General features: G+C 39.5%; 7 protein-coding genes across 26 annotated transcripts; 6 read left to right on the top strand and 1 right to left on the bottom strand.

Annotated features, from left to right (window-relative positions):
• The first annotated feature begins 21,314 nt into the window (after positions 1-21,314).
• pleca (plectin a) lies at positions 21,315-158,589 on the top strand. Of its 17 annotated transcripts, XM_041809360.1 has the most exons (36): positions 21,315-21,493; positions 22,424-22,637; positions 106,615-106,676; positions 110,860-110,874; positions 112,567-112,656; positions 114,397-114,474; positions 114,641-114,733; positions 121,474-121,640; positions 125,351-125,466; positions 125,772-125,878; positions 127,808-127,927; positions 128,043-128,138; positions 131,061-131,188; positions 131,792-131,885; positions 131,972-132,126; positions 132,453-132,795; positions 134,360-134,437; positions 134,907-135,068; positions 135,156-135,260; positions 135,340-135,435; positions 135,596-135,721; positions 135,970-136,122; positions 136,291-136,445; positions 136,526-136,652; positions 137,065-137,248; positions 137,435-137,455; positions 138,140-138,297; positions 140,345-140,523; positions 140,611-140,749; positions 140,847-141,203; positions 141,412-141,495; positions 141,575-141,679; positions 141,912-142,010; positions 144,773-148,120; positions 150,566-157,555; positions 157,669-158,589. In XM_041809360.1, exons 2-35 carry the CDS (start codon positions 22,427-22,429, stop codon positions 156,761-156,763), a joined length of 13,749 nt encoding a protein of 4,582 aa, XP_041665294.1. In that variant the 5' UTR covers positions 21,315-21,493; positions 22,424-22,426; the 3' UTR covers positions 156,764-157,555; positions 157,669-158,589. The 17 variants fall into 17 exon arrangements, with proteins under 17 accessions (XP_041665294.1, XP_041665296.1, XP_041665295.1 ...); XM_041809362.1 differs by lacking the exon at positions 137,435-137,455; XM_041809361.1 differs by lacking the exon at positions 110,860-110,874.
• Positions 158,590-161,850: 3,261 nt separating this feature from the next.
• Positions 161,851-166,412, top strand: LOC121524139 (doublesex- and mab-3-related transcription factor 1-like). The gene is made up of 3 exons (XM_041809383.1): positions 161,851-162,370; positions 165,680-165,903; positions 166,012-166,412. The coding sequence occupies exons 1-3, from the start codon at positions 161,929-161,931 to the stop codon at positions 166,096-166,098; spliced, it is 753 nt and encodes a 250-aa protein (XP_041665317.1). The 5' UTR covers positions 161,851-161,928; the 3' UTR covers positions 166,099-166,412.
• A 26,387-nt stretch (positions 166,413-192,799) lies between these two features.
• Positions 192,800-214,688, top strand: eppk1 (epiplakin 1). Of its 2 annotated transcripts, XM_041809379.1 has the most exons (4): positions 192,800-192,955; positions 200,513-200,641; positions 200,983-212,635; positions 213,707-214,688. In XM_041809379.1, the coding sequence occupies exons 3-4, from the start codon at positions 200,997-200,999 to the stop codon at positions 213,756-213,758; spliced, it is 11,691 nt and encodes a 3,896-aa protein (XP_041665313.1). In that variant the 5' UTR covers positions 192,800-192,955; positions 200,513-200,641; positions 200,983-200,996; the 3' UTR covers positions 213,759-214,688. The 2 variants fall into 2 exon arrangements, with proteins under 2 accessions (XP_041665313.1, XP_041665312.1); XM_041809378.1 differs by having other exon boundaries at positions 200,983-214,688.
• Positions 214,689-214,936: 248 nt separating this feature from the next.
• fbxl6 (F-box and leucine-rich repeat protein 6) lies at positions 214,937-222,402 on the bottom strand. 3 transcript variants are annotated; one of them, XM_041808168.1, is made up of 10 exons: positions 222,367-222,402; positions 221,241-221,812; positions 219,687-219,845; positions 219,516-219,579; positions 219,078-219,209; positions 218,567-218,674; positions 218,346-218,459; positions 217,331-217,562; positions 215,663-215,906; positions 214,937-215,492 (listed from the first exon to the last, which is right to left on the bottom strand). In XM_041808168.1, exons 2-10 carry the CDS (start codon positions 221,756-221,758, stop codon positions 215,363-215,365), a joined length of 1,701 nt encoding a protein of 566 aa, XP_041664102.1. In that variant the 5' UTR covers positions 221,759-221,812; positions 222,367-222,402; the 3' UTR covers positions 214,937-215,362. The 3 variants fall into 3 exon arrangements, with proteins under 3 accessions (XP_041664102.1, XP_041664100.1, XP_041664101.1); XM_041808166.1 differs by having other exon boundaries at positions 222,141-222,384; XM_041808167.1 differs by lacking the exon at positions 222,367-222,402 and adding an exon at positions 222,014-222,129.
• Positions 222,403-222,513: 111 nt separating this feature from the next.
• On the top strand, positions 222,514-228,476 carry LOC121523301. The gene is made up of 4 exons (XM_041808120.1): positions 222,514-222,571; positions 223,284-223,348; positions 225,416-225,482; positions 225,610-228,476. The coding sequence occupies exons 3-4, from the start codon at positions 225,422-225,424 to the stop codon at positions 228,114-228,116; spliced, it is 2,568 nt and encodes an 855-aa protein (XP_041664054.1). The 5' UTR covers positions 222,514-222,571; positions 223,284-223,348; positions 225,416-225,421; the 3' UTR covers positions 228,117-228,476.
• Positions 228,477-229,671: 1,195 nt separating this feature from the next.
• Positions 229,672-237,323, top strand: LOC121523291 (solute carrier family 52, riboflavin transporter, member 2-like). The gene is made up of 4 exons (XM_041808105.1): positions 229,672-229,908; positions 232,088-232,946; positions 233,233-233,356; positions 235,909-237,323. Exons 1-4 carry the CDS (start codon positions 229,779-229,781, stop codon positions 236,116-236,118), a joined length of 1,323 nt encoding a protein of 440 aa, XP_041664039.1. The 5' UTR covers positions 229,672-229,778; the 3' UTR covers positions 236,119-237,323.
• A 6,162-nt stretch (positions 237,324-243,485) lies between these two features.
• si:ch73-196l6.5 (riboflavin transporter 2) lies at positions 243,486-246,645 on the top strand. Its single transcript, XM_041809900.1, has 3 exons — positions 243,486-244,498; positions 246,204-246,327; positions 246,436-246,645. The coding sequence occupies exons 1-3, from the start codon at positions 243,486-243,488 to the stop codon at positions 246,643-246,645; spliced, it is 1,347 nt and encodes a 448-aa protein (XP_041665834.1).
• The last annotated feature ends 19,822 nt before the right edge of the window (positions 246,646-266,467 follow it).

Genomic DNA, 266,467 nt, shown 5'->3' on the forward strand with positions numbered 1-266,467 from the left:
GTTATTAGGTGTTTCACTGCTGGCAGGTGTTCAGGTATAAAGGGGAAAAAGCCCCAGGTGGTTTTTTGTTCCTCTAGCCTCGTCGTACATGTCAGGATTCCTTCTGATGTTCAGCCTGGGAGGGGCTCACTGATGTTCTAGCCACTCCTCTGAAACTGTTCTCCCTTTGCATACACACTTTTCCAGGATGCAGTAAAACACACCACACATACACACATGCTTCTTTTACACAAACAGAAGAGCTGACGTGGGCTGAGGTCTGAGCCAGGCCTCCTCTGGAACAGCTGGTACCCATCTGTGGTTGCCGTTGCTCTGGTTGCTGTTGCTCCTTCTTCCTGCGGCTGTGGAGAGGACACAAACCGGCCTGCTGCAGGCTCCATTCATGCTGCACTCACACTGAGAAGCTGACTAGAGTAGAGTAGACACTCCAGCATGGATATCCTGACTGTCTGGGCCGTCTCAAACCCAGCTGTGGCCCGGCTCCTCTGGGTCCTACTCCTGGTCCTGTCCACCCTCCTGGTCTGGCTCTTCTTCTTCTGCTGCTACAGCTGGAACCAGAGCTCCTCGCCCTCCCTGGAGAGGTACCTGGCAGGTAGGTGGACTCTCACACACCCCCTCTGTCTCTGTCTGAGGCCTCTGATAGGCTCACAAACACACTGATGCTGCTTAAAGATTTAACTTCAAGTCTGCAGGGAACTTTTTTTTTCGGAGTCCGGTAATTGTAAGTTGTTTCCTTTCCAAGTCTGCAGTTTCCACATTTTCCAGAAACTGCCAGCCCGTCTTGGCTCCGTCTCCTCATTTTGCGGTCTGAGCTGCTCTGATTACTGTTTGAAAGTGCTTTTAAGCCATGTGAGAGGATACAATAGTTCTTTCATTCTCATTAGTACAATAAAATGTTTATTTTTAGCTTCTGTGAGCAAGCACATGCATACTTTTCCTCCAAGAAAGAATGTCAAACTGCACTTTGGTGCCTCCCACACTCTGAAAAGTGAGCCTAATGATACGATATAAAGCTGACAATGTGACAGCGTGGGTTTGCAGTGTCATGGCAACCGAATGTCAAAGCACAAACACGTGGTCACAACAGGAACGATGACTCAGGACCCCATTTCTGTTACAATCCAAAGTTTAAGGCAAACCATTTACTACTTTTACACAACGTCCCAACTCTTTTGGAGTAGGGGTTTGTAAAAGTAGTAGATAAGATACATTCAACTTTGAATTGTGCTGCCAAAATGAAGTGCTGAGTTATTGTTCCTGTTGTCTTAGTTGACGCACTGTCCCAACTTTTTTGGGGCAGTACTTTTACACAACATCTCAACTTTTTAGGAGTTGGGGTTTGTAAAAGTAGGAAATAAGTTGCTTTTAACTTTGAATTGTGCTGCCAAAATGAAGTCCTTGTTGTAAAACACTGTCACAGCTTTTTTTGAGTTTGTTGGTAAAATGTGAATAAAAAACAGGATACAGTGATTTTCAAATCATTTTCAACCTTCATTTAACCCACAGCATAAAGACAAAATATTTGATATTCAGACTGAAAAACTTTACTGTTTGTAGCAAACACACATTCTGAATTTTGTGCCTACAACACATTCCAAAAAAGTTGGAACAGTGTTGCTCCACCTTTTCTTCTGACAACATTTCAGGAAACATCTGTAGACTGAAGACTCTAATTGGTTCTCAAATGGCCTTGTCACAGGAACCACCGGTCACTTAAAGTGCCAAATAGGGAACAAAATGTCAACAACTTTTGTTTATTAAATGAAAATATTGCAGTCTTCATCTTGTAGGGAACAAAATATAGGGCTTAACAAAGACAGGCAAAACTTAACACATTTACACCCCATGATAACGCTTAAATTCATGCCAATTTTCCAGAGAACTTGAGGAACAACCTCATTATCACTGGAAAAGCAGCTTTGTTTTCCCAAGAAAATAAGATCAATTAAATTAAATGTTGAGAAAATATTAACATTTCACCATTATCATGGTAAAACTTTGACTTTTTGCCACCATTTTTACCATACACACATTTGTGACCCCATGAAAATGGCTTGGCGACACACTTTTTGGGTCAGGACCAACTGATTGAGAACCATTGGTCTGTTGTATTCCATTTTCTACATCACATATCCTGTTTGGGGGCTGAAGCGTACCCTCTGCTACTGTGAAGCCATGGTGTTGTAACTTGTGAAGAATGTGGCTGGGCATCGTCATGCTGAAATAAGCAGGGGTGTCGCTGAAAGAAATGTCTAATGAAAGCATATGTTGCTTCAAAACCTGAACGTACCTCCTAGTATTAATGATGCCTTCACAGATGTGCAGGTTATCCATGGCGCGGGCACTAAAACAACCCCATACAATTACAGATAATGGCTTCTGAACTTTGCATTGATAACAATCTGTTTGGTCCTTTTCCTCTTTAGCCCAGAGGACTTGACCTACATTATTTCCAAACATTATTTGAAATGTGGACTTGTCAGACCACAGCACACTTTTCCACTTTAGGTCAGTCCATCTCAGATAAACTCAGGCCAAGAGAAGTTGGCTTTTGACTGCAATTTGCATATCACTGCTTTCTGTTCCCATTCACATATAACACAATCCATCTTATCAAGAATTGGGCTTTGTATTTCAAGTTAAATTTAGAAGAATTATCCACACTTTCTTTTAATTTTAGGGTCAACTTTGCTCATTCTGACATATTTAATTGTTTCTTTTTCCATACAGTAATGGCAAAGCAATCCAAATCCAAAGCGCCAACTCAGGTAAGAAACCTTAAAGCCATTTTTGTTGTGTCTTAAATCACACCGTCCTCACTCACACAGAACAATGTCACACTTTGTTCCTTCCATTCCTGGGAAAGCCTTTAGGTAAAGTCTGCACCAGCTTTTCAGCGTGTAATTCCCTCTGCCGACTTTAGAGGTCCCTGTATACTTGCAATTTTATATAGTGTCATACAGCCAGGTTTGAGATGAGGACCACACAGACCCAGAAAGACTTCAAAGTTTACTTCTTGGCTGAACCATTTTTTCATTTCTAAGCAGTGTTGTTAGTGTGGTTATACAGTGGTATAAGTACTACCAACTTTTTTCAGCCTCCATCGAGTAAACTCACTTCAAAATCCCCTCATAAAGGAGGGCAAAAGCAGCAATCTGAGTACACCAGTGCTTTGCTTTGTAACACATTACCCCCAGGCTGCCCATAAGGGGGGATAAAGGGGAGAGCTGTCTGGGACCAATTCAACAAAGTCATGATCCATTGCTAAGTTAAGCTGAAGTAACCGTATATTTTTATTAACCTGAATAATCAGTCTTACAAGAATAACAAACAATTATTTTATTTGTCAGTCCTCAAGTACAAGATGTAAACCCCCTTCTTAAAGCAGAATGACCTTTAGTAGGTGATAACAAAATAATAAATGTGGATGGCCACACTGAACTAAACCATTTGGAAAGAGATTTCAGATGTGAGGATGCCAGAAAATAAAGCAGAAGAAAACTTTAGCTGAAAATATTTAAATACTTGTGAAATAATACAAAAAATTGACTAAAGGCAAATGGGTCAAAAGGGGCAGAAATAGTGGCAAAACCTAGTTTAGAGTGGCGACAGATCTGTGAAAATGGGCTAAAAGTGTCAAAGATGGCGTAGAAATAGCAAATAGTGATAAAAATAGATTAAAATGGCATTAAGTGGCTAAATGGATGAAAAGAGGTTTAAAAATGGAAATAAATGTCAGAAATATGTTTAAAGATGTGGCAAAATTGGTCAAAAACTGGTTACAATTGGCTAAAAAGTGGCAAAACTTATTTTGAAGTGGTAAAACATGTTTTGAAAATGGGCTAAAAGTCACGCAAAAGTGGTAATTAGTGATAAAAACAAGTTAAAGGTGGAAAAAGAGGATAGCAATGGGCCTTAAAGTGGAAAAAATGGCAAAAATCGGTCACAAGTGACAAGAAATGTTTAAATAAAAAGGTTAAAAAATTGCAAAATTGTTAAAAAGTGGCAAAAACTGATGGCTAGTGAGAAAGTGGCAAAAATTGGTCAAAAGTGGCAAAAATTGAATAGAAAACATGTTTAATGTGGCAAAAACTGGCATAAATGGGTTAAAATTGGCCAGAAAGGTTTTAAAAGTTTTAAAAAATTGTGGAATTGGGTAACAAGTGGCCAAAAATCTTGTGAAAATGTGCTACAATTGACAAAAATGGACCAAAATTGATTAAAAGTGACAAAAAGCTGTTAAAGTTGTGAAAAAAAATCTCTGTGTAAATGGGTTACCAGAGGCAAGAATGGAAGAAATGGTGAAAATGTGTTAAAAGTTGCATAATTAAACAATTCAAATATCAGGCCAGATATTAGCTTGCCTCACTTTTTAGCCCTGTTAGCCAGGATGCTAGCATCAATGCTACTGGTCCAACACGTAGGCATTGACATTGTGATGAATTACAACTGGGGAGGGCTCATTCACAGTTTTCAGGGGCTCAGCTAATTCTGTGGGCAAGCCTGCTTCACCAGGAGGAAATAAATGTTCTGCGATGGCCCAGCAAGAGTCCAGCCCTGGATCTTGCAAATCTGTTAGGTGACCTGTGGAGGGTTGTCATAGGAAATGCCCTCATAGGCTGACAGATTTAAGCACTTTAACAAGGAAGAGTGGGCCAGTTGTACCAAGTCAAGAAAGGTTATGCAGACAGACTCCAGCCCAGAGAGACTGTAATGAACTCATAAGGTACTTTCATGAAATATTCATTTAGGGGTGTGCACATTTTTTCTCTATTAATCCTGTAAGATTTTGTTATTTTTAATTGTACTGTTTGTGTTTCAGGCTGAAAAACCTGAAATGATGTATGAAATATCACAGAGTGTGGCCTTTTAGCAGGGGTGTGCAGACCTTATAGCCACCATAGCTTGTACAGCTGAATCATTTTAGAGCCTCATGTTGCTGACATGTGAAGAACAGCAGTGATTCATCCTACAGTATATCCTGTTTTTATAATTTTAATCCTGACTCAGAAATAAAGGGAAGTGATGCATTCAGTGTTTCCAGTGTGAGCACCGGTGTTTCTTTACGATTAGAGATAAATTGGCATTTGATGAAGCACCAAGCAAAAGTGATTGTTCTAAATGTTCTAAATTAAACTTCTGCTGTCATGCAGAGAGGAAACGTGCAACATTCATGCACCTACCCCAGTTAATACATACAACATATCAATGCACAGATGCACAGCTCCCTCTGGCTGCATTTGGAGTCCTTGTAGAGGATGCTGTTTATATCCTTCATATATAACGTGTTCTGTAATTGAACCTATGAACAGCTGCAGCTTTATCACACAGCCAGCATCATTACTAAGTATACTGAGAGTGTGCTCGTGTTCTACTGAGCGATGTGAAACTGCACAGCCCTCGTTGGCACAGTCATTATGAGAGTTGTGACACAGTGGAGCAGCACTGTGCAGTCATTGTGTGTGTGATAAGTTAGAGAGGCTCTCTGAAGCGGCTCCAGACATGAAGCTCTTTGTCTGAGTGTGGCTAACACGACTACAAAGGTTCATTTCTTCCTGCAGCAGAGCGGAGGACGGACAAAGAGACACGTGAGGTCTACCACTGAAGAACAGACAGACATATGTGGAGACCAGAAGTTATTTAACTGTCAGTCTTTGTTGCAGATCTCATCTTTTTAAATAGAAAGAGGCTCAGATACACAAAGAGTGGAAAGAATTGAATGACCAAAATGGGACCAAATTAACCCTTTGTGCTGAGGACAAGATCCTCCCTTCAGTGTTTCCATTCGAATCTAATGTAATGTCAGATACTCACTTTTTCCTTTGACTATGGCCTTGAAATGAAATACATTTATGTATACCAGATTAATCTATTTATGTCATAATGTCCATCAAAAAATGTTTTAGGATTTGATCTGTACTTTTCTCCCCTAATACCCTTTTACAACCTCAATTTCAAAAAAGTTGGGGCGCTGCATAAAATGTAACTAATAAAGAACGCAATGATTTGCAAATCTCATAAAGCTGCTACTCACAGTACAACATAAAAAACATATCAGTTGTTGAAACTGGGGTGTTTTACCTTTTTATGGAAAATATAAGCTAATTGAATTCAATGGCAGCGACTCATCTCAAAAAAATAGGGACGGGGCAACAAAAGGCTGATAAAGTAAAAGGTACTAATGAAAAACAAATTAAGGATAATTTTTCGATTAATTCAGTTTATTGGCAGCAGGTCAGTTACATGACTAGGTACAGAAGGAGCATTATAGAGAGGCAGAGTCTCTCAGAAGACAAGATGGGCAGAAGTTCACAAATCTGTGAAAAACAGAAAAAATTGTGGGACAATTCAGAAAAAATGACTTTGACTTGTATAGACTATCTCCCCATCTACAGTACTTAGTATCAGCACCGAGAATCTGGAGAAATCTCTGTGCACAAGGGACGAGGCTGAAGGTCCGTATCGGATGTTGTGATCTTCAGGCCCGCAGGCAGCACTGCATTAAAAACAGGCATGACTCAAGGCTCAGGAACACTTCCAGAGATCATTGTCTGTCAACACAGTTCACCAAGCCATCTACAAATGCAAGTTAAAGCTGTATCATGAAAGAGGCCATATTTGAACACAATCCAGAAATACCGCCATCTTCTGTAGGCCAAATCTAATTTTGAAAGGACTCAGGCAAAATGGAAAACTGTTCTGTGGTCAGGTGAATCAAAATTTGAAATTCTTTTTGGAAACCATGGCTGCCATGTCCTGCAGACATAAGTGAAGAAGGGCCATCCAGCTTGTTATCAGTGGTCAGTTTGATATCCTGCATCTCTAATGGTATGAGGGTGCATTAGTGCCTATAGTGTGGGCAGCTTACACATCTGGAAGACTATCAATACCGAAATGAGGTTTTAGAGCAACAGACGTTTACAGACTGTTGTTAGAAAAAGAGGGGATGCTACACAATGGTAAACATGGCCCTGTCCCTACTTTTTGAGATGTCTTGTGGCCATCAAATTCAAGATGAGATAATATTTTAATGAAATGGTAAAATGTCTCAGTGTCGACCTCTCATATGTTGTTTAGGATCTCTCAAGTCCTCTCAGCTGAAAACTGAACTTTTGGAACAGTGCTGCACTTGTCAATGCCACTCCTCCCTCACTTTTCAGTCAAAATCAGGAGGGTCAGGACCTCTGATAATGACAGGAGAGAAACTGGTTTGACTCGTCTTTCCAAGGTAACGTTTTATGACTACAGCTGCAACAGATGCAAATGAAGGAAGCGAAAGCCAGCCTTTGTTGAGACGCTTTTCTGCATCCCTTTGTTGTAACAAGTGGTTATTTCAGTTAATGCTGCCTTTCTATCAGCTCAAACCAGTCTGGACATTCTCTTTAGCCTTCAACAAGGCATTTTAACCTCGACAGCTGTCACTAACTGGATATTTTCTCTTTTTAGACTATTCTCTGTAAACTCTAGAGATGCTGATGTGGAAATCCCAGTGCATCAGCAGCTTGTGAAACACAGACAAGCCTATCTGGGACTGACAACCATGCCACGTTCAAAGTCACTTAAATCAGACCATCTTGACCTTTCTACATGCCTAGATGCATTGGTTGCTGCTGTGTGATTGGCTGAGTGTTTGCATTAATGAGCTGCTGGACAGGAGTTCCAGGAGTTTCCTTCTTTAGATAGCTCTTTCTCCTTGTTTTGTTAGTTTTCATCACGTTTTACTATTTTTTAAAGCACTTAAAATTTTGCAGTTGTTGATGAAAGTTGTAAGTGAGCCTTAATAGTTGAAATGTGTACCCAAATATCTAAATACACAACCCTGAAGCACAGACATGTCATATGTCAAACTGCTGTGATTTATTGTAGCACTTTTTCAGCAGACAGTCAGCGTCTGTGGGAGGTAGAGCCTTGACCATTCCCCCCCGATCTGTGTGTGCTGCTGGTTCAGAGGTTACAACAGAGCCGAGCAGTCATAAATTTCTCCCCTTTCTCTCTGTTCCATATGTGAATGATTTCATTATGGGCACATTTGGTTTTCAAAAGTGAATAAGAGGCTGGCTTGTTCGTGTTATGACAATGGAAATGTCACTCATGCATTCCATCAGCTCGAATACATACGTACAAAGAACGCAGTATGCAAGACATAACATGCCACAAAATACAAAGATGCCTGATCAAGACAAAACTCCACCCATCTAAAAGCCAGTGTCCTGGGTGCGCAGATGGCCGGGTGGTTTAAGGTGTGCACCATGTATGCGGGCGGCCCAGGTTTGAATCCAGCCTGTGGCCCTTTCCCCACTCTCACCCCTGTTAAAACAGTGTCCTTCTTTATTTTCACTACAGAAGGTACCAGGCCCTTGTATGAAGCAGGCTTGTGTTTGAGGCAGACCTTTATTTTAAATTCACTCTGTTTGAGAGGTTTCATTGTATACATTTTAGTACAAAGTGAATGTTTTTCAATTTTAAAGTTGTATTAGTTATAATTTTATATTCAGAGTGCTCAAAGTGTGTCAGTTAGGACAGAACAAACATAACTTACTAAAGTTCCACAGCACTTGATGAATTAAAGTGTCAGAGGGCGAATAAACTCATTTGAAGTGATTTTAGTCCTCTTCAGAGAATTTAAGCAGCAGGAAAAACAAAGCCTATTTGTTTATCTGACACAGTTAATCATAATCATTGGCCTCTAAATAAGGAAGCCTTTGTGCAGCTCAGCGAGAGCAGCCAGATATTAAGAGCTACTGTGTTCCAGTGCTGAGGTCTATAATTGGAGAGTGGACATTCCTCAAAGGAAACTTTAAAAATGAGACTGAGTTTGGAAATTAAACCAGGCAGAGGTCCAGTTCAAAAGGTGAATGTTATTAGTTCATTTTTCCCTCCGAAACCTCTCGGAAAAGAGGGAAAGCCTCTTAGCATCATGTAGTAAGTAAATGTCACCAGTGAAGCCTTTAAAATCTAAAGCTGCTACATTCAGGACAACTCAGGTTAATGATGAAGGAGAATAATTCAACGCATCTTTTCAGAGGAAGAAAAAGCCCAAAGAGAAGCCAGCCCCTCCCGCCCCGTCACAGGAAGTTGTGGTGAAGGATTCTGCGGCCCTTGGACAGGAGCCAGCGGGTCCGGCTGTGAGGAAGAGGAAGAGACGACCTGGTAAAGTCCGGGTGGAAACTGTGACTGCAGAGAGATCACAGAAGGTGAGGAACATTTCTACTCAGTGTGTCATCAAAGGCCTCATTTCCTCACTTTCAACAACCATTTTTCCACCGTGTTTGATGGCTGTTCTTGGTCCTTTAGAACAAACTGCAGTAAAATATAACAAAGAAACTGGACAACACAGATATTTGCTCAAGATTCATAGTGTATTTTTGCTAGATTTGGCTTTAATTTCAACTCTTTAAGTTCACCTCATCAGGAGGATTTTCTTGAATATGGGGGCCTAAAGAGGAATAAATGAATGCTTCTTTTGCCAGATATTTTTGTTGATTAATCGACTAATCTATAGGAATAGTGATGACTGTGGCTTTCATATGTTTTGCACTGAGGAGAGGCTTTCGTCTGCAGTGATGTTGTCCTTCTGGATCTTTGTCTCATGTCCACACAGGATCTCTAGTGACCATCAGGTTCTTGGTCACCTCTCCTACTAAAGCTACAACTTTATTTCTATAAATCAAATACTAAATGCATCACTTTGGAACAGTACTTTAGAGTTTAACGTACTGTCCCGACACATCAGCTCATATTATAATCAGAAGAAAAATGAGATACAAAAGCATGAGATACAGTATGATATGGTAAAGTGTGATAGGATATGATACAGTAGGTGCAATACAGTCCTACAAAGAGTACAATGCAGTATGACACAACAGGTTGTGGTAGAGAACTGTGTGGTGGGGAGTGGTGCACTGTGTTGAGGTGCTTTGTGATCCAATAAGATTTAACAGAATAAAATATAATACAATATTAAGAACTACCACCTGGCAATTATTGATTATATGCCTATGTGAGGTATGGTGGGTCAAAAAGAAAGGATGGTGGTTTCTATGGTTGTCTGATTTATAGCAATCAGAACATAAGGCCCAATGGCTTAATCTTTAGCCTCCAAATTTTTTTAAGCTGATTCTGGAGTCATGGTGGACATTCATGCAAAGTTTGACAATCCCTCACAGAGTCTTTAACATTTACTCTCCCAAGCAAGGGATGATCATAGGGGCCAATGACTTTAACCCATGATATTCAAAATCTTATCAGGCCATCCTTCAATCAGAGTGGACATTTGGGCAGAGTTTGAAGACCCCTTAAGAGTCTATGAGATTGCATACACAAGCATGGAATGAACATGAGGCCTATGACATTCAAAAGTTGATCTGATAATCCTTGGGGCAGAGTGAACATTTGTGCAAAGTCTGAAGAAACCCCCTCAAACAGTGTTCTTGAGATAGTACATTCACAAAAAAGGGATGAACAGGATGCTTAATGACCTTCACCTTTCACATTCAAACTATAATCTCATCACCCTTGAGTCAGAGTGGACATACAGTTGAAACCAGAAGTTTACATACACTATATAAAAAGGCACATAAACTTTTTTTTCTCACCGTCTAACATTAAATCAGATTAAACTTTTACTGTTTTTGGTCAATTAGGATTACCAAAATTATTTCTATTTTCTAAATGCCAGAATAATGAGAGAGATCATTTTTTAGACAATTTTCTATTATTTTCTTGAGAGTCAGAAGTTTACATACATTTCATTAGTATTTGGTAGCATTGCCTTTAAACTGTATGACTTGGGTCAAACGTTTTGGATACGCTTCCACAAGCTTCTCACAATAGTTTGCAGGAATTTTGGCCCATTCCTCCCGGCAGAACTGGTGTAACTGAGCCAAGTTTGTAGGCCGCCTTGCTTGCACATGCCTTTTCAGCTTTGCCCATAAATTTTCGATGGGATTGAGATCAGGGCTTTGTGATGGCCACTCCAAAACACTGACTTTGTTATCCTTAAGCCACTTTGTAACCAGTTTGGCAGTATGCTTACGGTCATTGTCCATTTGGAAAACCCATTTGCGCCCAAGCTTTAACTTCCTGGCTGATGTCTTGAGATGTTGCTTCAGTATTTCCACATAATGTTCTTTCCTCATGATGCCATCTATTTTGTGAAGTGCACCAGTCCCTCCTGCAGCAAAACAACCCCACAAAATGATGCTGCCACCCCCATGTGTCACAGTTGGGATGGTGTTCTCAGGCTTACAAGCTTCCCCCTTTTTTCTCCAAATGTAACGATGGTCATTATGGCCAAAAAGTTCAATTTTAGTTTCGTCAGACCACAGAACATGTCTCTAAAAATTAAGTTCTTTGTCCCTGTGTACATTTGCAAACTGTAATCTGGCTTTTTTTATGTTGCTTTTGGAGTAATGGCTTCTTCCTGGGAGAGTGGCCTTTCAGCCCATGTGGGTACAGGACTCGTTTGACTGTTGATAATGACACACTCTTACCAGCTTCAGCCAGCATCTTCACAAGGTCTTTTGCTTTTGTTCTTGGGTTGAGATGCACTTTTTGGACCAAAGCACGTTCATCTCTGGGACACAGAACCCGTCTCCTTCCTGAGCGGTATGATGGCTGGACATTCCCATGGTGCTTATACTTGCATATAATTGTTTGAACAGATGAACGTGGCACCTTCAGGCATCTGGAAATTGCACCCAAGGATGAACCAGACTTGTGCAAGTCCACAATTCTCTTCCTGATATCTTGGCTGATTTCTTTTGATTTTCCCATGATGTTACACAAAGAAGCAGTGTGTTTCAGGTGTGCCTTAAAATACATCCACAGGTGTGCCTCTAATTAACTCAAATGTTGTCAATAAACCTATCAGAGGCTTCCAAAGACATGACATCATCATCTGGGCTTTCCCATATTGTTTAAAGGCATAGTAATCTTAGTGTATTGAAACTTCTGACTTTGAAGAAAGTAATAAAAATTGTCTAAAAAAAATCCTTTTCTCATTATTCTGGCATTTAGCAAATAGAAATAATTTTAGTAATCCTTTTTGACCAAAAACAGGAAAAGTTTAATCTGATTTATTGTTAGATGGTGAGAAAAAAAAGTTTATGTGCCTTTCTATATAGTGTATGTAAACTTCTGGTCTCAACTGTAAATGCAAAGTTTGAGGAAAATTCCTGCAAGATTTCTTGAGATATTACGTTCACAAGCAAGCAATGAGGCCCAATATCCTTTAAGTTTCACCTCCAAAATGTAGTTAGTTTATCATTGAGTCAGAGGTGACATTTTTGCTTAACAATTTTAGCGAAAAACCCTGAAAGAGTCATTAGATAATGAACATGAGGCCTAATGACCTTGACCTTTGGCCTACGACCACAAAAAGTCTAATCAGTTCATCATTAAGTCAGAGTAAAAGTTTGAAGACACCAACACAGAGGCAGAGTGTGTCAATTTTTTAGAAAGAGAGACTGTAAACTGTCATATTCAGTACTGTGTATGAGTTTAAGGCATGTTTGGGACAAAATTGAGGCTGCATAAGGCAGAGATATGGTGAGATAACTGCCTGAGGGCACCGTCAGACAGCGATAGAAGATTGACACAACCCAGGTAGTGCTCTGAATGTCCTTGCATATTACAAGGGCATGGAGAAATAAACTGCTGTAAAACAATGTGTGCAACTTTAGGGCACAGTGTAAGGAGTGGATGTGGCAAGTAAGCACAGCCTATGGTACTGTCCAGGCAGGTAGCAGGGTTGCCATGAGCCCCTGGTTGTGCTGTGGATGCCCCAAGGGCCCAAAAACCATGAGCGGTCTCCAGGCGCACTGCCAGGGGTGAAAAAGGTCCAGACAAATGAGATTCCATTGAGCTTGACCTTGGCTTGGGCTCTCCCTGGGTTTTGGCACATTGAGCCTTGTGATGAATCCTTAACACCCTACATGCTTAAAACTTTTACACACGACTGTATATGGATACAATTTAAATATCAATATACAATAGCGAAAATATTAAGCTTCTCCCACATTGTTAATTTTGCCATCAAATATTTTGACAATAAGAAGTTGCTGACATTCTTTTACACAAATAAATAGAGCAACAGCATAAATTATAAACATACACACTGACAACAAAAATCATGATACCCTAAATTTTGATGATAAGACAAAACATTTGCCTCTACTCAGACAGACGCCAGCTTTACTTTTAAACTTTTATCTGAAACAAGTACACAAGGGTCACTGTGTACATACTGTCTCTGCAAACATGCATATTTCCAGGTGGATCAAGATATGAGCAGGGAACAGAACCATAAAACAATAATGCGGCTGTCCTGGTGAATATAAGTAGCTGTAAATGACCTCTATCCTGGTCTTGTTATCACCAACAAGGAACTTCACTACAGAAGGTGGCTCGCCTCCTTTATCTTTATGAAAAAGGTCATAACTCTCCTATTTATGGCCCATTGTGCTATTTGTTGATTTAAATCTGGATATCTTCAAATTTGTTGTAATCAAAATGTACTTTGAATTTCATCATAAAAGAATGATGCTTTAAAGAGCTCGAAGCTGGTCGCTGAGTGGATCCCAAGTTGAAATTCTCTTATCTTTAGCAGCGATGTTCTTGCATAAATCAATGACAACTCTCTTAACTTGGCAGTTGAAATAGTTCTGATCTAAATACCCAAATGACTGAAGTGTACTACCAGGAAATCATGTCTCAGCTGACTTGGGGCACCCTGTACGTCTCTGACTTCATGAAGTACGTGGGTGATCAGGTTTAACCCTGGATACAATGGGTACAAAGCTGGCACAAGCTTTGGCATTCACAGCGATGGCACGCATCAGTTGAATAGGCTTCCCATGCCCATTGATTCATTCTCCAAGCGGGAGAATCGTGTAGAAGGGCCACACAAACAAGCACTCTATCATTCATGCTGTTATGATTATGTAATGGCTCAGCATGACAGTTTTTAATTCGCTTCAGTACAACTTGGCCCCAGTTGGAGGGAAAATGGAGCTTTAAAAGCACGACACTGAATAAACAACTTGTAAATCTAGTCAAGACTAAATGGAACACAATTCTTCTTTAATAAGTGTTCATTTGCATTTTTAGGAAATCAAAGAGCAAAGTGCACACAGAGTTTAGCTATCAGACTCAAACAGTAGTAGAGCAGATGACACAAACAGTAGAAAGTTAATGTGATGAGCTGTATTTCATAGACACTGGACCATAGCTAATAGCAAGCTTTATTTAAAACTGCCTACTACGCACTACTATCAAACCCAGTATGTAATATATGGACAGTAATAAGTAAGTGTTTAGGATAAACCTCACTGCGCACTGATTGGTGCATCTCATTTGACTGACAGATAGCTTGACAGGCAGTAGCTTCCATTCTGTCGACCAGAATGCTAGCTAGCTAGCTGACAGGAAGTCAAGTTAGTGGGCAGGCTGTTAGGTTTATCCAAAGTCCTGTTGAGACCGCGATTTCAATATGGAGCCCGCCACAGATTGGCTTCAGAAGCTGCTTGAGTCCGCCTATTATAAGCAGATGGCTGACGTCACACAGGCCTAGTCCAATTCTCTTTACAGTCTATGGGTTTAACTACCCGTTATCTACTTTTGCGTTTTTTAACAGCAAGTTATAAACAAATGTTAGGTGACTACAATTGAAATTTGACTATTTTCACTCACTGCTAGATTCATGTTACTTTTTATGTTAACATTAGCTATGCGCTTGAAGAAAATAAACTTATTTTGCCATAAATCCCTTCTCTTGATTGAAATATGCTGCTTTTCTAATAACATGTCAGTTTAGGGCATAGACTGTAGAAAAGAATTGGACAAACCCCGTGTGACGTCAGTCGTCTGCTTACAGTAGACGGACTCAAACGACTCTTGAAGCCAATCTGTGGAGGCTTCCATACTGAAATTGCAGTCTCAACTGAACTTTGGATCAACCTAACGGCCCACCCACTAAGCGCGACCTCCTGTCAGCCTGCTAGCTAGCATTCTGGTTGACAGAAATGTACCCTCTGCCTGCAGAGCTATCTGTCAATCAAATGAGACGCACCAATCAGCTTTCATCCTAAATACAATCAAAATGATCGTGGCTAATGAGACACGTTTGGTGTTTTGAACCAGGCTGTAAACCAGTTTATGTCTAGTGTCAAAACCGGCTGTTTAACATGTGTGCAGACGGGACTTCCAGTGTTCCTGCAGCCAGCCTCAAGTGGACAGTCGCGGTATAGCAATTTTTTGCACTTCCGCATTGGCTTCATTTTTCAGGACCGGAGGTTGCCTCTTGGCTACAAATGTGGCATTCCTCGTTTGCAAAAAATGAATATATTGAATTTTTTTTTTAAACACATTTCAAGTTAAAGAAATATTGCAACCTCTGCAATTTGTAAATTGCAGAAGGCCATACTGTGATCTAATCTTATTTGGGATTAATTGTCCAGCCCTAATTCAGACAAAACTTAAGTGACAGTTTGATATGATTAAATATATGAAGTGCACTGAGACAAACTATAAGATTGCAGGAAATTATAACTTTGCATAAGCAAATTTAATATTTTTTTTTTCATTTTATTAAGTGGGGCAAACCAGAGCACCTGGGGGAAACCCAAAAGGCATTAAAGGCCTGGAAAAAGTCACTTGAAAATATTTGACAAGTGACTCTTTCTACTCTGTTGTTGGCCTCATTTCTTGCGCTTTTTATGGCGTTTTTTTTGGCCGCCATTCTTCTGGGTGGTCTTCTCGGCACTAAATCGTTCTGTGGCTGCAGCAGCAGTTTCTGCTTTGGCCCTCCGTTGACCAGCAGCAGTTTCTGCTTTGGCCCTCTGTTGACCAGCAGCAGTTTCTGCTTTGGCCCTCCGTTGACCAGCAGCAGTTTCTGCTTTGGCCATGACCTGGCCAGCTGATCTTTGTCCAACTGACATTACGGTCTTCTTGGGCTGCCTAAAAACTCTGACAAGACATCCAAAAAGAGACACAAACTCGTATGGTACTGTCCAGATAGCTGCAAGACTCAGTCCAGCCATGCCGAAGAACGCTGTATAATCCAAAGACAAAAAATAAGTCATCATTCTTGCCTTTTTTACAGCCGCCCAAGGCGCTTTGGCCCTCTGTTGACCAGCAGCAGTTTCTGCTTTGGCCCTCTGTTGACCAGCAGCAGTTTCTGCTTTGGCCCTCCGTTGACCAGCAGCAGTTTCTGCTTTGGCCTTCGGTTGACCAGCAGCACTTTCTGCTTTGGCCATGACCTGGCCAGCTGATCTTTGTCCAACTGACATTACGGTCTTCTTGGGCTGCCTAAAAACTCTGACAAGACATCCAAAAAGAGACACAAACTCGTATGGTACTATCCATATAGCTGCAAGACTCAGTCCAGCCATGCCGAAGAACGCTGCATAATCCAAAGACAAAAAATAAGCCATCATTTTTGCCTTTTTTACACAAAAATAAGTTTTTGTGTGGCGCATGTAATAATGGACTGGCTTTGGGAGGGAGGGTAGACCTGGAAATACGCAGGTCGACAGACGATTCTTCTCTCCCTGTTTGTCTCCATTTGCAAAATCATTTTGCTGCAGCAACTTGAGACCAGCCTCCCTTGCAGCTGACAAGTCGATCCTCGCAGGTGATACGGGGTCAGTCTTGGGTGGATCAAATAAATTATCCGCCTTGAATTTTCTGCTGGCTTCTTCTGGGCAGCCAATGCAGCGACGGACGGTCAACTTAATCCATGAAAGTCCGAACATTTTTGCAGTTAAAATGGCTTCGAAAAATGGCTCTGCAGTTTGTCAAACTCGAACACAAAAACACGTTAAGTGTCTCCTTCAGCGTCCTTAACTAATTCAGAAGTGGAGTGGGGGCCTTTTATAGTGTTTTGACATCAAAGGACAACTAAGTCATAGAGAATAGAATAGAACGTTACGTCACATGGTCCGACCGTTTATAACAACAACAAAGATGGCGGCTATAGTGTCCTGTTTTCACGTCCTGGCCGTTTTTATAAAGTGATGAAAATGTCCTGGTTTCATTGTTTTTCATTGAGCCACTAAATCGACCGGCACTAGGGCACTCTGCACCTGCGGTGCTGCATGTGACGTAATCCCTGAGAGGCTGCCGTGTGGGCGGCTCTCTACACTCACAACGAGCGAACAGAACTCGCTAAACTATAGATGGAGATATTTTTTGTTAGTTAGTTTTTGAGCTATTTTTTTTGTTAAATTTGGATTGCTAATATAGCAGAGGTATTTTTTACTTATTTATTATTTATTTATCTATTTTCAAATACAGAAGAGACATTATTTCTATCATCATTATTTCATTTGTTATTTTTGAAACTTGTCATAATAAAACATGTTGAGTAACCCGAGAAGCCGATCTGAATTTGTGTCTTTGGTTATAGATAGTATTTGGTCATATAAAAATTTTCTGTCCATACAGAAGAGGCATGCTTTAAATGTATTGAAATACCTTTGAGTAAACTTCAAGTATCATTTGAGTATCTCATTGCCGGGCCATTTTCCTGGTTTTCGGTAATCAAAATGTGGTCACCCTATTAGAGGCTAATGTTTACTTAGAGGTTAAGAGGAACACTAGACATTTCCAGAGCATACACGGAGGTTAAGTGGCATATCCTCTATGGAATAGATGTACTCGCAGATTAATGTAAATATCACTGAAGCCCATCTGTTTCCACATGCCACATATCTGCTGAGCTCAGCAGAAATGCCCCTCATCAGCGTCCTTAAGGTGTGAAGTTCAAGGAAAGAGGAGGCGGACAGGGCGTGTGATGGAGCCTCCACAGCATTATTTACAGTTACATTTGTTCCAACGTGTCAGTCACTCAACCCTAAGACTGCCCTGAAATCCTATAAACATCATACTGACATACATTTCCCGGATATAGAGCTCAGTATAGATGGTGTAACTTGTGAGGTATCTCCCTGTCTCTCTCAATCTGACCTGAGCTCAGTTTTCACATGCGCACCGAGCCTGCAATCAGATCCCTGCTCTCATCTTCATCCTTGATGCGTGCCTGCCGTTCAGCGACAAACTTCGCCTGTGTTATGTAGCAGGGAGGGAGGCAGGCTGGTAGGCATGCAGGCAGCAGGCTGAGGACGCAGATTCCTCCTCTCGGCTCGCCCTCCAGCCCGGATCAGTCCAGGTCTGAAAGCCCGGACAGGAGAGCACAGGACGCAGGCGCGACCTCCGCTGCGGATGAGGATGATGGTTGTCTAAGTTTGAGCGGATCTAACTGGGACGAAAACGCCGATTGAAGCACTGCAGTACAAGGATATTTACGATTGTTCACCTGGGACCAAAACAGCAGCAATCCTGGATATTTTTAGCGTGAGTAAAACAGGAGTCGCCTGCATAATGTTTCTTATTTTGCCGCATCACTGACGCTATCAATCACATGATTTAGCTTCGTTTATAATCCTGCAGATCAGAAACAACCCGATCTTGCTCAAATGTGAGAAAACACGGGGGTGTTTTTGCAGCAGGTGCACCTCCAGCTCTCTCCTCGCTGCGGGTCACACAGCCTGCATTCAGGTGTGGCGATGCACTGCAGCTCCAAGCTTAAATGGGTGCAGTTTTGAGCTCAAGTTTTCAGGGAAAGATCTTGACAGCAGTCTCTGTCAAGTGATGATCAACAGATCCACTCCTAATGAAGTCAAACAGCTGTTTACAGTTTGAAGGATGGAAAGAGAGAGGGAGAGGGGATCCTCAGTCAGCTGTCAGTGTGATTCAGACTCTATCTGCTCATACCAGCACACACCACTTAACTTTCTCCCAGTTCCAGAGTTGAGAGTTTCAAGAGCATGCTCTCTAATGCTCCTCAGGGTTGCCTGGTAACTACAGATCACCCTGATGCTTTCAGCCTGCTTGGATGAGAGCCATACAGCAAAGCACAGCCACTCTGAATAGTAATGGGTCAGAAACAGGAGCCCAAACGTGAAGTTTTATTGCTATAAATGATGTTTCTATGGGCAGCGCTCTCACTGTAATTGCATCATATTGCAGCTCTCTTCAGTGCAGTTATGATTAATTCAGAGAGCAGATCAAGAGCCAACGATATCAAAAGAGCTCCAACTTTACTGCCTCAATGCATTTTGTATATTGAGGGAAAAGAAGAGGATTCATATGCATGTAAATTACAGCAACCGCCTCAAAGCGATCCCTCCATCTCTGCTCTGTGTAGGAGCTATTTTAGAAGTTATGAATTTTTAACATACAGTAGTCAGCTCTAACCTTTCAAGGAACCCACACTGCATTTACCTCAAGTTTTAGACGGTGTTCATTTTTGTTTATGAGAGTCTGAAGCTAAAAATGTATAGTCGAGCAGAGGTCGAATGTCCATGTCTTTTAATAACACACAATAACCTTCAACATAAATGTATAGCATGTTTTCCCTCTACTTTAAAATGCAATGACTGCTATTACTTTGCATGATTTGGCAGTATCATATAACTTCAAACAGGCAAGATTTTCCAAAAGAAAAGTTCCACTCAGGCTGATTTACTGTGCTTTAAATGTTTTGTTCAGGTATTCAAAGTCACACTTCCCTTGCAACTGAGCAGCCCTTTAACACCATGTAGAAAATGCGCCCTGGCTCAAGCCTCCCAAGTTAAATAAAGGTTGCATGAAAATAAAAGACAGATAGTTTTGTAGTACTGCAGTCCTAACAACAAACAGTGGGTGGCCAGAAATAGCATTTAGCTGCAGTAAATCTTAACCTGAATGTGAACTGTCTCTGCTGCACTGTAGACATTTTTACTCCCTAGACTTTTGTCCTGTCTGCTCTTGTCCAATCAGAGAGAAGCTGTGGCGGTGCAGCCAGCGCCCCTGTAGGGAGCATCCTGTGAGCTGAATGGTGACTCAGCTGAAAAAGGGAGCTGTGAGTGTGGTGACGTTATACAGTGCATCAGAGGCACTTGGAGACTTTGGTTGAATACTCCTCCTTTGGTTTCCACAGAGAGTATCAAGCTACAGCATTTAACCTTTGCCTATGTGCACATACAGGTGCATCTGAAAAGATTAGAATATCATGAAAAAGTTCATCTTTGCTGTGATTTTATTCAAAAAGTCTAACTTCCATATATCATATAAAGGGAAATATTTCTTAAAAAGATCAGAGTCAACACTGTGAGCTGTCTACCATGATATTTTAGAGCGATCCATGCTTCCATCTGCTGAGAGGCTTTATGAAGATACTGATATCATTTTCCAGCAGGACTTGGCACCTGCCCACAGAGGAGCCAAAACTACCAGAAACTGGTTTGCATGGTGTTACTGTGTTACCCAACAGAGAATCTCTGAGGTGCTGTCAAGGACTGAACAATACAGACAAGTTGAAACTGCTATCAGAGCAACCAGGGCTTCATAATACCCCAGCAATGCCATAGGCTGATTGCCTTGCTATGTTGGGTTGTTACTGTAAGTCATGCTAAAGGGGTGATATCTAACTACTGAGAGCATAAAGGAACATAATTTTCCAAATGACAATTCTGTATTAAAAATCTTTTTTATTGTTGATTTTTTTTTTTAAAGGTTTATTTTTGGCCTTTATTAGATAGGACAGTGGATAGAGTTGGAAACAGGGAGGAGAGCGGGGAGAGACATGCAGGAAATAGTGCCACGGGCCGGATTTGAACCCGGGTTGCCTGCGTATATGGCGTGCGCCTTAACCACTCGACCACTGGCGCGCCTTATTGTTGATTTTTAATACTGTAATAATTATATATATAATTTCAGATAGTGGGTTTTTTTTTTTTTTTCTTTTAGCTCTTATTAGATTTTGTATGCAATGAATCAAGGAAATACGGAAGTTTGACTTTACAATCAAATCACTGAAAAAATGAACTTTTCCATGATATTCTAGTTTTCTGAGCTAATCCTTTAGGTTTCAATCGGTCATTAAGCCTTTAACCACATATGTTGAAGACGGTCAAATATATAAACAATTGTGCAAATTTTACAAACTAATTTTAGCTGAAGCTAATTTTGATACAATACATAAATTTTGTTCAGACTTTAAACTTCCATCCTTTGAACACACTTTTTAAGAAAAAGGATGATCAGAGAAAAAGACTTCAGCTGATGCAGTTCTGTTGGTCCCACCTAAACTCCACAAATGTGTCCTTTCCTATGGCCGACATCTCCGTTTTGTTCCGATTATGACATCTGAGATGAGTGTATTGCTTTAAGAGAGAGTTGCATTATGGGAAGTGTTTAAAATTAACGGTAGCGATTTTTGCGCAACCGCTAAACGGTCTAGTGCAGGTGAAAAATGTTCGGGTAAACCTAAACTTTGCGAAGGGTTTTATGTGGACTAACTTTAATTTTAAGAATTTAGTTGTAAACGCATCGAGCACAGACATTTTTTTTACTGAGTGATGGCAGTTATCTGTCTGGCAGCAAAGAAATATGCTGTTGAAGAAATTCACGCTCAAAGTTGTTAAATTTACCACGAAAGGAAGTGCTACGGGTGAGTAAGCTAACAGAAATAAAAAGTTGTTATGACCTAAAACGGACAACTATGGTAAACTTGAACGTAGAAAATATGAGAATATTTAGAAAGATTTTTTTTAAAGTTCGTTATAAGTCAATTTTGTTTTTTAGACATAACTGAATATTGAAACGGTTAAAATTGCCAAACGGCTGTATTCGACGGTTAACGGTTCTGTAAGCGTAGCATAGCAAGTGCTGCAAGCTAACAATAAATAAATGTCTTTGTTTAGACGACCTTTAGTTAAGTCTAGGTTTATATGCACGTAAATGTGACTATAAATTTGATTATTAGAAAGTCTGAAAATATACTCTTTGTCTATTTGTATCTTTAAAGCTTTTTTAAGGAGTTCATAGTTGAATGTTAATCAGACTGGAGTTAATATGCCTCATCATAAGCTGTTAAAGCAAACAAGACCATCAACTTAAAAGTCAGATATTTCCATTCACCCACTGCCTGTAAACGCTGTTGCGGAGAGGGAGTAAGGTTAACCTTTCAGCAACTTTTTTGACATTTCAACAGCAAACATCTTAAAGGTGAAATCCTGTGGCATTTTAGAACAAAGTCAGGATGAGCTTTGGAGAAAAAAATGTAACATACATGGAACACAATCAGTAAAATGATGTGAGGCACTGCCAAACAATTGTGTCAAACTGAAGGTTCCATACAAGAGCTTTTCACTTGTAAGGGCCAATATTAAAAACAGTGTCAAAAACATTAGTCTCATATTTGGGTTATATTGTTTTGTTTAAGAATATTTGGACAGTGCTTCATAAAAAAAAGCCCTGGTGCTGAGGGTGTCATCAGGCTTGAAATAAACACGGGAAGTCCCTGCTTTTCAGTTTTTCTTTGTCCTTTCTTATTTTGCTTAATTAATTTCACCATGTTTAACACATTCTGTCCATTCAGACTATGGAGGAGGTGAAGGAGAGGTCCAAGAGGAGGCCTTTGGTCCGGGCTGCATCGGAGGAGAGCTCCAGCGATCTGAGTTCGGTCAGTTACTCTCCATCTCCTGGTGACACCCTGCCCTGGAACCTGCCCAAACACCATCGCATCAAGCGTTCTAAGTCTGCTTCTGGAGATGTGCTGGACCCGGCGGAGAGGGCCGTCATCCGCATTGCAGGTATGATGTTCACACAAAAAAAAAAAAAAAACACTCTAGGATGCCATTTAAAGTTCTGCCAGCTACTTTGTTTTATGGTGCTGCTGTAGAGTTCAACAGGATGCAGAGGCCGCACACAGATTTTACAGAAAACATTAAAGCTTAAAACTCCAGTACTACATATACCTTCACATGCTAGGATTTAAAAGACAGGAACACTCACTACAAACAACACCATGACTTGAAGTAAATGGTCTATTTGTTACGAATACAGTATTTATAGTGCAGGTACAGTGTATAGAATTAAATAGCAATAAAAGAAAATGTAGTGCTCTCCAATGAATAATAAAAACATAAAGTCACAGACCAAACACTAACTGAAATCTTTTTTAAATTTCTACAGCTTTTTTAGACAGACTCAGGCACCTTAGACTTGGTGCAACACCTGTAAACAGTGAACTCATATACAGTGCTTAACAAATTTATTAGACCACCCTAACCCTAACCAAAGTAAGGTTTATGCCACAGCTGCCCTAAATTAACAGCATTGGTAATTACCAAAATCATTTCTTTTTGTTTCTGCAATGGTTAATACACCAATATGTAGAAGCTCTTTAACCCAAATGATATTTTTAATGCTAAAATAGAATTATTATTGTTATCCATGAATTTTCAAATTTACTGATTTACAAAAAACTGAAAAAATAGTAAAGCACATTATTATTTCTTGATTAATATGTCAAATTATAGTTATTTACTTGCATTCCTGAACAGAAAAATGAGTTTTAGTGGTTGAATGTTCTGCTTGATTAATTTCTGACTTCTCAGAGAAGCCTAGTGAGGCGGCTCAAATTTGGGTGAATTCAGTTTGAAATCCCTCATTCCTGTTCAAAATGGTAAAACGTGGAGAGCTCACTGAAAATGAAAGAGTCTGCATTAAAGCACTTCATGATGCTGGATGGTCTTTGAGACAAATATGACAGGTGGTCTAATAAATTTGTTCAGCACTGTATATAGGCTCAGTTTTAGGGCCCCATGGACATTTAAATCCAACAAGACTCCCAATAGCTTCTCATATCAGTTTAATAATACTTTTCCAAGATGAACAATTCTGGTAATTGAGTTTGACATGTTGCCCTGTCTGCAACTGCAGCTACTGGTTTGTTTTAATTCTTAGTCTTAACTTTATTATTTAGCAGCTGATGAGAAAAATGTATACTCCAAGTTTCAAGAGCTGTCTCTTAGTGCTATCAGCCATTGACTGACCGCTTTATTTTACATACTGGAGCTTTGTTATTGGCCTCATTGTGCAAATTTGTTTTTTATCCAACAAGTAATAAGCTGAGTGGCTTCTGGATGTGATTTTATTAACCTATAGTCCTGTGGGAAGATGATACCTTGGCTGTTTCTGCCTTTATGTTTTAATGTGTTTTATGTGAAATATTTAAGCCTGTGGTTAAAAAAAAAGAATACTGGCCAAGTGATTGGTGGTGTGGGGCACTGCAAGCTGTCCCTTGATCATCCATATCAGTGACAGTGTCCTCATTGCACCCTCCTGGCAGTCTTGATAAACGTAAGAACACACAGAAGAAGCTTTTTGCAACATGATTTACTTTATCCTCATTATGTTGTACTGAAATAACCACTGACTCAGAGACAACCTGCATGCTCCTCACTTTATCCATTTGATTTCAGTGACCACAGCACAACTATTTAGCGTTTAAGATAAATAATAAATAATAATTCAAATAATTGTTTTTGTTGTATTTCATGACAATAGCAATTAACAGGACCCACTTATTCCAGCCCGTGGGGTGTAGACTATGGAGGTACTGTTTATACTGTCCACACAGCATGCTAAGCATATTTACAGAGGTGAACTGTCAGCAGTTGGGGCATAAAGAAAAACTTTAAGGGACCAGGAGACAGCACCATCTCTCTCTACTGCTCTCTATCTGTTTGTAACTGACATCAGAGGTAATGTGTGCATTTGCTGAGATTATAAGGGACTAAATTAAACCCTTGTAGGTGAACTGAACAGTCTGTAGGAATAGAGGCTGTGGCAGAGGCAAGAGCAGTGAACGCATAGAGCCCCTCCATCCGACCAATGAGATTTTGGTCAGATTACAGCTCACCGACCAACAAACAGATCAGGTGCCTGGAAGGTGTCAGCACTAGAAATTTTTGATCACAGCTAGGTTTAAGAAAAACAGTAAGAAGGTCTTCAATGATTGTTTGGCACTGAAATTTTTATTGAAATGTTCTCCTCCTGTTGACTAAGGCAGTAGTAATATTGTGAGTGTTGAAGTCTGAAGCAGTTGATGTTTATGGGTGCACCAGTGGGCACATGTAGCTCAGAGCTATAAACATGGCTGGTATTTTGTGACTCTCAGCTCATTAATATAATTATCATGCTATAATTTCAGCTTTGGTGCTTACATCACTTGCACACATTTCTTTTAACACTTTGTTTCTCCTCAAGCTTCAGAGAAGCATTAAGTAAAAACTGGCTTAATTTGAGAGCTGGGTTATTACTCTTCATGTCATAATTACATCTACTCTGTTAAGGTACTACTCTGTGGTTTACACTACTGCTACAATCAGCCGCTCTCACTGGAAACCTTAAACTAACCCTGAAATTCCACATGTGTGTCTGTGCAGCATTTTGAATGTGAAGCTCATTTGCTATAGTTCTTTCAAAACATTCAGTCTCATTTAATTGAAGAAGATGTAAGGATCTCTTGAAGCAGTCATAAGAGATATGTTGTGTTACAAGAGTATTAGCATCTCTTATTACCTCTTGATTCCCCATGAGGGGTTTCAAACTGCTTCAGATGTCTCTGTATCTTCGAGAGGTCTTGTCCAGGTTTAACAGCTCCTATATCTCTGTTAAATGTCTGACCACTGAATCCAGGCTTAGATGATGCTACTCCCTGATTCAGCACTTCCTGTGGTGGGTGTTGAGTTCATACGGTCTCTTTGGACCACAAGCGGCATCATCAACCTCTCTCCCTCCTCTCTGGTTGTCTGTGATATTGATTTGATGGGGTGGGGTTCTGCAGCAGTGTTGTGTGACTCTGTGTTGTTGTCTCTGCACACACAGCAGCAGCGGTGGGAATACTGACTCCCAGTACTTCTGCAGAGTTGACTGAAAGGTGAGCTTATGGTAGACTGTTGGATATCTGAAAAGGTATGTCTGGAGAGTGAAGTTTGTCCTTCACATTAGTTTCTGTCTCAAGCAGGATTGGATGAAATGTTCAAGATTAATGTCAACAAACTCTCTTTGGATTTCTGCCATAATGGCCTTGGTCTGATTCATCAGCCTTGTGAGGCATATACAAGGCTGGAGCTGCAGCGTTATCTCACCTCAAATTGAGACAGAACTACTTGTTATCAAGCTGCAGACAGTTTGAGAGGCAGAGGGTGCAAGATGACATTAAAAAAGATGTCAAGGTTTCCAGCATTATATTTTATCAGTTAGATAACCATGACTCACGGCAGTTGCTCTGTTGACACCTGCACTGAGTAATAGGGATAAAACAAACACAATAGCATGCTGGTGAGAGGATGAATGCACTGTGGTAGACTGCACAGGTCAGCAGAAATGTAGAGGGGAGGTGGATGAATGGTTCTGGTTCAGCTTCAGCAAGTCGTGTCGTTTTGTCCATGACTGATAATGACCACCAGGGGCTGATGGGGCTTTAATGTCTTAATGAGTGCGGGGGTGAGATAATAACTGTGCCCATGATGTGCTTTACATCTAGATAAACATTATATACTAAACCCTCTGGAACAAAGTAGAAGAGATTTGCAAATTTGCTATTCCAACATAGTTATAGGGTTTAATGATGAACTTGTATGATTTAAGTCACAGTGGTGTGTGTGTGGGTGCGTGTGTGTGTGTGAAGGGGGGTGCGCACAAAAACCCCATGGATTTGGATTTGAATATAAAACTTTCATTAAATGTCAAATGTTAACAAATACCAAATAAACTTAACATAAATACATTTAAATAGAAAATATAAAAGCTTATTTTAAAGAAAAAAAAAATAGGTTGGATAAATAAAGTAGGTAACTTAAATCAAAAGGAGTAACAATTTTGTTAAATTTTGTTCCTGCAGAGTTTGCACCCTTTCTCAAGGCATTTTATTTTACGGGGCTTCCTAAAAAACAAAAAAGGCCTAAAATTGATGTTCCGATATATTTTTGCTATATCCTGATACACGATATATATCCCGATATTTTGAAATGGCTTCTTAGCAGCTGTATTTAATTCAGCCCCGAATGACACTAGTTTGGTGATTAAAATAGACATTCTATTGGATTTTTAATAAAATTGTATGCAGAAAGTAAAAATCAATATAAAGTCAAGTTTAGCAGTTTTGTTTTGAAAAGGACTTTACTCAGTCTTTCACTAATAAATTAAAACTACATAAATCGTGAAATACTCAGCCTTTTATAGTGTATGGAAAGTCCTGAAATGTTTTCTGTGTTATGTTTACTATTGCTGATTATAAAATGATTATTTCCCTCATTAAGAGTGATGCAAACCTACACAAAACTCACCAATCCTGCATGCAGCCAGGGGCTAAAACCCTGCAGTCTAGTCCTCCATTCAGGCTCACAGCTGTGATTATATTAGTCCGTTTTCTGTGCTGATGATCGCTGGACCAGTCTCTGACAAGTTCATGACATGAGAGCGTTTGACCTGATTCAGTAAACTCTCCTGTGTGATCATGGGGGTAAAAGGCTTGTCTGGTGGCGGGAACATTTTAACTACTTGTTGTCGGTGTTTTGAGCTGTTAGGCTGAGATAAGTCTCTGTTATTGTGGAAAAGTGGATCAAATTTGTCCGCTGCTGGGCCGTCTTCTCTCTAACGTGTACGACTCTGGCACGGAGTTTTCTGCAAAAGTTCGCACCCAGGCAAATCTTTTATTCTGGGTTAAACGTCTTTATGAGATTTTTAAATCCTGGCTTTTCAACAACACCAAGCTCATGTCTTTAGAGGTGTGTTGTGTTACTGCCGCCGTTATCTCGGAGTCATCTTGCGGTGTATTTTAACGAATATCACGTGAGTTAGACTTCTTCCTTTTCAAAGTTGAACGACTGCTCAATGTTGCAGAGACAGCGCTGTTTCTCGTTGTCCATCTTAAAAGGCATCTAACTAGCCACTAACTTGCCACGCTGCTCTGTTTACCTTCTTCTCCCTTGCTTCTCTCGCCACTGATAGAAAAACCCGGCCGCATGTGCAGGAGTTTTCTGAATGGGCAGAGGAGAAAAAGACTGCTCTCTGCTGTGAGAGATGCATTCAGGGATAATGGGAGAAGCGAAACTCCAGCGAGAAATGCACCCTGGCGGCTCAAAACTTCCACATAATTTGTACTCGGATATTCGCGATATAGTCATTTTAACGACACGCTACATTCACAGAGCAAGGGCGAACAGGTAGCACCAGAATCTATTTGTGGCAGGCCTAATTTATTTGTGGCGGTCTGCCACAAATAATATCAGTATTAGCTGAAATGAACTGTAAATATCAGCATATTGGATAATGGCAGTTACAACATTTTTCATCCTAGTCTTTTTATCTACTCATGAACACTCAGTATGTCTTTCCTCTGTTATAAACAGTTTTTGTTGTACCTCCTCAACAATATTAAAAAGTGATTAAAAGTAAATAAGAAATTAAAGAACATTGAAAAATTAGCAGAGAACACTGTACAACAATGCAATATGTAGTGATTGATAACATGACAAATGTCCCATATAAAGATCTGGCATAAACATGTTTTTTGTTGATTTTATTTGATCTTATAGGTGATATAGGTTCCCTTCTTTAAAAAATACTGAATATGAATAACAAACAAAATCATGTACTATATAATAACATACCAAAGAAACTACTGAACTAGATAGGAAGAAGAAAAAAATACTCCACTGGGTTCCAGAAACAGAGTGTAACATTTATAAATGCTGAATAATCTGAATGAGATGGCTATTTTGTTGTGTTTTGCCATAATTATGCAAGTTACTATGCAGTATTTTCTCTTTACAGCAACCCATCTACAGACTGTCTAGACCTTTTTTTTTTTACACATCATTATACTTTTTTATAGTCACATGAAGCCTCATCAGTATATATTACATAATACTGAACAATCTTCCGCATTTTGAAGTTTAAAGTCCTGCTTTTTTATAGCTTTCACAGGCCACAGGACTCAGTCATATTACATAAACCTTCAGTTCTTTTCTTTTTTTCTGTGTCTTTACATCTGGTATCTGTTTGATCATAACTGAGGTACAGATGTGCAGGTTTTCATCACATATGTTATATACTAGAAACATCAGTACTGTATTGAGTGAGATTTAGTCTTGATTAAACTGTGATGTCTGATGGCTGTTTTTTGACCATGGCATGTTCTTGAATATACTGGGCAACTATGGTTTGATCTTTTTTAAGGTTATGAACTTAAAGTCTCTAATCCCTTTTTACAAAAAGACTGATGTTTGATGTTAGTGAATTTTTCCACATTTCATTCAGGGTCGTAACTGAAGGAGGTTAAAGGTCAAAGAACAAAATCAGGCTTTAATACAGAACAAAGATTAAGATTTTTAGGATCCTTTATTTTTAGGGTCCTTTTACGGTGTCACTCTCAGCCCCCTGTCTCAGAGGGACATCGGTGTTCAAAGTGACTCATGTAAGACTGAAATCTGTACTGTAGTTTTATTACTACTCTGCTCTAGTTTCAAGGGCATGAGTAGAGAAAAGTTGTAGTGTCTGCTCGTAAAAGATTCAGATTAATAATTCAGAGCTGCTTTCAACTTGCGACCATGTGCAGTTTTTTTTAATCTGAATATTGAATAGTGAATCCATTACTGCTTTTTTTCCCACTGTGACTGGGAGTGTCTTCAGTGCGGAAGAATATTTTTGGGGCCCTTTGGTTCTCTAGCGCACTTGATACATGCAAAGTATTGATCTTTTAGTCAGTCTTGAATTGTTGCTCTGTTGCTTTCCCTAAACTGTTTCCCAATAATGTAGACTGCTGTTGTTTTTTAAAATGTGTACATTTCAGTATATATCAGCATATATCAGACTAATGTTCATGCACTAGCACAAGGGTTTGTGCAGTTTACATGCTGGACACTAGAGGACAGTATCCAAAGACAAAGAAGTGCACTGGAACTTGAATGTGTATCTGTAGCTCTTTACTCAGTGATCAGTGTTCCTGCCAGTACTACCTGCTTCTTAGTAAACTGACCCCATGTTAAATACACAGAACTAAGTGAGTAGATGGAGTACATCTTACATTAACTGAACATAATTCTAACATACTTTTAAATATCCATGGGTTAGAAAACAAACGATCTTGTCTAGAACTGACCAAACAAATTTGTAAATTACACTTTACCACTCAGGAAGATGAATAATTTGCTACCACACAGTAAATATGTTGTGCTTGTATTTAAATGCAAATCACATGAAAACTTTTGTTTGGCATGTTTTTGCAATAGATCCCTGCAGGACATTGTTGTTTACTGATTTATTTTTTTTAATACAAGGATTATACAGGGGGTTAAAATCTTTGAAAATGCACAGCTGTAGATGTGTTTTTAAGGGCTGAAAAGTGCTTGAAATGACAATTTTATGCCTCTGATGATGGAAGTAGTGTTTTACTGAACTACCAATTAGACATGTAATAAAATAAGTTAGAAGATATTTCACATAAAAATAATAATAAGTAACTGATAAATTATGTTGAGAAATACACAGTTTCTCTTTGAGCGAATATCACGCTGGAATTAAGTCAGTCATCATTTAAATGGTTTATCATAGTCACATGTTTATAAAGAATTTCTTGAAAATTATTTTTGGGAAGCGTTTTATGTCAGCTTTTTTGCATTTACCTTTAATTTGTTGTATTGTGTATAACATATTATGAAACATAATTTCTGTCATTTATAGTTGAATACCTGTTTTAAATGATAAGGTAGGGGACATTTTTAATGAAAATATGCATTTGAATTAAGGCTGTCAACAGATTAATGTTTTTAATTGTGGTTAATATCTGAATTTCTGTAGTTAATTGTGATTAACGGCATTCTTTTCATCACACCTTTAGAATTCCACTACTTTACATTTAGGACTGTTTTTGTCATTTTGGATCTTTCTACCATCTTAAACTGAAGGTAGCTGACTTTCTGCCTTGATACAGACTTGATTTTATTGGTAGACTTAAGATTTTACTATGAACTGAACCACAGAAAAAGGAACTTGTTGATTTTAAGGGAAATAAGGGGACTGTAAAAAGGCAAATGTATAATAACACGAGGTGTGCATGACTTTTGACTTGTCCACTGAACTGTCTGTGGGTTTTTTAAAGTAAAACTAACATAAAGGAGTAGTGGTGGACTTATTTTACATCACTGAGGCTGCAGGGAAAAGCTTACATGGATTAACCAAAGTTTGTTGATAGGGACAGTAAAGTATGCCGTTAATCACCAAAAAAAAAAAAAAAAAAATCAATGCACTAATTGTGGATCTTAGTTAACCACAATTGATGTAATTTATCATGACAGCCCTAATTTGAAAAATACAGAATTTACCTCGGCAGGAAAAGCTTAAAAAAAATGCATCTTGAATGTTCTTCTATTTGACCTCAGAAAAGGCGTCTGAACCCTGGGAATAAATGTTTTTGTTGCAGTGCATTTATCATTTTAAGTATTAATTTAATTAGAGATGCACAATATTATCAGCACAGTCTATCAGTCTGACATTTCAGCAGATTGTACGAGCAAGTTCAAGCATTTCAAAATAGAATCAGCTGGACTTCCTTAGATTTTTTAACTTTAATGTCCTCAGACCTTAAACTAAGTGCTTGAACTGTAAGAGTTGACGATTGTAGTCCAAACTACGACTAGCTTACTTTTTGCACATGCGAAGAGTGTTTTGGTTGTTCAAATTCTTTCTCTGTAAACCACCTTGCAAACCTGTTGTTTAATGATAGTTAATTTTAATGTGAAGTATAAGCTCTAAAAAGTTGTCCGTATGGGTGCATGATATTATCAGCAGGATATTTATATTGGCAAAAATAGCTTAAAAAGTGAGTTATTGGTACAGATGTGAAAATATCTGCAGATATTTACAGCCAATATTTTGGCAAAAACAATCTGCCTATACCAGCCGTAAATATTAGTCAAATAAGTGAAGTTTTAGACTGGACCAACAGAAAATGAAGTTTTAGGTCTAAAGTACATTTAAATGTCACATTGATATCGCTGTCAGCTAAAATTAATTTGTTAATATCATCATATCAGATAAAAGCAAAAATCTAATATCGTGTAACCCTAGTTGTCTTGTTTTATGTGTTTTTCTAAAACAAATAGTCTGTCACATTGAAAGTGGAAGAAGGCTTTCCACAAGATTTAGGAGTGTGTTTATGGGAATTTTTGACCATTCTTCCAGAAGTGCATTTGTGAGGTCACACACTGATGTTGGACGAGAAGGCCTGGCTCTCAGTCCCCGCTGTAATTCATCCCAAAGGTGTTCTATCGAGTTGAGGTCAGGACTCTGTGAAGGCCAGTCAAGTTCATCCACACCAAACTCTCTCATCCATGTCTTTATGGACCTTGCTTTGTGCACTGGTGCACAGTCATGTTGGAACAGGAAGGGGCCATCCCAAACTGTTCCCACAAAGTTGTGAGCATGGAATTGTCCAAAATCCCACTGTATGCTGAAGCATTCAGAGTTCCTTTCACTGGAACCAAGGGACCAAGCCCAGTTCCTGAAAAACAACCCAACACCATCCCCCTCCACCAAACTTTACACTTGGCAAAATGCAGTCAGACAAGTACCATTCTCCTGGCAACTGCAAAACCCAGACTCATCCATCAGATTGCCAGATGGAGAAGCGCAATTCGTCACTGCATCCGACACTTTACATTGCACTTGGTGATGTATGGCTTGGATGCAGCTGCTCGGCCATGGAAACCCATTCTATGAAGCTCTCTACGCACTGTTCTAGCTAATCTGCAGACCACATGAAGTTTGGAGGTCTGTAGCGATTGACTCTGCAGAAAGTTGGCGACTTCTGCGCACAGTGCAGCATCTGCTGACCCCACTCCATCATTTTACATGGCCCGCCACTTTGTGGCTGAGTTGCTGTCGTTCCCATTTGCTTCCACTTTGTTATAATACCACTGACAGTGGTGAATGTGTAATATTTAGGAGCGAGGAAATTTCACGACTGGACTTGTGCACAGGTGGCATCCTATCACAGTACCACACTGGAATTCACTGAGCTCCTGAGAGCGACCCATTCTTTCACAAATGTTTGTAGAAACAGTCTGCATGTCTAGGTGCTTGATTTTATACACCTGTGGCCATGGAAGTGAGTGGAACACCTGATTTCAATTATTTGGATGGGTGAGTAAATACTTTTGGCAATATAGTGTATATTGGTATCAGCTAAAATGAATTTGGAAATATCAGCCCCGGTATCAGCAAAAATCCAATACCATGCATCTGTAACTTTTATTGTTTAGAAAGAGCTAAACAAAACATTTGCAGGCCAAAGGAAATGTTCCCATGGATCTGAGCACAGAAGGGGTAAAGATGCTGAACAGTGTTCACTAATGATCTGCCTCCACAGAAACAAACAAAGTAACTGACTTTGAAACAGTAATGCTAATGTGATTACAGTAATATATTAACTTTGGAACACATCGTCCTCACTCTCACTATATTTTATCCTGTAAACAGTGGTCAGACTGCCAGCCTGTAAGTGAGCATCCAGACACACAAATCAGTGAATACACACAAAAACAGTGGATTAACAGTGAGGGTGGAGGGAGTTTACGTCCGAGGATTTGTTGTTGTATTTTTTTCAGGGAACATAAATTGTGACAGAGAGTCTTTAGTTTGGTGATGTGTGGGCCGACTGGCTGGCACTTAAGTCAGTCAATCAAGCCGAACAAGAAAACAGAGAAACAAAAGTGAGACTTTCTCTCTGAGAAACATCATCAACACAGGCCAGAGATTGGAGCACAGGGAGAAGTTTTTCTTTTTTTTTTTTTTTAACACATACTTTAGAAAATGGATGTCAGTACATTTCACACGTTAAATAACAATACTGGAGAAAAACTGTCCTGTGGGGAAAAAAAATCACAGTTAAATGAGTGAGCTGTGTGTTTTTATCTGGTGTGGTAAACTGTTTTAAGTTTTCTGTGACAGTTATTGATTTTCTTTTGTTGGACTCTCTTCAGGTGGCTCTGCATTGAAATGCTCCTCCTCTTTGGAGCTCATTATGTATTTATAAAATTCAGAGAAAGTTTTCTGAATTCAAACAAGAACGATTCCAAACCTCACTTTTATCAGGTCATAATTCACTAACGAGTTGTGAAACACTGAATTGGGAGGCTTAATGTTTCTGTGCTTGATTATTCAATTGACTCAGCTTGTTGAAATATTGTTTTTTCACATTCCTCACTGAAGGATTTATTGATGTTAATTTTGCAATTTGCAGTTTCAGGCTGTTGAAATTCTCCTCTTTCTGCTGAGAGCTGCGTAAACAAACTGCCAGCTGTTACAGAAAGTGATAACACACACATGTGCTCAGGCTGAGAGGATATTTGACTTTGGGCTGCTTTTTTAGCAGAGATTGTTGATACTATTCTCACTGCCCTGGCTATTTTCACTCCAAACGTTGGAATTAAAGATGAACTGGGAAAATGAGGCCAATGCCAGTGTATAGAATGACGGTCGATTGCAACAAGTGTTGTTTTTTTTTTTTTTTTTGTCTTTTTTTGATTACTCTTTTGGTGTAAGACACCCAAAACCCATGACTGCCAGAACATATATGTTTGTCCGACAAGTCACCTCTTATGCCTGTTAGAAAACTTTTCTATAAACCAGCAGCTAGGTGTGCTAGATCCCAGCATTAAATTGATACTGCATCATGCATCATCATTTGCCCATGTGCCATGATGCCATACAATGGTGCTGATATCAATAATATTGATGCTGAACCGATGCATCAACAAATCTCTTATCAGGAAGACATAAACAGAGCTCACTGTTGCAAAGTCAGTTTTCTTCAGAGTTGCTACTGCAAGTTTAAGTTATCTGCTCTGAGGCTGCCAAAAATAGATTTGAAAGTATAGATTAAAACCATGATAAAGCAGTTATTAAGTACAAAGCTCTTTTGATAAGGAAAGCATTCAAAGGCCTTTTTTGGGGGTTTTATCAGTGAAAAAATTAAAATTTATGTTGAATTTTGATGGCAGTGTGTCATTTTTCTTCCTTCTTGGGTCCTGGGGGGGGGGGGCTCCACTTTTTTTAGGTACATATAGGGGGGCCCCAAGGAAAAATGGTTGGGAAACACTAGCCTAGGGTACAGTCTGGGCAGGTTGCCATGAGCCCTTGTCATGCAGCTGATGTCCCAAGGACCTGAAAACTGCGTTTGGTTTCCAGGTGTTTTATCGAGAGTGAAAAGACTCAAACAAAAGAGATGCCATTGAGCTTGACCTTGGCAATCAAGTGACACACGTGTGTGTCATCATGTTTCTGGCTTGACTCTGGCCGCCCCCCTCCAGTACCAGGTTGTGGCGCGTCAAGTAGTGGGGGAATCCATAGCACCCTACATACCTTAAACTTATATGCATCGGACAGTATTACTCTTGAATGCCCACAATTGGCACTTCTATAAATAGGCAGATTTACCTTGCTAACATATATATAAAAATAAGTTACCTGTTTGTGAAAAAAATGGACCATAGCTAATATTAAGGATGATTTTCCATTTAGCCTAACGTCTGGAAAAATGATTTCCTTGTCAATAAACATATCAGTGTAAGTGGTTCAAACTGTAGACAGAGTACTCTGTAAACAGAGTATTCTGTAAACAGAGTATTCATTAAGACCTGGAGTCTCAAATCTGTTCATTTATCATTACATACACCAGTGGCCTGATTAAGCCAGGAGAAATGTAAAAAGTTATTTCAATACAAAATAAACTATTTCGGCCATATATATATGGCACGCAGATAGCTGCTGCTAGGCCGCGCCTCATGTATGAACCTGTGACTTATTTCACTCATATCTCTCCCCCACTCTCTCGTACTTGTTTCTGACTCTTTCCTCTGTCCTTCCACTTGAATAAAGGGTTAAAAAGCCCATTATATATATATATGTGTGTGTGTGTGTGTGTGTGTGGGTGGGTGTGTGTGTGTAAAATAGGGGTCAAGCATTCATTGTAATCACATTTGTGATTGTGAACAAATTCAAGTTCCCCTATGAACACTGAGCTTCTTGGAAAGAACTATCCTCATCTGAGCCATAGTAAATCCTCTGAAATCGTCCTGTCGTCATGTCTGTGTTCAGCTTCCAGTCACCACTTCCTTGTTGGATGCGGATCTTTGTGTAGCTGCTGTTTTTCTTGGCATCCTGATGTACAATTGTCACTGCTTTATCTGTGAGTGCCTGTGAAGTCTTTGAATGTAACAGTAGGGCTATTCACTATTCTTGGCACTGCAGGTCTTCCATTCACATTCCTTGAAGTGCAAGGCCTTAAAAACTGAACTTTAATACTTTATTTAGCATCCATTCAGTCATGAGTTTCCCAAATTTGAGTCAGAGCGAGGCAGTAACAATGGACTCATACAACCACATTTTAAAAGACTGCATCATTTCTGTATTTTTTTCTCTTTAAGTGTCCTCATATTGAGAGTTGTTATGCTTTAAACGTTGTGATGCAGCAGAGATCTCGTGTTTTGTCCTGGAGAGGTGTGGCTCTCTGGCATTAAAACTTTAAATCTGTCGTCATTTAGCTTTGGGAATATGACGTGACTGTGTGGAGGAGCTTGCAAGTGTTCTGGGAGGTTATTTTGAAGCTTTGAATACTACAGGATCCACTTGCCCCAGTTTCTCCTGCAGCAGGAACTTGAATAACCCCACACAGCTCCGTCATTTGTTTTTTCATGGAGGTAGCCATGTGTGTCTCTGTATCTGGGGTGGAGCTGGCCTGTGTGGTGTGCGTGTGTTTGTGAGGTCTGCAGCTCTATTCCAACTGGTATCTGTCCTTGTGGTGTGCGTTTGTCTCTGTGCCTTTAAGAGGAGGGTCTGATATGGGCCAGTGTATGTGAGGGTATTTCTCAAGCACAGGAGGGGAGTGGTGGTGGTGGTCTGGAATGAAACCTACAGCTTTATAGAGGGAATACAGTGACAGTGAGTGGGTGAGGGTGAAGGTGGGGGACAGACAGATAGGTGGGCTGAGTGTTGAGGAGGGACAGAGAATCAGAAAGGAGTTCACAGTGCCAGAGGAAAGTTGTTAAGAAAGTTTGAAGAGAGAGGAAGGTGCGCCTACCTCCATCTGAGTATCAGCCAGGCCATGTCCATGCCCATGTTTGACCCGGGTCAGCGGCTGGCAGAGGAGCAGGACTATGTGCAAGCCTATGAGAACGTCAGAGAGAAATATAAAGGTAAAAACTCATCTTTTGTGAAGTGGCTTGTCCTTTAAAAACTCAAACAATGTTTGAATGGGAGGTTGATTAAGGTTGGTGCATGAGTGAGTATGTTTAGTCAGGATGAACTAGTTCTGTATTAATTTGGTTTGCACAGATATTGTTTGGTTCAAAAGCTCTTTGGGATGCAGAAACAGGAAGTATGGTGTTTCTACTGTTCAAATGACACTGAACATGGTCTAACATGCTTCCAACAGCAGATGGAGAGACTTTATACAGTATGCATCAATGATTAGTTGTTAATTTCAGTTAGAGAATGTTTTGTGATTCATAGTGGAAATATCTAAAATTTTAAACTATAGTTTTATCTGTATTTTGGTTGTACATGGCTGAGCTGTGACCTACAGGTAAGTCAGCAAATTCACAAATGAGTCATGTGCTTCAAAGTCTTTGACCTCATTTCTGACCTGGCAGCCTCCTTTTCATACAGGGGAATCACTGGGCAGTGTGGGCACAGAGAGGTGAGACATTTGGCCCCATGGTTGACTGGCACAAATCCAACAGTGCAGCAAGAGTGATAAGAGATAGCGGCCAACAAAGTGGTGTGTCAGAGGGGCATTCACCTGATTATATCCAGGCACACATCACCATGTAGTGATGCTTTTTTAGATTTAGTCTCAGAGGAATCAGGATGAACCTGAGGATGCTCCTGCAGCTTATTTGCTTACTCAATCAGGAGTCAGAATTTGACTGATGCAAAACCTGTGAGGGACTCATGGCTTTCATTCTGCAGGAAGCTGAAACTTTATAGTATTTTACTAATTTAAATGAGAATTATTTCAGAATGCTCTGTCACAAACATGGCTATTTCTGATAATTCCTCAAATGCTGTTATCATTATCACTTACTTATCACATTGTAACTAGGGATGCATGATATCAGATTATGCCGATATTTACAGATTAATTTTAACCGATACTGATATGTAAATATGCTTTTTGAAAAGAAAAAAAAAAAAAAAAAAAAAAAAATATATATATATATATATATATATATATATATATATTTTTTTTTTTTTTCAGTCTTTTTGGACACACTTGAAGGATTTCGGATGACCAAGGAAACAAACTTTAGTCCTTCAAAACACTTTAAAGTTTAAAGAATGAGGATAAATAAAGAAAAAGACCTGAACTGTCACAGGTCTGTTGGTTTAGCCTAAAACTCCACTGGTTTTTAGCATATATGGACAAAATTTACAGTCGATGTATGCTGAAATACACAGGCTAAATATCGGATGTAAATATCGACAGAAATTTTGATATCTGCCAATACCTATATTGCCTTTTAAAGCTAATATCCACTGATAACGGTACCAGACCGATAATATCATGCATCCCTATTTATAACTGTATCATAGAAAACAAGTTTGAGATGGATTGATAATGACAACAGCATCATTTCTTTCATTGTTGCTCCGCATGTTTTTCATCTTTCAGCATCTTCCACTGCTCTTTATGTACCGCTCCACCTTTTTCATCTCCCATCCTCTTTTTCTACATCTTCTTTTCTTTTTCTGCATCTCTCTCTTCTTTCTTTATAAATCTATCCCTTTCTGTTTCTGCACCTTCCTCTTCTTTTTCTTATACATCTCCCTCTTCTCTTTTCCTGCATCACCCTCTTCACTCTTTGTGTCCCCCTCTCTATTTCTGCACTTTCGTTTTTTTCTGGATCTTCCTTTTCTGTCTTTCTCTGTCTCCCTCATTTCTACTTATGAGTGTCCCTCTTCTCTTTTTCTATATATCCCTCTTTTCTATTTCTGCATCTGCCTCTTCTCTCTGTCTACATTCTCCTCTTTTCTCTTCCTTCAGACTCCTCTCTATCTCATTCACTTTTTCCCGCATCTCTCTTTCTCTATCTCCCTCTTTTTCTGCATCACCTTCTTCTCTCCTTCTGCTTCTCCCTCTTTTCTATTTAAGAATCTCTCTCTTCTCTCTATATATCCACATCGTTTCCATTTCTATAGCTCCTTCTTCTCTCTTTCTCTATTTCCTACTTTTGCATCGCCCTTGTCTTTAATTCTGCATCTCTCTCTTCTCTTGTTTCTGCATTTTCCTTGTCACTCTTTCTGCACCTCTTTCCATCCATTAACAACCCAACAAAGCTTTGGCAGATGGCTGATTGATTGGTCGATTGATTGAAATTAACCAGTTTACAATTTAAATTGAGAAACCTTTATTATGTTGCCAGAGTCAACTTAAATTGAATGAGAAATAAACTGTCATTTAATTTACTAATAGACTAAAGATATGAGAGGTTCAGCCACTTGGGGCACTATAGATCAAAGCTTTTATGAATAAACCTCTTTCATGTTAGGCTCTTTCTCAGTGAGTTCAGGTGTATTCCAGCAACCATAAATTCCAGAATGCAAGTTGCACTGTTGTATAAAATGAAGTCAGTGTTTGGGGGTCTTCCAGATGGTAAAATGCTTTAAGATGACTTCTTGTGTGGCAGTTTTCACTGTATCCAGTACAGTTCACAACTTGCAGTTTTTGTATCTGTGTATCTGTGTATCTGTGTTTTTTGTATCTGCTATTCACCAGGTGGATTTGGTGCTCCTACTTGCTCACAGTACAGTAGCTGGGCTCTCAGCCTATGGTCGCTTTGACAGTTGAGAAGCACAGATCCACAGCCTGGGAGCTGTGCTGCTCACCTCCACTAGTCACTTATTGTCTTCTTAATCAAACCATCACTTCACTTGGTTTATTTACTCAGAGAATACCACTGTTTTCTTTAAAAGCATGAGTGTCTTTGCTTCTATGTTTGCAGTACACTTTGAGTGGTTGTTATAGAAAATGAATGGGGGACAAATTTTCATGAATTTGTGAGCAGTGTGTGATGGTAGTGGCTGTACTTACTGTAATAACAGTGCATGTCTTAACATTTTATACTGCTTTATTGGTTGATGTGATATGTAGGAAGCAGCCAAGATTTTGCATTAAAGCTGTAAAAAGTGAGTCATGTGCACTGGATTTTATGGTACATCTAAAGGTGGCTTGGATTATTATACTGCCTGATAGTTGCATCCTTATGCAGTAGCACATGTGGAGTAGCCGCTCTTTTTAAGGAGCTATGTTACATAATAATAGTGGGTCTGCTTCTAACTATGTTGGTTAAAATCCCTGCATTGTTCTAGAGATGCTGCATGGGTGTTCAGCAGAATCTCTGCTTAAAAATAGGTTAGAAATAAAAACAGAAACCACAACTGTGGGCAAAGTTTCCAGCCATCATACAACAGACCATCAGTAAATACAAAGAGGCCTAGTCTTGGTCTCTATGTTGGGAACAGTATCGTTCCATCCAGTCACAACAGTCCTGTAATTTTCTTCCCATGCGGTTGCCCACTGTGCATGTCACTGTGGCAGTGTTCCTGCTGTGTGGCTCTGGCACCAGTCTAGGTCTCCACGCCCCTGTTCTAACCTCTAGCCTCTCTGCCAATATCTAACTTCCTGTTACTCTCTCTCACTGTTGCTTTTTGACTTGATGCTGTTTGCTTTAGATAATTGGAGATCCAGACAGAATGGAAAGTCTGTAGTGGAGTATGAAGAGGGTGAAAGCTGTTCTTTGGTGGTGTGAAGCTGACCTTGATTTTGAGCTTAAAGCTGTTTCTTTACGGTTTTGAAATCTGTCACAAGATGCCAGCTCCTTTTCCAAGGCCATGATTTGATTGTTTGAATGTGTGGATGCCTTTGAGGTGGAACTGGATAACAGGCTTCAGGATAACTCTGATTATCTGCAGTTAAAAATCTGCAGCTGAAGCATCATGTTTAACCACTTACGATATCATGTCATATCATATCATATCACATTATGTAAAATTGCATGTTCTCACACTGTAAAGCATCATATATGCTGTTGTATTGCAAAATATTGTATCATGATTATTCATACAATTTTGACTTAATGCATTTTTCAAAATGTTAGTACCTTGCTTTTCTGACTGATTGATTCTCCCCCATTTTTGCCATTGAAGTTGACACCACTTAGACACTCTTAGCTCTGATGAGACACATCAGAAGCTGTTAAACCCCCCTCATATACACACCCTGTGTTTACCACCGGGAAGTTGAGTTTGAGTTGTGTTTCCCATTTTACATGAGTATGGTTTAATCAAGTTGTTATTCTTTTAACAAGCTGTCATGTGAGGCATATTTTGTGTGGTAAGTTATAGCAGCAGGTGAAATGCAGTGATAAATTGTGGTTGAGTACAGTGCTGAGTTATGATAGCAACCAAGCAGATCTATTAGTGTAACACACGGAGCTCAGCTGTAAATACTCACTGCAAATATATCCCCTGAGTTTACTCCATCAGTCCACAAGCTATTCTTGTAGAAAGGCTTTTGACATTTTGTTCAAGGAGATATTGATTGTAAAGGCTGCAGCGAATAATGTTATTAAAAGTACCTTAACATTTGCTGTGTCAGGCACACTTTTGATACCTGTTTTTCACCAAATAAGTTGGCTGCATCCTACATGCTGTGACCTGTGCTGTCATCACTCTAAGTGCAGCTACTACCATAACACATTGGATGCTACCAGGCAGAGGCTGTTGAAAATTTGCCCTCATTCATTTGTATCCAGGAGCAGCTGCTTCACTGCTCTAAACATGCTGGGATCCATTACCCAGCAGACCAGCATGGTGGTTTTAACAGCTTTTCTCCCTGAGTAGGTCATAATCATGCATTAAAAGAAAACTGCGTTTGAATCTAAATAAATCAACCTTGTGGAGCCAGGTGGGCAGCCAGACTTGCCGATTGTGTATCTGTAGTGCAAGACACAGCTGTGGTTTTTCACTCCCTTTTTATCCCACTCCCACATAAATAATCCCATCCTGTCCTGTTCCAGTCCTGGTAGAATTACTCACAACCCATCCTGCTCCCATTTTTGTTTCTTTTTTTTTTAGTACTTCACACTTTGCCAGTGCATTAGTAACACTAATAATAGGTTAAGGAACTGGACTGGAGTTCCACAACAGTGCATGGGTCTGAGGTTCCCTTCAGAACATTCTAAGCATCCAACACTTGAGTCCTTGCATTCTGGTGAATATTTAGCAAACAGTTTGTGGGAGGAAGGGAGCCTCATAGACCTGTTAGTGGACATCATAGAACTAGAGTTACATAACTACAATTAATGTAAAAAGAAAATGTAAAGTGATATAAAAAATACGAAGAAAAAAACAGTGATTTCATGCATTAAGCTCACATTGTTGCCTAATTTGATCTGTTTTTTTTTCACATGGTCATTTTTAAAAGGAAGAAGACAAATGCCAGAAAGGAAAAAGTTCTTCAGAAATGAGTGTCAAAACTTGTTTTAATGTTTTATTTCCTTTTTAGTCTGGTGAGATAATAGGAATACTGATTGCTTTCAGAAGACAAAGGCTTTTCTGTTTTGATGATGTCATCTTTGTTTGCTCTTTAAGGAGGAGGTCTGTGATAAAACTCAACTGGCATAGAGGATTTAGATTTATTGAGAGTCCTATGCCCCCTTCTTAAACACTGAAATAAGTGCATTAAACTAAAACACATGGAAACCTGTAACTACATGTTTTATGCATTTGGTTTTTGCAGTATAATGGTGTGTTTGCTGTGTATAATTAACTCTATGGTTCAATTCTAAAAGGGCTGAGATAAGTTTGTCTTGTGAGTCACTCTTGACTCAGTGCATCCACAGAGTAGCCCCCTCCACACTTCTCTTCCAGTACTTGCCTCAGATCAGTTTCATGCAACTTGACCTCAAATTCGAAAATAGCAATACTCCTCAAGTCTTGCATGCATAATATGCACCAGGAAAATCACTCATGCACAAATGCAACAGATCGGAGTGCTGCCAACAGGCTGTGAAAATGGAAAATCAGACTTCAATGCCAGCAATAACATTCAGTCCACCTGATCCACCTGGGATTTTTCTGTATTTGTCAGAGAGAAGGGATATCTCTTCAGCTTACAGCACTATCAGTATTTAATTATAATCAAAACCTTTCTAACAAGTTGTTGATCTTCTAGTAGTGTGGAAGTTACTGTATTCAGCTTGATTAAACGGCTCATCTTCTCCTGAAGTACTGTAGTGTTGATGAAGTGATCATTTAAAGAATTGCTCATAAATTGAGGACAGTATGCCTTTATGCTTCCTTACTGAGACTCATGTGTGAGTCAATAGTTATTTTATGGAAACACCATATGATAACTACAGTGAAGACACAGTTAGCCTCCATCACCATGACTTAAACCATGGGGGAAAAATGATCTGTTTTTGCCAGATCATATCAAAATCCATCCATCTGCTCTTCTGACACTATTTAGATCTCTGATTCACAACAGGTAACCAGAAAACTAACTTAAATTTAAATGTGACTTTAAACAGTAATATTGAAGATGTCTATAACATCGTTTCTGCATACAGTATAGTTTTGAGTAAGGAGTTTCTAAAAAAGTTAGCAGAGGCACAAAGGTAAAACTCAGTGAAACCACCAGGCGGTTCAAACTGGGGAAATATGCTGTTTGGTTTAGAATATTTTAAAATTGCTGACCCTAGGAAGAATAGCTTACAGCTGATGCTTAAGCTAAAGGGGATCCAAGTAAACAAACAAATAAACAAAAATGCTAAGAAAAAAAAGTGAGGATTTACCATTTCTTTAGCTGTATATCTGAGTGGGCTCAGTCCTGAAGATGGTGGTAATTGGTTGGAACAGATAGGAGAGGAGATGAAATGCTGCACTGACAGAGTGCACTTTGTTTAGATTCAAAAGACTAGATGGAAAGTTTTTCGTTTGTACAGATACTCATCCTGACTCAAGAAGAAACTGATTAGATTTTGGAGGTCAAAGGTCAAGGTCACTTGGCCTCATGTTCATCCCATGCGTTCAAGGCAGTCCTTGTGGATGTGAAATTCCCCCTGAAAGCTATGAGGGATTTCCTTTAACTTTCCTCTCTTTGCACAAGCATCCACTCTGAACGCAGGTTCTCAAGATTGCTTCAACAGAGTTTCGTCAAAATATGCAAATACCCTAACTCAAGAATGAACTGATTCGATTTGTAGTCAAAGCCAATATGCCTTATGGTCAGCTTTTGCTTGTGACATTTCTGTAAATCACACTAACACAGAAAACATCCCAGTCCTTCTTCTTGGGTAACCACTGTACTTTCACTCTCTGGCAATTGGGAATCTAACAGAGGCACATGACTGCCATGCATTAGTTATGTTGTGTTCTTAAAAGCTCCTCTTTAAGTCATAAATCTTTAACATCCAGTAGATTGTTGTAATGCTGCTCTTTCTTCCTTTTCATTCGTTAATTGGAACCTTAACTGGTGAGCCAGGAGCCAAAAGCAGATTGTGGAGCTGATTTCAGTGGGTTATGAATGCTTGGCTGAAAAAAGTCTTTGATGTATGGAGGTCCTATGAAAACTTCCAGTACATCCATGCCTTTTATTTACTCTGTTTTGCCATGGTAATGAGTATTTTTTTTTTTTTGTCAAGTTCTCAACATATTTGTCTCATTATTTTGGGATAACAGGGTCATCAACAATCAAACTGTATGTGTTGTCACATGAAGCAGAGTAAAATAACATGCATGGTCCCATGGTTCCTTTAATAAGGTGCTTTTTGAACATGTTTGTTTTTTCCTGTCTCTTTGTTCCCTCTAAGGTCAAAACCGTAGCATTTTTATTAGATAAGTTTGAGTGGCTGAAAATCTTGGAAATTCAGGCCTTGATTTTTCACAGGAGGTGGTTGTGGGTTCTGAAGCGAGATCAGCTGAGAACTACTGCTCCAGTGTATTTTAACTTTCACTATTTTAAGTGAGTGTATGCCAGTATTAGTTTGTGTCCAGCCCTCAAAAGAAAAATGGCTCTTGACATTATAATGGGCTTGTTATGAGCTGTCAGTGATGTACTGTCACAGTGGTATTAATATCTAATTACAGAACGAGAAACAACAATAACTGAATGATTAATCTACAATTGTGACAGTTTTTAGCCAATAAAATAAATACTGCAATTCCGGCTGTGGCTGTTGGATACATATGTGGAAAAGTGTGGATGTGTTACATTCAGGAGCAGTTTTTTTCCACGATGAATCAGCTTTTCAGTTCAAGAGTGTGTACATAGTGGATCCAGGGAAAGGTGTAGTCATGGAGGATGATTTAGACTGTATTCATACAAAGAAACATGAGCATAGTTTAAACAGAAAGAAAACAGGTGTCTCTGTCTTCAGATTGTCAAGATTAATGTCCCTGTCAGATAAAAATGTCAACATAAACACTCAGCTGTTATTTCAACTTTACCATAATTATGATATTTTTGAAGTGACCAAAAGACAGAAGTTCCTGAGTCCAAACACTAAAATGAAGGTATTGCTTTGCTGGTAAACTCACTCTAAAAGCCTGACCAGTAGATAAATCAGAGCGGAGTAGGTATTGTAGTTGGATCTCTGACAGTGATGACCTCTAATGACAGAGGACACTCTCATTTATTATCTCCACATATGTTCACACCTCTACTCAACCCCACAGAGCTGTGCCAGCAGGTCTGCTTAGTTCACTGTAGATCACTGTAGATTACCCATAATTCTCTGCTGCAGCAGAATCTTCTCACCTGTCTGCTACTTCACAGGAGTTTGTAAGATGACCTGTTGAGCTTCTGTTGGTTCACATGTGCTGCTGAAACATGCTGTGGGTTGAGTTCATGATGTGGGATGGCCATATGTGTTTACGTATAGAACTTCTTCGTGTCCAATGAGGGATGTGCAGGATCGCTTTAAATTATGTTTTATTTGGGGCCTTTTCCCATTAGGCATGATTGTTTTATTTATTTTTTTAATAGTGACCCCCCCCCCACTGCTGGTCTGCTTTAACATCATTCTGCTTGGAGACGGTAGTTTTTGGTATGACAGAAAATATAGAAATACCTTTGTAAATGACACAGTGTTCTGTCTGGGTTTGTCTGTTCAGGTTGGTGGATTGGTTCAATCTGGTAAAGTTTGGGACTGGGTTAAAAATAGATTCTCCATTTCCTCACGGCTCCTTGTGTGACCAGTCTTGAACTTACATTGCTCATCTAGCTTGAATTTGATCAGCACTCACGTCTAGAGGCCTTTAGACTCAGACTTGAGATTTGTATCTTATGCCCAATTGTTTTATTGGACATCTTGTGCCTGTTATCAATACGAGCTGGATATGCATATGCAAGATGTGCCACATGGATGTAAAATATAATGCACAGTTACAATTCAATAGCTAGTTTGGGGTTATTTTTTGATGCATATCTTGATATTCTGTATATATTTTTGGTTATCTGGTTGGAACATTCTTTGTACTAGTTCCAACTTTTGTTCTCTGAGAATCTCTAATGTTGGAGCAAAATAGGTTTCTAATTAGAATATCCGCACATTAATCAATATTGAATAGGATTGAATCATGAATTGAATCGAATCTGGACCTTGTGAATTGGAATCAAACTGATTCAGGCAATCAATGGCAATGCCCAGCCCTAGTTGGGGGGGGGGGCATATATTTTATGAAATTGCAATTTTACACTATCATAACATATTTTAGAAACTTTAGTGATAAAAGAAGTTACTGTATGATTGTTGGAGACAGTACAGGTCAGTAAAATGATGATCCTTTGTTTGTGTGGTGTGCAAATCAACCTCATTCCACCCTTAAATCAAAGCCCTAGGTGAGCACCCCTGTCTGAATCTGCCTGTGCTCCTGGCATGTGTTGTATCTTTGGCAGGGATACAAGGGGCTCTGATGATGGGAGAGAGGGGGTATAAGGAATAACAGGGAAATTTTTTTCACCAAGGTAAAAGTTGGCCACCCTCTGTGGATATATGACCGTCTTTGCTTCTCTGATGAATATAGCTAATTGAGACATTGCTATATGCTCTCATTAAAAGTCACCCATAGACAAGTGATCATTAACCTTGCAAAGCCAACAGGCTGGCCAAATTCTGTGTTTGTCATCAGGCATATCTATCCTGTAAAATTTTGATCTAAAGTGTTTGTTCCTGATCAGAGAATAAAGGGACCAATCTCCATTATTTGAGGATAAAGAGGGCAAGCTACTGGTGTGGTTCAGTTATATAACAAGCTGGTAGACAAGTGAAGAGATTATCATGATGCATCCGTAGTGGCAGTTTTATCAGAACTGGGCAACATTTATCTACATTTGGTATTGCAGTCTGTTCTAAGAATAATTTGCACATTTTAAAAGATGAAAGAAGTGTGTTATCTGTGTAGTTGATGCTGCTTGGTCTCAAACAGCACTGTTTGTTCAGGAAGAGTGGTTTTCGTGCGTTCCCATTCGTCACGCTACTTTATCTTGCTGTAGAAGATAAGTTCACATTCTTTCATGGACTCTGATTTCCCTTTCATGATAAAATAACATCAAGACATAATAATTGGTATCTTTCTAATGGAAAGTCTGCAGAGAAATTCAAATCCAAACCCTGAACCACAGTTAAGTGAACTGAGTCTCTCAGAGTCTGCTGGTTGGACCAGAGAGCCCAGACTAGAGCTGCTGTAATTGAGACAGGATTTGTTTTAATGCCGAGGATTAGTATCTTCCCAAACCGAGACTGTCAATAACAGCTGACATAAATTATGTTACTATGCTGCAAAATATGCTCTACTAGGTTATTTTAATCTCAAACAGAATCAGGAAAGCTGTCAGACACATCTCATGGTCTGTTTCATGTCCAGATCTAACACAAAATGTCACTTTGTAAACTGCTAAAACATTTATTTCCTTGATGCCTGGTTAGATCAAGGCACTGGCATGTGATCTGTTAAAGTATAGGCCTATAGCCTGTTGCCTGTGCTTTACCACAGATGTATAGCTTTTACATCCGTTAGCTCAACTGATAAATGTCTGCATATATTATTATGGGGGTCAGGGAAAGCATCTTTAGAAAGTATGGATGTGCTGACAAACTGTACTATGGTTTCATGTGTCTGGTTGCTTCCAGCTGTCACTGGATGTTTCTTTTGCATTTGCAGTAGAGCTAACAAAGCTAATATTTTATTCCCATGTTATTTGTCCTTGTTAACCCTTGTAGTTAGACCGCCCCCCCTCGAAACATTAGTAGGGCATGAACTGCTTATGGTCATGGAATTTGTTGGTGAAACACGTGAGAAATCCATCCATTGATTCATTCATGACTGCCTAGCCATAGTTGTTTACTTCCTCCATGATAAACACCACATTATTGGAGAACTGAGGATAGTGAAACAGACAGTGACACGTTCTCTTGTTCACATTCATTACAATCAAAGTAACAAAACATATGAAATAGTAGGCGCCCCCTTCCGTGGGCAGTAAAACACAGCCACAACAGACGGCTGTGATTGTTGTTCATTATCAGTGAAGCAAGTTAGTAAATCAAACTCTACCAAAGCTGATCTGGAGAAGAGAAAATACAACAACAAAAAACACCATCTTTTCCATCAAGAAAAACTTTCATTGCAGTTTGTTGGTCTTCTCTTAATGAAGAAATGTCGCCCAGTTCTGATAAAACTGCCACTGTGGCTGCATCCACCTGCAATTATTGTCTACAGACTTGCAGTACACATAGATCAGGCCTTTAACTACTGACTCTTTCTCCTTGAATAGGGCTGATTGGACAGGCCGTTCTTGGACTGGGAACAGATGTTTTAGATTGGGGCTTTGCGAGATAGATCAAGCTGATGACAGACACAAAATCTGACCAATCCTTGGCTTTGCAAGATTCAGTTAAGGATACCTGATCTAGCTTTTTAAATCAGAACTTATCAGATATCTGATACAGGAGTTGGAATGCACACCCCTAGTTGCAAATATGTTTGATAAATGGAAACAAAAAACTACCTTGTACAGTGCATTGTGAGTTGTTTATCAGGTATATTGGTGCAGATACAGCTGGTGCCTATGTGTTTGGTTAAGTGCAACTGTCCTCTGTTTTACCTTTAATTAAAGATGAAATGTTAGAACAAATCTCTGAATTGATTAGTTACAAAAACAAAAAAAATTAAAACACCACATTGTCAGGAGTATAATAAATATTACTCCCCTTTCTTCCTGTTTACTGCTCTGTTGTCATTGTTGTTCATACCTGAACTTAATCTCATTGCTAAAAAGCCAATGTATTTTTGTTACAAAATTCCAACTCTGTAATATCAGTGCTGACTTTCCCACACTACTGGAGGTAGAGATGTCATATGAGGACCGTGCTGCACATTATAAAAGTGGAGGTGTGTTATACTGGCTGATTGCCATTGAAGATGTTTTCCTTATCTACACTTATGAAAAATGTCACATAAGGAGGGATGTGTCAGGTCATAGAGACTTTTGAGTCTCCGGGATATTGCCAAACATGCTTTTAATATGCCCAATCTCAAATTAAATGGTTGACTTCAGTGTCACAGATATCACCCCCCTGGTTTGTGGACATAGGTTTGAAGACTTCTATTTGAAAAGGAGCTGTAGTGTGGGAAGGGATTATAAAATATTTGAAGTAGTTGTAGTTATTTAGTCATCCATTTTGCTCAGGGCAAGTTTATTAGCTGTTAATGAGCATGAGCTAGAATAACAAGCCAGGTAAGGTGAGTTCATAAATACTTGAAAGCTTATCGGTGTGCTGTATGTGTATGACAAGAAAACTGGTGCACTGACTTAAAAATGCTTTTGATCATCTGAGTGGGTAAAACCAGTCTTAGCAAACCTCCCACCACAGGAAAATCTGGCAAGTTAATGTTCAGAATCATCTGATAATTGGGCCTGTGCTGACTTTGGTCGGAAGGGGCAACCAAGCTGAAAATTGGTAGGATTATCTTGTAGTGTGTGCCAGGCTTTAGATGGTATGTGAGAACAGTTTTTTGCATAGTAGGCCATATGATGGATATATGACAAATTCCCCAAAAGGCTCCAACATAACAAATTTGACCAAGATGTCAAGTTCATTGACTTGCTATAGCTGGCAGATGGCTAGAGCTCTTCACCTGCTACTCTCAGCAGTTATGCCTTTTATAATGCTGAACTTCAGGACTTGATATCTTATGATATCTTATATTAGAAGGTTAAGGAAAGTGTAGTTTTAGATTTGTTACGGGTGCTAAAAGCCCAAGGATCAGCACATCATTCGTTCCTGTCATGTAAAGAGGTTTAATTCTATTGTAATAGTTGATCTTTTTGATACTGGGTTTTGTGGGGACTGACTGGTTTTTGGAGCCAGCCCAAGTGGCCATGTAAATGTGCACTTCCTCATTGGCTTAATTTGTCACACCCAGTGTATTCTGCTTGCAGATTACATGCCCCTGTTTGAGTGTCATCCTGTCTTGACTGTTCATCCCTCAGCCCAACCTGTTCGCTGTGTGAGGATACAAAGAGATCCTGGCCTCATGTTGGCCCTGGGTTATGGAACAATAGGGTTTTAAACCCTGGTCCTGGCATGCTACAGTAAGCCAGACTAATGCCAGGAATGTCAGTGGTGAGCTGGTTGGCACAAACCACCATTTTTTTGTTTTGTAGTCAGCAGGGTGCCTGAGTTTGAGAAGCACTGCTGCAGTTGCTCATATGCACACAAAGCTCTGTTGTAGTCACAGTTTTAGCAACAAGCAGCTAGCAGATTTAACTGTAATTACATCAGAATTGATCTTGCTTCACACTCATCTAATATGGAGAAAGAGAATGAGCTCATAGGTGTTGATGAAAATCAGTGGAACAGATAAAATTATCTTGTAGTTTGAAGATAAAATTAGAAATTTAAAGGTTTTAAACTTTTTTAAGCCTTTCTCAGGAATGATCAGAAACCAGTCTTACAATCCTGATTTGTCTGTTTTGGCTTAGAAAGTGTCCTCTGTGCTTGCAGTGGATCTACATATGTCAGTGCTGCACAAAAGACAAAAAAGACAGCCTTAATGTGTCTCCTTCACAGCAGTAAATCACACTGATAGTGGGCCTCTTGATGATTTTTTTCATCCTGACACATTCTGTGGATTCCTCTTATGCTGATGTCTTTTGCTTAGTGCACCCTTTCTCTGTATGAAGGTACCTCAAAGAAGACACTTATAAACTATATCAGGATGCAGTTTCCTTTCTTTGCAAACTGCATCTTCCATGCTTTGCAAAAGTCATAATGTCTAACGCAGAATCTTAGTTTCATCTGAGATTTCAGGGCCTCTTTGACCAGGCGTATACATGTACCTGAGAAAGCTGTCATGCCTCCCCTGCATCAGTTTGGCTCGTCAGCTTGGCACTTCATCAAAAATTAAAGTAATGTAGATGTGAGATGCATTGCAATGCAAGGTTAAAGAGCAAGTATATCTCTGGCCTTAAACATCGTCGTCTTGGTCCGTGTAGAGGTCGATCGATATTAATTTTTCAGGCTGATACTAATATAGAGTATTAGCAGTTTATGAGACTGATATTTGGAACCGATATACTTACTTACTTAATGTACTTAATGTAGATGTCCCTGTCATACTTCATGTAAAATTTTATGATCAAAAAATGGAGCCAAATGAAGAGTTTAGTATAAGGTCTGTTGATATGATAAATGGCACGACACATAAGCAGCAGTAAAACAGGAAGTGATACCATAACGTCACTGCTTTAGTGAAACTCAGTAGGCCTCACTGTTGATTGTGTCACTGTTGTGACATCAAGCCAATCAGATAGTGTTTTAGGCTGGACATTATGTGAGATTGCGAAGATTGAAACCAGACGGAAAGACACACACTGCAGTGGGGCCTAAGTAGTGTACTTTCTAATCGATTGATATTATTGGTGAAAGGTAAAATTAGACGCTGATGTGAAAAATCAGCAAAAATAAGTCCTGGCCAATAATAACTCAACCATTACAGATCAGTCTGTTTTGCCTCATCTACAATGTAACATACATGGAGATGAGATGGGGAAATTGTAATGAAGAGAACAGCAACATGTGTTTGAATTTATGTTGAGTGTATCTGAAGCTATTGCTTCTTTTTTACACCTCACGTGTCTTATGCATCCTCAGTGTGCAATCTCTCTCCAAGATCCCATATTACATAACTGTGGATTCAATGTAAAAGTACAAAGTTGCAATGTTTGTAAACTTTTCAACAGTGCTCCTGTGGAATTTCAATCTAAAAAGAGCTGCTGTGATGATATTTTTAATATGATGACAAGATGATTACTGGGTCAACAAATTTGTGCCTCACATACATGTCATCAGACACAGAAGAGAGAACAGAAGAGCAATACAGAAACACTTCAACATCATTTGACTTTTATTTTATTGTGGTCGTTTAGTTGATGCAAAAAACAAGGCAAAACTTCTGTCAGGAATACATTTGATACTCAGATTTCATAGTAACGTGTAGAGAAAGTGTTGGCGGACTCTTTGTTGATCCTTTGGTGTCTTGATATCCAAAAAGACCAAGACTCCAGTGAAGACATGTTGGCCTTTGTCTATTATTTTGTGTATGATGACACCTCTGTGTATATTACTGCTTTCATAAACTGTTAAGTTGGCTTGTTTTTTGTGTTTTTGAGTTGAAGGGAGAGGCAATAGTAAACAGATTATTTTTAACCAATGACTGTGCACTCCCTGTCTGGTTTGTTGTCTGTTTTTATCTTTGCGAGGTGACAGGCTGCAACAACTGCATGTGGAGTTTGATATCGCTTTAATAGATCCAGACAGTGCAGTATCACCTCCTCCCGGCCGCTCTGACTGTCTGTCTCAGAGATGGACCCAGTACCCCTCCCTCACTGAGTGCTCTGGTTCAGCTCCAACTTGTAATGCATGCATAGAGGAGCCACATCCCAGAGAGGGGTGCACCGGGTGTATCAGGTCTTCCACCTGTGTTTTAGAGGGACATGAGACTTTGGCTGTGACTCAGACTGAGTTTTTGGCACCTCAGTTCTGAACAGCTGCACAGACACAGAAAACACCAGCTCATCAGGGTGTGGAGTCGTGTAGTTAATGATGCCACGCAATGACATTTAGCACGGTAGCTTAATTTTCAGCACATGCCATAATGCTTACTCCTGTCATTGTTTGCCATTAGGGGACGGTTATTTTGGAATCTGAGTTACAAACAGTTTGAAATGTAACCAATCATGGTCTAAGGAGGAGACAGAAACAGAAAAAAACTATAAGAAAAAATACAACCTTGATAACTGACTAGGGTTCTTGCAGCTAGAAGTGTGCTGGTATTTCTCATCATGGAGTGTGTGACCTGGATAAAGATGATGTTTCAGGTGTGGCCTGCCAGCTGGTGTGTAATGTTTACTGCCTGTCATCACCAGGGGCCTTATGTCTGTGCTGTGAGGCCCTTTGCTCCTCTTTCCCATGCAGCACAGAGGCTGATGGTCTTTGCAAGCTTCACTTCTCCTGATACCTTCCCAAGGCATTAATTTAAGAGGACAAGAACTGGAGTTAAATACTTGTGCATTAGAATTTGATAATTGCTTTGGTAGAGTTCATGAACTTTCTATGTGAGCAGCTTAATCCTGTCATGGTTTGAAGTATTAGGAGGGATTGAAGATAGTGTGAATCTACAAAGAGGAGTCAGGGGTTGATTCTTGAATATTAAGCATGTTTTGAATTAAACTTTCATTTTCAGAAAGGCATCATTTTGGTTAAAATTAAACTCCATATGCTTCTAAACACATCACCCCACTCAGGTATTTTGGTGATTGATGGCAGACTTGTCCAACAGTTAACAATGTCTGCATACCATATACTGTAGTTGTACCATTTCCAGAGCTTTAATGTTGTTCCTCATGGCTCTCTGGCTTTGCTGAAGGCCACACTGTAATCCATCTATCTAAGTATATACTATGTCAAAGGATTAGTTGTACAGCTCATTATCACATGCCAATAAGTTTTTCATATTTTTTTCATATTTGTTTTAAAGCATGTCATCTTCACACATGGACAATACTGCCACCGTTTTTGTTTTTCATGTGTGAATGCATACAGACAGCCTGTCAGATCAACTTCACTCAACGTTTTCCTGCCATCTCCTTGTAAAATTTCCACATTTGGTCACACTGAACCAATGTGTGAACGCTGCACGAAATATTCTGGAAAATTCACAGCCAGCAAGCAGGCAGGGGTGATGGCATTTATATTACATGACCTGTGAAATCTCTGTGCATGTTGTAGACTTTTGTTTGTTGGTACTTTGAATTTGTCCACTTACATGTAGCATTGATATTTGGGCAGTAGTGTTGGATTCTGTTGCTTATCCAACCTTGTGTTGTGCCTTGCCTCATGAGGACCCCTCCCCTCCACCCGCCTGTCCATTCCCACCTGAGAGGGACAACTTCACTCTGTGAGGGACATGTTTAAACAAGCGCCTCAGAGAGAGTTTGAGGATAGACTATGCTGACATTTTCAATAACAATTGCTAGCAGAGAATTTGCATAAAATCTGGTGAGATACCTAAGCTTGTCAGTGGACAAGGTTCCTTTGCTTCTCACAGCATTTTTCAAACTTTGCTACCCTTGGCTGATCAAGAAATGTTGATGCATGTTGTGTCTGAAACAGCCCAAGATTTCGATGATTTGGTGTCAGGGTCATTACAGTGGTCAGTCTCAGAAGAAGGGATTTTAGGACATTTCAGTCTAAGAGCATTAGTTTTGTTATGTTTGGTCTTTTTGTAAAAGAAAGGGAAATACTGGATTAAATGAATGGAGTGATTTGTGATAGACTGGACCTTTTGCTGTATGGAGTTATTCTTGTTTTTTTTTTGTTTTGTTTTTTTTTTGTTTTTTTACCAAAAACAGCAGTTGTCAGTGTCTAGAATTGTATAATCAAACTGAAGAGTTATGTGCTGAATTAATATCACATTCTTCTGTGATTACCTGCAGATACTGTACACCCATTTTTCTTGTCACGGCTCCTTTAGCTCCCTGAAACTGAATCTGTGCATTACCTTCAGTCTGACAAGCATTCATTGCTTACATATTGATTTGGAAATGAGTCATCATAGCCCCCTGTGAATAAATTCTTGGCTATAGCAGTGCACAAATGCAGCAAACCCCTGGCTAAAACTATATAAACAGTGTCAGACAGTTTGTTCTGCAGGTGTTCTACACTGGTACGAGTTTTCTTACATGCTTGACGTAACCATTTGGCAGCTTAACTGGGCAGAACTACAGCATGAAGGATCAGTGTGTGGGAGAGCGAGGTCAGAGGCACTCTGTTGAATTCAGCAGCACTGTGTTAGAAGAGAAAATAGGCTTTTCTTTACCAGGTGGTCCATGTAAAAGTTGGAAAAACAAGAGCTGAGTTTGCCCTTTAAATGTTATTTTATCTTGCATGAGCCAATAACTTCTAATTTGTGTCTGAGAATTTTAGAACAGATATCTTTATTTAATTTTGAGTCATTCAGTCTAATTCTTGTTTCATGTTTCTTATTTACCTCACAAAGACTGCCTTGTTTTGTTTCACTGCATTTCTTCATTCACTTATTATGATTTATTGTCTCTGCTTGGTTTGCAGGCAATGTGAAATATTCCAGCTATTTATTTTATAATAAAAAGCAGCTGGGAGAAATAAACTGTTAGATCACTACTGCTAACAGAAACTACTGCAAACCTTCAACAAATGTGCTCTGATTCATAAAAGATGCTGAAGTAGTCTAGCCAATGTGCTGTTAATTAGGAGGAAGACAAATCTTGAGCAGGAAATGGTATTGACTGAAACATGAACCAGTGATGATGCATCAGACCTTGTGACCATCTGTGCTTTAGATCTTTGTAACTGACCAGATCACATGATATTAATGCAAGGAGCAGGTATTTTGAGATTCATCTTTATTACTGAAACAAAAACAAGCAATGCAGCACAAAGGACAGTGATGCAGACAACAAAACCAATACACTTACACAATAATCCACGTCTGCACTTAACAAACAGGCTAGCCTCTAATCCAATGATTAGATTCATCAGCTGGGGTGCAAAGCAGTGATTTACGTGAGCTTTTCTCCATTTAAAGTCTAAGCTTATTACTTAACTGTCTGTAGTGATTATGCACATAATGAAGTGGATACATCGATACCAGTGATATTATCCCTGTGGGCAGACATTGGCACTTTGTCAAATAATGTAGCATGAACAGATATCATTAGCAGATTTTTATCTGTTGTGTAGTATTAATGAAATGCTGCCATCCAGAACACCTATCTGCTGATTTAACCCTCTGAGCCCTAAGCTACTTTTTAACCATTTTTTTCTCCTGTGGATTTATTGTCTTAAAAAGCTAGTAAAACATCAACCCTGTGGTGCAGAGTTCAGAACTGAACATCCTTTTTCAGACAACCTAGGCTTTAAGAATATGTGTGCTGCAGTAAAAAAAGTCATGGTAATATACAGACAAAAGAAAAAATAAATGGAAATTAAAACTCAAAGATCTTTTGTGTGACATGAAAAGTGTGGCTGATAATGAGCCATTGTTCAACGCAGTTCCTGTCTGCAGAGACACAGAAGGCCACATCACAGTCTATATCTTTTTCTCTCCATTATAAGCTAATAGGCCATCTGCTCCAGGTTTGAAGTGTATACACATGTGCTGTTTGGCAAAGCATGATGTGACCATGGAACAGTTTACTGGCCTCATGTTACAAATAAATATGGTGTGTAGCATTGGCTGCTAGCAGAAGAAACAGTTGAAAAATGCATTAAAAATGTGATAAAAGACCTTCAGTATCAGAGTTATTGGTGTATTGGCCATGATTTCCATAATCAGTGCATCTTGTGTACTTGACAGCGCACCTGGAGAGACGGGGCATGGGTCTGGAGAACGGCCATCAGGAGGGCAGAGCAGTACAGGACCAAGGTTGATGTAGCAAAGTAAAAACATGCAAGATACAAAAATCCAAGATGGACTCCATGGAGGTTGTATGAATGCAAGGCTTGTTCTTAGTTAAAAATAAAGAAATTAATTAGACTCTACGCCTTTAAATACATTGAATAGCATTACTCATTTGGGCACTTTGCCTTGATTTTCTCAGTTGTTGCATCTCTAATTGCAACTTTTTCTACCAGCAGAATTGCTGTTCTCAATTAAATTGAAACACCTGTAAGCTGGAGCAGCAAACAGAAAGTAGCTGTGAAGAGCTGTAAAGATTGTAATACTGCACAGAATGCAGGTCATGGTAACAGCTCCTGCTCCAAGTCTTCGGTGTCGATGCATATTGTCTCTGTCAGAATATTCAAACATAAGCAAAACAGCCTTTCACTCTTGCTGACTTCAGGCACGACACAGCAGAGCAGCAGACACACACTGGAGGTTTGAGGAGACTGCTGAGTCAAAGACAGCATAACCTTCACTGTCATCTTAAAAATCACAATGTCATGGATCTAACAATGTAAATATGTCAAAATCCTAGTGCACTATCTGTTTTTAATTTGTAGGGTTTCTTTATTTTCTTTATTGATATATTTGTAATGTTCTAACTCAGATAGTGGACAGATGTACATAAAGCTTTAGTTAATTTGTTTTGCGGTTCAAGTCAGTCATTTCAGATTTATGAGTGTTTAACGTTGCAGAATGCATCTTAAAATCTTTCCAGTTGTAAAATCATGCTTATGTGTAGCTTGATGTGATATATAGTTAAGGTTTCCTTTAAAAGTGCTGTGTCATCTAGGCCCTTAGAGCTCCAGGGTCTCCTCTGCAGCAAATTTCATAAGAATAGAGAAGCTCTGCTGCCTAATGTTGTAGCATTTTAAAGATGAATAATGCTAAATCACAGATAGAGGACCAAGTGATTTATCATTTGTAGTTTATGGTTAAATTCTAAAATTGTGCGTGTTTTTTTAATGCCACATTTCAAAGTTAATTGTTTTATCTTCACTACCCCTCGAGAACCATCATTAAATTTATGTTGTTACTTAAGGAAAGTTGTTTCCACCTCTGAGTTTGAACAGTCATCATTGACATTGTCTGCATCGGCTGTCTCACGTCAGAAATACCCTCTGCTGTGATGTGACGGCAGAGTGTGACTGTTATTGGCTCAGGCCCCTCCCTGAGCACCATGAGGATGAGACGGGACAACATCAGGGAGGAGTGAGAGGCGGAGGAGAGGGAGGTGTGCTCCTTTACGATTTCTCTGACGTGCCTGTCAGTTTGTGTGTTGCTGTGTGGATGTGGGCAGGAGAGAGAGAGAGGGGGAGTGAACAAAAACATTAAGCTGCCAACTCCTGTGGCAGAGTAGAGAGAGAGAGAGAGAGAGAGAGAGAGGGAGAGAGAGAGGGGGAAAGACTCAGCCTGCAGTTAGCGGAGCAACGCTTCCATCCTCCAGCGTGGTGTAGTCGGTGCTGAGCTGACCTTGCAGAGCTCAGACTCGACTGCTTGCAGCCTCAGGCGATTCGGAGCTGGACGATTGCAGGCATGGATCTCGGGAGATCTATCCAGCATGAGATCAGCTCTCTTAAAGGTACTCCTCACCTTTTTTAACAAATTGTGTCTTCGGATGTTGTCATCGCCATCATATGGTTTCAGGACCGCCTTGTTTTCCCACAATCCCTCTATGTTGAGGACTTCCTCATGGTGTGGATGCAGGCTGAGCAGAAAGTTCAGTTTTACCGATTCAGGGCTGCAGAATTAAATGGAGAGACTGTAATCCTCTGGTCGCTCTCACTGCATATTTTTGTGGATAAAAAGAGTGAACAGCTTTTGTTCTCCTTTTGTCCGGGCGGGAGCAGCAGGACCAGGGGGTTTGTGTAGGGGTCAGTGGGAATGGTGTGTTTTATGAGCGTGCGTATATGTGAGATGCTGCAGGAGGCTGCGGCACAGTGAATGCTGGGAGTTGCAGAGCGAATCGGCTGCTGCAGAGTGGCTGCTGCTGCATCGCCGCGGTAACAGCAGTGAGCCGGCCAAGTGCTGCCCAGCCCCTCAGTCAGGGATGGGGCTGCTGCTGCAGAGCCTGCTTAGGAGTGGGCATCTATAAGTCAAAATTCTGTTGCTTTTGAGGCTGCAGCATGGTCTCATGTTTACTGCTGTTAATAATGACATCAGCATAATATGCTCCTCCCCTCTCCTCACACACAGGTGTATCTTTACATACTTCCTGTTGCAGATTCAGACTCCAGTCATACAATTATCCTGACTTTCTTGCCCTTGTAGGGCTACTAGACTTTTTAGTATTGACTAAAATGTGTCTCAGTTATCACACAAACTTGTAGACTTTCCATTTGATTAGATTTAGATCATGTCTGACACTATAAATTCATTTGAAAGTATTTTTCTTGTCAATTTCTAGATTTCTGATCACCTTTTTTATGCAAATACAGATACTGGTCATCTATTGTGACTATAGTGAGATTAGTCGATACACCGGTGATACAGATTGTATACACATTGAATTAAATCAATTAATTGATTAATTTGGTAAAGCAGTTGGTTTTGCAGTTGATCAGTCTACCTAACTTTGTAGTGTATTGAGACATCCTCCAGGTGGCAGCATAATCTGATTAAGGGAGCACAAAAGTCATCCTTATTTACTCAACAACATGCTTTTACAAACTTTAACAGAGGAGTACAAAAGCTTCCCAAGTAGCAATGCAATAAATATTGTACAGTTAGAACAACTGATATACACAATAAAGTGATTCATTCATTACATGTGCTGATTTAAAGTATGTGAATCAAGTAACACAACTACTGACAGACTGAAGTCAGTTACACGCAACAAGTCTCAGAACATAAACTTACATTATGTACTGTAACCGATTCAGTTATGTCATACTGCTGATGAAACAAAGCAACCCTTTTAACATCTGTATTCACTTGCCATAACCTACATTTTGTTTTATTTTTGCCAAACATCGTGTCCCAGCTTCATGCACCGTGAGAAAGTGCCAGACACAAAATAATCTTGATAATACTGATTCCACTTAATAATTTTTTTCTCCTGTTGCCCCCTTCCTGTTTACCTCTCTGTCACTTGCATTAACATGGATGAGGAAAAAGGAAAGGTGTGGATGAATAGGCACCAGGAGAATCAAACAAAGATTTCCTTGATTTTCTTCTTTTCTTCACTCAACAAAGCTTGTTAGCTTGTTTTACAAAGCGGAGACAGCTGCAGATTTATAGCACCAATGTTTGAGTGAAGTGCTCTAAACTGATTTGTGCTAACATGAAGGCAAGTGAAAGTCATATCAAGGCAATGTACCACACTTCTATTTTGCTACCTTCTAAAGGCCGGCTCAGGTTACACAAATTCAGCCAGATTTTTTTACCCGACTGCAACATCACAGCTCATCGTCAAATGTCAATGAGTGTTGGACTCAACAAATGGTCTTGTAGTGTGACATAATCTACAAGTCCAAGACGCCCTGCAACCACGATTGAACAAGCGCGTCTAGTTTGACACACTGACCTGACGTCAGTGACATATATCCTGACACCTGATCTCTCTGTCATCATTTACCAGATTGGCATTATACAGTAAAGCTGTATGCATTAGTGAGGTTAACTGGGCAGATTTTGTAGACATGTTGTCACAGGTCCATAATTGTTTTCTTGTTTGTTTTTTTCTTCTTCTCCAAGCAAAAGACTGCTACAGCATCACATTGGGTATTTCTGTTGTAGCAGAAGTCTGATTCCCTTTCATAGACCGGCCCCCCAATGACCTGTGACCTTGCACACAGTAGTGGAGACAGTGGTGACGTCAGCATGAACAGTCTGGATCACAGTTGTAGTGTGGCAATAGTAACAGACTGTAAACAGTTGATGTGAAATATTGGTTCGACAACAATACACAGAAAAGTTTTACTTTGAGGCACTCGTCATTTTTGTGATTTGCTTAACTTACAAAGTAAGAACTTTTTTTAAATGCTGGTTTTTGTTTGTGCTTAAAAGATTTTTATTTATTTATTTTTTTAACTGTCTTAAATCCAGCTGTATCAAAATTTAGAGCATTTTATGTCCAGAGGCATCCTAAGTTATTTAAAAGCTACTCCTCTTCTCCCATTTGTCTCCAAACCCTGCAGGTACAGTCTGCTTGGCTGGTACTCCCAGACTTAGCTCATCAGATATTCATGGCATGGAGAAGTTGCTACTTTTCTACAAAATTTTCAAATCCATCTTCTGTGACAAAGGAAGGCATTGACAGCAGAGCAGCTAGTATTCATTAAGACAGGAGGCCGAGCAGACTGGTGAGACTGGCTCAGCCTTAAAGGAGAGTCTGTTTTAAAGCTGTTCTGTGTGGATTAGAGGTTTTGTCTGGAGTTTTCTGGCCTGGTGAAATGTGGTAACAGTTTGGAGCAACTTTCCAGGCGGTGGAGACTTTAAATGATCCTGGAGATGGATCTGAAGGAGTCCCAGCCACATGGGACAGGCTGAGAACTTTTTCCCCAAAGAGCCGAGACAAAAGCTCCTTCGCTTCACTGAGCGCTCCAAAAAGACTTACTTAACATGTTGAATGCTGCTGCTTACTCAGAATAGCTCAGTTCATTTGTAAGCATGTCGTCACCTCAACACTAGCGCTCCTATTGTCCATTCTTGTCAGCTATTTTCAGACACTCTGGACAGAATCAACTCTTTAACATGAAAGTGTGGAGGTCCCCCATACATGTGTTCAGACTAGATTTGCCACTTTTGATGTGTGGCCTCGGTGGCTTATTACTAAGAGCAGAATCAAGCCATTAAAACTGCACGATATGTCTTGCTTTTAACCCATCTAGCACTGGTACTTTGACCCAGATATTCAGATCTTATTTAAGGCTTATGCAGATCATTTGAACCATTGGCTAAATATATGCAGTTCTTTTGCCTTCATTTTTTCTGCAGCTCTGTGTTTTCGACACTCCCTGAACTCCTGGGTTCCTGTCTCACCCTTATCAGCATGTTTTCACAAACAGTGCTGTGTTGTGATTAATGCCTCCTGAAGGTTATGGGCTGGTGAAAGGACGATGTCGGGGCTTTTAAGCAGGTCAGGTCCAAACCAGGGATATCCAGTTAAAAGGAAGTTCAGGTCGGGGGTCTGCACACTTGACCTCTGAGGTAGGATTTCAGACAGATGTGGAAAAGTGGCCCTCCTGACATTTGGCAGGTTCATGGTTGGAGTTAGCAGAATTCCTAGAGACACTTGCATAGTGGCTGCAGGTTTATATTATCACTCAATATTTGTAATGTTCTTTTTGAATAAGTTTTTGTGTAGTAGTGGCATGAATCTGGGTTTTAAATGTGATATGAAATATTATAAGAGCAATTGTTTACAGTGCAACACCTTACAGGTGATGTTGGTAGGTGATATTGATAAGTGTGTACACAAGTGATCTAAATCCCCATATCAGAAGATCACAAAAGAGAAGAACTCTGTGTGCTCTGGGGGTACATTGGAGCGTTTCTATTACACAGTAAAATGCCCCATATTTACATGGTATACAAAAAATATGCATTTGCTATTAAAAGTAAACCTTTAAATGACATACAAGAGGATGAAAAAGGAAAGAATATTTACTAAAAGGTGCATAAAGTATAGAAATTGGTGCAGAAAATGTATCAAACAAAGAAAAGGAAGTGTTTTGTGCTTCTTTTCATGCTCTGTTTTTTTTTCAGCAAGGCAATTAATTTGGTTCTGTTGGTTAGCAACTTTAAAAGTGTCATATTAAATATCACCCCTTTTACTTTTTTCCGCATCAGCAGTGACTCATGTGGCCACAGCCATTGTGTCTACTGTATCAAGAGTTTTATGAAGATCCTGAACAGACAGTAGCTGACTGACAGTAAGGCCAACAGGTGATCTGGGGTCAGCAGCTGTCTTTTCAAAGCTTTGGGCCTTTAGGGCAGACCATTATGTCTAACAAGAGCAGAGACAGACAGGAAGTGCTTCCTCATGTCAGGAATATGAGTGACATTGTGCCGACATTGCAAGGGATTATAGTACCATCAAGGCACGGCCGCACTCCAGATAGACTTTTCAACCAAGCAATACAATGTCATGCATTTTTGATGATATTTTACGTTTTATTTTATTCAATAAATTTGATTGTTTATGGTCAGAAAAGCAGAATAGAATGACACCCTCTACAAGTATTATAACTTCAGTCAGACAAACAGCATGTGGCCACTGCTTTAATGAGTCATTGATAAAATCATCATACATCATGTCTTGATTATTATGTGGTTTCCTGATGAGTTTATAACTACATGGCTCAGATCGGAATCAGGAGATGAATGAGCTGCATCATTATTTCCTCACAACATCCTGCACATGTACTGTTAGCAGTGGTCTTGCTTCATTTGGTAGATAACAGTCCAATATAAGATCAGCATTTTCTCTTTCCTCTACTGCTGCACTCTCTGCCTGCCAAAAATTTACCAGCATAAAATGATCCATGAGGACACTGCAGGGAATGAATAAGCAGCTGATGATGTTGGGGAAAGATGTAGGGAGCCAGAGTTTAGAATTTTTAATGAAAGCACTAAATAATGTATGTGTGAAATCAAGAGGCTTCTGTATGGTTGTAGGACTAGCTTTTGTGTAAACCATGTACCAGGTGGCTTCATTCATTCATGATGCTGATGCGTTCATCCCTCATAGTCATAGATGAGAAGCGCTGATATCACCAGTCTGGTCTCATGAGCAGCAGCCATCAGTGCTGAGCAGTTCTCAGCTTCTTGGGCTGCAATTTGAGCATCAGGAGTGGCTGGACAGTCATGTTTCAGATTCCACACCTGTTTTTAGAAGCATTATGCACTCAAGATGGGAGAACTGGTGTTACCTTTTACAAAACCTGTATTAGATGCAGTTACAGCTACCAAATAACATTTTCAATAGGACCGTCAGTTAAGTTAATACCCCAAAATTTGATCAACTGCTTAATTCCAGCTGTCAATCCTGATTAACCATGTGTTTTTATTGCTTGTTTGAATTTAATTTAAATCACGCCCTTTTTAAATCCATAGTGACAGCGTGAAGCAATTCTTAATATGTCTTGATTTGGGAAGCCACTGAATCCAAAACAATATTTTTTTTAAATTTAATTTCGAACATGCTTCCAGTGGGTGAGGTCGCTCGTCTTTGGTCGGAGCAAATGCCGCGGCACTTCGGTGCATGGCGCAGTCGTCCTATATCAGAAATGAGGGTTAGAATTTGTTGGAGGGCATTCCATGAGCCTGGGGCCTCAAAGGAGACACTGTTTTACCATTATACCTCATGATTTATTTATGATTTATGATTTAAAGTAAGGCTGCTATACCAGAGTGGTCTAAAACCATGGTTTAGAGGTCAGAGGCAGTTTAAAAGTGCTCATACTGCAAAATACAGTGTTTAATGCTGTTAAATACTGAGAATTATGGAGGAGTGCATGTACAAAATGACTCACTGACATACAGTACCCATGCTTAATGCAGTAAGATTTGCACTTTTTGTCAGTTCAAGTTTCCAGCCTTTTCTGAGTGTAAGTAGCTTGGTTAATGGTTATGAAACAAAATTGAAACAAAATTAGCTTGACCATGGAAAAAGATGAAGCAAGAAGTGAAATGTTTGATATTACACTGTGCAGTTGACTTTTTGATTACTTTTTTCCACTTAGCTTTATGCTATTTTTTTTTTCAAGATTAAATGAAACAGTGGTCTCCTTACTTTCTGTCATTGTGAGAGAAGGAAGACACTAAGGTGTGCAATCAAACTAGCTGCAGCCTTGTTACAGTATCTAAGCTACAGTGATGCAACTGTAAAAATTAAAGTGTGTTATTTTGGACCTTGGGCTCTTTGGGATCAATGCGTTAATACTGAGCGTCCTCAGAGTGCTCAAAAAAATCCACCACAGAGCCAGAAATTCTTAAATTGCTTGATGGAAACTGAAAGATAGCAAAACAAAAAGGTGTAACACAAATAGACATACGTGAAGGAGAAGGCCAGAAACATGATAACAAAAATCTACACTCTTGTAGCTGCTGTATGGATTGACGCCTGCTCTGTGATGAAAGCCATGCCAGAGTTACAGGTTGTCAGCAGTGTGTTTAACCATCTATTTGCTGCCCTGAATTGGCAGAAAAAAAACAAAGGAGAGAAAACGTGAAATTCCCCCAAAGGGCTTAAAATATGTAAGAGCAAGACTGAGATTTCTGTGATATTTCTTTCTCCTTGTAGAACAGAGTGAGAATGAAGCAAAAGAAGGGACTATGGGGGAGTTGTGCTTTTCATACCTTTATAAGTCACCTGAGTCCTCCTTGCAGTATGACTAAAGCTTCATAAACAAAACTCAGATTTGTTCAGTAAACATGACAAAACCAGAAGTAACCTCTGTAATATATGACAGAAAGATGAACTAAAACAAGTCTGGACAAATCAATGCACCTGCTATTCGTCTTGAATTATTTGCATAGTGCAGGGTTTGTTTTCTAGGTGTGTAATTCAGTGAGTACTGGATTTGTGGTCAGCTGTGTGTTTTCCTCCGTAGTAGACTGTGTAATCCTGTTAGAGCTGTCAGTGGCCGTCGGTCATGCTGGTTGATCAGTCTGGTCACCATCCTCTCTGAATTACCTTCTAATTTAGCTGATGTGATTACATAATCCCATTAACCTCAGGTTTCCTGTAATTAAGAAGGGCAACTGCCTGAGTAATTTGACACATCCTACCTAATTTTCCACTCCTTCTTCTAATCTTTAATCCCTCCTCTCGCTGGGACTTCAGAGCAGTTTTCATGCTTTGTTTTGTCACAGAGAGGAGAACCAGCTGTGTGATTCAAACCAGGTGACTCTTGATCCTCTTGTACACTTACAACATTATTGTTGCTGAGTTTTGATATGTCCTGAAGTGGCCAGAAGGTGGCACTGTTTGTGAAGTTACTACAGCCTGATATAAGTGGCCAGAATCAGTGGAGGCTTTAATGAGACTGTATTAAGAGTTGTGCTATAAAAGCAGCAACCATTACTATGATGCTGGGCTTTATTTTCCTTTCTTTTATCTTGCCTAATCTGGTTTTGTGGTGAACACATTAATCTGCATTTTGAGCCATTAACTGCACCGTCTCCAGTAGATCTGGCACCATTAAATCTATTCAGAACTTAACACAATGCTTTCTCTCCTTTTTTACAGGCACTTACATTTTAATAGTTTGTAATGAAAACTTAATATTTTAGAAACCAAACCTTTGTCTGATACCTTGTGCTCTTTTCTCTTGTGATTTTGTCTTCTAGGTAAGTGTCTGTTCCTGCCTGTGAAACTGTGAGTCTGAGCTGTGACAGTGCAGGAGGTGGATCAGAGAGGGTGAGCTCCTCCTGTATGTACAGCATAACAACAGTCACCTGCTTTTATGCCTGAAAGTTTTATGAAACTGTGCTTTCTTTCTGCGTTCCATCACAATGTCTTCTTGAAACTAGAGATGCACTGGTTGTGATAATTACGACCAGTTCATTGCTTTGATGTTACCTGCTCATGGATCTGCTCCCTGGCGGAACAGAAAGGCTTCTTACTGCTGTACACTATTGTGAAGTTGGCCAATTCTGTGGTGTGAGGGTTCAATATGACGGAAAGTTACAGTTTAAATTATTATTTCTAGTGATGCACTGTTTTTGAAAATCAGGGCCAATACCGATGTTAAGAATAAGAATTTTGCCAATGCAGATGCCGATGTTTTTCATTTTTGAACAACACCAGTGTAATTCTTGCCTTTTTGCACTTTAAAGGGGAGAAATCCAGCCATAGAAATCCATTAAAGAACTTCTTATTTGCTTTGATGCTGAGCCAAATGAATAACATGGGTCAGATCTGCAGCTTGAGGGAATTTCTTTGTGTCCTTTCCTCCTTTGACATGCTCCTTTTTTAATCACCAATGAATGTTTAACCCCTTGTTTGGAGGGAGGAATCAGGCACACTGCAACATCTGTTCTCACAGTCTCTGGGTGCTCTTTTCCTCAATATGTGCTGAAGTTATTAATATTTCTGCTCAGTTTTATTATGATCCATCTTTATGTCAACGCAAAAGAAAAATTAAGGCAACTCGTGCTCATTTTCAGCTAAAGAAGGCATTTTAGTGAGACACAACCAATAATCCTCAGTATTTAATGCTCATTACTGACAATTTTCCACTAATAATTATCAAACAACATTTTGTTGATGATTCTTAGTAAATATGTCAGTCCATTTAGTCTAACTGAAGCTTTCTGCACATACTGTACAGATTATATTGCACTTCTATGATTATGTTCTATTTCAGTGTCAGACCAGATATTATAATCCTTAATTTTTTCTTTTATTTGTCCAACTGACATTCCAGTTTGTCAGTAATTATAAGTTATGAGGATATCGTCCATTTCTAGAACTTGCCTGGCATGAGACAAAGTTATAAAAGCTGCAGGGGCTGTTTGTTGGCCAACCCTCACCGCAGGCAAAACAGCACAGACAGCCAGCGAGGCGCCCGCCATTAAAAGAAAAAATCTTTCCTCATAAGACCTCTTCTTTGCCACTCTACTGGAGGCAAATTGTAGCTACTATCATGCATTTTTTCTCAAAGTCTGGGTGTGATCTGGAGAAGAAAGGAGAGGGGAATGTGGGGCTGGGCAGAGGGGAGCTGGAGGAGGTGCTAAGTGAAAGGTTTATTTTAAAGTGGCCCCTCTCATACTGTCACAGCAGAGTTTATGAGGAGGGCGAGGTGATATATAGGACTACACTAATGGTACCCCACACATATCACACTGACAGAGTGGCCTTGGAGGCTTTCCTGGACCAAAGAGGGGTCGAGGCTGCAGGAGTATCACTCAAGGGCTCTGCCAAAGTGCCTTTAGGTTTTGTTCTTGCTAACTGGGCAGTTAAAAACACCCATCGTGGATAAATGACCCATAAGCTGAAACCCCAGAATAATTGCAGGCGTAGACAAAGTTTCACATCAGTCCAGCAGTTAGTGTTGAATGATACAGTCTTACGATTAAGGGTTTTTAATGAGCCGTGGAGCTGGCTGATGAAGACGATGAAACCTCAGTGAAGAAAAAAAGCTGTAGTTAAACTGTTTGCTGTTACACAAACCCAGTTGAATCCAGTGTTATGATACATAACCAGTGATGTTGATGGGTTTAATGTAGTGAATTCCCCTGCAGTCTGTAGACACAAACTGACCTCACATGAACGCATCCTGCAGGCTCACGCGTGCACCCATGCACTCAGAGATCTATGTAGTGGCCACCCACTCCTTCAGTGTCTTTACTCTCAGTGGAACACTTTTTATTTAATTTCATTACTTTTAATTTCTACGCTGCTTCACAAATACATTAAAATATTTGCAGTGAAGAAATTACAAATTCAGAGTGCTGTCTTCAGACTTTGATGAAATCTAGATGCAAAAAAATTCAGTTTTAACATGAGTTTGTCGTTCTCTAAGCTGTACCAGCTCTGTAGAAACATGCTCCTTCTGCAGACACGTAGTCCCCCTCTGTTGGGGAGACATGAAGACAGTGAGTTTACTGCATCTTTCTAAATGCTAATATGGAAAGACTCAGATATGCAGGACATACATCTTTCAGCATCACTGCATAACATAACATGAGTTCTTTTAAGTGTAAATTACAGTTCAAGCAATGAGCAACCCTGCCTGTGGGACATTGTTTTCTCAGGATTTAGGGTTGGTCTTTTCGCTCTCTGGTTGGTATCATCTTTGTATTTGTAAAACATATTGCAGCAGTGTCCCTAATTCACTGCATCTTGAAAATTCGGTTTACAAATGTAAGCAAATCAGTTTTTTAGACCTAAAATAATTTTTAAAAAGTGAACTGAAGGCCAGGACACATTGTGAAATTTGGCAGGTCAAGTCTGTTTTGATTCACAGCAGTCTCAGTGAATTCCAATAATGACCCAGTGTCACTGTTAAACAGTGCGTCAAAGAGAGCTTAATGTTTATAGAAATTCCTCAGGCCACTCCTGTGGCAAAATACACTGTTCTTCTGTTGATTGGTATGTACAGTATGCTCCAACAACTCTCCCCTCACCAATGAATTACTCAAAATGTTGCTTTCAGCAGAGCAGATGAGCTGTAGCAATAGTAGTGGTGAATGTTGTGAAAACACTCTGCAAGTTTCCTTACATGATGAAACTTGGTGTTTCTTTGGCTGGTTTTATTTTGGATTTAGGTTTTTAAGACTGGCAACATGAAAAGCTACCTCTCCAAACTACGTCAAAACCAGTTTGCACTCACTCTATTCTGTTTCTATGCTGCCAGTCTGTCTGTTTAATGTTTTTTTTTATTATCTGAAACTTTTGATGGTTGGTTATAGATTAGTGGTGTGGAGCCACAGAGCGACTCTCACTTCCAGGAAGAGTCGGTCTATTTTCAGCGTTGCCAGTAGCGATGCTATCATCTCTGACCACTACTCCGGCCCTCTGCACTTACTCAGATTTCTATGGTGTGTCATGTTTCCTTGGTTACAGGCACTCCCTGTTGACCACACCCTGCCTCGGGTTTTTTGATGACTCATTGCACACACACAGAGCCACTCATATCTCCTCCTCCTCTGTTGCCATGGTGCACTTCCTCTTAATCACACGATGCTCTTATGATCCGACTCGGCACACTGGCAGCTCTGGCAAAGTGCAGTCATCCATTAGCTGCTTTCCAAATCCGCCATTTTAGCTCAGTGATCCTTTAGACAGTTTCACCTCTACAGTTTCACTTTATAACTTTATGTTCACACTGCAGCTGCTCCCCTGTGACGTCCCTAGGGGCTCCTCTAATAAAGGCTCTGTGGTTTTGGCTAAAATCATGGTTCACTGTCTTTTGTGCCTCCATTAGTTGCTTTCACTGACAGCCATTTTACCTCAGTTGCCCTCTGGACAGACCTGATTCAAAGCTTTTAAATGCAGCACGTTTATAGCCTGTGTATTTTTTACAGAAACAGCTCAAACTTTTGTCACACTTATTTGAGCTGCATTGCCTTGTCATGTCCTTTCCCTAAAAAGAAAACATGTTTCATTTGTATTGCAGATTTAGTGATAAACTACAGCAAGTTCAGAAAACTTGACCAACACTTTAGTGAAGTCACCAGTAATTGCTTTACAGCTTTACCTTGCTGACAGTGCTTGACTTCCTGCAGATTTGTTGATTCTTTGACATTTCTCTGAGCTTTTGATGGATGTCAGAACAGCAGAACAGCACCCCTCAGGAAAGTCCTACGCAGCAAATTCCTCTAAGGCAGTTTGGGGTCAAAATGTGTGAGCACCTAGGCGGACTCACCTGTCTAGCCAAATCTCTTCATGAGCTGTATGCTAATCGGCAGAGACAGATCTCCTTTATAATAGATGGGCTTCATGAAATGTGTAAAATTTCTGCTATGGCATGGATTTTTGCAATACCATTATCACCAGTTCAAATACATGTGTTGTGTTGTTATGCAAACACAAGTAAATAATGCAGCCACTAGCATAGCAAAAAGATATGTGACAGACAGCAGCTCAGTGTGAGTCCAGTCATCAGCATATTTCACTCTGACACTAAAGAGCCAAACGTCACCTGCTTGTATCTGCATGAATAATGTAAAGCACAGTAATAAAGCAAGAGGTGTGTGATTTCTGTAATAACAGCAATAAGCAGTGAGTGTTTGCTTTGTACAGGATCTCTGTTGGCCTGTCTGGGGCTTCGATATGAGTTGGTGATGCTCAAGATGAACTGAATTGCTGCAGTGACTCATATTACAACAGTCTAAACAACTGTTTAAAGGTGTGCTTACAATGATGGTTTGCTTGTTTTAAGTCCATGATGATTCAAGGAGTGGGCAATATCCATAAACGAAGTCAGAAAGCAGCTGTTGACTCTGTAGAAGTACAAACTCTCTGGTTTGCTAATGTTAGCAAAGATGCTAACAACAACATGGGATATAATAATATAAAATGTATTTTGTTTTTACACCAAACAATAGTTTTCTAAAATCATCACAACAAAAGAAAAAAACATTGCTTTTTGTAGAAAGTTTAACCAAGGTCAGTGTACACTGTTGTATAAATACAGCACATCAGCAGATAATCAGTCTGCTTTAGGAAAAATATTCAACTCAAATAACTACAAGAGTTTTTGCTCAGTGAACAGGAGGTGGACAGATGTGAGAACCAACTCCAGAGCAGAAAGAACAGATGAAACACGGCAAGACAAATTCAGGGACACCCTGGATACTCACAAATCCTGGGAAACTGGCTTTTGTTTCAGTGTAGCTGAACAGAGTCTTTCTGTACCTGTGGTTATCAAGCAGCACATTGTGTGGATGTAAAAATGTGAGAAATTATCACCAGATGTGTTTGAATATTGTTCAAGCTGTTCTTCTTCCAGGACTTTTCCCACTGCATGGTTCCCAAATCTCAGAACGCAGAGTTGCATTTAACAACTTGGAAGATGACCATATAGCTTAAATTACTCTCTATAAAGTCTGTGCTGGAATGCAAAGAGCACTTCATCTGCCAGAAAGAATGGGTTTCTTAAAGCAGCCACTGCCACCTTGACTTGTCTTCATTCTCTCATCCTCTACCACTTCCACCATGGCAATGAGCTTTCAACACGCTGTAAAGAGAGCCACAATAAACCTGCTTCTTTATTTATACCCAGTAATGCTTTAGCATGCTGGCTTTGCTTCTTGGCTACGTTGATTCACATGGGGGAGCTGCTCCAAATAACAACTATGTTTTGTGACTTCCCTATCATGGGTGTCAGGAAGTTTCCAGCAAGTATTTCCATTTGGCTGATAGTGGATTTGTGGCTTGTTTATACATTATGCCTTGTGCTGGACTCAATAGTTTGTGTTCTGTGTGTTATAAGAAGACTTCAGTTGAGATCTGAAGCAGGTGGAGGTTTGACGCAGGTACTGACTGTTTCTTTTCTCTCCATCTGTGGTTCAGTGATACTAACCAAACATAAATCTGTTGTTGCCACTCTTTCGTTTGATTCAAAGCCACAGGACAGGTAATAGAGAGCACATGGAGATGAGATATCAACATCCAACAAACCAACTCAACACAGGCCTCAAGGTTTTAGATAAAACAGAGTATGACTGAATTCTTGCCCTGTGAGATATCTGTTTTCCTCTGTCAAGAGTAAGTGTTTGTGTCTGCTGGGTCATATATCAAGACCTCAACCATGCTAGAGAAGAGGAGTTTCACTCATGGTTATGATTTGAGGTTCATTCTTTCAGATAATCTCCTATTACTACTTCAATATATCTTTTCTTACAAAACTTTGACAAGCTTTCAAAATACCAGTGAACTGGCAGCCAAACGTTGGCCTGGTGAAATCTCATCTGGCACTGAAACTGTTTGCAGTGATTGTTTTAATTTTTGCCATACCCCAGAAGGGTGGGGTTATCTCTAAATATTATTATAAGACTTTGAAGTAACCTGTTGTAAAATCGTCTTCAGGATATGGGGGTGTAGAGAGCAATAGAAGAAGTTTTTCCATGTTAAAACTAAGATTATTTATGTGAGAAGTAGGGATGGCTCATCATTTTTTAGATATTTTAAAAATGTTTGTGTGACTTTTTTGTCATTTTTTTCCCCATTATTTGTCAGTCATGTGGTAACTGAAATTCAGTGACAAAAAATACAACTGGGTGACACAGCTGTAGCTTTACTGACTGTAGAAATACTGAGAAAGTCAAGATAGGGCACATAGCATCAAAAGTTCTTGAATTAGTTAACAGAACACACACAATGTTTTAAATCAGATGATGTAAAGATTTCAAAAGGCATCCCCAAGGCTCAGTTTTAGCACTTATTTCATTTTCTGTATTTACAAAATATGTGTATGTGTATTCACTGTCCTGTTCTCTGAGCCTACCTTTAATAAATAAACTTCAGGAATGATGTAAACGGCTTCAAGTATTGCTACAGAAGCTTCAGTTAGTTCTGTACCTCCTAAGACCCTGCCTGTGAGAACATCACATTTTGGCTTACTTACAAAATAGCAATTATTCTGCTATAGATATTTTTGAGATAATTGTCCAGAGAAGCCGCTGAAGTTTAAGTAATTTGCTTGAAATGTTGGGAGAATTTGCTGTTAGGATGATTTGGGAAATTTGCTCAAAAATTTTCAAGCATGTTCATGGAAATTTGGAGTATATGCTTGCATATTGTGGAAAGTTTGGGGATATTTACTTTGGTTTTTTGGCATCTTCCTTTGGAATTTTGGAAATTTTTTTAGATGATTTGGGACATTTTCATGGAATTTTTAGGCATTTTCATGGAAATTTGGGAAATAAATTTGTATTTTTGGGGAAATTTAAGAGGGGGGGTTTCACTAGAAAATGTAAAAAATATCAATGGAAATTTGATTTTATTTGTTTGGATTTTTCTGACATTTTTATGGAATTTTGGGTATTGTAATGGTGAATTCTGGGGAATTTTGTAAAAATGTGAGGGATTTTCATTTAATTTTGAAGAACTATTTATGGGAATGCTTAGGCTTTATGATAATGTTTCACTGAAAGACTTAAAAGAAATACTCAAAAAATGTGATTTAAGGTGTGGGTTTTGGAAATTTCTCAAGAAATTCTTGTCCAAAGACAAGGCTGATGTTTCAATTTATCAGATCCTAACTATGCCAAATAAGTGGGAGAAACTAAAAATGCATTCCAAACAAGAGCTCAGGTCTGGGGAGGTTATTGCTACAAAAACAAACTCCTGACTTTTTCTTGCCAAGGCTCATTCCCATACCCAAATAAGACAAATCTCTGCCCTCTGAATGAGCTCCAAGTGGAAAAGTCTCATGGTTGGATGATACCTTTTCTTCAAAATTACTTTAGAAAATAAATGACAAAGCTTAAACTATGATTAGGTTTTGATTTTAGAAATAAATCCTATTGTAACATGCTAGCCAGGAAAAGACCTGTGCAGGCCACCTTATTGAGTGTACTGGATTATGGTGATGTGATCCTTGTGCATTCTCCCTCTTAGACCCTGTGGACCAGCATTTATAACCAACTCTAGTGCCCATACTCATCAATGTGTGCTTTATGAATTGGTTTTTGGGCTGTCATTTCATAGACAACTTCATTTGCATGTTTTTGTGAATCAGGCCATGCTGGATAAACTTCCTTCATATTCATGTAATGTCTTAATGAAAACTAGTAAATTACAGCTCAGTACATCCAGGTGGATTTTCCACCATATAACCCTTTACTTATAAAACATGCCCAAGCATTTACTATAAACACTTGAATAAAGAGTAGAGCCAGGAAACAGTCACACAATACAAAATAAGTAAATGAAATCATAAGAGTGCAATGAAAATGCATTAGTGACACATCTTGTGTGATAAATTCCTTTGTGTTAGTTCAGAAGTTTATGTTGTCTATGGTCTGGAAACTTAAACAATGATTGGCTGATACTGCTTGCTGTTAATCCCCGTGAGTTATGAAACTGCTCCCAGTAGAGCAGGAATCTGTTTCACATTAGTTTCATTTGACAAACAGGGTGACAAATAAACAAGCTGAAGGTGATTTTCATTATGCAGCTTATAAAATTGTTGCAAGGGATGCACTCTCTCACAGCAGATGCCCCCTCTTCTTTCTTGCAAAGTCTTTAGCCTCTTAGTTAAATCTAATTTCTTCTCTTTGACTGAGTTCAAGGCTCTTATTCAGCTCTGGAGAGGTCAGTGAAGGTTAGCTTTTGCACAGCCTAAGCCTGATATTAAGTTTTGGAGTGGGGGTGATACAGTGGCACAATTTCATCACCTTATTGGGAAATGGGAAACATCACCATTCCTCTGCTAACATTTTCCAAATCTCCTGCTTATATTTTTATCTCTACTGGCAACCGAGGTTATCCTGGGCTCTGTATTGCAGTATGGATCAGTTGCAAAGGAGGTTGAGTAATAGAGGGAGAAACACAGGAACGATTGTCTTCTCTGAAGGGAAAGAAATATCTTGATGGGTTTTCCATTTGAGTTTGTAGAGTTGGCTGGTTGGAAATGTGGGATATGATGACTGCTGAAAGGAAAATATGGAGCAGAGAGTATGGATTCTGTCTGTACTCTCTCAGCAGTTGACCTTTAGTTGTAGTTTTTCCTTTTTGACGCAGGTCTCCACCTTTTAATACAAGGAAGGGCATTGATACTGTATTACTGGCCTTTTTAGCAGTTTAATTTCAAGAAGTACTGTTCCTTAGCTTTTCATCAATGTGAAAAACCATTGATTTCCTGCTCACTAAAGCTGTTTACTTGCTTTAGCACTCTCTGCTATGTGGCATGATTTGTTAGGATGGTGGTTTTCCCTCCAGCCTGTTGGTAGCCATTTGTGTCATATCTGATGCCTATCAGATGATGCTCCCTCTTATTGCTTGGCTCCTTTTTTCCTTTTGTAACACTCAGCCTAATTCTTCAAACAAAGCAGCAGTTGTTCACAAGCTTCTCAGTCAAAATGGGGATTCTTAGCTCTCTTTTTGTATCTACAGGCCAAAGAATGGAAGTAATGTCACCAAGAAGTCTCAAACACAAATGAATTAAGTAATTATTAGCCACACATAGTACAAACCTTCGTAACTTTGCTCTCTGAGAGTCTTTGGTTGCTGTTGCATCCTTTATGTACACACCCCTTTTGATTCTCCTCCTTTCTTCCCTCTTGTCCACACAGTTTCTGTTTCGACTGAGGACTGAGAAAGGTAGGAGGGGCTGAGAGCATCACTGTTTCTCCATGCTGACTCATGGTGAAAATTTAGTGAATGCATTTTCTATCATAATGACGCATAACAGGAGGGGAAAGGACGATTTTTTAAAAGACTTAAAAACTTGTAGTTGAAGATATCGTGATTTTTCTCCTTGAAGCGCAAGAAACCTAGGAATCAACATGGTGGCTGGAATGGTAATGCCCTTAGCCGAGCTGAGGGCCATCTATGAGCGTCTCTTCCGAGATGGTGTCATTGTGGCCAAAAATGACAAGCGTCCACAATCCATGCACCCAGCCATCACGGGTGTCACCAACCTAAAGGTGATCCGCGCCATGGGTTCTCTCAAATCTAAAGGTTTTGTCAGGGAAACCTTTGCTTGGAAGCACGCCTACTACTATCTTACCAACAAAGGAATTGCATACCTCAGAGAGTACCTGCATCTGCCATCGGAAATCGTGCCTTCAACTCTTCAGCGGGTTCGCCAGCCTCTTCCCTCTGCTCGAGTCCAAACTGTAAAAGGCCCATCGTCGTACATCCGAAAACTCAAGCCTGAGAAAGAACTCAAAGAGGAAGCAGTGGAAAGGCTTGTCTATCGCCACAAGAGAGAAGAAGATAGAGAACAACCTGAGAGGCCTCCGAAAGACTTCAGAGGCCTCTACAAGTGTGATGCATTAGCCTATCACCAAGGTGTTCAAACCCAGACCTCTTTTAGGAGAGTAGAGGGCTTCTACAGAGGAGAGGACCAAGCTAGTGAAGCCAGCAACTGGCGAAGCTTTGGCAAAGATGCCAAGCTATATATTCAGAAGAAGTCCTTGAAAGAGATGCCAACTGTGCACAAAAAAGTTCTGCAGGAATCTGTCCATATGACCTCTGCTCGCCCCACTTCTACCTATGAAGAGTCTAATCATGTGGTAAAGAAGGAGACAAAGATTAAGAAGACCAAAGAAGCCACAATCCAAGGTGTGGTGAGAAGAGAAACTTCAAATTTAGCATCAAAGGTCGCTGCAAGGGTAGAAGCTGAAGGTGCAACTTGTGAGCAAGTCGTGTTGAGTCATCAGACACTCCCTGTACTGACAAAGCCTCCTGAAAAAGGACAAAAACAGACTGTGAAAGATGAAGGACTCCTTGAAGAAACTGATGTCTTGACTGAAGTTACTGTTGCGGAGTTGTCTTGTGAAGTTGAGATGATGGAACAGCTTAATGTTGATGTTGACTCTCCAGTCAAAACTGACCACAGCCTTCATTCAGCACCCCTGAAAGACTCAACAAAATACAAGGTGGATACCGTCATTGCTCATACAGAGGATACTCTGAAAGTATCAGCTAAGACTGTTCCTTTAACTGCCATCTTTGAGTCTCATCCTCCTTCAGAGACATCCTTTAGTGAAGCCTTGGGTTGTTCCAGCTCTGTAGTCTTTAAAGAGAGTCCAGTTAAGACCACTTCGCTCCATGAGGACAAGGGTTCCCCCTCAGAGAAGGATGATCAGAGACTTTGCTCTGACTCCCTGGAAGGTTTGATCTTCTCTTTGTTCCTCCTCCTCTGTCTTCTTTTCCATCCTGTTGTCTAGTGTAGAGGCTGTCTAGGCGTTGCTATGGGCACCACATGTGTTTGGAAAATTAGGACGGGATAATTGAATCTTCTGACATTACAAGTAATGCTTCAGTCATTTTCTGTACAGCTAGACATCAACCAGACTACCTATTAGGGCTCATATTACTGGGTGCATGAAAAATTCTGCCAGTACATACTGCTAGTGATTAATACTGCACTGACTTGAATCATAAGAATCTTATTACTTATTTTAAGTAGATTAAGTAGAAGTTACGGCCATATGTAAAACAGAAAAAAGGACAGATGAATTTAGATATTTAAAGAACATTATTGGATTTACAAAATAAAACAAATCAGCTATTACTATTCCAACACATTATTAAAAGTAATGATATTTGATTTAAATAATTTCTAGGGCGGTAGTAGGGCTGGGCAGTTAATTGCAAATTAGATTAAATCACAAGATGGCCTGCTGCAATTTCCAAATTGCACGAGTTGCAATATTTCTTTAACTTGACATTTGTCAAAATATCAGTTTAATAAATCATATTTTTGCAGCGGCAGATATTTTACACACATTATGCAAACATTCAAGTGTCAAATTTTGTATAATGTTTTACAGATATCCTCCTTTTCATGTTTTATGTATGTTTTCTGTAATCAAAATGAGGGACATAAAAATGATAATGCCCTTCAATAAAGCAACTGACATCAAATTTGCAATATGACCAAAAATAATTTATCATTCTATCTTAAATTCATTAAGCTTAGTGTTAGTTCACAAAAGTCAAACCCGAAGTTGCAGTCAGCTGATAGCCAGCTTCACCTCCTCCACCCCAGCCGTCTCCTTTATAGCATAAAGCTTGTTGCACCCTCATATTCAGATTCATGCTACTATGGATTAATTGCTTCTGAATAATTCCATTGTTTTAAATACACATCGTTGTAAGTGTATCTACATGGGGATTTCTAGCCATGTGCTCCCTGCATAGTCAAAGTAGCTGCTTGACTAACTCAGGGAGCATCTTTTGAGCAGAGCCCTTCTCTGCCAAGCAAAACTGTAGTAGATCCAATTTGCAATAAAATGATTGAATGTATGATGAGTTTCATTGCAGAATGTAGGTTATAATATGGAATGATTTGTTGCTTGAATTTGTTGAAAAATACACAAGATGAGGAACCTAAGAATAATCGCACATTAAATCACAATTGCAATATTGGGGATAAAAATCACAACTAGATTTTTTTTTGAAGCCCTAGGCGGTAGTCAACCACAAAAAAAGACCCTGCATGTTACTTCTAGATCCACCTGATCACTTTTCTGATAGTTTAAACTCAACACAACAAGCTTACTGCAGCAAAATAAAGCCTTTCTTAACCTTATGCACACTGAAATAATTGACTCAGAGCTGACCAACATGAACCTGCCTGTATTCATATGATTTCTTTGATCACAGCTGTGGCAGCAGGGGTAGAGGCTGTGACAGAGGGCAGATCAGTTAGTAATCAGTCAGTAATCACAACCCATATTTCTGAGTAGTTTCAACAACTTGATTTAACAAAGAATACTGAAGTTTGTATCATATATGGAACAAAATGCAATTTATAAAAGGAGTTAAGGAAGTTGAGATCTTGAGAAAATAACCAAAATACATGCATTATCATGGAAAGACAGGGTTAGAAAAAATCATCTGTCTGTTTACCTTTATGGTCTTTAAGCCACTTTTATTCTGGGCATACCTTCACAACCCACTAAAAACAGCTCTGTGACCCACTTTTGGGTCCCAGCCCACCTGTTGAGTACCATTGCTTTAGAGTCTAACCACTATGAATCAGTCAGAAAATAACATATGATATGCAGGGCTGTTTTCTTCGTCTGTCAGCACTCCTTGCTCTACCTGGATTTCTCCGATCTCTCACTCTCTGCTTGCTCGCTTGTTCTTTCTCAGCCATTGTTCAGCCAAGGCAATTTTGGTCAGGTGAGAGCTCATCAACCAACTAATCAAGCAACTGACTCAGGGGTGCCAGCGCTGTTAATGTCCTGGTTTCAAAATGTTAGGACAGAAGAAAGAGTGGAAAGCAATTGTTGTCTCCTGAGATATTTAGAATATGTTGCTGTTGCACAATGCAAATCAGTCATCAGCAAAGCAAACACTTTTTATAGCTGTGTTCAGTCTCATTTCTAGAGACCAGACTAGAGTTATTCAAGAAGGCAGCCATGAAATCAGTGCTGAGTTTGGAAGCTATTTTGAGTTTTAGTCTTAAGATTAAAATGCTATTTAGTTTGAGTCAAATTTTAGTTATTTGTACCCTTTAAAGCCTAGTTTAAGTTGCTGAAAACTCAAACATATTTTAGTTTAAGTTCATTAAGAATCCTTACTTCAGTCAAAACATTTTTTTTTTCTGTTTGCCTGAATCTGGTACAGTTTATGCTAGTGTATGTTTTTGCTGGGGATCCCTGCTTTTTACAGCAGAAAAGCAGAAGAGCTACATGTTCTAACTAAATTAAAATTACATTTTATTCTTGTTTCGGTCTCCTTGACGACAACTCTATTTAGTGTTTTTTTGTCATCACGGACCTTTTTTAGCTTGTCTTAGTCTCATCTTTCTCATGGACAAAGGTTTTCAACAGACATGTTTAGTCAGATTTTTTTTTTTTTTTTTTTTTTTTTTTTTTTTTCAAAAAGTGGAGTTGGTGCCATTAGGTTAACTTTCTCTGAAGTTGAGAAGGTAAGATGGCAAAATAACATTTTTTTGTCTAGAAGTGTTTGCCACCACCTTCCACAAAGGTTTAATGCAGTTTTTCAGAAGAGCTGGCTGTGATATTCTAAACATAAAGGGTGGTCATATTTCATCACACAGTGGCAGAATGAAGGGTTTGGCTTTAAAAAGCTACATAAGCATAAAGTACTTCAGAAATTGACAAATCCTAAAGCTTATGAAGATTTTATTGCAACACTTTTATCTACAGCTGTAGTTGCTGAGGCAGCAGGTTTATCTAGCTTGTTGTTATATGTCTTTTTGTGCCACACTTCCTGCACCAAAATCTCCTGCACAACTCTCCTTCCTCTCACTGAGTGTGCCCTGTGACGGTTTACTTCTGCTCTGTTTCGTCTGAGCGACAAATATTTATAAATGCATCCTGTGAGACGGCAAGAGAGGAAGTCAAAAACAAAGCTGTGACTCTGATTTCAATTTATGGGACTGTGTGTTTGACAGACAGAGGCAGCAGATTATTGGTTTTGTAACACGGGTATATTTATGTTCTATACTCGTACAGACACAAGCAGTTAGCATTCAGTGTAATTATAGCTACTTACATGAGCACGTGTTCAGTGTTTCCAGCTTCCCTGTCTCTGGATTGATTATGATGTAGATCAACCTCAGTTAGATCAAAGAAAGAAAATAAATGAAGATCCACCGTTTAAATCAAAGAAGTTGGGGCACAGTTTAGCAACTTCTTGAATTTTTGAGACATTACTTTTGCTTTATTATACAGCTAAGCATGTTTTTGGTGTTGTATGCACATCAATGCCATCTGCTGGGGTAGAATTGTTCCACTTTCCCTGTATGGCACACAATTTCAATGCAAAGCCTGCTTAATTTTATGCAAGGCTTCCAGTCAGTTTCTCTCACTTTGATTGAAGAGTTTTCCTACCTCGTTTTATTCAATACCTCCCTGAAGACTTGCAGAGGAGTTCTGCGTGCAAATGATCTGACCTCCTGCATGAGCCTCGCATCAAACTGCCAGGTTTTTACCTTATTACAAAGCCAGCCTGAGAACTTTCCATGGTCAGGCCTGATATATGACTAAGCAGAGAGTGGGAAATGTGAGTCCAATTAAGCCACACTCAGCTTTTCCTGCCTCTGTGCCTCCGCAAGAAGGGCGAAGCAGCGGAACATGTGCCACCTTTTCATCTGCCCTTCAGTGTTTTAGCCCAGCCTGCTATGATCATAAAGTCCAACTTTTTAAAAACTCCATACTGTTCTTGAATGTAGCAGCTTCAGCAGCTCAGAGTAACAAATCTGCTGTGTCATTGTACTATGAGTTACATTCATTAAAATAAGAGAAATCAAGAAACCAGAGTGTCTACGATGGAGGTGAATTATTCTAGAGACTTCATGGAGGCTTTGATTCAGCACGGCCAAGGTAGGAACAGTTCTATCTTCTTACCAAAAGGTGTCAGCACACAAATACTTTATAAGTTTGAGCGTGTGTGCTGGACCAAAGAGGATGAAGCAGGTTTGGGTGTGTCTCTGGCTGTCTGTGTATCAGATAACAGAAAGATAACAGCCATGGACCTGGCTTTGTATTTGTGATTTAGTGTCAATATACTGTTTTGGATGACATTCAGCTCTGTCTGGGTTATTTAAAGGGGTTCTGCATGTATTTAGAGATTAAGAGTGAAGTAAATTATAGCTCCTAACTTAACACTGAAGACCTTGACTTCAGACAGCACCCACACTGCCTGGCATTGTCTGGGATCATATTCCCTGCTGGTGTTTAATCCAGGGGGGTGTGGGCTGTGGGACGGCCCCTCACTGGCTGCTCCTCATGTCTGCCTTGCACACGATGTAATGGGTGAAGAAGGGCAAGAGAGAGGAGTACCAGGAGGAAAGCACAGCTGCATAGATAGCATAGCTTGAAGATAAACAGGCTTTGAGCTGCCTGTAACAGCATACTTCAATTTGAGATCATCATTTGTCATAAACTGTTTATTTTTCTTTGCTTAAAACTCTGGGATAAATCCTGCAGTTTGTAAAATGTCGATTAAAAACAGAGCAGTGCAGAGATAAGAGTCATAGCGTCTTCATTTTGTTTGTTTTGTCCAACAAACCAAAAACCAAATGCATTCAAGAAGCAATTAAAGTCATGAGAAGAATTTTTTGATGGTCTGGAATCAGTTCAAAACAGAATGTTTGACATTTTTGTCTGCAAAACATCTCCAATTAGTAATAAAGGATGCTTCCAGCACTCATGTGACTGCAACTGGGCAGTACAAGGAACAGCACTGAGTTGTTCTTAACTATAAGAAAATTAGATTTCAAAACATGAAGCCATTCATTCAAAGAAAGATGCTTAAAGACAGACATTTTACACTAAAGTGCCTTAATTTAGTTCCTTTTTTCACCTTTTCTCTAATGCTAGAAAAATGTTCCATCTCTCTCACTGTTTTAACTCATAGCTGAAGCTCTAATATTCATAGAGAATGAGTCGTATCCTGTGGAAATGGGGGCATAACTTTAACTGTCTCTAACTGTTTTCATAGCTCCCACATAGAAGCCTTTGTTACGGTAGCTTGCTGGCAAAAATGACTCTTTCCGTTCTTTGTCTAAATCCTGTTTAAAAAAATGAGAACCTCTCTGGGAGTTTCTGCAGCCCTGCACATGGATTTCATCCAATGACGCTCGTCAGAGCCCACCACGCATGAGATGCTGTTTCCACTGAGGAAAGCCTCACAAATTGAGTCAAACTCGCAGCGCTGTCTGTTTTTAGTTCCCAGCCAAGTCTCCGCTTCTCTTTTTTTCTTTTTTTTCGGGCTTTTTCAGCACGCCCCCCCCGGTTTTCATCAGAACACAATGTCGTGAGGTCAGATCTGACTCCTTGGCAGTTCAGTGTTTTCTCTAAAAGTTGTGGAGACGGAGGAAAGATGGACTTATGCTGCTGTTTCTGTCCAGGACCACGACTCGGTAGGTTTCATTCTAACTAGAAAATATGATTTCAGAGGCAGTGTTTGTGCTTTTAGGGATGCTAAAGAGGAATTAGCTGAGAAGAGATGAATTTCTTGCATAATGCATGCCATCTGAGGACAGAGCCACTCCCAGCATCAGCCTCGCTTTAGCAGACTGCAGATCAGAAACATCACTGAGATTCTTCTCATCGCTCACCTAATCCTGACTTTCTCCCTGGGACATCCTGATCAATAGTGATTAAGGCAGTTTTACTGAACTTTTCGCTACAGTCTTTAACAGTGTGTAGGGTTTTGCCAGAGTGTGTCCGTGTGGGTATGCAGCGCATGCATCACAATATGGAAATCATTGACCAAACACATGTGAAGCGAGTGGGAGTGGGCTGGCTCCGCCTATAAAGGAGTGGTGGAGAGAATTTATTCCAGACCTCTGTACTGCACCCCACGTTTTACTCCCTTTGCTTGCTCTTCACTGTGACTAATTGGCAATTTGAGCTGCCAGTTCCTGAGACATCGGGATTTGGTTGACATTATCCAACTGGGATCACTTAAGGTCTCAACCAGAACAAAGTGCCAAAACTTCAAATTAAAATCACTCAGACATTCTTCCATTCTGACAGTTCTTCAGCTTCTGTTTCCAACAGAGGGAGCTTTTTGTTTATGTATCAGACTGTGTCATAACACGCCCCGCTTTGTTTAAAAGCTTTTCATTCTAAATTCTCCTCCAGACATAAAATGAGAGCGTGCTCTAGCCAAAAGCGACTTGAGGTCTAGGTTGTTAACATCTATTTCTGCTTGTTTTATGGTGCAAGGTTGGCATGCGGAATGGCATGGCAGTGAACGTGTGATCACGACACTGGTGTTGAGTTTCTGTGAGGCTGTGAGGGAAAGTCACACTGTTTCTACTGCACACTATCTTATGTCCTGACATCGTGTTCAGACAACAGAAACTCTGGCATGGATGCCGTTTTGCCCGCAGCTAAATGCTTTTGCTGTCTCAACAGTGATGCAAGCAGGCGTTATAGGCTCTTTTATTGTCACTGTTAGATCTGAGGGCAGTGCTTGAGTGTTGGTTAGTGCTATTTTCAAAGGTAGTTTATTCATTTAAAATATTACTGCCATTTTAAAGGGACATGCTAAATAACTATGTAGGAATATTAACATGGTAGAGTACTTTTGCATTACCAAAAAACGAACCCCTCTGGCAGCCTGTTGTAAATCTTCCTTTGAATGTACTGGCTCCACCACTACACATGCCTGTAACATGTAACTCTGCAGTGTAATAATAATATCAGCTCTTTATTATGCTACCAGTCTTGCAGTGGATTAGACAGATGTAAAATTTACGCACAGCTGTTTCAATGAAAACTCGAGTTTACATTTCACCATGGTGGCTTGACCCTTTCATTCAAAAATTTAATATAATAGGAATATTTTGAGAAAGTAAAAGCTCCTCTGTCATCACCACTCTAGGTTTAATTTCTGTGGATACACAGCTAGTAGCTCAGAAGTAGGAGAGAAACAGAAACTGTGCACATGCTTTGGGGATTTCTTTTATATTAAACAACTCGTTAAGGTACTCTGTTACTTGACAAAAGTTATACTTGAAGAGTAGTGGTTTTCATCTTGTGGGTTGGGACCCAAAAGTGGGTCCCAGAGCAAAATTTAGTGAGTCTTGAAAGTGTACCTGATAAGAAAAATGGAATTAAAAAGTCCATGGGGTGGTTTTTAAACATATTTGATTTGCTCTGTCTCAGTTTCTTTCATATGCTTTGTACTGTCTTAGCTGTGCTCTCCTTCACTTGCCTGATTGGATTAAAAAAAAAAAGAAATCAAAAAATTTGGGTCATGATTTCTCATGGCTTGAGTTAGGAGTGGTCCCTGAGGCTGGACCATTGAGAACCACTGCTTTAAATACTTAAGTTTTCCAAAACAGTAATACACTTGTTGGTTATTAAAACGTCGTGCAGCAAACTTTATGTCTGCCTTTGAATGTATGGACTCTACCATCATTCTACAGCCTAGTTTAGAGCCCAAAATTTATAACTCCTGGAACAGCATCGTAGGGCAGTATTTTCAACAAAAGTTGTAGATAAACTGTTGAGAATAATTTATAACTACTCAATCAAAGTGAAGAGTAACCACATTAATCATTGTGTTACTCTGCAAAGAGGGATGAAGGCTGGCAACACTACTGTACTAGCACAGAAGCCTCACGTTACCCGCTGACCCAATGTTCCTGTGATAAATTTCACTGTTTTCTTAGCATTTTCTCCTCTTTAGATTAGTCAGTTAAACACAATTAAAAGCTGAATAGGGAAATCGTGGCCTGGGAACATCCTCAATCCTCAAAATCTGAAATTAACTGGGCAGAGGTATGTAGAATTACTCACAGGCTCTGCGTAATATGCACTACTGCACAACTGTTTGAATGAAATCAATACAACACAAACTTTGGAACTTAAGTTTTACGATGATGTGTTGATCCTTTCATCCAAAAATTTAACAGAGATATTTTCACAAAGTAATGCTGTTCTGCCATATCACTAGCTTAATAAGCTAGCAACATAGACACGTAGCTATATGCCAACATGCTGCTGTTAGGGGAGAAACAGAAACAGTGCAGACACTTTGCAGGTCTTTATTTTCTTTCTTTTTTGTGGTCACAAATAAGTTTTTTTCAGTAACAAATTATGTAAATGAAAAGTAAAATGTAACTAATAACAGGTTCCTTAAATTGCAGAAGTAACAGGCTACCCATGACAATGAGAAGTAATCTGAGTACTCTAAAAGAACACTTTGAGGCAGGTTACCCCCAACACTAGTGCAGCATTAACAGTTTCACTGACATAGTTCTGTGCACTGATGTGACACTAAACTCAGGTATGTAATTTAAATCCTGAGCTTGAGTTGAAATGCTTCAAGGAATTTCCAGGTGATCATCCACAGACGGTAATTACTGTTGATTGACAGTTTCACAAATATCTAAATTACTGACTTAGCTCTGGCGTTGTCAGACGAGGTTTAGTCTAGTTAAAGACGACATCTCCCCTCAAGGCATTTCTGTGTTTTTACAACAGGCTTTGTCATAAGAAAAAAACAAGGGAATTTTATGATTTATGGGTTAAAGAAAAGCCCGTTTGATGTAATGGTTGCTAAAACAGTTTCTGATTGTTTAACAAAACGATGCTTATGTTTCTAAGAAGTTCTTGATTTAAGAGTTAAAAACCAGATGGTATTTGTGAGATTATGAAACAGTCGGTGGTAAAACAGAATGTAGTTAAATAGTTTTCTGGGAAGCTTATATGCGCTGGTTATTCGGTCCAAACATGAGGAAACAATTATCATCAGTGGAAACGTAGTGAAGTTATATAATGAGCATGAAGTGATAGTGAACGGGTTATTGTATGCAGGGGACAAATAAAAAGTGGGGACATGGCTTTAGTATAAATACTTTGGAAAGGGGAAGGAACTGTCCTCACATGATATATGACTTGTTAACCATGATGGAAATATATACAGGGGCATTGTGGGTAATAGAAAACCCTATAGAATGAATTAGGAGTAAACTTTGACACTAGTTGAAGGTACATCTCACTTAGTTTTGCGTCTTATCTATACTGACCCAAGTGATTGTGTTGTGTGTGTGTGTGTGCTACACAAAACAGCCTCATGTATTATTAACTCCTGCAGATAGACTGCAGTGGGCGAGGGAAGCAGAGAGACGGAGCCTGTACGGCAAAACCAGCGGAGAGAGTCAAACCATGAGAGGGGAAAAAAGTTTCTCCTAACTTGATCAGGGCTGTTAAGGTGCTTGCGCTTAAAGAATTAGAGCTAATTTTGGAATAGGTGCAACTTTAGATAAAGAAAGTGGAAAAGAAAGAGAGTAATTGTTAGAGTAAAGTACAGGGTGAGAAAGGGGGAGGGAGTGAGGCAGGGAGAGGGATCTGCCAGCGCTACCAGAAGGACTGAGTCACAGCACAGAGAGGAGAGAGAGGGAGGGAGGGGTGCTCTGCCGTTCTTCTCTCGGTAGTAAAAAGTCACGGACAACTTGGCTGCACCGCTTGTTTTAAAGTCCGGGATGGTACCACACCCCTAGGCGCGCAGCCCCCTCCCTTCCACTCCCCCTCACCTTTCACACCCCCCCTCCTCCCCAGCCCTCCCACCTGTCTTCTGAGCCGGGGACTCTCCACTTTGTACCAGGCCCGATGCCGGCAAGCCCCCCTGGAAATGTGTTCCCAACCCTGGTGGTTGTGGGCCACATTGTTACCTTAATCGCTGTCTGGAAGTGGAGAGTTCGCAAAAAGCAAGGTAAGAAAACTCTGAAAAACCCGTCGCTCTGAGGCTTACTTTTGGAGGACTGCACCCTTTCTGCCTTAAGAGGAAAATTTTCTGTCAGAGTCGTTTCTTTCCGGCTGTCCTCATCTGTCGTCTCTGCTCTCTCTCGTCCCTGTGTGTTTTTGTGGCGCACGCTCTTTCCCTCTCTCTCTCACTCCCCCCCTCTTTTTTTCCCTCACACGTCTCGGTTTCCTGTGGTATGGAGATGTTGCAGTTAACCCTGTAAGTGCTGGCTGTAATGTGATGACGTAGGAGCTGGAGTATTCTGGTCGACTGGAGGGTTTTCGGCTTCGTCAGAGCTTTGGTGTGCACACCTCAGCATCAGCTCTGCTGGGGTTTTTCCCCAACAGTACACCTTTAAAAGTTGCTCCATCATTTAGTCCATGCCCTGTCTTGTTGAGGGATTTGTTGTGAGTTGTGTAGCTCCTTTTATCTGAGTTTAATCCTTTGACTATTAACTGCTTTTGTGGTTACTCCTGTACTGTTTATAGGCTTGTTCAACCAGTTTTCCCTGGAATTCCTTCTATGTTAAAAGTTAAATATTTCCTGCTCACATTCCTGACATGTGCAGCCAAAAGGGTAAAATACTTATTAGACCTACTGAGAACCTGAAGGTTATCTGCAGACATTTGTATCTCCTAATGTCACCAGACACGCCTCTGTCAGGCTGGTTTATTGTTGACAAAGCTTGCCACAGTGACGGCCATCAAACACATCTCTGCAGGAGACACACCCTCAGGCAAATTAAAGGATGTCTGACTGACAGAGTGAAGGTGTACATAGAGGACCATTGTTTTTCTTTCTGCCCCTGAGAGAGGAACCAGTTTAGCACAAGGCGCTCCAACACAAATCGGCAGTTCACTTTAGGCAAGATGGCCTCAAGGCAAAACGTTACCCCTCTGTCTACATGGAGCACTTGACATTAAAACAGTTTATATTTACATAGACGTTTAGCACCTGTACTCAGGGGTTTGAATGTTCAGCTCTTGATTCTGTCTTTGGTGCATTTGTAGTCTGAAACTACTGAAAAATCTGTAAAATAATAAATATAGAAATATAGAATTTACCCATATATGTGCTGCAGCCTGTTTTTGGTGTCAGCATGCAGTTTCTGTGCAATCATTTCACGTTTTTAGTACGATCTGTTGTCGCCTTAAGAAATTTGTGCATCTACTAGTTATACTTTGCTAGTTCAAAGCTCAGCCTGTGTTGATTCTCTTGTTCTCAATTAGGGGCACTTTCAGTCCACAAGGTTCATTTATATAGCTCTATACTCCTTGCTTTTGTTAACTCAACTCAACTTTATTTACTTGTATGGCATCTTTCATACATGTAGCCCAAAGTGCTAACAAGGAACAGACAGACAGCAAAAATCAGTAAAAACAAAAAGATCAAAAGACAGTAAATGCACAGCACGGTTATATCTTCATGAGGGAGAAAAGCAGTTAAAAAGTGGCACCAACACATATTCTGAGCTGTGAAGCAGCCACTTGTAATATTCAATGATTGAGGTGGAGTTTCAGTTGTGTTAGGTCTTGTGCAGTGTGTGACAGTGGTAGCTGCACCCACTTGCAGTAATGACGTCCCACATTTCAGCACTTTTTTGATGAAAAATATGGGTTAAAAGTGAAGCCTCTGTCAGTCAGTAATGACATTCAGTACAGGAATGTGAACGTTAACATGCAAAAATGAGAGGGCTGGTAGTGCCAGCTTTGCTAATGTAAGCTACATTATGCAAGCTAATTTTGTATAATTTACCAGCTGCAGTTGTAATATTGTCTTTAAAAATTGTTAAATTTCGACTGTTTCCTGTGTGTTCTCTTAGCTTTAGACTTGTTGGCTAAATAGAAGTAGAATTTGCATTTAACCCTTAATGGTTGGCCGTAAAGTTATTTGCTTAGAAACATAAACCTTATCAGCAGATATCAACTCTGTTGACAGTCTCATTTATCAGCAATCAACGTGGCATTAACAGATATCAGTAGCTAAAGTTTATCTGCTATGTCATCAATTTAATGTTGGCGTCTAGTTCATCTAACTGCTGAATCAAAGAGAGAGGTTTTTTTGCAGGGAAAAGAAGTTACCTACTAGACAAACTTTGATCTGTTTTTATGGTTAAAAAGAGAAAATATTGGCATAATGGGAGTGTTGCACCAAAACAAATGACAGTGAATTAAACAACTTTGAATTGTGAACCAGTGGTTTAAAAACTTAATGACTGGGAGAAGTTGTGATAAGCTTTTAACCCGTTTTAACACAGATTGACAGGACAAATTGACGCTGAAAAGAATCAGAAGTTGCAGCCCAATATTGAATAAATACAGCGATTAACTGAAATTGGATGCACTCCACACTGAAATGTTTTTGTTTTGCTCAGCTGAGGCTGGTCCTGTACTTTTCCTTTATCACTCCCAGAGGTCTGGGTCGGATAATAAACCACACATTCTCTTTAAAAGGAAGTGAAAGAGGACACACCTTGAGTAGATAAGAGGAGTTTTCACAACATGGACTTGCCTGCCATGGTTGTAGCAGGGTGAATAACTCATATAACAGTGACAAGTCTTAAAAAATGAACACAATGAGTAAAAACCAGATTAAAACCAGATTTTCTCCACCCCTGCAGCCTGAGCACTTCTACAACTGTCCTCAGGTAAAGCTCTGATTAAATAAAGGCTGCCTGTGCGAGTGGTTTGACTGGTAAATTAGGGACAAACATTGCATTGCAAAAGTAGGCCACGTGCTATCTGTACCTTCAGTCAATATCCGCCTATTTGCATTAGAAGAGATCTGCTTTCAGCTCTGAACTTGCCGCAGTGCAGACAACAAGTCTACACCCTGTACATCACCAACGGTCATATTCCCTTTCCCTGTCTGCCTGTACTTCAATGACGTATTAATAACAGATGGGAGGCGGTTTGATTGATTTCTGCCCGTGTGGAGGTGTTCTCATTGTTTACATTACAAGTCAAACATGAGCAGAGTCACATGCTGGATGTAAGGACACAATCTTGTCCAATCATGTAAGTTAGAGGCTCAGTTTGTCTGGTCACCAAGGTGCCTTTGACACAGTGGGAAGTAGGTAAAAGGGATTTTACCCAGAGCCAGGTTTAAAAAAAGCTCAGCATGCAGCACACATGGCGGCCGGCTCGTGGTTGTAAACTCGAAACGGGTGACGGCGAACTGTGTTTCTAGGAGACAATCATAACAAACTCAAGCAGGAGAAGGAGGAGTCTGGTTTTTCTTCACGAGGCCTCCTGCTGATCCTCCGGACCTTAAAGGCCTATGAGTGCTGTGTTTACACTCAGATAATTAAAGAGTCATTAGCACTGAGTGATTATGTGTTTGTATGAATCATAAACTGTTACAAGCTCTGACAGATTTTCAACCTCTCCTTCATCCGCCTCTTATCCGGTCCTGTTGTCTTTGACTGGTTTTCATCTTTGAGATTTCCGCTGATTATTTTGTCTTAAACTGAAAAGATTAGAAAGCTTCATCCTCTTCAAAACTCCAGCCTCAACTCCAAAATCCATTCAGGAAGCCACACCCAGATCTGCCCCAGTGTGGAGGGACCCACCAGACTGGCGACTGTGCGCTGAACCACATACAGCACTATGTGGACTTGGGTTTGGATTTTGGCTGGTGGTGTACAGCTGTGACTCACCTTCCTGTCTGCTGGCTCTGTGGCAGTAATGACAGACTGGAGGAGGGAACGGGGGGAGGCCCCACTCCGCTTTAACTGAAAAGTGAAAAAAGAAGTTGTAATTGAAGCCAAGTGTTGAAAACAATGCACGCCCACCTTGTCCCTACATGCCCTTCACAATAAGCAATGGAACAAGAAACCCATCCGTGGTAAATCATGCCAGTATCAAGCCCTGTACCGCCATACTGAACATTGTGTACCCATGTAGAGGCCACAGCTCTGCCCTCTGTTTACATCCTGGAGATCCCCTTTGTAGAGTTAGTGATTAAATACGGATCACTCCTTTAAGGGAAACATGTACCAACTACTTAGCAAACGCCTAAACGCTAAAATCCTTCTTAACCAATTAGTGATGCATGTATTTGATGGTGGTTTAATGGTTAAGATGCTAAATGTAGTTGTCTTTTTCTGTTATTTTCCTATTCTTAACTGTCGTGGACTAGATATGTTGTGATGTAGATATATATAAACTATGGTAATTCCTACTCAGTTGCTGTTCTGAGATACAAACCTGTTTCTCAAATGAAAACTTTTTAGATTCAGCCTTTTTTGTAAATCTATCCTACCAAACTTTTGTTTTTTTGGCTGGATACACACTGTAATGCAACTCCCAACTATTGCAAAGAAAGTCAGGACGCTTGCATCATTTCTTTCTCTAAAAAAATCACTTTTTAACAAATTATTATTCAGTATTCACAGTAGAACATTACAGCTGAATGTTCTACAATGAATGTTAACTAATAATATCAGGTTGGGTTTTCAGTTCATGACTTTTATGTGACATTATACACTCATGGACTGGCCCCCTAGTGGGCACGTTAATGGTCTCAGTTCACACCTACCTGTTTTGACCTGTTTATGTATTTATTTATTTTCAGTGAATGCTGATCAATGGAACCAATGAGGAGATGGGTCTGGGTTTACTTCTACAGAACCCCATTAGAGATAGGAAACCCGGAGAGGAGCAAATGCCTTTTAAATACAATTGAACTCGTTAAGTATGCAAGATATTGGATTTTTGCCAATATTTCCTAAATAATTTTCACCAATACCGAAAATGATATTTAAATGTAGTTCAGATCTAAAACTTCAGACCTCAATACATGCAATTTGATGTCTGAAGATGAACAAATGACAAATTCAGTCCTTTAAACACACAGTGTAAGGAAAGATGAGGAATAAAGAAAAGACTTCAGCTGACGTGGGTCTGCTGATCCAGCCTAAAACTTCACTTATTTGTTCGTACAGCCAATATTTATAGTTTATATAGCCAGAATTAATAGCCAAAATATTGGCAGAAATATTCATATCTGCTGATATGATAATTCACTTCAAATATCGATATCCTGCAGATAATACTGTGCACCCCTAGAACTCTCTGTCTCTGTAGGTTATAATACAGTAGCACTGAACACACTTCTTCTAATCCTGCCATCAAAAATGGTCTTAACCTCATCAAACTATGACTGAACATTACAGCACCAGAACCCTGACTGACAGCTGACAGTGATCCTGATGATTGTTGAGTGAAGTGAACTAGCTGTTAGCTAATTAGCATTCTTGTGTATTTCCTGATGTCGGTGCTAAATTGATGCTTTTTATATGGTACTGTGCCTAAATAGATACTTTTGAAAGGTGTGAGAATAAAAGCCGTCTGCATGTCGTAAGTGATTTTCAGAAATATCTTTAAAAGATGCTGGTAGAACATGAGATTAGAAAAAGAGACCAGTATAACTTCTTTATGTAAGAGGCTGGAGCCAAATTTGATATACTAGCATTACATCAGAGACACACATTAGAGTGAATGTGTCCGTCTGTGTGATTACTTCCTTGGTAGGAAAATGCAAGCAGATCAGAGACTTTACTCCAGACAGTGTGAAAATTTAAAGACGTCCAGGCTCAGCTCAGATAAAATGAGTGCATATAGATCACACAAATTCTTGCATTTATTCGGGGTGACAGGTGGTTGTATGAGGGTGGTGTGGTATCAAAGCAGAGTATTGACATTAGGGCTGAATGATTTGAGAATGTAATCTAATTGCAATTTTTCCGCCCAATATTGCGATTGGGATTTGATATGCGATTATTTCTGAAGTTCCTCATCTTCTGTTACTTCCAACAGATAACTTATTGTGCTGATTTTGACTCGTACTGCAAATCAGATGTGATTTTGTATTGAAAGGAGTGGTTATTCTTATATCATTCTCATATTCAATAAGATAAATGGACACAAATTTTTGCAGACTATTCTATAAAAAAGCAGATGGATATGCCCATTTCCTTGTTTTTCACTTGCGAATCTATCTTGTTACGCTCCCGTCTGAACTGTTTGGGCCCGGTTAGAAAGTGACAGGACCAGTCAGCGACAAGGGGCAGTACTTTCAGGCATGGCAGAGTCGTGACGTAAACAAGCAGCAGCAAGAGGCTGGTGCAATTATGGTGGAAGAGCTTAGCGTGGATGCTGCTAAAGCACCAGTTTTATCAGAACTTGACAACAATTCTTCATTAAAAGAAGAACAAAGAACAGCAGTGAGTTGTTTTCTTTCAAAAAACGACAAAAGTTGAGTACTTACATGTCTATAGTTGCCATGTTTCGCCTTATTCCCCGTAGCTGGGCACGCACAGCTCGATAGCTGCTACGTCACGTGATTTGTTGCTCTGATTGGCCCGTAGAGATGTGACAGACACATCCAATCACACTCCGAGTTTTTTTCAAAGCCTCTGCCTTTTCTCAAACGTTTCCTATTGAAGCTTTCCCAGATGGATGTTAGAAACACATCCATCTGGTGTGTCAGGTTAGTAAACTGGTATTTTGGCACAAATTTTAGGTTAAAGAAAATTGCACCTTCTGCGATTTGAAAATTGCAGCAGGCCATATTATGATTTAATCTAATTTGCTATTAATTGCCCAGCCCTAATCAACATTTGTTTTTCAGTACCAAATGTGTTGGCTCCGGTACCATGTTGGTACTGGACCTTGATACTCATCCCAAACATTACTGACCAAAAGACACTGAAAATTTTGTAAACTTTTATGTTGACAGCTGTGCAAGGGGAAATGTTCTCCACTACTGTAGACACACTGGTATGTAAACACCACCAAACCCTGACTGGGACTTTTCTGATTTTTATGCTTAAAAAGAGTCCCAGGTGCTGTTTAAGGGTCTGACATGACAAAAATAACAGTTTAAACTAATGTCTTTGTGGTTGGCTATCCATGGCCTTGGAGATACAAAAAAAAGCATAATTTATTTTCTTGTACGGTTTTGGGGGCACCAGACATGGATGGTTAAAAATCATTTTTTAAGGATTTTAATGAATAAGTATAGAAGAACCAACACTTTAACTAAAGTGCATCTACTTATAGGAAAAGTGCTCAGTAGTGGCAGTTGTACCATCAAAAAGTGAGTGCAAACTTCTAAAACTACTATTTATTGCTAAGACTATGTTTTAAAATAGTTGAAAACAAGAAATCAGCCACTATTGGCTGCAAAACGCAGAAAATCATAACATAAGGGCTCCACAGGTGATACTTGACTCTTCATAACTTCAGTCCTACAGTGAGGTTTGACTTTGAAACCACTCCCCCTTATTAAAACTGTTTTATTGCTGATATAAAAATGTATTTACTGTCACAGTGCAGCCAGTACCTGCCTGTGAATGTAAAGAATTTCTTAATGTTAGTGAGAGAGAGAAGGCAAACAAGCCTCCACCGTGGGAGTAATTTATGACCCACAGCTGCTGTAGAAGAGGAGGGAAAGTGAGGATTTATGACCCGGGGGCAAACTGTGCTTCTACACGCTGTCAGACCTGCTCTGTGCCCCTCTCTGAACCCACTGAGACAATATCAACCCGATCGTCTCCCTTCCAGTAATAATCACATCCAAAATGTCTTCCCAGAAGTTCTAGTCCCGCTGTCTGCTTTGCATTAAACGGCCCTGAAGGTTATGTAAGCCTGGGAGAGGCGCAGACATCACACACGCTAAAATAAGGACTGTGTGTAGAGTCTATTTCCCCTCAGCAGTGTGTGCCGTCCCTCTCTTGGGTTTGTTTAGCTCGGGTTGTCCCTCCCTGCTCGCTTTAATGGCACGAATTACGCGCTACACACGAAAGCGACAGCAGAGCAGAATGAAGCTGCGGAGAGTTTTCCAGTTCATCTAACTACACAAAACAAAAGAGGGCTGGGCCTGGGACAAAGACGCTGCAATCTGATACGACCCTGTTTTTTTTCTTCTCCATGTGGCTCGGGTAGAGGAAAGTTTGGAGGGCTGGTACCACACGCGAGAAAGTCGCGAGTAAACGAGGGGGGCGTTTTCGACCCAGTCCAGCGCGCTGTGCGTTTACGCGCGGCACAAACATCAGGATGGCAGGGGTGGAGGATACGATGCGCCCGGCTGTGCCGTCCTGGCACGGCGGGCTGGAGCTCGAATACATGTACCGACGAACGAACTACATTCACGAGATGAGCTGCGGAGAGGTGGGCTCGCATCTCTACAGCCGAATGTGCTGCGCAGGTAGGTCCGAGCTCTGCGTCCATCTCTCTCTCTGTCTGCGTCCGACTGTAACCGGAGGAGGTTCGGGTTGGGAGGGGCTGCTCGGGTGCTGATGGTGATGATGTTAACCATGTGCGTGCCTCCACCCTCCATACAACAAGACAGAAGGGTCAAAAGAGTGGGCGTCCGGAAGGTCTTAAGAAAAACTTAGCTTCCCCTGAGACCCTGCGTGTACTTTTAAGACAGAATTGTTGTTCCTACTACAAAGCATTACAATCTACTATTAGAAATGTTAAAGTAAATACTGGAATTTCCATCTAAGTTTAAGTAAGGTGCTTAGAATGTTGGGAGAATGTGCTTAAATATTTCAGAGATTTTTAATCTTAAGGTGTTTGATTTTAAGGGGCTTTGCTCTTTTTCAGGCATTTCATGGGGATTTATTTGCAGTTTTCTTTTGGAATTTGATCGGAAATTTTGGGTGAAAGTTGCGTTTAAATTTTGGGGGAGCTTGCTTAAAAATTTTCACATACTTTCATGGGAATTTAGTTTTAATTTTTTATTAGATTGGAAATTTTGGGGGGGAACTACTTCTGCTGAATTGTCGTGGAAATTGTAGGGATTTGTATGGATGCTTTGGGGGTATTTGTTTGCAAATCTAACATTTGTTGAACTGGTTTCAGAGAATTTCTTTTAATTTTTTGGCCACTGATTGGGAATCTTAAGAAGAAAGTTGCATTTAATTTTGGGGAGCTTGCTTAAAAAATTTCAGGCACTTTTATGGAAATTTCTTTTTAATTTTGTAACTAGATGACAAACTTCTGGGGAAAATAATTCAGAAATTTCCCTTGAATTTTTAATGGAAATTGTAGGGAATTTGTTTGGATATTTGGGGGTATTCATTTACAAATGTAACAGTTTCTGAAATTGCTTTTGGGGAAATTTATTTGCAGTTTTCTGTAACTGAAAATTTTCAGTAAAATTTAAATTTTGGGGAACTTACTTGAAATTTTTAAGGAATTTTCATGGAATTTTGGGGGAATTTTTAAATATGTAAAACTCAACCTTTTTAGAAAGTTCCACTGAAACATTTGCAAAATGTTTAACATTACGTCTTTATTGGATTTTTTAAAAGGATGTTGAAGAATTTTCACAAAAAATTAAGTTGTTTTTCAACTTTTTAAGGAGGGGACATTTTGTGCTTTTGAAATCTGTAATAATTTTAAAGGAACATTCCAAAACCTTTTAGTGAAAAAAAGAAACATTTTTGTCAAAACAGCATCCCAAAACTAAAGAAAGAATTTGTTTTGTATTGTGCAGTAAGATAGGTCTATTGTCCTCATATGTGGACAACATTTTTCAGTAAAAACGACTTCCTCTTTAAGCTCAGGGATTAGGTTTTATACTTATCAGGTCCCACTTATAAGTCAAAGACACTAAAAATGCATCACAGCCAAAAGTAAAGGTCTCAGGAAGCACACATAAACAGAGGGTTGTTTATTAGCCTATCAGTAAGGACATATTTATTAGTATTGATAAGTTATTATAGTACTTAAAGGATCTGTTCTCAGTTGCAACTTTTTTTGTATTTTTGACAATAAATTAAAAATCTCTATTGTCTCACATAAAACAGACTGAAATATTTCTGAATTCACTTAAAACAGGGCTACAGAATATAGAGAATAGTACTCCCTCCAACTGTATTTTTTGTCCTTTTGGGTGTTTCTTTGCTTTACGTCACCAGCCCTTTCATATATGGATCTATTTTCTCAAAGACTGATGATTGAAACAAAGGAAACACGTGTTCATGTGCTTCCTTTGCCTTTGACAGAATCCCAGAGTTGACATTTGAATACAGTAACCGTTGATAGCCGAGTAAACATCCAGTCAGGATGATGGAGCTGAGTATCCAAAGCGAGTGGAAAGTTAACTCCGTGTTTGTTTACCAACTGATTATTCCCTCTGAATGAATCACAGAGCTCACATCACCGTCATTAATCTTCTAAATATCTCTATTCCTGTTGACGCTGAGCTCAGAGCACTGTGGGAATCTTATTTTCCCTCCTTAAAGAAGAGCTTCCAGATGTTTGAGGTCAAAACGGCTCCTCTGCCAGCACTTCTCTGACGGACCCTCGGCTTCTGTCTGTTTGTTTTGGTTGTGTTGCCATAGCAACTGAACTCACAAATCACTCCTCCCGCATTTACGAGTCACTGCGCGTGAATATAAGTCAACACCACAGCTTCCCAAGTGACCCTGGACTTTCCTCACAGTAGCCTGAGGTCTGACTGAAGAGAAAAGAAGGCTGTGTGCTAGTTAGACATTAAGGTGGATTATAGTTGAATCTTTCTCATGTTTTGTACTGCACCTTTCTCAACACTAGAGGGAGACAAACAGTGATGAGCATCTGTCTTTTGAACGTGTCTTTCTGCCTGTCACATCTGATCATCATAATCCCAGCAATTATCTTGTCTTCATAGTTTCAAAACCACAAAATGAAAACCCCACGTGTTGCTAATTACATGTGTTTTTAAATGCATACTCTGTGAAAATTACACTTGTATTTCAAAAAGGAGTCAGAGTCATCAGTCTCTCTAATTATGGAGGGAAAGCCTGATGTTTGCAGCTTTAAATGTCTCGTTTTAGGTTCTTCGAGTTTAATGTCCATCTGCATCATCCGGGGCTTTTCTTTTTTTCTTGAGTTAGTTTAAAAAAACACATAAATTCTTTTTGTCTTTTTCTACGCTTTCATACCTTCTGCATTGCCAGCTCCAGGTTGGATCTGACCCATAATGCCCTGCAGCTTCCATTCCTCACCTTGGCAAAGTTCCTGCCTGAACCATCCAACTCTTTCATACCATCCTCCCTCCCTCCCTCCATCACAACACAAACCCCAGGAGGACCTGTGAGCCAGATGATCCTCAGTGTGCTCACATTCCTGTCCTCAGAGGGGCTGACACTGCATGCTGTCACTTGCACACACGAGCAGGCAGACAGTTTTTATCAGGTCGGGGTTGTGTTATCGCAAAGAGGCGGCTCCCCCTGTCTGTGAGGAGGGCGGGCGCGCCTTCTGCAGGAATGCACAGACTTGCATGCTTCTCACAGCAGAAGTGTCATCATAAAATCTCCCATCAACCCTCACTGCTGGGGCTTATCACTGAAAGTTATCAGTCACAGAGACAGGGGGGATATCCACTCTGTGATGCATGGTGTTTGTACCTGTACGTCGTTAATATGATCATTTTTAGGCACAGAAGTATGCATGCCACTGATTTAAAGCCAAATCAGTTTTGCAGGCACAAAAACCCAACCAGATTTTGCATGTTTTGTTTTTTGCCGTGTCTTATGCAGCTTTAAATCAGCACACATTTAAGATTTAGCATCCATAATTTTGGATCTAAACTCGTTAAGGTGTAGATTAAGAAGAAAAACATAGTGCTTGTTTTGAATTTAAAAGCTGTTACCCTTTGGAAAAATCCTCTTTTATGCAAGATCTGGTAAACATTTATATACAGTTTTTACTTTTTACTCAGAACTTTATGTTTGCACATCAAAATTTCCCTCCTATTGTGTGTTTTTTGCACGCATATATCACCTATAGATCCTAGCTTAGGTCTTTTTAAGGTGTTATAACATCAGCACCTTCTATATCTCAAGTCCCGACAAGCCACCTCCCTGTGCAGGCATCTGAAACATCCCCCATCTTTGCTGTCTAATGTCAGTATCTACAAAGAAAATTGATGCTTCCAAAGGTGAAAGGTGTTGCAGGTATTTAGGTGCTATAGGACATGAATGTGGTAGTGCAGAGGTGCTACTTCAGAGCACCTGAATGCCTGCCAGGAGAAAAAAGCGGGGCAAAGAACTGATTTTTGCAGCTCCTTTTAAAGTTTTATTGGGTAAAAAGATGCACATCTAATTCTTTGACCACTCATGCACATAGACACACTTTGTTTAGTCCACGCAGAGACACAATAGCTTCTTTGTGTCAGGGATAATTTTCTGCAGCAGTGTGGTAACTCTATTAAGAGTTTTTCAAAGTCTAACAGCCGTCTGCGTTCTTTTCGGTTTGGATTTCTGGCTCAACAGCAGCTTTTTATCAAAAACTTTCCAAACCCAGTCCTTTCAGTAAAACTTAAAGCCTGGCAGGCTGTTCTCTTTACAGACTCTAAATGCTTCTATTATTCCCTGAGCTGAATTGTCTCCTGTAAACATTCACCCTCAAGAAAAAAAACAGCGTCTGCTTCATCTTGAATACAGAATCAGAACCCTCTGTGCCAGTTTCTTCTTAATTGTGTCCCGATGGAGGAAGAGCGCACACGCTGGAGGTTTTCTTGTGATTGTAGCATGTCGAGAAATGGCAGAGAAGGATGTTTCCACTCGTTTTGTGGCCTGGTCTCCTCGTGTTCAAGAACAGGCCCCTCATTGAGACTGGCGCTTGAAGCCCTCGACCACAGTGACTGCTAGCTTGTGCATGAGGAGTTCAGTTGGGGTTAGCAGGCTCCAGTGGACTGTTTCTGTTACAGTACAGTAAGTTAGAGTATGAGGGAGCACCTACTTTTTCTTTGAAAAGAACTGTTTAGTCTCCTCTTTGAAGGAAGTTAATTAAGACAATATTTGGACTGAAACAGTAGTTTTGTGTAGCTTATCTTAGTTCTGACCTTTGGCTGATGATTGTCTCATCACACCCTTCACAGAGTCTGACTTTGTCTTTGTTGGTATTTAAGCTGATGCTGATGTAAAGAGCTACAAAAAAGGACTGTGAAATTACGATCAACTAATTACTATCACGTTATTTCAAACAGATTTCTTTACAGTGTCATCTTTTACAGCTGATACATTTACCTTCCTTTGTGGCAGACAGTACTGAATCTTGTCCAAGATTTCTACTTTTACCGCTGATTTTGTACAATGGCTTACCTTTTTTAAACTTGATAAAACTTTCTAGTAAAAATATATGATCTGAAATAAGGTTTTATATGAAGAGATGTTTTTCATCTGTGACCTCTTAGAAATTGACATGCATATGAGTATATCAGTTTCTGTAATTGCATTTCTTGTGCACTTTATTGTGTCTGTCAGCACACTTTAGTTAAGCCAATGAATGACTCTGCAGCCCGATAAGTCCACCACTGCTCCTTAATGTCTCATTTCACTTTTAAAAACTCCCAGACAGTCAAAGCTCATCTGCAACGTCTGATATCAAACAGTTACCTTGTAGCTCTTCCATTATTTCTTTGTCTGTCCATAACAAGGTCCTTTTTACTGGGTAAACTTGATTTCATATTCTTCAATCTTCCTGAAGTTTATTTTCTTTCAAAGTGAAAGGAGATCTGTATCCAAACAGGAAGTTCATTACTCTTTGTATAAACAGTATGAAAATCCAAAATGTCACAAAAACCTTTTTAAATGTAAACTGTCACATTTAAAAATGCGACTAAGAAAAGGGAGATCATTTACGATCAACAAAAGAAATTCTGAGACTAATCACAATTCTAAATAATGTAATTGTCTGACAGATCTAGTTTTAAACAGACACAATGAAAAACATACTTTTGTAATGTTCAATAAGGTTTTAGGATTGAATGTCAAGGGCGTTTTTGTGTTTCATCAACATTTTTCACATGTTAAAAAAGCAATCCAAGCTCATGTAGTTCTAATCATGTTTGCGAGCCGCCGCCAAAATTTTCGTCCATCTTTGGATTTTTTTTGTTTTTTGTTTTTTTTGGAACAGGTTTGATTTGATACAAATTTCCACATCAGTCCAACTCATTTAAATGTTGATTGATGATTTAAAACAGTGCCTGCTGCTTTCTTCTCCCTTCTGGCTTGCTTGTATTATATGTAAATCAACCATGGAAATATAACAGATAAAGGCAGAAGTTTGTTGTTTGTTCTCACCGCCACCTAACAGAGGCTGAATTGAACGTTGCTCTCCATTTCTCCAACTTTGCACAGTGAGCTTGAGCTGGTGCCGTATGAAGCTCTCTGTCAGGATTGATGGATCATGAGGGATTTTCTATGAGTGACAGAGCCACAGGCTTATCCTAAATGCTTATTGTGTTATGAAATATATTTAGTTTTTTAAAGCTGCAGTAATTTTAGTACTATCAGTCATCAAAATAATGAAGATGGTATGCCTTTGAAACGTTTGATATTGAAATGTATTTAATAATATTTACATTTTTGGCATCCTAAATTCATATTACACTTTTTGAAGTGATGAAAATTGCCCAAATAGTGTTGACTAAGTAAACAAACCAAACAAACAAAATAAAAAGATATTTTATGTAGCAAATATATTAAATAAGGTGTTCTCTGTAGTTGTTGCTAGCTGAAAAAATGCAAAACTCTGCTATCACAGATTTATGCTGAAAACAGTGCATTGCATGTTTCATAAATCAGAAATGGGCACTGTAAAATTGCAAGTTTCAATTTATTTTTCTATTGTTGTTTAGGGTATTTTGTGCCTTTTCATATATGTTTGGATTAATTCAACCCAGAGACAGCCTGATACACTTGGAAGAAAAGGTAATTGGTTTAAAATAATAAAAAAACATTAAATTTGATAAAAAGCAGTGACTAAAATAAAGACACAGACTGATGGATTGTTTGTGTCTTTGCATGTGGATGTAATCAGTACTGATGTTTGTTGTGGTCGGGTCCTGCTGAGTGAGGGTCTTCGCTTGGGTGTGGTTCTCTGGGTGTGGTCTGGGTGTAGATATCAAGGCTGGGCAGAAAGGAGAATCTCCCCTCACTCTGCGCTGACTGACAGCTCCTGACATCGTCGCCTGCAGGCAGGCATTTTGCAATAGCTGGTGAAAAAAGGAGAGGGGAGAAAGGGAGAGGAAAAAAGGGAGTAAAGACTTGTGTTCAGGAACTGAATCAGTGGTTTGAACACTCCCACTTAACTACAGGATCCTATACTGAGAGTAACAGGCAAGAAGAAGAAGAAGAAGAAGTGCAAGTCCTCATAAAGTGAGACCAGGTCTGAACCTGCAGGGGCTCCTGTTTGGTTTTCGGGTGAACTCAAGTGTGGCAGAGATGGAGCAGAGATTTAGAAACTACTCTTCTGACAGTATGGGCAGTGATGGGGTCTTCATAGAGGACTCATACTACCAAGGGATGCTAAGAGCCATGGATCACAGGAAAGGTAGAGTCTGCGTCTTTATGCTGGATTTCATCTTTAATGTAACTCAGAAATCGATCTGCTGGCTGTTAAATAAAACTCACTGCTTTGAAAATCTTGATTTGAAGTTCTCAATTGTGAATAAATGGTAGTTTAATGTCTTGAAAATGTATGCCAAGTTTGTTGGTGGGGTCTTCTGCCTCTCATTTATCAAATAGGCCACACCTCTTCATTTGTCATGGCTTTTCCTCCTTTTATTGGACAGCAGTGCTGACACCCATTTTAAGATGAAAACAGGCTAATATAGGGAATATGTGTGGCTGGATTTCCTTTATATTACTTGTTTGGGTCAAGAAGACTGCATCTTTACAGCTCTGAATAAATGCTACCTTTTACACTGTCAGAAGATGTTGAATAATCAGTTTGTTATTGCTTAAAACAGCAAACATTTTAACCATAGAGGTCCTTCTGCTTGTGCTTTAAACTAAACTCTATCCTGCTCTGAGGTAGTTTGAGTTGTTTCTACAGTGTTTGTACAGCCTGTTTTGTCATAAAAGTTGCTTCTTGTGATTTAAAAGACGTTTCCTGCAGGGATTTTGATTAGTTTTTTACTTGTTGTATACTGACCCGCACTATAATTATGGCTATTCCATTTTGATAATAAGACGCATGTAAATCTTATCTACTCCCTTGTGTTTGTGGAGTTTTGTACATACAAAACATGTTAGTTCTTGCCTGACACGCCGTATTACAGCAGCATTGTTTATTCAGTAACTTAATGATGTGATTTGCTGATAATACTCAGTCATCCATGCTTCTATACAGACAAAAGCATTCTTTGCAGAGACCTGATATGTCTCACCTCATCTTAAAGAATCCTTGACTCTGAGGATGAAAGAAAACCTCCAGCTTTCCGCCTGCTGCTCCAGGCTACAGAAACCTTAACTGAACAAACACACTATTTGTCAGAGGGATCAGAGAAGTTTGCTTTCTTTGACACACGCTGGTTTGTGGAGCATTACATGCAGATTTGCAGTTGTTTTTATCAATAACTTCCATTGTATTTGATGACATGAAGAAACACAAGCATACTGAACAGCTGGTAGATCAGTTTTGTTTTCTGATTAACAATTTCCATTCTGAATTTGGCTTTTGAGGTTTTATCATTTCACTTCTCAGTTTCAACTGTGAAACAGTTCCAATGTGATCGTGACTCATCGACGTAATGCCACCCTGAAATGGGCGTTGGCACCATGGGATGTCGTCTCCTCTATGGTTTCTCTGTTCCCTTTTTCATTATTCACTTCTCCAACATGACGCTTTGATGTCAGCCCCACATCAGATAATCGAACCCAGCTCCCTTCTGTCTGGCTGTAGAAAATCAAAGATTGATGAAGGGGTGCATTGTGGTCTTGTGTCACATTGGCCTCTCTGTTTGACAACTACTCGTAATTCTGCAATGAGGAAGTAAAAGTCTTCTCTCTGTGTTTATTCTCTCTGGAGAAACATCATGCTTGATAACATTTAGTAAAAACATTGCATAACACTCCTCATACCTGCTGGTAGGTGATATGATGTGACAGCCATGTTTGGAATAATCAGATACTGAAATCAAACCAAAAACAGCAACAGTCCAACAAGGTGGAACATGTTTGTTTAAAGGTGATAATCAGAGGGATTTCAGAGCTCGTGTTTCCTCTGACAAATGCTTTTTGTTTCATTGTTTTTATAGACAGGTTTAATCCACCATAAGAGGGAGTGCTGTTGCTGCATGTGTCACTTCAGGAATGTCTTGTTAGAGCCACATTCTCACTGCTTTTGCTCCTTTGGGGGTAAACAATCATTTTGTAACTCTGGGAGCACAGCACATTTGTTATATCTAAGCATTTTTTCCTTTTAGGTTCTCACCCAGTGTGGTTTTGATGTTTTATGTCATTAGATTATTTTAGAACCAGCTGTCTATTAAAGCAATGTTTCCAAGCTCAGAGTTAGGACCCCTCTGAGGGGTTGCAAAGAAAGCCTTAGGGATTTTGGGAGAAACAAAAATCTAAAATAAAATCTGTTTATTTTTTACAATTTTGCTCCAGTTCTGTTGTTTCCTTGGATACACCCAGAAACTTTTCACAGCCTTGAGCATCTTAAATAAGATTTTACAATTGTTTTATGCAACAGGAAGCAGCTCTGAATAGATCACAGATTAAAGTTTGCTCTTAAGTACTCCAACTTCAGTGCTAAGTTTTCAAAACTACACATGGAAACCTTGCTAACAGATTTATAAGAACACCTTTTCATTTTGTCCAATATTTGTATGATTGCATTAACTTGCTGCAGCTTGATGACGTTTTTGGTTTTGTTTGAACACTTTGCTGTTTTGGGAGGGTCTTAAATGCGAGTATGTAAATTTTGCCACTGTGGGGGCTCTTAACCAAAATAATAACACAGTATGATGAGTACAGACCAGTGCTGCCCATCTCTGCTACTCCGCTGTTTGAGTACTGTATAATAAAAACTGCTCCTCATAAGGCGTACTTGCGAAACAGAAAATTCATGAATTCCTCAGAATGGGGCAAAATGCACTGAATAAGGTACTTCCAGGTTCCCTTTGGAAGCGGCCCCCAGGAATGATGCCAGCGCAACAGAGAAGTACCTTTTTTATTGTGGTTTTCTGTTTGGCAAGTACATCTTATGAGGTGCCATTCATATTGAACAGAGTCCTCAATTCAAAACAAGAAGTAGTCTTATGAAGGAGGCAACAGAGGTGGGCGGCACTGAGCAGTGCTGGTCTAAACTTGCTGGAAATACTGATCCAGGGGATCCCGGATACAGGTATAACATCCAAGAGTTTCTGTGTCTTTAAAAACTTATGGTAATATTTGAAATACCGCAAGACATCAATTTAAAACTATATAAAATATAGGAATGGTCACTTTTTGAATTAATACAGATATTTCACAGCAAAAACTCTACGTACTGAATCTTTAATAGTTTTGTTACAGTTGGTGACAGAGGTTTTTCACATTTTCTCTGAAAATATCCACAAATGGGGCACTGTTGATCCCTGGTCTCAGTGCATGTTTGGTGCACGTCTTCCCCCTTCCTTTCCAGCCATATGTCATTGTCTCTTTTTACCTGTCCTATCAAATAAAGACAAAATACCAAAAATGAAATAAAAAGTGTTTTAAAAGGGCAACAAAAGGTAAGGTATAGCCACAGCAGCTCAGCAGGTACACAGTACCTGTTTTAACTCCTTGTCTGTCCTGAACTCAAAACAGTCCCAGATAGCAGAGGTGCTCACACTAAGATGAAAATGCCATTCATCCTTTAACTCTAGTGGAAAGCAAAACAGTTCTCAGGGATTTGGACGGTACCTTTTAGTTGTTTGTTTCTCAGTTAGCTCTATGATTGGTTGAATATAAATTTTTGTTATGATCCTTCTCTGAAAACAATGACAGATTACCACACACCGACATTTGCTTTCACATTTGACCAAGAAAAAAGAAATCAGAGTTTGTCAAACTGTTGACTTCTGACAAGAAAAACCTGGCTCTGAATTAGCTGTTAGGTATACTCCATTCAGCCATTTATTATCTGTACTTCTCATCCCAATCTGGGTTGTGGGTGAGCTGGAGCCAGTCCCAGTTGTCAGTCAGTGAAACGCAAGGTACACCCTGGACTGGTCGGCAGTCAAACGAAGCCACAAGTGACATGGCACTTTATTTGCTCATGGGCTGATGTTCATCAACAATTCTATTATCAGCTTACTCATGTTTAACTGATGCATTAGTGCATCCCAACATATTTCAACACTGGCAGTGAAAAAGAAATAGAAACACAAAATTCTATTTCAAACACTACAAAAATAATAGGACAGAATATCCTCTGTTGATGCATTACGCAATGCTAACAAGGTTTGCTGAATGGAGACACATTAATAAAACAATATTTTAACGCTGAATGACTTGGAATTGGTGGTTTTACAAACAAAATACTATACATTTGCAAGATTGACCTAACCAAGCTTTTTTTTGTTTTGTTCTTTCATAGATGAACGGGACCGAGTCCAGAAAAAGACCTTCACAAAATGGGTCAACAAACACCTGATGAAGGTAAGATGCTACATCAACTCCACTAAAACAGCCACAACAAAGTATGTTCAGCTAGTTATTAAAACTAACATAAGTTTAAAGAAATGTTCACTTTAGCTTATTAGAGAGTTGAAGTCAACAAGAGAGAAACCAGCTGTCCTTGAATAACCTAAAGATTATTCTCTTGAAGTCAAATTCCTGTGGTGATTTTTATTTCCCACCTGCTTACAATAACTTCATTTACACAAAAATGTGTCTTTAGGAGGTTTTGCACAGATGTAACTGAGTATGGGAACATTTAGCAGAAAACAACCACAGATTCTGGAAAGAAATTCAAAGAAAAATCATATTCTCATTCCTGACACCTCCCTTATAAAAGCATCGGAAAAATTTAAAAAGAAAACATCCTCATAGCTCAGTACACTGTAAAATCCACACATGCTCTCTGCATTAACCGTATACATGTGAGAGAGTGAGTCACAGACACCTGGTCTCACTTTAGCTGGCTCTGGGGAGCAGCGGCATTGTGGGCCGGGGCTCACTCAGGTTTCACATGTGGCCTGCAGATGGTTGGGGCGGCTCCTCGGGGCTCTGCAGGGGAACAGGAAGCAGAGACCACGACTAATCTGTTACACTAAGGTGCTAAATTTGTCTACAGCCGCTATGACGTTAAGTGATATGAGTGAAGTGGTGACCCTTAAGAGGAGCCACTTCTCTCTGTCAGAACAGAAGAATGAAGGATGCAGCAGCAGAAGCACATCTATCAGTTAGTCCTGTAATAATTATCCATTGTTTAAATTCTGCCTCATATGACATTGGTATTAGATTTATGTAATTATTCAAGTTTAAAGCAAACCCTCACCAGCTAAATGGTAATTGTACAGTACTCACTTAACAACCACTTCATTAGGTACCTGTTCAGCTACTTATAAAGGCAAATATCTAATTAGCACATCACAACACAGCAACCATTGCAGGTATGTAGCATGCAGTCACAGTCAAAACAACCAGCTTAAGTTTAAACCTAGCATCAGAATGGAGATGTTCAAGTACAACCATCTCTATGGTTTGCAGAAAATGAAAAGAGAAAATATCCGGTAAGCTTCAGTTCTCCAGGCCAAAATGCCTTGTTGATGGTAGAGGTCAGAGGAGAATGACCAGACTAGTCTAAGCTTGATAGAAAGGCAACAAGAACTCAAAAAACACTCATTACAACCTTGGTATGCAAGAGAGCATTTCTGACACATAACTCGTTGAACCTTGAAGAAGATGGGCTCACCAGCAGAGGACCACATCGGGTGCTGCTCTTGTCAGCTAAGAACAGGAAACTGAGGCCACATTTCACACAGGCTCACCAAAATTGCACAATTAAAGATTCAAAAGCATTTCTGGGTCTGACAAGTGATAGGGTCAGAATTTGGCATAAACAACATGAAAGCCCGCCAGACCACCAACAACCATAGAACATTTAAAGTCACTTCAATCATTTTTCTTCTCCATTCTTCTACACATTGTCTTGACCATGTCTAAATATCTAAGGGCCTTTGTCCACAGCTGCTATTTCTTGTGCTGGCAGTGCCCAACCTCTGTTTCAGAACTCTTCTCACCAGCGTTTACTGTCGAAAAGTCCCAAAACTTTACTTCTGCTTCCTTACTAATATCAAAAACCTCATCATATTTTCATAGCTCTTAGTAATTTCCTTTATTCAAGGAAATGTCACCAAGAAAACATTGAAACATTGTAAAAGGATACTGTCCTGGCATTAGCAAAAGCTGTAAACCTGGAAACTTTAAAAAACAAAGCAGATTGATTTCTCTTTTGGCTGAATAGCTCATTGGTTTACATCACTGAATTTGTTACAATAGATTGGGGTTTGAATTCTGGTCAATGAATGTCCAGTGTGGGCTCTTGGGTAAGGCCCTTAAAGCCCAGATGTATGTCGCTTTGGACAAAAGTGTCTGCTAAATGACATTATAACATTATCATAAGTCCTGTCCATTCTTCATTTTGATTGGCCAGTTAGGGAGAAGTGACATTGATCAGTGCAGCACTTCTCCAAAAGTTGAACTGTTTTCAACAGAGCGCCTTGATGTAGAGTGCAAAAAATGCTGTGCTGCATTGATTTTGTAATGAAAATGAGCACTGCCATTGCTAAACATGGCAGTCCCTAAATGCATTGATAGCTTACGTGACTGGCTGATTTGTATTAATGTGCAGTTGAACAGGTGTACCTAATGAAGTGGTTGGTGAGTGTATAGAAGTGCTCAAGTCTTCTGACATGCCTGTTTTACTAAAGCAATAAATGTCCCATCCACACACTGATAGCAGAGGCTGATGTGTAAATTGGCCAACTGCTCAAAAGTACTGTTGCATTCTTATGTATTAGAACCCTGTCAGTATAACAGTGGAAGCAGTTTGGGGGTAACTGTCATGCCTAAGGACACTTGAACATGTTTCTACAGGCGTTGGGAACAAACCTCTAAAGATCTGGTTTGGAGAAGACTGGCTCTACCACTGATCCACAGCCAACATCTTTCCAATTTTAACAGAGATCTTTTTTGCATCATAGATTATACAAACAGGGAATTTAATTGTTTTGAATGAACATGCTTCTATATTCCGAACTGTAAATGTACAGAGCAAAAAAAAAAAACAAAAACAAAGGGGGGGTAAACCAAAGCATTCCCAGCTACACCATTATCTGGGTGTTACCAGTGCTGTTTATGTCGTCTAAAATACTGACATCAGCTGCTACCTGCACTCAAATTGTCAACCATCATCTTTGTCACTTCTTAACTTTAAAAAACGTTTTCATCCCGAAACCTTTCTGCAGGGAGGCTAAAAAAGGCGAAAACCTCAATATTTTTTAGCCCATCCGCCTTGAAATGTGTATTTCAGCAAATGAAATACATATATTTCAACCTGTCACGAATCTTAAAAAACAGTAAGATCATCCAAAACGCACTCACATCACATCAGGTCTTAAAGGGAAACACACACCAGTGTCACATCTGTCCTTGAGGGTAAAAGTTTCACCTGGTCTGTACTCGTCAGAAATGAATCCACAGAAAATTATCAGATTATTGGACAACAAAAGTGGCAAAAGTATTGCTCTAGCTAGTCTTGCCTTCAGTCCTTTCTATTTAGATTGTCCATTTATTTTGGAATATTATCAAGAAAACATGAAATCTTGAACTAGATATGTTACTTTGAAGTTTTTTTGCTTGTGAGATGACTTAAAAAACCGAATCCATCATTAAATAGCATATATTTGATTTTCTACACATTTTTTTTTTCATTAGTAGCTTCAGCACTTTCCTGATTGAATTTTCTAAGTAGGTAGAGAGTACAATAACTGCCCTAAATTCAAAGACCTCTGTTACTAACATTTGCACTATGCTACAAGTATTGTGAAAAAAAATTAAATAATGATACTTTGTATACACTATATTTTTCTGTGTATAAAGAGCAGATTAGTTGAATTACATGAAATACAACATCATCAACGAATCTTCACATTTCTTAGACAGCTCTTACTCTTCTCCACCTGAAGTGTTTCAGTTCTGTTTTTTCTACCAACACATTCAGGTTGGTGAATCCTTGTTTTCTCATGGGAACTGAAGTGAATTAAATCGAGGAATGTCCGCCGCTCTTTATGTCCTGTGACACCAGATGACTCACAGGATTTTAGTGAAGTCGTTTTTTTCTTTGTCGGGAAATCCTTCAGATTTGGAGCCAAGAGACTTGAGCGGGTCGGTGATCAGTTCGCCCTCAAGGCATGTTGGCCTCATGGTCACAGCAAAGTCATGAGATTAAAACAAAAAACACAAGGCAGGGACGCTTCGTTTCTCACAGTCCAGTGTCTCAAAAGTGCCATCTACTGTAGCTCGGAGCGCCTGTCTCATCACAGAATGATAAATGAAAAACTTCTTTGTATGTGTTTGTAACAGGTCTATTCCTCTGCAGTCTTCACCAAATCAGACACAGTTTTTTTCAAGTTATATCACATTAAAAAGTTAAAAATATTACACAGACTTATTCACCATCCACTGTTTTCATCAAACATCTGTCGTATCAAACCAGCGTCTGCATGTTTGTCCTTTGTTCTTCTTTCCCTCACGAGTCCCTGCAGTTTATATCTCCTCTCACCAAACTGTTTCTTCTCCCCATCCTTCATCCTGTCCTCCCATCCTGTCCCTTCAGCACTGGAAGGCAGAGGTAGGTGCTGTCTGTGAGCAGAGTGCTGAGTGGACACTCGTTCAATCCCGCCTGCATGTCTCTGTTAACATTTTTGACCTGCTCTCACTGCCATACTTTACCCTTCAACCTTTAACCCGCTTTATTTTAACTCTCACACTCTGTTCTAACTGCTGACAACCTTTCTGCTGTGCAACTTGTCTTTACATGTTTACTTAAAACTCACCTCAAATCATTTAAAAAGCAATAAAACACTTAAAGCAAAGATTATCAAGAACAAATGGGCCGACATGAAACCTACAGGTAGTTTTAGTGGTGTAATTAAAGTGCAGATTAGGTTAGATCTCAAATATTGTTTTAGTCTAATCAAACTTATTCCTTTTGGTAATTAGATGATATTGCTTTATTGTTGTGATTAGGTGATGCTGCAAATAAGGTTGTCAAAATTTTCAGCGCTTACTGATACTTTTCTCATACTACAAGCTTTCAAACTATTCAGTATATTTTATTTTTATAATCCAGAAGCCTGAGAAATCTACAGTTTTACAAGACTGGTGCATAGGAAAATAATACAAGTTTGGACAGCATTTTGTTTACCAAAATCTTGCCAGTGTTTTGTACAGTCTAGACAGTGTGCAGGTCTTTTCCTGCAATCTCTGATAATCGCTTACAAGAAAAAGTCACTGTGGTACTGAAACAAGTATTTATACAGTTTGATTTTAATGAGTATTGTTAAGTTTAAAAGTAAGTGACATCCCTAGCTGCAGTCTCTCCATGCCAAAAATGATGACAGGAATAAGCAATTTAATTTGCAGGGATTATCGAGTAAAATATCTGGAGAATTGGAAAAAAAATTGCCATACATGAATTGCATTTGATTGTGGGAATTTGTGATTGCGATGCTGCAATTCACACTGGACTCATAACCAGTATTTTACTTTTCTATGCAATGAGAAAGAATCTTACAAAGTCTATGACTTCCTTTTTATTGACACCATAGAGCAGTAAAGAAGACATTTGGAAAAATCACATTGGAGAATCTGGAATCAGAGAATGTTGACTTTTTAATCCTTGAGAAATTACCAAACCTGATTAGTTCTTCGTCAAAGTTGTGGGCAATTAATTTGGTAGTTATTAATCATTTTGTAACTTGACATCTCATCAGACTAAATGTCACACTCGTTATCTTCAGTCAAATTTAAAGGCAGAGTCTTCTTTCAATTCTGGCATTTAGGAAAGATTGACTTGCAGAATGAAGGCATAGCTAGACAGCAGTACTTCAGACTGTGATGTTGAAACTCATGGTGATTTGGAATTGTGCAGATGAACTGAACTGATGCAGGTTTATGATGGGACACCCCTGTGTGTTAACAAGCTGAACCAAATGAAGAAGAAAACGTCTCCCTAAATCCATTATTGAGTCAAATGATTCTGTTTTTTATGTATTTACAGCAACTTTTCTCCAACAAGCATTGGGTGTTTAGAAACCAACTTTGATATTACTTTACACCGACTTTAGGATGATTTATTTTTAGGTTACAATGAAAAATGAAATCTGTTGTGTCTGTTAATTCTTAGAATTCCTATTTTGTTTTCCTTGATGTTTTCACCAGTTCTTGTATGATTGTGTTATTTGGGTTTGTTGATGCTGGCATGAATCTGTACAAATCAGTAATGTGTTGCTGAAAACTGTTCTCTCTCTCCTCCCATCAGTCCCAGAGACACATCACTGACCTGTACGAGGACCTCAGAGATGGACACAACCTCATCTCCCTGCTGGAGGTGCTCTCTGGGGAGACACTGGTGAGCTTTGGTCGCCTTCAGATATTAGGACATCAGCTTCTGCTGTAACCCTCATGTTGTGTCCTCACCTTTCTTGTTGTCCCCTCCTCCTCTATCAGTGAATTAATTTGCTGTCATATTTGTCCTACTGTCCTGTCTACATGTCAATCTGCTTGAAATGTTGACCTGCTTTAATGATTCTGGTTGTTGTCACTCTTGCATGCTCTGACTTTGATTCTTTGGAGGTTTTTGAACATTTCAGAACATGCTGAGGTTATGCGCTCTCCTTTGATTTAATATCTGAGCACTGTTATTTTGGGGACACACCCTCTGGTGCTGTAGCCTTAAAACACTAATTTTCATTCTTTGCTTCCATCTCGTAACCTCTCTGCACTGACTTGTTTGACCCCTGGATTTTCTTTATCTAATTCCTGTTTGCTGACCCTGAACTTTCCCCTCCTCTGCCTCTGCCTTCCTCTCTTGCGATGCTCTTGCTGTGGTAGCCGAGGGAGCGTGACGTTGTGAGGAACGTGCGGTTGGTGAGTGGCGCCTGGCCTGCGGCTGGCCGCCTCCTCGGGCGGGGCATGTGTCACCACCCCGGGTGGCTGCTTGGTCGTGCATGATGACACTCTCACTCCCTGTTCTGTCCCCTTTCTGTATCAACATCCTCCATTGAACCAGTCAGCCAGCACGGTCAGGCGTCATTGAGATTAAGGAATGCACTTTCAGTGGATTTCTGTAGCTCTGCTGTTAAAAACAGAGTTTAATCTAGTAACTTTTCATATTTGAAGTTGATTTTTGTACTCTTTTCAAATCAAAGGAAGCATTCCACTTTTCGAGGAAAGGAAGAATGTTGCATTCAAGAAATAAAATATTATTCTTGGCTTGTTTGAGACAACTTTGGCTTAAATCAACATGAAAATATTCCCCTCAATACAACTGTTAATCTCCAAATATATACCAGTATTTCTGGGATAGACTTATCTTAACTAACTGATAAATTCTCCACTGACATAAGTGTCAGTCAGGCTCTTAATTATCTCATGGGTATTTCTGCTCTTTTAAGTTGATGATTAAACTGTTCCAGTTTTATCTAGAAGTATAAAACCTCTAATATGGTCTTTTTGAAAACTGTCAGCTTGAATTGTTAAGGATTGCATTCAGTGTTTCCTCACCATACTGAAATAAAAAGCCAGAATTTCATCACTGCAAGCTGATGTGCTGCATATTTCTGCAAAGCTTTAACTGGCTTTAAAATGAGGAGCAACAGTGCATGTCCACTCCTCTTCTGTTTGTGCAGGTTTAGAAACTGTAGATTCCAGTGGATTGAGCTCCATTTGCTATAGATTCGATCTCAGACTTTAGATGAGGTTTTATGGTGTTTTATACGGTGCTTGAACATGTTTCTCTTAGAGGACTGCTGCCAACGTTCAGAGAGATCATTCATCATCATGCTTTCACCTGCAGACATCCTGGCTGGTCTGTCGATGCATTCTCAGGATCATTTAGTGGTCAGATCTGGTCAAACACTACGATCACAACCACGCCGAATTTGAACCACTCTTCAAATTTGTTGTTTTTCAGTTCAGACCATGACTGTAAAAGTTTTTTGTATTATAGCATAGAAGTTTGTGCTAAAGACTAAAGGTGTTGTTGGGCACTGAAATGCCTGTTGTTCAGTCATGGGGCCTTGCTGTTTGTTAATCACTCAAACTCTGTGTCGTTTCTTGGTGATGTTTAGTGTCATTTCGTCTCTTATAGCCTCGGGAGAAAGGCCGGATGCGCTTTCACAAGCTGCAGAATGTACAGATCGCCCTGGACTTCCTCAAACACAGACAGGTCAGTGACCAATGAGATTTTTAAACTCATACAACACAATTCTAATTGACGAGTTTTAAGCATGGCACAGTGTTATAACATTTGTGTATACTCATTTATGTGGTGCAAATATGTAGACTTCAAAATAACCATTCAGTTTACTGTTTTTGTTCTTTTTCATTTTCAGGTGAAGCTTGTCAACATCAGAAATGACGACATCGCAGATGGAAACCCTAAGCTGACCCTGGGGCTGATATGGACCATCATCCTGCACTTCCAGGTAAAGTTGGACACTTTAAAGGCCTGGTTTTGATATCAGTAGGTTTAAGTGCATCTACCCACTGAAAGACAGAATCAAACCAATTTTTGATTTATTTTTTTAAACATTCAGATAACCCCTTTACTAGAACTCAATTTTTAAAATATCAGTAGTGTTTTCATTGCACCTTTTTGGCTCCTTTGCCTTATACGGTCTCCTTTCCTCATTCCCCTGTGCTGTTATTGGCTGAGGGCTACACACCCACTGGGGAAAGGTTCACACCCAGACAAATTCCTAATACCAAACAGGCAATACAATACAGGCAAAAAACATGGATATCTGCAGAAACAGACACTTTGCACTAGGCTATAGATGATATGGATAGAAAATATTTTCCATTTATTTTACCTTTGTTTGGCCAGGTTAGGCCCACTTAGATCAGATATCTCTTTTTTGAGGGGGACCTGACCAAGAATGGCAACAATACACAAATTTAAACAAAAGAACAGAAAGCACATCAGCTAAAACAATAGCACACTGAAAGTTTGAATTCAAGAGTTTAAACCCCCAGGGTCCTTAAGTTTTGCAGTAAAATATGAGTCTGAAGGTTGACCTGAGTAAAAGTGCAGAAAACCTGATAGCCTTTTTTTTCCCAAACCACTTCGGACTGTAGGAAAAGTAGTAAAATTAGTGAATAAGAAGAGTGTCTGTTAAGTGTCAATGCACCATGATGGACACTGTTCAGCTATGAAAACTTTGAACAGAGGAATTTATGTACAAAACATCACCCTAATCAAGAACAGATCAAAAGAGTAGACTACTTGCCTCTTTTTGACAGATACAGAGTAACAGGACATTTTAAGAATCCAAGTAAAACCTTCATCTTTTTAGCAATATACTGAATGCACTCCCTGGAAGACAAGTTCTCATCAAGTACAAACCTTGAGTTTTCTAAAGAAGAAACCAACTTTGTTTCCTGTTCGTCTACAGTGAAAATTTTCTCAGACAATTAGGGATGGTGTGGATACTTTTTATGGAGTGCTGGAATAGTTTCTTTGAAAGGAAAAAAGTATGTTTAAAGTCAGTGTGAGACTAAAAGTTGTCTAGGCTTTGTAAATGATTCACAGAAAAATCTTTACAAGATGCCAGTCGAGTATGGGATAAGAAGTGGACATGAGTGTAACTTATCACAAAATTTGAACTATGTGATTGTGTAACAATCACAAAAATTCCATTACAGTTTTCTTACCTTTCACTTGGGATGGCTGGGTATTGAAATGAAGTGTTGATAATTGTGGATGTGTTGGTACTAGAACAGACATTGTTCTTTTTGTTTAGTTTTATCTACATTTAGAAGAAGTTGCGGCTGACAGAGCTGATCTTGTACCAAGTCCAGTATATGCTGAATGTATTAAAATGCCTGTGTAGGCATGGGTGCACAGCAGTGTCATCTGCATATAAATGCAAAGAAGAACAGGGAGTATTCTGTCAAATGTAATCAGTAAATATTAGGGATGTAACAGTGTTCATATTCTTTGGTTCAGAGGTCACGGTTTGGTGCATGTAGTCACACAATGAAAACATCTGAATTCTTTCTTAAATTGATGGACTGATTGGAGAAAAGAAGTAATCACTGATGATGGTATTACCAGCAAATCTAGGCGACAGTTACACTCGTAAGTGTTTGCTAACTGCTTGGAAACAACCAACAAAGAAGAGGAGGAAACAGGCATAGCAAAAACACGAAGAAGAAAAGTTGGCCAGGGGTGCACTGGCAGAGGAGCAGCAAGACCTGCCAGCATCTCCCTCTCCCCAACTTCTCCACGCTTTTTTAGGTCTTTGGATGTAAAAGCAGACAAGGTCGAGGTCATTTATGACACTAAAACATTTCTAAAGTCGTGTGTTTTACTGTAGACTTTTCGTTTTTGTGTTACTTTTTATTTTGCATCTGTTTTTTATCTGTTTTCCTCTTTTTTCATGTTTGATACAACACAGGCTGTACAGGTAGGTCTAAATAACATAATAATTAAACTGTAAGCTTCACTACCGTCAGCTTAAAATTAACAAATGAGAGAAACTGAGAATTAGGCCTATAAATTCAGGACTTTATGTTCAATGAACCAAACCCGTACCAAACAGTGACCTCCGTGAACCGTCACACCCCTAGTAAATTTAGTAACCAATAGAGGGCCTAACCTTGTGGTACCCCCTTGTGTATTTGTTGTACCTCAAAGGAAATGCCTAGCAGATGAATAGCCTGGGTTAAGTCAGAAACTCAGGCTAATAGTTACTTAGTCTGTACATTTTTTTTTCTAGAATGATCCTTGTCATGGAATCTTCAAAGGCAAGTTTATTTATAGAGCACCTTTCATACAACCCGTAAATCAAGGTTTTTTGCTTTAAAAGACATAATGTTTAGTGAAAATGAGACATTAAAATATAAAACATTCAAATACAAGATCAGAAAGTAATAAAGCAACAGAACATATATAAAAAAAATGACATTAAAACACAAAATATCTGTAAACTCTGCAACAATGATTAGTTCAGTCAGACAAATTGTATTTTAAGGGATAAAACATTTATCACAGCAGCAGTAGATTTTTATGGCATTTAGGCTCCGACCTCATCACTCCTTGCTAATTAAATTCATATGAAGAGTTTAAAGAGTGACAAGTTTGTCTCTTTAACCCCCCGTCATAGTTCACAGGTGGATGCTGGGATGTTGGACAGGGTATTGATTGAGCAGAGTTGGCAATGGCACAGTAGAGTGAGAGTCTGGAAGTCTTGCAGTTTAGATAGACCACCACTTTGGAGGATGTTTATCAGGCAATTAAATAATGACAGGTGAGGTGTAAAGTCAGTGCAGTTGAGTTTTCTGCGTACACTTGCTCACATGCATCTCTGCATTTATCTGCTTTGCACACTTAACAGGATTATATTGCACTGAAGTCTTTGACTACAGATTGTTACCTTCTCAACAGACCCTTCCCTCAAAGAAAAGTAGATTACATAAGTTTAATTCCTTGCTGTTTGCATGTGTTAAATATGAACCAACTAATTTTTGTTACTTGCAGTTGAATCATATTTCCTGAACTCCATGTGGTCTTTATATTTCAAATTGCACATTGGCACGCAACATCCCACAATCTTTTTTCCCTTCTGCACAGGTTACATGCATTTTCTATAGTTAGCTTTCATTACGTTGTGATTAGTTTGCTTCCTCCGCACCTTAAGGAAAATCAGATTGCTGCTCCCTCCATGGGGCTCAATCATCAGCCACAGTTTAGCCGAATGTTGACACAGCAGTTACAGAACAGGGGAGTCCAGCAACCAGTCATTTCTAAATGGGCGTTATTTGACATTTGGCAACACCTCTGCACAACCAGCACTACAGCTTCTCCTGCCCTTGACTGCACAAAGACTAAACACTGAAAAAAGCTATTCATTCATTCACATGCTAGAATATCTTTTATTTTGTATTCTTTTTCATTGGTCTCGTGCAGATCTATAGGTGCCGTTCAACCCAGTGGCTTTGTACTCGTCCTGTAACATAAACAGTATGAAATTGCTCATAGCAGCTACTTAAGTCCACAGCAGAGGAAAGCATTAGTCAGAGTGCAGATGTGTTCCTGGTATTTTGGATTTTGGAAAATAGAGTGGGAGTACATGAAGATTCTTTGATGCTATAATGGTTATGATGGTTATGTTGGGATGTGGGATCATGTTCCCTGCTCAGTGTGACTCAGTGATTCCCTCGGGAAAGCTGGCAGAAGACGTGGGCGTTGCTTCCACTGTATCCACTGTTGCTTCTCCCATCATTTCCCTTCTAAAAACACAAATGTGAAAAGTTTTATAGACATGGCATCTGTTCAAGTAATAAAAACAAACAAAAGCAGTCAATGCAGATAGTCTTAGTCATCAGGTAGCCATTATTTCTGCAAAACAAATCCCTAATCTCTTTGTTTTGGCTCATGCTATCCTCACAAACAATGGTGAATTTCCTGCAGGCTCCCCTGGTGCAGCCATACTTAACTGATCCACAGGTGACCAGTAGAAATAATGGGTGTGATTCGTGACAGGGAACAAGTCAGGATTCTCTCAACAGCCTTAAATTTGGAGGCCGCGAGGGTGGAGGGTCTGTTTCCATTCAGTCTGCCTGAGTCTGAGTCACCCTGTGCCCACGTCCACTCTGCAGCACTGGGGTTTCCCTTCTGGAGGGAAAACTGCAGAAGGAAGAGATGCTTTCTTTTTCCCTCCTCCACCCTTTCCTGTAAAAAAAAAAAGAGCCTTCAAGTAAAATTGTTAGTTCTGCTGTGACTCATAAGCATACCAAAAGACACTGTAAATAGTTTAGAGAGGTTTCAGAGCCACACTGGTTCCAGTAAGAGACTGGAAGTGCAACTCTTTTGTTATGCAAAATTTGCAGCTGATATAATGACTTTATATAACTTTGGAATTTTTTTGTGTTTTTATTTACGTATGCAATAAAACAAAAGAGATGATGAAAGAGGCATCTATTACTAAAGTAGAAGTTGCAAATAGAGATGCAGAATCGTGCTTTTTTGCACATATCCAATGTGGGTGAAGAAAAACAGACTTTAACTGACAGATCTGATAGTCCTGCCTAAAACTTCACAAACTTATTCATACAGACTTCTGTTTTTTCTAGCCAAAGCTATAGCCGAGCCATTTACAGCAGATATAGGCAGATATTTATGGCTGATAGATGCCAAGGCTATATATATATATTTCAACACAGGCCTGGGCTGATATCTACAGCCCATATATTGGTTGTACATATCAGCAGACACCCATGATTAATGTGTATCTGGCAATACTGATATCATACTGATAATATCTTGCAATCCTGCTTGCAAATTATATTAAACTGTTGGAGCTATGAACAAGTGGAGTTTTTGCATGAAGACTGGTTAAAGACTTAATACATTCAAAGCTTTCCTGTGATTGTTGCAGTCCTCTGCAGCATGTGCACAGTATTATCTGCAGCCCTGCCCTTCTCTTATGTCATGCCGACCAAAACAAACACAAGACACTTTCATAAGTCCCATTGATTCTTCTGATTATAGACGTAGCACATGTAGTGACCAAAAGGGAATAACTTGAAGGCATACAAGTGTTGGATTAATGCAAAATAAACACAATGGCTCAGCTGCAGACATAAATCATAAAATTCACATCAATCCCTTCAACCTGTCCAAATTTTGTCTTGTCCTTTTTCAAAACAGAAATACTTCTGAGGATTTTTCTAAGTGTTCTCATGACTCATAGTTCAGCCTTGCAGCTCTTATAAAAAGAGGAATTTGCCTATGGTTCTGTTGTCAGTCCAACATTTCACTCACAGCAGTCAGAGCGTTTAATGAGAATTTTTAAAACATACAATGTCGCTTTGTAAGGCCAGTGACTCAGAGACCTTTTCTCCCTTATGACTTCTGTTTTTTTATATATATTATCTTTGAGAGTTTTTCCTTAATAGATGTTCTTTTTCCTGCAAGTAAAAGTGGTTGTTTGTGGTTAAAATGTGACTCACCCCAAGACAGGGAGAAATCAGCGGAAAAACTGAAATAAGGTTTCCCTGCCTCACAACCACATGACAAACAATATGTAGTTAAACAAAACACAGAAAGAGTCAAATTGCAGATACAATATAGAGAATCCCAGAGATGACTATGAGCTCTGACATAAGAAATTCAAGTTTAAGGTCATTAACCGTCATTTTTAGATGATATACAGTACAGTGCTCAAAGACCATCCAGCATCATGAAGTGCTTTAATGCGGACTCTTTCTTTTCAGTGAGCTCTCCACATTTTACCATTTTTAACAAGAATGAGGGATTTCAAACTGATTTCATCCAATTTTGAGCTGGCTCACTGGGCTTCTCTGAGAAGTCAGAAATTAATCAAGTATAACATTCAACCACTAAAACTCATTTTTCTGTTCAGGACAGCAAGTAAATAACTATAATTTGACATATTAATCAAGAAATATTAATGTGCTTTACTAATTTTTCAGGGGGGGTTTGTAATCGATAAATTTGAAAATTCATGGATAACAATAATAATTGTATTTTAGCATTAAAAATATCATTTGGGTTAAAGAGCTTCTACATATTGGTGTATTAACCATTGCAGAAACAAAAACAAAAATGATTTTGGTACTTAGCAATGCTGTTAATTTAGGGCAGCTGTGGCATAAACCTTACTTTGGTTAGGGTTAGGGTGGTCTAATAAATTTGTTAAGCACTGTAGATAAAAAATCAAAGCTTCTGACAGTGAAAATCAAACCATAGTCCCACATTAAATCTGAAAAATTACTCACACTACCTAGTGAAAAATGCCAATAATTTGTCTTTCTGTTGAGTCTTTGAAAGGTTTTAACAGACCTTTAATTTGATTTTAAAAAGTGTGCAGCAACTCTGAATGTAGGAGCTTTTAAAATGATAAGTAGAGATTTTTTTTGCTTTTTTGAAGCCTTGTATTTTGCCACTAATTGTAGTGTTGTCTTTGTGAGACATTTTTTATGTTTTGTCATACTAATTTAAGATACACTTCTATCAAAATTGTTCCACAAAAAGTGCATTAAAACTCCAAAGGGTCAGTAGTTACATATTTTTGGAAACCAGTAGATCAACTTTTCATCCAAAAACCAAGAAAAAAGTAGCTTTTTAAAACCCAGATATTAAATTAATGTAACTTAAGCTACTCTGTATTTTTGACCAATGCATCCACTCCTCTGTCAGATCTCCGACATTCAGGTGAACGGCCAATCAGACGACATGACGGCCAAAGAGAAGTTGCTGCTTTGGTCTCAGAGGATGGTAGAAGGATACCAGGGTCTGCGCTGCGACAACTTCACCACCAGCTGGAGGGACGGAAAGCTCTTCAACGCCATCATTCACAAACACAGGTGAGGCACAAATGTCAGAAGATCAAGGTCAGAGCTCAGACTCAAAAGGGAAAGTTAAAAAGATATCATAAAGGATCCAGTGATGTAAAAATGTAATTGAAAATACCTCCTAGACTCTGTAGCATGTGAAGTGTTATGTAAGAAAGCTGTCTTGTACATTTATTTCTCTGAAGTATTTGTGAAACAGTGCAGAAACATCTCCTTGTTAGAAAAACTTGCCTGGACTTGGGACCTTAAAACACCGTAGGACAGAAATTTTCACAAAGTGAAAGGGTCTTCTTTGTGACCTCTCCATATTTCATGTTGCTGTGTCTCTTTTTATTTATGGCAGTTGGCGCAGGGACCGGAATGCCAAAGTCATATTTGACTTTTACAGCAGCACACTCAACTTGTCAGAACAAAATGTGGCTTTGTTAAAGTGAAGTAAACAGAAATTAAGATCAGCAAAGACTCCATTCTGTCATCATATATCTCACTAAAATCTCGTTGAAATTTTTGTTTTAATCTTTAATTTCGTGACAGAATGTGAATAAATAAATAAAAGTTCACAAAGTCTTTAAAGAATAAAACAATTTGAGTTGGAAGCAATTCTAAGGACACTTACATTATTTTTAAATGTTTTGTCAACAGCTAGGAAAAATCGTCAACAATTTAAAAGCTTTATGTTTCGAAAGTTGAAACTTGTGTGTCAAATCTTTAAAATCTCTTTGTAGCATACTGTTAGGAAATCACTAGTCATATTTATATGTCATATTTTCAAGCTCTATATGTGACTGAAAAATAAAAGACAAACTAACTCATGTTAATTATTATTACAATGCTAATTCCAGAAAGGCTGTAAAATATAAATCAAAACTGAATACAATGATTTACAAATCTTATACATCCATATTTTATATACAATAGCACATAAATAACATATCAGATGCTGAAACTGAGACACTTCACCATTTCATGAAAAATAATAGCTCATTTTGAGATTAGCCAGAGAAACACATCTCAGAAAAAGTAGAGATGGGGCAACAAAAGGCTGGAAAAGTAAGGGGTGCTAATAAAAAGCATTTGAAGGAGAATTTAAAGTATAATTACTTTAATTTGCAACAAGTCAGTAACTTGGCCGGGTATAAAAGGAGCATTTTAGAGAGGCAAAGTCCCTCAGAAGTAACGATGGACAGAGGTTCGCCAATCTGCCAAAATATTTGTGAACACAAAATTTCAAAGATTCTGAATATTACTCCATCAACAGTTCATAATTTCAAAAGATTCAGAGAATCTGGAGAAATCTGTGTGTGCAAGGGACAAGGCCAAATGTTAATACTGGATGCTCGTGATCTTCAGACCCCTAGGTGGCACACTTAGAAACAGGCATGATTCTGGAAACCACTGCATGGGCTCAGGAACACTTCCAGAAGTCATTAACTGTCTACACAGTTCACCATGCCATCCACAAATGCAAGTTAAAGCTGTATCATGCAAAGACGAAGCCATGTGGGAACATGATCCAGAAACACTGCCATCTTCTTTGAGGCAAAGTTTATTTGAAATGGACTGAGGCAAACTGGAAAACTGTTCTGTGGTTGGATGACTCAAAATTTGAAATTATTTTGGAAACCATAGATGCCGTGTCCTGTGTATTAAAGGGGAGAGGGACCATCCAGCTTGTTATCAGTGCACAGTCAAAAGTCTGCATTTCTGAGGTTGACAAGGTTGCAGTAGTTCAGTGAAGTGTCTCTGGCCATCTGTTCTACTTGTGTCAGATATTTTTTCATTTTGAGTCTGGTTCTGCTCGAGGCCTCTGCCTATAAAAAGGAACTTTTTCATTTTCACTAGCCATGACACCAGATTTATTTAATAAGAGTCATTCAACACTATATCTTTCTGTGAAGTCGTGTGAAGTTGATATTTGTGGTATATTGGTGCTGTATAAATATAACAATTTAAAGACTGAAAACAATTTATTAGGAATAAGCGGGATCCTCATGAACACATATTCGTGAAATAGTCACATTTTTATGCTCAGTATGTCCATATTGTTGATGTCATAGTAACTATTAATTTCAGCAAATGTCTATTTTTTTTTTTACATAGTAACTTGCACATACTGAATAAAAAAATTATTTTGCTGCAGGAAATGCAAGAAGAGTTTTCATAGATGCTTTCACATATTTCTCCAGTGAAAGAAACTTAAGTCCAACTGAAATATCCAGTTTTCCACTTCTTTCAGACCACAGCTACATTCTTTCTTAATAAGGAAATTTCTAATTAAACCCTTAAGGAGAAACAAACTGTGTTTTTTTTTTCTTGGGGTGGAGTGCCACTTTATGTCTTTACAATTGCACAGACAAACAAACCCTGAAGGATCAAACTCCACACCACAAAAACAGCATAAGTAACCACAGTTGGCATCAGTCAGAGTGAAAGGAGAGAGCGTTTCCTTTGACAATGTGGGCGTATCACTCTAATTTAAGAAAAAGTTACCCTGGAGGTATGCTTACCAGAGGCTTGGCAGGTTGTAGCAAAACCCAAGTACGCTCACTGCTCTGCCACAGAACCTGTCTTGGTGTAGGAAGAGGAGGACGTGCAGAGATTCAGCAGCTGCTGTAAAGAGACTCCTCAACAATGGACTGAAACAGAAATCTAACCAAAAACCAACAAAAAGAGGAAAACTGGATGTAATCTGGACCAGCCTGTGGACCTAAATCAGAATGAAATTGATCTGGAAGCTGCAGATTTGAGATCTTTCTCATAGCTTCAGTTTTTTGCAGAAGTGCAGACTTTGTCCTCACTTATTTGGAATTTTTCAGCATTTTGAGCTTTCCACAATGCTGAACATAAAGAGGAAGTTTCACTCAAAGCGGCGTCTGAACAGTGCCTCCAGCAGCACTGCAGGCTCCGTCAGCGACCTGGAGGACCGGGTGATCATGCTGTGCGAGGACGTCCCTGCTGAGAGCTCTTTTGATTCGGGCCGAGGCTCTCAGAGCCCAGGGGCCCGCTCTAGTAGGGGCTCCCAGAGTGAGGAGCATGAATCAGGGACAGATCCTCATCTCATCCACCTGAGCAGGGACAGACTGTCCTACAGACGGGCCTGCTACATGGAGAAAGAAGCACCTCGGGCTCAAAAGGAATACTACATTCAGAGAGTTGCACAAGTGTATGAAATGAATATCTATGCATAAGTATTATTTCTGATGTTATGGATAACCAGAATTGACCATATCTAACGGTTACTTTCTTTTAATTCAGCATGAGAGGCACTTTTATCCTTGATAGAGTCATGAGATACATTCTACTTGTTCCTGCATGTTTTTACACTGCACTTTTGTCCCTGGCAAAGTGCACCCAGAGTCAATATGTCTGTCCTCTATGCATATAAAATGTCGGGGAATTTTAAGCGTCTATGGCTGTGAGAAATCATGTTTTTGCTTGCCTTTACATTCTCATCACCATGCTGCCTCCAGCAACATAAAACAGAAAATATGTAAAGAGATTTTTTTTTACCTGGCAGTCATCCATTTGAATTACGGCTGGGAGGTTAAACATTTTAAAGAAATTCACAAAGCATAGTAGTTAGAGTAAATGTCAGAAGATAATTAATGAATATCTGTCTGGTTGACATTTTCAGCTGTCACACTTCATTTAAGTAAAAACTTGACTGACAGAAAAATGAGTGATTTCCACTCACTGTCTCTCTGTGTGCTCTACTTCCGCAGGCCCTCTCTGATTGACATGGGCCAAGTGTATCGACAAAGCAACCAGGAGAACTTGGAGCAGGCCTTCAGTGTGGCAGAAAGGGACCTGGGTGTCACCAGACTGCTGGACCCTGAGGGTGAGACGAGTTAGACGAGATCTTTAGGCTCACTCAGTGCCACCCTGAGGGACATATCAGCAGACGTTCTCATTTAAGTCTGAATGCTAGATGTTCCTGCAGCTTTACACAAAACTGATTCAGTATAGCATGTCTGATAAATTCTGATGTATGCTTAAGAAGTGAGGGGCAGAGAGAAGTGTTATTTTTTTAGCACTGTAGTACACGCAGAAATCTGGGTTATTTAACTTTATACATAAGATTTACACATGAATTCCTCTTTTCTTTTTCTTTTTCATTTAACCGACTCTTTATCCTTCTTTTAGATGTGGATGTCCCTCATCCTGATGAGAAGTCCATCATCACATATGTCTCTTCCCTGTATGATGCCATGCCCAGAGTACCAGACATCCAGGATGGTGTTAGAGCCAACGTGAGTTCTCCTCTTCATCGTCCTCATCACTTGAGTTTTCATATGGTTTCTTAAAAGATATTTAGCAGCAGATAAAGGCATGTAAACACTTAGAAAAGCTTAATTTAGGCTGTCTATAGAACTAGGTTTAAAAAAAATCAGTTCTCTATTTCAGATCAGTACTAATTTTTTAATCAAGATATCAATTAACATAAGCTAGAGATCAATCTTTCTACAGTATACAGGCCTGCTACATTTCCTGGTAGCTCCTTATGCAGCAAGTCTCACACTAGCAGCGTCCATGCTGCTTGAAACTTGACCTGTACTGTCCTCTAAGAGACTCTGATCCACAGTTTGAAACCCATGCCCAATCAATTTATTTTATATCTTGTGTGTTATTGATACGAGCTGAACATCTCCAAAAGCTACAGCCTCTAAAACGACACGACATAATGAGTTCACAGAAACTAAATCAAACAAATAATGCAGATGTGAGTCTTGGAGTCTGGCTTAGAGCAAGCAAGTCAACAGGAAGTCAGCCTTTTATATCCTGAGAGGCCATGGCAATTTCTCAGCACTTCAGAAGGAGACATGCACATTAGTGCACCAATAACCAATTGAAGCCAGTGCTGTCACAACTGTTTTGTTTTCCATGCTAGGATTATGCCAAGAGTTGAATGCACTACTTGAAAATTGCTCTATTTTGACAACAATCTTATGTGGACCTTTCTTACTGTGTACAAGTGCATAATGTTGTGTGTAATGGCTCAACCAAAAGACTTACAAGCCACTGCAAGAATCCTCATAATTGTAAAACTGAGAAAAACAATTCTGTTTTATTATGGAAATAAATGGGCAGCTGTCACTTATGGCATATTGCAGTTAAAGATCTAAAATTCATCCAGTGCTGCCTTTGAGGAATAGTATTCTTCATGAAGCCGTGTGTCAGACTCTGACTTGGCTGGTGGTAGCGCAAAATAAGGCAATGTTGACTATTTCCAAATAGTTAAAGCAGGAAAAATCCTGTAGATTTAAATCACTTTCAGCTTGAAATGAAGATGCCTCGTCCTAGTGTGTTTTCTCCTGGTGTCTCTCAACAGTCAAGGGGAAAGCTAAATTCACAGACATGGGTTCAGAAATACAGAGCAGGTCTTTTTCTATTGTTCTCAGCACACATCTGCATCCTCTGACCTTGAATATTTTGCATGCACATTTGTTAACTCAAGCTGATCAGCTAGTAAAAAACATGGATTTCTTCTTTTAGTAACATGCCTGGCATTCTTCTGACAGCTTGAAAAAGTAAAAAAAAAAAAAAAAAAAAAAAGTCTTTTTGAGAGCTTCATGATCGAGGGCTTGCTGCAACCTGCTGACCGGGTAAAGCAGATTGATTTATGATGTGGAAGTTACAGTTAATGCCCTAGTTAAAAAATGTTCCCAGGCCATTAAGGATGTCAGCCTCCAGTTAGTTGATGAGCTCTCAGCTCGATAGGTAGATACAGTAGACAGACAGACAGACAAGTTTTGTAAAGTTTATTCAGACTAGCAGGAGGGTGCAAGGCAGACACTGCCACTGCTAAGGTTGATCTAGAGATGATGTGTTTTTGTTTGACCTATTTGTTGGTCTGTCTGTGGGTGTAACTTCAGTTTTTCCTTCGTTGACTACAGCACAAATAGTACAAAATAGATATCAGCAAGATCACCATGCCTCATAAAGCAGGATTAAAGTCCTGAGAGACCTGATGTCTGTAAGAGATAGTCTGCTTTATTAAAGAAGTTTTTGTTTTCAGCATGAAATTGAATTTCAGATAAATGTGTGGAAAAGATGAATCTTGAGTGTCAAAACAGCAGCTTTGTAAGTTCTGTGTAATAAAACAGTTTATGTTTGGTCATTTCAGTCCATTAAGGAGATGTTTATGCTGTATTTATATTGTTTGTGTCTGTGTGCTGCAGGAGCTGGAGCTGCGTTGGCAGGAGTACTACGAGCTGGTCACCATGCTGCTGCAGTGGATCAGACACCACATCCTCGTCTTTGAGGAGAGGAAATTCCCCACCAGCTATGAAGAGATCGAGGTGAGTGGATGTTGACAGAAAGTCATTCAAAGAGCATTTTTAATGGTACAACAGCAAAAAAGTACAGATAAGTAAAGCTGATGATGTATCCATTCATTTGTTTTCTGACATGCAGGTTCTCTGGCGTCAGTTCCTGAAGTTTAAAGAAACAGAGCTTCCTGCAAAAGAAGCTGACAAGAACCGATCCAAACACATATTCAAGTCTTTTGAGGTGAGATTCCGTAACAGTACACATAATCATACCAGCCAGCCTGATAGGAGTGTTATTTGTGCTGATCTGCCATGTTGATCATTTCTGATGACTGAAACTTCAAAAAGAGGATCATAAAGTGTTAACAGTTATGTGTAAACCCAGATTTGACTCAGCCAATTTTATTATATAAAGTTGGCTGAGTCAAATCTGGGTTTACACATAACTGTTAACTATGATCCTCTTTTTGAAGTTTCAGTCATCAGAAATGATCAACATGAGTAAAGTTAGAGTACAAAATTAAAAGGAAATAGGGTTAATGTATAATATTAAAAATAAGTTTTATTTAAGAATAAAAACATGAACACAAACTAAACGTAGTCTTTCAACCCCTGTAGGTCTTTTTTACTTTAGACATTTTGGCTAACTATCAGCACAGTTAACAAAGTTACAGATAATGAGCAGCCACAAATACAAGCGTTGTGGTACATTAGGAAACATGACATTATTAAATAATCAAATAATTGAACAAATTAGGAAATAATAATATAGATAAAAATCTGACAGAACATCTACAACAGATATGTCTGCCTCCAAGTTTTTTAGCATCCAGTGAGACCAAGTCATTGGAATAAGGTCCTGTCAGAATTTATTTCAAGCAAAGTGAGCAGCAACTTTTAACGCTTTTTTTTCCCCCAAGTTCAGTCTGACCCTTCGAACAGACAGTAGGAAAAGATCCTGAGACTGAAGATAATAGGCTCCAGACTGAGCTCTTTTCACTGATGTAGGTCAGAGGGTAGGAAGGAAGAAGACCAGAAATAGCCTTGAGTAAAGGAGTATGCCAAAGTAAGATCAACAAAAAGAGACTGATGCACACCAATATAAACGGAATAAAACAGCAGTCATAAAAAAATATGGATGTTTAATACAGTAAGAGACAAGACATAAAAGACAAAGCAGTACAATTACTGTCAAATTAGGTTTGTAAGCTGCACTTTTAATAGCTTTTTTTTAACCTTGAAATATAATTTCGATCCAGAATAAAGTTCTGAGATGCACAAGTCATCACTGTAATTGCATGCAGCTGCCACTGTCAGACACTACTCAGTGTAGAAGGCCTGTCATGATTTAAATTTCACCCCACTCACTGTATACTGCATGCAGCTGCTTTAGTTCTCAGAATGTGGTGGAATATATAAGTACACAGACTAGACCAGCGGCTCTTTTGCCACTTCACTCCCTCGTTAGGTCATAACCTTGCATCAAAGACATTAGGAGTATTCTGTTCAGTAAATAAAGCTAGTGGAGCGCTGGGTTTACTGAGAACACTCATCAGTAAGGACTACAAGTGTTAGGTGGAGCAGGGCACAGGCTGAAAGCTCAACTACGGTACTACAGCAACCCCACAACCCCATCCATCCATACATTTTCTTCTGCTTATCTGGGGCCAAGTCACGATGGCAGCAGGCTAAGCAACTCAGCCAAGACAACTCTCTCCTCCATGAAATTTTCTTGCTCTTCCTGAGGGATTTCGTGGCATTCCCAGACCAGATGAGATATACAATCCCTTTAGCAAGTCCTGGGTCTACTCAGGGGTCTCCTCCAAGTTGGATGCACCCAGATGACCTCCACATAGAGACGACCAGGAGGCCTCCTATTCAGATGTCTGAGTCACTTCAACTGGTTCCTTTTAAACGAAGGAGCAGTGGCTCTACTTCGAGCTCCCTCTGGATACTCCTCGACCTGAGGAATCTCATTTCGACTGCTTGTACCCACAATCTCATTTTTTTGGTCATTACCCAGAGCTCATGACCAGAGGTGAGGGCTGAAATGATTAATAGGTAAATTGAGAGCTTTGCCTTCTAGCTCAGCTCCTTCTTCACTACTCTGGTCCGGCACAATGTCTGTTATACTGCTGATGCTGCACCTATCAGCCTGTGATCGGCGGACGTTTTGGTTTCATTGTTGAATTTCACATAAGAAGAGAAAAAAAGCTGTTTACAGTGGCGTTCCTAGTTGATGGTGCGAGCTACTTGCAAAGTATTTTGGGATTGCTTGCAGTCTGTTAAGTTAAAGCACTTTATAGAGTAGAGTTATTACATAAAATAGTCCTTTAGAAAAGAGGTAAGCTGGCATGCTCATCTTGTTGCTACTTGACCTAGAAATGCCTTAGGCCACTGTGTGAGAGTTCTGCATCATGCAGGTGAGCTTGGGTGTTTGAACTCACTATTGATGTCAAAGAATAAGCAGGATTCATCATAAACAGTAGAAAGCATGAATGAGATGCCGCACCAATCTGCCTGTTAATTTCACAGTCCACTTTCACGTGAACAAGACTTCAGGATACTTGAACTGCTTTAATTGAAGCGAGGACTCACTCTCCACCCAGAGGGAGCAAACCACCACTTTTCATCAGAGAATCTAGCTTTAGACCTGGAGGTGCTGACCCTCGTCCCAGCCACTTCGCACTCAGCTACAAACAGCTCCAATGTCTGCTGGATGTCTCCAACTGAGGAAGCCTACAGAACCACATCATCTACAAAAAGAAGGGATGAAATTCTGAGGTTCCTTAACCAAAAACCTGCCTCCTCCTGATTGAACCTAAAGATCCTGTTCATGTAAATCACAAACAGAATCAGAGGCACAAGTCAATATGATGAAAACAGATGGGTCTAAAAGAGTTGCACAGCTGCACAGAACTGCACACTGTGGACTTTAAACGAAACAGAAATATCACCCAGGAGGACAGTTTGAACCTTTTCCCTTTGGAAGACAACAAAAATAAGACTATGTACCAGATTTTACAGTATAAATTTATAAACACAAGACACACTAAAACATGAATTTGTCTTTTTTCTTTTTTTGCAGAAGGGTTTGGACTGTTTATTTTCTTTGGCTTTGAGAATTTCTGATCAGCCTTTTTCTTTGTGTTTTTATTGTCAGGGTGCAGTTCAGGCAGGACAGGTCAAAGTTCCTCCTAGTTACCACCCTCTAGATGTGGAGAAGGAATGGGGTCGTCTTCACGTCGCCATCCTGGAAAGAGAGCGCCTCCTCAGGACAGAATTTGAGAGGTTAGCGTGACCACACCTCATCACATGCTGTGTTGGCTAAGTAAACTTCACTTTTTATTTAAAAAAGTGAACCAAAAACCACAACATATGAGGAAATCATCACACAACGGTCTCTGTGTCTTTGAGGGTGACTCATTTCCTAATGATACTGTCCGCTTTTGCAGTAAAATGACAGCTCTGTGGGGTGGGAAGAGAGAGAAATTGTATTAGGGCAAACACATGATGACTCTGCCATTACCAACTATAATATGGTCACTTGATTGTGGCTCCTAAACTTCCAATCACAAGGTTGGCAGGGCGTAGCCTCTAAAGACTTTAGAAAATACTGCAGAGTGTGAATAGATATCATCCTAACTTTAGTGGTCAGAAAGACATTGATCATGGCCTTCATGCATCAGGGCTACGATTTAAAGTATTTATTCCCTCGGAGGAACACGTAAGTGTTTTATGTTTTTTCATTTAGCTTTGAAAACTTCTTATTAAATTTTACTTTGTCAGTAACTTTGATTAACTTGAGTTTATTACATCATAAAATGTAAGAAGAATCCAGGATTCTGTTGAAATAGGTTATCTAAAGCACTTTGACTTTTCTCCTCTCTGCAGGCTGGAGCGACTCCAGAGGATTGTCAGTAAGGTCCAGATGGAGTCCGGGGTGTGTGAGGAGCAGCTCAACCAGGTGGAGACTCTGCTGCAAACGGTGAGACTTGAAACTTTGTGCAAAAGTAGAAATCATCACAGCCACATCATGTGCAGCGTTGTAATATTTGTGGATATGTGCTCCAGGATGTGAGGATGCTGAGCTCAGGTAAACCTGCTCAGCACACCACAGAAATGGAGGCCGACCTGGAGAAAGCTGAGGGAATGATCCGCCTCCTTTTCAATGATGTTCAGCTGCTCAAAGATGGACGTCACCTTCAAGCAGAACAGATGTATCGCAGGTGCAAAAAGAAACTTAGCGACATTTGAGACAACTAGCCTTAAAATCAGGGCTGCAGCATGGAACTGTATCATTATTAATTGATCTGCTAATCTATTTATCTATTCATTAGTAAGTTAAAAATTAACTGGAGTTTACATTTAAAATTTCTTGTTAATAAATTGGTCTTCAACCTCAATGTGGTCTTAAAATTAGAAAATTCCAGGCTAAAGCAGTAATTTTTTTTCCTTATTGGCTCTTAGCAAAGATGTCATGTTGAAAAACGAATCAATTAACCAGTTAATTAGGACATTGTATACTGACTTTCCTCCATGGATCCATCTCCAGAGTGTATCGTCTCCACGAGAGGCTGGTGAACGTCCGCAGCGAGTACAATCTCCGCCTAAAGTCAGGTGTGAGCACTACGCAGATCCCCATGACTCAGGTCCACACAACCCAGGTTCAGGTCCTGCAGCAGGCCCCCATGAGGGTGAGGCCCGAGCTGGACGAAGTCACCATGCGGTACATCCAGGATCTCCTGGGCTGGGTGGAGGAGAACCAGCGGCGGGTGGATGACGGGGAGTGGGGCTCTGACTTACCCACTGTGGAGTCCCAGCTCGGTAGCCACCGCGGCTTGCACCAGTCTGTGGAGGAGTTCAGGTCCAAGATTGAGAGGGCAAAGGCTGACGAGGTAAAAACACCAGGAAACACTTTTGATTCAGGAGATATTTTAGATATAAGATATTTTAAACAATCGCCACCTACATCAGGTTTTTTAAAACAATTATCAACAATGATTATCAAGCTACCAACATGGATATAATAGGGGATGAAGAAAAAAAGTCACAGAGTACTTTAAATATAAGATCAGAGTAGTTGTGGAAGTTACAGCCAAAACTAAATATTGTAGCTTTTTTTTTTCATTAAAGTGGAAAACCAGGTCATTTAACTAAATTATTAAGCTCGTTATGAAAAAGGATGGATAAAATTCCAGCATAGAATCAATGGTCTCAAATTACATGTATGTCACTTATGTATCAAATGAGAACATGGGTCAGTTAGCTTAATAAAAGGACATTTGACTCTCGGTCAACTGCAGGCAAAATTAAATTTAAATTTAATCAAATGTAAGAGACCTAACTCAGACCCCATGAATTTTAATAATTTTCATCCTATTTTCAACCTTCCTTTCCTCTCCAAAATCATTGAAAAACACTTGCATATCTGAAAATAACCTCTATGAACAGCACAAAAACATTCTTGGTTGAAATCACTAACAATCTTGTCATGGCAGCTGACTCTGGACTCTCAACAATTGCCATCCTTCTTGGTCTGAGTGCGGCCTATGACTCCATATGCCATCACATCCTCCCTGGCCTCCATTGGAATCATAAACACACCCCTGTGCTGGTTTTAATCATACCTCTCTGGCCACACTTAGTTCATTAAACTCAAATCCTTCAAGTCCCATTGTTTTCCAGTCTCTATTGGCATTGCCCAGGATTCTGTCCTAGGGCCCCTACCGTTCATTATCGGTTTACCTCCTTCTGGCCATATCTTTCTTAAATTCAACATCAACTTTCACTGCTCTGCAGATGACATCCAGCTCTACATATCCACTCCACCCTCCCGGCCTCCTCCCTGCTTCTCATACAACTTCCTCAAACTCAACAGTGATAAAACAGAAGTTCTGCTCATTGACATTAAATCCACCATTATAAAATCTGACAGTTTTTTCCTCACAACTGATCATTTCTCAGTGTCTCCCCCTCAGGTCAAGAGTCTGGGCGTCATCCTTGACAGCACACTGTCTTTCCAAGATAGACCACTATCAAGAGCCTTTAGTCTCTCTGCTACCCACCTCTGGACCTCCCTCCCACCCGACATCCATAACTTAAACTCTCCCTTTTGAAATCCTGTCACAAAACCCCCTGTTTTTAAACTTGCATATTTAGTCTGACTGATTTCTGCCAACCTACACACTGTTTTATGCAATGTTTTAATTCATTGCTGACTTGTGTGTTTTTTTTACTTGCTTATATGTTTTATTTTTACCTTGTAAGGTGACTTTGAATGCTTTGGAAGCCGTATGAATAAAATACATTATGACATTTGACTGTGTAAATATTTTGTTTGGGAACCCTGAGAAATTAAGTAAGAATATATAATTATTAGACAAAATCTCTGAGAAATAGACTGTTTTAAAGTTTAGGATGGTCCTGTTTCTCATGTTTCTTTTCTCCTCTCTCCTCCAGAGTCAGATCTCACCTGCCAGTAAAGCTGCTTACCGCGACTACCTGGGAAAACTGGAGCTGCAGTACGGCAAGCTGCTGGTGAGTGTCAATAAAGACAAAAAAGGGAAAAGTTTACTTCTGTCAACTGAAAAAAATCTCTCTGAAAGGTTCAGTGAACATGGCAAATGACATGGCTGATTGTGACAGTTAGATAAAGCACTGTCTGGAAGTCTTGCTGAGCTTTTCAGAACACATTACATCACAGTAGTTTAGCAGATAATGCTATTAGGAAAAACTCTTATATACATGCAGCTGAGATAGCTAGATTTTCCTTTCCAGTTCTCCGTCAAACTTATGTGCTTTCTGGGAGAAAAAAAAAAAAAAAGGTTTGATTTGATTGTTTTTACTAAATGTTACCTGCTGGACTCGGCTGTGGGTTCTAAGCAGCATGACAAAACTAAGGAAATGTCACCTTTTTAGCCCTCTGTTCCCTTCTAGTTCCATCCGAACCAGTCTGTTAGTCCGTCTTGAGTGTCTCTTATCATCTTTCTCACCTGCACCTTTGCAGAACGCCTCTAAGGCCCGCCTTCGTTACCTGGTGGAGCTTCATGCCTTCGTCGTTGCTGCCACCAAAGAGCTGATGTGGCTGAATGAGAAAGAGGAGGAGGAGGTCAACTACGACTGGAGTGACAAAAATACCAACATGGTTGCCAAGAAAGACAACTATTCGGTAGAGAAACAGCACGATGCTCTGATAGCTCACAGAGATTTGTGATTGATAGAGATGTGATTATGACTGTTATCGTTTTATAATCAGGGTTTGATGAGAGACTTGGAGCTCAGGGAGAAGAAAGTGAATGGCGTCCAGGCTACAGGAGACAAACTGCTGCGGGATGGACACCCTGCCAGGAAGACCATAGAGGTAAGACTCATAAGACTACAACCTAAATGTACAAGTCTTCATTACTCAAATATTACACTGATTACCCTCCCTTCCTCAGGCCTTTACTGCAGCTCTGCAGACTCAGTGGAGTTGGATCCTCCAGCTGTGCTGCTGCATTGAAACTCACCTGAAAGAAAACACAGCCTACTTTCAGGTATATAGTGCAAGACGTTCTTCATAAGAACAGTCCATTTGTTTTTCAGAGAACAATTTGCCTCCCTTTTCTTAGTAAATTTGCCACCGTGTTTGCCAAACTGACTGCTGCTGTGCGTAGAGTAAAAAATAATCTTTATTTCACCTTCTCCCTTGTCTAGTTTTTCTCTGATGTCAAAGAGGCGGAGGACAGGATCAAAAAGATGCAGGACACAATGAAGAGAAAATACACCTGCGACCGCTCCATCACTGTCACAAGGCTGGAAGATCTCCTGCAGGATGCAGCTGTAAGCTTATATATGCTTTTGTTGTCGTCTGCTTCTAAAAAAAAAAAAAAAAAATCAAAATACTGTTGTTATACTTTGAAAGAGGGCACCTTTGTTCTGTGTACTGTAAAATATCTTTAATACAGATGCACACTACCAATGGGCCAGGATTAGAGGACTGTTTCTAAATATTTTCAAATTAAAGCTCACTGTGATAGTTGTGTTTTAAACACCATTTTAAATCATTTTTCAATCCTTGATCTTCACAGGATGAGAAGGAGCAACTTAACGAGTTCAAAACTCACCTTGAAGGCCTCAAACGAAGGGCCAAGACCATTATCCAGCTCAAGCCTCGTAACCCTGCTACAGCAATAAAAGGCAAACAGCCCATTCAGGCTGTCTGTGACTTTAAACAGATGGAGGTAAGTGGATAACTGGGTGTTGAAAGCTTTGATATATAGTAAAATATTTTTGGACATAAGGATAACTAATTGTCCACTCACAGAAATCATTTGTGATCCAAAAATGTACTTGAATTTGACATATCAATGAGGTAAAATAACTTCCTGTCTATATTCGTCTGTCTTCAGATCACAGTCCACAGAGGAGATGAGTGCGCTCTGCTGAACAACTCCCAGCCTTACAAGTGGAGAGTGCTGAATGACAAAGGCAGTGAGTCGACTGTTCCATCCATCTGCTTCCTGGTTCCCCCCACCAATAAGGACGCTGTCAACGGTGTTGCCGGGTAAATTAAGAGTTTTTCTGGGTTTTTAAGATGAGTGTCAGATCCAAACTGTTTGTTAATCTCCACTTCACCTTCCTCAGCCTCGATGGAAACCTGCAGAGACTGCAGAACATGTGGCAGATGATGTTTGTGGACATGAAGAGTCTGCTGTCCTGGCAATACTTGATGAGAGACATTCATATCATCAAATCCTGGAACATCACAATGGTAAGAACACAGGACAGACACAACAACAATGCCCCTGAAATCCACAGACCACAATGATGTTTTTTAAAGATATCAATCTACTTAGCAGAGACAAAAGGGAAAATGAAGATAATCATTCATTTTGAGCAATAAAATCTACATTCTCTTTGAGTTTTTGTCTTTTTGGGATCAAGTTTTTACTGAAGTTGGCACATAAAAATAATTGCCTCTCCCCTTGCTGTTTTATAATAAGTACATAATTAAAAGATGGGAGAGTATTTTGGATTTCAGCTGACTGTTTACTTCACTGAGATAAACATTATTTGCTTAGCACACAATTAAATCTCCTTTTAGAGGGAGACAAAGCTTTGTGTTTAACTGCTGTGACTTAAATATAACTACTTTTCATGTCCCTGTCTTCATACCTGTGCAGTTTAAGACCATGAGGGTGGAGGAGTACCGTCTGGCTCTGAGGAACCTGGAGCAGCACTACCAGGACTTCCTGAGAGACAGTCAAGACTCTGAGATGTTCGGGGCAGAGGATCGCATGCAGGTGGAGTCCAGCTACAACAGAGCCAGCCAGCACTACAACACCATGGTCAGCTCTGCAGAGCAAGGTGTGTACTATCCACTCAGTTTTACATCATCTATCATCACTCAGACATTATCTTTGGCTGCTAATGTTAATTACACCTTCACTGAGTTAAACACGGCATTTTCTCATACAATCACTCTTCAGACTTTTGTGTTGAATTTTTTCATGGTCATTTGTGTGTAAGTTGACTGTTGGGTTCACATTTCAGGCTATGAGCCTCCCAGAGCAGGTAAGGTGTTTCAGTTACAGCACCTGATGTGCAGTAGAAGCTTCTGATTGGCTGAACCCGACTGTATGCGTGTGTTTGCACTGAGGGCTGTTGTGCTGTCATGATTCACGTCATTCATTAACTCAATCACCTTCATTATCCTCACTGATTTTATTTCTCTTCTCTTCACTTCACCCATTCACTCATTCACGCCCTCTTCTGTTTGTGCATGGGTTTAAAGAGCAGCTGACTTCCAGCCTGAATCACTCTATGAATGAATCACTGTAAATAGATCAATGACACAACTGAACTAATGATACTCGTAGCACAAATCAAGTTTGAACAAGTGCATTTATTATGTAATTCATGAAATAAACATAAAGTAGCTCTACTAAATAACATATAGTGTTTGAAGATGAAGATTTTAAAATATTGAAAGCATTTGAGAAATGTTTGGGGTTTGCTATGAGTCAGTTTAATACAAGATGATGTTAAATGTAAACGGATGTTTTATAGGTTTGATATTAAAGAACTAACTTTGAAAATGTGGTATCTTTCTGTGCTGTTTGATTTTACAAGCTTTTGTGAATCTTACATGAAAGCCAAATCATGACTTGAACTAACAATGGGCTTGTTCATTTACACTTTTTGTGATCTGTACAAACATTCAATCAATTTAAATATATATATGTTTTATCCTACCAGGAGAGCAGGATGAGTCCATGTGTAAGACTTACCTGACAAAGATCAAGGACCTTCGACTGAGGCTGGAGGGTTGTGAGAATCGAACAGTGACTCGCCTTCGCCAGCAGGTGGACAAAGAGCCGCTGAAAGCCTGTGCTCAGAAAACTGCAGAGCAGATGGTAATGATATTAAAATTACAGGACAAAGTCAGCTTAAAAACAGGAATAACAACAGTGTTTATTGGTGTAGCAGATCGTTATTTATAGGTTCACTCAGTCTTTATTTAAACTGCAGTTAAATCAGACTTTTTTTTTTTAATCAGATCTTCAAAGCAAACTTGTTTTTACTGTTTTTCTCAATTGCTATATGGCATTATGAAGTCACCATCTGCTATATATAACCAGGTGGTGGAAAAATGGCTCTGACCAAATGTTAAGGAATCCAAATCTTGTGGTTGCTTCAGTTTTGAACTGGGGACAAACATTTAGTTTTGTGTGTAAAACTAAAGTAATTCTTGTGTGGCAGTTATGATACATCTGTTGGATTTGAACATGCTAACATCACATAAAAAACCATTGAAAACTAACATTTATTTGTGAAAGTTATGTTATTTGAATAGCCAAACAGCTAAGTAGCTTGTTTGACTGGCTGGTTATGAAACTGCTCCTAGCAAAAAGGCTAATCCAAGCTATGTATGTTTAGTCGTAGTTGTAATAGTAGTACTTCAGCAGTAGTAATATTTATATATGTTTAGTAGTTTGTTAGGTGGCTAACCCAAGATTCTAGCTAAAAGCAAGCAAGTTAATTTGTGTATAAAATATTAAGAATAAGTCATGAACAGAACAAGGTCTTTCTTGTGTTTTTGCATACAGGTAGATGTTTTCAGGTGTAGTCTTGCTCTTGTAGCTCTCAGGAGCTGAAAAAAGGTTCACTTCTACTTAAGCCAGTAATACTTTATTCCCTTAAAGTCATAAATGTCAGTGACTTAGCACCCCAACATCATGCCAAGGTGGTTAAATGTACAAAATAGGGATGCCAAATATCATCTTCATAACTGATGGCTTTCATGTGACATCACACCCTCAAGCAAGCGAGAACAACTGTCTACAGATGTACTCTGTTGACATGTTGACAGTCTTTGGTGCCACCTACATGTTTTAGCCTTTTTTTCTTTTCTCTTCTAATGAAAAATAGTTGTTTTTAAGCTGGATGCACTAACTGATGAGGAGACAAGCTGGGTTTTACTTCTTTAGAACCCCATCATAGGAAAAAAAAAAAACCCAGAGACTAATAAATAGCAGATTAATACAAGCAGAAGCTCCATTATCCCTGCAGTTTACAGTTAACAGTAGCACAGACTTCTCCTAATCCTTCTTTAGATATTGATGAAAATATGACTATTTTTATACTAATAATACAGGGACAGACCACTGACTGACAGTTGGTAATGATCCTGATAAGATTATTAAGTAATATGAAGTAGCCAATATTAGTTAATTAGCACTTATCTATGTTTTAACGAATAAGAACTTTTGAAGACTTTATCCTGTTGAGAAAGATTCTTCTCTAATGTAGAGAAACTGTTCAGTACACACCCATGAGGCAAAGTTCTGGCAGGGATTTTTCTGATTTTGGTGATTTATACAGTAACCCCAGGTGCTGCATGAGAGTCCAAAGGGACACAGACTTTGAGTTTAAATCACTCAGTTTTCCTGTGGTGTTGAGTGATGTAGACATGGATTGTTTTGATTCAGTGGAGGTTAAAATGTCTGCTTTAGTGCCGTGTAGTTTTCAAGATTAGCTGCCACTGTTGTAGGCTTTAGTGTTTCCCTTCAGGTCTCTGGTCATGTGACTAAGAGCTATTAGTCTCAGTATTAATAATAGGGCTCGTGTGTGCAGACATGACCAGCTTGCTTGCGTTAGCTGCTGTGGAAACAATTCAGACCTCAGTTATTACCTATGCTGATGACACTGCATAAAGATGTAATCTCAGCATTTCCAGTGCAAGGTGATAAACTGCAGGCAAGTTGCCCAAATGCTAAAGTAGTTGGCGTATTTTCCTGATCGGTATTGTTTATACCATAGATGCCTTGATTTAACAAAGCAATATCTGAAGATTGCACTGTTGCTTCACTTCTGCCTCAGAAAATCTCATTAATGTTATGTTTAAAAGTTACTCCTCTGGAAAAGAGTTCAATAGACTTTCCTCAATTTTCCCACCAACAGAAAGTCCAATCTGAGCTAGAGGGCTTGAAGAAAGACTTGAACACCATCACTGAGAAAACAGAGGAAGTTCTGGCATCTCCTCAGCAGCTGAGCTCAGCCCCAGTGCTGCGCTCAGAGCTGGACGTCACGCTGAAGAAGATGGACCACGTTTACGGCCTCTCCTCCGTCTACCTGGACAAGTGAGGCTCTATGACACTGTTTACTCTTTATTATGTATGCTCAACTGATTTTGTGCTCTTTATAAAGTGTAAACCTTTTCATTTTAGGCTGAAGACCATCGATGTTGTGATCAGAAACACCAAAGACGCAGAGGACACTCTGAAGAGCTATGAGAATCGTCTGCGTGATGTGAACAAAGTGCCAGCAACAGAGAAGGAGGTGGAGGACCAGCGCAGTCAGCTCAAGGTATTCACTGTCATTTGCACATTTACTGTACTTTATATCTTACTCCTTTGTGCTCCTTTGCAATGCTTCACTTCTTCACCACTACTTTGTCCGGTAGTCGATGCAGGAGGAAGCAGAGTCTGACCAGGCAGTGTTCGACCGCCTTCAAGACGAGCTGAAGAAGGCAACAACCATCAATGACAAGATGACGAGGATCCACAGCGAGCGTGACGCCGAGCTGGACCACTACCGTCAGCTGGTCAACAGCCTCTTGGAGCGCTGGCAGGCTGTGTTTGCTCAGATCGACATCAGGAAGCGCGAGCTTGACCTCCTTGGACGCAACATGAAGACATACAACGGAAACTACGAGTGGCTGATCCACTGGCTCGGAGAGGCAAGACAGAGGCAGGAGAAGATTCAAGCCGTGCCCATTGGCGACAGCAAGGCTCTCAAGGCACAGCTGGCAGAGGAGAAGGTAAGGTTGTATAGAATGAGAAAAACAGGTTGGTACGCCCTCTGGTGGGCGTACTGATGGGACAGATTCAACCCTGAATTCTCTTCAAAACTGATTCAAATCACTCAAAGTCCATTGAAGCAAGGGTCTAGTTATTGAAGTGTGAGAAAGTGCTTCTGTTTTGTCCTTGTTTAAAGAATTGATCAATAATTTATAATCTCTTTTACAGAAACTCCTGGAAGAGATCGAGACAAACAAAGACAAGGTTGAAAGTTGTCAGAAAAATGCAAAGGATTACATCGACTCAGTCAAGGTTTGTGCCAACGCTTCCAGCCTAAACAAAGGAAGGTGCTTTTGCTTGGCTTGTTTTGAGATGATTTTCTTCTTTTTAGGATTACGAGCTCCAGCTTTTGACCTACAAAGCCCTGCAGGATCCCATCGCCTCACCTTTAAAGAAACCAAAATTGGAGGCTGCATCCGATAATATCATTCAGGAAGTGAGTTGTTGCATTTATTACATTTCAGCGATAATTGGAAGCATGTGAATACATCCAAAGTGGGTGTTGAGATTGATTATGATTGTCTTCGACTTTTCTTCTCATAACAGTAATTTAAAAACATCAAAAATCTCTTTATTTTGGCAATTAAATACACTCAAGTATGACAAATTTAATTCACATATTTTGAAGAGAATCTGTTTTTCCTCTTTGCTGCTGCTTTTATTTCCAGTATGTCACTCTGAGAACTCGCTACAGTGAGCTGATGACTCTGACCAGCCAGTACATCAAGTTCATCATAGACGCACAGCGCCGCCTGGAGGAGGAAGAGGTAATTACACTCAAAGTCAGCAGCCATGCAGCAGGTTCCCTCTAACAGAAACAATGCCACCTTTACCTGTTAACTGAGCCATGTATGGGAAATAATTTGTCATCAACTCTTTAAAATGTTGGCACTTGGCACAATTGTAGATCGTAGGACTCCAGGTCTAAAAGCGTTGGATTGAAAATAGCGTGCAGTGGTGAAGCAAACTGTTTCATCCTAGTGTTTCAGCACATCACATACCCACTACAGTACATGTCTCCCATTCCCCCTACACTGCATTTAGTAGAATCATGTCACACAGTCTGACTCTGATCAGCTCTGAATTCAGTCACATTTTCTTACTGCTTATCCAACAAGTTTTGGTTTGATGTTTGCTTCTTTCTTTCCTCCTGAAATCACCAACACTTGTGATTGAAAGGCTTTGGTTTGGCTGACTGCCTCTGCAGCGAATTCATTTTTATCTACCTTACCTTTACTTTTCCCCTTCTTCTTTTCTAACTTTCTATTGTGTTTGATCCTTTTGACCTGCTCGCCAGTGCTTTGTCATGATGAATATTAATCACACGCTTAAGAGATGAATTAACCCCAAAGCACCAGGTATTTAAAACAAGAGCAACCTCTCAATTCATGCCCCCCCCCCCACATAAGATCTTTGTCTGTAGTGAAGGGAAGGTTTAGGATCTCTTAGAGACCTTTAATATTTGATATCTTTATATTCTCTTAGAGATTTGAGTTTTCATTTGCCAGCAGAAATGTGAATTAGTGAAAAGGTTGTAAGCTCTTATTTATTCATTATTGTCTCAACATTAAACACCCTAGGATCTAAAGATTCATTAAGTGATTATTCTCATCATTGTTTTTTTTTTCTTATTCTGCTAAATTAAATAAGCTTAAAAAAACCTTTTGGTTGTTATGTATGTACATACCATATATACAACAAAATCTGCAACTCTTCCATTATAGAAACAGTCAGCATCAAGGGGAATGCTCAGAAACACCACTTCAACTTTGCTGTAATAGATAAATGGAGATCAGTAATAGATTATAGATAATAAAACGAACCATCTACCCTGATGCTTAAAAGCTCCAGTTTGGCCTTCTGCAATACTGCTCGGCATCTGGTCGGAAGATGAGCTTGACTTGACTGTGGGATCCAAAACCCATAAAAGGCACTGCTATAGTCTGCAGTAGAAACCCCACGACATATAAAACATTATGTTTACCTTATGAAGTGTAAGATTGTTTTATGGGTTGCATGATTGTTGGATTAATTGATATTATGTTAAGCTTCATTTATCATATCTATAGCAAATGTAATTTTATTTCTTACAGTTGATTTGATCAGCTATCAAGAGATACAGTACATTCAGAAAACATTCAGACACCCTTCACTTTTTTCAGTTTTGTAATGTTGCAGCCTGATGCTACAGTCATTCAAATAATTTTTTCCTCTAATTAAGCCACACTCATTACCCCATAATGACAGAGCCAAAAGAGAATTTTTTGCAAATTTCAAATTCAGACCTGAGCTAAATTTCATATGTTTTTGCAGAGAGCCTGAATACTTATTTCAATGTGATATTTCAGTAAAAAAAAAAAAAAATCTAAAATGTCGTCTTCATTTTGTCATGATGGGGTACTGAGTGGAGATTATTGAGAATTCAAAATATTTTTTCGACTCTAGCATCAGGCTGCCTCAGAGTCTAAACCTCAGAGTTCAAAAACATGCATTCACAGCATTGTGGGCTGGTTAAAGGGGATTCTTTCACCCACTGGACACCTTGCCTGAAACTATGACACAATGCTGACTGCATCTATGGAAAATATGGCACGTTGCCTAGTGGATAAATAGAGGAACGTGGTGCTTATAGAGCCGAAGTATCTGTCCTAAAACTGAAGTTTAGTTAGTGATCAATATGACAGGTCTCTAAAGGTTTTGGACCTTCCTTTTTGGTGTCAGTCATCTGCACTATTTCACAGTGATCATCCATTTTCACTACAGAACAGAAATCATCCTTTTAAGTTTCATTCATGTTGTCAGAAATTATCTTTTTTATTTCTTGCGTCCTGTCTTCTTTGTGTTTTGTGCAACATGAATCCATGCTTTGTTTGCTGCATCACTTTGCTCTTCTTGGTGGTCTGATAAATTCAGATCTGTTTGGATGTAATTTCATAAATTATTATTTATGAGGATTATTGGGCTATTTCTAGACTTCTCCAAGATTTTTTTCCACTGCAAATAATACTTTTTCTGCATGCTGCTGTTCATGTTTAACTCATCTGGTGACTGAATTATGCAACAATGTGACATTACGATCTAAAATATTCAATATTAAGCTAAAAATGACAGCAAAACCAGTACATCATGATATTATCAGAAGAATATTATTCAGCTTTTTTATGTGTAAAAACCTGTTTTATACAATGTTAATTTTTTACACTGTCCTAGACGTATTGTGAGGATGCTAGAAAACATTAACACATAAGAGTATCTGCATGAAAGTGTAGTGTTGTGCTGTGTTGTGAAGTAAAGTGTCATTCTGTGTGCCATACATTAAAAACATGACAATCCTTTCCCAGTACAGTTTTCTCTCCTATAAAACAACTGTCCACTTGTAGTTGAATAACTGTAACATATTCTCATGTATTTACATTTTCATGTACCTACATGTTTTTAACTTCTCTCATGTCGAAGTTTTTATTTTATAGTCTAACACGTTAAACATTCTCTCTATTTCATTTACTCCCTCTTTGCTTTACTAATACAGAAAGCTTCTGAAAAGCTCAAAGAAGAGGAGAAGAGAAAGATGGCAGAGATACAGGCTGAGCTAGATAAACAGAAACAGTTGGCTGAGGCTCAGGCTAAATCTGTGGCCAAAGCAGAACAAGAAGCTCAGGAGCTGAAGCTGAAGATGAAAGAGGAGGCCAGCAAGAGGCAAGATGTGGCAGGAGAGGCTGAGAAACAGAAACAGAACATCCAACAGGAGCTGCATCAGCTCAAGAGTCTGTCAGAGCAGGAGATCAAGTCTAAGAATCAGCAGCTGGAGGAGGCGCTGAGTAGTCGTACCAAAATCGAGGAGGAAATCCATATAATTAGAGTCCAGTTAGAGACAACAATCAAACAGAAAGCCACAGCTGAGACGGAGCTACAAAACCTCAGAGACAAGGCTGCTGATGCTGAGAAGCTCAGGAAAGCTGCTCAGGAGGAGGCAGAGAGGCTGCGCAAGCAAGTGACTGAAGAGACTCAGAAGAAGAAAAATGCCGAAGATGAGCTGAAGCGTAAATCTGAGGCAGAAAAAGAAGCCGCCAAACAGAAGCAGAAAGCTCTGGAAGACCTTCAGAGATTCAAAATGCAGGCTGAGGAGGCAGAGAGGCGCATGAAACAAGCCGAGGAGGAGAAACACAGGCAGATCAAGGTGGTAGAGGAGGTGGCACAAAAGTCAGCTGCCACACAGCTGCAGGCCACAACCATGTCATTCAGTGAGAAGGCAACTAAACTGGAGGAATCCCTGAAGAAGGAGCAAGGCACCGTGCTTCAGCTGCAGGAGGAGGCAGAGAAACTTCGGAAACAACAAGAGGAAGCTGACAAAGCCAGGGAGCAGGCAGAGAAAGAGCTTGAAACATGGAGACAGAAAGCCAACGAGGCGCTCCGCCTGAGGCTACAAGCCGAGGAGGAGGCTCAGAAGAAGAGCCAGGCTCAAGAGGACGCAGAGAGGCAGAAGGTCGAGGCAGAACGGGACGCTAAGAAAAGGGCCAAAGCTGAGGAAGCTGCTCTGAAACAGAAGGACAACGCAGAGAAAGAGCTGGAGAAACAGAAGAAGTTTGCTGAACAAATAGCCCAGCAGAAGTTGTCTGCAGAGCAGGAGTGCATCCGACTAAAGTCTGACTTTGAACACGCTGAACAGCAGAGAGGCCTGCTAGACAATGAGCTCCAGAGACTGAAGAAAGAAGTGACTGATGCTGAAAAGCAGAGAAAACAGCTCGAAGATGAGCTGGCTAAAGTCAGAAGTGAAATGGACTCTCTTCTTCTGATGAAGGTCGAAGCTGAGAAGCAGACCCTGTCAAACACAGAGAAGAGCAAGCAGCTTCTGGAGTCTGAGGCGCTTAAAATGAAACAACTCGCAGAGGAAGCAGCAAGACTGAGATCAGTCGCCGAAGAGGCGAAGAAGCAGAGGCAGACTGCAGAAGACGAGGCAGCTCGGCAAAGAGCTGAGGCTGAAAAGATCCTCAAAGAAAAACTGGCTGCTATCAATGAAGCAACTCGACTCAAGACTGAAGCTGAGATCGCTCTGAAAGCCAAAGAAGCAGAAAATGAAAGACTGAAAAGAAAAGCTGAGGATGAGGCTTATCAGAGGAAGCTGCTGGAGGATCAGGCTGCTCAGCATAAACAAGACATAGAAGAGAAAATCACACACCTGAAGAGCTCATCAGACTCAGAGCTGGTGAGACAAAAAACAATTGTAGAAGAAACCCTGAAGCAGAAGAAGGTGGTTGAAGAAGAAATTCACATCATTAAGATCAACTTTGAGAAAGCATCCAAAGAAAAGTCCACTTTGGAGGCAGAGTTGAAGAAACTAAAAGGGATTGCAGATGAGACAGAGAAGAGCAAACTCAAGGCTGAACAGGAGGCTGAGAAACTGAGAAAGCTTGCTGCTGAGGAAGAGAAGAAAAGGAAAGAATCAGAGGAGAAGGTGAAGAGGATCACTGCAGCAGAGGAAGAAGCTGCACGGCAATGCAAAGCTGCCAAGGAAGAAGTGGAGCGCCTCAAAAAGAAAGCCGAAGAGGCCAATAAACAGAAAGAAAAAGCGGCAAAAGAAGCAGAAAAGCAGGTGGTTTTGGCCAAAGAGGCAGCACAGAAATGTAGCGCCGCAGAGCTGAAAGCCCAAGAAGTTCTCAGCAAAAATAAAGACGACGCTCTTGCTCAGGAAAAACTGAAAGGAGAATTTGAAAATGCCAAGAAACTTGCACAAGCTGCTGAGAAAGCCAAAGAGAAAGCTGAAAAGGAGGCTGCCCTGCTCCGTCAAAAAGCAGAGGAGGCTGAAAAACAGAAAAAAGCTGCAGAGGATGAAGCTGCCAAACAGGCCAAAGCTCAAAAAGATGCAGAGAAGTTGAGGAAAGAGGCAGAAGCAGAGGCCTCCAAGAGAGCAGCAGCTGAAGCAGCAGCTCTGAAGGCAAAGCAGCAAGCTGATGCAGAGATGACCAAGCACAAAAAAGAAGCAGAACAAGCACTGAAGCAGAAGTCTCAGGTGGAGAAAGAGCTCACAGTGATCAAACTGAAGCTGGATGAGACCGATAAGCAGAAAGCTGTGCTTGATGAGGAGCTTCAGAGAGTTAAAGGTGAAGTCAATGATGCTGTCAAGCAAAAGAAGCAGGTGGAAGATGAACTGTCCAAAGTTAAGAAGCAAATGGATGAGCTCCTGAAACTTAAGCTGAAGATTGAAGAGGAAAACAAACGCCTCATGAAGAAAGATAAAGATAATACACAGAAATTACTTGCAGAGGAAGCTGAGAAAATGAAGAGCCTAGCAGAGGATGCTGCAAGACTTAGTGTGGAAGCTGAGGAAGCAGCAAGACAGAGACAGATCGCTGAGTCTGACCTAGTTGAACAGAGAGCACTGGCAGAGAAAATGCTAAAGGAGAAAATGCAGGCAATCCAGGAGGCTACCAAACTGAAAGCTGAGGCAGAGGAGCTCCAAAAACAGAAGAACCAGGCACAGGAGAAGGCCAAAAAACTACTGGAGGACAAACAACAGATCCAGCAGCGCCTCGACAAAGAGACAGAGGATTTCCAGAAGTCATTAGAGGCTGAGCGCAAGAGGCAGATGGAAATATCAGCAGAAGCAGAGAAACTAAAACTGAAGGTCAAAGAGCTCAGTGACGCTCAAGCAAAAGCTGAAAAGGAGGCTAAGAAATTCAAGACCCAAGCTGATGAAGCAAAAGCACGTCTGCAAGAGACAGAAAAGCAAAGTACAGAGTTGGTTGTGCAGAAGTTGGAGACACAGAGGCTGCAGAGCACCAGAGAGGCCGATGACTTGAAGAAAGCCATCGCTGATCTTGAAAAAGAGAGGGAGAAGTTGAAAAAAGACGCAGAGGAGCTTCAGAAGAAATCTAAAGAGGTATTTTCACATGAATTAACACTGAAAATTAGTTTACTCAACCCATGAAATTAACCAAACCTTTTTAAACACTAACTACAGAATCTGTGGAAGCACATGTAACATTTCATGTAAATTGCAGAGACTTTGAGTAACATGCAGCAATTTATATGAACTCCATATAAAAACTTCCAGAGTCAAAACAGACACCCCTGAATCAGTGAAACTCTTGTGAGCATTCTTTGGAAAAATACATGAAAATGTCATTTTTTCATGTTTGTTTGCAAGATATGTTTTAACTGCAAGAGGAGAGACTAAAATGGGGAAAACAGCCTGCTGTGTTCTTACTACAACCAGAGACAAATATGATAAATAAGAGAGCACGGGGTGGCATCAGCTCTGTTGAAACATAGCAGTGTTTACAAATTACTTGGATGTGAGGTGCTGCCCTAGGGGATAGTTTGAAATAGGCTAAACTTACAGCATCAATCTTACACTTAACTGTAAATACAGATGTCCTGGTGTATCAGGCTCAAAGTTTGATAACTTGGAAGAATTAGGAGGGGCGAAGGTTTTTAGCCACCGTTTGATATCAGCAGTGCATGCGCCGTGAAAGATTATATCCTTTATAAATGTATGGTGACATTAATTGCAAAGCCAAGTCAGATTCCTAGTGTCTCATCAGGCGACTCCATCTTGCACAGCTTCAAGCTGAATAGCTTGTTTCCAGCCACAGAAAGGTCGGACCAATTAACATCATTTTATGAGAGGGAGGCGGTAGCTACAGGCTTATGGGCAGAATTGCATGTCAACAGAAACTAAATTTGATTTTTGTTTTTGTATTTAAGTTGCTCAATTTGAATAACTGAAAAAAAATTTTGAATTAAACCAAGTGATTTGAATTTGTAATTTTTAAACTGCATCTTAACTAGAATGTTTTATATTGAATTTAAAAGTTTAAAACTGAATTGAAATAAACATTAAGCTGTGTTCTTTTCTTACCAAAAATACTGAGCCCAGAGTCTTCACATTCAGCTCTCTCTTCAGATTTGGCTCATTCAGTTCAGTTTAGCATCGACCAACTCAGATTCATGTTTTTCATGTTCATGTCCACTGATAAGGAGGAGCAATCAAGTGCAGATTCACAGCACACAGTTTTGACCAATCAGCACCTTTGTTTTGACCACATGACTGCTGATTGGTCAAAACTGTGTGCTGTGAATCTGCACTTAATGGCTCTTGCTTATCAGCTGGACAATGAGCACAAAATATCTGAATCTGAATTGGAAGTCGTGAAACTGAAATAGAGGAGCGACTGTGGAGGGAACTAAATGTGAGGACGTGTTTTTATTAAGGAAAAAATGCAGCTTTTAAACACATTTTACAACATTTTATTTCAGACTCTGTATTTTTTATGAATTTGAATTAATTGATTTAATTTCAAATATTTATTTTAATTATTCAAGTCAAGCAACTTAAATACAAATTAGAGAAATGAAAATAAGGTTTCTGATGACATATTTCTGCCCATACAGGTATGTTTTAGTTACACTGCAAGCTGTTAAGCAATGACTTCACAAGACGCACTGAAAGCCTTTTCTTGGTGGTAATGAGGTTTTTACTCTTCCTTCAGCAAGAGTTTGATCGGCCCCATTGATAGTGAACAATAATAACGGCCGACTGTCCGGCTCGCATTATGTAGCATACTCCCTGGATAGCACACACCTACTATGTCATATGTATGTTTTGTTGTTCTGATTGGCCTGTGATGAATGTAAAAGACAAGAGTATTTGTTCAATCACCCTCCAGTTTTTTGCCCTTCCCATCTATGGGCTGTTGCCCAGATGGATGCAGAACGTACCCCATGCCATGAATATGTGAAACACAAGTGCTAGATTAGCTTTTGTATTCAGTGAGCAGAGATCGTTCATCCGTCCACAATGAAGTGCTGTTAAATGACCTTATGGAATAGCTGGAAATTCCACCACTTGACATAACTGTCATATTTTGCACTTACTATGGAGTAAGATATATTTATATTAATATAAATGTCTTATTTTTTGCATGTGTGCTTCGCTGGACATTAAACTCTACTAGATAAGATGAACCTTCCATCTTCATGGTGCCATCAAACAATGGCACAACTTAACTTACAAACTTAGAAGTTACAACATGGATTTCAATGTGGATTTTACACCACAATAGACATAACTTATACAGAGGTGGTGCAACAGGCTTTTTAGATGGGGATCAGTGTAGGAAAAGCAGTCTCTATTTGTCTGTATGATGCTGCACTATATGGCTTTCGGACATCCCCTTACATAGAATATACACAAGAATTGCTCTCAGTAAAAAAAATATGTCTACAGTTGTTGAAGTGCAACTTAGAAGTACTACTGGCTTGTGTGACTTAAGTGATATTTCATTGACATTGTACTGATTGTGTTTTTCTTTGCTCCAAATAGATGGCAAATGCCCAGCAAGAACAAATAGAGCAGCAGAAGGCCATTCTTCAGCAGTCCTTCCTCACAGAGAAAGAGGTGTTGTTGAAAAGAGAGAAGGCAGTGGAGGATGAGAAAAAGAAACTTCAGAAACAGTTTGAGGATGAAGTGAACAAAGCCAAAGCTCTTAAGGATGAACAAGAACGTCAGAGGAAGCTAATGGAAGAGGAGAAGAAGAAACTACAGGCCATTATGGATGAAGCCATCAAGAAACAGAAGGGTGCTGAAGCAGAGATGAATAACAAGCAGAAAGAAATGGAAGTGCTTGAAAAGAAAAGGCTCGAGCAAGAAAAACTTCTGGAAGACGAAAATAAAAAGCTCAGAGAGAAACTCAAGACTCTTGAGGTTGCCTCCAAACAGGCTGCTTCTAAAACAAAGGAAATTGAAATCCAAACAGATGAGGTGCCTGAGGAGCAGTTAGTGACGATGACCATGGTTGGAACAACAAGGAAAGTTTTCAATGGATCTGTTGAAGTGGATGGAGCAAAGAAAGACGGAGAATCACCTTTAGCATTTGATGGTGTAAGAGAGAAAGTTCCTGCTGAAAGGCTTCTCGATGTCGGTATCCTGACCAAAAAGGACTTTGACAAACTGAAGAAGGGAAAAGTCTCTGTTCAAGAACTTGGAAAGAATGATAAAGTCAAGTCATTTCTTAAGGGTCAGAACAGTATTGGAGGTGTCTTGACTCCATCCAAAGAGAAAATGAGCGTCTACCAGGCCATGAAGGCAAAAAAGATTGCTCCTGATACAGCCACAATGCTCCTGGAAGCTCAGGCTGCTTCTGGTTACATTGTAGATCCAGTCAAAAACAAACTCCTCTCTGTAGATGATGCTGTTAAGGATGAGTTGATTGGCCCTGAGCTCCACGATAAAATGCTGTCAGCTGAACGAGCAGCCACTGGCTTTAAAGATCCCTACACTGGAGCTAAAATCTCCCTTTTTGAGGCTATGAAGAAGGGACTTATCGAAAAGGAGCCAGCCACAAAATACCTCGATGTTCAGCTTGCAACTGGTGGTATCATTGATCCCATCAATAGTCACAGGGTGCCACTTCAGACTGCCTATAAACAGGGTCAGTTTGATGCAGATATGAACAAGAAACTAAGTGATCCCAGTGATGATTGCAAGTTATTCATTGAACCAAGCACCAAGGAGAAACTCACATACAAACAGCTGCTGGACAAATGCACCAAAGATGCAGAGACAGGAATGCTGATTTTACCAGTAACAGAGAAAGCTGCAGAAGGCGAGAGAACATTCACAGACCAGGAGACTAAAGAAATGTTAAGCAAGTCCAAGGTTGATGTGCCTTTTGGAAGGTTCAAAGGCAAAACTGTCACCATCTGGGAAGTTATTAACTCTGAATATTTCACTGAAGATCAAAGAAAAGACCTGATTCGCCAGTACAAGACAGGCAAGATCACCGTGGAGAAGATCATTAAAATCGTCATCACTGTCGTTGAGGACAAGGAGAAGAATAATGAGAATGTGTTCTTTGGTTTGAGGGCACCAGTCTCTGCTAATGAGCTGTTAGAGGCTAAGATCATCAACAAAGACTTGTTCAATAAGTTGAGTAATGGCAAGATAACGGTAAAAGAGATCTCTGAGACAGAGCCAGTGAGGAAGGCACTGCAAGGAACACCCAGCATTGCTGGATTGTTGAATGAACCAACCAAGGAGAAGATGCCATTCTATCAGGCTATGAAGAAAGACTTACTGTCTCCAGAAACTGTGGTGAGTCTTCTCGAAGCTCAAGCAGCAACTGGGTTTGTTATCGATCCAGTCAAAAATGAGAGAGTCCCAGTTGATGAAGCCGTGAAGTCGGGTCTTGTGGGACCAGAGCTGCATGAACGACTTCTGTCAGCAGAGAGAGCCATAAGCGGCTATCAAGATCCATACACTGGCAAGAAGGTGTCTCTGTTTGAAGCCATGAACAAAGGCCTTATCAAGAAAGACCATGGCATCCGTCTGCTAGAGGCACAACTCTCAACAGGTGGAATCATCGACCCTGTTAAAAGCTATCGCATCCCACATGAGTTGGCCTGCAAGCGTGGGTATTTTGATGAGGAAATGAGCAAGACCTTGAACAAAAACACAGATGAAACAAAGGTCTTTTATGATCCCAACTCGCAAGAGGATTTAACCTATGCTCAGCTCATGAATAAATGTATTACAGACAAAGAGACTGGACTTCCATTGCTTCCTCTGTCAAAGAAGGCAGCAAGGCCAAAAGAAGAGAAACAGATTACAGAGGCTAAAACAAAAGAGGCTTTGAATCAGACCACTATGGAGCTTGATTATGGCCCTTTCAAAGGAAGAAAAGTCACAATCTGGGAGATCATAAACTCTGAATACATCACTGAGGAGCAAAGAATAGAGCTCATTCGCAGGTATAGAATGGGACAGGTGACAATCGAGAAGTTGATCAAGATTGTCATAACAATGGTGGAGGAAAAAGAGGACAAAACAAAGGAAGAGGGATGTTTTGAGGGCCTTAGAGCACCAGTCACTGCCCGCTCATTGCTTGATTCCAACATCATTGATAAGGCAACATTTGACCAACTTGAACAAGGTAAAATGCCACCTAAAGAGGTTAGTGACACTGACAAGGTAAAGAAGTATTTACAGGGCACAGACCGCATTGATGGCATCACTCTTGGAGATTCAAATGAGAAGATCAGCATATATCAAGCAATGAAAAAGAGCATCTTGCAACAAAAAACTGGGCTTGCACTACTTGAAGCCCAAGCTGGAACTGGTTTCATGACTGATCCGGTCAAAAACCAGAGATACACTGTGGACGATGCAGTAAAGGAAGGAGTTGTTGGCCCAGAGCTTCATGAAAAGCTTCTCTCGGCTGAAAAAGCAGTGACAGGATACAAAGATCCTTACACTGGCAATAAGATTTCTCTGTTCCAAGCCATGAAGAAAGAGCTTGTTCTAAGAGAACATGCTATTCCCCTCTTGGAAGCTCAGTCTGCTACAGGAGGGATCATTGATCCAGTCAGTAGCCATCGTGTACCTGATGATGTGGCCATTCAGCGTGGCTATTTCAGCAAACAAATGTCCAAGTCCTTTAATGAACCCTCAGGTGACGTGAAAGGCTTTACCAACCCCAAAACCAATGAAAATGTCACTTACAAGCAGCTAGTTGAGGAGTGTGTCAGGGATCCCATCTCTGGTTTGTGCTACCTGCCTCTGACCAAGGTCGAATCACCTTCTCCTGTTGAGAAATCTTACCAGTTCTCAGAGGAGCAAGCCCAGACAGATCTAGCAAATACTCAAATTGAGATCCCACACAAGAGTTTTGCAGGAAAGAGTATGACCATCTGGGAAGTCATGAACTCAAATATGCTTCCAGAAGAAGAGAGGCGCCGCCTTATGGAGCAGTATCGCTTAGGGCAGATCACAAAGGACAGAATGCTTATCATCATCATTGAAATCATTGAACAAAGGGAGACCCTGAAATCAGAGCAAGGCATGTCCTGTGATGTTATCAGGAGAAGAGTCACCATCGATGATCTGTACAGTGCTCGTATTATTGACCTAAATACTTACAACCTCTTGAAACAAGAGAAGATAACTATTCGTGAAGTAATGGAGATGCCATCAGTGAAACAGTACCTCTTTGGAACTGGTTGCATTGCTGGAATCATGTCAGACAGTCCTCCAAAGATGAGCATTTACCAGGCGATGAAGAGTGGAAAGATTAAACCTGAGGTTGCTCTGAATCTGCTTGAAGCCCAAGCAGCAACAGGGTTCATGATTGACCCTCTGAAAGATGAACTTCTGACAGTTGATGAAGCGGTACGCAAAGGGCTTGTTGGCCCTGAACTTCATGACAAGCTGCTTTCTGCTGAAAGAGCAGTTACAGGTTACAAAGATCCCTACAGCGGTAAAGTGATCTCTCTCTTCCAGGCAATGAAAAAAGATCTCGTTCCTGAGGATTATGCCTTGGGGCTTTTGGAAGCCCAGAATGCCACTGGTGGATTAATGGATCCTGAGTACAACTTCCACCTCCCAATGGATGTAGCAATGCAGCGTGGATACATCAACAAAGAGACACTAGAGAGAATAACTGAACCCACTGCAGATGTGAGAGGTTACATTGATCCAACAACAGAAGAAAAACAGACCTATGCTCAGCTCCTAAAAAGATGCAGAGTTGATAAAGAAAGTGGACTGCGTCTGCTTTCACTGGCAGACAGAAGACTTCTCTTTAAGGGTCTCAGAAAGCAGATCACTGTTGAAGAGCTGCTCCGATCACAGATTATTGACCAAAAGACATACAACGAACTCACTGAGGGTACCATCACAGTGGAGGAGGTCAGCAGAGAGCTGAAGAAATTTCTTGAGGGTATCAGCTGTATTGCTGGCGTGTATGTAGAATCAAGCAAAGACCGCTTGTCCATTTACCAAGCAATGAAGAAGAACATGATCAGACCAGGCACTGCCTTTGAGCTCCTTGAAGCCCAAGCTGCCACAGGGTATGTGATTGATCCTATCAAAAACCTGAAGTTAAATGTCGCTGAAGCCGTAAAGATGGGCGTTGTCGGCCCAGAGTTCAAGGATAAACTCCTCTCAGCTGAAAGAGCTGTCACAGGCTACAAGGAACCTTATTCTGGCAAGATCATCTCTCTATTCCAGGCTATGAAAAAAGGTCTCATTCTGAAAGACCATGGCATTCGTCTGCTGGAGGCCCAAATTGCTACTGGTGGAATCATTGACCCACAGGAGAGCCATCGCTTGCCAGTGGAATCAGCATATGAACGTGGCCTCTTTGATGAGGAAATGAATGAAATCCTCACTGATCCATCAGACGACACAAAGGGCTTCTTTGACCCAAACACTGAAGAAAATCTCACCTACCTGCAACTCATGGAGAGATGTATGATAGACCCAGAAACAGGTCTTGCTCTTCTAATGCTGAAAGAAAAGAAGCGAGAAAGGAAGACATCTTCCAAGTCTTCTGTCCGCAAACGCAGGGTCGTCATTGTCGATCCAGAGACTGGTAAAGAGATGTCTGTGTATGAGGCATACCAGAAAGGCCTTATAGACCACCAGACCTACCTTGAGCTTGCAGAGCAGGAGTGTGAATGGGAAGAGATCACCATCACCTCCTCTGATGGCATTGTAAAGTCTATGATCATTGACAGGAGGTCTGGTCGCCAGTACGACATTGATGACGCAATCTCAAGAGGTCTGATCGACAAGTCCGCTCTTGATCAGTACCGTGCTGGAACTCTGTCCATCACAGAATTTGCAGACATGCTTTCTGGAAACATGAGCGGAGTCAGGTCACGGTCATCCTCCTTTGGCTCCTCTTCCTCTTACTCCAGCCCAGTACCATCTATAAAACCACCAGCAACCACATGGAACGACCCAACAGAGGAAACTGGTCCTGTGGCTGGCATCCTTGACACAGAAACACTGGAGAAGGTATCCATCACAGAGGCCATTCACAGAAACCTTGTGGACAATATTACAGGCCAAAGGCTGCTGGAGGCTCAGGCGTGCACTGGTGGTATTATCGACCCAAATACTGGAGAGAAATTCTCTGTTGGAGATGCAATGAACAAAGGGCTTGTGGATAAAATCATGGTGGACCGCATCAGCCTAGCCCAGAAAGCATGCAATGGATTTGAGGATCCAAGAACTAAAACCAAAATGTCAGCAGCTCAAGCTCTAAAGAAAGGCTGGCTGTACTATGAGGCTGGACAGAGATTCCTTGAGGTCCAGTATCTCACCGGTGGATTGATTGAACCGGATGCTACAAGCAGAGTCTCCATAGATGAGGCTGTAAAGAAGGGCACCTTAGATGCACGCACTGCACAGAAGTTACGGGATGTTAGTGCATACTCGAAATACCTCACATGCCCTAAAACCAAGCTGAAAATCTCTTACAAAGACGCCATGGACAGAAGCATGATTGAGGAGGGGACCGGTCTGCGACTACTTGAAGCATCATCTCAATCCAGCAAAGGCCTTTACAGTCCTTACAGCATGAGTGGGTCTGGATCAGCGACTGGCTCACGGTCCGGCTCAAGAACTGGTTCAAGATCGGGCTCCAGGAGAGGAAGCTTTGATGCTACAGGATCCAGTTTCACAACAACTTTCTCCTCCACTTCCTATGGTTCTCCAAGCTACAGCCGCCGATACTGAAAGGAATGATTTTTAAAGGAAGGATACACTACAAAACCAGTGTTCACAAGATGCCTAATTCTCAGTAGAATAAGAGCTACCTTTATTCTGCTCTGCATGTGATTGTTACAAGACTTTTAATATTTAATTTTTTACAAGTTAAATCATTTTGTTTATAGTATATCTCACATTTAGTTTTAGTTGTTTGTGCTATCTTATCAGACTTTCTGATAACTGTACTGTACCCAGCTTACGCCATAGCTGTTCCAGTGTCTCTTGAAAAAACTGTTCTTTCTATTCTTTTTGGTTTTAAAATATATCATAAGCATATCCTATTCAACAACAAAAAAAAAAGATTCTATTTTAAAAAATGTGTTTATTACACAGCAACCAAAACCGTTCATTACCAATAGTCTGATTGTCAAAAGGAACCAAATTTTTGTTGTACAAACAAAAACCCTTGTACATGTGTATATTTCTGAACAGTGAACAAAGTTAGCTAAAGAGAGATAAATACAACTCTGCAGAGCAGAATAAAGAGTCTTCCGAAGATGAATACACACTGAAAGTGTCAGCTTTAATAATGCCAAGCTTCAAGATCTTTTCTCTTCTGGGCCACACTGCCGATATCTACTCCATTCCCACTTTTCATAAAACCTGGAGTTACAACAACAAAATGTCAAATGAAGCTCAAAAAGTTTAAGATCCCTCATGTGGATGGATCATCCAGCCTGTTCTGACCATTAACACCTTAACACATCAAACCTCAAGACCAACACATACAAGTCCCTGCTTTTCTTCACATTTAAAATGGTAAGTATATAAAATCATTTAGATACATTCACTTATGTGGAAACATTCAGTATGTGTCTTTGTTTGCATTCAAGTCTAATGGTATTGGTCAATGTTAAATTTGTCTATTTCAGAAACCGTCTACGCAGGTCGTGTCTTCTGCAACGCTCTCCTCGGATGTCTTCCAATGACCTACGGGATCAATCTGGACTTAAATCAATGATTTTATGCAACAGTACAGTTAAAGTCTTGCACATCATACTGTTTGGTCAGATTTCTTTTAAAGCGAATCATTTTTAAGCTAATCTTGAACACATATAAAGGCCTAAACCTTGCTTTGTAAGTGCCTGCAAACTACTCTTGAACCCTCCAATGGGATAGGGACTGAGTATAATCAGAAGGTGCAGTGGTTACACTGTAAACAGACTGATGCATGGAGCAATGCTAATCATAATGGTATGAGTACTGTGTAATCAGGTAAGCCTTTTTACAGTCACTAAATAAATAACAGTTCAGTAATAGCATTTCAATGTCAAAGATGTGGTAGTCACACAGGGCTAAAATGAATGATCTGAATGTTTAATAGTTAAGATTTACATGATTTGAATATTTCCCTTCACAGACAAGTAATGTAATGTATGTACTGTACATTGACAATGATATAAGCACTTATGCTAAAAGCCATTAATCAACATTTCTTTGAGAGAGATCTTTAAGCTTTGCCACCAGACCCAGTATTTGTATTTTTCACAACATATACTTGTTTTTATTTTGATTCTACTTTGTAAAGCAACACTTGCAATCTATATCACTTTATTTTCATACTCTATATTCTTGCTTTGCATGATTTACTAACATTTAAAAGGTGCAAAAATGAAATATTCTATCCATTAAAGCATTTGTTTTATTATTACGTTTCAAAAGGTTTGAAGGATGTATTTTAATGAGGGTTATCAAGCCTTGGTTAAAATGGTGTATTTATAATAAAATGGTGACAAGGAATTTTATTGCAACACCGTACGCAATGTAAATAAACATGGAAATTAAATATGCAATCTAACGTGTATTCATTGATTGATAAAGCATGTTGGCTTTTAATTTGAAGGTCTTTATAAATCAGATGGTTTTAGATTAATCTATATAAATACAGATATAAGTGTTTAATTACATAGAGAAATATTGCCTGTGCTTTAGGGATAGATTGGGATTTTTTGATTTAAGGTTTTTAATGATAAGTGTACTTTAAAGATTGGTTGACATGTTTACCTGTAGCTTCTTCAGGTTCATCCAGTATAATCAAAAAGGCACACTACTAAGGTGTTCTTAATCATAAGGTCATGTGACAAATCAGCAGTCAGATCACTCAGCAGAACAACAAGCATGACAAACAATTACAAGAATAAAAAAAAAAAACGCCATGTTTTTTACAAATGAAAATCCCTGAGAAATGCAAGACATAAATAATACAAGTAGCAAAAAATATATGTTTATAAAATATCAGTTTGTTAGTACATGAGATCAATGACCTCCTCGACACAGCTTGCTCAAAGACGTTTATTGATAAACAATTAAAATTACAGAGCAGCAGCTGTCCCTCTCACTGACTATGTGAGTGTTTAAGTCCAAAGTCCTGTATTCAGATAAAAATAAATTTTGCATTTCATTTGATTTTTAAAGTAGAAGAAATTTATTGAAAAAAAGGGTTAAAAATGGGAGAAAATGGTGGTAAAACAAGATTAAAGGGCATAAATGGGCAAAAATTGCACAAATTGAATGAAAAGTGTCAAACAATAGGCAGGAAATGTGGAAATCAAGGTCTCAGAGTCTGGATGAAGATCTGAGAGTCACAGAGTCCAGGACTCTTGAAGCCCAGTGTTTTCAGTTTCCACAGTCAGTGATAGTTTGGGGTGTCATCTGCTGCCGTTGGTCCACAGTGCTGTATCAAGTCCACAGTCAACACTGTAAGCCATCTACCTGGAGATTTTAGAGCTTGCTCTAAATGCTTCCATCTGCTGAGAAGCTTTATGGTGATACTAATTTCCTTTTCCAGCAGGACTTGGGACCTGCCCACAGAGAAGCTAAAACTACCAGAAACTGGTTTGCTCACCAAATGTCAAGAGGAAGTTGAGAGACACTAGATTCAACAATATAGACGAGCTGAAGGCTGCTGTCAGAGTAACCTGGGCTCCATAAAACCCCAGCAGTGCCACAGACTGATTGACACCATGCCACATCTCATTGATGCAGAGTAAAAGGAGCTTCAGCTAAGTACTGAGTGCATAAAAGAGGTAATTTTCCAGAAGGACAATATTTCTGAATTAAAAATCCTTTTGGACTGATATTTTGTGATATTCTTTTATTTTGAGAGTGATTTTTTATTTTTGTAACAGATATAATCAAGATTACAATTTGTATGAGATTTTTCTAGGATATAAGGACGTTTCACTTCTTTAAATCACGGCAAAATACATTTTCATGACACTTTTTTTTCAGATGCACTTGTTTATTGGGATGTGAAATAATCAAGGATTCATTTTAATTTCAAATAAATGCAGCGAGTTTTTTAGGCTTAAATGTGGGTAAGTAACATTTAAATCTCTCAGGCATATTTTCATTATAGTTGAGTTTTTTAAAGTAGAAATGTGATGCTTAATATTTTTGTCATGTTGTGATTTAAAAATGATACAAATGAGCAGAGTTGGCTGGGCCCCTGAAAACCCAGAGAAAGGGCCCTCTCCATCTGTGATTTATTGATGATATCAGTGTGTGTGTTAGATAGTAGCATTGGTGCTAGCATTCTGGCTAAAGGTTGCTTCATTTTGGAGCAGAAAAATGCAAAACTGTTATAACCTCTGCCAAGGAGGTCATGTGATCGGGAGGGTTTGTTAGCAACATAACTCATAAAGTTGTGGACGGATTTTCAGGAAATGTCAGAAATGGCATAAGGAAGAACTGATTAGATTTTGGGAGTGATCCGGGTCACCATCCAGGAATTTTTTAAAGGATTCTGTACTATTGGGAGATAGAGCTAATGGCTGAGGTCTGCGCTCTCCGAGTGCTTTTCTAGTTGGGTTATGATATTGAAATTATTTATTCATGCAATTTTTTTTTCTTACCCCTTTTTAATGATGTTTCTTGCCTATTGTTTGACACTTTTCATTCAATTTGTGCAATTTTTGCCCATTTATGCCCTTTTAATCATGTTTTACCACCATTTTCTCCCATTTTTGACCCATTTTTTGTCAATTTCAATACATTTCTGCTACTTTTAAAGATCAATTTCCACCACCTTCTTCTATTTTATTTGCCTCTTTAAACCTATTTTTCGTAACCTGACACGCCAGATGCATTTGTTTCACACATTCGCCAGTGAGAAACACAGAAACAGGCGTATCCATCTGTTTTGCAAAGTTACATTTTGCCACTTTCAACCTACTTCTGCATCTGTTGAATGATTTTTTGCCACTATTAACCTCTTTTCACCAGTTTTAACGCCCATTTGGCCCATTTTATCTGCATTTCCTTAATTGCTATGTCCTAATATACCACTGTTCACCCATTTTTGCCACTTTTAACCCACTTTTAACCAATTTTCTGCATTTTTTTCTACTGTTAAGCAATGTTTTGTCAGATTCTGCTGATTTCTTGCCTCTGTCAAGTCATTTTTACAACTTTATATGCCTATTTTAACCACTTTTTTGTTTTTTGCAACTTTAAAGCCATTTTTGCCATTTTTTCTGCTGGTTTCTTGGCCCATTTTTGCCATTTCTGCTTATTTTCTGCCTCTGTTAATCCATTTCTGCTTTTTAATTTCATTTCACCACCTTTTCTGCTCATTTTTTTCCACTTTTATGCCACTGTTATTCTGTTTTAAGAAAAGGAGTTTACATTTTTAAGAAAGCTATATACCGCAGTATAAATAATTTGTTGCTTTGATAGGAGTGGTCATTATTAAACTAAAGAAAACAGATGGTTATCACACTTTAACTTTACTAAGACCCGAGGGTTTTATTAAGGAATATTGCTTAACAACCATAGCTAATTCACTGTGTTTTGTTTACCACAAATTTTGCAACAGTTCGTCAGACTGTAGCTGCTAACTATCTCGAGTTTCCTCTTGTTGATATAAAAGTTCAGACTCAAAATTCGGGATTTGTTGAGCCACGTTGGCCTGACACTGACCGTCACACTGTCTGGTCAGTCGTCATAGTAACAGAGTTAAAGGGCCTCCAGCTCCTGATTGGTCCATAGTGTCATGCCAGCCTTGCTAATCAAAGACATCACACCTGTTAGATGATACATTGTTTGAAAAGGTCAGTCTGGGTCACTGGTCTGAAAACATCTGTGGGTTGGAGACTTGTTTTCTTTTAAAGTGGTTAGTTTATCAAACAACCATGTCTGCGGAGCCCAGCAGGCAGCCGAAATGCAGCCGGTGCCGACATCACGGCCTCATTGTTCCTCAGAAAGGCCACTCGAAGGTCTGCCCTTTCCTCCACTGTGACTGCTGGAAGTGTGATTTGGTCACGGAGCGAACACGGATCCAGCGAAACTTAAAGACAGCTCATAATAAGGAGAAGTGTCCGAGAGAGGACGCCGGCCATAGAGCACCTGCGGCTGCTTCGGCCCCTGATGTATGCGCTCATCCGTCGGGCACATCTGGACAGCAGAGCGCTCCCTCGGGTGGACTCCCGTGGTCGGAGCGTGACGCGATGAACGCCGAGAGACCCCTCGATCTCCGGACGAGACCTGCCGATGGAGGGCTGACTGTGACCGGTCAGGAGAGCAGAAACGGGCAGCTGTACACTTCACGTGAGGAGGGACCATGTGCCCCATTTAGTAAGTTAATTATCCAATAAGTGAGTTTTGAGTTGAATGATGTGGACTTCAATAATAATAAACAAAACTCCAAGTTAGCTAAGAATACACCGATAACCAAAGTATGTCTTGAAAATTATCCATAACTTGGACGGACAAACTTAACCTCACAAAGTAACCACTGGGGTATAACCGGCTAAAAATGAATTTTGACCTGGAAATAAAGTCTCAATGGGAGTGAATCCTTCATATCTCCTTCAAAATGGCTGACTAAACATTATATTTAACTAGATTTAGAAAGCAGGAAGTTCAGCAAACCATTTCTTCTGCGTGGAAAGTTTCTTTGATGTTAAAGTAGACTAGATTTGTTTATTTGTTGTTTTCACATTGACCACAGTAGTTTGTTTTGTCTTGCTAACGTACATGTGCTTGTAATCTAGATGACATTAGAAAACTTCAGTTTTAGAATAAATCAAGATTAATCTCAAAGTGAAAACCATTGACTCTGTAGAAATACGTGATTTATTTAGGTGAATGGCGGGAAAACAAAAATTTACTGAGAGAAAAAAATAACGGCTGAACGTTCGATAAGAGTGATGTCATCACAGGACAAAAGCAAAGCTGCAGGTGGCTCAAAGAAGAATGGCGGGAAAACGGTGGATTAAACGGGGATGAGAGAGTAGAGGAGAGACGCGGGGAAAAGGATTAACAGGCTGGACTTGAACCAGGGCCAGCTGTCTATATGGAGCCTGATGTAAGCTGTGAGGCCGACTGTGCCGCCATAACAACAGTTTAAAACCAAAATAGTGGAATTTCTAATGTGGCAAATAATGGACATTAACATGATTACTTATAGAACTTATGTGATTAAAAATGATTTAAAATCTCTGTGTTTCTGTTATATTCTGGCTGATGTACACATGGGGATAATGAAAACAGAGATTGACCACTCTGGAAAAAAATGATTTAAAATCTTATTCAGAATATTATATATACAGTGCTTAACAAATTTCTTAGACCAGTGGTTGAATGTTATGCTTGATTAATTTCTGACTTCTCAGAGAAGCCCAGTGAGCCGGCTCAAATTTGAGTAAAAAAAGGTGAATTCAGTTTGAAATTCCTCATTCCTGTTCAAAATGGTGAAACGTGGAGAGCTCACTGAAAATGAAAGAGTCCGCATTAAAGCACTTCATGATGCTGGATGGTCTCTGAGACAAACAGGGAAAGACATAAAGTGTTCTCACAGTGTGGTCAAGTATGCTTTGGAGTCAACCGCTGAGACTGGTACGTACAAAATCTGCCAAGGAAGAGGCAGGAAACCAAAGTTAACTGAAGCAGATGTCAGACACCTCAAGATTTGAAGTACTAGAGACAGAAGGGAGAGCACTGCTGATCTTCAGGCAGAGATGAATGCTTCTAGATCGGAGTCTGAGAAAGTCTCCAGAACGACCATAAGCAGACGACTGATGGAACAAGGCTTAAAGGGAAGGATAGCTGCTAAGAAGCCATTATTGAGGCCTGCAAACATCCAGAAATGCCTCAGATTTGCCAGGGAGCACAAACACTGGACTGTTGATGACTGGAAGAAGGTACTCTGGACAGACAAGTCCAAGCTTGAACTCTTGGGTCAGCGTGGTCGTGTTTATGTCTGCAGAAAAGCTGGAGAACGTTTTGATGCCAGATGCATTGCACCCACAGTGAAACACGGAGGAGATTCCATTATGGTATGGGGTTTCCATTTGTGGATATGGCGTGGGCAAATGAGTGAAAATGGACGGTATCATGAACAAGAACGTCTACCCCAACATCTTAGTGCATCATGGAATCCCTTCTGGACTGAATCTGATTGGTCGTGGGTTCATATACCAACAAGACGATGACCCCAAGCATACTTCAAAGCTGTGCAGAGACTATCTGACCAAGAAAAAAGGAATCTGGAGTACTGGAACTGATGGACTGGCCAAGCCAAAGTCTGGATTTGAATCCGATTGAACACATTTGGGATTTAGTAGATTCAAAGATTTATGGCACAAAAGTTTTATCTAAAGCAAATCTGTGGGAACAGCTAGAAACTATTTAGAACTCAATAACAAAAAAGACTGTGGAAAAGTCCATAAAAACAATGCCAGCAAGAATGCAAACTGTTATTAAGGCCAAAGGAGGCCATACAAAATAATAATTTTTGGGGTTATTATGTGAAAAAAACCCCCGACAATTTAGTTGTTTCAGTTTGTTATTTGCCAAATAAATAACAATAACATTTTGAGTTTTAAACAAGTTTTTGACAGATTTCTAAAACAATTATGTTTTATTGTTTTTATGACAGGTGGTCTAATAAATGCTCTAATGTGTGGTAAGCACTGTATATATGAAATAATTTAGGTTCATGCTGATAAAAAACATAAATAGTTGGAGACGCCATAATGAGATTTTGTAAATTATTTATTTTAACTTAACAAAAAAAAAAAAAATGAATAAAAAAAGGGAAATTAAATAATCAATGATAATCCTTAGCTGTCAATGCCATCAGGGACATTTCTTGAACTTAAGGAGAATTAAGAGACTTAAAGACTCAAACGTCAGTAGATTCATTAGAAACCTCTGCTATCCACTGAGCCAGTGGTTCTCGATTTGGGGCTTGGGACCCCCTCGGGGGTCTTGGGACACTGAGAGGGGGTCGACAGATACCTTCCAAAAAACAATGAATATTTTAAAATAAACTCAAATTGAATATTTTATCAACTTTTATGATAGATGGATGGATGGATAGAAAGATGGATGGATGGATGGATAGAAAGATGGATGGATGGATGGATGGATAGAAAGATGGATAGATAGATAGATGGATGGATGGATGGATGGATAGAAAGATGGATGGATGGATAGAAAGATGGATAGATAGATAGATAGATAGATAGATAGATAGATAGATAGATAGATAGACATGAAACCCAAGGGAAATTCAAGCATGAAATAAATGCATAGAATTAGTTTAAGGTTAAATATAAACATGGTCATTTAATGAGATTTATGCTGACAGCAAAGTAATGTTTAAGAAAATCTTTAAAATGTAAGGTAATGTCTGCACATGACTTTTCTTGAATGTGCACAGCTGTGTTTAACTATGCTACCACATTCAGGTAAAGTGGGTCTGTGGCCCCTTTGTTTTAGTGGTCAGAGGCTGAATAGGTCAAAAACCCCTGCAATAAACAACAGTGTTAAATCCACAAAAAATGTAAAAAAAAAAAAAGAAAAAAAAAACAAGAATGATTTTGAAACTGAAATGTAGCTCACATTAGATATGTTTACAGTTGCTCACCTTTCCTCCAGGTGGTCCTTGCGCTGTTGAATTTGAGCAGACCCCACCTCTGCCTGTTATCCACTTCCCTTTTGGGATGTCCCGTCATTACTCCAGCAGCTACAATCTGTGTCCAAACATTGTTCTCAACATGCCGTGGATGCCTCCTCTGCCAGTAGGGAGTTTTAATGATGGCCTCTATGGACCTCTGATGTTCCCCCATTACTCTTCTCCATCTGACCCCGGACCTCCTGCTGTGAGTGTTTTTTCTTTGAAAATACATTTTTACTGATTACTTCATTTTTCCTTGCTGTGTTAAGAATATAAAATACTAATGTTTGGTGTCTTTCTCTGACGTGCCTAGATGCTGGGAATGCAGATTGTTGTTGACCCTTCAGTGATGTCTGCTCCAGAAGGACAAACTCACCAGGACATGGAGAGGAAGAAATAAAGGACAGTAAGAAAAAATATAGGGGGACTAGCTCCCTACAGTTTGGCTGTTAAGGATGCATTTCTGTTCTGCAAACCTGCCTGTCATGTTCAGATTTCTGCCATGAATGCTTTTGCACTCTGTTGTTGATTTTGTTCATCAATTCATTTGCAAGCTGAGTGCAAGTCTCTTCATTCTAACATTTTCTTAGATTGATATGAGTTCTTCTTCTGTGCTAGGTATTCATGAATTAGCATACGTTGATGAGGGTAGTAGTATTATAGATAAAAACAAAACAAAAAAAAACATTTTTAGAATTTGAGTTATGTTTATATGGAGAGAAAAATAAACATTTGTTGTATGTTTTCATCTTTTTTTGCTTTTATTTATTTATTTATTTTTTTAAACAACAGGATATCAACTGGAGTTTTTTCAATAAGTAATAAACGATATGCTCTTTAGGTATATATGTATTTTGACCTAAAAAAAAGTAAAGACTAGATTTAGGAAACTCTTTGAAATAAGTTGGCTTAATGTGTCATTTCTGTACAAAGTCCCCTGATTAGTATGTGATTTAGTATGACTGACAGTCCAACTTTTAAAAATATTTATTGTATTTTTGCCCTCTAAGTTAATGTCAAGGCTAATCAGAAGTAAGTATTTCATCAAGGGTTGTGAAAGGATAAAATTTTTGTCGTGATGCGTGCCAGAATTTCTGCAGTTCATCAGGATTAACCCACATTTTGAAATTCCACTATTTTGCATTTAAAACTGCCTGTTTTTAATACTGTCCACCAGAGGGAGCAAGCACATTTTGAGTCCCATTAGCCTTTTATTGTGCTGTCAGACTGAGCTCAAATGAGGCTGAATCCCACAGCCCGGGACCCTGTCCAGGACCACACACACTCTTTCCTTGTGTTTCAGTTTGAGTCTTTAACATCTAGCTGCTGCAATAAAATGATGTGTAGTTTGTATATTTCATTATCTCAATCATGAAGTTGGTTTGTAGACATCTTGGCCCCATAAAACCACTGTCCTATTGGTCGAACAGCTCCAGCAATAAATTGTTGCTAAAATGTGTCAGTGCCTACCTATGGTGATCACAGAATATGTGTAGATGTGCTTCTCCATCTCTGTCCCTTGTCCAAAGTTAAAGCCCTAACACCCCAAAGTCATGGGTGCTGACATTTTGCACCCCTAACATAATTTGGAGCTGAATAATGAGCAGAAACACACTGAACCTGCAGATAAAGCACACACTAAGGGCAACAGAAAGGTCTGTGTTTTTTTAAGTTGTCTCTCACCTTCTTCCTCTTCCCTTCTAATCTGATAAAGAACACAGTTTTACATGGAGGAACACAGTTTTATTTCATCAGGTAAGTAGTTAAAATGGAAACTTGGGCACAAATCAGGAAAATAAGGACTACTGTAAAGTCTCTGGAAAAATAAATTTAACAGCAGAACTTCACAGTTTTCCACAATTTGCACTGTTTTCTTTATTTTTAAGCCATCAGGAGTTTACACCTCTCCTGGCTATATGCAGGTACAGGTCGATGTCCACGGCTGGTGCTCTTAGCGCTTACTACTCGTCAGCGTTTGGTCATGCTAGGTTACAAAAATCTGTCCTGTGCTTTCTTCTGGTGCAATGTTGCCCATACTTTTTTTCTGGTGACCCTCTTTTTAGTAGGTACATGCCATCATGATCCAACAACTTCTATTTCCATACATTACAACTTGTAAAGTCAACCTTGTGAGTCGTCCTCAGCTGGTTGGCTGAGCTGACGGCTTGCTAGCAATGCTAACGTAAATTCCTGGAGCTTTCTGTTTTCTAAGCTTTCTGTCGTCTAAGTTTTCTTCACATGCTCAGCCCTTTGGGCCTTCAGTAGCTGTTTCAGGTCAGTTCAGGTACGGAAGCAAATGCTGGTTTGGCACTTTGACCTTGGTCCTGTATTGCTCTGACCTCCTGATGACCATCCTCCAGGCCTGTACCAGGCCCATACCACATCTCTCCTGGTATCCTCCCAGCTGTCCCCTCCATAACACACGACCCCAGCATCAGGACCAGCCCACCGGGTCCTGGGCACCCAGTATGCAGTGAGCTGGATCAGGCCAAGGAAAGTGTGCCAGGTGTCCATAAAAGCGCAGCTGCTGCTCCTGTATCAAGCATCTGACCCTTCCCAACCCTTCTGCTGTTGAAAAGAAGCTCCAGCCTCCACCAGTGTGGTCTCTGGTGCTGTGTATCACAGAACATTGTAAGTCATCAAACTTACTGCTACACAAAGAATGAGGGAATTTTCTATCTCAGCAGATCACATGTAGTGTGGGATAGTTATGGTAGCTGCACTAATAGTCATGACTGCATGTACCTCAGCATTTTATACCGCTATATTGGTCACAGACTTTTTGGATGACAACAGATACATCATCAGTTTTTACTGATACATTTAAAGCTTGACCCATGTCCCATCTGTTAACATGTAAGAACAGCTCAACGCCTATTCTACAGTATGGCAGCAGGGGGAGCTCTAAATCATTTGGCTTCACTTCTATCCATTCTATGCTCTGTCAATGGTAAATACTACAATACTTTATGTACCTATAAGATTCATCCTGTCTTAGTCAGGAGTGATTTTATTTGTTTTAATCCCAGTCATTATTTATTGTGTGTAAAAGCTCTTAATGCCTGTTTACTGCACCTTAACTCTCATTAAATTAGATTTAGACCTCAGTACATTGCACGGACCTGTGCTGGTTCATTGTTGTTCTCTGATATTTGTCACCAGTGTGTCTGAGCTTTATAAAGACTTGTAGGAGGAGGTGAACAGTGGGACGCCGCTCCCCTTGTTCCTCTTCATGCTGGTGAGATTTTTCATCAGAATGATTCCTGTTAACCTCAGCATCTTTACAGGGTTCACAAAGAGCGGTGAACAAGAGTTGAGGAGGGTGTGGGTTCATGCCTGTGAGCCTGATTGCGTAAACCTCTGAATTCCTGAGAACTCTTCGGCTGTCATCCTCTAATCTCTTTCTCTTACTTAATTTCTTTATCCCAACAGACTCCCAGTTGGTTCTGAGCTGCAGAGGATGTTTTTGCTTGTTTTTAAAGATACTGTCTACACGCAAAGTCTTCAGTCTAGGGGCCAGAACAGACAAGTAAGTGTAGCAACACCAGAATGAAGTTGATCAGTCCACATAGATTATTTTGTTTTTATGTTGTTTGGTCTCTAACACTCTGGGTCATGCGAGCAACCTTGACAGTAAACATAATCATCCAACAGTCCATTCATCCTTACATCTGTGAAACCATCAATCCATACATCCATCCATCCATCCATACGTCCATACGTCCATCCAACCATACATCCATCCATCCATCCATCCATCCATCATCTATCCATCCATCCATCCATCCATCCATCATCTATCCATCCATCCATCCATCCATCCATCCATCCACCCAACCATCCATCCATCCATCCATCCATCCATCCATCCATCCATCCATCATCTATCCATCCATCCATCCATCCATCATCTATCCATCCATCCATCCATCCATCCATCCATCCAACCAAACATCCATCCATCCATCCATCCATCCATCCATCCATCCAACCATCCATCCATCCATCCATCCATCCAACCATCCATCCATCCATCCATCCATCCATCCATCCATTCATCATCTATCCATCCATCCAGCCATCCATCCAACCAAACATCCATCCATCCATCCATACATCCATCCGTCCATCCATCCATCCATCCATCCAACCTCTATCATCCATCCAGCCAGCCATCCATCATCCATCCAACCATCCATCCTCCATCCATCCATCCATCCATCCATCCATCCATCCATCCATTCATCATCCAACCATCCAACCATCCATCCATCAATCCATCATCCAACCATCCATCCATCCATCCATCTGTTCATGTTTTTATCTTTCCTTTTTTGTAACTTGACTTTCACTTTCACATAAAATCATTTTTCTACCAGTATTTATGAAAAATTGGAGTAGGCACTCCAGTTAAGAAAACCCCAGCAAAATTTGATCCAGATTTATACCTTTAAACTTTAGAGAGGAATAGGTTCACATCTGGGCAGCAGATTTCTTTCACACTCCAAAAACAGATTGCATAAGTCCTTCTGGTCTCAAGAACACGAAGGTCAAAGATGAGAATAGAAGCTTATTCCATAGAAGCTCAAATCAATCAGCACCAACTTCAAACTTCGTGAAGATGTCATCACAGGTATTTGTATGACTGCTCTTCTGCAGAACACGCTCAGCTCTGATAACACTATAGAGAACTGTAGGTGCCCCTTTGTTAAACCTTCAACACTCCCTCCTCCCCTGCCTCTGTTCAGTCCCTCAGGCTCTACTGTAAGAGGATCTCTGTCACTTCTATTTAAACTTCATATTGTGAGTTAAAAGAGAGCAAATCAGCAGTTTCTGGGTGGGTTTCAAATCATTGTGACGGCTTTAAGAAGTTCTCCCTCCCTTATTGAAATAGCAACACAAACAACGGAAAAAGCCTGAAATTCACATATGAACACATTTAAACCACCATCAGCCATTTTCAGGTCTGTCAAAACTTTAAGTTAAAGTAGAGCTAGCACCTGTTACACAAGATACACCATGCTTGACAGTGAAAGTCAGTGGTGATTGAGGTGCTGGGGCTGTTTTTGACCTACCTTCTAAAGGTATTCAGTTAATTCTCGAGTAGTGGACATTTTTACAAAGTTTAATAAAATACTCTAAGCTTTCTTGAGATACTGTGTTCACAAGCAAGGGATGAACACAAGGCTTAGTGACCTTGCCCTTTAAACTCCAAAATCTAATCAGTAACACTGTGCCCGGGCCCACTTGGGGACGTGGTCTCGGGTGCGATTCAAGTGGACTCTGGCATGGTTCGGATGAGCTGTGAATGCAACCGCTCCCGGATACACGACAGAGCGTCGTACCAGCTTTATGACGTCATTGTAAAAAATAAACTTCTTTCCATGGCGCGGCAGTTTGTTCACATTTTTCCTCAATAAAAGGTGGAAATCATCAGAATCCAATCAATAAATGGTCTGTGACTCACCTTATGGATGAACACCAGTTGGAGTCAGTGAGAGGAGGTGCAAAGGCAATAAAAGTCTCCTGTCACCTCAAAATCCGCTCTATCTGCGCAGCACAAGCCCATTTAAGCCTCTGTGCTGCACATACATGTGCAGATACAAAGAGCAACATTGCTGGCATCTTAAAAAGTGATTTTAAATCATCCATGGCTTCAGGATGGACTTTTTTGCCCAAACAAAACAAAAACAATCTTCGTTCAGGTCATGGCCCGAGTGGTTACCATGGTATCTTCTTCTTCTTTCTCCTCCTTGCCAGGGTTATAAACCAGCTGCATGCATACCGCCACCTGCTGTTTCAGATTGAGTATATACGTAAGTGGGCCCACGCATGGATCGATGTTGCTAGAGTGAAAGCAAGCCAGCGGGGGGAAGGGGGAGGGGGATGAATCGTACCTCGCTGTGGTTCGAAAAAACTGGCCATAATATGAAAGCACCCTAAGAGGTCAGCCGGGGACCTCCAGCAGGCTTTGGGGCAGTTTGTAGCTGAGTGCAAAGCTGGGATAAAGGTCAGCAAGTCCAAGGCCATGGTCCTCTGCTAGAAAACTGCTCTTTGCTCTCTCTGTGGGGAGTGGGGAGTCTTGGCCCCAATTGAAGGAGTTTAAGTATCTCAGGGTCTAGCTCATGAGTGAGGGCAGAATGGACCGTGATTGACAGGGGCATTGGTGCTGGGCTGGCAGTATTGCAGACGTTGAGAATGAGATCGCAGGTTCAAGTGGTCAAAATGAGGTTCCTCAGGAGGGTCGCACGGCCCAGAGGGAGCCTAAAGTAGAGCCGTTGCTACTTCGTCTTGAAAGGAGCCCGTTGGGGTAGTTCAGGCATCTGGTTGGGTTGTCTCCCAGTTATGTGGATGTTTTCCAGGTGCATCCATCTGGGAGGAGACCCCAGGGAAGACCCAAGACTCACTTGAAGGTTATATATCTCATCTGGACTGAGAACACCTCAGAATCCCCCAGGAAGAGCTGGAGAGTGTCACTGAGTAGAGGGATGTCTGTGCTGACTTGCTTATCCTGCTGCAACTACGATCTAGCCTTGGATTGGTGGTCTTAGACATACATAAGACAGCACTGAACCTGACAAGACTGAAGAAATCAATTTTTAAACTTTGCTGTCTCCAAGATAAACTGCACCTTTTGTCTGGTGTCCACCTTTAAAATTCTCAGTGGTTTGGATTGTCCACAATCTTGAAAAAGCTTAAATATTAATGACTATTGTTGTGCTGTAAGCCATCTGTAGCCTGTAGTAATAATAATGATCTTTATCTCTTCTCTTTAGGCCCTTCTGGCCTTACTATATTCTTGTGAGGCCTGGGCACAGACTGATTGTCAGAGGTGCCAACTGGACTCCTTTGTGATGACTTCACTTCGGTGTATCTTTGGGTTCCAACATAAAAATGTCCTGTCCCCTTTAGTGTTTAGCCGAGCACCTGGGACAGCTAAAAGACCAGTGCCAAAGGATGTCAGAGTATTCATGTTGACTCATAAGGGGTTAAATGTTTTAAATATAGGTGGGAGCCAGGTCATTAAGAGCTTTAAAAGTTAGCTGTCTAAGGATTGAAAAATACAAACAACTTAAACTTTTAAGATTCATGGGAGCAGTTCTCAGGAAATTCCTCTCAGAGGGATCAGCGTCCATCAGTTGTGAGATTGTTGTAATGGGGAACAGATAAGCAGCTTAAAGGGAACTGATTCTAAATGCAGCAACGCCGAAACTTCTGCAATACCTCAAAATATTTGGTAGATATCTTCAACGATCTCTTTCTTCCTGTCTCATAGATTTGTTGTTCAGAAAGGAGCAAGATATAGAAACTTTTAAAAGACTTTCAAGTTTTATGTTCTGCATTTGTCTAATTCATAAATATTAAAAATAATTAAATTTCCAGAATATCCTTTTATGAATAATTTCACAAGAAAGTAAATAATAGCATTGATGTGGTTTGTTTAGTTGTAAATAGTAAAGCCCCTCTGCGTCTTTGACTAACCTCTGTGTGAAGATTCAGCATGAAAATCTTCTCAGCTAGCTGAGGAGTCATGAGATAGTCCATGTACAGGGCTGCAGCATTGACTCCCTATTCTGACACTTGAGGCCAAATCATCCCCCACTCTTAATCCTGACATTTCCTGTTTCTGCTGCCCAAAGAGAAAATCCCAAATTTAGGAAAGAAAAGGAAAGAAAGTCCGTGCTTGGTTTTATTATTAAATATTTGACCGTAGTGAAAGTATTACCTGGCTTTAGCTGTAAGCAGTAACGTTTTTCCTGTGAAGCGCAAAAGAGGCGGAACACATCCTGGAAGTCATTGGCAAGCCTAGTGAAAAATGACATTTAATGCACCTGTTTACTGAAACCTACATGCAAGAGCAGCCAACAACCCAATTATAAATGCTGATGCTAGACTACTACACTTAAAGTAATAAAAGGTCATAATCATTTTATTCTAGTATCATGCATGACTTGACCAGATGACAAAAATATGACCTGACAGCTCAAAAATGTCAGAAATGACCTAATAGAGACACGCCTAAAAGCTGCATGTCAGCACAAGATCAGCCATGTGAATGAAACTGTCTGGCGGGTTGATACCAACTAGCCAAAGACAACAGACACCAGCCTGCTCTAGTCTTTAACTGGAACAAATATATGAGCACCTCAGCAGGAAGAGTTTCTTGTGAAGTCCATTAGAAAGTTTTCCACAGAAAACCAACATAGAGTAATTTAGAAGCTTTACTGTCAGGAGTTAGATCTAATTTCACATTGTTTTCACAGTTAATATTACAAATCTGTTGTGGATTTTAAAAATAAAATCAGTTTGTTAATCCTGGCCCATTTCAGATTTACAGTGAGGTGAGTTACAACTACCAGAAACAGGCCACACTGCAAACTGTGTCAGTTCACATAGCTGGAACTGTGGGAAATAATTTATTGTTCTCTAGCAATGACTGTCAGAGTTTTAGTTCCACTTCTTCTCTTCATGCCTGTCTTGTGACGACAGTGATCATCAGCTGACTGCTACACTTGCAATTCTGCTTTTGTCTAAGCAGCACAGAAAACAAAAAATTTGCAATATTAAGATATTAAATCATGATTAAAGTGACCTGAAATATCACGGTTAGCACCATTATCACAGTTTTTGGAGATAGCCAGATAATGTGAATATGGTAGAATGGTCTATGTTGGAAGTGAGGCTGGCTCTTCATCAACAGTGGACTCTGGTCAGAGAGTGACACAGAACAGGTGTATTAGTTTGAGTTGAACTTACATTACTCTCTTGAATGAACAGTCATACCACATCTGTGATCACACACAACTCTGAGCTTACATGACAAACATGCTGACTACCCACTGAAACATAATGCCATGAACCAGCGGTTTTCAAAGCATGGGAGAGAGAGAGAGAGCCTTCCTAGAAGAAAATCATTTATTTCATGATTTGCATAACTGCAGATCATCCTCCACCTTCAGCCTTGCCTCGTACTTTCTTCTGATCATTGTTGGTGCCAAAAACCTGCACTTACAGAGGCTTTCTTAGTTTTTATGGCACTAAATGTCTCAGTTACCTCCAGTTACTTCCTGTCAAAAATCCTCCTGGTTTTGGTCACCAGACTAAGTGCTTTGTCCTGGTATAACCACAGGTTTTACACAGCCTTATGCTGTCATTAGCTTGTACATCTTTGCAAATCAAACACAGTGGCCATTGAGCACCAGGACCAATGCAGGAAAATCCTGGCTTTAACCCTTTAAAGCCTGTATAAAATATATATATATTTAATCTAATTTGATACATTAGGTGTTTTTGGTCACTGATAATCATCTTGAGGGCATTTTTATCATTTGTCAGATTGTATTCAGAAGTTTTTTCTTTTTTAGTCTTTTATGATCATATTGATTAGATAGAGGTATCATAAAAGTATGTATCAAATATGATACAACAGGCTTTAAGGGGTTAATAGTCAACTCTATAGTATGATTAGTATCGTCTCTGTGGAAACTATACATCTGTCCATTTCCCCCACAGCAGAGGTTAGCAAAGCAATCATCTTCTTTCCTGGTTTATGGTTTAATGCCTCCCCTGTAGTCAGAAGGGAGGCGCGCCTCCCACTTTAAAAACTGCTGCCATAAACATTCTAGCATTAGCAAGTTAGTTTGAACGTGCTAAAATTAGCAACCTAGCGCTACCATAGGGATTCGATCATTAGCATCAGAGCAACAGCATAGCAGCATTAGAAGAGGTATTAGCATATGAGCACTGGTGTATTAGCTTAGCATCTTAGCTTAATAGCATTAGCGTCATCCTTAACCCTTATTATAATTATAAATAAAGCTACTATTCTGCCAGATGGACAAACAATATATGCTAAACATGCAATTTTAACATAAAATACAGGTCAGGTCAGAAGATAAAATAATATAATAAACTGTTACAGCTCATCCATTCAAATATTACTCAGTCATCAACAGTCCAGCTAAGAGGTGCTGCCGCCTACTGGTGTATTGTGGGAGTTTAGAACAACAGTATTGTTATAATTGGCTGGAAATCTAAATGTTTTGATACCACATGTGAAGTCATTTCATCAAGTTTAATATGAAAAAAAAAAAAAAACAGCAGACTGAACACATTTTCTGTGTGTAATATAATAACATCTCTGGCGTCTGGCCAGAAGCTAATATCCCCATAGTTTGTGATTTTCTTTTCACAAATCATTGCTATTGGTCAACATTTGCATCTGTCAATGAGTTTTTACTCATTTCAAACCAATATAAAGTGTCAAAAAGATGCCATCACCTCTCAGTGTTAACTTTGTTTAAAAATGCAGCATTTTTTTGCATTCCCTGAAAAGTAGTGATTTTGAAGAAAGGAGGTTTTGGCCAGATGCCAGTGATATTTGAAGCACATATAAACCTTATCAAACATCCATTAACAAAGGTACTTTGTGAATAAGGTTGGTCAAAATACTTAAAAACCAGCTTTTGGCAACTTGACAAACTGAAGCGAGAAACACCGTCAGCCGACCTGATTGGAGCTGCAACGACTCACACTCTAAAATGCTCTTGTAGCTTTTGTTGTGAATCTTTGGTCTGAACCGGATTTTTGTTCTAAAATAACACATAAAAAAAGGATTTCATCTCTGCAATGTAAGCAAGTCTCCTCTAAACAGATGCCTCATTACTCTGGTTTGAAAGCATTTCTTCCTCTTTGTCAACTGTGAAATAAACATAGTCCTGATCACATAAACCAAAATCTAAGATAAAGTTAATTAGGTTGAGGAGGAAACATTTGAATCATCTTATGTTGTTTTAAGCCAAACAATCCTTTTGAGGGTGTGTCAGTGTGATAGACAAATAACTTCCCTCTGACAAAGAAAGTAAAAGTGAGGGATAATTACAGTGCTCTACAGCAGCGTCTTCCACAGAACTGATCAAAGATACTTAATCCTCAGAACAATAAAAGCCTTTTCGGAAATACTCATGTTACATATTTGGTAAGCACTTCTTTGCATCTTCACACATATATGTCAATTTTAAAAATTTACTCATGAAAATATATTTGTTTGAACAGAGAATAAAATTCATCAGTCATAGCTGCATAGGAAATGCCAGATGGTGTGGATCTGTATCAGTGGACAGAGAGCTCTGAGTAATGCTTCCACTTGTCTTGTCCTGTACAAATGCAGCCTTTTGACTGTCAAACACAGGCTGATAAAGCTCCTGAGGATGGGATTGATTCTATTATGTAAACGCGGGCAAGAGAATGAGTGTGGTTGAAATAGTTAATATTGATTTCCTATATGAACTTACAACCTCAAAATAACTTTCCTTTTCCTTTTTTTCCCTTTGTTCCATTGATAGTTGTTTCAACCTGAATAATCACCAATCTTATCAAAGCAACAAATAATAAATTAAACCATTTGGAAAGAAGTGTGAGACTTCATAGCAGAGCGATGATGTGGACAAATGTCAGGATGCCTGAGAATAAAGCAGAAAGAACTGAAAAAACTTGAAGGGAAAAATAAAGAGGCAAAAAGGTGAAAATTGGCAAAAAAGAAATAAAATAGGCAAAAATGGGTTTTAAGAGGCAAAGCAAAGTGACAAAAGTAGGTGGCCAATGTGGCAAAAATGGGTTACAAAGTAGCAAAAACTGAAGAAAAAAAGGGGTGAAAGTGGTTGCAGATGCAAAAACTGGACACAAGCAGCGTAAGGCAAGAAAGGGTCATTAATGGGTGGATAAATGTTGAAAATGGGCAAAAAGTGGCAAAATGAGTTAAAAGAGGCAGAGCAAAGTGAAAAAAGGTGGTGAAAATGGGTTAAAAAGTAGCTAAAATTAGAGAAAGAAAGGGGTGAAAGTGGTTACTGAGACAAAAATGGGACACAAGCTGCAAAAGTGGATTAAGAAAGGCAAAAAGGGTAAAAAAAAAAAAATATGGGATAAATGTTGAAAAGTGGCACAAAAAAATTAGCAAAAATGTGGCAAAAATGTGAAGGTAAAATTGTGAAAAGAGAGTGCAAAGTAGCAAAAATTGTCAAAAGTGGTAAAAGTAGGTCAACTGTGGAAAAAATGAGTGGACACCAGTGATGAAAAGGGGTCAAAAAAAAAAATGGAACGAATTTGAATTTGACACACTTTTCTGCTCCAAAATGAAGGAATAGTTAGCAAAGATGCTAGTGACAATTTTGCTGATTCATCACACATGGACTGATATAAAAAAAATCCAAACTGGTGAGGGCCCATTTACTGGGTTTTTCAGCAGCCCAGCCAATTCTGTGGGCTAGGCTCCTGACTGCCAGGGCACACGATGGTTAAAAGTTGCAAACTCTGCTGATTCCATAGATGAAGAGTTCTGAACTTCCACTGGCATTAGTGAAAGCACAAAACTGTCAGCAGGAGCTTCGTGAATGAGTTTCTATGGCTGAGAAGCTGCATGCAAGCCTCACATCATCAAGTCTAATGCCGGATAGAGTGGTGCAAAGCACAAAGACACTGGACTGTGTAGCAGTGGAAATGTTTTCTGTGAAGTAACAGATGAGAGTCCAGGTTTGGCAGATGCCAGGAGAACGTTACCTGCCTGTGAAACTGAAGTTTGGTGGAGGAGGGAGAATGGTCCGGGGCTGTTTTTCAGTGTTTGGTCTAGGCTCCTTAACTCCAGTGAAGTCCAACCTTAATGCTTCAGCACACCAGGACAGTTTGGACAATGCTATGCCTCCAACTTTGTGGCAACAGTTTGGAGACCCTTTTATATTCCAACATCAGCCCCTGTTGGTGTAATGGTCAGGCAGCTGAATACGTTTGTCCTTAAAGTGCATTTTTGTCAAATTTGGCACAAAACTACACTAGAATTTGAGGTTAAAATGATTTGTGAGGGTCAAAGGTGACTTCAACTCAACATTTTGTGAGACTGCAGTGACCTATGCCCTACAGAAGCATATAACTGAACTACAACAAAGGTTGTAGTTCTAGTTCACCATTTTTTCCAGCTTTATCACACAGCTCAAGTTTTAACGTTAACTATTATTTTTACATCAATTCTCCCTCTTTGGAGCGATTCTGACATGTGTGATGAAGCAGAGAGCAAACAGCTTCTTGTCAGTGTGCTCGGTGGGTAGAAAAGCTGTCAGGACTTTTGTTCTCTCTGATGAGGGTGAGGAGGTGTCTGGGTGTGCCTGAGATAACACACGCTGATAAAACCTGTCCAGTGTGCTCCAGGAATGCAGAGCAAACCACACGTTGTTTGAAGACACGATACCCTGATTAAAGTTATAAATGAATGAGTTCAACACCCAGCCACTAATGAGTGTTTCTAAGGATCAGTGCTGTAAATCTCTCAGATCAAGCTAAATATTAACCGTAACAACATAATGGCGGGGGTTTGTACTGATTCAAACTGAAATCTGAATGTTAAAAATAGATTTGTTTGGGGGGACTGGAGGACTAAAAACAGGGCGGCATCAGTGGCCAGTGGCAGTTGTATTGATTTGTTGACTTGATAAATTTTGCTTGATAAAGGGACATTCTGACTAACATTAATAAGAAGAAGCAGTATCATTATAATGGGCGATATGATTATTGTCCCTTTAATCTAAAGCCAGGCAACACTGTGCGCTTTCTCGTCTGCTCTGACCTGATTAGGAGTTGTATGGCTGGTTTTGCTTTGCATCGTTTATTGTGCAGTGTAGGTTAAAGGGGCATGACAGCTAATCAGCTGTTCCTGACTGGTCGGATGAATTTCTGGCATGTTTGATGTTGTGATATGTTTGATATACCGAGAGCAGAGCCACAGGAGGATTCTACAAAGTTACCATTTTTCACTCATATTTTTGATGTTTTATCCCATAGTTCTTTTTTTGTGATCATTTATCTTATAATCATGACTTTTATATCACAATTATGATTTTTTAATCTCATAATATCAAGTTTTAATCCCATAATTAACAATTTACCTTATACTAATGACATTTAGCATATAATTTTAACTATTTATCTCAAAATTATCATTTTACCTTATATTTTGTTTGTAGTTTAGTTTATCTCATAATTATGGCTTTTATCAGAAATATGACTTGAATCATAATTTTAACCTTTATCTCATAATTTGGACCCTTAGAGTCATAGTTATGACTTTCCCCTAATAATTTGTATGTTTATCTCATAATTTCAGCTTTTCATGTTACTATTATGTGTTTTTTTTATAATTATGATTTTCTATTTCAGAGATTCCACTTTTGTCAAAATTTCAATTTTCTTTGTCATAATTTTACTTTTAAATCTCACAACTCTGAACCTTTCTCTGATAATGTCAACTTTTTATCTCATAGTTTTATTTTTTTATCATCTTGGCTTTTTCTCTCATAATTTCAATTATATTTATCTCATAGTTATGACTTTTTGAGTATAATTGATATTTTATTACATTATTTTGACATGTTATCCCATAGTTTTGAATTTTTAACCAAAGTCCTTTTATTTATAATTTTGACGACTTTATCTTAAAATCATGACATTGTAAAATCATGATTATGTCTTTCATCTCATTATTTCAATTCTTAATTTCATTTTTAACATTTTGTCACATAAATATGACCTTTTATGTCATAGTAATGTCTATCTCATAACTTTAACTTTTTATCTCATAATTGTTACGTTCTATCTCATAACTTTAACTTTTTATCTCATAATTGTTACGTTCTATCTCATATCTTTAACTTTTTATTTCATAATTGTTACGTTCTATCTCATAACTTTAACTTTTTATTTCATAATTCTTACGTTCTATCTCATAACTTTATTTTATAACTCAAATAACAATTTCAACATTTTATCTCACGATTTTGACTTTTTAAGTGGTGATTATGATTTTTTGTTCTGTAATTTTGAATTCTATCTCATTATTATTTTAACTTCAAAGTTATATTATGGCTTTTTGTCTAATAAATGGAATTTTTATGGCTAGGCCTGTAATTATGACTTTTTATCCTATGATTATATTTTCTATACCAACATTGTTACTTTTTAAAATTCTGACTTTTCCTCTTTTACCTCATAGTTCTGATGTTTTATGTCATATTTTTTACCTTTGTGCCATAATTACTGCTCACTATCTCATAATTTTGATTTAACATATAAAACAATAATGATATTTTTCTTGTTATTTGGCAGAGATAGTCTTTCATATAAAACAACTCACAGCAGCTTTAAATCCATTTTTATCACTCTTACTGCCACTTTTTCTAACATTTTAAAAATGGTTAATGCAGTTTAGTGAGTAACACTTGAGTTATGTAAAACCTTTAAAAACAAAAGCTTACAAAGCTTTTAGAAAACAGGATATTCATCAGGAACCCAACAAACCCAAGCAACATCAGACACAACAGGACAAAACAAAGACACAATCAGTGGCTTTTTAACCAAGAAAACAAACAGAAAAACAGGAGAGAGAGAAAATAAGATTAAGAGGAATGTGGCACATTCAAAAACGAAAATGAGAACTGAAACACTTTAAATCTGCAGTTTACATATTGATGAAAAGAGAAAAATGTAATGAAATGAAAGACAAAAACAATAAAAGAAGGTTAAAGTTGGACTGTCGAGTCATATCTTTATATTGTCTTCATGTTGTCACTTGTTCAAGGGTTGAGTTTTGGGTTTAGGATTAAAGTTATAATTCAGATAAAGATTACATAAGAGACTGAGGTTTAGTGGGAAAAGTATTCAGCCAATAAAGTCTTCATGGTTATGAATTATATGAAAAGAAAACCTATAATCTTCTTCTTTATAAAGTGGACAGTTATTAATGAGGGGAGGGATTCAGGGGCTGTGGGAGCAGAGAGCCGGGCGTGGTGTCAACCAGAGTGGACAATGGAAACAGTCTTAAAAAACATTCCTGGCTCTGTGCAGGAGTTTAAGGCCAACTGGGAACAAAGTGAGCAATATCCTGCAGGAGATTTAACAACGAGGAAGAAATCTAGAGCTCATAAGTGGGTGAGGAAAGATTTACAACGAGGGCTGTACGCAGAGAGAAGGAGCATGACAGGAATGACACTTAAATAATACTAACCTACACTGGCCTGAAGTTTTTACTTTTTATTTCAAATGAACAAATACTGCCACTGACATAACTACACAATCAATGGGAAACAGACACACAAAGTACACAGGGTGAAAGAAGTTAATCAGAAGTTTTTAAGTTTTGATAGGAATCATATTTCTTGAATTTATTCTTCCCCCTATATTTTTGATTTCAACATTAAGTCTCATCTTATTTTATGTGCAGACATAAAAATCTCTCTAAGATATGTGCCACTTTTCCTGTAACCTCAAGGAATTTATCTGAAGTACAAGAATAATGCAAGCAATACCTGGTAGCACATGCATAGTGAGTGCGGTCAGATGGGGCCCCCCTTAGGGGGGTTTCTGACTGTCATTGCAAACTTTGCACATTTTCAGAGATTATTGTGGATTAAAGTTTGTCAGCTCTTAGGAGCCCCAGACTGGCCTTAGGCTAAAGAAGTTATCTACCTTGGCTGTTGACAAGTGGCCTCTGAATGTGTAGTTGTCACACTAAGTTTGTTTTTACATTTTCTGCTACAGAGACTCACAATGAGTGACACGTTTAACAGTGAAAAGAAAGCAGGATGGGAGTTTCAGTCAGACAACTCAAGACTGCAGTGGGTTAAAATATTTGTTTCAGTAGCGGAGTATAGATTGTGTTTGGTGTAAAGGCTCTGGCCGCATCACTAACCACAGATTTGTTCATGTAGGGGGTAATACGGGAATATGTAGTCCAGGGTCTGTATAACCAAGTTTGAGTTGTGTCCACATCCTTGGCACATAGACACATTCCCAGTACATGTTGGCCTCCACCAGGGTTGCTGCTTGTCACAGATTCTATTTGTGATTTTCATGGATGTTATCTCAAGGCACAGTCAGGTAGAGGAGGGTTTCCAGTTGGACCACAGAATTTCATCTCTTTTTTTTGCAGATGATGTAGTTCTGTCAGTTTCTTCAGCTGAGGACCATCTGCAGGTACTGAGTGCAAAGCAGCTGAGATGAAGGTCTAACCTGACAGACTGTTTCATATATTCATTGCATAGGATATATTAGGAAAGCTCCTATACAAAGCATTTGAGAGGGGCAGGACTTTTCAATAGAAGGTGATCGAATGAATTTTGGATGAGGTAGTAGGCATTCACAGCCCCAGTAGTAACCTAAGCATGACAGACAGGTGCTGCCATAGTTTATGAACAGTGGAGCTTGTTGGTAGACAAAACTCATGCCGAGGTCGGTCAAAGAAGTACAAAACATGTCTGCCAAGAGAAGCTTTCATTGGGTGCTACATTTGAGTTACACCTGTGGCAGCAATTGTTCAAACTGACTTACAGTACAGCTAAACCCTGCCTGTAACTATCACACTTATGCCGAAGCTTGATGCTCAAATGATGCTGACTGGTCAGGTCTGGCAGAAACATTTCAGACTGGAGCTTTGCAAGATGGATTTGCCTGTTGACAGACATGGAATCTAGTCAACCCATCTGCTTTGCAAGGTCAGTGAGGGCCAGCACTTTCAAGTCAACGGCCATTGTCCTCTGCTGGAAAATAGTGGATTGCCCTCTCCATGAGGGTGGAGTCTTTACCTCATGTGAAGGAGTTCAAGTATGTCAGGGTCTGAAGGTAGAATGGACAGTGAGATTGACAGACAGGTAGGTGCAGCATCTCTAGAGTTGCAGGTGTTGTACCAGACAGTTGTGGTGAAGAGGAAGCCAAGACGGAAGGAAAGGCTTTCAATTTACTGGTTGGTCCATGTTCAAACCCTCACCTCGCCATGAGCTTTGGCGATAACCAGAAGAATAAGATCCCAGCTCTCAGGAGCATATCTGGTCTCAGCCTGGACATCCGAGAGGAGCTCTGAGTAGAACCACTTCTCCTACATACCTCCCTTTGGAGGTCTTCCAGGCACGTCCAATGGGCAAGAGACCTCAAGCAGACCCAGAACTTGCTTGAGGATTATACTGTATATCCCACCTGGCTTAGGAATGCATTTGAATCCTGCGGGAGGAGCTGGAAAACACCACTGAGAGATGTTGGGATTGACTTGTTTAGCCTGCTGCCACTGTGACCCAGCCCTGAATAAGTGGAAGAAAATGGATGAATGAATGCATGGATGGGATAGTATCTAAACCCCAGTTAGAGCTTATGCTGGATGCTGGGGTGGTAGTGGGATTGAAAGCAACAGAGCTGGCAATAGCAGAGCTCAGGGGGAAATGAGATATCTGAAATAGACCACCATTTAAGAGGATGTTTTCAGGTGATTAGATTGTGATGCATGTCAGGTGTGAAATCAGTGCAGCTAGAGTTGTCTTGAGATCAGACTTACTTTTTTGTCTATCAAGTGGACAAAGTTCCTCACAGGAGTTTTGATCTTTGGAAAAACAAGTGTGAATGTGGTGTTTTTGACAGCTTTATATTGCAAAAAATGTAAGACAGTATGAGATAAGATGGCACTTATTTTGAGGTACATTATAATATCTGATTGCTCAAAATTTAAGAACCAACAATAGGTCATTTTATAAACTGTAGAAGCATGAAATATCATGCATCTTTATGGCCTAGTTTCAGCGATTTCTCTGTCTACATATGGGTAAAAGGTGTTTCTGGCATGATGAAATGCGAGTGCTCTCACAGCTGCTGAAGAAAGTTGAGAAGGGCGTCTGTGGAAACTTGTAAAAGTCTTCCAATGCAGATCTGTGCGCCCCCTTTTATGTGTGTCAAATTGCTTGAACACCTTTACATTCCTGATCCATGACTGGCTCATTAGTTTCTAAATTCAGGTAACTGCAGTCAGTTAAAGTTTGTTGTTTGGTGTGGGAATGACTGAAGGCTCTTCAGTTACCTTTAAACTCACCCTTGCTCTGTGAAAAACCCTGCTTAAATCTAATAGCTTAAAGCTCCTATGAGGAGTTTTTAACTGGTTGTGAATTAGGCAGAAATTAAAAATGAAGGGGGCGCAGGTGGCTGAGTGGTTTAAGGCGCGCCCAATGTACGCAGACGGCCCGGTTTCGGATCCAGCCTGAGGCCCTTTTCTCTCCCGCTCTTGTCCCTGTTTTTGACTCTATCCACTATCCTCCTCTATCAAATAAAGGCACAAAAATGCCAAAAATTAACCCATTAAAAAAAAAAATTAAAAATGAAAAAGGTTTATGAGCTAAAGGTGCAAACCAGACTATAAGCAGAAAGATTTATTATATCTACAGTGTTTAATAAGTACCTGAAAACACAGCCATGGGGTGGGTGTCACACAGTGATTTACAGCACCCTGCAGCTTTATTTTAAATCTACATTTACCACACTAACATTCAGAGTGAGATTTCACTGTAAAATAAACACCACTTGCACATAAACAGCACCAAAATCAGCAGAGATAATTGATACTGCTTTGTCCACAGGGGGCGCCAACATCCACTCCAACCATAATTCCTCACAGGAGCTTTAAGAACAGAATTGGCTTATCTGTTTTGCTTTAATTTTTTTTTTTTTATGTGAGATAATGTCTTCAGTATCTGCTGATAAAACTGGATGTCTTATATCTAAGGGCAACAACAATCATATATCTATCATATATCTGTCTTGTTTTATTTTTTCTTTGTATTGTTATAGCACCCAGGGCACTCTTAAAATACCTTTTCTTTTTTTGAGAAGTATTTTTGGGCTTTTTTTCCCCCAATTGGTAGAGCAGCACAGTGGAAAGAATCAGAAACAGGGACAAATGGGGGATAAACATGCAGGAAAGGAGCTACAGGACAGAGCTGAACCAGCCATGCATGTAGGGTGCCAAGCCAACCGGCATGCCATCCGTGCCCCATGCAACCTTTTCTGTCAAAACAAGTTTATTAGAAGCTCTGACTTGTGGATTTTGGATGAGGATTGAGTGTGAGAACAATTATCTTTAAACTTGTGTTTATGCCTGAGGATGGGATTAAAAGGAAGTCTTTACCTATTTATCATCATGTAGCCGAGAAACAGAAAACAAATCAGAAATATCACCCCAACCTGTTTTGTAGCATCAGCATGCAGGAAATTTGGCAAGGCAGTTGCAAAATGAAAGATACTGGCTTCACTGTCAAGGTTGATCTCATTGGCAAAGACTTTCACGCTTGAACAAAGAGCAGTAATTACAAAATGCTATGTATGCAGAGTTCATGACAACTCAAAGATTACATTGGGCATGACTTTAAAGTTTGATTTGTTCATTTTTTTAGGAAATCAGCTGAGTAAACAGCAAGTTAGACAGCAGTCTGTGAGGTTTGTTTAAACAGGAGGTGATGACAGGATAAGCTTTGAGATTATAGATGTGTGTTTAGGTTATGAAGTACTGAATGAAGTCTGAGACATTGGACATTTTGTTGCTGATGGGGCTTTTGAAGCTAATCTGTAGTGGCTGCCATAATGAAAACACTTTCACTAATTAACTTTTGTTAATTAAACCAAAGAGATGGAGCTGAGGCCGGCCTGAACCCCATAGATAGTTTAACCATCAGAGACATGGGTAGGTCATTACCTGGGGCCGTTCATTCTAAGTAGCCTCAAGATACAGGATCGTATACATGTGCATCAAATACAAGCTTATGAAAGAAAACATCTGTTTGAGACAGGAGTTCACCGGTGCTTTAAGTAATCAAACCTTTTTAAACATTGAATATTTGGAGTTAAGAGAATGGGGATCCATACAGTTCCTGTAGTGAAGACTGAAATGCCATCATAAGAGCAGGGATCTTATTTGTCAGTGTGTCGCCAGCTGAAGCTGGTAGCTTTCTTTCTATTTCTCATGCTTTAATCTAAGAGTAACTTCAGAGGAACTCCTGAGAAAGCTGTTTTTGCACATTTTAATCCACTCTGATAAGTTTCATAGCTCCTCCAGTGTTTAAAGAAAATTACTTCCTGTTTTATGGTGAACAAAAAAATTTGCCATGCCTACGCTTTTTGATGTGACTTGAGCTTAAGCTGACTTGAACCCACAAGGCTACAACAAACAAATAACAACCACAACGTTCATTTTTCAAGCGTACGTTACATTTGTGGGAAAAAAAATCACAGTTTCTTAAAGCTGTAGGTTTTTACCTTCCCACAAATGTAATAAATCCCTGCAAATGGTATAGTTATTTCCTTAGTGGGTAATTTGTTAGTATGTTTGCAGTTGGCAACTGCTATTACATTTGTGGGAATATGACATGAAAGCAAGCAGATTTGTGCTGTAATGCTGTAAATACTTCTGATAATATGCAAAGTGAAAGGAACTAAGGCTGACAATTCTGCTGTGCTTATCAAGCTTGCTGCACCATTTTAATACTATCATATTAAGATTACATTGTCACTGTTACTTTTATGATTGTTGTTATATCAATAACTGTTTATGCTAGTCTTGGAGCTGCTTGGCAGCATAGCCATAATTTACAGTATCAGTCCACCCTTTATTATCATCATTATAGTTGTTAACATTGATACTAGACCCGATAACAGCCACTAAGTTTATATTTTATTTTTATTGCCACGAATCTGTTTTATCTCTCATTGCCCTTGTCCACAGCTGTTATTACACTATTTACCAATGTACTCTAGTGTTTTCAGCATGTAGCATCGTGAGCACAAAAATGAAAACAGCTCAACTGTTAGAACAGCACGGTACTCATCAATGTCAAAATCAAGAAGAGGCCAGGCAGGACTTCTGATTGGTGTTTTTTCAAGAGTAAAGTCTCCAGGTCTACAACAGATTAAAACAGAGTTCTACAAAGTAATTCAATCAAATAAAAATATGTAATGTACAAGAACTGACTGCATAAATATTCATCCCCAACATGATGCTGCCACCACTGTTTCACAACATCACAACACCTTGTCCAATGTCCAAAAAGCACCATTTTGGTTTCTTCAGACCAAAGAACTTTCTCCCACTTGACCATGGAGTCTCCCACATGCCTTTTGGCATCTCCAGCTGAGATTTTATGAGTTTCTTCAACAGTGGCTTCGGTGAAGAACCCGGGCAACAGTTGTTGTATGAAGAGTCTCTCCTATCTCAGCTGCTGAAGCTTGGAACTCCTTCAGAGTAGTCATAGGTGTCTTGGCAGCTCAGTGCCTTGAATTTTTTTGTATCCATCAGTGTTAATTTTGGCAGCTATTTTTAATTCTAGTCTTAAATGAAATGCATTTTAGTTTTAGTCCCATTTTAGTCATTTCTATCATTTTTAGTTTTAGTCTAGTTTTAGTAGACCAAAACTCAAAAGATTTTAGTCTAGTGTTAGTCCATAAGAAGTCCTCACATTTAAGTCTGTACTTTTAGTCCAGGCATTTATTTTCTTGCCTAAATCTGGTACCAAATCATGGTAGTGTGTTCTGTGCACTCTTCCAAACCCGGGGTCCCTGCTTTCTACAGCTGAGAGGCAGAATAACTACAGCTGCATTGTTTTTTTTGACAGATTTACCACCAGTAGAGAAATATCATGGATTTTGAATGTCCAACAAAAACATTTTCATCTACTTTTAGTCATCTTGACGAAAACTAAACTTCGTTTTGTCAGTTTTAGTCATCAAAGATCTATTTTTGTTAGTCTTAGTCTAGTTTTTGTCATGGAAAAAAAAGGCTGTCGATGAACATTTTTAGTCATAGTTTAGTCAACTAAAATTAACACTGGTATCCATCCCCTGGCTAAAACTTTCAGTAACCTTTTCTCTGTGTTGCTTGGAGTGTTCTTGTGTTTTCATGGTGTAATGGGAACCAGGAATACTGATTAACCAGTGATTGGACCTCCTAGACACAAGTGTCTTTATACTATCACTTGAGACCAATCACTGCACTCAGGTGATCCCCATTTCTCTAACTGTGAGACTATTAGCAGCAATTGGCTGGACCTCTGTCGCAGTCACATATCTTTGTTTATTGAGATTACTTTGTTGAGATCTGTTTTCACTGACATTTTAGTGAAAAAAAAAAGACTAATTATATAGACCATGACTGATTTAAAAACTAAAAAAGGTAAAACATCTGAACATTTCGGGGAGAACATTTATGTAAAGTTTGAAGACTATCCGTCAAAGTGTTCTTGAGATAGAAACCCTGATGGCCTCTGACCTTGGCTGTCGCCAACGATGAGGCATAACAAAGACGAGACTCTCCTTTAGTAAAGTGTCTAGAGGTAAGATTTGTTATCATTTAGCTCCATGCAAATGAAAATCGATAGATTGATTACAGTGTGACTCTTTCTCACAAATCCCATCCACTATGACCCCCTAATATTTGCCGGCTTCATGACAAAGATGCGGTTACGGCTGATGAGATGGGTTTGTAACTGAGTCCAAACCAGTGACAAGTATGGGAACATGTTGCATTTGATCTTAAATGTGATGATTCAGCTAATGTTTGCTTAGTAAAACCCAAAGGTAGCTTAGTCAAAGCCAAGTGTTTTATTAGTGAAAGTTTGTGGTTAAGCATTTTATCACTTGTCAACCTCTACGCGTCTGTTCTCAAGAAAAGAGGTGTTAATTAATACAGTGAAGATGCCAGATTGAGATTGGTTTACTTTGAAAGAATGCATTCTGCTGGTTCCACGGAAGGCAGAGGTGTGTACCTGTAACCCCCCCCCTTCCTTCCACTTTTCTTCACCCTTTTATTACCACACCCGCCCTGATTTGATGGGTCTGGATGACGAATGTGAAGTGACAGGTTACATGAAAGGTAAAGACATCACCTGGAAGACAAAAACCTGTTAGTTTGTCTGACTAAGAGGTTGTTTAATCATCCGGATCTCTCCCACGCAGAAAAAATTAATCATTTGATTTATCTGTTTCTGCGTTACTTCAGATCAGCTCAGGTTTCAGACAACATTTCTCGGGAAAACAAATGTTCTAAATAATGATCTTCTTTAATTAATTTTATTACAATGTCAAAATCTTTAAAGTTACAAAAAGTTGGGCCATGTGTAAAATGTAAACAAGAAAAGAATACATTGGTTTGCAAACTGTTAAAACTCAATATTATGAGAAAGTTGCACAATGGCAGCATATCAAATGATAAAACTGAGAGATTTTATTATCTTCAGAAAAGTATACTCCTATTTGAATTTTATACCAGCCACATGTTTTAAATGTTGGAACAGGTTTTTTTATAATCACGCTGACATGTAGAGTCAGATCTGTCAGCATTAGAGGTCCCCTTCTCCATTTATAGATCAATTGTAGTCCAGGCAGTATTGACCAATTACATCTCAGCAGACTTGAGATTCTGCAGGAGAAACACTGATCACACCTGCATTTATCAGCTGTGTTCTGATGGTCCTTTGTTTATCTTTCAAACAGAAATCTGAATAAATAGGGAGCTGGTGGCCTAATGGTTAGAGGCGCTCCCCATGTACGCGGGCAGCCAGGGCTCGAATCCGGCCCAAGGCCCTTCACCGCATGTCTCTCCCCTACTCTTGACCCTGTTTCTGACTCTATCCACTGTCCTCCTCTATCTGATAAGGGCACAAAAATGCCCAAAAAATTAATCTTAAAAAAAAAAAAGAAATCTGAATAAATGTGCAGCTAAAATCCATCAAACATTTTTACTTGACCCAGAAATCTACCTGATTATGTGTTGTTGAAGCCAGTTAGCATTCGAATTTCTCAGTAGCCCAAAATGCGTCAGGTCAGGTATGGGAGCGTATGCCAGTTTGACACTTCGCCATGTCAGCCTTGGCCCTTCCCATCCACAACTTCTCCTGCTTTCGAGTTTTGCACCAGGCCCATGTACCCTCTGATCCCTCCATGATGCATATAGCGGTCCCCAAGGCCTGGCCCAAACCACCAGGTCCTGGGCACCCAGTATGGGGTGAGCTGGATCAGGCCTGGGAAAGATGCTGCTCCCATACCAGCTGACTCTTCCAGGAATTTTAAAGAAATCCTCAGTCTAATGCTTGGTAGAGTCGCTCATGTAGGGTCTGTTTCCACAAAGCAGTCTGGTTTGGTTTAGTTCAATTTTTTCATGGTTTAGCACATTAAACTCTGATCTTACCCGTGTTTCCTCAGCTGATGTCTCAAGAACCTCCAGCTTTAGTCTTTGTGATGGGAAATCCATCTCTTTCTAGAGATCCAGGTCATTTGGCTCAGCTCAGTAGAGCTGGTTGTTTGGCTCCCAAGCAACTCTTCATTTGGTCACAGTCTGGCTCTTTAAATGTGGATTAAATAACGACAAAAGCTGGAGGAAAGGAAACCGGTGCTCAAATGGGAGCTAGCTACCACAGCTAACATTGGAGAGCTGTTTCATAGCACAGGCTCATTTGTGAACAGAACATCATTACTTGGTAGCTCATAAATGAGGTTTTTTCAGTTGGTAGAATATCACGATTGTGACAAAATGAGCATTTGTGATTATTACAGAGGCTCAGCTAGCCTCTTAGCTAGGAACAAGATTCTTCAAGACTCTTGTTTACCTTTATCTGGCTAAATAATGCTAAATACTAGGAGGTCTGCAGAACTGAGAAATTTGTGACATTGCTCGCCACCACGGCAGGTAAATCTGATTGAAAGGATTGTACTCTGTATGTAGATTTTTTTCTGATAAGTGCAGTGTAGCGCTCTTTTTGAGCTGTTAAGTACTGACTTTCCTCCGTTCATATTCATTCCTTATGACTGTGCCTCTCCTCTGGACATACTGGATCACGTGATTGCAAACAACCTATTTGAATTAGGTGGTGGGTGGGCCTTTAGTGGCCCTTTGCTTCCAATTGAAGGTGCACACAAGCCAATCAGAAGCAAAGGGTCGCTGAAGGCCCACCTACCACTTGAATGGAGTAATGAGTGGTTTATTGATTCCTTGGTTGAAACAGAAAAACAAACTAATGGGCTGAAATCTTGTTTCTGGTTTCCTTTGAAAAATCACAAAGCAGAAAAACAGTTGGTTTTCTTTGTTTGTTTGTTTTTTTAAGTCCAAAATATAGGAAAAGAACCTGCACTAACTTATCGGACAGTTCCAACATACCTTGGTCCTAACCACTGTGTTGCCCAGATTCATGTGACATATCCCATGTCATGGATATGTGAAAAAATCTATCTGAAATGTCAGGTTAACCTTGAGCCTGAACCTTTTAGAGCTTATTGGCTCATCCTTGAGTCAAAGTGGACATTTGTGCACAGTTTGAAGAACATCTCTCAATCTGTCCTCACATTCACAGGAATGGCAAGGGCAAATGCATGAACATGGTTGAAAACGTTTTGCTCCTTCTTTGTCTGTCTCTGGGGAAAATATGAAGATAATGGTGTGAATAGCATGGATTATAGTTCATATCACTCTAAAGCTGTCACCCAAAGTCAGGATATACTGGTGGAAAACCAGTGATGGCTAAGATCAATTTTGGGACACAAATTCAAAGAAATCAGATTTTCTTCAGTGTGACTTTTTAAAGCCATTAAAACCTGTTGTAGTGTCACCTGGAGCCAAATGTGTCATTACTGTTTCCACCTGCTATTTCTTCACTTGATAATGTAAAACGTCACTACCACAATGTGACTAACATCTTTAGGTCTGGTTTCTGCCACTAACAGCAGATGTTCTGGTTGTCTCCTCTGTGTTGCAATTTTTTTTTTTGTTTCAGGTGAATGAAGTCAGAGCCCCCCTCCTTCCTGCTGACGAGTTAAGTGTTTGCAATTTAGATCTGAAAACCTCCCAGACCTGAGGGAAGTTCTCACACAAAGAGAAATAATCACAGGGCATCCGGCTCGGCTTGTTACAACCTGGCTGGTGAGATAAGGAAGATAGTGTCTGCGTCGCTGCTCATTTCTGTAAGTACACCATTATATAAAAGTACTTTACAGCACATCAGTGAAATACAAAGGGTTTAAGACCCCTCTGTTTGACTAGATTAATCTTTAGGACATTTTTGTACCTTACAGGAGTCTGGGTAAACATCTGCTCACCTGCAGTACAGTAAGAACAGTAAAAAAGGCTTAATTCACATGCTGTTATTGTTTTAGAGCACAATGGACATGCTCTGAGGAAGTCTGCAGGAATTTCTGGCATCCTGAGTTTAGTGCAGAGAGTTCAGTGTCCGTTGGTTCTCTCGCTGTCAGAGGAGAGGAGGCTGTTCCTGTTCAAAGGGGAGTGGCTTAAAGGCCGGACCTGCTGTATATTTGACCAGTGAGCACACAGGATTCCCGCTGAGATGTTTGGAGCACCTCAAACTCCAAATATCTCCCATGCCAGCCAAGACTGAGGCGCCAAACAGAGCAGGACTTTCCAGAAACTTCAGGTAAGAGCTGATTTACTTTACTTTTTGTTTTAAAGCTCATTTTCTGGTTTAAATTGTGTGCTTGTTGTGAAGACAATACATTCTTTATTTTTAACAAAAGCCTATTATTTTGTGAAAGTGTTCAATCCAAGTTAAAGACCAAGTTCAAAGTGTCCTAACTGTACTGGAAAAGTGCTGTAAAAGCCAAGAAGTGAAGGAACATCACAAGTGTCCTTCACCAGCAGCCAACACCCCTCTGATAAAAGAGAAAGCAAACATTCATGGATGATTACCTTTGGCCACAGCTGTTGATAGAGAGTTTTAGTAAAACTAGGCCACTAAGTTACTGTGAAGGTTTCAGACAGGTCTGAACATTGTGTCTACACCTCCAGGCTGTTGACACATCTGAATTCAATGTTTTTCTCCTCTACAGAAACTATTATGCAACATCCAATCATTCTGCATGGCCTCATTCATTCCTGTTTTCTTTATTGCTTGGGTAGTGTCAAGAATGCACAGCAGAGATAAAGTTTCATAGATGTGAGGTTATGAGTCATAATGGGCGTGCTGTACTGTATGTATGCAATCTGCTGTGTTATCCCGGTGTTAAAAGGCACATGGGTAGCAGGTTTCTCCAAGGTGTCAGCGATGACATCGCACAGGGATTCAGACACATTCTTGGCTTAGAGGGAGTGATAGTAAGCTCATAAATCATCCACACAGTTTCACTTTTTTCTGTCGTAAATCAGTTTTTGTTTTGTGTTCAGTTGAAAATATCAGTGGTTTCTTTGTTAAGCTGTTAGTATTTAAGAAGTTCTAAATCATCTATGATGTGAAACATGCAGTCAAAATCAGCAGCACTCTGATATGCTGTCAACTCAGGTTAACTTTATGTATAAAGCATTGGTGCTCAACCTGAGGTCCAGGACCCCCCAGGGGGGGCGCAAGGCTTTGTCTGCTCTGAGCCTGCAAAAATTAGATATTCAAATATTGACTAAAAAACCATGATAAAGCAGTTATTAAGTATTTTTTTGATAAGAGAAGCATGCATAGGCCTTTTTAAGGGTTTTATTAGTGAAACAGTTAAAATCTATCTTGATATTTGGCAGCAGTGTGCCACGTTCGGCTCTGCTTTTCTTAGGAACATGTAGGGGGGGCTCCAAGGAAAAATGGTTGGGAAACACTGGTGTAAAGCACATTAAAAAAACTCAGCTGACTTAAGACGAGGCATATTAAAACCAAAAAACATACATGTGTTAGAACTACATGGATAACAGACCAAACAGAATAAATAACAGACTTGTTATCACATATTAAAGCTGTTTATCTAGTCTAACCAGGGGATAAAGGTGGGTTTGAGCCGTGCTTTGAATGAATGGGGGACCAGGAGAGACTGCTCAGAAGACCTGACTTATTCAAAAAGAAGTATAAAAACAACATCGATTTGTTTATTTAGTGAAGGGAGACAAGTGCAGGGATGATGTACTCCTGTTTACGTGTCTGTAAAAGTGTGGCAGCAGCGTTCTGCACATACTACAGGCGTGACGGGAGGACGCCCCGACCCACATGTAGACAAGGCGAGAGGTAATAAAACCACAAATGACTGTGAAGGTGTCCTCTCAGTGTTTGTATACTACAGTCATAATTAGAGGTGGTATTATCAGCATTTTATTTAACACTAGAACAATGAGTATAATTTACCCAGGGCTGTTCTCTATTTGTGTCTAACTTCTTATTGATAAGATTTTTGACTCTGACAGTCATTGGTGTTTCCTGAAAGTTTGTTTTGAAGCACCTGGAGTTTAAAATCATTTGCATAATTTCATAAATGGCTGTTTTTTTTCACCCAATAAGAAGCCAATAATTTTCCCTCAGTTTTCTGTCATAGCAGCCAGACAATTCTGGGTGTGACAGATCATTTATTCAACAGTGGTTTAGCTCTTTTTTCTGTTGTTAATAAGCAGTTAATTGTCTGTAGTTAACAGTCACTCTTGATCAGTGCTCTTATAAACTCTGCACTCTAATAATGGTTACATTTTACCAGCTGGCTGTTTTAGGTATAGAGATCCCTGGTGTTTCCAGTTTTAACAATGTGTATTATAGTAGAATGTGTTTATTCTGCTCTGCCTCTTTTTTCTGTTATATGTTTTGTTCCAAACTGAAATATATTTTATCAAATAAATATGAGTTGCTGACAATTTGAGAGGGGTCTGGCTGCTGGCTGTAGAGCTCAGAACGTGCCTTAACTTGTTGGTATAGCATATTAACAGTTTTTAGAATTTTATGTATTTTTTTCAAGACTTATTATGACTATTACAGTGACTGTTACAGTAAATAGAGCTGGAAACAGGGATGAGAGAGTGGGGAATGATATGCATTGAAGGAGTGGGGCACAACCTAACCATTAGGCCATTTGTGCCCCATGATTTTTTTTTTTTCCTAATTCAACGTTATTCATGAACAAAGTCTGGCTGTTAAATTCATGACATAACCACACTGCAAACATAAGGGATAAAGAAACATTTCATAAATAAAACATAAAAGGTCAGAGGTCTAACCTGGGGGTAAATTATCTATATGCCTGTTTCAGAGGTAGGTTCATGGATGTTGGCTTGCCTTAGCTTTGTTAGCTTTAGCTAACATAGCTATACTAGCTACATAGTTGACACTATGTAGGTGAAATCTAATGTAGCTATGTAGCTATGTCTTATGTAGCTTAGGTGGCTAACAGCTATGTGGCTAACATAGCTAACGTTTGCTTTGTCAGTACAGATATCATTAGTCTTGCGAGCTTTAGCTTTATGAACTTTAGCTTTAGCTCTGTTATCTACGTAGCTTACACAGCTAACAGAGCTACATAAGCTACTCTGAAAGGTTTTCATTGAGGGTGAACTGTTTTTTTTTCCTGGCAGCAGACTTTTAATTTGGCTTTATAAAATGTTTAGTAATCTGGTTTTGCAGGTCAGTTTTTCCACTTTTGGTATAACCCTTACCTTAACCCTTACTCTCACTGAAAGTTTAATCTGACTTTCTTCTTATTATTGACTTATTTATTTAAGATTTAGCGTGTATTTCAGTTCTGACTGCAGCCAGACTGTCTTGGGAAATATTCCAACATTGGGTCGTTATTTGCCGTTAGAGACCGTGGTGGGTCCTGAACGACAGTTGAGAGCCAGTGCATTAAATCATCAAATCATAACAAAGAAGACTCATTTGCCAAGTTGAATAGAATGTTATGTCAGTAAAAAATTGTGGTATTTTTTTTAACAACCTATTTTTTAAAAAGGGCTAAAGGGCAATATTTTGATACTTGAGATAAAAGTCAAAGGAGCATAAAACTGGTGAACATTTGATAGAGAATTTTCTTAATTTCTTTGCTTGACTTGACAAATATTGCATACATTCATCAGAATATTGGACACATCTTTTAAGAAAGTGTTGACACAAAACCACTACTCACTGGTGTTTCAGTATTAAAATATATTAGGTAATTAATACTGACACAGCAAATCTAGCTTTGACAACATTTTTAAAGTAATAATAAATAAAAATAGATAAATGATAAAAATACTGAAAGAATAAAAAAGTTCAATAGTTTAGAAATCAAACTTGGTGAAACTGTGATTTACTGCATAGAAAGTGAAAATTTCTTCATAAATTGAGCATTTTTATTAGCGACTTACAGTCTGACTGTGAATTAGACTGGGGGTTTAAAGCAGACACTGGTCAGTAAACACAGAAGCAGTGTTACTGCTTCATGTTGGTGATGTATTTGCCTTTTACGGCATGATAAGCAAACCGAAAGGTGCAATAAATGCAAATTGAAGGTTCAACATCCTTAAAACAATTCAAACATTTACAAAGAGGGTGACAGCGTCAAACAGCAAACTCAGCAGTGACCCTCAGAGATAATGTTGCACCATGGAGCTGCTGCTACAGAACAAACACTCTTTTTATCTTCACTTACATGAGCGAGAGTTTGTGTTACTTTGCCTGTTGTTTATTTAAAGCCATGATGTTGAACTGTAACATAGTGACCTCGCAGTGAAAACAGGACACACCTTTCGTCTGGTAAGACTATCACAGATTGTAATGAAAAGAGAAAACTATCTTATGATAAGGAGCTTAAATACTAGTGTTAAAAATCTCTCCATCTAAAGCAGCACAGCAACTCAGCATTATGAACTATTATGTGGAAATTATTACACGCATAAAAACCCCCCATCTATAACCTGTATTTACTCTCTAAGTCAGGCTTTCACAATGAGCAGGTTTGTGAACTTCATCATAAGGTTTCCATTCACACCCCTTTTCCAGAGAGTGATTACATTCACTGCTACTACCGGTAATGACTTCATCTATCACATCAAACACAGCTTCTTACCCACTAACACAAAGAGTGGAAAAAGCCACTGGTTTCCTAAAAAAACAGGACTTACCTCACCACTTATTCTTACATTGTAGTATGACAGAACTGAAGATGTTTAAACTTGTTGAGTAATTTTACAAATGTTAATGACAGTCTAACTTATAATTTTATTTTCTCACTAAGAAGATTAAAAACAAACAGAAACTCCATCACACAGCACTATATTTTCATATTTAGTAGTTAGACTGAGTTTATTGTATTCCAGATTTTACTATGCCACTCTGAAGCTGCTCTATGTTACATTAAAGTAGTCCTTCCCTTTAAACAGCTGTCATTAATATCCTCATAGGATATTATGAGGCCTTATGAGGCCAAGGGTGTCCAAACTATGGCCCGGGGGCCAAATACGGCCCATGGCCCATTTTTGATAGGCTCGCAACAAATTCTAGAGCTAAAATGAAATATGGCCCACATTAAAACATGAAGCTTGTGCTCAACTGTATTGTACTTGGTTTCAGCACAAGGCAGTGCTACAATGTTAAATCTGTAAACAAACATTTTGACAAGAAGATATTTTGATTAATAATGGCCCACCATCCTAATATATTTTCGTACGTGGCCCTCTGTGGAAAAAGTTTGGACACCCCAGTCATAGGCCAACAGTATTTACAACCAATCACAATTTATGGAAATAGGTGCTCATTAGCTGTGTACAGCTGGGCGGCCTTTCCATTGTCAGAAGTTGATAAAAGTACCAAAAAACTGATCTGTACCATTCCACTTCTCTGGCATCCTTCTGTTGTGGTACCAAGTTTAGGTATCTGACCCTAGAGTGGAGCAAGACTCAAAGCAGTCTGTTTATTGGCTAAAAGAATCTTGATTTCACATGGGACACCAGTAATAATGGTTGAACACAAAACAAGCCATGCTTTGGAGATGGCGATCAAGGGATGCATGATGGCATGGGGAAGCTGGACCTTGATACTGATGAATTGTAATGGAGGTGGCTGGGGTGGAGGAGGGTTTGCAGTGGTCCAACTGAAACAACAGACTGACTGCGGAGGAAAGGAGAACAGATTCTAAAATATGAAAGCAGCAGGACGATTGGGCCGAGAGAGGTCGTGGCAGAATGGGATTAGCTCAGATTTTAAGTGAAAAGATGTGCATTCCAGGTGATTACCAGAGCAGGAGAACCAGAAATCACGTGAATGATGGATTATTAATGAATGAAAGGATGAACGGAATGAAAAAATCTCTCTGCGTAACTTGAACTGTCTCATTTAAAGAAAGCCAAAAAGTACTAATGAAGAGCCATTTGGGAGCCAAAAAGTGGACGTGACCAGCAAGCTCAGAATTTACTGTACCAAACTGTCATGAACCACCAAATTATTGTGCTTCCACCAAACAGTGAAACATCAACAGTGTGTTACTCACACTCTCTGCAGTTCTTCTTGGCTAAAATCAGCCTTTCTTCTCCTTTGACTCATTCTTCTGGTTAATTTTAGCTACTCTTATCGAAACAGTTTAATCTCTGACAGCTATGAGTTTTACCAGAAATGACCCACTGTTAAGAGTCAGATTTGGAGACTAATTGAGGAAATTGGCCATTTTCACTCTGCAGTGGTAAGAGACCAAGATTAGAGATACCCAGAGTAAACAGGGAGCAGGCCCACCCATAGAAATGACTGGGCCCCTGGAAGGCTCAGAATATGAGCCCTCTCCAGATTCATGTTGGATCTTTAGCATTAGCGCTAGCTCATGGTTAACCTTCACCTCCTGGTCCTGGCTCCATTCACCTTTGGAGAGAACTGAAAAAGAAAATGCTGCAGGACTCAGCATGGCTTCATACACTGACACCATGTTATTATTGAAAAAATAATACCTTGTACCATTTTTCTTTTGAAACAGGCAACAGTCAACAAGATGTGTTATTGTGTTGCTTTGATAAGTAAAATGGGTAGTTGGAAGTGAAATTAAAGGTTATTATTGCTTAAATTTAGGGTGGACCATGACATCTGTGCAAACCATCATGCAACCCTCCATGACTCTGGGCCAAGCTTTTCCCTTCTCCCCTCCTTATGGTCGGCTTTGTAAGGAGCATTGTAACACTGACATTTAAATGGATAAGAATGCCATAGTGTGTCTGTTTCCATCTTTCTGTGTCTGTTGTAAAATCACAGAGCATCTGGGTATTCCAGTTTTGAAACATTACGCCTTGGCATGCCAAAGTAAACACGACTTGCTTTTTGAAATCTGGTCATGAACTTGCAGAGTATTTGTCTAATCTGTGCAAGAAAATGATGACATGACAAGAAGGATGTAGCCTGATTAACAACATTAATTTTTTTCCAGGAAAATTCTCCTTTGATATTACCATGTTTCTGAGTCATTATTATTACTAGGTAGTATCACCTTATTCTTGACAAATTACTGTGTAATGAGGGCCTGCTAAAATGAAGTGCTACCAATATTTTTCAATGCAAAATCTAAGATACATTAGATTTTGTATGCAATGCATCAAAACATCACACAAATAAATATATATGTTGTAAATCAGGCTACATCCTTCTTGTCATCAACTTAATAATCAATACATTATTACTAGGTTAATACTTCCTTAATATTACCATATTTCCGAGTTATTTCTTGTTAAATGCCAAATTATCACTAGATAACTACCCCCTTATTCTTGAGAATTTGCTGTATAACTGCACTTATTACAATAAAATTTCAAGGTCATTAGGGCCCACATAAAATAAAGTGTTACCATTTTATCATCTAGGAGTTTAGTACCCAGGAAGGAACAAATTAAAGGCTTAAACTGAGATGTAATGGCATGCATTTACCAGTGAGTGTTCACCAGGAAGTTTTTTATTTTCTGAGTAAAAAACAATTCATTGTGATTTTATTTTGTGTGACTGAAAAAAAGTAATTTTATCCATGCACCTTGCAAAGATGCTGTTGTTTTTCTACACAGGACAAAGCACTCTTTCTTCTTTCTTTTGTACAGAGGGAGAAGGAGCTCTCTAGTATTATGTCACCTGTATTATGATCCTGCCAATTCTGCCTTCATTGGAAACTTATCTGATATCTAATGTGTCTTTATCAAATGAATTTTATGGTGCAACTTTCAAACATGGCAATAAAGCAGGCAAATACTGAAAAAGATGTGGTGAACAAAACTCATTTTGTCTTTCCTATCTCTACAGGGACAGACGGAGTTTCAATTCCCTGGAACTCCGACCATAAAAGCCCTTTGGTCTGCATCCGGGATTTTGTTACTTGGAAGAACAGCAAAGGATTCAAGACTTCTCACAGACTCATAAAGAAACTGAAAGGTTAGATAAGAACAGGCCTACCTTGTGGATGCCATTTCCTGTTCAGTTCACTGATTTTGATAGTTTGACCAGACTACAATACCATACTTTTGGATGTTTTAGCCTTGAAATGTTGCTGCAGTACATTTCAAAGTATACATAATGTATTGCTTGATCATGGATAAATAAATGATTATTCATTATTTAATCAGCATTAGACAATATCACGTAAAATTGAATATAACATAGTTATAGTGACGTAGTGCATACTGTTTACATTTTTATGGTGATGTAAATGTATATTGTTACTGGAAAACAAGTGCATTCAATGTTCAAACTAATGTAAACTCTTTGTCAACCAGTGTTTTAGGCAAAGATGGACTCCATTAGTCAAGACACTGAGGTGAAGCAAAATGGCTACACAGAAGTCCACAGACCTGTGGCTGGAATATTTCTGGAGCAGACGAAGGAGAAGGTAACCATATACCAGGCTATGAAAAAACGCCTCCTAAAGCCTGGTACAGCACTAGCTCTACTTGAAGCACAAGCAGCAACAGTAGGCATTGTAGACCCCATAAACAATCGAGTACTTTCAGTTGGAGATGCTGTCAAAGAAGGAATAGTGGGACCAGAGATGAAAGACAAACTCCTCATGGCAGAAAAAGCTATCAGTGGCTATGTAGACCCTTACACCAATCAAATAATATCTTTATTCCAAGCCATGCAAAAAGATTTGGTCCCCAGAGATTATGGATTGAGGCTCCTTGAAGCACAGATAGCCACAAAAGGTCTGTTTGATCCCTCTGTAAAGACATACCTTTCAGTTGAGGCTGCTATCCAAAAGGGTTACTATGAAAAGGGTTTGCTCAATGACCAGATGTCCGAACTCAAAGTCTTCTACAATCCAAGCTCACAGGAAAACCTGAACTACCAAAATCTCCTGGAGAAATGTACCGTGGAGCCTGACACAGGCCTGCTGCTCCTTCCTGTTTGCATCACCTTCAAAGGTCTCAGAAGAGGCATTTCCTCCGCCGAACTCCTCGAATCAAAGATCATCGACAAAGAAACATTCGATGATCTTCAGAAGGGAAACACCACGACTCAGGAGGTGATGCTGATGGAAACGGTGAAAGAATACCTGGAAGGTAAAGGTAGTATTGCAGGCATTGCCTTACTCTCGAAAAATCAGAGAATGAGCATTTATGATGCAATGAAACAAGGCATACTGATGCCTGGGACAGCACTGATTTTACTCGAGGCTCAAGCTGCTACTGGGTTCATGATTGATCCTGTTGAAAACAAAAGGTTCACAGTAGACGAGGCCATCAAGCACCAACTAATCGGCCCTGAATTTCATGCAAAGCTACGTTCTGCTGAGCGAGCAGTTACTGGATATCGAGACCCATACACAGGTGACACCATATCACTGTTTCAAGCACTGTCAGCAGATCTCATTGTGAAGGAGCATGGAATACGTCTACTTGAGGCGCAAATTGCTACTGGTGGAATCATAGACCCCCTCAACAGTCACAGGCTCCCCACAGAAATTGCCTTCAAAAGGGGTTATTTCAACGAAGAAATGAACGCCATACTCGAGGATTCAGGAGATGACACCAAGGGTTTTTTTGACCCAAACACAGAGGAGAATCTAACCTATCTTCAGCTAATGGAGAGGTGCGTCACTGATCCTGTCACTGGACTGTGCCTGCTTCCCCTCATTGAGAAGTCTGATAGGCTGAATTTCAACTTCATTGACTACCAAACTAAAATGGCCTTCAAAATGGAGAAGGTGAAAGTGACATATGGAAAGTACATGGGGATGACGGTATCTCTGTGGGAACTTCTGATGTCAGAATACTTTGATGAAAATCAGAGGAAGGACATCTTTAGAAGATACAGAGAGGGAAAGCTAAGCATCAAAACGATCATTACAACTATTCTGGAAGTCATAGAAAAGTCTGTGAAAACAACCAAAGTTGTTTTTGAAGGCATCAGAGAAACTGTCACAGCCAAACAGCTTGTAGAGGCAGACATCATCAGCGAGGAGGTCTTGGAGGATCTGAAAAAGGGAAAAAAGTCAGTGAAGGAAGTGACAGAAGATGAAAGTGTCAATGTGTACCTTCAAGGGAAAGGCAGCATTGCAGGCATTCTGCTTCCTGATTCTCAAATCATGACCATCTACCAGGCTAGACAAAAAGGCAAGCTGATGCCAGGAACTGCTCTGATTCTACTAGAAGCTCAAGCAGCAACAGGTTTTGTAATTGACCCCATTGGAAACCGAAAGTTTTCTGTTGATGATGCTGTTAAAGCAAAAATTGTGGGGCCAGATGTCTGTCAAAAGTTGCGCTCTGCTGAGAAGGCAGTCATTGGTTACAGGGATCCATATGATGGCAAAATAATCTCTCTGTTTCAAGCCATGCAAAAAGATCTCATCCTGAAAGACCATGGGATTCGTCTGCTGGAGGCACAAATTGCTACTGGAGGGATCATTGACCCAGTAAACAGCCATCGCATACCTGTTCATGTGGCCTACAAGAGGGGATACTTTGATGAGGAAATGAACCAGATTCTGAGTGATCCAAGTGATGATACCAAAGGTTTCTTTGACCCCAACAACCTTGAGAACCTGACATACTTGCAGCTCATGGACAGATGTGTAACCGATCCAAGCACAGGGCTGTGTCTCTTGCCACTCAAAAGCCAAGTTAAGAAAATAAACATAGATGACAGCATGCGGGAAACTTTCAAAACAACAACAGTTACTGTGAAGTATGGCAGGTTCAAGGGCAAGCACACAACACTATGGGATCTTATCAATTCAGAGTATCTGACTGAAGACAGAAGGCAGGAGTTTTTCAAGCTCTACAAGTCAAGGAAAATCAAGATTGAGCAACTGATTGTCACCATTCTTGAGATCATTGAAACAAAAGAAATAAAACAACAAGCAGGGCTGAACTTTGATGCTCTCAGAGGAAAGATTTCTGTTGTCGATCTTGTGGAGCTTGATATTGTGGATGAAAAAATGTATAACAGTTTGATTGAGGGGAAAATAACAAGCAGTGATGTGATGAAAAATGATACCGTGAGATCCTACCTACAAGGTAAAAGTTGTGTTGCAGGGGTAATACTGCAACCCTCCAATCAGAAGCTAAGCATCTATGAGGCTCAGAGAATTGGCATTCTTACACCTGGCACTGCCCTCTGCCTCCTTGAGGCACAAGCAGCTACAGGGTTCATTGTTGACCCTCTAAATAACAAAAAACTCACAGTGGAACAAGCTCTCAAAGAAAAGGTGATAGGGCCACAGATGTTTGAGAAGCTTCTGTCAGCAGAGAGGGCTGTGACTGGTTACAGAGATCCATACACCGGCCAAAAGATCTCACTTTTCCAAGCCTTGCAAAAAGATCTTATCGTCAAGTGCCATGGCATCCGTTTACTTGAGGCCCAGATTGCTACAGGTGGCATCATTGATCCCTTGAAGTGTCTTCACTTACCTCTCGAGGTTGCCTACAGGAAAGGATATTTTGACGCAGAACTTAATCAGATCCTTTCAGACCCTACTGATGACACAAAGGGCTTTTTTGACCCTAAGACACAAGACAATCTGACCTACATGGAGATGTTGGGTAGATGTCATAAAGATGAGGAAACAGGATTGTTTCTCCTGCCACTGAATGACAAACGAAAAACTTCTGAAGCCAAGGCGAAAGTGTACACCACCACTGAGATAAAGAGTGAATTTGAAAAGACTGTTGTAAGCGTGTCACTGGGACGCTACGCTGGAAAATCAGTGTCACTTTGGGACTTGATTCACTCTGGGTACTTCACTGAGGATCAGCAGCTTGAACTCATTGAAAAATACAGAACAAGAAAGATTGATACACAAACCATCATCATGATAGTGATTTCCACCATTGAAAATCTTGAGAACAGTGGAACTGCCACAGTAATGGGGCTAAGAAAGCCTGTCTCTGCACAACAGTTTCTTGATGCTGATATCATTGACAAAGATACATTTGAACAGATGAAGGAAGGTAAACTCACTTTTGAGGAAGTTACCCAGCGTGAATCTGTCAGGGGATACCTTAAAGGAACTGGGAGCATCGCTGGAATTAAGGCTTATCCATCCCAGAAAGTGATGAGTATATATGAAGCAAAAATGGAAGATCGGTTGACACCTGGAATCGCACTTGGACTGCTTGAGGCACAGGCTGCCACAGGATGGATCATTGATCCAATTAATAATAAGTTCTATGCTGTTGACGAGGCAGCAAGGGAAAAAGTCATTGGACCAGATGTACTTGAAAAACTTCTCTCAGCTGAGCGAGCAGTCACTGGCTATAAAGATCCCTACACAGATGCAACAATTTCACTATTTGAAGCCATGAGTGAACAGTTGATTCAAAGAAGTGAGGGCATTCGTCTTCTTGATTCACAGATAGCAACTGGAGGAGTAGTTGACCCAAATCAAAGTCACAGACTGCCTCTACATGTTGCTATCAAAAAGGGGTATCTGGATGAGGATACCAGCAAAATTCTGATGAGCCCAACTGATGATGCCAAGGGATTCTTTGACCCAAATGCCAAAGAAAACCTCTCTTACCTCGAGCTCATGAAGCGCTGTGAGAAGGATCCCAAAACTGAGCTACTCCTTCTACCTCTGTATGAAGAAGAATCCCACATACTTCACACGGATGAAAAAATCCAGCTTGATTTCAAAAACAAAAGGATTGCAATAAATGCAGGGAAATTCAAAAACAAAGAGGTAACATTGTGGGAAGTGCTGCTCTCTGAATATATATCAGAACAAAAAAGAGAACAGATCATACAGCAATACAGGACAGGAGTCATGAAAATAGAGGAGATCATTGAAATACTAACTGTGATCATAACAGAAGTATCATCCAAAGAAAGAAAGTTCAAAGGACTGAGAAAGCAGGTCTCAGCCAGTGAGTTGTACGAATCAAAAATTATCTCGAAGGAGCTGTTCACAAAGATTATACAAGGAGAAGTGACTGAGGACAAAATCAGCAACATGGAATCAGTTCAGAAGTACCTTGGAGCTACAAACTGCATTGCAGGTGTCTACTTGCAGTCCACCCAAGAGACCCTGAGCATCTATGAAGCCAAAAGGCGAGGACTGTTGACTCCTGGTACCTCTCTGGTTCTGCTGGAAGCACAGGCTGCCACAGGGTTTGTCATTGACCCAGTCAACAACCAGAAACTCTCTGTGGAGGAAGCTGTTGCTCAAAAAGTGGTTGGCAGCGAATGGAAGAACAAACTGTTTTCGGCAGAGAGAGCAGTCACAGGATACAAAGACCCATACACTGGAGACACAATTTCCCTGTTCCAGGCCTTGAATAAAGACCTCATCGTCAAAGATCATGGAATCCGCCTCCTTGAAGCACAAATTGCCACTGGAGGCATCATCGACCCAGTGCACAGTCACAGAGTTCCTGTTCAGGTGGCATACCAAAGAGGGTACTTCAACGAGGAAATGAATCAGATCCTGTCAGACCCTGATGATGACACCAAGGGATTCTTCGATCCCAACACTCAGGAGAATCTCACATATCTACAGCTGATTGAGAGATGTGTAAAAGACCCTACAACTGATCTTTACTTATTGTCCATTGTGAAGAAAGGAGAGTTTTATTTCTTTGTTGATGAGGCAACAAAACTCATCTTGAAATCAACAACAACAACAAAAGCAGGAGGGAGATACCAAGGAACAACAGTGTCTCTGTGGGACCTGCTCTACTCCAAATACATCACTGAGGACAAGAGGAGGGATCTTGTGCAACAGTTCAAGTCTGGATCAATCACAATCGACCGCTTCTTGGAAATCATCTTGACAATCATTCAAAAGCAGACTACAACAACTACATCCACATCATCAATTGTCCAGTGCCAACCACCTGAAACCAAATCAGACAGCAGCAAAACTACAATAACCACAACCATCACAGAGACAACTGAAGTCAAGAATTTCCATGGAATCAGAAAGGATGTCACTGCTACTGAGCTACTGGAATCCAAAATCATTGATGAAAACCTTTACAAAGATCTAAGTGCTGGGAAAGTCACAGTAACTGAAATAAGTGAAATGGACTCTGTGCGCAAGTACCTTGAGGGGACCAACTGCATTGCAGGTGTCTACTTGCAGTCCACCCAAGAGACCCTGAGCATCTATGAAGCCAAAAGGCGAGGACTGCTGACTCCTGGTACCTCTCTGGTTCTGCTGGAAGCACAGGCTGCCACAGGGTTTGTCATTGACCCAGTCAACAACCAGAAACTCTCTGTGGAGGAAGCTGTTGCTCAAAAAGTGGTTGGCAGCGAATGGAAGAACAAACTGCTTTCAGCAGAGAGAGCAGTCACAGGATACAAAGACCCATATACAGGAGACACAATTTCCCTGTTCCAGGCCTTGAATAAAGACCTCATCGTCAAAGATCATGGAATCCGCCTCCTTGAAGCACAAATTGCCACTGGAGGCATCATCGACCCGGTGCACAGTCACAGAGTTCCTGTTCAGGTGGCATACCAAAGAGGGTACTTCAACGAGGAAATGAATCAGATCCTGTCAGACCCTGATGATGACACCAAGGGATTCTTTGATCCCAACACTCAGGAGAACCTCACATATCTACAGCTGGTGGAGAGGTGTATCACAGACCCCATCACAGGGCTCAGCTTGCTGGTCATTGTGATGAAAGGAGAGTTTTATTTCTTTGTTGATGAGGCAACAAAACTCATCTTGAAATCAACAACAACAACAAAAGCAGGAGGGAGATACCAAGGAACAACAGTGTCTCTGTGGGACCTGCTCTACTCCAAATACATCACTGAGGACAAGAGGAGGGATCTTGTGCAACAGTTCAAGTCTGGATCAATCACAATCGACCGCTTCTTGGAAATCATCTTGACAATCATTCAAAAGCAGACTACAACAACTACATCCACATCATCAATTGTCCAGTGCCAACCACCTGAAACCAAATCAGACAGCAGCAAAACTACAATAACCACAACCATCACAGAGACAACTGAAGTCAAGAATTTCCATGGAATCAGAAAGGATGTCACTGCTACTGAGCTACTGGAATCCAAAATCATTGATGAAAACCTTTTCAAAGATCTAGGTGCTGGGAAAGTCACAGTGACTGAAGTAAGTGAAATGGACTCTGTGCGCAAGTACCTTGAGGGGACCAACTGCATTGCAGGTGTCTACTTGCAGTCCACCCAAGAGACCCTGAGCATCTATGAAGCCAAAAGGCGAGGACTGCTGACTCCTGGTACCTCTCTGGTTCTGCTGGAAGCACAGGCTGCCACAGGGTTTGTCATTGACCCAGTCAACAACCAGAAACTCTCTGTGGAGGAAGCTGTTGCTCAAAAAGTGGTTGGCAGCGAATGGAGGAACAAACTGCTTTCAGCAGAGAGAGCAGTCACAGGATACAAAGACCCATACACTGGAGACACAATTTCCCTGTTCCAGGCCTTGAATAAAGACCTTATCGTCAAAGATCATGGAATCCGCCTCCTTGAAGCACAAATTGCCACTGGAGGCATCATCGACCCAGTGCACAGTCACAGAGTTCCTGTTCAGGTGGCATACCAAAGAGGGTACTTCAATGAGGAAATGAATCAGATCTTGTCAGACCCTGATGATGACACCAAGGGATTCTTTGATCCCAACACTCAGGAGAACCTCACATATCTGCAGCTGGTGGAGAGGTGTATCACAGATTCCTTCACAGGGCTCAGCTTGCTGGTCATTGTGAAGAAAGGAGAGTTTTATTTCTTTGTTGATGAGGCAACAAAACTCATCTTGAAATCAACAACAACAACAAAAGCAGGAGGGAGATACCAAGGAACAACAGTGTCTCTGTGGGACCTGCTCTACTCCAAATACATCACTGAGGACAAGAGGAGGGATCTTGTGCAACAGTTCAAGTCTGGATCAATCACAATCGACCGCTTCTTGGAAATCATCTTGACAATCATTCAAAAGCAGACTACAACAACTACATCCACATCATCAATTGTCCAGTGCCAACCACCTGAAACCAAATCAGACAGCAGCAAAACTACAATAACCACAACCATCACAGAGACAACTGAAGTCAAGAATTTCCATGGAATCAGAAAGGATGTCACTGCTACTGAGCTACTGGAATCCAAAATCATTGATGAAAACCTTTTCAAAGATCTAGGTGCTGGGAAAGTCACAGTGACTGAAGTAAGTGAAATGGACTCTGTGCGCAAGTACCTTGAGGGGACCAACTGCATTGCAGGTGTCTACTTGCAGTCCACCCAAGAGACCCTGAGCATCTATGAAGCCAAAAGGCGAGGACTGTTGACTCCTGGTACCTCTCTGGTTCTGCTGGAAGCACAGGCTGCCACAGGGTTTGTCATTGACCCAGTCAACAACCAGAAACTCTCTGTGGAGGAAGCTGTTGCTCAAAAAGTGGTTGGCAGCGAATGGAAGAACAAACTGCTTTCAGCAGAGAGAGCAGTCACAGGATACAAAGACCCATACACTGGAGACACAATTTCCCTGTTCCAGGCCTTGAATAAAGACCTTATCAAAGATCATGGAATCCGCCTCCTTGAAGCACAAATTGCCACTGGAGGCATCATCGACCCAGTGCACAGTCACAGAGTTCCTGTTCAGGTGGCATACCAAAGAGGGTACTTCAACGAGGAAATGAATCAGATCTTGTCAGACCCTGATGATGACACCAAGGGATTCTTCGATCCCAACACTCAGGAGAACCTCACATATCTGCAGCTGGTGGAGAGGTGTATCACAGATTCCTTCACAGGGCTCAGCTTGCTGGTCATTGTGAAGAAAGGAGAGTTTTATTTCTTTGTTGATGAGGCAACAAAACTCATCTTGAAATCAACAACAACAACAAAAGCAGGAGGGAGATACCAAGGAACAACAGTGTCTCTGTGGGACCTGCTCTACTCCAAATACATCACTGAGGACAAGAGGAGGGATCTTGTGCAACAGTTCAAGTCTGGATCAATCACAATCGACCGCTTCTTGGAAATCATCTTGACAATCATTCAAAAGCAGACTACAACAACTACATCCACATCATCAATTGTCCAGTGCCAACCACCTGAAACCAAATCAGACAGCAGCAAAACTACAATAACCACAACCATCACAGAGACAACTGAAGTCAAGAATTTCCATGGAATCAGAAAGGATGTCACTGCTACTGAGCTACTGGAATCCAAAATCATTGATGAAAACCTTTACAAAGATCTAAGTGCTGGGAAAGTCACAGTAACTGAAATAAGTGAAATGGACTCTGTGCGCAAGTACCTTGAGGGGACCAACTGCATTGCAGGTGTCTACTTGCAGTCCACCCAAGAGACCCTGAGCATCTATGAAGCCAAAAGGCGAGGACTGTTGACTCCTGGTACCTCTCTGGTTCTGCTGGAAGCACAGGCTGCCACAGGGTTTGTCATTGACCCAGTCAACAACCAGAAACTCTCTGTGGAGGAAGCTGTTGCTCAAAAAGTGGTTGGCAGCGAATGGAAGAACAAACTGCTTTCAGCAGAGAGAGCAGTCACAGGATACAAAGACCCATACACTGGAGACACAATTTCCCTGTTCCAGGCCTTGAATAAAGACCTTATCGTCAAAGATCATGGAATCCGCCTCCTTGAAGCACAAATTGCCACTGGAGGCATCATCGACCCAGTGCACAGTCACAGAGTTCCTGTTCAGGTGGCATACCAAAGAGGGTACTTCAACGAGGAAATGAATCAGATCTTGTCAGACCCTGATGATGACACCAAGGGATTCTTCGATCCCAACACTCAGGAGAACCTCACATATCTGCAGCTGGTGGAGAGGTGTATCACAGATTCCTTCACAGGGCTCAGCTTGCTGGTCATTGTGAAGAAAGGAGAGTTTTATTTCTTTGTTGATGAGGCAACAAAACTCATCTTGAAATCAACAACAACAACAAAAGCAGGAGGGAGATACCAAGGAACAACAGTGTCTCTGTGGGACCTGCTCTACTCCAAATACATCACTGAGGACAAGAGGAGGGATCTTGTGCAACAGTTCAAGTCTGGATCAATCACAATCGACCGCTTCTTGGAAATCATCTTGACAATCATTCAAAAGCAGACTACAACAACTACATCCACATCATCAATTGTCCAGTGCCAACCACCTGAAACCAAATCAGACAGCAGCAAAACTATAATAACCCCAACCATCACAGAGACAACTAAAGTCAAGAATTTCCATGGAATCAGAAAGGATGTCACTGCTACTGAGCTACTGGAATCCAAAATCATTGATGAAAACCTTTACAAAGATCTAAGTGCTGGGAAAGTCACAGTAACTGAAATAAGTGAAATGGACTCTGTGCGCAAGTACCTTGAGGGGACCAACTGCATTGCAGGTGTCTACTTGCAGTCCACCCAAGAGACCCTGAGCATCTATGAAGCCAAAAGGCGAGGACTGTTGACTCCTGGTACCTCTCTGGTTCTGCTGGAAGCACAGGCTGCCACAGGGTTTGTCATTGACCCAGTCAACAACCAGAAACTCTCTGTGGAGGAAGCTGTTGCTCAAAAAGTGGTTGGCAGCGAATGGAAGAACAAACTGCTTTCAGCAGAGAGAGCAGTCACAGGATACAAAGACCCATATACAGGAGACACAATTTCCCTGTTCCAGGCCTTGAATAAAGACCTCATCGTCAAAGATCATGGAATCCGCCTCCTTGAAGCACAAATTGCCACTGGAGGCATCATCGACCCAGTGCACAGTCACAGAGTTCCTGTTCAGGTGGCATACCAAAGAGGGTACTTCAACGAGGAAATGAATCAGATCTTGTCAGACCCTGATGATGACACCAAGGGATTCTTCGATCCCAACACTCAGGAGAACCTCACATATCTACAGCTGGTTGAGAGGTGTATCACAGATTCCTTCACAGGGCTCAGCTTGCTGGTCATTGTGAAGAAAGGAGAGTTTTATTTCTTTGTTGATGAGGCAACAAAACTCATCTTGAAATCAACAACAACAACAAAAGCAGGAGGGAGATACCAAGGAACAACAGTGTCTCTGTGGGACCTGCTCTACTCCAAATACATCACTGAGGACAAGAGGAGGGATCTTGTGCAACAGTTCAAGTCTGGATCAATCACAATCGACCGCTTCTTGGAAATCATCTTGACAATCATTCAAAAGCAGACTACAACAACTACATCCACATCATCAATTGTCCAGTGCCAACCACCTGAAACCAAATCAGACAGCAGCAAAACTATAATAACCACAACCATCACAGAGACAACTGAAGTCAAGAATTTCCATGGAATCAGAAAGGATGTCACTGCTACTGAGCTACTGGAATCCAAAATCATTGATGAAAACCTTTACAAAGATCTAAGTGCTGGGAAAGTCACAGTAACTGAAATAAGTGAAATGGACTCTGTGCGCAAGTACCTTGAGGGGACCAACTGCATTGCAGGTGTCTACTTGCAGTCCACCCAAGAGACCCTGAGCATCTATGAAGCCAAAAGGCGAGGACTGTTGACTCCTGGTACCTCTCTGGTTCTGCTGGAAGCACAGGCTGCCACAGGGTTTGTCATTGACCCAGTCAACAACCAGAAACTCTCTGTGGAGGAAGCTGTTGCTCAAAAAGTGGTTGGCAGCGAATGGAAGAACAAACTGCTTTCAGCAGAGAGAGCAGTCACAGGATACAAAGACCCATATACAGGAGACACAATTTCCCTGTTCCAGGCCTTGAATAAAGACCTCATCGTCAAAGATCATGGAATCCGCCTCCTTGAAGCACAAATTGCCACTGGAGGCATCATCGACCCAGTGCACAGTCACAGAGTTCCTGTTCAGGTGGCATACCAAAGAGGGTACTTCAACGAGGAAATGAATCAGATCCTGTCAGACCCTGATGATGACACCAAGGGATTCTTCGATCCCAACACTCGGGAGAATCTCACATATCTACAGCTGGTTGAGAGGTGTATCACAGATTCCTTCACAGGGCTCAGCTTGCTGGTCATTGTGAAGAAAGGAGAGTTTTATTTCTTTGTTGATGAGGCAACAAAACTCATCTTGAAATCAACAACAACAACAAAAGCAGGAGGGAGATACCAAGGAACAACAGTGTCTCTGTGGGACTTGCTCTACTCCAAATACATCACTGAGGACAAGAGGAGGGATCTTGTGCAACAGTTCAAGTCTGGATCAATCACAGTCGACCGCTTCTTGGAAATCATCTTGACAATCATTCAAAAGCAGACTACAACAACTACATCCACATCATCAATTGTCCAGTGCCAACCACCTGAAACCAAATCAGACAGCAGCAAAACTACAATAACCACAACCATCACAGAGACAACTGAAGTCAAGAATTTCCATGGAATCAGAAAGGATGTCACTGCTACTGAGCTACTGGAATCCAAAATCATTGATGAAAACCTTTACAAAGATCTAAGTGCTGGGAAAGTCACAGTGAAAATAATAAGTGAAATGGACTCTGTGCGCAAGTACCTTGAGGGGACCAACTGCATTGCAGGTGTCTACTTGCAGTCCACCCAAGAGACCCTGAGCATCTATGAAGCCAAAAGGCGAGGACTGCTGACTCCTGGTACCTCTCTGGTTCTGCTGGAAGCACAGGCTGCCACAGGGTTTGTCATTGACCCAGTCAACAACAAGAAACTCTCTGTGGAGGAAGCTGCAGCCCAGCAAGTGTTTGGCAGTGAGTGGAAAAACAAACTGCTTTCAGCAGAGAGAGCAGTCACAGGATACAAAGACCCATATACTGGAGACACAATTTCCCTGTTCCAGGCCTTGAATAAAGACCTCATCGTCAAAGATCATGGAATCCGCCTCCTTGAAGCACAAATTGCCACTGGAGGCATCATTGACCCAGTGCACAGTCACAGAGTTCCTGTTCAGGTGGCATACCAAAGAGGGTACTTCAATGAGGAAATGAATCAGATCCTGTCAGACCCTGATGATGACACCAAGGGATTCTTCGATCCCAACACTCGGGAGAATCTCACATATCTACAGCTGGTTGAGAGGTGTATCACAGATCCCATCACTGGCCTTACTTTACTTCCTTTGCACCAGTAAAGGAAGAATACCTTTCCGTCAGATGTCTTTCTTTGCTAAGATTAGCATATACATATTTCAGTAAAGCTTACACAGAGCCACTAATAGTTTTTCTTTATTCCTACCATCTTAAGAAATTGACAGTATATATTTTTTTTACCAAAAGGAGAGACCACACTAAATGTACTGCCCCAAATACTTAATTTTTACTTCATGCTGAAGAAAAATGATTTTCAATGAAAATGTTTCCTGATGTGACCTAATGAATGTTTCTATTTGAGCACTGAAGAGCCTTGAGGTTTGCCAACATCCCCAAATCCAATGCCCCGTTGTTGCACATGCAGTTTAATTATAGCGTTTTTTATTAATCATAGAGTTTTATTATAACTCTCTGACTGGTTAAATTAATAAGCCTACACATTCTCAGCCCACATATTCTAAGATGAAAATCAATGATGTTTTCTTATAGTACATTAAAGGACATGAATGTAAGTTATACCCATTTTTATGTCAAATGTCAAGCTGTGAAAAAACATCTTATGGCCTTTTTTAAGTTTACACTTCATTATCTGAAACATGGCCTTGATTTTTTTTGTTTCTTAGTATCATTTTATAACCTACTGACTCTGGGTCTCTGGCAGTAATCATGATTTCCAACAAAAGTATAAAGTTGTATATTTGTGATTCTCATTTAAAGTTTTTTTTCATCTTTAATGTTGTTCGTGTGGATTTAAATGGTTTTGCATTGCTGGCTGTTTACAAAGTCAACATATTTTGGCCTATAGAGGCTGAAGTTCTTCACAACTATTTGATAAGACTTGCAATTTGCTTGGTTTCTTGAGTTTTTAAAATTTAAATCAATAAACAAAGTCAACTCTATATTCATTTTTCTGTACTGCTGTCTGAACTTTTTTGCAAAGTTTCTTTATTAAAAACTCCAATAAAAAAACAGATGCATATATTGAACGTTTGCCTTTTTTTCCAACAACCTTGCAAAAACATCTTCTGTATTTTAGTAAAATAATCATTCTTATGTTGATGTGTAGTAAAATACAACACATTGTTTTTATCAGAATTTTCACATGGTTTTGAAAACATTTGAAGCTTTTCTAGCACCTACAGTGATAATCATTTCACATTGGTACAGCCTCATCTAGTGGAGAAAAATGAGAAGACATACATTATTGTTTCATCATTTCTGAACTGCAAACAATTCAAGTCAAAACATTTTATTGGAATTATGCAACTTGTTACAACACTGAAATACATTTAGAAAATCAATACATACTACTGAATGTCTCTTCACATTCATTAAAGGTAATCCATAGGAATCAATCAAACATGTCAGTTTTTAAGTTGAATTTTTACTGACTGTTGACTGACCATAACAAAGCAGGAACATTTTTTTCTCTCTGGATGAAAAATTCTTGGTTTCTACTTTCTTTCAACAGTAAACAGTATTTTACAGTACAATAATGGTTGGTTTTGGAGTGATCCACATTCATATAAAACAGATTTTTTAAAAACATGAGCAGAAAGAAGCACTAAAGTCCAAAAAGAGGCATTCTATGAAAATATCACGCCAACCAGAATCAATTATTTCCAGAAACAAATAAATATGAAAATTAGTCTAATTTGTCTAGCAGTTGGTGAATGTCTTCTTGGCCACGGTAAATTCTCTTGAGTCCTCTTGGGAGATAACGGCAGGCTGAAAGGTTGAGGTAGTTCAGAGAAGTCATTTGGCCAATGACTGACCTAAAAATGAAGCAAAATATATTTACATTTGGGACATATTTGAAAAGATAACCATAAAGTACAACGGATTTGACAATGTGAATGCTTGATTCATGCTCAACTCTATTTGAACCATCAGTAGGCATTTTTTCTTATTATTTTGACAAATCAAGTTAGGGAGACATCAATACCTGAGTGCAGTTGGTGTGATCCTGGTCCCGCTCAGGTTGAGTGAACGCAGGGTATCTGCCTCTGTTGCCTGACCAAAGTAGCTCATTGCTATCTCCAGCTCCTCCTCAGTGAAGAGTTGATTTGCAATGTCAAGCTGCTGCAGTGTTCGACTCCATTTCTCCGTCACCATGTGAAGGCCTTTTTTAGTGGATGAAGACCCAATGGTGCTGCTGAAATACTGTCCCCAGTACAGACACTCGAGCTCTGCCGAGCACAAACAAAACAAAACAAAAAGGCGGCACTGATTTCAGTGGGTTTTTAATGCAAATTTGGATAATCTCTTTTCTCAGAAAAGCTAGGTTTATCAAAATTACCTTGAATATATTTACCAAACTTAAATATACAGTACTTGGTTCCGGGTTAATTTTCTTGCATATTTGTCACATTTAAATGTTCATAAGATCAAAATATTTTTACTTTAGACAAAGATACTGTAACTCAAGTTAATACAAAATGGAGTTTCTAAATGATGATTTCATTTATCAAGGGAAAAAAGCCATCAAAATCTACCTGTCCCTATGTGGAAAAAAGTATGTTTTGGTAGTCTGGACACTCCTGGGAAGGTTAACCACTGTTCCAAGTTTACTCCATTTGTGGATAATGGCTCTCACTGTGTTGTGGAGTCCCAAAGTCTTAGAAATGTCTCTGAAACCCTTTCCAGACTGATAAAATCAACTTCTTTGTTCTCATCCGTTCTTGAGTTTCTTTACATGGAGACATTATGTTTTGCTTTATTACATCTCTTACTTCACTTTGTCAGACAGGTTCTGTACAAGTCAAGAGTGTCCAAACTTTGGCCTGGAGGCCAAATGCGGCCCATTGTTGATTGGCCCGCAGCAAATTCTAAAGCTAAAATGGGATATGGCCCACATTAAAACATGAAGCTTGTGCTTAACTGTATTGTACTTCCTTACTACTACTTCTTGATTAATAATGTCCTGATGAATTATCACAGCAAATAGCAGCAACAGTAACTTTTCGAGGGCAAAAAAGAGGGTAGCCAGGGCTAAACGGGCCCCCCTGAAATCTGATTGTCTCCCCAAAGTCCTGAAAACAACTGTATATTAGCCCTGTCACCCATCAACTAGCCATTTAGGCATACTTAATCACCAGGCATGTATTAACTTACATTGGATTGGTCTTACTAACTTAAAAATCCTCATGGCGAGGAGTATGAAAGTGGCCCCACCATCCCAATATATTTTTATACATGGCCCCCTGTGGAAAAAGTTTGGACACCCCAGGTCTAAGTGATGAGGGTGATTACTTTTCCACATAAGACTGGGTAGGTCTGGGTGGCTTTTTTCCTTAAATAAATGAAATTATCACATGAAAATACTCAAGTGTGACAAAAATGCAAAGATTAAGAAATCAGGAAGAAGGCAGATAAGTAAGGGCTTTAAGTAGTGGTCTACGGTTAAATATTTTATTTCTCTGATTACCTTCTGATTCTGATTACCTTTGGAATTTCCGCCTGTGGGACTAATAAAGGAATATCTTATCTTATCTTCTTGATCACACAAACACTCAAGTATGGGCCCAAAATGTGGTCCTATTTTAAAATCATAGATAAATAATTTAATAAAGATACCCAAACTTGAAGTAAATGTACGAAAGAAAAATCCTACCAGCACAAGGCAGTCCTGCAAGACCGGATGGTGTGACTCGTGAGCAGCCTCGAAGGTCCAGCACGCGCAGCTTTGTGGAGCCAAAGAGAATGTCCCACAAATCTTTGTCGGTCATGTAGGAGTAAGATGTGGTTGCGATACAAAGCTCCTCTAGCAACGGGAAGCCTAATGTTGAATCAGCATCATTACGAGCCGTCTTAAGCAGAGGTCTGACATTCAGCATCCTGAAGGTCTGATGGTGAGTATGAAAAACTTGTGAGTTTTATGGGTATAGATGAGAAACACTTAAAAATCTACAGAGATATATCAGCCATGCAACATAGAAATAATACAGAAATTCAAAATCACTGACAGAGGAAAAGGCAATTTATCCAATCACTTCAATGAAGTATTTTTGTTTGCAAATGCCAGAAAAAATAGAAGAACATGCAAACTTATTTTTTTGTTCATCTAATCAAAAACAAACAAACAAAGACAAAGGCATTCATTTTTTTTAGGAAAATAAAGAATACTAGAACCTCAAATATTAGAAGAACTGCCGATACATTTTCTTTTCAGAATAACAATAATAGTAATAACTGTATTTATTTCTCCCCTATAAAAACCGATGTTTACAAAGTGTTTTAACAGACATAGCAGGTGCATGAACTCAGGGATTCATAAAATACATTAACAATCGAACCAAACAGAGAAGGTCAATTGATGCAGTGTTCGTTACACTACTGCCTCTTGTGAAAACGTCACATCTAGAGCAATATTGTCATTAATTCTGGCATTACACCTAGACCCTACATCTCCCTGTGGTGGAACTAAACAAGTTACAACTTGAGTTACAACTAAACTATTTTCAACGTTGGATTTATTATTACACCATAACTGAAGACAGAATTTCCACACGGTAGGTGTAACAGGCCAAGCAAAATCATTCTCCTTCCAGATAAAGAAAGCATAATAAAAAATCATCCAGTTTAGTCAGAAAAGGCTGGTTTTTTTTTGTTTGTTTTGTTTTATTTACCTTGAGTTTTGGGCATGCCACCTGTAGTGCCTGAATGTTGATGTGAAGTTCACAATCCTTATTGTCGAGTTTTGTGTTGACCTCCAAAAACTCCAAATCAGGACAGACTCCCCTCTAAAAATACAGAATACCATGTGTTACAAATAGTCCATGATCTGCTGCATTAACTTAGTCAACAATGATAAGAATAAAATATGAAGTAAAGAAAAGTTGGGGCTTACCGTGATGGCAGCTATGACTCTCCCATGCTTTATCTCATGAGTGTAGAGAAACTGCTTTATCTGGCTCCCATGGTTTTCAAGGTACTCCAGGAGTCCTTCAACCTGAAACTGTCAGGGAAAAGAAGGTTTTGTAAATCTAAATTTTGTAACCAAGTACACTGGAAATGAGCTTCCTGTTGCTGATGTATCAAGTGAAAAATTAACTAGCCATAAGTTAGAAATCTTTCTATGTTTATCTTCAGTCCTTGCTTGCATGCATATACGTGTAGAGTGATTGTAAAAATGTTTTACTGTGCTTTTGTTGTGCTACTAACACAGGGAAGTAATTTGAATAAAATTTAACTGCTCTGATTGGTCCATTCTTTAAAAATAAAGATTGACTGAGTAAGTTAATTTTGTTAAAATCAGCTGAAAGTTAGTGGATGATAAACTACAGCAGCATCCACATCAACATTTTTTTTCCTGCCAATCTTCAACCAAAAATATCTGCTAAGCTTAGTTCTTGCTTTACCTCTGAGTATTGAAGATTTATGCTCTGCAGAGACCGACCATGCAGACCGAGGCTCTGAAAGGCCCCCGCTGTCAGGCCTGCACAGTATGAGAGAGTGAGGGAGTGAAGGTGTGGGGCATTCTGCGACAAAGTCTAAAATCGTTAAAGACATATGGAGAGAAAAAAAAATTTGATTAATCAAAATATGTCAATGCAGATGTTTAATTTTTCCTTTTGAAAAAACCTGAAAACCAAAGTCAGGTAATATTTCATAGAAAAGAAACTTCAGAAGACCTTTAATTTGACATTTGCACATATTTTCTACAAAAGTGGATCTACTATGTCATAATTCCATACTTAAATCTGTGCGTCTTAAATTAAAAAACTCAACTCCTGTTTAATCTTTTATGGCAAATCATAAAGCAGCTGAAATAAAGATCTGGGGCTCTGATGACTGACCTCTACTGCAAAGTTCACATTCTTTTTCCAGTGATAGAGAGAAAAGTCTCGTAGCTGGGAGAATCTAGAACACAATAAAAAATGATTTTTAAGAGAACAATAGTGTTAACATGAAGTAAATACATTTGCATGATATATTTAAAACATCCTTATGAATCCATTCACACAGACCTGTTCTGTGACAGCCAGGTAAATGTTTCCTTAATCCTTGTTTCAGTTTTAGGTAGCTGGCTCTTCCCAGGCGCTATCCAGCAGTGACTTATGGTGGTTTTCCTCCACAGGACCGGACTGGAGGCAGCAGCGTTCCACAGACGACAGACTCTCCCCACCCTGCAGCACACATGCAGAGACAATACAGGATTAGATAAGCTTATTTTCACTAGATTTTATCAAGATATGTGTTATTTCAGGATTTCCATATAACACAATAATTATCCTTACAATTACATTTATTAATCAACCAAAATTAAGACCACAATGAACATGTGTGGGTCATCATTTTTAAGGCAGGATACTTTCAGAAAATTTAAATAACTTTTTTGTTTTTTGCAGTTGGATCATTATAATGTTAAGACATTTGTGATGGGCCTTTTTACAATGCAATTTGATCAACCAGATGAAAGCTACAGGGAAAAATAAACAGTTGAAAATGATTGAATTCAACAGTTGTGTGCTGTCCTTTTCTTGATAAAGAAATGTATAGGAAATTATTTTCTCAATTTTGAATGCCTTGAATGTGCTGCACTGCACCCAAACAGTCAAGTTCTGCCACTTATTAATTCATTTTTCTATTATTTGGTAAAAAAATGATTTGGGGCGCGCCGGTAGTCGAGTGGCTAAGGTGCACGCCATATACGCAGGTGACCTGGGTTCAAATCCGGCCCGTGGCACTATTTCCCGCACATCTCTCCCCACTCTCTCCCCTGTTTCCAACTCTATCCACTGTCCTATCAAATAAAGGCCAAAAAAAAAATTTGGAAAATATGTGACTTTGAGATTAAAACAATTTTTTTGACATTCAACTCAGTCGACCAATATTAGTGAAATAAAGGTTGCTTCTGCCCAGTCTCAGTTTCCTACATAAGTTTGCTTTTGAAGCAGAGGTGGGTAAAAGTACCAGACTTTGTACTCAAATAAAAGTACATTTACTTTGATTAAATATTATTTCGTAGCAGCAAAAGCACTGGTCTGTGCTTCTACTCATGTAAAAGTAAAACGTAGATCATTTAAAGTTTACTTGAAGTACTGAGTAGCTAATTTTGATACCCAAAGGGATTTAACAGTGAAATATAATTTTGACCAACAGGGCAATATGATCTCCAACCTGGTTATCTATTACAAGGTGAGAACTGACCTCAATTTAAATGCAGCCGCTGTTTTGGGATGAAATGTGGGATCATTCTGTCACTGTGTGCTACTGACCATCATGTGCTGTGAAAGGTCAAACTACGGGCAAATTTACTTTTGTGGCAGAAAGCTTGGACCTCTTCAGTTTGTCTTTTATTGTTTATTTCTCTACTCAGTAATTTACACTTTTTAAAATGTAATGAGGAATAATACTTCCCTCAAAATATACATAAATAAATTTTTAAAAACTACTCAGAAAAGTAGCACACAAACTATTCAATTACAGTAATTTGTGTAAATATTATTTGGTGCTTTCCACCCTGTTTTGTAGTATTTGCTTATTGTGCTAAAGCACATCAAAACAACTGTTTTCATTACCTGCATAGAAATGGTACAGCACCATCTTGACTGACCACCATCTGAAAAATATTGATGAGCACTTCCTCAGGAACACTTTCCCCCCATCTGTTGTCTGTAGCTTCTTGTGGCACAAACAATGTCGAATCTTCTTTTTCCTTTTCAATTGCTGGAATTGCCGGTTTAGGCTTGGCACGAACTGTCCTTTTTTTCTTACTCTGACCAGCTTTTATTTTTGCTTTAGATGGCTTTTTCTTTTTGCTTCCCTTCTTTGGGGGCTTCCAGGCAGAATAATCGTACTGAGATGTTGTACTTGATATGACAAAAAGCATATCTTCTCCTTGTTCCACTCTGTAGCCGGGCTGGGAGACCCTGGCCTTCTTCCGCTTTTTGGATTTGGCATTTTTAGGCTTAGCAGCAGTCCTCTTCAGAGATGCTTTCTTTGGCTTTGCTCCATCTTGTCCTTGATCTGATGTGCTTGGTGCAGTTTCCTCCTTCTTTTCACTGTTAGATAAAGGCTCTGTTTCAGAGGAATCCATTGCATGCTGCAACTAGCTGAGTGTATTACTAACTTTGGACTAACAGCTCAGCATCTGAAAAGAGATTTAAAGGATAATTTATTTGTATGCTGGTGATAAGCAGGTAGTAAATGTCATATATAAAGTGAATAAGAGAAACTGATCACAGAGGATTAAATAATAATGACACAATTAATAACACAATTCTTAGTAAAAATACGTCTAAAAATTAAAGACACCTGAGTCTTATGATGGTGTAATGAATAAAACTGCTACCGTTTACAAAAGACGCTCAGACTTCTCTGCAACACTCGAGCCGTGACTTCCATCAAATGACACCAACAAATTGTATAGATAAATAACACAAAAACGTCGATTTCTATGGCGTAAAATTACAACAAACCTTTTATAAAAGCTTGAAAGGGAAACGTTGCTTTGTTTGGTAACGTAAAATCACCCGGTTCCATTCACTTAAACTATTACAAAGAAGAACTCAGTGAGCCGTGAAACATAAAGAGGCAGAAAACGGCAGCTACCGCGCTGACGAGAATTAATATTTTCATTAAATACTTTCTATATGAAAGAAAGAAATAGGTAGTTTGATGTCTTTCCCAGTTCACATTACTTACTGCTACTTCCTGACACTCGCTAACAACAGCTAGAAGCAGACCCAGAATGCATTTCTAAGCTCGTCTGTGATTGGAGGAGATCTCAGCAATAGCCCGCCTTTTGTGAAACCCTCCAATCACTGAGTAGCTCACTGCACCGACTCTGTATTTTGAGGCTGTGGAGGAGCGAATGTGTTGTTGTGGTAATATATGTGGTAGTATCGGGGTAAGAACTTGTCTTTTTAATTGAACTTTTAAACGTCGGCATTCATTTTTTCCTGTAATTACGAAGCATACGGTATCATCTTTCGGCTCATGTGTTTTTGCGGTTTAGTTTTCTGAATTTCTTGTAGAAAAGTAGGCGCTAGCACAGAGCTATCATTAGCATACAATGCAGTGCAGCAGCATTAGCACCCATTTACAGGTAGCGTAAATGCTTCTGAATGGTCATATGTATCGTAAAGGGCAGAAACCAGAGTTATTTCACTTTTTGGCATTGGTGGGGAAAGTGCAAGGCTATTGTTGTCATGTAAAGTACTTTTACTTTGGTTACAGTTTAATTAAGAAGAAATAAAACCTAGCATGCTGGACTGTACATCCATTAAAGTTAAAGTAAAGAGGCATCATTTTATGTTTACTCAAAGAACTGAGTACTGAGTAGATACTTTTGATACCCAAGGGGTTTTCTCAGCGAAATATCTCCTTAATGTGCAATAAAGACAAGAGAATATGAATCTCCAACCAGGTTGTTTATCACAAAGTTTGTCTTTACCTAAAGTAAAATGCATCAGCTGTTTTGGGATGAGATGTGGAGTTCCGATTTCCCCATGTGCTACTGAATGTCATTTGTTGTGAAAGTAAATTTAAATATTTATATATCAGACTGGCATCTTTAAAAGACTGAAATATTAAAATTGTTAAAAACTTTTCTTTTTTAGCAGTGGGAGATATTCTCTTGAAGGTAATCGTCGTTAGAGGTGCATCCTTCAAGACAACACTGAGGGTATGACTCCTGCTTTTTTATTGTCTTTTCCATTCAGAAGTAGGCTGTCACAACACCAGCCTTTTAAGCCTAAATACAATACTAGTAAAAATTGAATGAAATTGATAACTGTTTCTATACAACAACAGCAGATATAGCAGTCCAAGAAACCGAGTGTTTAGTCAGTTCTAGTTTTCAGTCACAAAAATTGCAAAAAATATTGAATGTTTAGCGTGAGACAGGGCTCTTTCTCTCTCTCGTAGCAGGATTTGGTCAAACATGACTGAATGTTTTTTTTTCACAGTTTCCATCCTTTTTTAATACCATCATTTAATACAGTAACAGATATTGTATTGTTATTAGTGCTGTCAGTTGATTACAAAAATAATCTCATTAATTATAGACTGTCATTAAATAATCGTAATTAGTTGCATATGTTGATAATTTGAGAATGATTATCTTACTGGTAGATTAAGAATAATAGTAAAAAAACAATCTGAAAAGCCATGCTTCTAAATTGCATCAAAACTTTCTACTAGCTTTTGAAACAGGAGAAGTTTGGATTAAGGACAGATTGTCCACATATTGTCCAATGTAGGATGGTGTTTATCAGTAGATTAGGAATTTTATCCATAAAATTATAACAATTAAGAACAAAGGGAATTTGTAGCTGCATTCAAAACAAACATACAAATAGGGCTGGGTATTGTTAAGAACCTCACGATTCAATTCAATTTTGATTCTTTAGGTTGCGATTCGATTTGATATTGATTCAATTTGATATTGATTTAAATGCTTCAATGTCGATTCAGTAAGAAGTAGAAATACACAAATAACCTGTTGACAATTTTTTAATAATTATTTTCATGCCCATGTGAGCATATTTGGTAAGTCACCTCACATTTTTGAGCCATTAAACATCTGAAAATCAAAATTTGCACAATAATAACTTATTTGTGTATATGGGGTACAAAAGTAAAAAACATGACAGTTCTGTATAAACACTGAAAAAGTAAAGTGCATGTAAATTTAAATAATGTTTCTGTCCTCTTGGAAATTGTGATAAACCTCACATGGTTATGGTTGGTTGTTGTTTGGTTGAGTGAGGCCTCCATCCATACAACGCACAGCGACCCCCACTGGCCAGGAGGTGAATCGATTCAGAGGATTTGCTGAATCGATATTGAATTGGGGGAGGAAATATTGCGATGCATCAATTACTCGATATTTTTGCCCACCCCTACTTACAAAGCTTCTTTAGCTGGTTGTGTGATGCCATTATAGTGGGATTAATCAGCATTCATTTTTTAATCTTTTTTTTTTACCCCATGATTAATTAATCAAAACTTTTGACCTCAATAATTGTTATATAACAGACAGTAAAAAGAAAAATATAAAAATATTGAAATTTTTTACTTTCTTAAAAAGGAGCACAAACTATTAGATATGCACTGATTGTAAAAAATAAAAGCTGATACTGATACAGATGTTTTAAATACCTTTAAGCTGATTGCAGATTTTATTGTTATTTTAACTATTATTATTCTTCTTGGCATAATATTCCAAAACTCTGACATTTTCCATCATCACCAAGTTTGACCAAAAATAAAATCTGAGTTTGTCCAACAGATCACGTCTTCTGCCTTATAGAAAAGCACTGACAACATTAAATTAATTTTATACAACAATCATGTCATGTGCCAGGTCTGTCAATGAGGCTGATATTAATGTTGAATGGTGCATCCCTTGATAGCACTAACTGAAAAATAAACATAAATGTATGACATCTTATGAGTGCAATAATTTATTTTTTGTATGGCATAAATATTGTTGGCCAATTATCATTAGTTGATATATTTATATGAAATAACTTTGTTTTGATAGGATTTAACTCACTAAAATGTTTAGAAAACTGATATAAAACTAGCTTATTTGAAATGCAAAATTCAGTAGCATTTCTCCAATGGATTTTAAAAGGGATAGTGAACATTTGAAAATCACAATTAAAGCATTCATTTTCACGTACTGGTATATAAATAACAACACAACTTAAGGTAATTTTTCAACTGTGTCTTTCTTCATAAACAGCCTGCAATGGAGGAGTACGATGACTTCACTCTGTCTGGTAAAGCAGCTGTAACTGAAGCTAATCTACGTAAGTAATTAAGGTGTTGTTAAGATTTCTGTATATAATGTTAAATTTCGGATATCTCAGTCATTTATGAGTACTATAATTGTGCAGTAATCTTCTTCTGACTTCTAAGTTTTCTTTGTTTTTCTAGGAGATGAATACTATTGGAAGCTCGTTGCAGACTTCATCGGTGCTCAATCAGGGGAAGGACTGGAGCTTGAAACAGCACCATGCAAGAACAGAGTTTTAATTCAAATAGGACTGTTGAGAGAAGACAATAATTTCCCCTGGATTGCCATCTTAGACTGGCTTAAGAAGATCTTCCCCCGTCATCAGTCGGCTGACTTTCGCCGTTTGATTGAGAGAGGCATTGCCACAACATTGAGTCTGGGAATCTGTGCAAGGCTCACCTTCCTGGAGTCGGACGTCAACTTTAGCTTTGTGGGCCCAGTATGTGACAGTATTGGAGTTGAGCGAGAACATCTTTTGGAGATGAGGGATTTTTCAGAGCGAGCGCAGATGTTTGAAGTCACCAACGGACTGATTCTCGAATTGAACAACTTTGCTGCAAGAGAGAAAATTTCGCCTGTTGCAATAGTTCCTTGGCTGAGAAACTTCGACCCTGACTTCTGTAAGAAAGGAAATATTCAAAGTGCATATTCAGTTATTAAAGACAGGATAAAAAAGTTAAAACAGCTCTGCCGCAGTTATGAAACAAGAAGCCACAGGAGGAGTGCAGCGATGGAGAATTTCCTTCAGACTCCATTTGAACTTGAGCAGAAAAAAGCGCCCAAAATAGTAAAGAAACGCATGAGAAAAGACCACAGCTTTATTTTTGAGAAAGCTGTGATAAAGGAGGAAATTGAGGACTTTGAAATCATGCAAGATGAGGGGTCTGCCGTGAATGAAGGAGATGCAGAGGAATTAGAGGATGTTTCTGAAAGTGGTGAAAGTGAAGAGGACTCGGATGATGCAGCCGAGAGCAGAGAAGAAACAGCAAACGAAGAGGCTCTGTCCCTGCTTGACATCACAATGCAGTCCATCGAAAAGCTTTTTCGCAGGTACGGCAAGAAATCTCAACTATCCAAGAAAGCTTCCTTGAATCTCCTTAAAAGGAAGTACGCTCTGACATGCATGGAGCACCCAGCCGTGGCAGAATTTAATAAAACCCTCAACTTAATGTCTGGAGACATTCCCCTCGCCTCTCCTGTGGTGTTTCTAAACTTCAATGCCAGCTTCCTTGTTGACTTGTATGATGCTGTTGAGGAGCAGATTATGAGCTTTGAAAAGGAGATAATTTTATCCACAGGAGATAAACTCGGGCGTGACAAGCTCCCAAACTTTAAGCACTTTCTGAATATGCAAGAAAGTGCTACTTCACGTTACATTCACATGGCTAGTGATATCTTGTGCCCTCGCTCCCGGGATACACAAAACTACAGAAAGCACTGGGTAGCTTTTTGTGAAGAGAAGAAAAATCCATCAAGATTTGGAATGAACCAATCAAACCGATGCATCAGCTACTTTGAAACTGCAGCAGGTCTAATTCACCACCACAAAGAGATTGCTCTCTTCATCTCTGATCTGCTGTCACTGGACGAAGAACAGTGTCCGAATGTTATCCTGGAGAGTATTGCAGCTGACGCTAACGACTCGGTGATACAGAGCCTTGTGTGCGTCCTGGCCGTCCTTTACTGTAAAATCATCGGCCCTTACTGGCAGCTTCTGAAAAGCGGAGGGGAGTACTCGCTCTACAGCAAGTACATGCTCTATCTTTACCAAAAGTTTCTCGACTGGTCCAAAGATCCTGCAACGCTGCTGGAACCTGAAGAAACCACTAATGTTTTCCTGCAGTTCCCACTGCATGAAAAGACCTTCAGTGGCGTGTTTCATTACTGCGGTCAGTGGCACACAAACAGAGACATGATCAGAGCGTTCCTGAAAAGGACGGTGAAGGCGATAGCTGGTGTTACAGACGAACACTTGAGGGCTTTCCTGCCTGGAGGAACATTCGGTCAGGTACCTTCACCTGAGGTAAGCTCACAACTTGTTAGCTGCACATTCTCAGTATTGATGGCGGAGTATCCCTCCAGCCAAGAAAGCTCCCCCAAGAGGAAGAAACCACGCAAGTCCTCCAAACACTTCAAGACTTTATCATCAGGTAGCTCTCAGGAAGACAACAGATCTGATTCCTCAGACCACGAGGATGATGAGACAAGTTGGCAAGTTAGAAAGAAAGGGCAAAGAATAGTACTGGAAAAGACAGAAAAGGCGCCAAAAGAGGAGGACGAGATAAACATGGACAGGGAGTACATCATGGAAACTGTGACCAGAAATGGAGGGCCATGCAAGACGCAGCGGGACGTCGATCAAATGATGCTTCGATTTGATGGAAAATCCCGAGCTGAGAAACGTGACGGAGTCCGCTGTGAGATACTGTACCAGAGGATTATCCTGAACAACCCTGACCATCACCTCGATTGTTTGTACGAGAACACCTCAGTCATGGCAGTAAAGTTGAAGAAGGTACTCCCACGTGTGCAACCCGGGTACACGCTTGTTTTGGCACCTAAAAGGACAAAAGCAAAACCTGTGCGCAAAGACACAAAGATGGATCAGAGTGAAAGCAGCAATTTAAATGCATCAGAAATGGCATGATTATGAGAGGGGAGGAAAATGAATGTCTTGGGAAGACCGAGGGAAGAAAATGAGGTTAACATGCTTCATCATATGATTCTGTGTTTACAGATTATGCAGGAATACTTACATTGACCCAAATCCTTCAAAACAATATAATGTATGATTCAGTTTATGCCACATGCAGCCGTCATGTGTCTGTTACATACTCTTCAGTTTCAATAAAGGAAACATGCATTATGTTCTTATACTTTTGATTTGACACAACCTTTATTGTATCATGCTGTATTATAAGACATTACTGTGAATATAGTTTTTTTTTTTGTTAAGAGGAAACTTTTATTTTGATCACACAGATGTCAGATACTGTTGGGATATGTAAGCCACTGACAAAATAAAAATCTTTGTTCATATGTTGTTTATTTTTTAACTTGTATAACATTTTGAAAAGGGGAAGGCTTATGACACATAAACAGACTACAGTAAAGTCTGTATAAGTCGACCCAGTTTAAGTTCATGACTGTTTTTCAGCATCAGTCAGCAGCTTGTTCTTCTGTGTCACATAATCCTTATGTTTGTGGATTTCAGGAGCATTTAAGGTTGTATCAGAGGACTCAGCAATGTCAATGAGTTCATGTTTCTGAAAGTTTTGTCTGGTAGAAACTCAAGAAAAAAACAAGGCAGTAAAATCAGGATCTTATTGGGTAACTGCCAAATCCTCGTTAGGAAAACCACATTTTATTATCATGTACTGCATTTGGCCTTAACTTTTGAAATTACTTGCATTTAGCCTTCATTTTACAGGAATTTGTCCTGAACGTAGTAAAAAACCGTTTCAACTATATTTGTCTCCCATAAGTCGCCAGCTTAAGTTCTCAGTGGAGAGAAAATCAAACGCACCCATCTTATCCAACCGCTGGTCCACGAGGATTCCTCCAGCAATGGTGCGTTCAAGACTTTCGGAAAACTGATTGGTCAAAACCTAGCAATGAAAGGTTCAGCGACGATGTACTGAATAATAGCATTGTTCAGATTCAGCCGTGGGCATGAGGTTGGAGGTAATTTCAGCAGTAATGATATTCAGTACGAATGTAATTTTGCTCTTGCAACAGTAGAAACCAACAAGATTATTGTAAGTCCAATAACTCAACTAGCTCCACAATATATCTGAAACACTAGTTAAAGAACCTAAATGTTCAACTATACCAGGAATGGACGTCTTAGTTACCTAGAGGGTCGCTTTGATTTGACTGAGGGGCCAAAATATTACATATCTCATATTCTCAATTGAACCACCAAGTTATCTCAAGACGCTTTACAATAAAGGGAAATCTAGACCTATATCATTATTTTTACTATTGTTATTATTACGCTGACAACAAATACACTGGTAATAAATATATTCTAAATTAAAAAAAAAAAAGATTTTTGATAAAGCCATAAATGGTATTGTTATATTCAGATATAAGTTTTTCAATTTGATGTGGGCTTCTCGAAATCATGGCCTGATGAAGGATTTTACGAGGAGGATTTGAATGCATCTAAAGGGGCGGGAACTTTGCGTAAGCGTCCACCATTCTCCAGGTCGTGGTGGCGTACGGAACAATAAGTTGACAGTCTGTGTCTATATTGTCAAACGGTGAATTAGACTCCTTTCTTTTGTTTGTCGGGTTAAGAGGTACCATGAGCGGCAGCTGGTGGAGCAGTGCAGCGGTGACCCACGGGCTCATAGCTCTGTTCGCCATGGGCTCTTGGATTTCCGTCAACAGTCTGTGGGTCGAGCTCCCGGTGGTTGTCAGTGTGCTGCCCGAAGGTCAGTGATCTACTTCTGCAGACTGGTGTTCACCTTATCTGGCCTTTGTCCTGTTAACCCTATTCAAGCGTTTGATTTATTTTTATAGCATCATTTAGATTTAGCTGCTGTTTTATTTACGCTTTGGTTGCTTTAGCAGGATATTAGCTCAAATTTTATGATGTTAGCTTAATGCCAAATGTTCATGACTAGCCGCTTTAAACACTATTCAAACACGCAACAGCTGGCGGTACAGGTGTGCTGTTGATAAGGTTTTTCAGTTGACATTAACAAATAATCAAACATTCTAAATACATAATAGACTGAACTGAAAAGGATCCAGGAAAAAGCGCATTTACACAAAACACTAACTGGTATTTTTACCAGGTATTGATCATACTACAATTGAACGTAAAAATACATTTAGCCATTATACGCTAAACCACATAATGTATACCAGATGATGTTCATTTACAGTTAGGTTTTTGCAGAAGCAGGGATTCTTTTTAGCTGTAATTTGAAATATATTGATGTTTGACATTTTTCTTCATGAAACACGTCTAAAATAAGTTCAGGACAGGATCAGTACTATGATGTCCACACAAGATCTGCCTTTGGTCATTAAACACTTTTGCACCATTAGTGAAGTTACCCACTGAGTTAGAAAAGTCCCACCTGTGGGGACCAACTTCAACATAGCAAAGCATTTTTCCATCAAAAGCATTTAGATATGATTGAAAAAACATAGGACCGTTCGGCCGCAGTTTGCCTTTAAGGATAAGGTTAGTTAAGAACCACTGTACTAAACTCAGGTGCACCTTTGAGTCTTTGTTACTTTAAAACGATATGACAGACATATGGGAAAATTGCAGTGTAGGACAGACAGCATATTTATTTACTTGGGTCATACTAAAAATATATATCCACTGCTTAGAAATGTAGACATAATCAATTAAAACAAATATTTTGAGTGTTTTCAGCTTGTTTGGCTTTACAGTGCATTTAAAAGGTAACATAAATGATGGTTTTAGCTGTATTTCTCCTATGTCATATTGCTACGTTGGTTAAAATCCCATTTGCAGAGGTAGTTTCGAACTATTTTATTTTATTTTTGTAAAACAAAAATGTTCAACACTGTGGTTGTTGAGCTGTGTGACGTTAGATGAGCCCCTGTTGGCTGATGTCAGTAAACCCTGAGCTTGAAAGAAAGGACAAACTTTGGGATTGAATCCATTCTGCCCATCACATTTTTATTGTTGTTGGTGATTGTTACACAGTATTGTAATACAGTCATTATATCAACAATACATGTGTGATAAGATATAAAACCTACTATTAATAAATGTGTATTTTTTATGTTTTCATGAATAATGATAATTTTTTTAATAGAGGTGAAATTTCTCGGCACCCAAACTCAAATGTTTAATAAACATTTAAAAATAGTTGGTGCCTATCACTTTTTAACCAGTTTTGAAACAGCTTCAATGTATGACAACAAACTGGTATTTTGACTTAAATGGTAACTAAATCCTCAGACCACTTATTCCCAGCTAAAGCAGTAACAAAAACAATGGTAGTATTGTACAGTTGTATCAATTAGGGTCCAAATCTCAGCTATAAGGTTCAAAATATTTCCAGTCTAAATTTTGTATGAGACATGTAGATAATGTCTGCCCTCTACAGGTTGAAACTGGCTACTGCAACTGATTTTTTTTTTTTTTATTAACTGATCTGATGACAGGTGACCTATGTGGTTCTATCCTTTGTCAAATAAAGTTTGAAGGTGAGGGCCACTTTTTGATGGCCCTTAACTACAGTAGTAGCAGCTGAAATAAAAGCAATTTATCCAGGTACCACCAATATGATTCGAATCCAGACCCTTTCTGGATGACAGTATTCAATCGAAATGACCAGCATTAAATGGGGAAAACATGGTCTTAAGCTTTTACAATACAAACTGCACAGTTTCATGGTTTTCAGGAGATCAAATCCAGTAGCTAGTAAGCAACATTAAAGTTATGATTGGCATTGTTAAACATTTCGTCAATGTTTTCATCTGTGCACCCTTGTTTTTCCTGCAAGCCCTCTCTCTCCAAGATTCTCAGCAGAGGAGAAATGAGGCACGACAAAAGAAATGTTAGATTATTGTCTTTTATACATCCATTTAAACTAACAGATCCATGTTTTTCCTCTCTTCTAGGATGGAACCTGCCTGCGTATCTCTCTGTGCTGATAGCCTTTGGGAACCTCGGGCCTATAGCAGTGACTATCACACATCACTGTGCTCCTGGACGTTTAAACGAGCGAATCATCATCCACTGCATCCAGCTGCTGGCGGTAGCAGCGTCCGCTCTCCTGGCTGTGTTCTGGTCACACACGGTCGCAATAGCAGGAGAGGAAAGGTCCCTGCTGTTCCTGATCTTTACTTTTGTGTTAGCTTTGGTCTGCTGCACGTCCAACGTCACCTTCCTGCCTTTTATGTACCGTTACCCCCCTGAGTTTATCCGCACTTTCTTCATCGGTCAGGGCTTCAGTGCTTTGTTCCCATGTATCGTGGCTTTAGGCCAAGGTGTCGGCAAGCTGGAGTGTAAAACCGAGAATGGCACAGTGAGGCCAGAGTATTTAGAGGAGAACTTTCCTGCACAGAACTTCTTCTGGTTCCTGTGTGTCATGCTGTCAATCTCTTGTGCGAGTTTCTGGGCAATAACTCGGAGACAGACAGAGACACAGAAAGATGCACTGCCTCAGGAGAATGACAACACAACAGCTGCTAAAAACGGAGAGGAAACACACCCGCTACATAACGGAGCAACCACACCGGCGTCTGAGGAGCAGGTACAGGTGGAAGAACAACCACCTGTGCAGACATTTTGGACACAGAGGAATGTCTACCTGCTGTTCCTGCTCGCTATCTCCAACGCTCTCACTAACGGGGTCCTGCCTTCTGTGCAGAGTTTCTCCTGTTTACCTTATAGCACAATGACTTTTCATCTCTCTGTGGTTCTTGGAAACATAGCAAACCCCCTGGCCTGCTTTCTGGCCATGTTTGTTGTCCTAAGGTGAGAAAATACAAGAGGACTTTTAAGCACATCACTTCTTTGAGTTCATCACTTAAACTCTAATATGTTGTCATTTTACAGCAGCAGGATATTAACAAGTGGCCATTCAAAATTATTAAAAATGAAAAATAAAGCTACCATCAAGCTCATTCAAGGTCAAACTACTTACACTCAGTCTTAGATTTGCCCTTTTTGCCAGTATTTTTTACACTTGATTGTTGTCGTAATTGTTTTTCCCAGAAGCTCTAGCTACATTGATTTCATTGTGTCCCTCTTTGTCCTCCAGGTCCTCCTCTGTTCTGGGTCTGTTGTCTTTAGCAGGAGGAGCATTTGCATCATATCTGATGGCCTTAGCAGCACTCAGCCCCTGTCCTCCTCTCCTAGGAAACCCTGCAGGCATGGCTTTGGTGGTAAGTGTAGGCCTAGTTAAGATGGCCATGCTTTAACATCATGTTAAAACAATCAGACATCAACCAGCTAGTTACTCTCAGATTTATTGGTGCCATGTTAGTGGTAAGAACAAAGGTTTCTGGATTTATTTTGGCTGTAGCAGGGCAGTGTAAGTATAATGTATAATGGGAAGAACAGCAGAGATAGAGTTACGGCTTATGATCAGTCACGGGGTGTTACAAAAGATTTACATAGTCAAATCTGATTGGTCAGGTTTTGCCTGTAGAGCCAAAAAGTCGTCTTTCTGTCTTGCACTCAGTTCTTTTGCAGCATAAGAAATAAACCACATACAGTGGCTATAGTAAGTATTCACCCCCTTGGATGTTTTACCCCTTTCATTGTTTTTTTTTTTTAAATCAATCAGTCAATATAAATTGGCTTTTTTACAAAAAACCTCTTTAATGTCAAACTGAAAACAGATTTCTACAAACTAATATCAATTAATTAAAGTATGTAATGTTAAATAAGTGACTGTATAAATATTCACCGCCTTCAAGTCAGTATTTAGTAGATGCACCTCAATCAGGCTTGCACATCTGAACATTTGCAGTACTACTCCATTCTTCTTTGCAAAACTGCTCAAGCTCTGTCCGGTTGTACTGGTATCAGGCATGAACAGCCCTTTTAAAGTCTAGCCACAAATTCTCTATTGGACTGAGGTCTGGGCTGTGACTCAAACACTACAGAACATTCACCTTGTTGTCTTTGAACTATATTTTGCAGCTTTCATTTCACCCTTTACAAGCCTTCCAAGGCTAGCTGCTGAGAAGCATCCCCACAGCATGATGCTGCCACCATCCTGCTTTACAGTAGGGATGGTGTGTTTGTGGTGATGTGTAATGTTAGGTATCTGCCTAATGTAGCATCTTGTCTGATGGCAAAAAAAGCTCCATTTCGGTCAAATCAGACCAAAGATCTTTGCCTCAAACAGCTGTGGAGTCTCTGACATCTCTGAGTTGGAAGCTTGTAACTCCTTCAGAGTAGTCATGGGTGTCTTGGTGGCCTCTCTCACTAGTCTCCTTCTTATACTCAGTTTGTGAGGATGGCCTGATCTAGGCAGATTTTTATCTTGTGCCATATTCCTTCCTTTTCTTGATGATGGATGGATTTAACTGCACTCTGGGGGATGTTCAGTGCTTTGGAATTTTTTTCTTCTCCATCCCCTGACTTATATTTTTCAGTAACTGTTTCTCTGAGTGGCTTGGAGTGTTCTTGTGTCTTCATGGTGTAATGGTAGCCAGGAATACTGATTAACCAATGACTGGACCTTCCAGACAGAGGTGTCTTTATACTGAATTAGGTCAGTCACTTTAAAGGGGGTGAAAGTGTATGCAATCACATATTTAACCTTACATATTTTTTTCAGTTGACATTTCTTTGTAGAAATCTGTTTTCAGTTTGACATCAAAGAAGTTTTTTTAATCTCTTTTTTTATTTTGCCAAAAAAGCCTGATTATATTGGCCATGGTTGATTTATAAAAGCAGTAAAAGGGTAAAGCATCCAAAAGAGTGAAAATTTTATAGGCACTGTCATTAAACTTTTTGCCAGATGGACTTGAAATTATTTATTCTATGATCAGACTTTTTTCATCCTTTTTTTGTTACTTATTAAATAATAAGTGTTACAACTGAGGTGCATCTACCATAGATTTAAAAAAATATATATATTTTTTATTTTGATAGACTTACCCAAAACTACCTGAGTATTATGTAGAAGATGAAGGTTCACAATCTCAGGAAACAGCACTACATTAACCACAATCCTAGAGCAACACAGCAATGACTTTAATTAGTGGAGCCACAAATTTAGTTTTTTGGCAACGATTGGGGAGGAAGAGGCTGTAACTGAGCTCTGTGTCAACGATGCAAGGCACCACATACGACACTTGGCATCAGATCAGCCAGTAGAAAAAAAAAAAAAAAATCAGTTGCAGCAGACACTTTCAACCTTAAGAGGGCAGTGGCTCTGCACTTTCTTAACACAAGATGAAGAAATTAAATATTTTTGAGCTAGAATGTCAAGATTTGGACCCTCACTGATCACCAGTACTACTAAATCCCCAGAGACATGGGTTTTCAACTGGAAAAGTGGTCTAAGAGTTTATTTACTCTTTAATATGACAGGAGAAAAATGTATAAAACATATAATTTTGAGATATGTACATAAATGGCTATGTTGTCTAAAAACAATAGTTTAAAGGGTCAGGAAGTCTATTCAGGCCATATTCCACTTTTATTTTTATTGTTAAGGATACAAAAAAAGAACTATGAAAAAAAATTGAAAACCATGCCTCAATTACCTTCCTTCTTTTAGCCCCAGGGCTGTTCAGTGAGAACAAAATGCTTCAAGACTTTGAATTATACTGACTGAAGTAATTTTAGGGTAGTTTTCTACCTTTTCTTTCCTCATGCTGGTTGAAAGTTAGTTGAATTGAAAAGAGTTGGGGCACATACACAGCTTTCATAAATCCTCCTCTCACTGACTTGTGCTGTCCTTTTGCGCCCCCTGCAGGTCATCTCTTGGATCTTTTTCACTGGCCTCTTCTCCTATCTGAAGGTGGTGATTGGGACATTGCTCCACGAGGCTGGTCACGCTGCCCTGCTGTGGTGCGGCATCTCCATCCAGGCCGGCTCCCTTATCGGAGCCCTCAGCATATTCCCCCTGATCAACGTCTACCACGTGTTCAAAAGCGCTCAGGAATGTGTGAATAACTGCAGTTAACAGAGGGGAGATATATTCTGATATCATAGACAGAGTTTGCATTCATGTTTGGGAAATCCCTGTTTTAACCCTGTTTTGGGGTTCTGGTTCCTGAGTGGAGCACCTGATCTGTCTTTGCCTCATCTTTGTCTCATTGAGAGGCGAGTCCGTGAGAGTACAAACATTCTCACATAATGGGAGCATTGTGTTACTGCACATTGGCCGAGGGGATGAGAAATGCATATGATGCAGTAATACCACAAGTGCTTTGTGTGGTGTTTTATAAAGGAGTTGTTTACATCAGTAAACAGCTTCTGGTGGATTTGTTTGCCACAATAACAGACATTTGGAAAGCTTCCCTCAGGGACACCATGATGAACGTATTCATCCACATTTGTATTCAATTAGTGAGAAGTATTTCCACTAAACTCGAGTCCTGATTATGAAAAAGAGTCATGTCGTGTTAATTTGTACTCTTTCATTCTTTTTAAGCCACTACCTCCTCCCGGTGAGTTGTGTCATAAATCGTGATCATATTTACAGTTTCATCTCCTTCAGTTTAGTTGTGCTGATGTCAGTGTTATGAAATAGTTTAACAAGCAAAGCATTAACTGAAAACAGATTTCATTCCTTTATTTTATGCTGAAATATTCTTGATGCCTGAAAATGTTCACTAAGAAAGTAAGAATAATCTTTCTTAGAGGTGTCTTTGTTTCTTATGCTGTTTTATAAAGAAAATTGTGTAATTTGATCATCAGTTTGATTTTTTTTCAATACTACGTTCTTTATCTGTTGTCATATTAATGTTTGGGAACAGTTTTGAGCCCTGATGAACCGTTTTGAAATATTTGTCTTTAGATAGCAGTAATACAATGTATGTCTTTGAGATGCACTAATACCTCATGAGGTAGTTTTATTAATCGTTCAGCGACAGCATGTCTGGTATAACATCTTTAAACTCATCACAGGTTTACAGAGGAAAAATATCCGTTAACGCTGCCTTAATGTTACTGCTTTCAGCTTTTTTATCCATTAAATTCTGAGCCGATTCACCAATTTGGGACTGAACACTGCAGTGATTTACTTTCATGATTTTATTGTTATGATTGTCACTTTTATTGATTGTACATTGTTTTGGGACATAAATGGAATCAGGTTAAGTTTAATTATGGAATTTGTCCATTGGTGTAACTTGTTTTCCCTTTTTTAAGTTCAAATGACACCAAATAAATGATTGCCTTTAAAGTGAAAATCTGTAACCTTATTTCATTGAAATTAATGTCTGAAATTTTTTTTTAAGCACTGGCGGTACAGGCGGTTGCTTCATACCCTTGGTTATATACCTAAGGTTCACTCAAACTACCTTGTTCATACCAAGGTCTTTCTAATAGCACTTCTGGGCTATTGTGTTTGGCTTAAAACGATGAAAAATACAAATTTATTTGTATTTTTGACAATTTATTCGTATATTCTGTGTGTGTGTGGGGGAGGGGGGGGGGCAAATCTCTTCTTAGATATGTGAAGGGGGGGCTCAGAGGAAAAAAAGTGGAACTGTTCATAGTGCTCACTACCACTCTAAGGTTTGTGTCCATTGCTGCTGCTGTTGTTTTTTTGTTTTTTTTTGTTTTTTTGTTTTTTCCAAATTTTCATCAGTGTTTTTGACCTGAGTGCTGGCAGCGCTCATTTTTTAACACAGTGCCAATGTAGTGCTCAGTGCCCTAAGCAGAGAAAAGCACTCTCATCTGATTTTGCTGCTGTCACAGCGCTCTCAGTAAAAAACGGTTCAACTTCTGAAACAGCACCCCGCTGGTCAATGTCACTTCTACTTAAAGGGATATTTGGGTATTTTTTAAGTTCAGAGATTTCAGTCTACATCACTCCTTCAAACAGGATGCGCTAGAGGAAGCTAGGCTATACAGCTTAGCAGACAGGTCCAGTTTCTCCATGTGATTTAGCAGGTTTAAGGTTACAAAAAGGGCCAAAAATCAATGTTGGCTCAATTGTTCATTTTTTACAAGCACACTGAAATCACTCATACAACTCAACTTCAAAAATACAGAAATATCCCTTTAATGATCTTTCAAAATCAAGACGGGCTGGGACTTCTAGTAATGGTGGAAAATAAACTTTTCTTTTAAAGGGTAAAGTTTTCAGGTCCACAGCCGCTACCTTTGTCAGGACAGGATTCCTCTATATTGTGCTTTTTTTGGTGATAATTCCTTGAAAAACACAAATAAGAAGCACACAGAGCTATTTAAAAGTGACATTAAAAATACTACAGAGGAAACTGAAGTCAGCTTTTGTAGTCCAGCAACAAACACCAATGCGAAGCGTTCTGAAACCGAGGTTGTTGGTGTGCCAAGCTAAAAAAATAACCTCTTAATGGTCAAAGGTGCTTCATAAACATTTTAAATCTCAAAGAATTTTACAAATAGTGTTTTTATCACTAATTTGAAGGATGACTAGGTAAACTAAAATCCGGAAAAGAAAAAAATCGACAAAAATTTGCCAAAGTGATATTGTTAGTTACATACAATCCCATAAAGGAATAGTGGTTTAGAGATATGGCCCTTTATGTTGAAACGAGTTAGATTAAAAACTTGTTTACATAGTTAGCATAGCTTACCTCAAAGACTGGAAACAAAGCACCAATGACACTGCCTCCATATTATAAGGTAAAAAAGCCCACTTAGAGGTGTCGACGAAGGGACCCGAGGTGGACTTCTAAGGACCTGGACCTGGGTACGGAGGAAATGTAATGGAGGTGGCTGGGGTGGAGGGTTGCACTGAAATAGTAGACTGACTATTGAGGAGGGGAGAACAGATTTTAAAATATGACAGCAGCAGGACGATTGGATCATGGCAGGAATTGGTTTAGAAATTAAGTAAAAGATGCCAATCCCAGCAGATTACCAGGGCAGGAAAGCAGAGACGTGAATACGTGATGATGAGTTAAAGGATAACTGGAAATGCAACAGTGCTCCTACTGTGTGCTAAGCTCCATATGCTATACTTACTAAATTATCACTTATTTTTAGGCTTTTACTGTATGTCTCTGCTTGGGCAGGACAGGGGACAGAGCAGGAAATGAGAGAGTAGGGAATGACATGCGAGACAAGAGGCATCATCAGGAGTTACCCAGTGACTCGGCTATCTGCACCCCTGCTATGCAAATGTTTTTAGCAGGTAAATTACAGCCAGTCTGCTGTGTTTACAGCCTTTAAACAAAGCTATGCTAAACGTAGCCTAGCTTGGGTTAAACTAAACACAGCAGACTAACTTAAGCTTGACTTTGATAACCACTGGAGGCCTTAGCTTTAATCTAAATTTGATAGTGGTGCTGATCTTCATGTCTCATTCTCTTTAATAAAGGCTGTGTTTCTGCAAACTTTTAAACAAATCTTTTTAGATTTTATTGACTCGTGCAATCATTCGTTTCACAAGGCTTTAGGTTATTTAAATTTATGATGAACAATTAAACGATATATCATCTTATTAAAAAAGTGCATAGGGTTCATTTGTAAAAACAAGCCCATGTGAAGTTATGTAACCAAACAATGTAAACACCATCGGTTTTCACCTCTGCTCCCATGATCCCCTTAAGCAGAATTAATGAATCTGTCTGTTTTGAATGTTTCTCAGTGAAACACAAATGTCTACAGGCAAAAAAGGGATAGATGGTAGGACTACAAATCACAACATGTGATGTCTTATTGATGATCCTCAAACTCCTGACAGTGGAAGTATTAAAGGTTGAGACGATGTCCAGCTAAATGAACATGTGTCACGGTTAGCCACATGCTCTCACACCCACTCGTACCAAGGAGGGTTTAATCCCCTGACGCACACAAGCAGAGTTTACAGCACAGGACTTTGGCTTCTTTCCCTTTGCAGAAAACTTCAAACCCTCCACTAAACAGCAGGTGAGTTTCTGCAGGGATGCATGCCATCTATTAAGACTTTAATGTTGCAAAATGTAGTTGCAAGAATGGAAAGAATCAGTAATTTAATTGTGCATCTCTTTTTGAGATTTGAGATTTATTTGATTATTCTCCAACATTCTTGTAGTTTTAAGCTTAATATGCACTATCAGTTAGTTAAACTATAACTGTTGTTTTAACGGGGAGTCTCTGAATCAAGAATTGTTTGTCCAAAGCAAACAGATCATCTTTCTTGTTTTGCTAACGCTCTGCTTTGCAAAATCAAGAATATTTTGCATGAATTTCTGGTAATATTTGAACTATTTTGTATCGACCAAAGACTCCCCTATATGCACTCTGTCTTTTCCCAATAAACAATGCCCTGTTTTCTTAACTTATGTAATAGTGACCTATGCAGCGGGTGGTCGTGTTTCCTTTGCTGTATGTTTGGTGTTCTAACCCACCGCCTCCCTGTGATAAAATGTCAATAACTCTTGCAGATTCAAACTTTTGGTTTGCATTTTTCAGCTCACATGAATGGCTGCACAAATAAAAAAAATCTCAGTGCTTACAGACCAGGAAAAGACAAGGCTGAAGGAAAACATTAACAGAATATAGTAATAAGTCAACTACTGCACCTTTGACAAGTGTTGGCAGAAGGATGTTTCTACACAGTGACACATTACTCAGCAGTATTAAATTTACAGAGGCATTGTGGCTTTTGTTGACATATCTTTGTTTTATTTCTATGGAGCATTCCCATTGGCTGCGGCTGAAATATTAGATTAAGGTTACTCTGAAGCTGGACATTTTTATTCTGTTTTTGCAGAGTCAGGATGACGCTGCAGCATCTTAACTCTTGAACTTAATGGTTGACAATGTTAAGAATCAACTTTTGACAACACAACATTTTATATAACGTTTATTGTGACATTTTTTTCTCTCCAAAATAGATTTGGCATCAATTTAGGGACAGTTTAAGATATATACAACAAAACTAAAACAAGAAACTTTAGATTTTTGGTCCTGAATATTTCAATTTGTCGATCATATGTTGGCTGAGATAAAATTATATGGTTACTGTGTAACATTTGAATTAAAGGATGAACTATTTCCCTACAATGTTAGTGTAACTGTATCAAACCTTTTCTTGACAGTTTTTCCATTTTGAAGTTAAAATGTAATCATTTAATTATGGCCTTGGACTTCAGTGAATGAGGCAATCATCCCAAAATCACCACAAAATGGCCTTCCTGTATGAGCCTATGGTAGATAAACATGACATGACATGGTGCCCTCTCTGTGGATGGTTTTTGATAACAAAGTGCTCTCTTACATGTCCTCTAAATCAGTGGTTCTCAACCGTGGGGTCGGGAACCCCTTTGGGTTTGCAAAAGGGCTTTCTAATTTATAAAAATATTTCTAATTTACACTGTTGCCACTTTACAGCAATTTTGTTGAATTTTTTTTTTTTTTCATCATTTTTCCCACCAATTTAACAAATTTTTGCCATTTAACACCTATTTTTGTCAGTTTTACACTCTTTCAACCACTTTTTTCTGCTTGTTTTTGCCACTAGAGCTTAATGATGCCTCTGATGACCCATGATTGCCACTGTCAACCCCTTTTACAACCATTTTTTTCCCATTTTAACCATATTTCACCATTTGATATGCCCATTTTTGGTAGTTTAACCAATTTCTGCCAATATCTGCCCATTTTTTCTTTCTCAGTTAACCCTTTTTTGCCAGTTTATATCAATTTTTCATCCAATTTCCACCCATTTTTGCTAATTTAAAGCATTTTCAGCCATATTTTAACTCCGTTTTACCACTATTTATGCCCATTTTTGCCACTTTAACCTATTTCTACTACTTTTAAAATTCAACTTCACCACCTTTTCCAATATTTTTTCCCACTATTTACCCATTTTAGCAATTTTTAAGCTATTTTAAATATATTTGTTAACAAAAGGGATTTACATTAAGAAGGCTATTTACTACACCCATTAATAAATAAAGATATTTGTTTCTTTGATAAGTGTGGTTATTATTCAGGTTAAATATAAATTATGGATACCACAGCTTAACTTTAGAATGGACCATGGTTTTGCTGACCTCCATTGGCCCCCAGTTTGGCTGAGTGCCAAAAAGCTCTCCCATTTATTCCTCTTTATGGACCGTCTTGTCTGCACATGACTATTCTGAATTGTGCATGGCTGTGTAACCACCTTCAGGTACAGTGGGGGTCCCTGGTCTCTGGCAACTTTATTTTGGGGGTTGCAGGCTGAAAAGGTTGAGAACCCCTGCTCTAAATGGACAAAACATGCCATAATGCCTCTTAAGGTGTCTTACACCACCTATATTGAGACATTTCAGCAAAGTGCCCCCTTAAATGTCCTCTTGATGGATATATGTGTCATGTTGCCTCTTCAGTGTCCTCTAAATTGACCACTGCAACAAATTGCCGAAGTGCCCATTTAATAGACAAAAGATGACACATTGCATCTTCAGTGTAAGGTGAAAGGGATTTTCTACCTAAATGTTTGAATAAATTCAAAGGGTTTGAATGAGGCTGAAAAAGGATAAACATGTTACATCTGGAACATTCTCCTCATTCATTTGAATGTGCCAAATTTCCCAGAAAAGTATTTGGAATATCTCTGAAAGTCTGAATGCTACTGAAGTGAAATTTAATCCCACTCTTGTCCTAATTGAGCTAAATGTTTTATTGTCTCATTGGTTTATATAACTTAAATTTTTTGGAAGAAGCAAGCCAAAAAATGGGTGAAAGATAAAGTAATAGAAAATAAATGCATTCACATCAATCAGCAAAAATACCTCATGCCATTGTTTCAATTCCACACATTTAGCATATAATGGTAGATCAGGCAGGCCCAACTGCTGCCATCTGATTGAGATCAGCTGATCTCAGGCTGCCATCATTGGCTGATGGCCAGCTGGTACACTTGTTAGCAGGCAATTGGCTAATCACACTCGTGCTGCTTTAGCTCGCTAAACTTTATTGCTTCTTCTGCTAGCTGCTTTTTGTAAGCCCCCTCCACCCCAGCTCCTCATTTATTCTGCTTCTGACTTAAGCAATGTGATTCTGTTGTCATTAAGGCCTGCTCTGATCTGGTTGTGTGTGTTTTTTAGACAAAGTGGTCCTGACTGAAATATTTTCTGGAAACATGAAAATTTCTATAAAAAACACTTTGATACCAGTGATCATCTCAGTAACTAATCGTCCGCTGGTAATCAGGAATATTTGAACCACTTTTGATAGCAACCACATAAAAAGGTATTGAAATTTGATTTCAGCTGAAGTGTTTGCTGTACAAATCCTTCAGATTTAAGGTACAAGCCTTGACATTCAGTGGTGCTTTTTTGGTATGAAACAATCAGTTGTTGTTTGTTGTCATATCCTTTACTAGATATTCTGTCCTCTTCTAGAAAACACACCTCCACCATGTCCCTCCTCACCCACCTGTTGGCTTGTCTCTTCGGGATGGGCTCCTGGGTCTCCATCAATGGCCTGTGGGTGGAGCTGCCACTGATTGTCCCCCAGATCCCAGAGGGCTGGTTACTACCTTCATACCTGTCTGTTATCATCCAGATGGCCAACATCGGGCCCCTCTTTGTCACTCTGATGCATCGTTTTCGTCCCGGCGTCCTGAACGAAACCGCTGTCATATATTTGATCATCGGACTAGGAACTGTGGCAAGCTTCCTGCTTGCATTCTTCTGGAAGGAGACCCTTGTTGTAGACGGCGTTCCTCACAGTGTAGCCCTCCTCGTGTTGACTTTCTTTCTCTCTGCTGTTGACTGCACTTCCTCCGTCACCTTCCTGCCTTTTACTATGCGATTAAAGCCCCAGTATCTGACCACGTACTACATCGGGGAGGGAGTGAGTGGCCTCCTGCCTGCTCTGGTGGCGCTGATTCAGGGCGTCGGGGTCGTTCACTGCATAAACAACACACAGTCTCTAAATCACTCCCTGAATACTTCCAGTAGTGATCTAAGTTTTGAGCTCAGGGCTGAGTACCAGCCAGCAAACTTCTCCGTAGAGGTGTTTTTCTTCTTCCTCAGTGCCATGATGCTTGTGTGCCTGGTGGCGTTCTTGCTGCTAAATTACCACCCGTCTGTGGCCAGGGAGTACCCAAACAGTCGCTACACCAATGGGGTCAAAGAAAAATCTGACACGAAAAAGCAGTGGGCTGAGCAGAAGCCGATGATGGATCCCTATGGACCTGCAAACCCAAAGCGCAAAAGCAGCTTCGGCACTGGCTCGTACAGCTGGATGCAGGTGGTTTATATTTTTGTGATTCTAGCCTGGGTGTGCGCTCTGAGCAACACGGTGCTCCCCTCGGTGCAGTCCTACTCCTGTCTGCCGTATGGGAACAAGGCCTTCCACCTATCAGCCACCATGGCTGCAGTGTCAAACCCTCTGGCCTGCTTCATCGCCATGTTCTTCCCTATAAGGTCAGTGTGCTGAAATGAAATACGGTCCACCAGCAGTTTGGTTACAATAATGAGTTTCCTTAAATCACAGATCAAAAGCATCCTTTAACATCCTGACAGCCTGGACCTGGTTTTCCCTAAGCTTAAAGTCCCTTTAAAGCACCTCTCAAGCTACGATGTGTAGAATTTTTGCACTGAAATATCTTGATTAAAAAAATGACCTCTCCTATGATATACATAAAGTTATTACATTACCTCAAATATTTCCAACAGTTTTCAAAGCCAGAGAAATTCTTGATTTTTACAGTGGTAATGGGTTGTGTCTAGTGCTACTACAAGCTGCTGTTCTGTTGCTGTACTTCATTTGTGTTTTTGGTTGCTTCCTTGTGATGGACCATGATTATTCTCTGCCATCAGCTGCACTTTCAATTACCCAAGCTCCCCACTGTAATGCGTGGATTTCCATGACCCCCTTCCCCCAGAATATCGTGGACACACTGGCAATTCCTGATCAAGTAGCAAGCAGATGGCTACTCAGCTACGTCCGCTGCTGCGGCTTAAGCCTGGACACACTACAAGAAAATCAAGCCAATTTTCAGCTTGATTTCCCTTCCAACCAAAGTTAGCGAAGGCCCGGTGTTCGAGAGGCCGGCGGCAGACCATTCATTTCTGACGGCAATTCTCTCAGACTTTAAAGTCTGGCAGTTACATTCATGAAACAATTAGATTGCAAACATTGCAGACTAAGAAACATTTAATTAATAAAACAGGAAAAAGGTCAGAGGTCTATTCCTGGATTAAATTATGTATAGACCCATTTTAAAAGTAGTTACACAAACAGTCGCTCACTTATAGCTTCGTAAGCTTTAGCTTATGCAAAAATAGCTACACTAGCTACATAATTACCATTACTACATAAGCCAGTGCAGCTACGCTAGCTTCAGTAACAAGAGCTTTAACAAACATAGACAAATCTAACATTGCTACATAGAAAACAGCTACATAGCTGCATTGTGAGCTTAACTTTAGCTACGTTATCAACATAGCTTACACAGCTGATGGAGATACGTTGGCTAGATTCGCTGAGCTAGAATGTTTTCACAGAGGACAAGCTTTTTTTCCCTAAGCAGACTGTTTACTCGGCTTTATGAAACACTTTGTAATTCGGTACAAAAAAGTCAGGTCCTCTGGAAATGTGGACAAATTGTCCCAGTTTTTGTGGAGGTGCTCAGTCATACAGGTCATGTTATCAAAGCTTGATTCAAAAGGAGGCAACTGGACTTGGTTAAGCTTCTTGAACGTTTCCCCTCTTTGAGCGAAAGCCTTTTGGAGGAGAGGCAAAATGTCTTCAAGAGCCGTAACCAAGTCCAGTTTCCCTGTTTTGGATCCAGCTTTGGATGTTCCAGTCTCAATATTCCTACTCTAGCAAGTCTACATTATTTTTTTTTCTTTTGGGTCTAACTGCATGTTAATGAACTGGATTCTGTTCAAGAAACAAATATACTGTAGCTTCTTAAACTTTAAAAGGAGTTAATTTCCTTTTTTAAGGCAAGTTTCAGCTCTTCACTCCTTATCATTGTCTCTTTTTATTCCTCATATTTTCAGTCTAGCTTCAGTGGGCTATTTGATGAATAAGAAAAAAAGTTTTTAGGTGTAAGAAAAAAATGTACTGTGGCTCCTAAACACACCCGAAAAATAGTTATTTCTGAGTGATGTGTGGTTTCAGGTCTTTGGTGCTGATGGGAGCTCTCACTGTGATCGGCAGTGGAGTTGGAGCTTATATAATGAGCATGGCTGTGATGAGTCCATGCCCACTGCTGGTTAATGAATCTTCCGGTGGGGTCATCATGGTGAGAACATAAAATAACAACCACTCTGTTATCTTCTCAACTCAAAGAACATAAGTACAGAAAAAATCTAAAGCAGATCTCAAACTTAACCTCCTCTCTGCTCCGCAGGTGTTGGCCTGGATCCTCTTCATCCTCTCTCTGTCCTACGTAAAGGTGATCATTGGTATAATTCTGAGAGATGAGGGCCACAGCGCCCTTGTGTGGTGTGGAGCTGTAGTGCAGCTGGGCTCTCTGCTGGGAGCTGTGACCATGTTTCCACTGGTCAGCGTCTACAGCTTCTTTTCATCAGGAGACCCGTGCAACACAAAATGCCCTTAAATGACATTCAGGAGAGACTGGAATCTTTTATATAGTTTTATTAGAATTGTCCTTTTGAAAATCCTGATTTACCTGTTATATATGACTCTGAACTTTCCAGTTGTTACATGATGAGCAAACTGCAGACAAACAGTAAAAATGGACCATTTTAGTGAAGCATTACTGACTGTGGCGCTCCCTGAAGAGAGGTAACTTTGTTGCAGAGATGAGTTTGTTTTGTATAATTCCAGGTTTTTAGAAATTTGACACTTTGATGTTGACCTCCTGTTGGCAGTCAGAAAGGATAGACTGTCTTTTAAACTTCATGAATATTTTCACTGATTATTTTTCCAAATTTTTTTTTTTTTTTTTTTTTTTTTTTTTTTTTTTTACTTTTGAAAACTCAAATCAGATTTTTTTCTGGAAACTTTTTCAACATTTTAAAAGATTTTCTTTCATGTTTATCATTACGAATTTTCAGAAAAAAAATGTAAATAAAAAATAAAAATCTGGAATTTTTTTTTTTTTTTTTGAAGGAAATTTTCTTCAAATTTTTTAAATTTAAAACTTAGGATACCTTTGACACAAGATTATTTTAAAAGTCAACAAACATTCCAAGACTTTCAAGAGCTTGACATTTTTGATGGAAATTTCACATTTTTTGAAACATTGTAAAAATATTCAGAAACTTTTGATGACAATTTTTTTAACATTTTCAAACTTTAGTATAAAAAATACCCACATTCTCTTTTTTGAATTTTACAAGATTTTTTTTTTTTTTTTTTTTAAGAAATTTTCTGAAGCTCATAAACTCAGAAAATTAGAATTTTGGAAACTACAATGATCAGAAATGTTTGTCCAAACACTTGGAAAAAAAAAAAAAAAAAAAAAAGCTCTGTTGTGATATGAATGAAAACTCTCTTGAACTTTTATCTGACCCAGAACACCAGGTAGACTGTTTCATGGATCCATGGCATTGATATATTTCATCCAGGAAACTTTTCATACAAAGCTTTTGGGAAGAGCAGGACTTTTCAAAGAAATTCTTGGAAAGAGATTGGTCAAACTTTCTTACAGGCCAGTCAGAGAGAAGAGATAAAACGTGGTAGTAGACATGTGCAGCTCATATTGTAATCTGAGCTAACAGACAGGCACTGTTGTAGTTTGGTGGATAAAACTCATGCCGGGGCTGGTCGAGGCAAGTGCAAAAACATCTTCTTTGCCAAGAGAAGCTTTCACTGTGACTCTTTGATCTTGTTTTCATAAACCAGTGTGGTCCAATTCTGATAAAACCGCCTCTATAGCTACATTAGCTACATTCAAGCTAATAGCTACAACAGCAGCAGCCATAGTGACCAGCTTACAAACCGAAGCAGGTCGGGAGCAAAAAAGCATCTTTTCCATCATGAAAAGCTTCCAGTGCTCTTTACTCTTGATTTATTAAAGAAATGTGGTTCTGATAAAACAGTCGCTATACTATAGCTACATCTAAGCTAATCACGCTGGCAGCAGCCATTGCTATCTTCTCTTTTTCCTAAAATGACGCTGATTGGCTAGGTCCTTTATCAGACCTGGTAATAGTTTCAGATTGGAGCTTTGCAAGATGGATTTTCCTGATGACTGACATAGAATCTGGCCAGTCCATCAGCTTTGTATTTTTAAAGAATCAGGCAAAACCCAAACTTTAATTAAGTTGTCTTTATTGATCCTAGAGATTGTGTTGAGATGTGTTTTTTATGTAAACAAACAAACAAAAAAAATAATAATAATAATAATGCAAAAGCAGACCAAAAGTCAGGGGTGGGCAACAGGCGGCTGGGGGGGCTACATGTGGCCCTACATCTAACTCAATGAGGCCCAAAGCCAGTTTCAAATACAGTGGGAAATTCTATTTCCATTGGAAATAGAATCATTTCTTTTATAGTCTTTGAGTACTATATGTTTAGTTCCTTAGTGCACTAGATGTAAAAAGAAAGACATGGGCAAGAAAAAATATTTAAGTAACACGTAACAATCATGTTAACCTCACTGAAAGTTGATTGATTTATTTACTCAGCAGCTTCTATTTGTACTTAAGTTCAGAAACATAAATGTTGTTATTTTAAATGGTCATGAAGGCAACATTTTCTTTCATTTATCTTCTAATAATCACAATGGTTAAACTATGTAATATTTTGGCCTTTTTGTATCAGAAATAAAGTAAATGTGACCTTCTGGGTAACCAAAGTTGCCCAATCCTGCCTAAAGTGATGAATGATGAATTAAAAAGTTCTCAAAATGAACAATCCCTAAAAGTCAAGTTTAAAATTTTAGTTGATTTTTGTAACTGTAGCAGGAAAATGTTATGACTGACATCAGTATTGGTAAACTTAAAATAATGCTACATTTTATCCAAAGACACAGATCATCCAAAGCTCTTTAAAGCTATACAATTTAAGTTAACAGTTTTTATCCAAGTTTTAATCTACTACTGCTACTTATAATAACAATAGTAAACACTCAGGAGGTTTATTTCCTCTTTTTTTGTTTATAAGTGACTGATCAGTAAGAGTGTTTGATAAAGTTTTCAGATCATTTTAATGTGAAGTTGTGCTGAAATAAAAATGATTTGTAAATGACAGTTCTCTTATCACACTTCTCTTTGTTTCTTTAATTAGGGTCTGAGCACCAAGTGGTGCGAGGACCTAATTGTATTCGCTAGGACTATTTTACTTACGCATTTGCCGTCATTGCATGGACTTTTGAGACCCTTAACATTTCTGAATTCACGGGAAACTTTGCACGTACATCCGGTCTCGTGAAAATTTTGATATTTTTTTAGGTCTCCAACATGAAAATTCAGAATTGCAAAAATAGCGCCCCCAACAGTTTTCAAAGATAAAGCCCCGTCCTTTGACTCTGTCGTAGATTCATGAAATTTTGTGTGCAGTTGCAGCTTGGAGAGATCTACAAAAAAGCTTCTTGGGCCTACACTCTATCTCCAACAGGAAATCCACCATTTTGAATAAATATGCAAAAAAGGGGCTGTTTTTGGCCTTTTCCAGGGGTCATATCTGGATTAATAACTCCTCTGAGGGATTTCATCTCATCGACTTGTACTTCGGCACAGAGCTACATGACACATGGATGATGAAAAGTTATCCGGGGTTTTCTCATTAGTCGAAAGGCGTGGCCATGGCAAGCCCTCAAATTTGTAAATTTCTTTGGTAAACAGGAAGTAGTTTATAACTCAGCCGTGCATTGTCCAACTGGACTAATATTGCTCAGGAATATTGGCGGTCATGGCCTGCACCCATTCATATGGGTACAGATTTTTTTATAGATCAAAGCGCCACCTAGTGGTGACAGGAAATGTCAAGGTTTATGGTGCAAACTACAGTTAAAAAACTAACCAAGATATCCACTTCAAATTTGTGTCAGGAAGGACTAAAGAAATGGAATCAGCTTTGTGAAAAATAAAATTGACTTTTTGTCAGAGGGCGTGGACTTGGCGGGGCGACAAAGTCAAGAGTCGCCATTTTGTCTTGCTAAAAATGTTTAAACAGTCATAACTCTAGTATACATGGTCATATCTGAGACAGATTTCATGTGCTTGATAACAGTCCAGGCAGAACACATCCATACTTGAAATTTTAAAAAATGATGTAGCGCCACCCTCTGGCAACAGAAAGTCACTACTCCTGAATTTCACAGCGCAGTACCTACATGGTTGGACAAATAATTCTGAAATTCACTCAGGCAGTTCCCAAGGAGTTGGCCTTACACATATACAATGGTCAAACGTCTACATTTAAAGGCGTGGCCATGGTGATTTTTTGTTCGCCATGAAACAGGAAGTAGAATTTTCAAATGGTTATAAGACATCTAGAGCAATGAATCTTGCCTAAAGAAAAAAAAAAAAAAAAAAAAAAAAAAACCTCATTGGCATTCTTAGATGATTGATGTTCATTTTGTAGGTGGGTGCAGCCTATTGGCACCCCCTAGAACATTTAAAAAATTTAGCCCCCTCAGCAGGTTTAACCTAGGATTTTGAACATGTGTGGGCAGATGCGCCATGTCAGGACACACACACAAAAAAAATCCTTTTGGACCCATCTGGTAAGTCAAACAGGAAGTTTGAATTTTTTTGCAAAACAAGCCATATTTTAGGCATTGTATTTGAATGAACTCATCTGAGGGCGTTCATCCAAACTACTTGATCTTTGGCGTAGAGCAAGAAGAGGTGTCTTAGGTCCAAAGTTATTCAGGATTTTCTCATTAGTCAAAAGGGGTGGCCATGGCAGCCCCTTAAATTGAAATGCTTCATCATGTGATAAAAGTGGCTGTTGCTCACTAAAAAAAATCCATTTATTACAAGATTGGCCAAATCCTGCTGAAATTAGCTCAGGCACATTCCTCAACGTTGACATTACTCAAATTTGAAGGTCAAGAGTCCTTACTTAAAATGGTGTGGCGGTGACAATGTTTCATTCGCCATGTAACAGGAAGTAGAATTATCTAGTGCTAACAAAACTTGTAAAACCATGAAACTTAAACCATGAAAAACACCCAGTAGCAAAACGAGATGATTAGTAGGATGATTGTTGGTGGGCATGGCTTTTTGGCTCAGTAATGCCCCCTACAGTCATTTGAAAATTCAGCCCCTGCAGCAGGATTATCCGAGGATTTTGAAAATTCTTGAGCTTATACATCATTTTAAGTTCTACAAAAAAGCCTTTCGGACCCATGCCGTAAAACAAACAGGAAGTCTGCCATTTTTATTTTTGTGGTCAAAAAGCAGCACATTTAGCATGATTATCATTACAGCCATATATACACAAAAACTGTCCTCTGAGAACAGAATCCCTTCTCTTCTTTGTTTTTATTTTCAAGGTTTGGTGTTTAAATGTCAATCAGATCCACTAATGTGCCTGAAACTGTTGTAGTATGCATGCCAGGCCAGTAGTTGGCAGTGTGACTGACAATGAAACACATGCATGCACACCTTTCCTTCCTCCTGGTGGTGTCAACAGACAAACATGGCTGACACACAAATGTTTGTGTGGACACATGAAGTCAGATTGCTTTCTAGTGACAGTCAACTACAAAATAAATAGATATTTAAAAAATGGGAACCTATAAACATTGGCAAGAAGTGAGCAGCACAAACCAACAGCACATTTTTGTGTGGTCTGTGCAGCACCAGGCCAAGATCAAGTCTCTGACGGACTACATGCAGAACATGGAGCAGAAGAAGAAACAGCTGGAGGAGAGCCAAGACGCTCAGACCGAGGAGTTCGCTAAGCTGCTGGCTCACGGTTCGCACATTTATATTAACCATTAAAACATCTTAGCTCAAGTAAAAACAGGTTAACTTGATGGAATTTTCCTCTTTGTTTTTCATCAGAGAAAAGACACGAGATATCAGGAGAGGAGAAGGAGGACATCGGCAGACAAGATGAGGACAGAGAAATAAAGGTGAGGAGGAAACACGTCACTGACAATCTCTGGTACAGAAATGTGAAATAGCTGAATGTTTTTGTGTCTGTGTGGCACAGAAAACTCTGGAGGAGCAGCTGGAGAACCACAGAGAGGCTCATCACAAAAAGCTGAGCAGACTGAGAGATGAGATCGAAGACAAGCAGAGGATGCTGGATGAGCTCACAGAGTAAGTCTGACTGTTTCAAATCAAACTACACTTTTAAAGACATTAGAGACAACAGACATAAAAAGAAACACATGGCATAAGATATTTGAATCACAGTCTGCAGTAAAAGAAGCACAATAATTATTTAGACCAGTGTTACTGAAAACTGCTCAAGAGTCAAACTGTTGAAAAATAACTTTGCTATAGCCACATTTAAAGTGGTGAAAAGTGGCAAAAATGGATTAAAAGAGACATAAATGGTCAAAAAGCAGAAAAAAATGGTATATAGGTTCAAAATTGGAATAAAATGGCAAAAACTTGGTGAAAAGTGTCAAAAAAGGAGTTACAGATAACAAAGGATCAGAAAGCAGCAAAAAAATGTGCTGAAAATGGTGAAAAGTGACTAAAATGGCCAAAAAGCAGAAACAGAATTTGTGAAAAGGTGAAAAATAGGCATTAAATGGCAACAACTAGGTGACAAGTAGCAAAAATGGGGGGAAAGTGATATTAAAAAAAGGGGTTATGGATGATAAAAATAGTCAGAGCTGCAAAAATGTGGAAAAAAAGTAAGTGACTAAAATGGGCAAAAAGCAACAAAAGTGTGGTACAAATGAATGAAAAATGACTAAAATGGTCAAAATGCTGCAAAAATGTGGTATAAAATAGTGAAAAGTTACTAAAATAGTGAAAAGTTGAAAAGATGTGGTTAAAAAAATAGTGGATGGTGACTAAAATGGGCAAAAAGATGCAGAAATATGGTGAAATTGAATGAATAGTGATTGAAACAACCAAAAGCAGCAAAAAACAGTGAAAAGGTGCAAAATTGGAGTAAAATAGCCAAAAATGGGTGTAAAGTGGCAAAAATGGGTGAGAAGTGACATTAAAAAAGGAGTTACAGATGACAAAAATGGTCAGAAAGTGGCAAAAATGTAGTAAAAGTTAATGAAAAGTAACTAAAATGGTCAAAAAGCAACAAAAAAATGTGGTAAAAATAGTGAGAAGTGACTGAAAAGGTCAAAAAGCAGCAAAAAAAATTGGTGAGAAGGTGCAAAATTGGAATTAAATGGCAAAAAAAAATCGGTGAGAAGCTATTTAAAAAGGAGTTACAGATGACAAAAATGATCAGAAAGCAGCAAAAATGTGGTAAAAATAGTGAAAAGTGACTAAAATGGGCAAAAAGATGCAAAAATGAATGAAAAGTGACTAAAACGGCCAAAAGCAGCAAAAAATGGTGATAGGTGAGAAATAGACATTAAATGGTGAAAACTATGTGAACAGTAGCAACAATGGGTGAGAAGCGACATAAAAAAGGAGTTACAGATGATAAAAATGGTCAGAAAGTGGCAAAAAATGTGGTAAAATAATGTTGAAAAGTGACTGAAAGGGGCAAAAAGTGGTAAATGGGCCAAAAAAATTATGTGAAAAGTGACTTAAATTGTAAAAAGCGACAAAAATGTGGTAAAAAATTGTGAAAATTGAGTTAAATAGTCAAAAAGTGGCAAAAATGTGGTAAATTATTGGTGAAAAGTTACTAAATGGGCAAAATGCTGCAATGAGTGACAAACATAAAAAGTGTCTTTTATATGTCAAAAAGCAGCTTAAATTGGGTGAAAAGTGGCCAAAAAATTGCTAAAAAGGGGAAAGAATTGCAGATAGCAAAAAGCAGGATTAAAGTGGCAAAAATATAAAACTGGCAAGAAGAAGTGGCACAAATGGGCTAAAAGAGGCAAAAATGGATTAAAAGTGTCAAAAAAAAAAGGAAAAAAGGGAGAAGGATTAGAAATAAGGGTAATGAAAAAACTAAGAAAAAATAAAGGTTGACAATTAAAGCCTCCTTTATAAGAGTGGGAAACAAACTGATTAATGTGACTTGATATGGATCATTCCTGAGGTGAAGGTTTTTTAAGGTTTTCTGGGCAAAAATATTGGAAATGAACACATTAAAGAGCCACAAACCATCCCAATGAAGCCACACGTTGAGTATTACTCATTTAGACTAATAACTGTTTGTGACAAGACTTGAACTGGATCAGGAATTTAGTCTAAAACTGTCTAAACCAGGCCTAAAATTTTGACTTCAAGTCCACAGAGACGAATGAAGCAGTAGAAAAATCAACAAACCTATTAATGTTTGATGTTTTTTAGATCTAGAATGTTTCCACAGATTTGATTGGTTCTCTTTAACCACTTTATGCTGGTTTAAATTATCCTAAAGTTTGTTTTTTATTGTGTTTTCAAAGAAAAAAGGTTGGGACCCACTGATGTAAAGGTCTATCATTTCAGTAATGTTCTGCCTTGTACCATTTTTGAAGCCAAATAACTGTTTGGAGAAATTTCCAGAAACCAGATGAACAAAATGAATATATGTTGATGTGGTTTGTTGACATTTCTCCAGACAGTTTCTCTGCCCTTAAAAATCACCCAATCAGAGCTTAGCGAGCATCTCTTCTCAGTCTGAACCAGGGTCTGCTGCTGGAGCAGGAGAGGCTGATGTCAGACTACGACAAACTGAAGACTGAAGAGCAGGAGAAGGACGCCAAGCTGCAGAAACTCATGTGAGTAAAGGACTCATCCATACATTTATTTGTGTGGAATGTGAGTTCATGTGGTTTTTGTTTGCAGGCTGCTGAATGAGCAGAGGGAGCAGGCCAGAGAGGACCTGAAGGGCCTGGAGGGTCAGAGTACCAAAGTATCATTTATTTTGAAAGGGTATTTGAACGTACGGAAATCAAGAAAACAGACAACCTCACTCGTTTTTCGATTCTGGGCATAATTCGAAAAACGAGTGAAGTTGGCCGTTTTCTTGATTTCCGTACGTTCAAATACCCTTTCAAAATAAATGATACTTTGGTACCCTGACCCTGGAGGAGACTGTGGTAAGTATTTCCTGTTTCTACAGTGGCGGAGATGAAGTCCCCCTGAGGGGCTCAGTGATCAACCATGCATGCAAATAAAGACTCGATCCTGTAAAACTCCTGCTGTGTCTGCGTTTTTGTTGCATAACCCCCTACTTACATCTCTGACGGCTCCCCAGGGGGGCGCCGCACCGCGTCCCCCCTTCTCCATCAGGCATGCCTTGATCCAGGTACCGGCCACAGTGGGGTTTGAACCCCAGCATCCCCTGCAGAACTGGTCTAGTCCAGTCCTCTGTGTCACCGCCGCCATACCTTTCACGCTACCATCTCTTCTCCTGGCGCATTTATCCTCTCTGTTCAGGATGTGGCTTTAAAATTCACTGAGACCAAGATGGGAGTTGAACCTGGAACCTCCAGACTGTGAGTCAGTCCACTATCTCTTTAGGCTACAGAGCCAGACATGCAGCAGAGCCTCAAAGGGGCTTTTCCTTCTTTATTTGACTCAGATCTTGAAAACTTTAAGACATTGGTTAGATTTGAAAGGCCAACTCCTGTCCAGGTCTCCTGAAGTCTATATTTGGACTCAGACTTTTAAAATAGTTGAACCCATGGTAAGAATTGAACCTGTGAACTCCTGATTCACAGTCAGCTGGCTTTTCCACTAATCCACTGAGACACACACCTGTTCATGTTTCTCAGAGGATCTGATCTCTGCTTTTGGGGACTGGACTTAAAAATGTACCAAGAATCAAACCCACAACCTTCCAACTCTATGGCAGTCCCCTTTACTCAGCGATTTACACCAGCAGCTTCAAAAATCTACAGAAGATTTGAACCAAAAACCTCATGACTCCAGGTAAGATACCTGTCCAACTGAGCTAACACTGGGGCTAAAGCTAGCTGCACTTTCTCTGAGACTTCACATCTGGAGTAGAACATCTCTACCATCCACAATCTTTGCTGCTGGAGACTATTTTCATACTTGAGTTGCACATCTCCATGAGTGATAATCTTTGCTGCTGAAGACCATTTTCATACTTGAGTTGCACATCTCCATGAGTGATAATCTTTGCTGCTGAAGACCATTTTCATACTTGAGTTGCACATCTCCATGAGTGATAATCTTTGCTGCTGAAGACCATTTTCATACTTGAGTTGCACATCTCCATGAGTGATAATCTTTGCTGCTGAAGACCATTTTCATACTTGAGTTGCACATCTCCATGAGTGATAATCTTTGCTGCTGAAGACCATTTTCATACTTGAGTTGCACATCTCCATGAGTGATAATCTTTGCTGCTGGAGACCATTTTCATACTTGAGTTGCACATCTCCATGAGTGATAATCTTTGCTGCTGGAGACCATTTTCATACTTGAGAGAAGATATAAATAGATATTAAAGCATTGACAAAAATGATGAAACTAATTTGTATACATCTTGAGCTCTTTATTTGCTCCTCTGGTCGATCTTCATCACCAATGATTGAAACGTTCAGTTAATGCTTTTAGCCACTTGGTCATTTTTCTCCTGTGGAGTGAGCGCGCACATGAAGGAGAAGGAGTGAGGCTGCAAGCATGCAGGAGAGGGGGATAGAGAAACAGTGGCTAAGCCAAGCAGGGCAGAAAGAGGAGCTGTGAAAATGACAATACAGTGATTCGTTCATAATTTGGAGCTACATTCAGAATTTTCTGGGTGCATGCCTCCTTCCAATTAGTTTTACTGCCAAAATAATGGCAAGCTCTGGAAATTAATGACGGGTGTCACCCTCTGTTTCTGTGACAGTGTGAGTGTTGCAAAGCTCACATAACCCACGGGTGCAGTGCGCCTTGTTGCTGGCATGCAACGGTTGCTACGTATCCACTTTTGCGTAACACCTCGACATGCAACGGGTTGCGAGGGCCCGTTATCACTGCTTGCAGCTTTAATTAATTATTTTGTTTTCTGCATCACATGTAAGCATTTATTCCCAAAGTTACATAAAAAACATGTTTGATGTTATTTTTCTGGGATTTTTGGACAATAAGGCAGGCAGAAGGACTTTTGTGCACAAACTCTTTTCAACATAACTCAGGATTTATTTTATTTTGAACACAAAGTACACAAAAAACATAAAAATATTTTGAGATAAGAAAAGTACACTACAAAATATTGACATACTAAGGCTTACAGGATCAAACGTGGTGTTTTTATGTCATCACTCACAAACTGCTTCACATACAGTAACACTGGTCGATATAATAAAACACAAAACTGCAGTTATTTCTAAATCTAGCTGTATGCATCAAAGACTATTTTTTTCAATATGATTAAGAAGTCTAAGGTACAGTTTAATTAGCATGTCTCTAACGATTCTTTTTCATTTGCTTGAACTGCACAAAAAGTGTTTTTAAATTCTATGTATTTATTTGCATAGCAACTGCCCCCTAGTGGTTAAAACCCAGCTACTGCATTAGTGCACGACAGTGTCAACCCACTTTCTCTGAGGCTCTGGTTCTGAAAGTAAAATTCGCCATTTAAATCAACCACAGACATGCAGAAAATCATTATTACAACATTTTTAATACACGAGCTAGCTAACCAAGCTACCAGCTCCCTGCATTCTAATGACAAGAAAACAACTGAATTGGCAAAAAAATGCACATAAAAATTGAGAAAAAGGCAAATGTACAAACCCGTGCACTGATTTTTTTATATGTGGATAAGGAGACTGCATATCCCATAATCCAATGCAATTTCTTTCATTTGTGAAGGAAAGTTTTTCAAGCTTTTTAACCATGCATGTACCTTTTATCTAGGGATGTTCGGACACAGTTTTTTTCCTTCCCGATATGATTCCAATACCAAGGTGTTGGTATCGGCTGATACCGAGTACTGATCGATACCAGTGTGAACTTTCTGAACTGACTGTGCAGACTAGCAAATTATATTAGACCTATATTTGACTCAGCAAATAGAATCATAATGTACAGCATCTCTGTGACCCTAAAGTTGTTTTGCTGCTGATTATTGAGTTTTTCTTCTAAATATGAAAATAACATTAACACAGGGGGCTGCATCACAGGCTCTCTATCTCTATGTATTATACTCTATCTGTAACCTTTCAATGCTGAAGGATTCGCCCCTTTCCGTGTTTTTCACTGGCGAATACATCTTGCAAAGCTTCCGTCTGAACCGTTTGGGCCCTGTTAGGAAGTGACTTAAGTGCGGCAGAGTCGTGACGTAAGCAAGCAGCAACAAGAGGCTGGTGCAATTATGGCGGAAGAGCTTGGCGTGGATGCTGCTAAAATGCCAGTTTCATCAGAACTTGACGACATTTCTTCATTAAAAGAAGAACAAAGAACAGCAGTGAGCTGTTTTCTTATCAAAAACAACGAAAGTCGTGTACTGACATGTGTATAGTTGCCATGGTTTGCGTTATTCCTTGGTATCTACACACGCGCACCTCAGTCGCAGATATGTCACGTGTTTTGTTGCTCTGATTGGCCCGTAAAGATGTGACAGTCAAAACCTTCATCCATTCACACCCACACTTTTCAAATCCCCTGCCCTTTCCCAAACGCTTAGTATTGAAGGTTTTCCAGATGGATGTGTGAAACTAGCAGGAATAAACGGTCATAATTTGATTGAAATACATTAAAAAGTGGTTCAGTGTCGCATTTACTGGTGTGGATCTAATAATTAAAGCCCAAAAGTCACACAGGCTCTAGGCTCGCTGAAAATGCTGCCGCAAGGGATTCAAAGGCATCAGTAGCGCCAATGGGACGACACAATGGCTAGCTTCAAGAGGGAAAACAAGTAAGAGGCAACGAATTATGGTTAACTTTTGATAAACTGTAATGTTGTGTACGACAGCGCCTGTCTGGAAGGCATTTTAACGATCACATTCAGAGAAAAACCGTCACACAGCCACCATTCTTTGCTGCTGCAGTGGCTCCTTTCCGGCAGCGAAGAAGAACTGATTTCCAGTTTATAGCGCTAACAGTTAGCAGGGTTAAACAGAGCAAAATATAAAGCTAAACCAAACGGTATCGGATCGATGCATAAACTCGTGTGCTCGTCGATACCAGTACCTGCATTTTAGGCAGTATCGGAAGTATTTCCAATACTGGTCTCAGAATTGGAACTACTCTACTTTTATCTACACTTAAATAATTCAGATCACCAAACAAATTTTGATATTAAACAAATATAACCCAAGTAAATACAAAATGCAGTTTCTAAACAATAAATGTATTTATTAAGGTGAAAAAGTCATACTAATCTGCTTGGCCCTTTGTGAAAAAATAATTGCCCCCTTAACCTAATAACTGGTTTGAATTAATATTTTTCAGCCACAGTTTTCTCCATTTGTGGATAATGGCTCTCACCTTTTTTTCCTCCTGAATAAATGAAATCACATAAGTCCCCTCACTCTGAAGGAAAGCTGAGGTGTCATCTTTTTCATAGTATAAGAGGGTAAAAACAACATTAGGTCATTTTCTTTCCTCTTTTGGAGCAGAGACACAGTTTCCCTTGGGTGGAGAAGTAGAAGAGCGGATGCACAACACTTGCAACAGACAAAAACAGAATGCAAACAGGTGTAGTGACACAGGGATATGTGTAGGCATCACTATATGTCAGGTTTTGCATGACAGTAACAGGAGAGTAACATAAGACAATGATGACTGCAGTACCGTAGATAGTCCTCAGAGCTCTCTTCTTGGCTGGATGCAGCGTGTCTCCCCCAGGACCAGACTTCTTCAGCTCCTTGGCAATGCTGATGTTACACGACACTATCATCGTCATCATAGACCCCATCAAAGCAATGGGGAGAGTCTTAAGTGAAAACTCACGGAGTGAAGGGTACGTTTCTGAGGCATAAACACTATAGAAAGCAGTGGGCAGAGAAGTAAACCACACAAAGACTGCACAGAGCTCCCGAAGCCTGTATTTCCTCAGCAGAGGATAAGATGTGGGGTAAATCACAGCACAATATCTCTCCATGCAGATAAAGGTCAAACTCATCGGCCCTCCTATTTCTACATACACTAACAAAAACCAGATGATTTTGAAATGAACTTCTGATAGGAACAAGCACAAGAGATGCAAGATGGATACAAAGTGCTGCAGGTTGTGGAAGAGACATAAGTTTAAATTCAGGATATCTGTCGTCTTCTTGGACTTCAAGATAAGCCACATCAGTGTGGCGATCACTGGTTGTCCTATGAGGAATGTGATGATGTCCATCAGCGAGAAAACTGAATAATAAGTTGTCCCAATGTGACAGCTTTCAGTTGTGTTCTGAGTGCTGTTGGTGTACTCATCCGCCATTGTCACAACCGTCACAAGCTGCTGATGGAAAGGAGGAATTTACCACGAGTCAGTTTTACTGCATACAGTCTGTGGATGACTTCTCCATTCTGATTGGCTGCAGGATGCCAAAAGATTAAACATTATCATTTACAACCTCAACTCCAAAAACTTGGGACACCGTATAAAATGTCACCAAAAAATCTCATAGACCCATATTTTATTCACACTAGAACATGAACAACATATCAGATGTTGAAACTGAGGCATTGTAGTATTTTATGAAAATAGCTCATTCTGAATTTGATGGCAGCAAGACATCTCAAAAAAGTAGGGACGGGCATGGAGGATGGAAAAGTAAGTGGTACTAATAAAAATCAGCTGAAGGGGCATTTTGCAACTAATATGTTTAATCTGCAACAGGTCAGTAACATGAATGGGTTTTAGAGGAGCACTTTAGAGAGGCAGAGTCTGTTCGAAGTAAAGATGGGCAGAGATTCTCCTCATTGAGGCAAAATGGAAAACTGTTCTGTGGTCAGAAATTCTTTTTGCAAACCAAATCAATTTCCTACAGACACAAGAGGAGAGGGACCATCCAGCTTGTTATCAATGCAAAGCATCTCTGATGAAATGGGGTTGTATTAGTAACTACAGTGTGGAAAGCTTCTGGAAAGACACTATCAATGCTGAAAAGTATAAAGAGATTTTAGAGCAACGTATGGTCATTTTCAGGCGTCTCAGGGAAGACCTTGCATATTTCAGCAAGACAATGCCAAACCACCACATCAATCACAACAGCTTCACTGGCTTCACAGTAGAAAAGTCCAGGTGCTGAACTGGCCTGCCTGAAGTCCTGACTTATCACCAACAGAAAACTGTAGGCACAACATAAAATGAAAACTCCAGCAAAGAAGAACCAGGACTGTTTATCAGCTAGAATCCACATTGTTCTCCTAGAACTCCAGTAAGTGATCTCCTAACAGACGTTTACAATCTGTCACTAAAAGAAGAGGAGATGCCAAGCAATGGTAAACACGGCCCTGTCCCTACTTTTTTAGATTAGTGGCTGCCATCAAATTCTCATCAAATGGTAAAATGTCTCAGTTTCAAAGTCTGATATGGTGTTTATGTTTTGTTTTTTTGTAAGCTTATAAATCATTGCATTCGGTTTTTATTTACATTCGACACAGTGCCCCAACTTTTTTGGAATTGGGGTTGTACTAGTCATAGAGCATTTTCCAAGTGCTCAGAGACACTGCACAATAGTTTAAAAGATCAATGCAACATAGAAATTTATACCCAGGTCAAACAAACATCAACATATCGTCAGCGTGTAAGTTGAAGGTTTTATCTCATTCACTCAGTGAGGGGGGATGAAGTTAGAGTCGAGACACCAAGCAGTAACTATGTTTAAATAAAAACTCACTTTTGAATACTTTTTAGGTTATATTTGAATATCTAAAGTCTCTACCAACAAATAAAAGGTGAAAAAAGCCCTATCAGCCTACTGTTCAAGGAAAACACAAAATCCGACGGTGCATTCAGAATCCGTGCTCCTTGTGACATCACAGTGAGTCATTTTATCAGTGATACCCATCCCTCATATCTCCACCTAAAGATGTCCGCCCACAGCGACCAAAATGAGGAGATGTACTTGTCTGAAAGAGACAGGCAGGGTGGGAAGGAGCTCATTTGCATTTAAAAACTGTTTAGAGCTGGTTTAGACAATGTCACCTTCAAACACAACAGCTATATTGTCTGACTGAGTTTATCACTCACAGTGTGCCTATGACTCATTTAGGTGTTACTCCAACACCCAACAGTAAAGGAAAACTGAGTTCAGGCTTTTTTCACCATTAAATTTGATTAAAAAAAATGTACTAAAACATACTGTACATGAATTGTCCTATTTTATAATTTAGAAGCTGCCATGGTATATTTAACCCAGTTCTTTTGTTCTTTTAACTGGTAATTACGTCAAAAAAAGCTTTAATTGCGTAGTTTTTTTCTCCATTTCACTAGCTGATCGAACAATTAAGAAAGCTTTTTCAGGAAAAAGTGAAGTGAGTGAATGTATTTATGTCTTGGCAGAAGTAGTAGACTGCTACACTACAGTTGAAAAAACAACTCAGGATTAAATGTTAAATTAATCTATAGATAAAATAATTCAATGAATCATAATAAAAATGATTCAGGAAGAAAAGTTTAGGTAGCATAACTCAACTGACATGAAACTTTGGAAAAACTTTTCTTTACATTTCTTTTTACATTTTGCTTGATTTATTCAGGGTTATAGCAGGAATAGTCAATAATGAATTTAAGGTGAGATTATTCCACACACAAACTCAACAATCTTCATAAAGATACTCTTCTTCTAAATAATGTAAAAAAATTAAAGTATAAATTTTCAGGTACATATAAAATGATCATATTTCAGTATTAAAGACATTTACAGTGTTGGCTCACCAGGTGTTCACCGTGCAGATGTCATCCAGGACTGATGAGCATAAAAATCTCCTGACAGAGTGAAAATGATATGATAAATGATGTCTGATTTTCCTAATAAACAAATGACAGTGCAGAGCAGGCGAGTTTAACCCTTAAACTGTGACTCAAACACGTCCTGATTTCCATAACAGCCTCAGCTTCATAGTTGGTCGAGTACCAGCCGTGACTCCATCGAAAAACAGCCAAACAGGGGGTTAATGTAAATGATGTGGATGAGCACATTGGAAAGATATGTCAGACTTCATAGCTAAGATATGATGTGCACAAACTAAGGATGCCAGAAAACAAAGAAAAAGGAACTGTGACAGCTTTAAGAGAAAAAATAGGAATGGAAAAGTCATAAAACTGGCAAAAAAAAAAAAGGTGATTAAAAGTGGCAAAAATCAATTTTATAAATGCAAAGAAGTGAGATTAGGTAGTTAAGAGGGGGGAAATGGTATTAGCATATAGTTTAAAAGTGATAAAAATGGGTTAAAGAGGCAAAAATGGGCAAAATTTTAAAAAAGTGTTGAAAAAGGCAAAGGTTGCAAAAGTGGTCAGATAAAGTCATAAAAGGGGTTAAAGATTGGAAAAGGGGTAGAAAGGGGATTAAAAAGTGGTAAAATGGGTTACAAAAATGCGTGGAATAAGGCAAAAAGTGGTTAACAGGGGCATTTTTGTCAGCTGCAAAATTGGAAATATGATGCAGAGGCAGAAATGGGCCAAAAAATTAAAGAGAAATGGGTTAAAAGGGGCAGAAACATAACAATAATGCCCAAAAAGGGTAGTAAAAGGGGATTAAAAAGTAGAAAAAAACTGGTTTCATGAATGCAAAATGATTAGATATGGGGAAAAGTGACAAAAATATGGTTTAAATGTGGAAAACATAGGAAAAGATTGGCAAAAGAGGGTGAAGAGCAGCAAAAAAAGTAAAAATTGCCATACAAAGTTTTAACAATGGTTTAAAAAGTATTAAAGTAGTAAAAAGGAGATAAAAAGTGCAACATGGGTTCCAAAAATGAGGGAAATGGCGAAAAGTGGTTAAAAGGTGGCAAAAATAGTTTGTCAGCTGCAAAAATGGGTTGAAGAGACATAAATGGGCCGAGAAAAGTTTAAAAGTAGCAAAAAAAAAGTTGTAAAAATGACCAGATAAGGGAAGAAGGGGTTAAAAAGTAGCTGAAATTAGTTAAAAGAGGCAAAACTGGGCTAAGTGTGAAAGAAGGTGGCGAAAATGAGCTCCAACATGAGGAAACCATTAGCCAGGATGCTAGCAGCAGTGTGTCATGAATGAGTACCTGGACAGCACTACTGAACAGCAGTCACATAGAAATGCCAGCAGTGAAACTAGAGTGGTGGGTTAAGATGAAGGGCTACGGTGGTTTTTCACTTTGGCATTTGACTTCAAAATGTTTTTAGTTTATCTTTGAGTCCGAGGACATTTGTGTAAAGTTTGAAGAAAATCCCCTAAAAGTGCTTTTCAGATGTTGCATTCACAAGAACCTGGACAGACATGAGTAATGGGACAACCCGAAAACAAATGACACATCATTTTATTTTACTCTGGTTTTCCATGATAAACACTCAAAATCAGTTGTTTCGCAAGATCTCAACTCATTTGTTTCCTTTTCTTTGGCAACAATGTCGGTTTTGTCATCATAACAAACTATTTTCTCAAGATCTCTCTGAAGTTTAAATGTTATCATGAAAAACAAGTAGAACCAAATAAATACATACATGTCCTTTAAAGGCTCCTGTAGATACGATGGATTAACAGTCTCTTTAATATCATACATCTAAGCTCGACAATTCTATTGAAACACACGTGTGTGGTTTATAGGGGCTGGTCCTAAGGATAGACCTGGTAAAAACCACTGATCTAAACACTCCTCTAGCACTGGGGTGTCAAAGTCAGTCTCAAACAGAGCCAATCAGCAGTCATTATGTTCTTAAAGGGCTGGTTCTTACTGTAAGACTATGAAAATCAACAACCTATGTGACTCCATGCTTGATTATCATTGGGTTCAGTAATATATTCAATTATAATAAGACTGAGCGCAGAAGTCTTAGAAAATGATGGAAAAACAGACATTAAAGTGTGCAACTGTGCAGTTTCTTTAAAAACAGTTTGGTAATGAAGACAATGCTTGTATTTATATATGGAAATGTAAAAACATACCTGCTAACATTTATCTGCTGTAATTCTATTAATACTATGATGGTTTTAGATTATGAAACTCATCATTATCCTCATAGGTTTTTTTGGAAAGTTATAAATACCTACTTTTACATCACCACATAATATTATGAGGCACTATTTATGATATAAATAGCAGTCTGACTGCAGTTAAGAAGGTCAAAACTATGGTACAACACTTCAGTGTGCTCTATAGTCTGTGATTTATTTTTGTGTTTATTCCAACAGCTAATCTGTAGAGATTATGGAGCGAAAGTGATAGTTCTGTCATTCTGCTTAAAAAAGGTAGCGTGCCACAATCCATGCATATCAGGGTGTAGGGAATTCAGTTGACCTTTACTCGCTAGTTTGGAATTGTCTTATAAGATGGGTCGGCTTTGGCCCTCAGGCCTTAAGTTTGATTTACTGTATGTGCTCTAGCGTGTTAAATACTGCAGTTAGGATGCCGACCACCAGGTGTCACTGCCCACCAGAAAACCATAACAAGCATCAACAGAGAAACTCCACTATTTACTCATATATAAAGCGAAACAAGTTAACAGGTGATCTTTTTTCTGTTCTCTATTAATTTGACTTTTTAATCCATAAGAAGTTCTTTTTTGTTGAAAAGTTCATACCATAATCTTTCAAAATAGTCAAGTCGATTATATATACAATTAAATACAAACACATATGGCAATAAAATTGCAAATACACCCTCATTAATGTCAAAGTGAAAACACATTTCTACAAAGTAACTTGTGCTCGAAGTCTCACAATTAGTGAAATTAGGATCACCTGAGTGCTGTGAATGTGTCTCAAGTAATTGGAGTATAAATACACCTGTATCTGGGAGGTCCAGTTACTGGTTTATCAGTATTCCTGGCTACCATTACACCCCAAAGACAAAAGAACACTCCAAGCAGCTCAAAGAAAATGCTATTGAAAGTATAAGCCAGGGGATGGATACAAAAAAAATGTCCAACATCCCCCAGAGCTCAGTTAAATCCATCATCAAGAAATGGAGGGAGTATGGCACATGTGTAAATCTGCCTCAATCAGGACGTCCTCACAAACTGAGTGACTGTGCAAGAAGGAGACTAAAGAGAGGCCACCATGAGGCTGATGACTACTCTGAAGGAGTTACAAGCTTTAGCAGCTGAGATGGGAGACTCTTACAACAACTGTTACCTGGTTCTTCCCAGTCAAAGCTTTATGGGAGAGTGGCAAAGAGAAAGTTACTGTTGAAGAAAATCATTTTAAATCTGGACTAGAGTTCACTAAAAGGCCTGTGGGAGACTTCATGGTCAAGTGGAAGAAAGTTTTTGGTCTGCTGAGACCAAAATGGTGCTTTTTAGCCATCAGACATGATGCTATGTTTGGTGGACAAGCAATGCACATCACTATAAAT

This window comes from Cheilinus undulatus, linkage group 16 (genome assembly GCF_018320785.1).
Source record: "Cheilinus undulatus linkage group 16, ASM1832078v1, whole genome shotgun sequence".
Lineage (NCBI taxonomy): Eukaryota > Metazoa > Chordata > Actinopteri > Labriformes > Labridae > Cheilinus > Cheilinus undulatus.

Coding starts and splice junctions, on each gene's coding strand:
- pleca (XM_041809360.1), top strand. CDS start 22,427: ATGGAGGAGGTGAAGGAGAGGTCCAAGAGGAGGCCTTTGGTCCGGGCT. Junction 131,886..131,971: donor TGGAGACTCTGCTGCAAACG/GTGAGACTTGAA, acceptor TATGTGCTCCAG/GATGTGAGGATGCTGAGCTC. Junction 136,123..136,290: donor GTGACTTTAAACAGATGGAG/GTAAGTGGATAA, acceptor GTCTGTCTTCAG/ATCACAGTCCACAGAGGAGA.
- LOC121524139 (XM_041809383.1), top strand. CDS start 161,929: ATGTCTGCGGAGCCCAGCAGGCAGCCGAAATGCAGCCGGTGCCGACAT. Junction 162,371..165,679: donor GGGACCATGTGCCCCATTTA/GTAAGTTAATTA, acceptor CCTTTCCTCCAG/GTGGTCCTTGCGCTGTTGAA. Junction 165,904..166,011: donor CTGACCCCGGACCTCCTGCT/GTGAGTGTTTTT, acceptor TGACGTGCCTAG/ATGCTGGGAATGCAGATTGT.
- eppk1 (XM_041809378.1), top strand. CDS start 200,997: ATGGACTCCATTAGTCAAGACACTGAGGTGAAGCAAAATGGCTACACA.
- fbxl6 (XM_041808168.1), bottom strand. CDS start 221,758: ATGGATTCCTCTGAAACAGAGCCTTTATCTAACAGTGAAAAGAAGGAG. Junction 218,460..218,566: donor GAGTCATAGCTGCCATCACG/GTAAGCCCCAAC, acceptor CTGTATTTTTAG/AGGGGAGTCTGTCCTGATTT. Junction 215,493..215,662: donor ATCACACCAACTGCACTCAG/GTATTGATGTCT, acceptor CTTCATTTTTAG/GTCAGTCATTGGCCAAATGA.
- LOC121523301 (XM_041808120.1), top strand. CDS start 225,422: ATGGAGGAGTACGATGACTTCACTCTGTCTGGTAAAGCAGCTGTAACT. Junction 225,483..225,609: donor TGTAACTGAAGCTAATCTAC/GTAAGTAATTAA, acceptor TTGTTTTTCTAG/GAGATGAATACTATTGGAAG.
- LOC121523291 (XM_041808105.1), top strand. CDS start 229,779: ATGAGCGGCAGCTGGTGGAGCAGTGCAGCGGTGACCCACGGGCTCATA. Junction 229,909..232,087: donor TGTCAGTGTGCTGCCCGAAG/GTCAGTGATCTA, acceptor CCTCTCTTCTAG/GATGGAACCTGCCTGCGTAT. Junction 233,357..235,908: donor CTGCAGGCATGGCTTTGGTG/GTAAGTGTAGGC, acceptor CGCCCCCTGCAG/GTCATCTCTTGGATCTTTTT.
- si:ch73-196l6.5 (XM_041809900.1), top strand. CDS start 243,486: ATGTCCCTCCTCACCCACCTGTTGGCTTGTCTCTTCGGGATGGGCTCC. Junction 244,499..246,203: donor GCCATGTTCTTCCCTATAAG/GTCAGTGTGCTG, acceptor GTGTGGTTTCAG/GTCTTTGGTGCTGATGGGAG. Junction 246,328..246,435: donor CTTCCGGTGGGGTCATCATG/GTGAGAACATAA, acceptor TCTGCTCCGCAG/GTGTTGGCCTGGATCCTCTT.